The sequence below is a fragment of the Podarcis tiliguerta genome (assembly GCF_965153285.1).
Source record: "Podarcis tiliguerta genome assembly, chromosome: 5".
Lineage (NCBI taxonomy): Eukaryota > Metazoa > Chordata > Lepidosauria > Squamata > Lacertidae > Podarcis > Podarcis tiliguerta.
In genome coordinates this window covers 33,658,900-33,887,318 of record NC_139538.1, presented here as the reverse complement: position 1 = coordinate 33,887,318, position 228,419 = coordinate 33,658,900, and the positions used below count along the sequence as shown (strand labels likewise).

Below are 228,419 nucleotides of genomic sequence, written 5' to 3'. Positions count from 1 at the left end.
ACTCATTGTTTCCTTTGCATTGAAATGACTGGGGTGGAATGACGTAATGACTAGCTTACTTAAGTTATGTACGGTATCTAATTACATACGTTATGCAATATCAGCACAGCAGAAAGCAAGACGAATAACATAGCTTTTGGCAGAAGATGAACTGCGTTGGAATAGAAACAATGCAGCATGTGACACACAAGACAATGGAATGGGAAACAATTTCTTTTTGAATCTGTAGTCAACAACCGGTCCTCTGCCTCATGCAGCAAACTACTTTGTGCTGCTCCCAGTTGTTATTATAATGAAGGGGCGCCAGCTCCTGGGGGCTGAGCCCTTTTAGCCCCCCCACCATTTGGGGGAGATAGGGCTGAGCCCCGACAATGTCCTAAAAGCATGGAGGTGAAGCATGGAGCCAAGCATGGTGCGGTCTAGTGGCCAGCTCCTTCTCTTCTTCCTGCTACTGTGGAGGGGAAGGAGGGTTGAAGCAGCTTCCTGCCAGTGGCGGTGCCAGGAGAAGGAGAAGCCATCAGCCATTGAAGCTGTGCAGCTGCCACATTGGGCTCCACCCCAGCTCCTCCTGATTTCCGCCATTGCTCCGCACATGACGTTATGTGCACAACGTTCCGCCTCATCAGCCTTGCAAGCTGGCGCCTCTGTAACAACATTGTATGACAATGGCTCATGCTGTATTTTAGTCATTTCCTTGCTTACCACATCTCTCTTCTACCATATACTTAAAGACACAATCCTGTACACACGTACCTGGGAATAAATCCAATCGAATTCAGTGGAGTTTACTGCTGAGTAGGCATGTATAGGACTGCTATTCAAAGTATGTTATTTTATTGAGCTACGGGGTGTAAATTCATGCAGAGTTATTTCTTGCAAAGCTAAACTAGCCATCCTTGGCTCTTTGCCGCTGTGATTTTGCTTGTTTTCTCCTTGATGGAAAACACTTCTTTGCTTGGCAAAAAAATAATAATAAAAAAGAATTTGTCACAACAGGGGAGGGAAAGAGTGTATGGGTTTCAGGTCAAAGATTACATTCTACTCCCCATGAATATATTTTTATAGGCCGGTTGTCACCCATGTGATCAGCTGACCCAAGACTTGCCATGTGGCACGCAGCTCAAAGGGACTGAAAGAGAGAACCTTCTCCAAAACTCCAGGTGGTGGTGGGGAAATGAACAAAATTCCTTCGACTTTGTTTTTATTTTGTTGGCAAAAGAATATTTGAAAGATGTTGAAGGAGGGGCAGTCAAAGAGACCTGGAGCAAAGGTCTAAGACGGCAGCGGTGTGGTTTATTGTCCTTTCTTGCCCCTATGAAATTCCATTCTGTACTAGGATGTGTAAATAAACACAGAACGATTCAGAGGAGTTTGGAGGGGGGACTGTGAGATCATGCAGAGAAACAAGCGAGAAAGAGAGAGAGAGAAAGTTGGCAGGTGGAGAAGAACAGATAGGCAGTTTCAGGCACAAGAGACCACAATCCTGTAACCACACTGTTTTGGTGCAGGACTAGCAAATGCGTTGCCCTCCATATATTATTGGATTCCAATCCCATCATCCCTGACCATCATATATGCTTGCTGGCTTTGATAGGAGCTGGAGTGCAGCAACATTTGGAGGGAATCACATTGGCTAGCTCTGTTCTGGGGTCTATTTGTGCTCCTTCCTTGTCCCTGGATGAAATAAGGGCTAATCTCATTAGTGCCCCACATATAGACATATTCATTTTTTTATTAGCCCAGATTGCACTGATGGACAATGACCAGCTTTTCCAAGCTGGATATTCACAACCATAAATTGCCATTTTACGTGCCAAAGCTCAACCCACCTTGCAGATCTTTGAAACAGAAAGTAAAATAATGTTTATTGCACAGGACTGCTGGACTTTGGATTTAACTGATTAATTAATTAAAATAGTCCTGACTTAATCAATGTCTGCTGTCAGTAAGACCCAAGATAGAAACATGGAAGCAAAATAAAAATTAGGGAATGCACAGCAAGTGGGGAAAGCCATCTAGCTGTGAGTTCTGCAAGATCTGGGTTCATGCTTCTCTGTCTGGTTTATTTCAGTCTGGTCTGAGGGGATGGAGCCCTGCCTGGGAAGAACTGGTGGTGTAGGTTTTGGGATTATCTGATGAAAGGGAGAGGAGTCTAGTATGGAGGATGTCCTAGGCAGGGATGCCAACTTGAGGAAAAGTATTGGGTGGGGGCAGGTAAGCCCCACCCTGCATAATCACATGACACAGCACACACACACCATTTGAATGGCAATGCCCATCAACATTGGGGAGGCAGCTCCCACAAATATATTTTTTTTGGGGGGGGCTGATGGAACCTCGGCTTCTAGGAGTTGGCTCCTATGGTCCTAGGTGAGAGGCTGAGTGCTAGCAGGTAACGTGGTCCAGGTGAGAGATGAGCTGCTGAGCCTGTTCTGCAGTATCATATGAGCACTAATCCAGAGCATATTTTCTACAGTGTTTATATTTGCTTACATGTAAGATTGGCTTGGGGACGCAGGTGGTGCTGTGGGTTAAACCACAGAGCCTAGGACTTGCTGATCAGAAGGTTGGCGGTTCGAATCCCCATGATGGGGTGAGCTCCCATTGCTCGGTCCCTGATCCTGCCCACCTAGCAATTTGAAAGCACGTCAAAGTGCAAGTAGATAAATAGGTACTGCTCCGGCGAGAAGGTAAACGGCATTTCCGTGCGCTGCTCTGGTTCACCAGAAGCAGCTTAGTCATGCTGGCCACATGACCCGGATGCTGTACGCCGGCTTCCTCGGCCAATAAAGTGAGATGAGCGCCGCAACCCCAGAGTCGGCCACGACTGGACCTAATGGTCAGGGGACCCTTTACCTAAGATTGGCTTGTTAAGAAATTGAACTGCATCCTTCTCATATTAATTCTTACAAGCCTGGCTGATGAAGAATTGATCAAGATTGGCTGATAAAGCATTGAACGAAACAGAACTCTGTTCTGGTGATATTTGGTGACAGATTATGTATATATCAAACTTTTGAATTATTCTACCGCGACTGGTGAATAGGATTTAGAGACTTTGGTTGAAATTTCTGATCATTTGTATTAGTCTATAAATAGTGTTTAGTGCCATTGTTATTGGCCATTGTGTTGTGTTACATTGTTCAGCTTGGTACAAGGCAAAGCAGGGTTCAGACAGACTGGGGGCAAGGTGGAGCAGGGCTCAGGCTGGATGCAAGGCTCAGACTGTGCTCTAGGAACACAGAGCTTCTTGCTTTACAAGTCTTATGTAGTAGCAGCAGCTGATTCATCCTAATGGTTAGCCCTTGAAAGCTGGCAGGTACTTGTTTAATTAAAAGGGCCCAGCCCTCTCCAATATTCTTCTACTGCAACAAAATGTGGGAGCCTCAGATCTCATTGGGTCATCCTGCAGTGGAGTCCTCCAAGTCTGAGGATGGCCTAGCCATATCCTCAGGCTGAAGAGACAGTAGCCCCACAATCTCATCCACTAGCAGTATTTTCAGGGCTAGCCCTACATGACCTTCCTCTTCTGGTTTGGAGTCCCCAGCCCCATCACCTGAAAAAGAGGGAAATGACTCTTGGTCACTGGTACAGTCACAGTTTTTGAGTACTGGGCAACTTCTTTCTCATGGACCATGTATGTGTGTGTGTGTGTGTGTGTGTGTGTGTGTGTGTAGGTGACAGAAAAGCATATTTTCCTATGAACATGTTTTCTCCTGCTCTCATGTTGATTGAGATCCACATTTGTATGGTTTTATTGCCTCAGTGTAATGCTTTGCTACACGCTGAATGTCATTGGCTTAAATTGTCCCATTTCAATATGGACGTCTTTTCTGATACCGATTTCTTAGTGATTTGGATTAGATACTGACAAAGCGTGTTAGCTAAATAAGGATATTTTTTGATAAAATGTCCTTATTGTATGGAAAAATAAACTAACTGTAAAGTGCATGAGCTTACTAATGTGAAGTAATGTACATTAGCCATCAAAAGATAAATACTTCTCTTGTACTTATATATTGGAAATCTGCTAACTTTTCTTGTGAACTGATTTGAACATACAGTGGTACCTCGGGTTATAGACGCTTCAGGTTACAGACTCCTCTAACCCAAAAATAGTACCTCGGGTTAAGAACTTTACCTCAGGATGAGAACATAAATTGCGCCGTGGCGGCAACAGGAGGCCCCATTAGCTAAAGTGGTACCTCAGGTTAAGAATGGACCTTCAGAATGAATTAAGTTCTTAACCTGAGGTACCACTGTAAACTGGTATATTAAACCAGTTTGCTGAGGATGCCCCATTATTATTATTTTTTATTTGGCATTGTATCCATAGATATGCCAGCAGAGTTCCACTGGCCCAATGGAATTTCTCATTCCTCTCCTCTTGTGCCTCCCCCCAAAATCTGCTTGGGAGGCTCCCCCAACTCTCTGGAGCTCATTTTGAGGATGTGCTGGGAAGTGGGGTAAAGGGGACAGAACTGCATTGTGTGCACAGAAGCCTATTGCACCAGCATTGGATATAGCCCTTTACAGTGTACTTGATGAATGTGGGGAAAGTGAAAAGAACAAGCCACTTATATTTTGAAATAAGAGTCCTATTTTGCAAGACTCATTAGTCCCCGGTCAGACTGTAATTTCATGGCTAATAAGCTCAGATAGAAATGTAGGTATAGTTCTGTGTTATTTGGACCCTTTCTGCAAAAAAGATCTGAGCATTAAGATATTCTGAGTTAATGAGATTTGGGCTTTTTAAAAAACTGGTGTGCCTCAGTAAGTAGTATGCAAAATGGTTTAATCTGTGTGTAAGTACCATTCCGCATGCACTGGTGATACATTTGGATACACAAAATATTGCCTTGCACTATTAGGGAAAATCACTCAGATCTTCTTGTCCCTTTGTAGCTAAACCATTTCAACGATGCTTTTCAGCAACTCATTTATCTCTAGCTCAAACTAGTGCGGGAGCAAGCACAGTGTCTGAAGCAATAACTATTTGTTGTTGTTGGGTCTCTGCTTCACACTATTGCTGGCTTTTTCATTAGGAGAAAGCAACCTTATTGGTATTCCAAACCTGACCACCGTCAATTAGTGTCTTTTTAGAAAGGCGGTAAACCTTTTTCACTGCCTTGTCTTCTCACAGCTCATTTCTCCTCTAAATACCCACAACTTGCAACACGAAAGTTCCTTTAAATAAAGGCAGGAGTTTGGGCAAACAGAATAATGTTTATAAAACTTCCCTTGCTTTATTTTGCTCAGGGTTCTTCGTTTGCTTAGATTTTAGCGCTTAAATGGTTGGATTAATTTGGTTCCCTCTTCTGAGCGGTTGTGAGAGATTGCATCCTGAATACCCCTGCTGCCATATTAATTTTTGTGTGCATGCACTAAACATAGGCACAAAAGTATTAAATCTCTTTTAAAAAAAAAATTAAAGTAGTCCATTTTGAAGGGTGGTACTCCGCAAGCGACTCTTTCAGGATGAATAAATCTTTCCCTTCGCTCTACGGTACATTAAGCTGCCAGTGCAGCAGGTGGTAAACTGCCAGATTTTGGCTTTCATTTAACCGAGGACCAAAGCAGAAATATGGAGAAGGTGACGAGAAAATGTCACTGCGTGTAGCAGAAAGAGAGACCCATTTCAAGCCATTTGCCAGACCTCTTGGTTACCAGTGAAACTTCATTATAATAAGTTCAGACAGAAATGTAGGCTCTGTTATGTTTCATTTGAATCCTTGCAGTTTTCACTGTGGAGAACCAAGGTATTTGAGGTTGTTCTTTTGGCTATTGGGTTCTGAAGTCATTGTTGTATAACACTCCCTGCTCCAAATGCTCAAGCATTGCACTCAGGAAGGACATGTGATATACACCTCTTGGGTCACATTTTCTTGTTATGCTGAGGTGAATTGCCTTGGAGCGCTGCCTTCGTACTCCCTAGATTGCAAGCTATCCAGTGTGGGAATCTTCAAGTTGATTTAAGAGGCTATTATCCAAGCTCAGACCTGATTACCCGGCTAAACAGAATGCAGAGTTTCCTAGCTGAGATGGAGGACATGTCTGCCAGGAATAGGGACGCTGGAGAAGAGGGAACGGAAATTGCCAATGTTTGCTTATTTGTTCCATGTCCCAAATGGAAACCAATCCAGTGAGTATGATCAGTGTTCACTGTTGCTTTCAGTCCACAAACAACAAGTAATTGATTACATTTCCCCCCCATCCCATCTGCATTGAAATGAGTGGGGTGGAATAACGTAATGACAACAGAATTTACAGAATTTCTCCACAGTGGACAGCGAGATGCACAACATAGGTTTTGGCAAAAGATGAACTGCAGCAGAATGGTGCACTGCTGCATGCAATGAATACAGGTTGGAACAGGAAATGGCGCCTTCTTCTATCTCTAGTCAAGAAACCCGAAGCTTAAGAACGTAAGTAGAGTTGTGCTGGATCCAATTAAGCATTCATCTAGTCCAGACCTTGTTTCCAGTGCAGTCCACCTGGAGGCTTCTGGGAAATCTAGAAGCAGGGCATGCAGGTTCAGTTGGTCCCTCAGCAACAGGAATTCAGAGGTACAACACCTCTATACCTGGAAGTTTCTGATCATGACTAATATGAAATCCATGATTTTATGTAATCCAGCGATAGAGAACCTGTAGCCTTCAAGGTGTTTGAACTCCCAGCTTGCATCATCCTTGACCATTGGTAATGCTAGTTGGGTTTGGTGGAAGTTGGAGTCCAACAACACTTGGAGTGCCACAAATTTAAGATCCCCCATCTAATCCCCTTCTAAAGCCATCCAGTCCAGCAAATACCTCTATGTTTTGTGGCAGCAAATCCCATCAATTAATTGTTTGCTTGCTTCTTGCTTCTCTTGGTCAGCCCACAGAGGACTGTGCTTTTCCTTAGTTCAACAGTCTACAGTCTGCACATTTACTTGTATTTCCACATGCAAGCAATTTACCTTCAGTGCCCAATGCCCGCAGCACTGGTGCATCTAGGCATCCTACAAAGGGAGGACCATTAAGGACATCAGCAGTCATTGGGTAGAGATGGTAACAGAGCCAATGGACTGTTGCTGTCTCTTCTTTTTCTCCTTCTGTCTTCCTTCCTTTCCCCCCCCCCCCTTGAGCTGAGCTTAAATACATTTTTCTCTTTCATTATCTCTGCATTAGACCACCATACAATGTTTATAGTTGTGATGAGTTGAACTTCGTTTAGGAACAAGTTCTGTGGGTGGTGGCAAATCAATAATTGGAATCCTCCTCATTGTGGATGTGGATCTGTGCTTTTGTTCAACAATATTTTTTTCCATGTAGTTCTTTGGGACTCTCCAGGTATATGCAATTCAATCCCCTCACTCCAACTTTATCTGTTATGCCTTGGCTTTAAGGAATTTGAGACTGTAGCAATTTGGCTCAAAGCCCTCCAGGTTACAAAATGTGAAATGTGCAAACTTTGGCCCTGGATATAGTTCAATAACTTTTGAACTGGGAGCCATACAGAGTTTGATCAATTAGTTAAAGGCAGCTAGATTAATATAGTGGAGTGCTAAAACCCAGCCAATGGGCAATCCCTTGTGGGATTTGAGTGTAATCAACTATGCAAATACTGCTAAATTAAAAATAGTGGAATGTTCTGACTCGATGTGCAATATTTTTTGAATAACTAATTTCTTCAAGACACTGTGCAATCTATCACATCAGAGTGCTTGGTCTTTGACTTCAAGTACTATAAAATATATTTTGGGTATGAAATATCCCTGGAACTGAATGTAATTTATTGTGCTAATGCTGCTAAATTAATGTAGTTGAGTGTTGGGTGATATTTAATTTTAGAGGGAGAAACTCTTTAGAGACAAGATGTGATGTGTCCAATGCTTGGTTATATAGCTTGGCATCAGCTATGCTTATATATGAAAATTTTACAGATAATATTTTACAGATAAAGTGTTATTCTCTCAGCATTTGTATGTGTGCTTCCTTTGCATCTAACACACATCTCTCTTACAGAGGTATAGAACTGTGTCCCTCACCCAGGGGATCACAATAATGAGATGCTATTAATTGGTTTAATATTGTTGTTTTTAGGACTTTATGTTGTTTTACAAAACTAATTTTAAATGTTTATAAACCACACTAAGTGGTGCCTTTCCACCAGATGGGCAAGATAGAAAACTGTGAATGAAACAAAATAATAAATCAGATTACAAAAGAGGAAAATTGAGAGAAACACCAAAATTTGAAAATATGTTAAGAGGAAAGAATTAAGCAATTGCCTGATACAAACTTTGGCTGTACCATATATGATACATTAAGGGAACAGGAGTAAAAGAAGAAGAGTTTATTGAGGAGGATGCATATCTTGAAAAGAGAATTGACTACCAGCATACTTTTGAGAGACAAAACTGCTTGAAAGTTGGGCGAGACTGGGGGGGGGGGGTGTAGCAAAGGTCGGCTACAGATAGCACAATTGCACACCGGGAGCTATAATCTGGAACTAATAGCGCAACCATATGTTTACCTAGAAGCAAGTCACACCTGCCCCAGTTTGCAGCACTGTTAAAGGTAAAGACAAAGGTAAAGATAAAGGTAAAGGGACCCCTGACCATTAGGTCCAGTCGTGACCGACTCTGGGGTTGCGGTGCTCATCTCGTTTTATTGGCCAAGGGAGCCGGCGTACAGCTTCCAGGTCACGTGGCCAGAATGACTAAGCCACTTCTGGCGAACCAGAGCAGTGCACGGAAATATCTTTTACCTTCCTGCTGGAACGGTACCTATTTATCTACTTGCACTTTGACGTGCTTTTGAACTGCTAGGTTGGCAGGAAATTGGCACTGTTAATCTTCTGCAAAAATGAGCAGACTGACATTTTCGGATACTTTCAGGAAGTAGACATAAAGACTGGGGCTAGTATTCAACTACATTTTATTCAAAGTAGACCCACTGAAATTAATGGGTATGACTAAGTTAGTGCTATTAATTTCAATGGGTCTACTGTGAGTGAAACTTAGTTGACTACCCCCCTTGGCCTAGACAGGGCCTGTAATGCCAAATATGAGGCTCTGCTACCCTGCCATTGTGCGATACTCTGCCACTCAAGTAACACATGAAGAGGGCTATTGTCTTAGTTCTTTTGCAACCAGAAGTGTCTGTGTCTATTGCAATTACTTATAAGATCAATCTAGATAAGACTGAGTGGTTTGGTATTTACAGTGGGAAACTAATAGCTAAACTATGCAATATCTCAGAGGAGTCACTGAAATGTGCAAACCTTCTGTTTGGCTTATTCATTATCTAGACAAAATGGTAGAAATAAGAATTTTTTTTAAAAAAAGAAAATTAGCCAGTTGAAGCTAAGATCCTATAGATTCTTATCACACCACATATTATGCATTTGGTTCCACAGCTGGGATGTTCTTAAAAGTTCAACACTAGCTACTATGTTGGTTCATTTATTTCAATGTGACATTTATTTCAATATATACAAGCCAAAGTTATGGACTGAGCTTTCCCTGTATACATTGTACCATTATAATGAACACAGGTCAATTCGGGGGGGGGGGGGTGAGGGAAAAAATTGTTTTGCTGGGCAGGTTGGGTCCCCAAGTGTTTTTCTTTTTCCCTGCCAGCAAACCGTTAACGAATGGCAGACTCTGATTGGCTGGGGTTTCAGGAGAGGATTTGGAGAGACAGTTTTGTAGGTTGGGATAGAGGTTGGGAGATAGGGAGTAAGAGGAGAGAGAGTTGGTTCTGGGTAGAAACATCCACTCTGAGGAATATATCAAAAGCTAGAGAAAGAAGTCTCTGAGCTTAGTGTGAAGGACAGTGTGTGGTGTCTTGTAAGAGTAAGAGGTCAGGAATTAACTGGGAGGCTGAGGCTGAGCCAGGAGAAGTAGAAGCTGTAGGATACAGTCTACTTAGGTCTCATTCCAGTCAGGAGGGGAGAGATTCTTCTACAAAAAGAGAAGACTCCCAAGCCAGTTAAGAGGGGAGTGGTGATCCCTTGGGTCTGTTACTTGGAATACCTCAGGAGTAGGGTTGTCAAAGGGGTGTGTAACTGACAGGAACTACCACCTTGTTTAAGAACCAAAGTATTAAGCGGCAACAGCTGTGCAACAACTGAGAAAGAACTGAAGTGAAATAATCTGAAGTATCTTATGTTTTACCCACTTTGTGTCAGAAACTTCCTTTATTTAATAACATCATTCTTGTTTATTTGATCAAATCCTGCCTGAGACTCCAAATTATTAAGTTTTCCCTCATATAAGTCCCCCAACAAGATAATCTGGGATAGTTTGTAGGAATTCATGGAACTGGTGTTCTGTGAGGTGGCTACACTATATTTAAGTGAGGGCGGGCACAACCGCGCCAGGGGAAAAAGTGCTGTTGTGCTATCACAGGGGGTTTAAGGAGATACCAGGAATTTGAGAGGACAACGTAATGGTTCATTGGAAACTCCATCAATCAAAATCATTTCCAGCACAATCCTATACCCCCCCCCCTGAAAAAGAAATCTCTTTCTGGTGTACAGAGCTTGCCCAGTTGTGTGTGTGTACACAGGAGAGCAGCCTACACTTATCAGCTGGTCAAGGACAGAGAAAATGAGACGAGGGCTGCATCCACACCATACACTGAAAGGGCATGTGTCACAGTTCCGTGCTGAGCAACAGTGTGCAGAGCTCAGTGGAGTGGGAGACCAGAAGAATCTCTAAGGTACACTTGCCTGGAGGCAGAAGCAGTATCCAAAGTCAGGTCCAGTCCTAGGGTTGGGCAAACAGCAATCTACATGGTCCGATGGTCCAGGGGTCAGGGAATCTGATGATCATGGGGTCAAGGGTCAAGACAAACAGGAAGCAGCAAGGTAGGGCCAAGAACTACAGGCATTGTTAGCAGCACCTGACTGCTGCTGGAAGCTCTGCTTAAGAAGGCTGAAGCCAGCTGGTTCTCATCAGTGCCTTCTCCTCTGTGTCCTTGCAGGCTGATGAGCTGCAGGTGGAGTCACTCCGCCTTCTTCCCCTTCAGGCTGCTGTTCAGCAGGCAAAGCTGACTCCTGGCCCAAGACAACATGAATTCCCTCAAAGAATCCTGAGAACTGTAATTTTGTAAGGGTGCTGGGAGTTGTATCTGTGTAAGTGGTAAACTTGTGTTACCCTGGAATGAAAATGTGGCCATGTTAGAGATCCAACTAATTTTTGCCACTTGTATTGGGCTTACATATCAGCCCCTCCATGTGTCTCTATTTTCCAGGGATGTCCCTGATTTAGAGAAGCTGTCCTGGCTTCTGATTTGATCTCAGAATTTCCCGCTTTTTCTTTAGGATGTCCCTATTTTAATTGGAGAAATGTTGGAGGATATGCAGTTATCCAACCCCCAAGCCATCTGAAAGCAATCCTGTATAGGGAATTTTTTTAATGCTTTTTTATGTTTTTATATATGTTGGAAGCTGTCCAGAGTGCTGAGGCAACCCAATAAGATGTGAGGGGTATAAATAGTAAAATCATCATTATGGAATGGAACGTCCCTATTTTCATCAGGGAAATGTTGGAGGGTATGACATAGAAATGGTTGGTTTGCAATGTTAAGTATGCAGGCATTGTAGGCCAAAGCCAGGCTGTATGCATGCCACTGCATGCCTAGGCCTTAATGCCTCCTGGAGCTCTGGAGCTTCATCTTTATAACAAAAACAGAGAAGATTCCAAAAGCCCTCCAATGATATTTGCTGGTAGCTGGCAGGCAGCCAATCCCTGCTGTGATAGGGCCAGTGTTCTGATTCGCTAGTTGCAGAATAAGGCAACCTATCACAGGCAGAGGGGTGTTGCCTGGGCCAGCTTAAGGTATATATATATACTGGGCTGAGTGCCTTTGTTTTCCATTCTTGTTCTTATTGTTCCAGTAAATCCTTTTGAGCTGGATCTTAGTCTTGGGTCATGCCTAAACCCACCTACACTTCATTGTAAAATACATACAGAGCTTGCTGGTCTTCTATGGGTAGAGGGGCTCCCATCCAAAGCCCCCATCCCTTCTCTTCATTTGCACAAATAACTGCAACCACCCAATTGTTCAGCTCACAGTTGTTTATTAAGGACAAGTTGTTAAATCATACTCTCCTCCCCCCCCCCCGAATACAATCTAGCAGGTCCTTGTTGGGGCACTTTGTAGGTCTAGTCAGGGGCCTCATCCCTTATCCTGTGGATTGCGCCATCCCTGCATCTTCTCCCTGGGCCTCCCCTCTGCCCCATCCCTTCCTCATCTGTTCAAAGGTTCTCTGAAGCCTCACTGTCAATAGTAGTGTCCCTCCCCAGCTATTCCTTATCTCTTTGTGCAGGCCGTACTGTAGCTAGGAGAAATGGCATGTCCTGTCTGGTTGCAGTTGCCTCCCTGCTACTCTCCACCAGCAAGCCCTGATGACTGGGACCTGGATTCTGCATCCGCACAGACAGGAAACACAAGGGGCAGTGCTGTGGTGCTTCAAGGCCCACAAACGTTTTTTCTGGTTTTTGTGTGTCTGTTTGTATTGCATTATATACACTGGGCATCCCTACTTGCTTATAATGTGAAGCTGTTATTAAACACAGAGTATTGAGTACTGAAAATAAGGTTTTTTTAGATGTTATGAGAGGTTGGAAGGTGGAAAATTGGGTCATTTTTGCTCCACTTCTATTGCCCTCTATGCCTTCGCCTAGGAATGGTTCCAGCACAATACGCACAGCCTGCCTGCTCTTTGCTTTTGAATTAATTGAAGGACAAAGTTGTCAGGCCTCGCGTGAGGTTTTGCAAAGTGTTGACAAGGAATTGAGTGGGCTAAGTTTCCAGCCTATAATGCAGACCTGTTGTTGCCTGTCTCGCTGCAAGAGATAAAGTTAATTAGCTGCTGACAGCACAAGCAGGCCTTCGAGAGATTACATTCAATTCCGTTTATTTTAAAAATGTGGAACTCACAGTAGCATATTGAGAAAACTGCATGCAGTGAACAAAAGATACCGCAGTAGCAGATGCTGGTTCTTTTTTTCTAGTCGGATCTTATTGATTGCGCCCCTTCCTGATTTGAAGAACAAACACAAGTAAAGTAAAGAGCAGCATCTGCAATGTGGTTGGATGTTTCCCCCCCCCTCTGCCACCATTTTCCCCACTGGCACAGCAACTTAGCACTCTGTCTCACCTCCTTTCATCCTCTGTTTTTTTTCCATTCATCCCAATTGATGTCTGTTCTGATTTGGTGGTAAGCGGCAGGTTTTCCAGAGGAAAGCTGCAGAATGAAAGAAAAACCTCTTGGATCTGTGCCTAGAAATCACAGGAGAAACAGGAGTGTGGATGGGCCCTTAGACCATGCAAGGCTAAGTTCAGCCCAAGCTGGGGAGAGGGAAAAGAGCCTGCATTGGCATTGCCAACATTTCCATTTTCACTCCAAAGTGCCCAGTGTTATTATGCTGCATGTAGATGTCATGCATAGCTCTGACTATTGAGTCCTCAGAAAATGAACCAGAACCCTATAGGTTGGGGATCTTGGGGAGCAGGCAGAGCCCCCTGGGTTCAGTACTAGGGTTTTACTACTACTACTACTACTACTACAAATTTATTTATACCCCGCCCATCTGGCTGGGTTTCCCCAGCCACTCTGGGCAGCTTCCAACCGGATATTAAAAACACAATGCAGCATTCAACATTAAAAAAAAAAACTTCCCTAAACAGGGCTGCATTCAGATGTCTTTTAAAAGTAAGATAGCTGCTTATTGACATCTCTTGGGAGGGAGTTCCACAGGGCGGGCACCACTACTGAGAAGGCCCTCTGCCTGCTTTCCTATAACCTCACTTCTCACAGTGAGGGAACCACCAGAAGGCCCTTGGCACTGGATCTCAGTATCTGGGCTGAACGATGGGGGTGGAGATGCTCCTTCAGGTATACAGGACCAAAGTCGTTTAGTGCTTTAAAGGTCAGCACCAACAATTTGAATTGTGTTCGGAAACGTACTTGAGGGGTCCTCTGGGTTGATACCTGATGGACGGCCTGTGATGCTGTGAGAGGGTTGGGGTAAAGCTGCCACTGGTCCTCAGGATTGTCAGCATAGAAGCCTTGGGTCTAGGCCCAAAAAGAGATGACATGGTATGCATCTCTAAACCTGGAGTTATTGGTCTACTTGTGAGTGGGGAGGTTGCATGTGAGTTGGCAGTCCCTGGTGCTCCTTCACTGCCAGCCAGTGCCCTCCCAATGAGAATGTCAGACATTTTAAAAATATATCTCCTCTCCTCTCAGAGCCACACACCCTTTCCTATCCCCTCCCCCCTTTTATGCTTCTATGAATTTACAGAGGCTTGAGGAGGGATTTCTGACAAACTCTTGTTCTCTGGGCAGCCAGGTCTCTGCACCACTCAGTCAATCCTAATCTAAACTATAGCTAGGGCAAAGAAGTCCTTCCTATGTGTCTCTGGGCAGGAAAACAGCAACACGTGACTGACACGTTAATATTTATTATCCTGTTTTGTTCCTCTTCCATTTTGTGAGGTTGCACTGACCGATCCCAGAGCTTTCTGCTGCTGCTGTTGCCAGTCACTTGGCTTCAGTATCTAGGCTGTAGTGGTGATGTTCCTTTAAATGGTCCTCTGGCATTGTGTTCAATAGCACAGAGCTTTGGGATGGCAGGGTATACTTTATTAAAAGTGCCAACATTTCCAATAGAATGGAAATCTTCAGGAGCAGAGTGGCAACAAATAAACCTGTTAAGGGCAGTTTTGACATACGTTGGAAATCCTCTCTAACCTAGTAGAAAAACATTTGCTTTTTCAGTTCCCTAGGAGTCTTCATTGTGGGAGCTCTCATCTTCATTCAGTGAAAACCTGGAATTTCACTGCCCATGGCCAAAGGCTCAGTCTATGGGCCATTCATCATTTTCTAATAGCACTGTAAAAAAAAAAAATCAGTTAGGTTGTATCTAGTAGAACCAATCCTACCAGGGAATCAAAACTTGATCAGCTAAAAGTCGCATAGGGACATAACACACATAATCTCACTTGGGAGAATCTCATTTGGAATGAAGTTATCTGTCTTCTTGCAAGACAGCTAGCCATGGCCTTTCACCCCTGATAAACTGGGTGCTGGATAGATGCAGTACTCTGCCCCTGGTATATAATTCTGTGAATCTCTGAGATAGTGACGTATTGGGACATTTTGAAGAACAGGATTTCTCCATAACAGCCCCTTTAGCCACACTCCCAAAGAGTCCAAAAATGCAGGCAGCTGTTTTGATCCATTAATATAGGAGCGCCTATAGCTAAGGTGAGGAGCAACCCCCCCCCCCCCAGGTTCTGACTTTAGGGAGCCTCAAACAACATTTGTTTGGCTAATAACTGTAAACATGGCATACGGGATTTGCCTGATGAGATTTCTTAAAGTTTTCAAACCTATCTGGAACAACTGTTGACAAGACACGGCAAGTTAAAGTGTGGAAAAGTATAAGCTACAAACAGGCATGGGGCAACCCACAGAAGAATATCTCTAGCAAGGAAGACTCAGATACTTCGTAAGGCAATATAGGACTAGGACAACGTGGACCATCTCTGCTGGTTCCAGGTGCTATTATCCTCACCATCTGGATTTGGGCCTGATTCACCTGAAAGACCAGTGTGGGCCCAGAAGTTGTAAGCAAGCACAGTTTGTGACATTGCACAACATCCTGGTGCAACATGCTTTACATCTGGTAAAGCATTAGCCTAACCCTCACATTTTCCAGCTTTGTGGCATTTGATCCAACATGACCCTTAATTCTGAGCTTAAACTGGCAGGATTTTTTTTGCTCATTGAATGTATATGATGCAATAGTACATCTTAACACCAGTTTCATAGAGCAACTAACAATCATAGAATAATGAACTGGCAAAGGGTGGTGTGGTTAACGATTTTGGAATTTGGCTTGGATGATGAAGCATGCTTGTTCTTAATTGCTGTTGGAAGCACCCAACTGTTGGTGTCCATCTGATCTCCAGAAGGAAATCATTCCACAAGGTAGGCACCATCTCAAAGAAAGCCTTTGTCTGTACCACTGTGAGGTGGGTATCTGAAAGCTATGGTATAGTTACCAGGTCTCCTTTGTAGATGGTTATCACCTCATTCACTTGCCAGAGTGTAGAGAACCCATATACTCTCATGCTCTGGCATACTACATCAATTTTCCTTTCTCTGAAAACTGCTGCTGTGTGCCCTGCCCCCCACAAACTAAATCTGGCTCTACTACACCACTACTCAGAGCAAGTTATGACTGATGCACCAAATGAGAAGTGTGTATTCTTTGCAGAGGCATAGGTTGCCTCCAGACAGTCAACATTCAAGCACATATCAGAAAAGTTGGTATGAGTGCTTAAAGTAGATTGAAGTGCTCTGTCACCCGGGCACACAAAGTCCACTTTATTATTACAGTATTTTAATTTTTTTAAGTACCTTTTGCTCATAGGAAAATGTGAGATGATAAATATTCAGTGAAGTTTGGACATGGTGGAACCTCAACATAAGCTTTGTGCAAACAAACCAGGATGATTGTCCGATAAACAGATCGTATGGAGGAGCCTAAAGAAAACTATGGTAAAGCAGCATATCTTAGCATATATTAACTGGTTTTGAGTTCATTTGTCTTCTGCTTGTAAATCATGTTACTTCTAAGCTGTACAGCTAATGTAGATTTCAGTAAAGTTTTGGTGATGCGTATTAATAGAATTCCAATTCATGTAGCATTGCATTTGGCAAACTATGTTCTTATGGGAAAGAATGAATGTGTGCTGAATGTGTTGAAAAGTTTGGGAACTTCTGGTAATGGAAATGTTGATACCTCAAGTCAGCAGGCTACAGGGAAGAGTTTGCTGGAGAAGAAAATGAAATTAGAGACACCAGTATCCCAGTCCTAAATATATTTACTTAAAAGTCCCACTGCTTTAAGACAAAGTTTCTACAAGAGAAATATGCATAGGAATGTAGCATTAATTCAGTAACACTGAACTCACAGCATTGCATCCATTTGTGATTCACTACCCACAGAAATCTCTTTGGTCCAGCAGAGGCTCATAGGAATGGGAAAGAGTGGGAGGCATTTTTGCAATTTCCCCTTTCTGCTGAAGTCCCTGCTTCCCTTTGCTATTCCAAAGGGTCCTTCAACCCTTTGAAACAGACTGGTGGAAGGGCAGATGGAATAAGAAGTCAAGGAAAATCTCCCCCTTTCCATGAACAGAATTATCTCCTGGATCAAAGAGTTTTCCATGAGCAGAGGAGAACCGTTGGATACAACACAGTGGAATTAAATGAATGTGTTGTGGATTAGGTTATTGGTAACACTTTTTCTTAGATGCTGAAGGGAATAATTTAAAGGAATTTCTCTGTGTGAGGTAAAATATAATGATAGGTATTTCTGCGCTGGATTAATTGATAAATAACATTTCAAGGGGAAGGGAAAACCTCGCAAAGCTACTGTCCTATCAGCATACTACCACCAAAGGCAAACATGCATTTCTGTCTATTCTACCAATGCATAAAAGTTATTTTGCGGGCTGTATTCGCATTGTAATGGGATGCAGGGGGTGGGGTGGGGGAGTAGTCTGAAGGACATCTCAACCATGTGATTGTAAAAAGAAACAGGGTCAAACTGGCAGGACAAGCTTGGCACGTTCCCCTTTGCTGGGAAGATCATTGAAAGAACATGGATGCTGGGTACACATTGCACTTCTGGAGTGTTCACCACTGGGAGAACTGGTGAGATGGGGAAAGACAGAGGAGGGTAGATTAACTGGAGAAATGTCAAAATGGCTGCCATTATGTCTAGGTAGCCTGTTCCTGCCATCTGCTTCAGGGATCAGGAACATTTTTCAGCCCAAAGGCCACATTTCCATCTGGAAACCTTCCAGGGGCCACATGCCAGTAGTAGACAGGGCCAGTGACAAAAGTGGGTGGAACAATGAATGCAGATGTTAACTTTGTACATTTGGACACTTTATACATACATAAGCCTCTGTGTCCTTCATCCAGACAAACGAGGCATTAACAAAATTAGCCAGGTTTTAAAAAAACAAAAGAGTGGAGAAGGGCCAATGAGGGGTGTAGCCTGAGAGCAGAGGGCATGGCTTGGGAAGAATTCTGAGGCCAAGAGAGGGAGGGCTTGAGGGCTGCATTTGATCCTTAGGCCTGAGGTTCTCTACCCCTGATCAGCCAAAGCTGATAAAAATATACAAAAAAAGTAGACTCATTGTCTTCCGGATTTGTTCCCATAAGTGAAGTCTTGGTACATTTAATGTTGGAGCACCGCTGAGTAGAAAGGGTTTAAAACGAGAAGAGAATGTTAATGCTGGATGATCCCCACCCTTCCTTTCCTTACTGTATTGTCTCCTTGCTGACACACAGACATCAAGAAGAAATATTCAAGATGAGATCATGTCATAACAATCTCCATCTGACTGTTACCATATGGTATTGGCGGTTTCGTTGGCTCCCACACTAGAAGCAGATTGAATTTCCCAGAAGCTCAGTGGCTCAATTTAAGAATATGAAGCAAAACAAAAAAACATTCAAAGTTCAAAGCAGAGGACCTAATTAATTCATATTTTGACATCAGTATAACCAATGGAATGAAACATAAAAAAATGAAATTGTGTGTGTGTGTGTGTGTGTGTGTGTGTGACGGGGGAGAGGAGGTAACTATCCTTGTTCAGTATGAATACATACTCAGAGAAGAAGAACATTGACCTCTAAACCCCATACAATCTATCTAATGTTCCCCAACCTGGTGCCCTCAAACTGCTTTGGACTAAAACTCCCCATCTACCCAGTCATCATTCTGGCTTGGGCTCTTGAGAACTGTAGTCCAAAACAGCTGAGGAACCTTCTGTACTTGGGTATATTTAGGCCTGGGAATATTTAGGTAGTAGGCGAACCGAGCGAGGTAGGAATCCCATGATTCATAGGCTGGGGCAAATGGCAGCAGAGGCACGAGTAAAGCCATGGTTCCGATGCGATGGATGGAACACAGTGCTCTAGCCAGTATGGTCAGCTCTGAATTGGGTTCTGTTCAGTGATTTCGCTCAGTGTTTCAGCTCAGTGATTCCCCTCAGTGAGTGTTCGAATCTGGCTGTGCTCTGATGTCCATCCAATCCCACCGGATGCCGGAGGCCTGGGCCTTTCAAATATCATCCAGGTTCTAATTCTTTGGGGGGGCTGCTTGAATATAGCCTGTTCCCTGTTGCACAAGTGCAGCCCCAGTATGTGACAGACAAGATGCTAGAACAGCAACAAGATCTTGATGAAAGTATGAGGGTAAGAAGCTCCCCTCCCCCCTGTCTTTCCCTCATATGATGGTAGTCACGAGAAGGGGGGGGGGAGAGTTTCCATTTCTATAGGAACTGGAGCATGCTCTGATTGCACTAATTATTTACTTTGAAAAATGACTAGAATTCCTTACCCACTATAAGTTTATGCTCCCAACCCATATACCGATTTGTTGTTTGAGATGTGAAAGGAAGCAGTTGAACTGACAGTGAGGAAAACTCTATCAGTATTTTGTGGGAGGTATTCAGTTACATAGTGGAAATTTAGGTTTGTAGCATTAAAGTGGATTAAAGCACTCTGGAACAACAAATACACTTTAAAAACATGACTTCTTGGGTTAGGAAAGTGACAGAGAAATGGACTAAATATTTTTGGAATAAATTATTGATTAGTAGGATCACTGATTGAAACTGCTACCTCCCAATCTAGCCAAGAGCCCTGAATTAGGCCACATCTGCACTCATTATTATCCCACGTTAACAGTCACGGGCAGGTATTTAACTAAGCTTTCCTCAGAGCAGACCCACTGAAATTAATTAACATGACTAGGTTAGGTCCATGATTTCAATAAGCCTACTCTGAGAAAAACTTAGTTGAGTATCACCAGTGGCTTCTCCCAATGAATCCTGGGAACAGTTAAGGATGCTAAGGGGTGTTAGGAGACCCCTATTCTTTTCACAGAGCCACAGTTCCCAGAGTTTGAGAATTATAGCCCTGTGAAGGGAATAGGAGTCTCCTTACAACTCTCAGCACCCTTAATAAACAAAAGTCCCCAGGTTTCTCTGAGGGAAGCCGTGACTTAAAATGGTGTAAGAGTGCTTTAAATGCAACATGCAGATGTAGCATCAGTGTAACTCATATCTACTAAGTGTAAGCCCAAATCTTTGCTGTTCATTTCACTATCCTTTCCCTCGCTCCCTGAACTTGGGTGGCTGCACACCCTAGATCATCAGTATTTGTACTATTGCAGGGTTTTAAAAGCACACCATGGTTTATGTTATGTGTTGTCAAAGATATATTTGTCATTCATAAAACAAACACTTGTTTATAATGTTAACTCCTATCTAAATGAGATTGACAATGATTGAGGCATACATTAAATGTGTGCCAATTCCAGTTCTCAATTATTCAATGCACACATTAAATCTCCTTGCCGCTACGCTGCTGTGCCTAGCTTATTAAAAGTCTTCTGCTGATCCTTCTGTTACTATGTTATGTGAGTGGAGAAAGATCTTATACAGGATGACAAATAATAGCCTTCCACCTGCAAATTGGGAAACCGTGGATTTTATATTTCCTCTCTATGGTGTCCTGTGTCTCTATGAAAAAGGTAATGCCATATGCACCCTTGAGCCTGCAGCAGAGGAAATGCTTTTCTCTTCATTGGGATGGGGGGGGGGAGTATGTGTGTGCTTTTGATTTAGCTCCAGTGGTGGTAGAAGGGGGGAGGCTGTGCGTACTCATCAGGGGGCTTCTTCATATAGCTAAGAGCCACTGAAATCCAGTATTCTTTGGCCATAGAAATACAGAAACTCCAGGGTGTATTTTATTTGCTTTGGGCCTTGTATTTCTTTCTCCACTTCGCCAGTCTTGGATGCAAAGTGGTCCAGCCGAGAGTTTATATCCGCCCGAAATTATTCAGGCTTCTGTTCTCCCCTTTTTGAAGTGTTTGCGAAATGGAGAAGCAACATTCTTTCTGGTTAAATGTTCCCCAAATGCAGAAAACAAACAAAAGCAGAACAGCTTCGATGCTGAACATGGTGTTCAGTGAAAAGGAAGACTCTTGGCGAAGTGCATGAAAGACAAGTAGGAATTCATCCCTTAAAAAAGAAAGGCAAGGGGGTGTGGGAAGAATGCGAGAGCTCGCACTTTGACAGAAAGCTGGCTTCTTTGTAACTGTAAATTGGACAGCGACCTGCCAAAAACATTGGCACAGAGTCTCATTTACAATCTCCTGGCTTTATTGAGGCTTCTCTCCCCTCTGCCCACAATATCAAACTTCCTCATAACAAATTTTTTTTTGCATAACTACACCACAGAACAGTTCAGAGAAAGAGCCTGCATTTGCATCCGGAACCTGGATTCCAAGTAAGTTAGACTAAGGTTCTTCTTGCAATCCTATCATACAGACTGCAACAGACTTACTACATGTGCAAGAACAGAACTTGCGTACCATTTTCCAGCGTCACTATTCATCAGCTGCATTTAGACAATTGTCTCTGTTTAATAAGCAGAGATATCAACAAGGTTTTTGCCCATGCATGTAGGCCCTTCTCCCTTTGTGGCGTAAGCCATCAAACCCGTAAGCTTCTGAACATAGCTTCTCGTTTCATCTGAACCCAGAAACTATGGTTAATGGCTTTTGGAACAAGCCAGGATCTTAAACCAACTTCAAACTGTAGCTTAAGAATCTGGCTTGTTCCAAATCCACTAACCATAGTTTCTGGGTTCAGGTGAAAGGAGAAGCTATGGTTAATGAGAGACTTCAAAATGTCTTTCCAGCACACAGTGAAGTGAACACAGAAAGGGTTAATAAACTGTTCTCAACTCAGTTTATTCAGTCAAAGTATGATCATCCAAACTTAGCCATTGTGTTCTCTTCTCTATTCAAGAGAAGATGGCCAAAGGCACCTGGAAAAATGCAATTAAAACTGAATTACTTAGAGATTTCAAATGTTTGCATTTTAATCGTATGCTTGGGTGCAGTATTAATTAGGCAACAAACACCACCTTTATGCAGGCTTAGCTTTCCCCCCAAAATACAAAAAAAAGCAACATTATAAGCCCTAAGCATCCCTTGTAGGCAGGGAGCTAATGGAGGTTAACAAAGCTCTGCCAGATTTCCAGCAGGCCAGAAGAACAGAATAAATCAAGATGAAAGGCCTCCTAATCCTTCCACACATGTGACAGTAAATCAGGGACAATTCCATAAAAGTAAGATGAGGTTTTTCTCCCGTGATGTATGCTTCATCACCTGCTCTTTCAGGATAAGTATGTGAGACAACATCAGCACCATTAAGAAGACTCTCATCAGCTACTGCCTAGCAATTCATGTTTAAGTCTCATTTTCTGAAAAGCTTAACGCTATAGGGCATTAAGTTTAACCTCTCTGAGCACTAGAGAGAGAGAGAGAGATAGCAAACCTGAGGGTTGCCACCTGCTCTCCAATAGAACCTGCTCCCCAATAGATCCTACCAGTGCTTTCTTTCTGGGGGTACGCAAGGGTACGCATACCCCTATACATTTTGTGAATCTAACAGGAGAAGAAACTAACTAACTAACTAGCTAACTAACTAACTAACTAAATAAATAAATAAATAAAGTAGTTTCTTCTCTAGCACAGTGAATCGTCAGTTCCATTGCTACCTCCGATGGCGGCCTCATTTCCTGTCATGGTGTTTCCTAAGTCTCAGATGGAATGAGAGTACCCCTAAACATTTTTTTATTAGGAAAAAAGCACTAAGTCCTACCACTGTCATGACTCTCATGATGGGGGCTTTAGCTCTTTGTTTCCACTGTATTCAGCCCCAACCCAGACACTTAAGAAGACTTCTGGTTTCACATATACATTCAACATAAGAACATAAGAAGAGCCTGCTGGATCACGTAAATTGCACATTTAATCCAGCCTCCTGCCCTTACAGTGACCAATTGGGAGCCTGCAGGCTTCCAATTCTTCTCCTTCTTCTCCTTCTCCTTCTTCTTCTTCTTCTTCTTCTTCTTCTTCTTCTTCTTCTTCTTCTGTTGTTTATGCAGCTGCTGGAATTCCTTTGTTCTACTCAGTTATTGTCATAATGGAGCTTCTTGCGATTTTGCATTGGATAACGCCTTTTCCTTTCAGTCCCAGAATTCTCCTTTTTGCACATTTCAAAAACTAATCAAGCAAGATCCAAACGGTGGGAGTGTTAGTGGGACTGTCCACCATAGATCCTCTAGGTCCCTATCCATCAGCTGTTGACCAATCCTTGTTTTAACCAATTCTGTTGTGACTTTGCTGGGTTGAGTGGGAGAGGACCATCATCAGCCAGGAATCAGCAGCTTCAAATCAAAAAGTATCAATCTCATTTTCTGAAAACAGTGGAGTTAAAGAAAACTTGGAGGTTTTTCTGGAGCTATGGATACATAATTGTGGCAAAATGGTGAAGAGTGTCCAGGTCTCTGAACCAAGCATGTTGTAACTTAAGAAATGTAGCCATTGGAAAGAAAATATTTCAAGAGGAGTTTTCTATAAATGCCCTTTTACTGCAGCCCTCGACATCTCCCCCTCACTTCCTGCCCCAACCCAGCCCCATACATGCAGGGAAAAATTACTTATGCAATATAACTGTAGCTACAACAGCATTGAAATATGCCAGCATGTTATCCAAATTTATTCCATTCTCCCCTCCACCTTCATAGCTTGCATTTTTTGCTTCACAGATAATCCTGTTCACAGGATAACCCCCCTAGCATTGTCCCAGAAGTCTTTAACCAAATACAAACTGGGCCCCTTTTGGAGCATTCCACATGATCCATCAGCTAGAAACATGAGCACATACAATCCAATTTATTACTATTCAAGCATTGCGTCTTTGGACTCTGCATCAGAGCAGAGCAGCTGGGCAAACGAAAGGTCCAACGTTGCCCTTTTAACTTAAATCCCACTTGGTGTACTCCGTTATCACGAGGCTATTAGCATATTTAATAAAATAGTATATGCCATTAAAAATCTTGACATTTACCAGAACTATCCATTAAATTAATAGCACATTGCATCCCTTACATACTGCCAACCTGGCAAGAAAGATCAATAGAATGATTTAGGAAATGTCAACATTTGAATAGGGAATGGTTGCAGGCACCTTTTGATAATTTGTGGATGGGAAGCCATGAGAAAACCAGGCTAATTCATAGGGTGCTCAGCGGAAGAACAAACTTTGACTTTATTTACACATGATGATTTGGGATGTAATGGCCCATGTTTATGATACCACTTGAGATGACCACTGACATTTGAACACCAAGGAGTGGGGGAGCTATTAATTCCCAGTCCTGTCTGCAGAGCTTTTACTACCAACAATCTTGTTGTTCCAGTCTCAGGGACATCATAAGTGATAGAAATGAATAAGCCTCGTTGATGGATAACTTTCTGCGTGAAATGCAACATTTCTTTGCAAGAAGCCATTCCAGGCACCAGAACTTTCGTCTTGCTTCTTCTACTCAGCAGTGCTAAGAATCTTGCATCATTCAATGATGTGTTTGTGTTTTCCCCTTACATCATTTCCCTTCCAGCTGCCTGATTCAGGCTGCAGCCCTATATCTACCGTATTTTTCGCTCTATAAGATGCACCAGACCACAAGACGCACCTAGTTTTTGGAGGAGGAAAACAAGAGAAAAAAAAATTCTGAATCTCAGAAGCCAGAACAGCAAGAGGGATCGCTGTGCAGTGAAAGCAGCAATCCCTCTTGCTGTTCTGGCTTCTGGGATAGCTGCGCAGCCTGAATTCGCTCCATAAGATGCACACACATTTCCCCTTACTTTTTAGGAGGGGGAAAGTGAGTCTTATAGAGCAAAAAATACGGTACTTAGCTAGGAGTAAGTCCCATTGTGTCTGAATAGACCTGAATACATGAGTGGTATCCAATGCTGTCATTCCACTTGCACAACAGACTTCCACTTCCATAATGGACATATCCCCTGCAGAACCCTAAAATCAGCTTCAAAATGTTGAGGGATCCTCTAGAGAAGATTTTGGGGGGTGTCTGGGGACATTGGGACACTGTCTGTCATGAGTTAAAGTCATTGCACCATGCAGCTTTGGGTAGATCAAATGGTTTTGATTTTGTTTTGGAACTGTTTTGTTTGAAATTATTTAATTACATTGTTGTCACCCACCATGGGACCAAATGCTGAAGAGCAGGTAATAAATTCTCTAAATAAATAAATGTGGCTGATCTGTAATTATCCTACTTTAAATGTTCCTGGAGCTACAGCTTTAGCATGCTTGTCATTCAGACGCCGTCTATTTCCTCATCATGAGATTTTGCTGGTACAGCCTTTCACAAGCACGATGGGAATGGAGATGGACCCATTACTCTTAGGTTATGGAAGTACATAGGAAGTTGCCTTACACAGATTCAGACCATTGGTACAACTAGCTCGCTATTCTCTACACTGACTGGCCATGATTCTCCAAGATTTCAGACAGGACTCTTCCTACCCTGCCAGGAGATGCTGAGGATTCAACCTAGGACCTCTTGCATCCACTGAGCTGCCATTCCCGCACAAGGCAACTTCAGGAGAACTAGCTCACCCACAATTCTTTTGGTCCTGATAAAGCAATCCAGAATGGACAAGGTGCCCTAACCTAGTAATTCTAGTCGATTTGCACCTTATCTCATGTTCTTCATTGTAGAAGAAAGGCTTCTGCAGATGAATTGCAGATGTGAGCGACATCTTCCAAGTTGCTTTTGTTCCAGATACCATGAAATATACAGTGTTGCATAGACATGAGTTGGAATGCCGCATATTAATAACTAGCTATGCTTATGTACTTGTAGGAGGAGGGGAAATACTTTCTTTTCTTCCAAGATGCATACTTTTGACATCCACTATTTCAAAGCAATTGAAGAAGACAGTAGGGTTTTTCCAAACTCTTTTTAGCTTGTTCTGTTCAGTGGCAAATTGAGGCTCAAATCCAATTCACACATCCCTGGAAGCAAGCCTCATTGAACTTGATGAAACATGCTCAAGATTGTGCTAGGAATCAAAGCCATCAGTACATATACAGTAGCTATTGTTGCCTCTTCTTCATAATGGTGCACTTAGAAAGGGGTGTGTGGATCCCCAGTGCCTATACAGTGGTACCTCGGGTTACAGACGCTTCAGGTTACAGACACTTCAGGTTACAGACTCCGCTAACCCAGAAATAGTACCTTGGGTTAAGAACTTTGCTTCAGGATGAGAACAGAAATCATGCGGCGGTGGTGTGGCGGCAGCGGGAGGCCCCATTAGCTAAAGTGGTGCTTCCGGTTAAGAACAGTTTCAGGTTAAGAACGGACCTCCGGAACAAATTAAGTTCTTAACCTGAGGTACCACTGTATGGAGAAGTTCTTATAAAATAATTCTGTAACAAGTCTGAACTTCTGATACATCAGTCGAAAGTGTTCATAGAGAGATAGCAAGCAGTTTAATACAAACACTGTTTGATGGAGCAGCCCAACATACATTTGCAAGCATGGTAGACTTCAAAAGTCTCACACACTTTATGTGTCTAACCTGAAAATTTCTAGACTAAGTAAATAATCAACATCAATTTCCACATTTGACATGTCTGTGCTGATCTCTGTGACCTTAATGATGGAGCACCTTGCAATGTTGTTATTCCCTAAGGAACACTGGTGATATTTTTGTAGAAAAAACAATACTGGAAACCTCTTTATCTCTTGGCCATTGGAAGCTACTGTGGAACAATATATTTCTTTCCCATTATTTTAGAAGCATGGGACTGGATGCCAGCATTCATGTACCTTGAAATTGAGTGCCTGCAGAATATTTAACACAAAAAGCGGCAGATGCTGAATCCCCAATGCCAGATAGGGATAGTAAAGCCAGGTTATTTGCACACTTTCTTGGTCCCTGAAGCCCATTTCAGCTACCTATATTTCACAGGTAACCACCTGGAAGCACGGACCAAAGACAAACTTCAAAGAACTCTTTTGTGATAAAACAGCAAGAGTCATCTTAGCTCTCTCAGAGACCTTCAGCTGCCGAGGTTAAGCAGATACAGTTGCATTCAGATCTGAAGAATGGGAAGTTGAAACGTATGCAGAGTTTTGCCTCTTTCCCCCTCATCTTCAGATTGGGAATGGACGGCCTTTCTCCCAAGCCCCCTGCCCTGGTCATGCAAAGTTATGTACAAGTTACCCTGGCTAAAAGCCAACTTAAATATTTGGTGCCTAAGATTGCAAACCTGGCCCCAATTATTTGTAAGCACATTCCACTATCTGTAAGCATGACCCTTGAGATCATTACAGCTGGGCATAGTAGACTTTCATGGCGGCTGGCTCTTCAGCTCCTATGAATCATACACCCCAAAGGAATCTTTCAGAAACTTTAGCTCAACATCAAGAGGACCAGACTGGATGATTCTTCCACCCACAGCAGGCCTTTCATGTGGAGGAGAGCTCTCCCTATCTGCTGCATGCATAGGTTTTACCCCCTCTGGCCCCAATTGTCCCAAGCAGAAATGGCACATCCAAATGTTTATTATATATTTATTATTTACAAGAGTATTTATAAACCTCAAACTCATAAAAAAACAAGGTGTTGCGCAATAAAACTGTTAAAAAATCATGAAACCACAAAATCAAAAAATGTGGCACAAACATGACTTCCGTACATAAAATCCCAATCAAGTTGGGCAAAATTGTGTAACTGATCCCTTGAAAATAATATGCCAGGTATAAATGATCTTAAAGAAACCCTGTTAACTTTTTTAATCAGATAGACCATTGCTCAGTGAATGGGTGGATTATCAATTATCTGTTTAAAATTCTGCTGTTTGCCTAGAAACTAATAATAAGTGACTCTGTCCAATGTTTAAAAATTAAATCGAACTTTGCTAAACTGCAGGTTAATTGGATTGCAATGTAAACAGGAATATCAAAAATGGGATTCAAGCTCAACAGTGTAAAATGTGAGGTTAAGTAGATGAGGGTATTTAATATTTCACAAGTTCTCCTGAATGCAGCTGAAAGTGACTGATGTGGGAAGAGGCATGATGGTTTCAGTTGGCCATAATGACTAAAAACTACCCACAAAGCAACTCTTTGAAAGGGAAAAACAAAGTGCATAAGATGGAGTATTGGACCAGAAAAGTATTTTAAAATCATATAACTCCCGTATCCTCTAACCCAGAAAGCTATGCTTAGTTAGGTCCCCTGTGTGACTTCCACTTGGGGGGGGGGGTGGAAAGAGAACTAATCAAGGAAGGATGATTTCAAGAACAAACCATTTTTATGTAACTTGATGACCCTAGAAAGACCTGCAAAAATTAGGAGTGAGGTGACATATATAAATAGTGTATCAAGAGTGGATACAGGTGAGGAGGAAGAGACTAACAGAGCTGCCCAAACTATAGAAAGCCTGCATAATTTACTCTGGGGTAAATTATGCTGGTGTAACTTGCCCCACAATTCCACACTCCTGCCAGGAGTGGGGCTGCTATTGGCTGAGCCTGAGGAAAAATAAGCTTTTAAAATACAGCCTGACTCATGTCGCTCTTTCTGCCAGTATATCTTCTGTTGGGTTACTAGGTTGTGTGAGTTTGGAAAAGCCTAAGTCTCCTCTTGCCCTGTCCCTATCCCACTCCTACCCTCAGAATGCCTGGTATAGCCTCAGCTTGGTGCAGGCGCAGCCATCTCAGCTACACAGCAGCTTCTTCCAAACCCTGCTCATCCCTGCAGATCTTGGGTGTGGAATAATCTCTAACTAAAAGGGGGACGTGGGTGGCACTGTAGGTTAAACCACAGAGCCTAGGGCTTGCCAACCAGAAGGTCAGCGGTTTGAATCCCCATGACGGGGTGCGCTCCCATTGCTCGGTCCCAGCTCCTGCTAACCTAGCAGTTCGAAAGCACGTCAAAGTGCAAGTAGATAAATAGGTACTGCTCCGGTGGGAAGGTAAATGGTGTTTCTGTGTGCTGCTCTGGTTCACCAGAAGCGGCTTAGTCATGCTGGCCACATGACCTGGAAGCTGTACGCCGGCTACCTCGGCCAATAAAGCGAGATGAGCGCCGCAACCCCAGAGTCGTCCTAATGGTCAGGGGTCCCTTTACCTTTAAAAGAAAATATGGACACAGTAAAATGTCCTTCCATGTGAGAGACCGGACCAGATAAAACTCTTAAAAGAATCTCTCTGTTTTGTGGGAAGAATTCTTCCATTATCATGACATTCTTCCTGGCATCTCTCTCTCTCTCTCTCTCTCTCTCTCTCTGTGTGTGTGTGTCAGAGATGCACACATACACCTTCCAGTATGTTTTTAATGAAGAAAAGAGCTTAAGAGAACAGTGGGAAATGAAACTAGGGTATATGGCTGGTTGCCAAAATGTTAGATTTTGAGGCAAAAACTAAGATAATATAGCAACAGCCATATGATAACGAGCAATAGCAATTTCACATGTTCAAGATGTCTGCAATTATTATGCGAATAACTCAATGTATGATCTCACCCCTGAGTCAATTCCCAGGATTTGGCATAGCTTATAGATGTTTTTTTCTGCCTAGACATGAATCTCACATACCCTTTCATGATCTGTGCCTTAATGTTAACACTGTCATGTCCTCAGACTATAGACAGGATTTCAGTCAGGTATGAAGTTTAAACCAATTTTCCCTGGTAATAAAAGCCTGACAGAAATGGATTCCCTGGTAAATATTCATTATGCAGGAAAAAGAGAAGCCCGCATTTCCTAATGCACCTGGCTTTTACACGGCAGGTGGCCAGCTGCATCCCATTCTGCCAATTTCATCCTGGGGAGTAGTTTATCTCTGAAATCCTGTGTCTTATATCTTGGGGGAAAGCACAGCAAAGCTGCACAAAAAATGGGCTTTCTGGCTTTACATATAATTCCACCCAATGAAACCTTTGACCCTTAGCAAATGCATGCCCAAAATTGTATATTTCCAGTTCTAGTTGTTTTGCTACGCTTTAACAATTGCTCTCTTTGGTATTGTCAGGATGAATTAACTTCATTCTGTTCTCAGCTTTCCTTCTTGACAATGAACATTCCCTGGGTTGTATCTAAGTTAGGGTAGACCCACTGAAATTCAGAACCCACAAGTAGTCGTGTTCATTCATTCATTCAGTGGGTCTACTTCAACTATTCATTCATTCAGTGGGTCTACTTCAACTACTTCTTTCAGTGGGTCTACTTCAACTATGACCAGTGCTATTTTTCAAGAAAAAGAGATGCCGGAACTCACCACGAAGAGCTCCCTTGTTCTCTTAGAATGGCAATAGCGCCCACCTGAGAGGTGCCGGAACTGAGTTGGGGGGAAAACCTTGATTATGACTAATGTTGAATAAAACTTCAAGTCCCAGAAGTGGTTTTCATTGGCATTTGATGTTCAGGGGTCATAGGAACTACAGATAGAACCACTTAGGACCCTTGTCCTCGATTCCGTTCTGCTGCTCAAGTCCCTGCTGGCTTTCCAATGCTGGCTGCTGTTCCTCAATTCTCACCAAATTACAAGAGGCAAACATTTTTTTAAAAAAAGAGCTGCTATCATTTCCTGTCCGCTCTGCATTTAGCTTCATAAGATTATGCACATTTGTGGTGCAAATTCACCAGCTGAGCCAATCTGGGGTTCTCCTGCCAATGTATCTTATGATACGATACAATACGATGATACAATAATTTTTATTGTCATTGTCCCCTACAAAATTGAAAAAAATCTACACCAGACATTCAAAAACCAACAAGCCTGCTATCCCAACTATCCCAGTCCGGTTAGCCCCTAAAAACTCTGCTACCCCATAACTGAATACAATATACTCACATAGAAGCTACCTTACACGGTGTTTAAAACCAAAATTGCATTTGGATAGAAACTGTTTCTCAGGTGGCTAGTCCTAGTCTTTATAACCCTGTACCTTCTTCCAGAAGGCTGAAAGAGATCATTTCTGGGGTGCGCACTATCCTGCACTATCTCTGCAGCTTTGCACCACTGCTGCATCCCTATCCCTCTCAGGAAGCAGCAACACACCTGCTGAGAGGTCAGTTAAGTGCCTCCACTCCACAATGTCATCTGCTATGGAGGTGATGTTCATAATATTTCCCCAATATCTCGCCAAAAAGTTTAATAAAAGTAGTGTAAAGGGTGGCTTGCATGTACCCAGGCAGTAAATGACAGATATATAGAAAGACAGACTGAGAGAAAGATAGCTAGATAGAGATGAAGAGCAATGTTTAAACTTCATGGAAGCTGTTATGAAATAGGCTACAATCAATACCATACATTTAAAGCAGTCTTATATCACTTTAAGAATCATGGCTTCCTCCAAAGAATCCCGGGAAATGTAGGGTGCTGAGAATGATGAGGAGAGCTTCTCACGGAGCTACAATTCCCAGCGCCCTTCATTACCAACTGGGCGCTGAACTTCACAGCTGGAGCCCAAGTCCAAAGATACTTCCATTCACTTCCAGTAGGCAGCAATATGTGCATTGCAGAACAGGTGACTACTAAGTGGAATATCGCAGTATTAATCCGGCAGCTGCTTTTCGAAAATCCCTTGGCTGGTTTCAGAGCACTCTGGCAGCTCTGGAAGCTGGGGCATCTGAGCTTCTTTCAGAGCTTGCGGACCACCCAGCTCCCATTCTGAAAGTTAGCCCTTTTTAAGGCATCATTTCAAGCTCTTCCAAGTGCTCCAGTTCAAAACCATTCCGCAGGACCACTCAATCCTTTCTCAAAGGGCTCTAGAACCAGTTGTGGGTGGTTTTTAATTCTAAGCCTCTTCACTTGAAGAACTGCACATGGACAGTTGTTATTTTTTTAAAAAAAAAACCCACTCTGAAAAGGCAAAGAATAAATTTAGGGTGGACACTGCATGTCCAGCTCTTAATATATGAGCACATTCCAAGTTCAATATCAATATCCAAGTTCAATAGCTCAGTCGGTAGAGCATGAGACTCTTAAACTCAGCTTTGTGGGTTCAAGCCCCATGTTGAGCCAAAGATTCCTGCATTGCAGGAGGCTGGACTACATGATCCTTGTGGTCCCTTTCAATTCTATGATTCTGCTTCAAAGTGCTGCTCACACACATTTTATGTGTAGGGACCGTCTCTTTCCAGGCAAATTTGCCCATCAGTCAAGATCAAATGATGTAACCTTCAGGTGAATATGCCTTTATCTTCTCAGGTACCTTTGGTGGCAATGTGTGAGAGCATTTTCTCTGGTGACATCCTGTCTATGGAAGTCACTGCCCCCCAAGTTAACTACATGTTTATTCATATTCCACCTGCATTGAAGGCTTTTCTTTTTCATCTTTTGGTTCTGTTACTGTTTTATGATGTATTCTGTATCTCCGGGCTCTTTTCATCTCTTAAGTGGACATCTGTTTTCTTTTCCCTGAGTTTTAATTGTTTTCAATATTTTTATATTGGTCTGATGTATCCTGAGCTGCTTTGTGAAGGTCTTACCCTTGAGAAGTAGCATGGAAATATCTGTACAATAAAATAAAATGTCCCCTTTAAAATGCAGCCTAATTTTTAAAAATGCAGCCTAATCCAATGGTGACGGCAGAAACCAGCCATCATGGTTAGCAGCAACTGAGAGACTTATCCTCCACAAATCTGTCAAATCCTCTTTTCAAGGCACCCAGGTTGGTGGCCATGTTAATCGTTTCCAATCCCATAGTTTAACAATGTGCTGTGTGAATAAGTACCTTCTTTTGCCTCTCCCAAAACCTTACAGCATTTGGCTTCACCGAATGATCCCAAGTTCTAGTTTTATGACAGGGAGAAAAACCACTCCCTGCTTTGGAGACAGTCCCATGACCTCCTTTGAAGTGAAAACTTGCATAAGATTGGTCTGTACATCTGTTGTTGCAAGACTGGCTAAAACTCCAGTGAATTTAGCTGCGCATTTTTGCCTTGGTTTCATTTTAAACCCCTCCTTCTTGAACATGGGCAACCTAGAGCGGGCTAGAGCATTCCAGACAAAACCTCTTAAAATAATATTTGAACTTTTCTTATCTGTGCTAGAAATAAATGGCCCAATTCATCCAAGGGTTACATTGCAGTATAGCTGAATAAGTATTATTTTTGTAAAGGCAGTTCAAAGGTAGAAATGTATGTGTCAAAACTGCCGAAAGCAAGAACTCAACTTTCCTTGTAATGTTCATGTATGTTTGCCTTTTTCTCCCTAGTTATTAGATATGCCTGCTAGGAAAGAAAGAAAGAAAGAAAGAAAGAAAGAAAGAAAGAAAGAAAGAAAGAAAGAAAGAGTGCTTGTTTTCCAAAACCACCTTTCCTACGGACTGGAAAGCATAACCATTGTGTACAGCCCTGCTGTCTGTTGCCATGGAAGTGTGGTCAATGTCAGCCTTATGACTTCACTCTAGGATAGACAGCAGGATACAGGAAACAAGCCCCTAGTTTAAATAAATATGACTTGATTAATAATTAGGGAATATTAAGAAGGACTCGCTATGAGACAATCTGGCAATGGATTTGACATCTCCTAGGGTTCGTCGTTATCCCATGTAGCTTTGGTTCGTTGGGTAGATTTTTCTGAGGACTATATATTTGTTTAGTTTTCAGCTTTAGTCTTACTTTTCCAACAGCCTGAAAGCCCAGCTTGTTAGGATCAGAGACAGTATTTCATTGTGGATGGGAATGGCAAAGAGTCAGACCTACTGTACGCAATGCATCCTGCATGAACACTCCCTGCTTCTATTCTTATCGGTTTGCACTGGAAGAACTGTAGGTGTCATGCAAAGCACAGTAGGTTTCCCGTCACTAAAAGTAGTAACCAACATTTGAGCAAAGGTATTGGGTGTCAGTAATGATGATGAGAAAATTTGGCCGGGAAAGAGTCAGATATTGTTGGACACATGTTACCAGCAGTGCTAGTGTGGAAATGAAAGACCCAGACATATGCTTTCTAAAATTATCCGTGAAACTAAAACCAAGGGCAACATACTTAAAATATTATTAGAGCCTGCGGGCTGCCTGCAACAGGCCAGCAAAATGCTCTTCCACTGTATCACTGCCTGGAATCTGCCTTTGATATGAAGACTGTATAACTACTGGATTTTGACACCACCTTACCCTCTCTCCCTTTACCGTAATCACGCCTGCCTCCCCTGCATTTTTAACATTGTTGTTGCAATGCTGCTTGACGTGATTTTGGTGGATCGCTTTACAGAGAGAGCGAGAGAGAGTCTATCGTTTATTGGTAGGTGAGCAGGGGCGTCTTACCCATAGACGTTAGCGGTGCGGGGCACCAGGGCGCCAGATTTTGGAGGGCGCCACAGGCTGAGTATCCAGGAAGGAGAGTCAGGGCGTGCTCCCTTCCCCACTCTGGGGCAGCCCACTCCTCTCCTCTCAGCCGCCCATTGGAGTGCTCTGCGTCCAGCTCAGGGAAGCCCTTTTGCGTCCCCTCCTGCCAGGGCTGCCTGGGCGTCTGGCAGGTGTAACTGGGGCAGGCGTGGGACGGGGCAGGAGTGTTTCTTCCACCCCTCTCTGGCCGTGTCGCTACCTGTGCGCCTCGCTGTGGAGTCTGCGAGCGGAGTAGGGAAGTACCCTGTGCACAGGACTGCAACCCAAGGCCCTGAGACCTCTGGGTATAGGGCGGTATATAAATTCAATAAATAATAATAATAATAAAAAAATCCTGTACCTGGGAGTAAGTCCTGCCCAACACAAAGAAACTTGCTTCTGGAGAGGGATGTATAGGATTGGACTGTAATCCTGGCAGATCTGTTGGTTGCCCCAAACAATACACACAAGAAGAACCATGTGCAAAGCTGCAGGACGCATCTTGAATAACAAAATATCATTTAACCCTACCCCCAAGCAGCCTTTGTATATATTTTGCATAAAATTGTTTCAGTAAAGGTCTATAACATGGTTGCGCACTGCCCCAGTCTCTGAGCTGTTCGAGATTCCAGGGGTTCCAGGCACATACGCGTGGTTTGTGGTTCCTTTGGAATGAGGTACAAGGGAGATGGTGGTGTCTTTATGATATATGGTTTACTTGCACATATATACAACCTGAGCCTATGGTGGAGGGGTTCACAGCATTAACACCGCAAGAGGGCCTTGCTTTGCCCACAGCTGCAGCCTTGGATTCAAGCAAGAATCAAGCATTGTTCTGCCTCGCAGGCTTCAGCCTACAGCCTGAATGAAGCTCCTTCCCTCTCAACTCTGACTTTATTATTCTTATTTACTTACTTACTTACTTACTTATACCCCACCCATCTGGCTGGTTTCCCCAGCCACTCCAGACAGCTCCCAATAGAATATTAAAAACACGATAAAACATCAAACATCAAAAGCTTCCCTAAACAGGGCTGCCTTCAGACGTCTTCTAAAAGTCTGTTGTTTATTTCCTTGACATCTGGTGGGAGGGCGTTCCACAGGGTGGCCGCCACTACTGAGAAGGCCCTCTGCCTAGTTCCCTGTAACCTCACTTCTCACAGTGAGGGAACCCCCAGAAGGCTCTCGAAGCTGGACCTCAGTGTCCAGGCTGAACGATGGGGGTGGAGAAGCTCTTTCAGGTATACTGGGCCGAGGCCATTTAGGGCTTTAAAGGTCAGCACCAACACTTTGTATTGTGCTCGGAAACGTGCTCAGAAACTTTGTATTTCTAAGTACCCGCGAGTTGAGGGATGGAGCCCCCACCCATTTGCTGTCTCACACTGAGCTCCTTCCTTTGTTACTTTGATGGTCCATTACCTCACCAGGACGCTAGCCTGGCTATTCCGTGAATTTGAATCCTTGATTTTAACATCTGCTGGATCCACAGATTAGAAGGGTCTTAGCACACAGCCAACCCCTGCCCCAACTCAACTATATAGAGCAAGTATCCCCAACCTGGTGCCCTCAAGGCCTGCAACTCCCCTCATCCCTGAAAAGTGGCCAGGCTGGTTGGGACTGATGGGAGTTGTAGCTCAGAACATCTGGAAGGCACAAGGTTAGGAAAACCTGACATGGTGCAAAGGAGCTCTATGGACTCTAAGGAAAGAGTTAAGCCTGATATTGATAGGCTGCTGCATGGTAAATGTGGCCTGGGGAGTATGATGCTATGGCCTATGCTCCAGGCAGTAGTCACTGATCCAACCAGATGTGCAGGGAGAAGAATTGGAATTGAGGAGGTCTTGCGGTAATTGTTGCATTTGTGGCCATTATGACAAAGCTTGAGCTTCAAATTGTTAAATGCAAATATTTGCAGGCCTGCTTCCTGCTTTGGGAAGAAGAGACCTCAATGAGTTAGTGGGTTGTCTTTGGTGAACCTCACACAGCCTTAAAAATCACAATAAACCATATAAGAATTGAACAGTTAAATGCAAATATTTGCTAGGCTACATCCTGCTTTGGGAAGAGGAGAATTCAGCAAGTTAATGGTCTGGATTTGGTGAGTCTAACAGAGCTTTTAAAAGTCATAATAAGCCATTAAGTATCCGATGGGTGTGAGCTCCTCTGGGAAACCAGGAGCCAGGCTGTCTCTCTGAAAGCTGTTGGATAAGACTTGGGTAAAGAATTCAGGTCCAGAGGTAAAGTGGTCACTTCCCTTGTGGTTTTGTATGTATCAGCTCACCATAGTGTCATTGACGGAGGACACTGGAAGCCAGAGCCAAATCTGGACAAGAACTGCAGCAATTCTACAAGTTGTTTGAGCTGACTACAGCTCTCTTCTTATGTCAATCAAGTGGACTTGTAAAGACATGATGTCATATTTGGAGGAAAGGATTAAAGAGTGCGGGCTGCCTTCTCTTCGCGGCGTTGTCATGGTGCCCCTGCCGTGCCATTATGTCATGTGAAACTGAGATGTGGTTCTCTCTCTAGGCCAGGGGTGCACAACCTGTGGCCCAAGGTCTGTGTGTGGCCCTTGGCTTAATTTCATGCAGGTGGGGGAAGCCACGAGGGGTGGGGGAGAGAGGAGAGGGAGGTGGGGAACATTGGAGAGAATTCTGAAACAGATAGAGCAAAGGAGGGAAGTTGGGAAGCCCGCTGCAAGTGATCAGTTCCAACTTTTGGCAAGAGCTATGTATCTCTCCCTTGGCAATCTGCTGTGTAGAAAGGAAGGGAGAAGGAGAGAAAGGAACTGGCCCCATGCACTGTGGACTCTAGACTGCACCCACTGGATGGTATCTGATGAAACTGTTGCATTAGCACAGGGAGTTTTAGCTGCAAAATGGAACACCCTCTCCTCTCCCTTTGTGACCCCTAAATCTGTTCTGTGGGTGACCCCAATCCTCTGGAGCAGATTTGCAGGGCATGCAAGGGACGTGCAGGGAGAGGAGAGGGCGAGGAAGTTCCACTGCGCAGCTAAAACACCTAATGCTAGCAAAACCATTTCATTGGACAGTGCCCACTGCTGATGTGTGTCCCTCGACAAATCACCTTGAAGGCTTCAGGAAGAAAAATGGTTCTCCACTGTGCTTTAGGCTTTGGTATTGTCATTTCCTGCCCCCTTGCAATGCTCCCAGTTCTCCCCCTCCAGTTGTGTTGATACTGCTAGTTCTGATCCTGTATTCCAGGATTTCTCAGACTAGTTTCATGCCATTTTTTTTGAGTTATAGTTTCATGCCAACTTTTTTGAGTTATTGTGTTCTGCTATGACTGCTCATGGCACATATACCAGCAGCATGGTCTTATTTTGGTGGGAACAGTAAAAAAACATACCACTTTTTGCACTTGCCAGAGGCAGGCAGTATGGACTATAAACAAGGGACTTATTTGTGTGGTATTCTGTACAATATGCCCCATGGGCAGCAATTGCATTTGTGGCAAATTCCAGTAGAATGCTGCCTCGCAAAAACAAGGGGCTGCAATGTGGACCCAGCAGGGTCTGCTAGACAGCACAGAGAGTTGAAAATTAGTATCTGGAGTTTGTTGGACTAAGAGCTGGCTTGGATATTGGGTGCTGGTTCTGAACTAATATTGCTGTGGTAACTGAGAGAAGGTCCCCAGTGCTTTTGGACCTTTGTGACACCCGCTTCATCTATATACAGTGGTACCTCGGGTTACAGACTCTTCAGGTTACATACGCTTCAGGTTACAGACTTCGCTAACCCAGAAATATTACCTCGGGTTAAGAACTTTGCTTCAAGATGAGAACAGAAATTGTGCCCCGGTGGCACGGCGGCAGCAGCAGGAGGCCCCATTAGCTAAAGTGGTGCTTCAGGTTAAGTACAGTTTCAGGTTAAGAACGGACCTCTGGAACGAATTAAGTTCTTAACCTGAGGTACCACTGTATTTGAAAATCAGCAGATCAGTACAAAAGTCACCAAAGTCTCCAGTACTCTCCTCCAAAGGTAATCTTTCTTATTGAGACTTTCCTGGACATCTTGCTTCCTGACAAAGAGGTAGGATGAAATGTGAGTGGTTTCCTTGACAAGCCACTTAACCCGTCTGAACCCAAACTCAGATCTGATCTAATAAAACCCTGATTGAAAAATTGAGCCGAATGATATTTACTAGGCACTGATATTAGGCAGAACCTTTGCATTCAATGCTTTTTTTACTTACTTTAGTTTTTATTTATAGCATTTACAATTCCTCTCTTCCTGCTTAGCTGTATATTTTTAATTTATGGTTCCAGTTGCAAGATTCCTAAACAAACTGCACATCTTTGGCTTTCATCAGGTGCGCTGTGCAATGTTTCATACGACGTAAGAGCTAAGAATCCTTTATATTACTTACAGACTACAGAATCCATAGGTGATGCTTCCAGAGTTAGTTGGACATTTGCAGAGATTGCATCTCATCTAAAGTCACAGTAACACATGGGGCTGAAGAATTCAGTCTTCCAAAAGCTAACGTTTGTTCCCCTGCAAGTGTGGAGGGGAACTTGCCTTGTGACTAAGCACTGAAATATGTGGGAAGATAATGGACCCTCAAATTCTCTGTGATTGTAGTGATAGCATGAAATAATTGTATTATGGTATATTGTGAGTGAGCTCCTGCAAGGGTCCCAACCTAGAGTTGTAGCCATAGCTCTTCACAGAAAAGCAAAATATATATTTGAGTATGTAAAAGAAAGTTACAGGATATGGCATTACCAATGCATTTTTGAAATATCGAGAATTATTCAGGGGTAACAAAACCCGGTATAACTCAGTCTAAGAAAACTGGCCATTGATTCCTGTTCTGAATATTTAGGTTCTCTCACATGAATTCCCCCCCCCCCCCCCCCGGAATCTCCCATGTATGTAGGGATGGGTGAATTGGTCAGTTACAGTTTCTCTCAGTTTCTCATTTTTCCAGCCTTAAGTTCAGTCCTTCACATTTCCACATCAGTGTGAGAATTTTTCACTCGCAAAAATTCATCAACATTTTAATGCAAAATTCACCAGATATACACATTTGTAGGAAAATGGTTGCTTATATATATTGGCATGGAAAGAAGTTTCTTACTGGACAAAGCAAGATGCTGCTTGGGGCATGGACAACGCGTGAACAGTTCATGCCAATGTAGCGATTGGTCCATGTAACATGATCTGAGGGGGCGTGATGTACTGTACATTCTTTGTCTGCTAGCGGATACATTGTTGCAGGGGACTTTTTGCAGAGACTTCAATAAAGGCGGGCAGCAGCCTTGGAGGCTGTGTGAGAGAGCCCTTAAAAATCCAGCTTGGTGTGTGAGATTCTTTTCAAGCTAACTTGGTGAAAAACTGCCTCATCCCAAAAAAGACGAGCAGGCCTCGTCACACATTTTAGCATTTGATTTTGCCAAATATACACAACTTTGCAAAGCAAATTTTCCCCAACATAATGCATTATATATATATATATATATATGCAGGTTTTGGTGTCCTCGGGTGTCTTCCCGTGTAAAAGTTGGGGTGTCTAGGCGACGTTTCGACGAGGTCTCACTCGTCATCTTCATCTTTGAAGATGACGAGTGAGACCTCGTCGAAACGTCGCCTAGACACCCCAACTTTTACACGGGAAGACACCCGAGGACACCAAAACCTGCATTCCTGTACCCGTGAAAATCTACGAAAGCATATATATATATATATATATATATACACACACACACACACACACACACACAAATGTATGGATTGTTAGGCACACTTTCTCTTAGTGTACAGTATGCATTTTTCTCAATGTTACATGGCTGGAAAAGGTCACTGCAAAATTCAGGGAAGTGCGATTTTCAATAGCTGAGTTTTAGTTCCCATATAGTTTCTGAAAATGTGACCTAGACATGTTCATCAAGCCCCTGAATGGAACTAGACACTTATTGGGTAGGGTAGGAGGTGCTGTGCTGGGCTGTAGTTGGTGAGCGCTGTGCCACATGGATGAGGTAAAACTTTGCTTTTTCCATGATATTTGGGTAGATTAGCAGCTCAGGGACCACTGGTGTTCTACAGCCATATGCAGTAGTCCCTTCAAACATGTCTTCTCTTTCAGTTTCTAAGATATAGCTGGTTGAGACCACAACCCCCAATGAAATCTGAGGCAATCCTCTTCCCAACATGTGCCCCCTTTGGGTGGGGCAGGTGCAGACAGTTCTGCCTTCTTGAATTGTGATAAGAATTATCTGTTTCCTTAGATCATGGCATTTAGCTTATTCCTTGCTCACACATATGTGGTTCATTTTTTTGCCTATGGATATATACATTTTGTTTTCACCCAAGCGTGGTTGCTCAAGGCCATAGGATACTCTCAGAAAGCAAGACAAATGACACCATGTTTGTTCCTGACACTACTCTTTGGTGCCCTCTTCTGGAATGTTCCCTGCAGCACTATCTCAGAGTATGCATTTATGCTTCCACTTTCTAAGATCCAAATTATGGGTGATATTTAAGTTATTCTCAGAAAAAGACCCATTAAAATAATGGTTTGCACACACACACACACACACACACACACACACCTGGACTGCATGATACAAGGTAACAGGAACAGACTGAACTGAGCTGAAATAGTTGAATATCCTTTCGGGAGGTAGGTCAGTGGTGGACGATCACTTTACATAGAGAAGTCCCAGTTTCAATCCCTGGCAACTCCAGATAGGACTGAGAATGTCTGCCATCTGATGCCCCAGAGAACCACTAGCAATCATTGTAGATGATGGACTGACGGGGCTAGGTGGACCTGTGCTCTGACTCATCACAAAGTAGCTTCCTATGTTCCCCTGTAATATGATTATAAATTAAGTGAAGAAGAAACAAGTTTAGATACTCTGGGATTTGAGGATCCTAAACACACTTGCTAGCCTAGTTCAGTAGATTGAGGCTTGTCTCTATGTAAACCAATTTAGGAAAGTAAAACAAAAATAATTTTAGACATCCTAGGTCTCAACTGTGCGGCACCAGATAACCTGAAAAAGAAATCTCCTTAACTTTGGCCTGATTTGTTTTCATGATTAAGCTCATAATAAAGCCCTGTGTTGTTGAACAAACACATATATCTCGTCTTCCCTCCAAAGTGGTGTACATGGTTCTCGCCCTCCACTTTTTCTGTTCACAACAATCCTGTAAGGAAGGTTGGGCTGAGAGATTGTGACAGTGCCAAGGTCACCTTCATGGAGAAGTGAAGATTTGAACCCTGGTCTCCCAGGGCCTAGGACAACACTCTAACTAACCACTACACCATATCTTTGGAAACAAGCATTCTTAGACCTATTGTTAGAAACACCTTGGACCATTGTTGTTTGGTGGTCAGTATATTGGATTAGGAGCAAAAAGATCCTGTTCAAATCATTCATCTATGCCGCTCAACTATGTGACCTTGGGCCAATCACGGTCTCTCAGCCCAACCTACTCCACCGGGTAGTTGTGAGAATGACATTGTGTATAAGGATAACACAGGAGTTGGATAGAAATGTAGCTAATTGCATATTTGAATTTCAAGGTGGGGATCCTGAATTCATCTCTTAAGCCAGGGATATGGAATTGGTGGCCCTCCAGATGTTATTGGACTCCAACTCCCATCATCTCTAGCCAGCATGGCCAATAATTAGGGATGATGGGAACTGTGGTCTGGCAACATCTGGGCAGCCAAAGGCCCCACACTCCTGTTTAAAACTCATGAGGCAGCTTTGGGTAGAACATTGTCTTATTCCCCCCCTCCATAAGGTGGATCTCAGCTAGCAAGTCTGGCCAGCTACCACCAAATTAATTGCACATGTTCAAGGGTAAAGTTGAGGGTACCATGTACATTGACAACACATCTTTGTTCATATATTTCCCCAACAGACTTTGCTTCCTGTTATTATTAGACTATATGAGAAAAGCTGGCTTGAATGTTAGTGCTGTCATTCATGAGCTCCAGTGGGTAGCTGGCACTCTCTGCAAGTTCTGATTTTTGAAAAACCAGATTCTTTTCACACATGTAGTAGTTTTACTCATTGCTGATGTATTGGCGGTGCAATTGTTACTGTGCATTGTAATGACTGAAGCTGCCGTCCTTGAAATATTTGTTCTTGAGGCCGTATCGCTGAAGTAACAGGGGTGTTACAAGAATAAATAGTTTGAAAGTTTCCCACATATCGGGGCAGTATGTTGCAATTACCACTAGCGTGGAAAAGCACTAGTATGTTCTCACAGTAATTCAGCATTAAAATGCTTTTTTACTATTTAGAACACTGTCATCGACAACGAAATCATCTTAATGCTTTCTAAGTCGCTTATGCACAGTGTAATGGGATATTCAATGCAGCTGTGGAAAGAGGCAAAGTCAGCATCAATATGTGTGTGGAACATTAATAAGTGGATCTCTGTGGAGTTCTATGTGTGGAGTGCCGTTTATATGTTCCAACAAGAAAGTCCGTATTCTAGGCCAAGAACAGAGACATTCCACACTCAGAATATATTACTGAATTGGAAATTTGCTATTTCAGAATAACATGCTTTGTTTCCACAGATTTGGATGCTCATTTGTTTTCTTCGCCATGGAATGGTGTGGTAACGGAATTGATGTGGGGGGGAAAGGCTGTGCACACATTACAAGCTTAAAATATAGCAAGGTTGTTGTTTTTCTCTCAATTCAGATCAAAACTGGTTTGCTTGTAGAGATGGTGACTGAGATGACCAGTTAAGATAGGTAAAAAATCCCTCTACACCTTTCTTAGCACTTGGCTTTCATTCCAGGATCTAGACACATCAAAAAAGGTTGGCAAAAGACAGGACTCCACAGCGTCATCTGGTGTCACAGTGTTATAACACATATAAAACTTTTTTCTTTCTTTACTAATGTAGCTAAGTCCTAAGAGGTTGGAAGAAAAGTCTCCCTCAGTATCAATGTGTTGCATTTTTTTTAACCCTGATGGGAATGCCTCCTTTTCTAAATACAGTGGTACCTCTGGTAACATACTTAATTCATTCCAGAGGTACATTCTTAACCTAAAACTGATCTTAACCTGAAGCACCACTTTAGCTAATGGGGCCTCCTACTGCCGCCACTGTGCGATTTCTGTTCTCATCCTGAAGCAAAGTTCTTAACCCAAGGTAATATTTCTGGGTTAATGGAGTCTGTAACCTGAAGTGTATGTAACCCGAGGGACCACTGTAGGCCTGTTTGCTTTTGCCCCACCTTAATTCATGATTTGTTTTGTAAGTTTCTTCCATGTCCCACCCGCCTAATGTCCTTTTGTTAAGAATCCAACTATTTGCTGTTGTTGGTTCACTACTGGTTTCAGCAGTACTGGTTTCAGCATCATGTTCATTCCCTCTATGTCCAATGTTCAGAGTGTGAGTGACAATGCTTATACAGCGGTACCTTGGTTTAAGAACAGTTTAGTTCATGAACAACTTAGATTAAGAATGCTGCAAACCCGGAAGTAGGTATTTTGGTTTGTGAATTTGTCTTGGAATAAGATCAAGTTTCGCTTCCTGTTGAGTGTGTTCCATTTGTAAATCAAGTCCCCCGCTGCTATGGGAAAGGACGCCTTGGTTTAAGAACGCTTTGGTTTAAAAACGGACTTCCGGAACGGATTAAGTTCACAAATCAAGGTACCACTGTATAGCCAAAATGGCACCACAATGAGATGAAAGGAGCGGCAGACTTATAGGAATTTCCAAGGTTTGCTGAAGTACCAAAGGAGGCCTTGGAGGGCTTTGTGGGTTGAGGGGGAGGAAGGGCAGTGTATAAATAATAAAAATATTATTAAATTATTATTAAACAGAAAACAAGGGGAGGGCGAATGGAAGAGAGTAACTGGAATCCCGAACAGGAACATTCCACAGTAGAACCTTTTTCGTTGCAAATCCCACTTGTTACTGAAAGGACATTATTTTCCTTATGCGAAGATATCCTTGTTTCCATGCAAATAAACATGAAAGAAAGAAAAACAACGTCCAGCTCCTTAGAGCCCTTCACACTCAACATTCTTGCTTCATAAAGTCTTCCGTTCCTTTCAGAACAACAGTTGAGAGTCTTGGGAAGAAAACCTTATAAAAAGTAATCTGGCCCATTTGGTGCAAGCTGCTCACATTCTCTCCTCCTGCTGCTGCAGTAAACTTTCCTAGCTATGCAAGGAAGGCCCACAGAGACAGTTCAGCAGCTAAGGGTGTGTATTTCAGGCAGGGGTGAAATCAAAGCCCGTTACAGAAGTTCACGCGCACACAGTAAGCTGAGAGTGGATTGTTTTCCCCAAATGCCTATTTAATACATTAAAAAGAAAAGAGGCAGGGCTTGCATCTAGATAGCAGCAGGGTAAGGATGAGGAGTCAAGTTTTAGGAGTAGGAATGGGTCTAAGGTTTCAGACAAGGGAGGATAATAGTTGAACAGTCTACTGTTAATTTTAATCATCCTTTGAATTTTTTTTAAAATACCCTTTTTAATAGGCTTTTATGGAGAATTTTGATGTTTTGTTTTATTATTTTAAACCGAGGTTTAAAGCAGTATATCAATTTTGTTAAATTAATAAATACATAATTAAAAAACAAATTGAGGTTTTTTCTATCGCTATTATGAAGATATTATTTGGGGACTGAAATCTGGCACGATTAGTTTTATTTCAAAATGGATCAGCGTACACTTTTTAACTAAGAATTCTTCTGGGTAGTTAATCCACAGTAGTAGACAATTGAAAGGTTGGTGCCACACACAATAGCAACTTATTAGCAAGTATTGAAGTAATTTTATAATGAATGATTTTAGAGTGTTGTTTGTGTTGTACTTTTGTACTGTTTTATTGTTGTAGCCGCCCTGAGCCCGGCTTCAGCTGGGGAGGGCGGGATATAAATAAAATTTATTATTATTTATTATTATCAAGTGCCCATGTAGAAGTTGTCTCCCTCCAGATGTTGCTGAACTTCTTTGCTCCCACCATCCCTAATCATTGCCCATGTTTGCTGGGGCTGATGGGAGCTGGAATCCAACAATGGGTGGGTGGGTGGGTCACAGATTCTCTCATCTCTAGCATAGAGCACCTCATGTTGCAGAACCTTCTTTATTGCCAAATTCTGTCTTGTAAAATGGCTGGCATCCCAACTGTCATGCCCCTGAGATTTAAAATGCTTGCTCCTGCTTTCCTTTTTTATATCACAAACCGCTTTTGGAACTCCTCGCAGGTTCAAAAGTACAGCATTTTTCGCTCCTAAAAAGTAAGGTGAAATGTCTGTGCATCTTATAGAGCGAATGTGTGGTCGATCGCTGGCTCCCTTTCCGGCCCCACCCCCTTGCCCAGCTCTCCATTGTTGAATGTTCTGTAGATGGAGGCTGTTTGTTTCCCCAGTGACATGTGACTGGCTGATTAGATTATCTGTCTGGAAACTGTAGAAATGGCTCCCTTTCCTTTCCTAAAGAAATGGGGCTTTACCCCTTTGCAAAAGAAGCTGCACAACTGTGAACTGACCCCCCTCAAAATGGGGCTTTCCCCCTTTCCTCCTCTAAAAACTAGGTGCGTCTTATGGAGCAAAAAATATGGTAGTTTGCAATGCAGTGTAGGGATGCTATGTGGATAATGTCACTATATTAAATCACAAGATGGAGCCAGAAGTTTCCTGTTACTGTTCTGCTCTTGTCTGATAGTGAGCATCTTTGTGGCCAATGGCTTGTGGACCAGCACCAGTCCATTGACCACCACTTTGAGTAGCACTGCTCTAAAGCTTCCATGATAGACCTGCTATCCAAGAAACACAAGCCCATAGCCGCCTTAGATGTGTGGATCTAGTCATGCATTTATTTGGGCCCTTGCTAATATATTTATATATAGTATGAAACAGATGTGTTTAAATTACCAACATTTAAAGCCATCACATGCCAACCCTTCCCTTCCTGAATTCTGCAAGGATTTGGGCAGACCAGAGTTGAGCAGTAGTACTGAATTTGAACAGCCACATGCTTGCATGATTTTGAGCTTCAAAATGCTTATTCCACTATCAATCATAGGATTGAAGGCAGGTTCTAATATTAAAATAATTGAGATTTGATGCGCAGCACATCAAGCGAGGACTGCTAGTCAGAGTCATATTCAAATACAATCTGTAGTTGATTGAAACCAGCAGATGAGAAATCGTTAAGTTGCACAATACAGCATTCAGGACTGAAGCAGGGGAACCTGGAGTCAGTGGCAAGACAATCTGTTTTCTATTTTCTTAGATGCAAACCCACAGCACACACCTTGAAATTCTTTCAGATCCTATCAAGGCCACCCTTGTTGAGCGATGGAGAGGGGATTATGTGTTAAGAGTTTGCTAGGGGATATGGTGAGTGCACTGAAACTTTTGTTTTTATTTTTTGCACTGGGATCTGAGAAAAAAACGTAACGCCAGACCTCCCATGTTTAATGTAGGTCTTTACAATGCGAATTGCTCTCAGTCTCCAGTGAAAAATATTTGCCTGTATACTTTGTTCCTCACAGTTAAAATCACAGGGAGCTGACTCCCATACAACATCTCCAGGACATTTCAGTCACGTTGGAATTTGAGTGGGTGGTACAGGAGTTTTTTATTTAAACATTTTAATGTCCAAGCAAAAAGGCACCTAGGGCAGTGACAAATCATTTGAAATTATTTAATGACTAAAATATAATTGAAAACATTTTTCTTTATCATTTGAAAAATATTTCACAAGGCATTTGTTTATTTTTAAATGACTGCTTCCCAAGGCTAAAATATATATTAACTCCCTCCCCCAATCCTTTAACAATTAACTTCCACCAGTTATGTCCATTAAGTATTGTTGTTGTTTTAAAAAATGGTACTACGTAGTTACTTGTAGTCACTTTATTAAGCTTATTTTTTTCTTGCATTTATATCCCACCCATTTCTCCAAGGAGCACAAGGTGATGTGCATTTAATCCTCACAAGAACCCTGTGAGGTAGGTTAGGCTGTGAGGCAGTGACTGGCCCAAGGTCACCCAGTCAGCTTCAAGGATGGTTGGGGATTCAAACCCTGGTCTCCCAGGTTCTAGCCTTACACTGCAACCGTTTCACCAGACTACAGCCATCCACCAACACATATTCGTTTCCAAGCTGGCTTGAAAATACAATAAAATATTAAAATGCATTATGTTGGATTGTACTTAATGAAGTTGTCTTGTCTGCACAAAGACTTTTACATGCACAATGGAACTTCCCATGCCCTTATTTATTATTATTTTTCCTCTGTGCTCCCTGTAACCCCCCCCCCCCCAGGGCAAAGGCTGAAGCAAGAAAATGTTTGATATATAAAGTCAGAATCTGCTCTGGGGAGTTGGGGGGTGGGGGACTCAGAACAGAACTAAAGGGCATGCAGGCTGAGGAGAGAGGGGGGAGAATTTTTGTTGCACAAGCCAAAATCATTATGCAAATAGGTTGACTTTGCTGGGTATATAACCTGTAATATTTAAAATCAATATAACATTTATAATCAATCAACCGGCAATAAGTAATAATGTCTGTGTAGGCTTATCTAAACAGAACGTTTTGAGTTCGGAGAATAGATGCTGCCATGCTAAAAGATCGATTTTTCACAGTGGCAGGACAAATATTATGTGGCACTGGTAAAAGTGTTGGCTCCACAGATCAAAGCATTGGAGTGGGCATTTATGGGTTAAGGTGATACTGTTGAGATATAGATCTTGGGTTTGGGATTTGCCATGCATATGGCTTCTTCCTGACAACCTGTACAATGGGCTGGTGCACCCTTCAATTTTCATCATGCGTGAGGAGTATCTCAATCAAAGGGCATGGAAGCTTGGACACAGAAACCATACACTCGTTTTGCAGCACAACCCAAAAGCAGCTCAGATGGTGGGAACAATAAAAGTGTAGTAAGATGGAAAATATATGTAACAATATTACAGCAGAAGTGTTGTTTGGGCTTCAGAACTGGGTTTGGCAGAACCCTCCATAACAAATAAAACAACTAGGTGTCCCTTTTTTTGTTCAGGGACGTTCTCCTATAATACGAATCCTAAGACTGCCACGTTAAATTATCATGAACACAGTGAAAATCATTAGACAATTAAATTCTACTTCTACAGTGTTCAGTTGAGATAAATTAAAATTAAAGACTTAGGTCACCAGTGTTCAGAAATGTTCCCTATATGATGACTCCTTCGATTAGTGCATTGAAGTTTCATAAATATAATAGAAATCATTAGGCAATTAAATTCTGGTTCCATGGTGATTTTTTCCAGAGGTTATTGGCCACATAGCTCCTTTTACACCATTAAATGTAGATAGTCAATACTGTTAAGTGCACAGTCACTAGGTTTCAAGGGAATTGGTTTGATTTTGTAATCATACTAACAGCCACTTGAATCAATTTCTACTCTAGAGGACAATTATGCATAGAAAACAAAACATTTTATGTTGTGGCCTCATGGTGATGTTGTAGAGAATTATAAGCAGTAGGTGGAACTATCACATCGATTCTGGTGACCTTTTCAATAATTCAGATGGGCAGTATAATAATATAAGAGAGAAAATGTAGGCAAAATTCTGAGGAAGTTTACTCATCCTTTGTTGCTTCCAGAGAGCCACTGAGATACAATGGCCTGGTTTGCACATCACAGTAAGCTGTAGTCTGGTATAAACTGTAGTTTATTGACAATGTGCAGGGTGCTGGTAGATACCATTCAGTCATGCCTGTCTTGCTCCTCCATTTGCTTAGCCACAAAACAAACCATAGAGTGCCTGACTTAGCATTTTGTGTGAACCAGGGCTGGTGGTTTATCTCCCAAACAAACCACAATCAGAATCCAATGTTCTTGGCTAACTACTTGTGGTTTGGTTGAGGGAAGCAAACCATGACTGCTGGTTTATGCATAATCCTAAGCCAGCCTGGCAGCAGGTGCAATGGAACAGCACGCACCAGCTTGTTGTGGTAAACCATAATTTATAGAGAGTGACTATGGCTTGCCATAACATGCAAACAAGGCCATAAGATATGTAAAAGATAAAATGGCCACTCACCACTAGTTCAGATCCCACAAGTGTGTGAAATTAAGATTTATTTATTTTTGTACCAACTTGCATTTCTTTATACTGTGATTGTGTGGGGGCAGTTCTCCTCAGTTGCTCTCCTCCCAGAAACATCTTTCGTCCCTCAATAAAAACAGCAGCAGCAACAACAACAACAACAAGCCCACACCAATTAAAAACAGTTAGCCCCTAACCCAAAATTCTGTTCAGCTGCTTCAGCTTTTTGTACCTGGAGTCAGTCAGGGCCCTGTCCTCCCAGGCCAGATGGGAAAAGGCCAGCAAGGCTGGGAGCAGGTCTCCCAGGACTCTCTTTAAAGCACTCTTATACCACTTTAACGGTTGTGGGAAACCCTGAGAATTTTAGTGCATTAAGGATGCTAGGAAGTGTGGCTCTGTGAGGTCAGCACCCTTAAACTACAGTTCCCGTGATTCTTTTGGGAAAGGCATGACTGGTAAAGTAGTATAAGAGTGAAAATTTTGTGCAGATATGAGCTCAATTTTCTCTGTGCACTGATCATGTTCAGTCCTCACTGGGATGTTTTTGAGAACCTCTGCCCCTTTAGATTCCACCCCTTGAAGATGTCTCCCCATCCACTTCTGCAAACCTTGGCGCTCACATGAATATGCCATTGCTGTATCCCTTTCTTGTTTTTCAATAGTCCCATTTTGGTGAAATAGCCTTGAAAACTCAGCATTTATTTAGAAAATGGGGAGGGGGGTAACTTCAGCTGATCCATGCCCCTGAACTATGGGCTAGCCCCCCTCCCAGTTTATAGGATGGTTGTGAGGTTGGATAGTAATTCCATGGTCTGTTAGTTTCAGGAATGGAGATCCTTCCATCAGCATGACATTCATCACTGTGCTGTGTGGCTCTTTGCCTAGCCAGCTGAAATACTGGCTTTTCCTCAGAGTAAGTCAGGCAGCCTCAAGTGCTTTGTGAAACTAGTAAAATGCTATATTTGCTTCATTGGCATTCCATAACATTTTTGGTTCTTAAGAATTTTTCTTGTTATTGCGGTGGCAAATCCCATAGCCTGAAGATGGGGGTCCTATATATATACATGATAAAATGTCATCTCATAAGGTTTTTGATGGAAGCAGACAGAAGGTCATCGGAAGAGGATTGCTGATCCTTGCGTACAATTGGCTTCAAAATTGGTTCTTTTCCCTGGTTGATTTTTTTGGTGTTGTTTCAGTGGAACTATTCTCATGGCCAAGAATTCCTCTGCTCTAAAAGCACTCCTGTTTATATTTGTGTTTCCAACCTCAATCCTTCCAGTTCCCTGTGGCCTTTAGCATAAGCTACAATTATCTTTCCTCTAGTCAAACAATACAGCTTGTCTAAAGTTTGACTCAGATATCTCCATGTCAGCAGAAGAGAAAGTTGTTCCTATTTGTACATCAGTGCCGTCTCGTGGGATCTTCCCTGTCCCCTTGGGATGTGCCAGGGCTGGGCTGCTGGCACCAGTCTGCGGTGAGCCTGGAGCCATGAGGCAAGCCAGGACTGAAGAGCAAATCAGGACCAAAGGGCAAACCAGGAAGGAGGACCAGCCAAAAGTCAAGAGTGAAATATATATATATATATTAATACTTTGGCTTCTTTCACAAGGCAGTTTATTCTGTTTCCCTAACATTTCCCTGTTAATTTTCGCATTATATTTGAGCTTTCACACAACATAAAAGCCACTTCTGGGATTCTAGTGTAATCCAGTTGAAATTTAGCTCTCGTTTCAATGTGAATCGCATCCGGGGAGAGGGGATCAGCCTGCAACTCTATTAACCCAGAAAATTGTGGGAGTCAAGTGATGGTTCTTGGGCATGGTGATTGTATGTAAGGTACTAACTGCTGTACAGCACTTCCTGGAAATATTTAATTCCAACATTTTCGGGGCAAAGACTGAAGTGAGAAAATATTTGGTTCATAAAATCAGAATCACCTACTTCTCAGAAGAAACAGCTGTATGAATGTAAGAAGAGCCTGCTAGATCAGGACAAAAAACATGTAGCCCAACATCCTGCTGTTACCGTTGGCTAACCAGATGCCTATGGGAAGCCAGCAAGTGAGACGGGTGCAAAAGCAGTCTTTCTATCTGTGATTCCCAGCAACTGGAATTCAGAGGCTGACAGCCTCTGACAGCGGAGGTAGAACATCGCCATCATAGAATCATAAAATCATAGAATCACAGAATCATAGAGTTGGAAGAGACCACAAGGGCCATCGAGTCCAACCCCCTGCCAAGCAGGAAACACCATCAGAGCACTCCTGACATATGGTTGTCAAGCCTCTGCTTAAAGACCTCCAAAGAAGGAGACTCCACCACACTCCTTAGCAGCAAATTCCACTGTCGAACAGCTCTTACTGTCAGGAAGTTCTTCCTAATGTTTAGGTGGAATCTTCTTTCTTGTAGTTTGGATCCATTGCTCCGTGTCCACTTCTCTGGAGCAGCAGAAAACAACCTTTCTCCCTCCTCTATGTGACATCCTTTTATATATTTGAACATGGCTATCATATCACCCCTTAACCTCCTCTTCTCCAGGCTAAACATGCCCAGCTCCCTTAGCTGTTCCTCATAAGGCATCGTTTCCAGGCCTTTGGCCATTTTGGTTGCCCTCCTCTGGACACGTTCCAGTTTGTCAGTGTCCTTCTTGAACTGTGGTGCCCAGAACTGGACACAGTAGCCATTGATCAATGTACCCCTGTAGCTAGTAGCCATTGATCAATGTACCCCAGGCCTGAAATTTCATCCCAAATGGCAAGAAAGGGGTTGAGTCTGACTACCCTTTCTCCAAAAAGAGCTCATACCTAAATCAACGGAATTGCAATTGGACAAAACTGTCATGTGTGTCTGCACTGGAGGAATTGCCATGAGGCATGAGCCCCCATGTTTATATGTGCTACGTAGTGATGGACAAACTCACCTCATCTCAGTCAGGAATCAGCATGGTATATTATAAGCTTCCTTGGTGACCTTTCGGGAACAATTCATTTGCTTTGTGAGAATGTCTCCCGATTCATAATGATGGATCAGGTCTTTTAATTGGTCACCTTTTTTGGGCAATAAGCAACTCCATTTTCCAGTGAATTTTCAATTGCCTCTCAAAGTTCCATCCAGTTTTCACCTTTTACGAAAGTAATCATAGACCTGTCTGAGCTGTAATTTGTGTCCACGGCTTGGATAAAAATGAATGAAAGTCTGAGCTGTAGCTGACAACTCAGTGATTGTTCCTGTTCAGGATCTCATTTTACATAAGAATTTGCCTTAAACCAGGTCAAATCATTGGCCCATTGAGCTCCGTATTGTCTGCACCAGCCTTTCCCAACATGGTACCTTCCAGATGTTTTGGACTACTACAGCATGGCTAATTCTAAGAGATGATGGGAGTTGTAGTCTAAAACATCTGGAGAGCACCATGTTGGGGAAAGCTGAATTGCACTGTCAGTGTTCTTCAGAATTTCAGACACAGAGAGAGGTTTTTCTGAATACTAACTAGAGATGCCAAAACAAAATTAAAAAATTCCTTCCAGTAGCACCTTAGAGACCATCTAAGTTTGTTATTGGTATGAGCTTTCGTGTGCATGCACACTTCTTCAGATACACTGAAACAGAAGTCACCAGACCCTTCTATATAGTGAAAGGGTGGGGAGGGGTATTACTCAGAAGGGTCGTGGGAAAGGGTGATTGGCTGATAGGTGTGGTAAACCTGTTGACGACTGTTAACAACTGCAATTGGTCTTACAGGAAAAAGCAAGGGGTGAGATGGCTAAAGATGGCTATAGAGATGCTAGGGATTGAAGCAGATCTTCTGGGTCTTCTCCACACAAAGCATGTGCTCCACCATGAAGCTCCACCATGAAGCTATGATTCTGACTCCAAGCCAGAGAGTAACTTGTGTGGGAAATCTGCAATTCGCACTGCAGATGCACATTTCAAATTTGCATGTCGATCCAAGGTAATTATGAGCTTCAGTAACATCTCTAAGTTTTTAGCAACAAGAGAGTAGTGGGCAGAAAGACAATTTTTCAATTGTCCTTAACCAAAAATGGTTTTATGACTATCATAGAAAGGCTGAAAACAAACACTGATGTTACATGATATGGAATTCAACTTAGGTCATTGTTTTCCACTGAATACTCCTTTACCAAATGCAAAGAATCAGACAGTGACTTTTGTCATATGTGGTGGACTTGTGATACAGTAAAAACATTTTGGGAATTGATCTATAATGAACTAAAAAAGATTTTTAGATACACCTTCCCCAAAAAACCGGAAGCATTTTTGCTAGGTTTGATGGGTGAGGAAATTGCGAAGATAGACCAAAGACTATTTATGTATGCCACAGTGGCAGCAAGAACTTTATGGCCCCAAAAGTGGAAGTTACAGGAGGTACCTACCATTGCAGAGTGGCAGGCAAAGATGACGGACTTTGCAGAACTGGCCAGACTGACTTGCAGGATTCGAGACCAGGACGATCAGAAATTCCAAAGGGACTGTAGTAAATTTATTGTATATTTGAATAATAATTGCAAAAATTTGAAGACACTAGCAGGATTGAAATAATTCCTACAATGTGGACAATAGGTTGAAGATTTAAATTGCGTGATTGGATTTGAAATGGAAAACCGGCTGATGGGAAGGAGGGCAGTCGTACGCTCGACAGAGTTTTTGTGTTTGGTATTGTAATGCTGAAAATGTTGTTCAAGAAGGAAAATAATAAAAATATATTTAAATGAATACTCCTTTACCAAAAGTGAATACTTTCCTAAGTGATGGACTGCAACTGACCGTATTTTGAACATGGACAGTAATTATCAACTCCAAGCACAGCTGTTCAGCATTATGCTGCTACAGAATTTCTACTTTTCTCTCCATTGCATCCCATCTGAGTTCAATAAATGACAGATTTGGAGGCTAGAGAGCATCATACATATATATTAACATGCTATTGAGCTTCTTCAATGAATAGCATTTAACCATCTGGAAAACCCTTTAAATTACCGATCCATGACAAAAAACGGGCTGATCAAAAATGAAGAAAGGGAAGATTGAATACCTGCAGAGACAGGAAGACATCTTAGGAGGGGGGGAAACCAATTTGGTGAATGGGGAAACATATTCAGATCTCAGGGATGGGGTACAATAAACATTGCAAAGCCTGCCGAGCAAATTTTAGGTTTGAAACAAGAACAAATTTATTTAAGAAAATAAAAATAACGAGGAGCATCTCAGAAGATAAATTATACTGCCCTTGATGAAACCAGGGGTGGCCAGCTGGCTGTCCCTGAAGCAATTTTGTTCTGTATCTTGGCAATGCTTCCAAATTTTAATCACAGTGGTATAAAAAGTTTGATGGCACTTTCACTCATAAGGAAAATAAAGCTGTTTTCAACAATTATAAAAGATTTATCTACATGTGTGACTTGCAGCATATCGTTGCAGGGCACCCTAAACCCCTAATATAATTGATCCTTTTCATTGTGTGCAGGGCTTCTGCTGATGGGATTTGTTAGGCGAACCCTGCCCTTAATAGTTATGCAGGTGCCTAGAGAGGAGAAAGGCAACCACATCCTCTGTGCAAATAAGTGTGCAGGTGTGTACACATTTAAAAGCATAAGAGAGCCTGCTGGTTCAGACCCCTAATTGTGGTTTCCAGCAGCTGATATTCGGAAGCATTACTGCCTCTGACTATTTACATGGGTTAAAAAACCAACAATGTGTGACCTTTCAAACATCACCCATTCCCTATATAATTATAACTAATTGCAGCGAAGTGTTGCAGAGTTGCATGCTAAAGAAATACAGCGTGGCCTTTGAGCTACAGCAGCTGCATTTATGAAAAATACCAGTGCAGAGATGCCTCGCAGATGAAAGGGACTGCACCTCAAACACTTGTGTGCTTCTAACAGGCATCTATAGCCCAACTAGGGTTTTTAGGCACATGTATACAGCTTTTAAAAGGACGCAGGTGGCGCTGTGGTCTAAACCACAGAGCCTAGGGCTTGCCAATCAGAAGGTCGGCGGTTCGAATCCCTGTGACGGGGTGAGCTCCTGTTCTTCAGTCCCTGTTCCTGCCTACCTAGCAGTTCGAAAGCACGTCAAAGTGGCGGGAAGGTAAACGGCGTTTCCGTGCGCTGCTCTGGTTCGCCAGAAGTGGCTTAGTCATGCTGGCCACATGACCCGGAAGCTGTCTGAGGACAAACGCCAGCTCCCTCAGCCAGTAAAGCAAGATGAGCGCCGCAACCCCAGAGTCGTCCGCGACTAGACTTAATGGTCAGCGGTCCCTTTACCTTTTATATAGCTTTTAAGGGTGCTGTTTCTCACAATGATATAAAGACCATTTTGAATGATCATATCTTGGTTTAATAACCCAAGTTATAAACAAAGCTTTTGTCCGCATTCTATATGCAGCCGCTTCAATCCTCCCTTTACATGTTGTTGTTGTTGTTTAGTCATTTAGTCGTGTCCGACTCTTCGTGACCCCATGGACCAGCGCACACCAGGCACTCCTGTCTTCCACTGCCTCCCGCAGCTTGGTCAAACTCATGTTCGTAGCTTCAAGAACACTGTCGAACCATCTTGTCATCCCCTTCTCCTTGTGCCCTCAATCTTTCCCGGAGAGCTAAATAAGGAAGGCTTCCATTAATTATAGTTTCCCATTTCATCCGAACCAGGAAACTATGGTTAAAAGCTTTAGAGCAAGCCAGGTTATTAAACTTGTGGTCTGAAGTTGGTTTCATATGATCCTGACTTGTTCCAAAGCCATTAACTGTAGCTTCCCAGCTCAGACTATGTGGGAAACTATAATTAATGGAAGACTTCCTGGTTTGCTAGTTGAATAAGGCAAAGAGGGTTGTTGCATGCAGTCCAAAGGCTTGTTGATATTTATCCAAACCCTCCGAAAATGTTGCGTACACCATATATTTAAAGCACATACACACACAAGAATCCTGATACCCTTACCCGTCATTGAACTATTATTCCTAGAACACTTGACAAACTACAGTTCCTAGGATTCTATGTACTTTAAACATATGGTGTGTAGCAGTCAGATGAACAACAAGGAATAGGATGCGCAGGAACAATCAGGTCTGTGTCTGATGTTCCTTAAAATTTCTAAAGACTGTAGCCACATTCGTGCCAAGCATATAAAGCACTCTGAAACCACTTTCAGCAGCCATGGCTTCCCCCAAAGAATTCTGGGAGCTGTTGTTTGTTAAGTGTGCAGAGAGCTGTTAGAAGACCCCTATGTCCCTCACAGAGCTACAGTTCCCAGAGCGGTTCAATAATATGTGCAGTGTGCATGTAGCCTGTGTTACCGCCCAAGAACCACAGAGAAGAATCCTCATACTACTTACTTCTTTCTTTCAAACTGAAACCATTTCCCTCCCCCTGTTAAGATACTTTAGCCTCAGGGCCTGACCTTCGATAGTTGATCCCGTCTCTCATCTTTTTCTGGTTAACGGCGGTGGGAAGGGAAGAATGATGTGTTTTGTAGTGTGTGCTTTCAAGCCATGTGGTCACAGTTTCTCCTCTGTAGCCAGTCCTAGTCTGGGCCCAAGTCCTGGAAATCAGGGTCAGACCTTTGAAGGCTTTCCCACCCTCCATGTTTACACTGGTAAGCGTCTCCCAGCTCGGTATTCTGAGAGATACCCGGATTGTTTTCCCCATGTTTATTTATCTAAGCTGATTGACATGACACAGCATAAGAGTAAGTTATGGAATGGTTATGAGGCAATTGCAGGGCACCTCAGCGGGGATCTTGGCCTCATTAGGATTCCCATCCATGTTCCTGCACAGGGGGCAATTTGTCATTGCTGCAAGAAGTTATTGAACCTTTTTTTAACAAATGCAAGCTTTTCTCCTGAGCTAATTCGGGCAGCTAATTGACATTACCTGGGTAATGAGCTTAGGTAATTGTATATTAATCATTCATTATTATTGTTATGACTGTCAATTGATTCGATGTTCGGTATAACTTTTTGAGTTAAATAACTCTGATTTTAATTGTAATGTTTGATCAGCAAGTCACCAGCTATTCAACTAATAAATGCTTCTTGGCTGTTGCATAATGCCTGGTATCAATCAGGGCTATTTAGCTCTATTTTAATGCAAACAAATATGTTCATTAAATGAGAGCAAAATGAAAATCCTGGAAGATCTGGCTGTAAAAATGAGTTATTAGGTTGCACTCCATTTCCCCCCAGTCCAGGTGAACCAGGAAGTTTGCACACTGGGTAAGTCGTACTCAGAGTAGACTCATTAAAGTTAATGTGCATAAGTTCAAGGCCACTGGTTTCAATAGGTCTACTCTGATTTAAATGGATACAATCAAAACCAGCCTTAGGGTCAAACAATACATGATGGCAAATGTGTCGCTAGACACACACACACACCATGGCAACCACACATCTAGTTCCTCCGTTCCATTCCAGCATACACTGTTATTGTGATATCACAATGTCCTGCATCTCCCCATCTCCACTGATGCAGAGCAGGGGTAAATAAACACAGGGCATTGTGACGCCATAGCATCACACTGCAAGATCCCATGCTTTGCATGCAAAAGGTCCCAGGCTCAGTCCCTGGCCTGGAAGGTCATTTGCCTGGAAAGTTGCCACCTATCAATGCAGACAGTATTGAGCTGGATAGATCAATGGGCCAACAGTCTTAATTCAATATAAGCCAATTTCCTTTATGCTCCTCAATGTGATGGAAGTTATATATTTGCCCTTATGTCTAATTTAGCCATGATTGACTTATTGATCGTGATTCAGCTGGTTGTACCGAATGCGCTTTTGCTTTCCAGCTGTTCCCTGTCCCAAGACCAAGCTGCATATACCACATAAGTCCTGCGTGTGCTTTTAAAAGGCAGTTTGGCAGAAGTCAAGCATTCTATAGGACTATTGGTTAGGTTTAGGTTTATTAAATGTATGTATCACTTCTTACTAAGAAAGCAAATTACAATCCAATACTAATAATATCCACTGTTTTCTGGCAAAATAACTGGGAAAACAACCTCTGCCTGGCACTGAAACAATGACAAGGGCAGCACCAGGTGAACTTTCCTGGGAAGAACGTTCTGGAAACAGGGGGCTATTGAAGTCCATTTAGGGTTTCTCTTGATCATATCTCCTAAATGGAAGGAAGCTCTGTTGAAAGCACTTGGTTTTGTTTCCTTGTAGTGCAGTGAGGACAAGGGCATGGCATACTAAAACTACAGCCAGCGTGTTGTAGTGGTTAAGAGCGGTAGACTTGTAATCTGGGGAACCGGGTTCGCATCTCCACTCCTCCACATGCAGCTGCTGGGTGACCTTGGGCCAGTCACACTTCTCTGAAGTCTCTCAGCCCCACTCACCTCACAGAGTGTTTGTTGTGGGAGAGGAAGGGAAAGGCGAATGTGAGCCACTTTGAGACTCCTTCGGGTAGGGATAAAGCGGGATATCAAATCCAAACTCCTCCTCCTCTTCTTCTTCTTCTTCTTCTTCTTCTTCTTCTTCTACAGTACTATGACTTCAAATAAATTTCAGAGTGAGGATTTGTTCACCCCCACTACATGCCATTTCAAAATGGCTTTGAAATAACAAACAATGCTGAATTCCCCCCCCCCCAACAGACTTGAGCCTTCCTTTCTATACAGCTGCACAACCCTGCTCCATTTGGAGACGGGCATTGTATCCGGGTTGGCATTTCCCATTCCAAAGCAACTGAGAGTTGCATCAGCTGTGGTTAGCGAGATGGTCAATCTGCTCCTGAGACTAAACCAAGTAATGAAAAGCAGATAGTCTTCCCATTGTGAAGGTTTTTCATAAGTCTGCCTTTAAGTCACTTACGTCAGACTCAATAGACTGAGCCACACTTATATCTCATGGTTGGTAGGTTCACTCTCCTTGTATTTCCCCCTTAATTTCCCTACTTTTAGAGTCTTTCCCAGTAAATTCCTTGTTTGGTTTTTTATAGGTCTTTTGATCATATTTCTTAGAAGATAATTCTTCTGGGTTGTCATAAAGGCTGAGGAGAGTTATTATAGCTGACAAGATGTTCCGCTGGGGACAAATGTTCTTCATTAAGCTGAAGTTCAATTTTCTGCTTATAAACACAACCTTCCTGCAGACTGTGCTTACATGGAAACAACCTTATTTTCATATAGGGGTACCTTTACTTGAGAAGCCCACAGGGTGCTTGGGTGATTTGGCAGTTTTCTCATAAGTGTTTCATTTTTCATATCCTTTTATAATTTTAGAAATATCCCTTCTTCAAATGTTTTCTTTGTTCCTAGTCCTAAACTCTCACATTTCCTTCCATTGAAACCATCCCTGTGGAGGCATGACCAGGCATGAATAGCAGTACCGGACAAAAGAGGAAGAGGGAGTTGCAGAGATGAGTAATAGTGCAGATTTATACAAACAACATCCATAGGTATTTATTTCCTTATTCAGTAGCAAATGACAGGTTGGGGAGCTGGTGCTCACCTGACCTCAGGTTGCCTGCTCCTGCTGCATTCAAGGGAGGCACAAGGTGGTATTGAGGTTGGCATGGGGCAAACACACTGGTGGAAGCACCGGATCGGCTCCAGCAGATTGGATCAGCTAACATTTGGGAAGCACCACACAATGCGCTTTGCAAGACCTGTGCTTAGCACTTCCCTAGCACCAGGCATAGGGCTGGCAAAGCTGCTTTCTGCAAGGATCAGCTGTGCAAGCAAGTTCCACTGAGGGGCCTTGGTCATGCAACTAATCCAGCAGTCACCACTTATCAGCTGATGGGTGGTGCCATCAACCCTTCTTTCTGAAGGGAGTTGTGACGTTAACATATGAGAGTGCTGGAGGTGAAATAGTTAAACAGGTTACCCAATCAGAACCCAGGGGGTGGAGTCAGAGGGACTATAAAACCAGCTCTGGGAGGGACGAAGAGGAAGAGTTCATTGGGAAGTTGGTTGGAGTGGGAGTGAATTAGGACAGAGTCTGTGGGTAAGTTGAGTTAGTGTAGCGAAATAAGCTGAGTCAGGAACAGTTAGGAGCTAGGAAGACTAGTACCGTATTTTTTGCTCTATAAGACTCACTTTTTCCCTCCTAAAAAGTAAAGGGAAATGTGTGTGCATCTTATGGAGCGAATGCAGGCTGCGCAGCTATCCCAGAAGCCAGAACAGCAAGAGGGATTGCTGCTTTCACTGCCCAGCGATCCCTCTTGCTGTTCTGGCTTCTGAGATTCAGAGTATTATTTTTTCTTGTTTTCCTCCTCCAAAAACTAGGTGCGTCTTGTGGTCTGGTGCGTCTTATAGAGTGAAAAATACGGTAAATATCTGGGAGGTGGTTTAGTGAGTAAGAGCAGGTAGCAGAAGTTATAGGTCTGGATAGGCACTGCATGATTGTAATTGACTGAGACCGTTTATGAAACCACACACTTGTTAAACTGCAATAAATAAACAGAAATTTATGTTCCAATTTAACCCTGACTAGATTCAGTATTTTCCCAGGTAGGGCCTGGGTGGTGGCAGAGAGAAATAAAGTGGTGGCACAGGGATCAATAGATGGTGAAACGTCCGGGGACCCTGTGTGATCGCCACAGGAGTGGCTGTTCAGTTGAGCTCCCCACAGGGCATCTGGTGTGAGGTGGCTGTGGTTTGGGGGAAATAGCCTCACAGTCCTAACTGGAACCTGTGTTGTACCAAATTAGTCTGGAGGTTCCTTATTTGTTCATCTTTAAGATGCCACGAGACTCTTCAATGCTCTTGCATGGATTTGCAAATTTAATGTTACCATGCAAGGGTCTACAAAAGGGTCTGTGTTCTGTGGGTCATTTTATATTGACAGTTTCTCATATAGGGAATGCCAGACCTCCAGAAACAGTATCTATGCACAATTGACTTTGGAGTATCTTCCGGGGAATCACTGTTAGAAGCAAACCTTCCAAATATAGCTCTAAAAGACCGACCGGTTGACCGATGAAAGGTTCTTTGAGAGAACGTAATGCATTTCCTCATTCTTTCCATTCAAGGAGTAGCCTGTGGGGTCAAACAAGAGATGCTGCTGGGCCATCGCAGCAGGGTTGGAGGGCAAGGAAGAGGGAGGTGAGAGGGTGGCCCAAGCAGGCAGTTGGCACAAGTGGGCAGCATAGACATCCCAAGTGAGTGGCATGAGCAACCCAGGTAAGCGACACAGGTGGGTAACCCAGGTGAGCTGCGATGGAATGGTCATGACACACCAGGACAGCTTCTCAGCAACTATCTTGCTCTGCCGCCATCACTTTTCTCCTCCTTGCCCTCTGCTATTAAGGCAGAAGTGGCATCATCAGAGACAGGCAGGCCATATGAATAGGGATGGGAAGGAGGTCTAAGATGTGGGGCGGTTTGGGTGAGCTGTAAGAGGAGGGGATGACAAGGTCTTAAGGGGGTTAAGGGTGGCAAGTAGAGCCAGCAGGAGGGCAGTCGCTAGTTCTAAATATTCTGTGTTTTGGCAAACCTTGGTTTTCTCATAAGCTTGCTGATGCCTGCCTCTCTCTCTCTCTCTCTCTCTCTCTCTCTCTCTCTCTGTGTGTGTGTGTGTGTTACTATTTGACTACATGAGCAATGGCACTCAGAGCCTGGTCATCAGCAGCAGAGGAAATTATTATTTCTCCACAGGTTGGGAGGACTTGTCTGTTAATTCTTAATACAAATATACACCAGATGCTTAAGCACGGGATATAAATGCAGCAGCTGTGATCACTTGAGGCTTCAAGAAAGCAATTGAAGTATTTTCGAGAAGTATCCCTGTCTACCTTGGATAAATATTAGCAATTGCAGTCATCCATCTGATTTTCTCATGGTTGTAAAGATGACCATAAGTATGTGAACAATGAGTCAGGGGATGGAAAAGGAGGAAGTTCCTCCATTAGTAAAATAATAGATAAATTACAGGGACTGTCTGCAAAGAAATATTTCTGGTTATAATTGAGCAGTGGGAATGAATGGAATAGACTAACTTTCACCAACCTGGGGCTATCCAGATAATGAACTACAACTCCCATCATCCCTCACTATTGGCTGTGCTGGCTGGGGCTGATGGGAGTTGCAATCCTAAACATCTAAAGGGCACCAAGTTGGCAAAGGCTGGTTTAGACTGGTCTAACTTGATAAGAGTCAGTTTCCTGTGGCCATGAATAGGACAAAATTGTACCAGGAGCTACCTCCTAGAAAAAACCCACATAGCTGCAGCGGTAAAAGAGACCCCACACTTGCCAAACCATTCATTTTTAGTAGATACTTTGGTATGAAATGAAATTGCCAATTCCCATTGCCCAAATTACCCCCAATCTTCACATTAATGGGCCAAACACTTTTTCATCCAGGGCTTGAATGCCAGGCCCTACATGATTTGGATAAAGCTTTGCATAAAGGAATAGCTAATTAAAACAACCACCAAGGATAAACATGATGGAATAGGACTATCTTGGGTCATCATCTATTTAAGGCATGGTGCTATCAATATTGGGACACGGGTGGTGCTGTGGGTTAAACCACAGAGCCTAGGACTTGCCGATCAGAAGGTGGGCGGTTTGAATCCCCGCGATGGTCCCAGCTCCTGCCAACCTAGCAGTTTGAAAGCACGAAGTGCAAGTAGATAAATAGGTAGTGCTCTGGCGGGAAGGTAAACGGCGTTTCCGTGTGCTGCTCTGGTTCACCAGAAGTGGCTTAGTCTTGCTGGCCACATGACCGGGAAGCTGTACGCTGGCTCCCTCGGCCAATAAAGCGAGATGAGCGCCGCAACCCCAGAGTCGGTCACGACTGGACCTAATGGTCAGGGGTCCCTTTACCTTTACTTACTATCAATATTTACAAGTCTATCATTAAGATCAGTCCAATTCTTTCTAAAACAATTCTTAACAGACCACCAGCAGATATGACAGCTTGATAACAAGCAGGACAACAAGATGCAAATTAGTATTTAATGAGGGGAAGGGCTGCAGCTCATTTGTAGAGCACATGCTTTGGATGCAGAAGGTCCCAGGTTCAATCTCTGGTTAGGGCTGGAAATGTCTTCTGTCCAAAACCCTGGAGAGCCACTGCCTGTCTGTGTCGACAGTACTGGGCTAGATGGACCCAATGGTATAGCAGTATAAGCTTCAGCTGTTGGTGGTGTCAGAGCAGGCAAAGGGCTGGGTGCCTGATGGTCTCTAGGAGGACCTGGTCTGCTCTGCAGTCAGCTGGAAGCTCTAACCAGCTTCCTGTCTCAGAATTTTCTCACCCTGCAGGAAAGCTGTCACACCTTCAGCTGCAGTTTCCAGCCCAGCAACCCCGTGGCCTATTTATTTCAATGAGCTTGTTAACCAGAAAGCGATCTGAAGAACCATGGATATCTGGAAACGGTTAGGCTTTCAGATGACGCTGTTGGGAATTTAATATAGAAGGAGAGATGCTAGAAATAAAAGAACCTCAAAGCATAGCCAATTTCACTGTGTGAAGGCTAAAAGCAGATGAAAAAATTGCTGGCACAAAAAATATGGAATGATATCATGACAGATGAGGAACTGAGGTAACTGCCAGTGTGTTGCCATGGACTGGCTGGATACAGAGGGGTGTTGGGAGGTTCCAACCAAGGAACCCCCAAGAGAGGAAGACTTAGGGCCAGGGGATTGGTGGTGGGACAGTGAGGAGTGGCCGGAGCGGGAAAAGGGAGCAGAATAGGAGGAGGAGGTGTTGGAAGCTGAACGTAACAGGGTGTAGTGAGGCTATGCAGAGGGCTGTCCAGAATACAAGGCAGAACTGTAGGCTGGAGAGATGGGGGGCCAAGAGGCAGAGTGGAGGCAGGCTGTGGAAGAAGCCAGGGACTCTCCCCTTCCTGCTCCCCTCTCCAGAAGAGGAATGAAGAGGGGGGAGCAAAGACAGACAACATGGAGAAATCTCAGGTTGCTTGGGAAAGACCTGGGAGAGGAGAAGACTTAGGGAGCTTTGGGAAGGTGGTTATCTTCAGTCCTCACAACTGCCTCACTAGGCAAGACCTGCTGGGAAGAGTTTGTGGATAGAGCTGTTTTGCTTCTTGGAATAGAGAGTTAACTTCACTGACACTCTGTGAAGTATTGCTGACTTGCTCCCGACTCCCGCCTTGACATCTGTCTAGTGGCTATCCTCTTGGACATTTTGCCATGCTGTTCAGGGTAGAAGGAAAACACAAGCAGTTGCGAAAAACTCAGGGTACTGGTAGAAACTGATGGTTGCAAAACTTGTATAAGGACAAAAACATCCCATCTTCCTTTGCTGCTTATGACATATTTCTATGCTGAGGTGGTGAAATATACTCTGAGTCGACTGTGAATTTCATGCTGTTTATTCAGCTCATAGTAGCAATGAATGAAACTTTTTCCAAAACGTTTAGCTATATATACATTATTTACACAATGGGCCCCGCGTGATTGGCTAATTCCTGGCTGCTCCTATAGCCTAATCAGGTTGCAGATTCACTTCATCCAGGAGCCAGATTGGCTGCTCCTGCAAGCCAATCAGGTCACTGATTCACTTCCACCTGGAGGTGGATTGGGTGGCTCCTGCAGACCAATCAGACTCCTGCATTCTGGATCCTATTGTTCTAGGATTCAGCTCAGTACATAACAGGTGGACAAGCTTTTTTTCTGTTGGGGGCCACATACAGGCAGTAGATGGAATTCAGAACCAATGATAGGTGGGACATCTTTCTCCCTCTATCGCCTGATTTTTCTTTTCTTGCCACCTGCACAAAATTAGGCTGTGGGCTGCAAATTGCCCAACCCTGGTCTATTTTATATATATATATATTTCTATACTGCCCTATACCCGAAGGTCTCAGGGCGGTTCACATAATATATCAAGTACATAAAATCAAAACAAAAACAACCCAATAAAAAAGAGCCAGCATTTTAAAAAGGGTATAGGATCAAGTCAGGCAAAGGCCTGGTTAAAAAGGAACGTTTTTGTCTGGTGCCTAAAGGTGTATAGTGAAGGCGCCAGGCGAACTTCCCTGGCGAGAGCATTCCACAGATGGGGAGCCACGGCAGAGAAGGCCTGTTCTCATGTTGGTCTATGGGCTGGATCCAGAGTAAATGAGTTGAACTTAGTTCTCCTTGAATGTAATGGGATATAAGGTAAATCATCAAGAAGACTAACTTGTCACACTGATTTCAATAAAGTCTGTGTTAGACAGGACCCAACCCTATATATGTATTCCTACTCAGATGGACAACATGGAGAAGGGAAGAGGACCATACCCCCTGTCTCCATTCCTCACTACATGTTGATTGGGTCTCCCATCTCCCATCACAAGAATGGCATTGGACATGCTTCTGTGTGGCTGCATCCCATCCTTCTCTACTGATGGTGACTTCCAGATGGGAAGGAACCAGGTTATGTACTCACATCATGTCATTCTTTAGATGCTACAGTTGCAGGCTGGTGTCCATCTGCAATAGTGCTCTGGGAACTTAGCAGTGTGTTCTCAGTCCCTAATCGTAACATTTCTCATAAAAACTTGGTGTTAACCAGCTTTGTTTACTAGCAATGTCTGCTCAAGCTTACTGGAGGAAAATTCAACACTATCAAGCCTTTTCCACTTTCTGTTATGTACCAAGAACTCTAAGACTGGGAACCGTAGAGGGTATAATAATATGTTAATCAAAAACGGTATGCTATCTCTCTAAACCAAAGATGGATTTCTTTTGTCAAACATCCAGGTACTTTCCAGGGAGTTATTAGAGATATTTAAGCAGATTTGTTATGGTTTTAAGGTAAAGAGAATTGCTGCAATGAAACAGCAATTTGAAGCAAGGATTTACAAGCTGAAGTGAGTGCAGTCTTGATTTACAGGAAGGATGATCACAATCTGCTAGCGGTGCAGGCAAAATTTAAGACAAGAAACCTGCCATTGGTTTACTGAAGGCTACTTTTCCCAGAGCTAGAATACACTACTCACATTGTTTTAGCACTTTTTAATCCTCCTATTGTCCCCTGAATGCCAAAGAGTAACAGGCAAAATAGATCAGGCATCACAGATGCTTCAGGGCTCAACCAGGTAGGCTCTGTTGGGAGCTGACACTGACAAGTCTGCTAGGAGGTGGCAATAAGTAAAGGTAAAGGGACCCCTGACCATTAGGTCCAGTCATGACCAACTCTGGGGTTGAGGCGCTCATCTCGCTTTATTGGCTAAGGAAGCTGGCATACAGCTTCCGGGTCATGTGGCCAGCATGACTAAGCCACTTCTGGTGAATCAGAGCAGCACACGGAAACACCGTTTACCTTCCCACTGGAGTGGTACCTATTTATCTACTTGCACTTTGACCTGCTTTCGAACTGCTAGGTTGGCGGGAGCAGGGACCGAGCAACGGGAGCTCACCTCATCACGTGGATTTGAACCGCTGACCTTCTGATCGGCAAGTCCTAGGCTCTATGGTTTAACCCACAGCGCCACCCACGTCCCTTGGATGTGGCAATAGCATGTTCAAAACGGCTATTTATAGCCACCACCATCATGGTGGTTCAATTTGAAGATGAAGCAGAGTGAAAGTATGTAAAGAGTGGGGGGAGTATGGTGGCTGGGTGTACAATACGTCTTTGGAGATACAATAGGATGTTGGTCACACAGCACGAAACAGAACTTGAGCAAAAGTGCCATCAGGGTTACAGCAGCCTTCCGCCAAGTTCATAGCCATTCCTTTCACAAGTTATGCAGTAGGTGGCGCTTGCAGACAGCATAAAACATTTGTGGTCTATGACCATCTCTTGCCCTACAAAAGTGGTGATTTTTTAAAATAGGCATCAATCTGCTTCAGCCGTCATGATCATTCTGCAGGGAAAACACTGATGGGCAGGGGAAAGACATAAAACTCATGTGCTGAGACATTTCGAAACAAAATACGGCATGCCCCACCAAAGTACTTTCCGTGTAGGAAGAATCACAAACATCTAAAGCAGCAGCATTGGATTTTTCCGATGATGAGTTGCCTGGATTTATCATGAGGGCTGCAATTACACTTCTAGCTCCAGATCAGGTTGCCACATCAAAATAGTAACAATCAGCAATCAGCTGGGCTTGGCTCAGCTGCTGGATCCCAGTTGAGATGAGGAAGGAGAGATACACCAGTGTATCTCAGGCTGAACTGAACCTGGTGGATTTTAGGCTGATGAAAGCCCTGAAAAGGGGGCTTTCTGGGGGTGTGGCAGGACCAGAGAGTGGGGAACCCAGGCTGAATCCTTAGCCAGTTGAGTTTCGGTGTGTGATGCAGCAACCCAGCATAAATTAAGCTGGCAGAAAGGTTGGTGTAACAACTATTTAAAAAGCTTGTTTTCCCTCTGCCAGGCTTAGGGCCAGGCTAGCTCACACAGCAGTAGCTCCGCTTCTGAACAGAATCTGGTTCTGGTGTAACTTCACCTGGGATTAATTTACACTGTCCTGCTTTACACCAGCTGTTTGTATATAGAGTTACTCCCTGATTCTGGATGTGCATGATTATGTGGATATTTTAGCTTGTACAGATGATTAAGCAATGTGTGCCAACCCTATTTTCCCAACACATTTAAGAATATTTATTTAGTTACTTCCTTGCTGTTTTTTTTAAAAAGGGGGGTTATGGGCCCATACACTCATCAATAAATTCTAGGGCATGTCCCAGCTTCAGCCATATTGGAAAATTATCAATAGGATAATATAAAACGATTAAAAAAAATAAAAATCGAACAATTGTGCAATGAATTGAGCAATGAATTGCTCAGTTCTCAGGTGCCAAAATAACTCAGCTGTGGATGCTATATCCCTTGAGCGGTGTTGGTGAGGGACAGGGATGAATCCCTTGCTCCATCTTTGGCAGCAAAATGTGTTGGGCTGACCCTCTATCCTCCACTCTCTTCCCTTTCCCTATTCCAGCTGTCAACTCACAAATACTACCATCCTGACTATCATCCCAGACCCCCATCACCTACTCTCAACATTCTACATACCAATCCACCTTCTCCCTGCCCCAAAGCCCAGACCCAAACCCAAACATGGCTCATTACAAAAGAACTGATTTTTAGCAATTTTCAGATTATATTGATCATGTTGACGCATGTTGATCATGTTGTGTTGCAGTTATTTTATAAGTGGCTTGGAATTTTTCTCATTCTCTCTCTCTCTCTCAGACACACACACGAAGAAAAGATAAACTGCTGTCTTCTCTGAGCCATTTGAAAGGAAGGGCTCACAATCTAATCATCAGAATAAGACATCTCCCAAGGGCTTCATCGGTGAAAATATCGCTCCTGTTCTCCTGTGCGATTGCAATGTCTTCTCTGTTTTTTTACTCTGCTTTTACAAATTTGCAACTGCATAACTGAGACCAGTTCATTGCATCGTGCAGATTAATGTGCTTCTCAGCTAATGGAGCTGAAATATTTATAAGTAAACTTTTAAACAAAGAAACTGCTTTGTAGGTGATACCAGGAGGGGGAATACTAAGTTCTTTCAACGGATGCTGTGCTATTGAATGCTTCAGTGTCTGCATGAGACCATGATCGCTGCATTGCCTGGCTTGCGTTTCCCTGGAATTTCCTATCCTTACTGGGTCGTGGGACAATACACATTGTGATATAGGGACATTGTCCACTGTATGGATTGTGAGCAAGACACCTCACCACTGCTGCTTTCTCCAGATGATCCTTGGGAGACAAGCAAGCGTGTGTGTGCTTTCAGCATATTGAAAGTGCTAGAGGGTACAGGAAAGTACAGAAGGTACTGTCTGGACAGGCTCCAAGCAGTGTGGAATTTGATTTGGCATGCCTAGTGAGGAATTTACATATATCCTTGCCAAGCAAGCAAAAAGCCGAGTTGAGGCTTCTGCTCAAGAGGTTCAGAATGAAGGAGCAAAATAAAACTGACCAATTGTTCTATGTAAGAGCCATTTTTCACTCATCCCTTGTCTCCTGTTTTTGTTGTGGTTTGCGTTTACCTATACAACTTTATTTATAACTTCTCAGATTCTCTTTACCTAAAGCCTGTCAATCGTATGTTTTTCGAACTGGAACTGATGTGTGCTTTCATGAACACTATACATGATGAAGCTGAAATATAAAATCAAGACAATAGAAAAAGTATAATGAAAACAATTGTAAGTTTTTTATAGAAGACTTTATTGGATAAGACATGATGTTGTATAAATATTTGGCTTTCTTTTTCAATTGACATTTTCTTGCTACTGTTAAACTCTTTTTTGTCCTTCTTTTCTTTTTTCTTCTTTTTTCTTTTTTGTGCTTAACTCTGTTGTACTTACCTTTATTGTATGATTGTATTTTAAATGAATAAAGATGATAAAAAAGAAGAAGAAAGCTGAATCTTCCCTCTTTTATATTCAACTATACCACTTCATGGATGCACAGGCCCTGAAACAATTGTTCTACTACAAAAAGAAAAGGAAGGAAAACATTGCACCCAACAACTCCTTGGTTATATGGGAACCAACGTGGAGCCAGATGTTTTGGCAGATGGGGAGCAATCACCTAGCATCAGCCTCATGTCCCCTCCTTTCCCTTTCCCTGTCACATCTAGAGTTACTCAGCAGGTGATGTCATTGTGCTTTTCCACCCATGTTCCGGTTCCATTGGGACTGGAAAAACTCGGTCTGAAATTGAGTAACCCTCCTTGACAAAGAAAGGGCAAAGAATAAGTCAAGATCCTGTTGATTGTCACATCCCATTTAAAGTAAATTGTTTCTACCAAATAATCCTGGGAACTGTAGTTTGCTTCTCACAGAGTTAGAATTTCCAGCACCCATAACAAACTACCTTTCCCAGGATTGTGGAAGGCGTTTTGCGACAGTCCTGATGGCCAACAAACAAAGGCAGCAGAATCCACTGAAAACGGCCACGGTTGTAAACTGCCTTGAATCTGCTCGATGTGCAACCACAACACAGTGGATGTTTTCCTGGGTAGATAGTAACCATTCACCTGTTACTGTGGTACCTCGGGTTACATATGCTTCAGGTTACAGACTCTGCTAACCCAGAAATAGTACCTCGGGTTAAGAACTTTGCTTCAGGATGAGAACAGAAATCATGTTCTGGTGGCATGGCGGCAGCAGGAGGCCCCATTAGCTAAAGTGGTGCTTCAGGTTAAGAACAGTTTCAGGTTAAGAACAGACCTCCGGAATGAATTAAGTACTTAACCCGAGGTACCACTGTACATAGTTGGCTGTTGTAACAGACGTAACTCAACAGAGAGTTACAAAGGCAAGCAATGCCAAATAAGGTGAGATAAAACTTAAAGATCCAGACACTTTCCACATCACATTTTCTTGCCACCAGTGAATACTGATGTAAAATATACCTATCTGAAAAATAAATTATAGTGTGGATTACAGAACTATTTCATGCATCCAGAATCATTTATACACAATATTAAGTACTTCACTTTAGTTGTCACTAAAAAGTTAATTGTGGGGAGCATTACTAAATTGCATTTCTGTTATACTTTCAGTATGTTATGTTTGTGGGGAGCGGGGAGAACCTTTCTCTTAGATGGCAAATAGGTGGATATAAGATTAAGTGATACACCTTGGTGCTTGACTAGCTCCTGTGTCCTACACTGCTGGGAATTCATTCTGGGATATGCTGGTTAATGAGAACTACAGACTACAATGCTAATTCGGTCCCAGTGTTCCCTAGCAGGTGCCTCAGTTGCAGATGCTTTTTGTCAGGCTGCATGAATTGTTTGAGAAGTGAAGGGAAAATTACTTAGGGCTGCATGTTGTGTTGAAACTTGGTCAGCAATCATTGATACAGGGCTCAGAGGGAGGCATATTTTCTTTCAGCTTATGAAAAGGAACAACCATGGCTTGCTCTAATGCTTGGAACAAGAGTGGTGGCTACTATAAATCTTTCAGGATAATAGGATGCAGTTCTGATCAAACCCCTGGAGACAATTTTCTTCCTTAGTTAAGAAGTAGTGTAAGGAAGGTATGAAGAACTGTGAGGAACAATGCTGTTGTATATCTTGAGCTTTACATGACAGCTTCCATGGAATGGGCAGTACAGTGGTACCTCGGCTTACAGACATTTCCGGTTACAGACGCTTCAGGCTACAGACTCTGCTAACCCAGAAATAGTACCTCGGGTTAAGAACTTTGCTTCAGGATGAGAACAGAAATCGTGCGGCGGCAGCGGGAGGCCCCATTAGCTAAAGTGGTACCTCAGGTTAAGAACAGTTTCAGATTAAGAACGGACCTCCAGAACGAATTAAGTTCTTAACCTGAGGTACCACTGTACTGCTGGACAGAACTATTGGCTTTGAAGGTTCTTGGAAGGTTTAACAAACCATGGCAGATAATGGCCCACTGGTGTAATGGGCTCTTAGTAACCTGCATCTTTAAGACACAAACTGCCACCTAAATCAGGAGCAGAGAACCTTTTTCAGTCTGGGGGTTGGGTGGTGGGTAGAAGCTGTGGCAAAAGTAGGCAGGATCAGTAGTGGTTGGCTCCGCTGATGCGTTTGCACCATGCTGACTTTCGGCATCGTCCATCATCTTGATTTGCCATTCTTCTTTGGTCGGGGTTTCCTCTTCCTTCCGTCTCTGGGCTAGTAGCATCCGAGCGGCCATTGTAGCACATGTGACCAGTTTCCTCTGATCTTTGGGATCGCGGTACCTATAATTCCTAATAAAAAGCTTCTGGTTTTTTAGCAAAGGTTATTTTAAACATTTTTTTCATTTCATTATATATCATTTCCCAGAATTTTTTTGTTGCATTACAATTCCATTTACCTTCTTTTCCTTTACATTTCCAACATATATTGGTACTTGTTCTATACATTTTTGCTAATTTTACTGGGGTTAAGTAGGTCCTCTGCATCTTTCAATAGAATCGTTGTGAAGCGAACCAACAAATCTGCAGCACTTTCTAAGCTGTCTTTGTAGAAGCAGCAAAATGCCTCGGAATTCAATTTCCCTCTTAGCTTTTTTTGCTGTAGACTAAAATCCACGAGGCACCTTTAGCAGCTTAAACAGCACAGAACAGCATGTTCCAACTGTTCCCCCACTCCTGAAAAAATGAAAGTTATAATCACTTAACTCAAAAGCAATTCCTGCTGCCAGTATCATCATCATCATCATCATCATCATTAAAGCCTTCTGGCTGAAAAGATCTACTCTTACAGAGAATAAACTGGAATGTCAGGCAATCCAATCCAGAATACCATTAAATACTGCTAGGATTTAAGATGATTTATGACTTATCTCAGACAACCAAGGCAGACATGCTACCACAGGAGTTTAAGATTAGGGCATTAACCTTATGTGCTTCAGTAGGAACAAACTACTTTAAATTCAAGTACTATGACTGAAACTGAATTATCTGGCTGTCCTAAAAATTAACTCTGAGATTTTCTGTCCACTCAGCAGAGTCATACACACAGCACTTAACACCAGGTATGGTACACTAGATTACGCAACAATATATTAAAGATGACTGAAGTTGGATCCTGGATTCCATACAAGTGAAATGGCAAAAACTAAAAGAATTCCAAGATTTGCTGTTTTGCACCACTGATATTCTACCACCCTATTCATATTAGCAGCACACTGTAAACATCTCAAGATTAGGATGAAAGAGTCAGATTGGTGTGCTGTGTGAGTGACGTTCCTTCCCTTACAAACAGTCCTCCAGCCTCTTCAAAACAGTACTGCTATTTTGCAGCAATAGAAGCTCATTCAGGATTTTGCGGCTGACTCAAAGCTACAAACGTCCGCTGATTTAAAAGAAAGGGAAGGTAATTTCTGAAGTTAAAACCAACCCCAATAGTAAGTGCTTTCCAAGGTATCAAATTTCATGCAAAATGTAGATGTTTGCAGGGGGCTTAACAAAAGAGCAGCATTGTACTTTGTAAATAAAAAAGTTTTGCAATTAATAATGTAATGGGTTGTATTCTGTTCATAAGACAAAAAGGTGTATTTTATGCAGAAAGAAAATATGTAGGTTGAGCCTTTCTATATTTTGATTTTTTATTATTATTATTATTATTATTATTATTATTATTATTATTATTATTATTCATACAGGCTAAACTTCAGACACAAATATTCCTTGCAGGAAAGATGAAGTTAATCTTTGTGGTCATAGTTTGCTTCTGCATTTTGGTGAACACACAAACAGGTAACTTTATTGCAATAGATATATATTGTTTCAACCCCCCCCCCCCAATCAGTTACTTTCTTCATTGCAATATGCTTGGAATATGATACAGCATTCAAATATAATGAATGTTTAATTTCCCGATGTGTAGTGAGAGTTGAAACATACTATTCTTTTATTACAGTATTTTGAAAACTTAGCTGCTTATTAGTTTTGTGGTGACAGAGCAGCAGCTCTTTGTAAAACTGTGACTTTTCACCGAGTGGCTGATGATGAATTTCTTCCCTAATTACAGGTGCCAGACCGATCGAGGATGAAGAAGGTAAAGGGATTTTGTTTGTTTGTGGTTGTCTCGCTCAATCCCATCTCTAGTTTGTCTAAAAATGGGAATTCTTGCAAATGTGAAGTTTGATCAAATGTCAGAGGAGATTTGAAAGAAACTGAGCCGCATCAGACACCCCCAAGAAAACATCAATTCAACATTTAGTAGGAACAGGAACTAAAACCTGCAAATGCCAAAATTACAAACACACATAAAGGTTTTTCTTTTTAAGAAACTCTTCGCAAGGCAGAATGTAAATCACCATATGAAATAGCACAATCTGCAATGATACTGAATTAATAACATTTAGGATGGCTGCACCACTCCTGAATCCGGAGTTGCAGATGTGAAACAGTGCTGCCTCCATCTAGTTTCTGAAGCTAGAACTTTGCATCTCGGAATTGGGTCTCCATGGAACCAATTGCAGTCAGACAGATGGCCATTGATTCCCCTGGCCAGAGCACATTAATCAAATTGGCAGCACAGTGTTGATTAAAGCTAAATTATATGGCCGCATCCAGCTGAACTTGAAATTTAAGTATTATGTAGCACTATTCACTCTCCTAGGGTTATTTGGATTTATATACCATGCTTCAAAGGCCCACCATGGATTCTATGACTTCATATTTCAATGTTTCGGGGTCTGGTTGCTTTTTCTTTCAATCTCCCCAAACATTTGCTGCAATCAGGAGGAGGAGAAAAGCAGCATTCAACACAATGAGAAGCATATTCATGTAGCAGAAACACTCCCTCCACCCCAACCTGGTGTGTATAAAACTGGAGTGTGGCCTCTGGTAGCACTTTTATACATAAAGAAGCTGCGATTTAAGAGGAGACCTTGGAAACTGCATGGAATTTCCATTTACTTCATAGTTTTGGTAAAAGGATCACCCAGCCTTCTCAACAGGTGGTGCTAGTTGCCTGGTGAGAAAAAACACTAGAGGTTCCACGTTCTCTTTAAATTGTAAAAAGCACTGGATGGTGCCAGAGATTTAGGGCCTGTTTTTATTTCTTCTAAAGATATCTGTGGCCAATATTCAAAGGCAGCTAATCTTTGGACCAATATAGTAGTGGGCCCTGAAGACCTTCCTTCATCTCCATGGATACATTTAATGGATGCCACATATAGCTTGTGGTGTCAGGGCAACTTCTCATACTAACTAATCAGCACATCCGTTCTGCAGCGACTGTTTTCCTGTTGTACCTTCTCTCTCACTCTCTTCATGAGGGCGTAGCTCTAAACAGCAGCTTAAAATACTTTGAATAAATATGTTGGGAACAGATGCAAGAAGCATACTGTTTATTAAAGCAACTGTGCTAAAGGGTAGCACCAGCCCCATTCAGGGAATGCGACTAAAATGTATTTGTTTAGGTAGCATGAGTCTTCAATCCTAAATGTCTTGGTTATCAGGGGGAGGAAAGAACCTCATGCATATTTTGTTTTAGACCCCTACAGACAGCCTGCAAACATGCCCTATTGGCCTTTCACGGCCAACGATTTCTGGGCATATGTGGAATACTTCCGGATCTTAGGAGCATACCATAGAATCAATGAGATGGCCAGGACCTTCTTTGCTCATCAACCTCTTGGAAGTACTCTTGGATATCATGTCCCAGATCATGAGCACTAACTCACTTGGCGATTCCCAACAATTTCCAATACCAACGGATCACCAGAATTGCTTTTCTAACAACTGTGTTATTCCACTGCTTCTTTTATATCAAATACATAACTTCTGTTCCTGGTACTTCTAATGTTAATCTTAGTGTGGCCTCTTTTTTACTAGACTATATATACTTACTATTTACCTTTTTTGCAAGCAGAATAAAGAATTATTTGATTCTAATGCTGTTTTCTCTAGAGCCCCATGTATCCATAGTTCTATAAATCTGTGTGATGACATTGCATGCGTCTATGATTAGGAACACAGTATGGTTCTAAACCACTGAGCCTAGGGTTTGCCAATCAGAAGGTTGGTGAGCTCCTGTTGTTTGGTCCCAGCTCCTGCCCACCTAGCACTTCAAAAGCACACTATGTGCAGGCAGATAAATAGGTACCACTCTGGCAGGAAGGTAAATGGTATTTCTGTGCACTGCTCTGGTTTGCCAGAAGCCGCTTAGTCATGCTGGCCACATGACCCGGAAGCTGTCTGCGGACAAACACCGGCTCCCTCGGCCTATAGAGCGAGATGAGCACGCAACCTCAGAGTCGTCCGTGACTGGACCTAACAGTCAGGGGTACCTTTTTACCTATGGTTCGGGAAACAGCATCTCAAAAAGGATGTTGCAGAGTTTGAAAATAGCAACTAAGATTAGTGCTATGAGAAACTGAATCTGTAATGGTTCTAGGGGTTGCTCGTGCGTAAGTTGCCGCCACTCCTGGCTAGGTTACCTGGTTGAACCCTTTCTGTCTGGACAGCCTCAAGCTTCGTGGCTGCCTCAGTCGCTGGCAGAATCCGTCAGTGGGCGTTTCTTGAACCTTTTCCAGCATAAAAGCTGTTTGACGCCCAGTCTTCTCCTACTCTCCCTGCGTGGAAGTCTTCTGCGCAGGGAGGGTGTGGGCAGCGGAGTACCCATACTCTCTCCGCTGGTCTCCGGCGAGGAGTCCTGGAGCCACCTCTCCGATTCCCCCATCTGCCCCCCTTCTCCACTGGTGTTACGCTGATTTCATTCCCCAGCGGATGGGCTGCCTCTCTCCCTACTGGGACCCTCTCCGGCATCCCTCTGGAGCCTCCCCTCCGCCTCCAGCTCCGATGGCAGTTCCCTGACAGAATCCTTTTAGTTTAGAAAAAAAAGGTGAGGGTGGACATGACAGAAGAATATAAAATGATGCATATGTGGAGGAAGTTTTTCTCCTTTTCAAATAATGCTAGATCCAGGGGTCATCCAATAAAGTTGGAGATTTAGGACAGATAAAAAGAATTGGTTGTCACACAGTGCATGGTTAAAGTATAGAAGCTGCTATGACAATATATGACGGCTAAAACTGTTTTTAAAGGAGATTAGACTAATTTGTAGAAGATAAGTTTGTCCATGGCTACTAGTTTTGATGACTACATACTGCTTCCAGGATCAGAAAGACTTGGCTCAGTGGTGGAGCACGTTTTGCCTCCCACAACCTCCCATGACTTTGGTACGGCTGGGAAGGCCTCATTCTTAAAACCCTTGAGATCCACTGCCAGGCAGTGTGGACAGTACTGAGCTAGATGAACCAATGGTCTGATTTCATCATCATCATCATCATCATCATCATCATCATCATTTATTATTTGTACCCCGCCTATGTGGCTGGGTTTCCCCAGCCACTCTGGGTGGCTTCCACAGAGACCAAAAATACACTAAAATGTCACACATTAAAAACTTCCCTGAACAGGGCTGCCTTAAGATGTCTTCTGAATGTCAGGTAGTTGTTTATCGCTTTGACATCTGATGGGAGGGCATTCCACAGGGCGGGCGCCACTACCAAGAAGGCCCTCTGCCTGGTTCCCTGTAGCTTTGCTTCTCGCAATGAGGGAACCGCCAGAAGGCCCTCGGTGCTGGACCTCAGTGTCCGGGTAGAATGATGGGGGTGGAGATGCTCCTTCATGTATACTGGACCAAGGCCATTTAGGGCTTTAAAGGTCAACACCAACACTTTGAATTGTGCTCGGAAACGTATTGGGAGCCAATGTAGGTCTTTCAAGACCGGTGTTATGTGGTCTCGGCGGCCGCCCCCAGTCACCAGTCTAGCTGCCGCATTCTGGATTAGTTGTAGTTTCCGGGTATAAAGCAGCTTCTGAGGAACAGCAGTAGGCAGTGATGCTTCCAAGTCTGAGGTGCCCTGGACAAAGTGGCATCTGGGGACCCCATGCCATCCTGGTCAATCCCCCCAACTCCCTGCCACTCTGTTCCCCACATGGTGGGCTGAGTGATTTATTTTTATTTTTTAAAGCAAGCACACTGGCATTTTTTCACGCCTTTGTCTACCTCCTTTGAATCTTTTTAAAGCTTTTCAACAGTAAAATTCTAAAACCCTCTGGATAGCTCAGTTGGAGAATGGGCCTCTTATTAATCTCAAGGTCGTGAGTTCGAGCCCTGCTTTAGGGGTGGAGACAAAGAGTCCTGCATCGCACGGGCTCAGAATGGATGACCCTCGTGGTCCCTTCCAATTCTATGATTCTTTTTTATAATAATTTTTATTAGTTTTCAATTACATTCGAATAATAGCCTCATTATAACAATACCAATTCATAATACAATTACTGATATCAGTGCTTTTTATCTGGGGGTACGCATACCCCTAAACATTTTGTGAATCTAAGTTTGGCCTCATTGAGGGGCAGTATTTCAATATGAGTAGGAAAATGAAAGTACAGTGGGCGCTCGGGTTGCGAACGTGATCTGTGCGGGATGCACATTTGCAACCCGCAGCGCCGCATCTGTGCACACACGGATTGCGATCTAGCACTTTTGCGCATGCGCAAAGCGCGATTTAGCACTTCTGCACATGCACGACCGCCGAAACCCAGAAGTAACCGGTTCCGGTACTTCCGGTTTTGGCGCCTCCATAAGCTGAAAAAACACAACCTGCAGCGTCTGTAACCCGAGGTATGACTGTACTCCTAAACATTTTTTTAAGAAAAAAAGTACCAATACCAATAATTCAAATACCAAATGATATCATTTAGGTCCGTCCCTCCCCCCGCGCTCTAGAATTGATGGTTTGATGATTTTCTTTATTTCTGCGTTCCAAAATCTTATTAATTTCAATTCTGATTCAAGCCCCGCTGAGTCCAATGGACGTATTCCCAGGTAAGCTTTAACAACAGCCCAATTCGTAAAAGTTATCCCTCCGGATAAATTGAGAGCTGAGATGGGGAGAAGCGGCGTTGCTGTCGCTCCCCTTTCTTCCCAAGCGGCGCCTGGATCTCCTCCCGCCGCGCCGCGCCAAGGGAGAAAGAAGCGCCGCCGCCGCTGCCTGCGGAGAGGAGCGCCAGCCCACTTCCAAAGGATCCCGGCGCAGAACGCCATAGAGACGGCGCTCCCCCGCGCGCCTAGAGAGACCGGAAGCTGCCTCAAGCTCCGCCCGGATGTTGGAAGGTAGCCGGAAAGTTTTACAGAGGGTCGTAGACATGAAGCCTGCGGTGGACGAGATGTTCCCTGAGGGCGCGGGGCCTTACGTGGACCTCGACGAGGTGAGCGGTCGAGCCCCGAGGGCAAAAGGCGGGGGTCTCGCGCGGGGCTGTCGCTTGCTTAAAAACCCCGCGCGGCCTGGGCTCTTTCTCTGGTTCTTTCCCCTCCTCGGGTGTAAAGGGAGAGGTGCTATGGAGGGGGGCGCCTCTCAAGGGTCTTCTAGGTGGGCCTTTGGCCTGATCCAGCAAGGCACCTCTTACGTTTCTAAGGGTGGCTGGCTGTGTGTGTTTAATTTTTTGTGCCACGCCTCCCCCCCCCCCCCGACAGGGACTCGAGGCGGCTTACAAATCAAAAATATGAACAGAATAAAAGCGTGGGGGGGGGAACCCCACAATTAAACATCGATAGAATATAACATGCATAAAAATGCGCTGATAATATGTGTGAAGGTGAGTTAGGTTTATGTTTTTGTTTTTTTTTCCCAACCTTCAGCCCCCCCCCCGTGTTCTGCTCCCCACCTCCCATGCTTGCACTTTGGTTCAGCCTTTTGTTGCTAATCCCCCCCCCCCCCAGCAACTTGATCCAGTTGTCTTGAGAGTCGTATGAGGAGGAGAAAATGAAAGTATGGATGCATTGTCAAGTTTTCAGGATGCCTTATGGAAAAGTTACAAACTAAAAAGCCATGCAGTAAAACAGAATGGCAATTAAACATATAAAGGCAGTGTATGAACATCTGTCACCTGCATTGTTCTTCAGAAACAGTTGGAAGGCATTTTTTAGTTTGATGTTTAATCATCATCATCAGTGTTTGGATCAGAGTTTTAATAATGAGACTTCCTCGCATTATGCTTTTACTCTTTAAAAAACAAATAAGTTGTTATTAGTTTTCCAATATTATTCCAATAATAGCCCCATTATAACAATGCTTTTTTCTGCATTCCAAAATCTTATTAATTTCAGTTACAATCCAGTTAAATTTATAAGCTGCATTCTTGGTGATTTCTATTCGTGTTGTTACACTAAGTAATTAGTAAAACTTCAAGTGAGGAACTCTGTTATCATTATTCTTTCCTGGGTGTGACAATTATTTCTTCCATAATGTTTTTTTCCTGCCCTCCTTTCCTCTGATTGTTGCTGTTACCTATCATGACTTGGGTGTGTTGTACATAGCCCTGAGCTCCTTTTGAGGAAGGGTGATTTATAAATATTTAAAATACATAAACACATAGCAGAAACAAAAGAAATTACAGTTAAAAGATGGGTAAGATAAAAAAGATCTTTGCCTGGTACCAAAATGGCATCAGCCAGGCAAGTAGCTTTTCCCAGTCAGCTATTTATCGGGTCAACTTTGAAAATTTTGCATCTGGCATAATCCAAGGTCCATTTGGTATTTCTTCTATTCCATTGCTGGTCTGCAGATCTCCCCAGCAGGGCATCTCCTGGCGCACTGATGGATTTCTGCGCAATTCATTTTCCATTATTATTTCTGGGCAGGTGCTTTCCCATTATTGCTATTATTTACCCCGCACCTTTAGCCAAAGGAGCCATGGCCATGAAAAGATTATTTGCATCCTTTCACTTGAAAGGGACAAAATGAGGGTCAAGCCTGATTAAACTACTATACTGCAGCAAGGGCCGCAGGAGATGAAAGTGTATAGTGGCATAGGTAGAAAATCATAGGCAATCAGATTTGGAAGTTTGAGGTCCAAGATGAATGGTTATATGAAACAGTGCAATAATGATTCCCTGTATATTGCTTCTATAGTTGATTAAATATTATTCTTTCTCAGGCTGGTGGAAGTACAGGTTTGTTGATGGATTTAGCTGCCAATGAAAAGGCAGTACATGCAGACTTCTTTAATAGTAAGTATTAGTTACATTTTTAAATTATTAAACCCGTCATGCTTATATTAGCCACTGTCCATTAGATTGTAAATTGATTTTCTAACCAATACTTAGAAAAAAGCTTCCATTTAGAAATTAAAGTATGTATGGCCTGTGGCCCTCCAGAATTGTTAGACTCCTAACTCCCAACTCCCATCATCTCCAGCCAGCATGGCTAATGGCCAGGGATGGTAAAAGTGGGAGGTCAGCAGTATCTGGAGGATCATAGGGTCTTCTTCCCTTAATTAAAGCCAAAAACCTGTCTGAGGAACAAAGTTTCCATAGCAGGAGGGGAGGGTTAAGCCAAAGATGGAGACATTTAAAAAAATTATCTGTTAAACTCAAAACACACGTGCCAGGGCAATTGTGTGTCTTGAGGTTTTTTTGGGTGGGGGGGTTATTATTAAATGGGTTGCCAGCTAAATAGAAACTACTGGGAAATGCTTCTGCATGGTGATAGTAACATGTGGAGAATGTATGCTGATCCCTCAAATTGCATTTATTTATAGCTATTTATTCCAGAAATGCCCAGAGCTAGTGTGATGAGACTGTAATTTGTGGTCCATGTGGTGAATACCCACTCCATTGTATTCAATGTTGGTCATACTCAAGAGTAAACCTATTGAAATGAATGGGCATGATGAACTTAGGTCCATTCGTTTCAGTGGGCCAACTCAGAGTGTCAGACTAGGACCTGGGAGACCAGGCTTCAAATCCTCACTCGGCCATGAAGCTCACTGGGTGACTCTGGGCCAGTCACTGCTTCTCACCCTAAACTACCTCACAGAGTTATTTGGGGGGGTTAAATGAGTAGGGGTAGAACCATGAACGTCACCTCGAGCTCCTTGGAGAAAAAGGTGGGATATAAATAAATAACACTTAGTTGAATACAACCCATGGGTACTTAGTAAATGTGACTTGGTGGGTTCCATATGGTAACCATTTTAGTATATTGTTTTTGGTGACTTTCAGTAGCCCTTATAATGAACATGCGGGGCAAGCTTCCACAAATCCACTTTCTGGGGAAGTGCCCTTAAGTCTGCTGACAAGCAGCACAGAGTTTCCTTCCTTTGGCTTTCCATGATTGCAGGGGGCATAGGGGAGGTTTTCTGTAGTGTTGCACTGAGCTTTGGTGTTTCCTTTGCCTGCTTCAAAGTGCATCACCTGCAAAGGCAGTTAAGGAATGGAAGAGATATGTGTTTGCACAAATAATAGCTACAGAGAGGGCAAAATAAGTATGGTAAGGAAACCAGAAATGATTGTGGCTGAGAGAGTGGTATGAGTTCATACTTGTGGGAACCTGAATATCTAAAACAGGGTGGGATGGAGAAAGCCATTTTAAGAAACTGGCCATATATCAAGGCTTACAACATAACTCACTGGGTTGTATCCAGAGAATCACGCTCATGCAGGGAGACTTTCCCATAAATAATAACCTCCTTCCTGGTTTCAGTTGAATCTATTGTACAGTTTGATAATTGGATTCAGGTCTCTCACTTCACTGGGAAATTTGCATTGTTGCTTAGCTCTTCAGAATTGTTTTTAAAAATCAGAATAATTAATATGCATTATGTTAATTCACTGCCTTGTTTTTGTTAGATTTTGAAGATATGTTTGATGATGACGATATCCAGTGAAATTCAACTTCCTGCTGTGCTAAATACCTAAGTTTCTTGTAGAAGCAGACTATATTCCTAACAAAAGATAGGAAAATGAATATTGTCTCCAAGCCATGAAAGAGCACTTCGAAATGTCCAAAGGTGGTTGAAGAGAATTGTGGAGTTATTTTCCTCTTATAATGTTTAGATGTGCAGTTGTGCAGGCTTGCTTCAATAAAATCTGAACAAAACCTCTCATGTCTGATTATGCAGTTGACTACTGGTTGTTGCCCATGGAAATAGGGCTTTTTCTTGATGTTATTTGGAATGCTGTATGCATAGGATGTAGCATTTTTCGTAAAATCCACAACAATAAAATTAGAAGCAAGTGGGAGGTTTTAACACCTCGATCCTAAATCCATTTACTTGTGAGTGGCATGTTAAAAGATCATTGGGACTATACTTCCAAGTGTGTGCTTTCCTCACTCCCAGTTTAGCTAGGGAGCCCAGCATATTTGGCCAATGAAAATATTCCTGTAGAATATGAGTAAATCTTGTATTAGAGCTCATTTGGCTTCTTGCCATTGTATGGTTCTTTATTTTGTAACTTATTCTAACTACTGGTGGTTTGTGACAAGACTTTTCCATAAATACTGAAGAGTCTTTATGCTGCATTCAGAACATTTCTTCCAAAATAGAGCAGAATTTTTAGATGAATATCTCAATTGTGCTCGCGTTGCTTCCTCAGTCTGTGGGGAAGCTGGCTATTTTCTTTGACACATTCTAAAGCCACATGCAGCACATCAAAACACAAGCTCCAGTACAATGGTGCTTGGTTTTCTTTGTGTATATTAATCTGAGCTCTCAGCAAAGTGGAACGAAGTATTATTACCAAAATCAGAAAAGCAGTGGTGAATCTGAAAATGAGGTCTCCGGTGGAAGAATAAAAAAATGCTTTTACATTGAGTTATCTGCCCACTTTCATTATATGCATCTAATATCATAAACTTCACATAGTAGAATGAGAATGTTGCAAGAGCTTCATCTTTATATTTTAACAAAGTCTTTCTCCTCTCTGGTTTTTCACATTTACCCAGTGGGAAATGCTGTAACAAGCTTGAGAGCAGGGCTGCTACAAGGGTAGTATACTTAAACCTGACACACATACTCCAGATTAAGACCAAACCTGACATAAACCATTAAAAGTATTCTCACACTCCCCAAACTGAATAAAACAGATTGGAACCAATTTGCAATGTTGTGCATGCAGCAAAGACAGTGGCAATACAGCTAATGGCTGATACTCCTGTCCAAGTCTTTGTGCTGGCTTTGAGAAGATGTTGGACTGGGAGGAGGTGTCCCGCTGTTTCTTGTACCTACAGAGTAACATCAGCAGCACTCCCCTGGCACAGAGCTCTGCATGCTGAATATGAACAACACTCCACATCCCAGACCTCCGCATGTGAACAGCTGGGATAGTGAAAGCTGCAAGATAAAACTATGTAATAAAGGGCACATGAGGGGGGATGGGGTTGCACTGTGAGCGGATGGAATAAATTTGCCTCCACAGAATCACTGGGTAGTAATTCTGGACTCAAATAGTAGTTTAGTACTGGAAGCATACTACAGTGGTGCCTCGCAAGACGAAAAGAATCCGTTCTGCCAGTCTCTTCGTCTTGCGGTTTTTTTCGCCTTGCGAAGCAAGCCCATTAGCGGATTAGCGCTATTAGCGGTTTAGCAGCTATTAGCGGCTATTAAAGGCTTAAGGGATTAGCGGATTAGCTGCTAAAAGGCTATTAGCGGCTTAGATCAGCTGATAAGCGGCTTAGATCAGCTGTTAGGCGGCTTAGCCATCAGCTGTCAAGCGGCTTAGCTAACAGCTGTTAAGCGGCTTAGGGGCTTGGGAAAAAGGGGGAGGGAAAAAAAACCCCAGGAATCGCAAGACATTTTCGTCTTGCGAAGCAAGCCCATAGCTAATTCATTTTGCGAAGCACCTCCAAAACGGAAAACCTTTTCGTCTAGCGGGTTTTCCGTCTTGCGAGGCATTCGTCTTGCGGGGCACCACTGTATCTCATCTATGACCAAAATCCTGAAGGTGATCTTAAAAGGGAGAAGGACATTTGGAAGAAAAAGTGTAGCATGCAGTGACTTCAGTTACTCTCACTTAAGGTAAACACGTATTTACCTGATGGATGAAAGAAAGGAAGAAGATTCTCAAAAGATCTGCATTGGGACAGATTATTATTTTTTAACTTGTTCATTCATTATCTGGAAGTAGGGAGGGTTGAGCAGTGAGATGGCCCAGTTTGCTCATGACGACAAATTGTTCGGAGATGGAAACCAAAGCAGATATTGAAGAGCTCCCCAAAGTGATTGAAAGGGGCTGCAAAATGACACATGGGGTGCAAGGTATGTACCTGTAAATGATGCACAGAGAGCCAAAAATATTGCACTGAAGTATGACAGGGTTTTTAAAATAATAAAAATAACCAATACATACAGGGGCCTGAGGGAAGTCTATTCCTTCAGATAAGCCTTCCTCCTTAATGAGGCATTCACAGAAGTTAACTGTGAAGAGACATAAAACTGGAGGAACAAAAACTGTTCATAGAAAATCTCAGCAATAGTGGCCGCACTAGTGGCAAATATTGACCAATGGGAAACATCCCAGAAGGGTTTATTAGGATTCCAAAAATGCTTGGAAGTCTGTTTTGTTTTTAAAGACTCCTTCCATGCCACCCCTTGAAGACCAAAGAGCAATTTTCTTTCAGCAAGTATTGGGGATGCTCCTAGGAAGGGGGGAAAAACACACATTTAGCAGCCTATATAATTGAACAAGGACAATCGGGGCTCCTAATTGCTAGGAAGAGCTGCAGGTAAATATAGCTGCAGGTGTTTGGATCCCCTTTTCAGTGATGCTGAATGTGCGGTCAGCAGATAGTTCAGTCGGTAGAGTATGAGTCTCTTAATCTTAGGGTCATGGCTTTGAGCCCCACTTTGGGCAAAAGATTCCTACATGCATGGGGTTGGACTAAATGACACTCCTGCTCCCTTCCAACTCTACAATTCTAAGAAAAGATGTGATTCTGTTTCTTCTACCTGCATTCACTACATGGAGGTGGTGCAAATGAACGACTGTTAGACAGTAGCTGAAGAAACTGGCTTTTATCCTAATTTCAGCTTCATTGTGACCTGGGTATCTTTCAGCAATTTACATTTTGTCTGTGTCTATGTCTGAATGCGCTGCTTACTCACTGATTTAAGCAAATATATAATTCTCAAAATTTAGTGAGCTTGGGGCTTTCCCGTCAGGTAGGGAATCTCCCTATGTAACCCCCCCCCCCCAGTTCTGCTTTCATTAGCAGAAGCAAGTTAAGTCTGTGACTCTGCAAAAAATATATGCACATACTTAATTTTATGTCAAGAGAGAGCAATCAATAGGATTTGAGAGTTTGTGTAGACCTTTAAAGAAACAGGAACTTCCACAGCCTGTCATAACTTTTCCGCTTACTTAATGTGAATGGATGTAACAAAACAACTGCAGACAAATTGTTAAGTCCTCAGTGGCGGTTATGACAATGAATAGTACAAATGATCTGCCCTGGTTGTAATTTGTAATGAGATTGACTTATTTTAAAAAGAAGCGGGTTGGTATAAGAATCGAAACAACAAAATGAAACAAAAATAATAGTCTGGGCAATGAAAGAAGGCACCCATTGCCTTGGGCCCAATAACCTGTATTACGCCATCTGCTGGCTCTTTGTTTTATTTATTTAATTAAGACAATATTCTATATGCTGCTTGATTGTCATAGATAACGAATCGTAAGAGAGCCTGTAAACTGTTTGCAAGAGTATATATTAAAATGTTAAAATTCTTATTAAAAAAGCAGGTATTTAAAAACAAAAGACGATTAAAATCAGCAGTAGCTAAAAAGAGATAAAATGCATGTAACTTCTGCATGTCTGAATAGGCTTGCCTAAACAAGCCCCCTTTTTAAGCAGGCACTGAAAAGAGTACAGTGAAAGCGCCTGCCTGGTGTCAATAGGCTGGGAGTTGCACAGTGTAGATGTTGCCACACTACAAGATATATACAGGGCATAAGTTCACTTCTAGGAAGAAGAGAAGCAAAGGGACAGGTGTAACTGCAAAAGAAGTAATCTGAAGTGGTACTGTTTGTTGTACGTACTTCAATGTAACAACAGCAAAAAAACCAAAAACCCTTCATAAAGGTAGAAAATTCCACTAATCTTTTGCACCCAGCTGCCCTGCTCACCTGTCTTTTTATTGCCCTTAATTGTGTCCTTTTGCAGCACAGATAATATTTATGTCCCTTTGCTTTTTAACTTTGCTGTAGAAAAAAGGATCGCTGCTTTCTTGTCTTGATGGGAGACCAGAGGCCATCTTGGGAGTTTTAAAGAAATTCAGTGCAGGGAACAGGAGGGTCACACTTTCACAAGGGACAGTTCTAAATAGTTGGCTTGCAACATGTACTTAGAACTGGTTGAGTTCCTGTTCTACAGAGTTATTAGCATGACAGTTTAGCCTTGTCCAATAAAATTTGCATAAAAGAGGTTCAAACTCTTCAGGGACTTCTATATCTTTAAAGATACAGATATGAAAAACATCACCTGTTGTGTCTTTGCCCATCACAGTGCTCATAGCTGTCAACTTTTCCCTTTTTTTAAGGGAAATTCCCTTATTCCAAATAGGATTCCTCGCAAGAAAAGGGAAAAGTTGACAGCTATGACAGTGCTGTAATGGCTCCATCAGTGTTATCCTGAGTTACCTGCGGTTAGGGATGGAAATCTGCAAAACATTCTTTAAGATGCATTACATTAAGATACCACAAGAGTCTTTGTTGTGTTTATTGTGTGTGTTGTGTAAAAAGTAAAAGAAATGACCATTTTCCTCTCTGCTAGCCAGTTAAATCTTTCAGCTGAACTTTTAACATGGGCGAGGTGACAGGAAAAGGCACACAATTCAAAAAAGCACCAACTTTTCGTGACATAGGAAGAATTGGCAGTGTGCTCCCTATCCTTTTAGCCATTTCCGGCCCCTGACATCATACACATTAGACCTGGGAAAGGTGGGCGTTGCTGCCTTGAGATTCCTCGCCGCTCTTATAAGGCAACATGAATGTCTTTGGATTTGAATTGCAGGAAAAACAAGGATTCCCACCGTCAGACATGATACAGCTACGGCGGAAACTGCTAGAGAGGAACTCGCCCCAGGACACTTCCCTCTCTGTCAAAAGCACTGTGACAGACAAGTCTTTCCTCCTTGCTGTTAATATGATTGCGGGACCTTTTCGGCGCTTCTGTCAAGCTATTGATTGCAGTGTGCTGTGCAAGCTGCTCTGAAAGGGACGAGCCCAGCGGGTCACAGGAGCAGCTCTCTGAAGCAGAACTGCATCATGCAGTCATTAAGAGGGAGACCCCCCATTGCAGGGAGGAATTGGGGGCAGCAATTAGGACATTCTTTTCAGGGTCCCCGCAGAGAGATGATTAAAAGCGCTGCGGCTGGTATTGCTGAAAGACAGGTAGGTCACAGTTCAGGCCGCGCAGAGGAAGGCCCAAACACCACGGGTTTCCTTTTCATTTCGGTGGGGAAAGCACGAGAAAGAGGTCTTTCACCTCAGCCAGATGGATCTAATCTGCTTTTCATTGATCAGTGATCCAGGCACTGATAGTAATGGGGAATATTCCTCGAGACAAGAATGCCATGGGAGCGCACTGGAGGCTGAGTTCGCTATTAGTATTCCACATGATGTCAGCACTTAACTACAAGTGCGTGTGTGGTGCTGCCTTGTTTAATGGGTTCAGTACCAAGGATCAGGGAAATGTAAGAAAAACTCAGATTTTTGAAATCGCCAGTGCCTTGGGTTATTTTTGACCTCCGCCTGGCACTGAAGCATGGCCACAATATTGTAAACACCAGGAAGACTGAACTGCATGCATGTGATTTGGTAGAATAAAATCAATGTATTTTTTTATATAAAAAAAATAGCAATGTAATTGTCTGAAATTCTGGGGATTTTTAAATGGAATTTGCTGCCATTCTCTTGTGCTTTTAGCAGTATCCTTAGATGCATAAATTAAACAGCAAATGGTTTTATTGCCCTGCCAGGCAAAGCAGCAGCTCCTAATTTTTGTGTGCCTGGGCAGCTGTTAAAGGCTCAGAAGCGGGGCCAGCAAGAAAGATAGCAATCCGACCCTGGAATCTTTTGAATAAGGGATCTTGATATCCTTTTAGAAACAGCCACCACTCTGTTTGGGTCTCATTTGCTTGGGGCGTTAGCATGAGCATTTTTATTACTCCCACCATTTGCTGAAACTGATTGTTTAATTCACCCCCAGGTCTTCTGCAAAAGTAAGGGATCACTGAGCAGGAAAGAGAAATGTGGGGTGTTTTCTGGTGAAGCTGTGGGATGGGTTAGAGAAGGTGGATGAGCTAACTTTAAAGCTTCCTGGATAACAGAAGAAAGACTCAGGGTGCTTACAACCAGCGGCTTAACTTGCAAATGGATCATTGTGATCTCACAGCTTGGACATTGACAACAGGTTTTTTGATCTATGCAACGGGCAGTGGGATGAATAGGCTTTGGGAAGACTCTAGGTTTGCAGTGCAAAGAAAAATGGAGGGGGGAAACCCCTAAAGGTGGAGGGAACACCTAAAAAAACCAACTCAATGGGACTGAGCATGCTCAGCAGGCACAGAATGCTGACTGGCTGGTGCGGGGGAGGGGGATGGAAAACCCTGGGTGACAGGAAGTGGAATGGACTGTCTTGGAAGGAGGGCATGGCTGGAAGACTAAATAGCGGCAATTCACGGTGCAACATTTCGTTACAGATCCCACTTGCTTAGTCCTACTGCTACAACTTTCACTGCCATTGATCGTATTGTTACAGAACTGGGATAACAGAGTTTGGGGGTGCAAAGACTTAACCTCTGAAGTTAGTGAGTGTTAGAAATTAATAAATGGTAAAACTTGGATAATATTTGAAGTAGCGAAGGGAAGATGCCAGGCCAGGGCCTCAACTACGATGGAAGTCCTTAAGAATGGCAAAAGGTGCTGCAGGGCAAGAGATTCTCTGCTGGTAAACAGATGTACAGGTGTGTGTGTGTGTGTGTGTGTGTGTGTGTCATGGTTATTGTGGAAGGAGAAAGGTTTAGGATTTCAGCTTCCATGACGGAAGAAAACAGGGGAGGCGGCAGGCTGCAGAGGCGGATTTAGGGCAACATGACAGTTTCTGCCATACTGGGCGCCAAGCCGAGGGAGCACCACAGCTATGGTGCAGTGAATTGAGAAGAATGGAAGGTGAGAAGTGGGGGGCAGGGGGTGCCAAATTTTTGCCTTGTAGATGGCGCCACTGAAATTTGAATGACCAAAGTTCGCCCTTTCAGGCTGTGCCCACAGGGTGGAAAAGTGCTGTTTTTCATGAACCTTGGATTTTCTGGCACAGGTCTTTGGGAAGGAGAAGGGTGGAGTCAGCAGTCCAGGCAGAGGCCATGTGGGGCAGAACCATCTAGGCAGGTTGGGGCAGAGGCACGGAGACAGTGTGCTGGGTCCTTGGACTTCAATGCTGCACTGCTGTGGGGAGCAAGCCCCTCTTGAGATGTAAGGCTCTGAACTCTCTCCAAAGTGGACCCAGGTGTAAATATGTGTACCAGAAACCATATTTCTTCAAGACACTAGTCTCGGCTGCACTTTGATTTCCCAGTGGAAGTACAACTCTGGGTGAGCGTTTGAAACCCCTGGAATCTTGTCCAGCCATTCAGCAGAAATTGGGGTGGCATGTAACAGTATTTTAAAGCATTAACACTGTGCTAATCCCATCTGCCAACCTAGCAGTTCGAAAGCACGTCAAAGTGCAAGTAGATAAATAGGTACCGCTCCGGCGGGAAGGTAAACAGCGTATCCGTGCGCTGCTCTGGTTCACCAGAAGTGGCTTAGTCATGCTGGCCACATGACCCGGAAGCTCCCTCGGCCAATAAATGAGCGCCACAACCCCAGAGTCTTTCGCGACTGGACCTAATGGTCAGCCCCCCCCCCCTTACCTTTTCAATCCCATCTATATGTAAGAAGAGCCACAGGGTCATAAACAGAGAGCTCCTAATTTATAATTCCTTTGGGTGCCATAGAAGCTCCCAATGCCTCAGGGATACAGATGGTGTTTTTACAATGCACTAAAACGTCGCAAAGGAACACCTGAGCAATGTTTCTTAAGGCAATAACCTGGGATGCAATGGTTGGGCATATTTAATAGACATGTGGGAAACGTGGCAAATAGAGAGTCACCTAGGCTGAAATGGTAAAACCAGGATAAGCTAAATGGAATTTTGATTATTTTTTTGGGGGGGGGGGGAGATAAATTGAGTTTCAGCTACCTCCATGCATTACTAGTTGATTGTCTAGCAAACAAGCATTTGAGTTTTTGTACAAAGGGATGATATCTTTGCACCATCTTGTGGACTCTTGCAGTGACTGCATCATATCCCCATTTCTCTAAACTTTTGAGCAGTTTAAATCAACTAAAGCAAGGGATCCTTTAGATTTCAGTTGTTCGCTGGAAAATATTCAGCAAGATCTAAGGGATCGCTTGTGGGTACAGACTGGCTTAAACTGTGAAAAGGCAATGTAGTGAGAGTAATTTCTTATGGTTGTTTTAAACACTGTACAGTAATTCTACCTGTGCTCTTTAAAAAGGTCAATGGTCTTTTAACAATTTCAGAGGTTTCGATTTAAAAATTTACAGGCAATCCTAACTGTGCGGGGTGTGTGGAGCAGTCAGTTCTTCACTGCTGTCCACGGCGGAAGATATTTTTCTCCTATTTTGCTTCACCAACTCCAAGCGTGCAAACCTGAGACATGAATCAGATCCTGCTCCAGGAACTAAACTGACTTATGATTCTTTGAATCCATCACTAGCCCTGCTCCATCCTGCTCCGGAGTTGGTTTATTTAGGGGCCTTATACCCTTTCAGTGGGTGCAACTGGGGAGGGGCAGAGCCTGTGCAAGGAGAACCCCACCGACTAAACATTAGGAAGAATTTTCTGACAATAATTCCTGTTCAACAGTGGAATGGACTAAGTTGGAAGATGGTGGACTCTCTTTCATTGGAGGTTTTTAAATAGAGGTTGGATAGTCATCTGTCAAGGATTCCTTAGTAATAATAATAATAATAATAATAATAATAATAATAATAATAATAATTTATTTATACCCTGCCCATCTGGCTGGGCTCTCCCAGCCCCTCTGGGCGGCTTCAAAAAAATATTAAAATACATAGGGTTGGAATAGATGGCCTTTGGTGTCCCTTCCCACTCTACGATTCTATGGTATAAAAATTCTTGAACTAAATAAATAACAAATGTTTCAAAGTCATTATTCTAGCCCCTTTTTTATATTCTTAGTCCTCTTGTGTTTCATTGCGGTTGTTTCCTCCTGCTCTTTACATTAATATGCCCAGTGGGGCTTCCTGACTTCGGTATTATTAAAGGTAATGTTTAACATTGCTAAATTGGAAATTGACATTTTTCTCTTTAAATTTTGTGGCTGTTAAGTAACTCTCTCTCCCTGCAAGGGCATTTCTGATGGATTCAGATATGCGGTTAGCTTTGGGCAAACTGTGCTGCAAATGAAACTTTCCACAAGCTTTTCTTATTATCACAAAAGAAGACTGTCAGGCAAGTAGCTAACCAGAAGGCTCTGTGTGTGGCAGAGAGAGAGAAAAAAAAGGTATGTGAGTGTATCACAGAAAACTGAAAACACATGGGCATAGGTATTCTCTCAAAAGAAAATAGATTTTGTAATGGTTATGTCCATAAGGTGGGGAAAGACTGACAAAGAATGGTAAGGAAGCTGATGAACAAAAACCAACACAGATATTTTGAATCATTAACAACCAGGATAAATGTTCTTTAAAGGAATAATAGCAAGCATGTATCATTGGTTTCAATGGCCTCAGTCCAGTATACCTGAAGGAGCGTCTCCACCCTGATCATTCTGCCCGGACACTGAGGTCCAGTGTCGAGGGCCTTCTGGCAGTTCCCTCACTGTGAGAAGCCAAGTTACAGGGAACCAGGCAGAGGGCCTTCTCGGTAGTGGCACCCACCCTGTGGAATGCCCTCCCATCAGATGTCAAAAAGAAAAACAACTACCAGTACTAGACTTTTAGAAGACATCTGAAGGCAGCCTTGTTTAGGGAATCTTTTAATGTTTAATAGGTTATTGAATTTTAATATTCTGTTGGAAGCCACCCAGAGTGGCTGGGGAAACCCAGCCAGGTGGGTGGGGTATAAATAAATTGTTGTTGTTCTTGTTCTTGTTGTTGTTATTATTTTATTTTTATTTTTATTTTTATTTTTATTTTTATTTTTATTTTTATTTTTATTTTTATTTTTATTTTTATTTTTATTTCACTGTGAATATTGTATAGTTCATAGTACTTTAGATCATGGGTCAGCAAACTAAGGTCCGCGGGCCAAATCAGGCCCAATAGGGAATCAGGGAAGAGGGAAAAGGAGCCACAGTTCGGATTTCCACCATGGAGCTGCCGGCGAGTGACCTCAGGAAGGGCAGTTGTGGCAGCAGGGGCTCAGAGGCTCCTCGGGAGAGACGCCCGCCGGTGTCTGTGGCGGCGCTGCTCCCCGCCAAAGGAAGCGAGGAGCGCCTGGGCGGCTGCACTCGTAAACAGTTCTGAGTTCTGGTGTGGAGGCCACTTGTTAGCTACACAGTGAGAGCCATGGAAAGGCTGCCACCGCCTCATCTTACCTCATGCGGGAAAAAGAACATTTTTGCTTGAGCGGCGCCGGCCTAACTTAGCGTGGCCAATGGCTTTTCCCTTCACCCACATATGAGCACACGCTCTCCAGGACTGACAGGAATGGCGCACTTACCTCAGCCCCCCACCCCACCTTACAAGAGAAATAACAACTATCAATGCCTAAAACACAAAGGTGCATGGGTGTATGAGGAAACACCCCCCCCCCAAAAAAAAAATCACATTTGGGCAACGTTGGGGTTGGTCCCAATATGGTTTTTTGACAAAAATGTGGGTCATAATCATGGCAACATATAGTCCGGCCTCCCACAAGGTCTGAGGGACAGTGGACCGGCCCCCTGCTGAAAAAGTTTGCTGACCCCTGCTTTAGATTGTTTGATCAGAATATATATATGCCATCTAAATTCAGCACAAAAGAAATAAAAAAATAGAACTGTGGGTGAGCAGGATTTTTATTTGTAATTCAGTAACATTTTTGTTGCTCCAAATATTCTGTTGCAAACCTTCATTTTTATTTAAGTGCTAATGACATCCTGTGCATATGCTAAAGTGCAGAAGCCACACGTAACTCATTAAAGAAACAGGAATATGTATTAAAATATATCTGAGAAAGCAATGCAGATCTAATGAGAAATCACCCTGAAAGCCACATCATGATAATATTGTCAAGCATTAGTTGCTTCTATTTGTACAGAACAATGCTTATATGGCTGCCCCTCATTACTGAATTTCTATTGCTTTAGGCTCCTCTCTTTGAAGCTTATTGTTTGCTCTATTTGTCAGTATAAATGTAAGTAAATAACACCCATTTCTAAAGGAAGAGGTTTGGGCAAGTGTCTTTGATGAGTACAGGCAGATTCCGGAATCACACATGCATGTATATCACTTGCTTTCTCTAAATTTTATTAACATGCTCTTGATGTTGAACAGCTGAATGTGTGAACTGACTCTATTGAAACACACTGTGGTGAAGAAGGAATATCAGTGGGTTGTATCTGTGATGGCTCATTCATATAAAGTCACCACTGGATATTCAAGCAGTGGACATGCATGTGTGAACCACCCTTGAACCCTATCTAAATTCAGTTTGCTGTGTTTCCTTGCATTGACAAGTAGACTACAAGAAAAATCCAAAACAATTATTGGCTATTTCCCCCCTCTGATATTCTATTGTCCATTATCCAAGTTTGGGTAGAGCAAGAATCCCATGAAAGTAGAATCATTAACATTATCAGCATAGATACCATTGTCTGTTTCATCTCCATATACCTGGAGCCAGACTTCATCCCCATATTCCAGACGGAGCAAGACAGAACCAGATGCTTGGTCAACGTCGTCCTTCTGGTACTTGTCATAAGTGATGATGACTGCCGTGTCCTTCTTGAACAAGCTAACTTTTACATCTGCCACGTACACGGTGAGATGATATGCAAAATAGTAGACTCCGGGAAAGACGCACCGGAATTTCCCTGTCGTTATGTCATAGTGATTTTGCTCATTGTAGAATATCTTCGTAAACCTGATGGGAAGATTGGTATAAGGGACTCTGGCTGTTAGACCAACACTGAAGGCAGACTGATACCTGGAGGCAGTTTCACCCTTTTCCCCTTTCAGTCCTGGGCTTCCTGGTGCCCCTTGAGGGCCTGCAACACCAGCTGATCCTAAAATTCCACTGTCCCCTTTGAGGCCTGGTACACCTATCAAGGAAATGGATTTTTTATTAGAGTGGAGCATCCCCAGAAGTTTTTACCCAAACATCCTCAGCTGAAAAGATTATTTCAGCCTCACTTTCCTTCACAAGAACAAAATTCGGAGTCAACTTATTTGTGTAGGCAGCTCATGTCCACGAAAGTAATTCCCAGCTTTATTAGGTCTGCTTTCGTTCTAGTAAACTCCAGAGCTCCTCAGGAATCTGAAGACTGCAGTTTCAGTGTCCTAAGACTACTTTTGATTCTTTGGGAAATGCCCTGGAAACATGTGGAAAGACATTAGGGTATAAATATTGATGTAAGTAAACCCAGGGCTTTTTTCTGGCACCTCTCAGGTGGGTGGCTATTCTAAGAGAATGAGGGAGGCGCTCATGGTGAGTTCCAGCACCTTTTTCTAGAAAAATAGCACAGAGTAAAACTGTTCCTACCATTCTTCCTTATGCTGTGGCATAAGTACCATATTTTTCTGTGTATAACACGCCCTCGTGTATAAGACACCCCCTATTTTTGGGGACTCAAAATTAAGAAAATGGGGGGGGGGGATTGCTCAGAGTTGTTGAGATTTGGGGGGGTTAACAAAAATCACTCACACGCCTAACAATGCTGCCAATCTCACGCATTGCAGTAGCCAAAAATCTTCTGCTGGCTCACCGCCAGCAGCTTCCAATCGCCCGCCCAGTTGCCAATCGACAGCACAATCACCATTGACAATCAGCTGCTCGCAGCAGCAACCAATCCCCTCCCCCACTCTGCACAATCCATGTATAAGACGACCCCCACTTTGTGAGATTATTTTCTCAGAAACAAACCTCGTCTTATACACGGAAAAGTACGGTATTTAAATCCATTAAAAATCCAGGTGGCAACTGGGCAAAGTGTGGCCTCACAAGACCCTCAAACATCCCTTCAGTGTTCAAATGAATGGCCTAACCCTAATCATTATCAGCTAATAAATGTGGCCCATGGTCAAAGGTGAGATGGAGCCTCATGTACCCACTTCTGTCTGCAGATGAGATCCGTGTCTCAGCTAGTCATAAACAAGTATTTCATAAAATTTATATACACAATTTTTTAGAAAAACCCAACACCTCAAACCTTTTATTATCATTTACAGTAATGTTTATTATATATAATAATAATAATAAACAAAATTTTGCTCCTGCCTGCCCTTACTGGTGCTAACAGCAGCTGGGGTGGGTGGGTTTACAATGGAGGAAAAGATTTGGGAGGAAAGTGTAAGGACTCTTTCCCAGAGCACCATGTCCTTCATTTTCAAAGTGCCCCCCTTAGGCTAATTATCAGAAAAGGGGGGAGGGAGATTCTAACCACAGATCCCCTAATTCACTGCTACCTTGGTCCTGAATATGTCCCTGAGTGCTTATTGGTTACAGAATCTTCTGCTGTGCTCTTTTTATGCTTTGGTAGTGTTGCTTGTTATTCTGTTCAGTAGTTTTATCTACTGTTATCTACAGCATTTATTTTAAAAATGCACCTTTGGTTTCCTGAAGAGGATTGAAAGGCACGGCATCATGTTTAAAAATAAATGACGGAATAAATAAAGGGAAGGAAAAGCAATAGTCATATTATGTCTGCAGTGACATGTTTTTTCTTTCTTCCTCTTGTACTTTCATGTGTCATCTGGCCTGCTTGATGATGTGTGAACCTTTGATCTCAGTCCTGCCAATTGATTAGATTTAAACCCATTAAAGCTCGCGGGGCCCTTGTGGGAATTGATAGCTTGAATAGAACGGAGGGCTGAAAGCACTCACCTTGATCTCCTTTCTCTCCCTTTTCCCCGTCCTTTCCATCCCTTCCATCTCTCCCTGGAGTTCCATGGTGGCCTGGGTAGCCTGGTGCTCCTGACATCCAATTGGCACAGACTCCCCTGGGTGGTTGTTGGGGGTCTTCTTGAGCAACCACTTCAAGGTAACAGCAAAGTTTCAGCAGAAGCACCAGCGAGCAAAAGAGGAGGCTTGTTCCTCGCTTCATGTTGCACCTGGAAATAATGAGGAACTGCCTAAGGAACAGGAGTAGTGAAAAGGAACTGTAGGAAACTCACAACTAATGGGGATCACAATCCTAGGCACTCCAGTGGCTCCTCGACTTCAAAGGTTACCACTCCATCACTGGGTGTAAGGACCTGGGGTGGGGTGAGTTTACACTGGGGAAAAGCGGGGAAACTGCACATCTCTGAGGAAGAGGAAAATCTGGGACGAAAAGGCTTATGTGAGTAGCTGCCTGACCTTTCAATCCACAGGGAAAACACCGGAGTCAGGCAAGGGACAAACTAAAGACAAAACCAGCTTGGCTCACACAGGACAATCACAATGACTGAGTCTCAGAGATAGCATGAGATTTATGTGTGCACCCACCAAATGTAAGTTATATAATTTAGGGTACAATCCTGCACTTGGTCCAGTATATCTGAAGGAGCGTCTCCACCCCCATCGTTCTACCTGGACACTGAGGTCCAGCGCCGAGGACCTTCTGGCGGTTCCCTCACTGCGAGAAGCCAAGTTACAGGGAACCAGGCAGAGGGCCTTCTCGGTAGTGGTGCCCGCCCTGTGGAACACCCTCCCACTAGATGTCAAAGAGAACAACAACTACCAGACTTTTAGAAGACATCTGAAGGCAGCCCTGTTTAGGGAAGCTTTTAATGTTTGATGCATTACTGTATTTTAATATTTTGTTGGAAGCCGCCCAGAGTGGCTAGGCAAGCCCAGCCAGATGGGCATGGTATAAATAATAAATTTTATTATTATTATTATTGTTATTAGTATTATTTATTATCTGCCACCAGATTTGGCAGGAGTCCATATCAGCTGACAAAATGCCAGGTTCATCACCACTAAGACAGATATGCTGGTGGAATACTAAATATAAACTGGTGGAACATAACACTGGAGTGCCAGAGAGTACAAGATAAGTCAGATGGGGAGAATGAGGGGCATCTAGGCCTGCTGGACCTGGGATGCTACCAAGCAGAGCAGGGGTGGGAAATCTTTTTAATCTGGCAGACCTTTTTATTATCTCCCCCACACCCTTGAGCCAACTTTGACAGGTGAGTTGTCTCACTCAGCTGCTGAAGTTGGTCTGCAGGGGTGAGGAAAAGCAATGCTCAAGCCGACCTTGAAAACACACACATCCTGTCACATACTTCAACTGATGCATGGGGAGTTCAGTCCTGTGTTCTGCAGGGTTTTACAGCACTGGTAGGCCCAAACCAAGTAGGATTGAACTCCCTGCACATTAGCAGGAACCGGCGGGCATGGTTGAATGCATCAGTCAGGTGGGAAGGAGGTTGATCCTGCTTTTCACAGGGTGCAGGCGAACTAGCCAGTTTTCAGCATCTGAACCAAGGAGGGATGAACTCATGAGCTGCTGCATGTGTGTGTGTTTTCAATCCTGCTTTCTGCAGTTTTCAGGCTTGCTATCCAGTCCCTCTTGGGAACTTGCTGCCACGCTGGAACAAAGCAGAATTGGACCCCTTTGGCCTCAGCTAGACAGAAGTGGGTTATTCCCATCCAGTTCCTTCTCATATATACAGGCTCTCTTTTTGATCAGGGAGCTCCATCCTTGCGAGTCTCCTGCTTTTTGTGCCTGTCCTGCCTCCCATGCCTTTATTCCTGAGCCTCTTGTTCCCTGTGAGGAAGCCCCTCTCAACCACAATGGAGTAACCACTCTGGAGAAGCCAAACTCCCTGCTTCCTCTGCTGCAGAGTTGCTGCTTCTGCCTCTGCTGTCGCCATCTCTCTTCCTAATCCTCCCTTCTGTCAGGGACCCTGCTCCTGACTCAGAGAGCTTTGGCAGCGTTTGCCTTCTGCTCCTCCACAAAATGCAGAAGAAAGTCACATGAAATGAAGATCACCGAACCAGAAGATCAAGCACCAGTTCTGTAACTGCAATCGGCGGAAGACTCAAGGCACAGTTTGAAGCTGTAGCGTTAAGGGAGATCCTCCACAAACAGAAGCATCTCAGGCTAGGCAGAGTGAGGCAGCTGGTTTGGGGTATCATGAAAGGGCAGCAAGCTGTTAGTTGTTTTCCCATTTTTATTGGCAGGGTGGGGGAGAGGCGCTTGTTTTTTGCCAGTTCCAAAAAAACCCCTAACTGGTCACTTGCATATTATCTACCTTGACTTGGGGTGCAAGGTGTATTTGCTGTTCTGCCCTAGAGAGCAAAATGCCCTCAGGAAACCCCAGGAACTCTATTCTAACTCAATTCTGCCCCATGCATGTTTTCTCAGAAGTTCCACTTTGGTAAAGGGCACTTACTTCCAGGTAAGTGTGTACAGAGTTGCATCTTGACTGATATATGCTTCTGTACTGTTTTTGCAGATGGGGGCCAAAGTGACTAGACGATTGGATTTGAGGAACATATGTTTTATAACCTAAAGAGGCATTCTGTGAACCACACTATGACAAGCCAATAGTTCTGGACGAGGATGAAACAATGAAATGACCTCTAGATTCCAGAAACATTATCTTCAAAGTATGTGTGGCAGAGAAAACTTGGCAGATAGTGGGGTACATATCTGGGCATGTTGTGCTTGTACCACTTCAGTGTCCTTATCGCTACATAACTCAGGAAAAGACATTTAGGTTCCAGCACTCAGAACAGACATATCTTGTTTGTAGTTGCTATATTTTCTGACTACCGCCCTGTATGATTTTGACGCTGCTTTTAATGTACGCCTCTATTGCAAAATGCAATGCAATTCAAGAACATTTTGCATCTCAAACTGCTTGACATTTAGCTGAGCTGCTGTGGAGAAAGTTCTTGCACTCAGCCATGTGATCAACATGGAAGGACACTCCACCCACCATTCCAATACCTCTTTGTAAAAACAAACAAACAAACAAACAAACAAACAAACAATAAACACTACACCAAAATGGGATTTTGGTATCCATAAAATAAAATGCATTTGTAGAATGCTCCTGGTCATATACAGCAGTCCCAAAACCAGCTCCTATACAACTAAATAATTCTGATCAAGGAAACTTGTAAATGCCCACTTTTCCTGATAGGAAGGCAAAATGCAAAACAGTATCAAAATATTGGAGAGGAACTGAAGACCTACTTATGTGTAAAAATGCATAGGATTGGGTTGATGGCTGCATTTCTGTGCTCACTTACCTGAGAGTAAACTCAATGAATTATATTATTATCTAACTAAATATGCATAAGCTTGGGCTGTATAGACAATTTGCAGAGTGAGTGCAACATAACTGTGGGTTTGAAGTCTACTTTAAAGTACTACATTAGTTGCATTAGTGCTGCTGTATAATAGTGTGGATTATATACTGTAGTATTTATCTTGATCTTCCAGGACAAAAACAAGCCTGATCTTTGAAAATTAATATTCCTACATTTCTGGACTTTTGAATTATCATTGGCACTAGCCTAAGATAATGTATTCTGTTCCGAAACAATATTATGGAGCTGTGGAATGATGAGGCTGCAATCTTAAAGCCACTTAGTACTATATCTTTGTGCAAAAGAAAGCTCTATTATGTCTGAATATTCTTTTTAAAATTGCTATCTTCATTTATATTATTCAGTGTGACACAATCATTGTGCTGGACTGTCTGCAGAACTAGAATGTATTAGTATGGTGAAATCTAAAGTGCTCAGGTAGGTGATCTATGCATTGTACACTCCTTAGAATGGCTAAAAACTCTCATCAGGCATTCTCACCTGAGGCACTCCAAATTTGTTAATTAGTTAGCATAACATATGTCACCTGTTTGGCTCAATATTGTAGTCTAGCAAGAAAGGCAGGTAACTGTAATTAAGCATCGTGCTTATATAATGTACAGTATCTCTTTCTCCTTTTCCTTCTCTAGATAATACCCTTTAATGTAAGTCCCACTGAACTCAATCAGACTTCAATAAACTTGCATAGGGGTTGTACTGTTAACTACACTGGCAGACAATCGTGAAGAATCTAAGTTAGTAACCAGTAGAAGGCAGAAAGATTTCAAATTACTTGCTACAATAATTTTCTTATCAAGAGTTTTTCTCATTTCTGCACTAACTTTGAATCCATTCGTGACTGCTAATTCAAGCACTCAGGGGACATGGAACAATGCTGTTAACTGAGAGCAAGCAATTCTGTAGATAACTTTCCTAAATAACTGGTTCCCAAATAAAAATACAAGTGTGCAGTTTCTTTACAAAATAAATTATCTATTTGAATGGTGTAGTATAATTCTCTAACAAAAAATGGCTCTTACCAGTTGTTCTTTGTATGATGTCCTAAGTTGCTTGCAGTCACTTCAGAAATGCAGAGGAAAGAATGGCCGGGTCTCTCAATCACTTATCACAAAGAGACATGTGGAGCTGTCAGTTATGATGCTGTCCTTTCTATTTGCTACTGAGCATGCTAATTTAATTCTATGCACTTTCTATCATTTTCCTGTTTCATTTTTGATTTGGGATAATTTTAATTGTGTTCTATTTTTAGAGAGACATATTTTAAAAGGAACCAGATGGCTTGCTGGAGAATTGTCAAACCAATGATAATTAGATTTTGTGTTTCCAGAGGAATATACAGCGCGCGTGCACACACACACACACACACACAGAGCCTTCAAATTATAAACTGTAGTCTTTTACTCAATTTCCTTGGGGATAGTCCCATTGAATTGAAAGGCAGTTTCTTCTGACTCTGAGCAGTCATGTTTTGCTATTAAATAAGTGGTTTAACAGTGCAATCCTATATAAGTCTACTCAGAATTTGGTCCCACTGAGTTCAAAAGTGCTTACTTCCAGGGAAGTGGGTATAGGATTAAAAGAAGCAGTCTTTTAATTTTATATTTGGTTTTGACTCTTTGCTTCTTTGAGTATGGAACTAGTTATCTAGCTATTTATCTAAATAAATAAATACCTATTTAGGGGAAGGAAGACTTCTGTGCTTTGCTAGTTAGACCCTTTTTAAAAAGGAAATAAGTAACTTTATTAAGTACCTATGTAATTTACTATCATTTATTAGTGATATGAATCATTTGCTCTGCAGGCACTTTCTGTCTGCCTGAGCCATACAGCAGCCAGAAAGATTGCCAGATTGATTTGCATTGACAAGTGGACAGGTAGCCTTCTCTTGCAAGATTATAGACCCTTGCTAATGACATGAAATATAATGTCTCCCAACCCCTTATAACATTTCAGGTGCTCACCCCTTGGCTACTTGTCAAATCGCCAGATACACATTTGGTATTTCATGTTTGATAGCACTGCTGCTGTTGTAAGGTTTTTGTACTGTGTTCTTTCGCAGGGAATTTGTAACCATACAAACACCTCACTTTTTGACATTTGCATATTTTATATGTACCCGGCTTGCCCATTAGTACAGCCCCTGATGCAGCCAGTCCCCCCGAGTCCCAGGGACAAAGGGAAAATATGATGTGCATGGTAGAATGAGTTATATTTGGCTGCACGATATGAAAGCACTTCAAACTGCCTGCTGACAAGCAAGAAATCTCTCGGTCAAATTAGAACAGTGGTGTCAGGTGTTAAGATCCTATTGTCAGGCTCCTGCTCTTTCTGCAGCAAGAAGGTTTGACTCTGTTGCATTCTTTAAATGCGCTTTTTGTTCATATGGGTCTGAATTATTGGGAGAAAGTTGGGGAAGGGGCCTCATTTTAAAAACACAGGTGGCAGGCAGGCATCATCCACAAGAAATCTACAAGCCACACCAGCTGACACCAACCATTTTTTCCCAAAATTACACAGGTAACCAGGCAGACCTTGGTGCTGGAGGAGACTCTTGAGAATCCCATGGACTGCAAGAAGATCAAACGTATCCATTCTTAAGGAAATCAGCCCTGAGTGCTCACTGGAAGGACAGATCCGTAAGCTGAGGCTCCAATACTTTGGCCACCTCATGAGAAGAGAAGACTCCCTGGAAAAGACCCTGATATTGGGAAAGATGGAGGGCACAAGGAGAAGGGGACAACAGAGGACAAGATGGTTGGACAGTGTTCTCGAAGCTACAAACATGAGTCTGACCAAACTGCGGGAGGCAGTGGAAGACAGGAGTGCCCGGCGTGCTCTGGTCCATGGGGTCACGAAGTGTCAGACATGACTAAATGACTAAACAACAACATTTCCTTCTGCAGAGGAATATTTGGCATCATTAAGAGTCTCTAGATGGCTTCAGGATAGCTCTCTTGTACTATTCCACACATGGGGTTTATATACTGTACGTGTGTTTACCTTGTCTCCTTATGAACATTCATGTTACTTATGACACCTTAGAATTCTTATAACAATAAGTGTCCATTGATTAGCAAGTTGCAGGTATTTGCAGTTTGCCCTTCTACCAGGAAAAGTGGCCATTTACATGTTTTCTTGATCAGAATTATTTCATAGAATCGACCAGGAGAATTCTACAAATGCATTTAATTTTATGGGTACCAAAATCCCATTTCGGTGCAGGGTTGTTGTTGTTTTACAAAGAGGTATTAGAATAGTAGTCAAAGAAGGTGGGTTGACTACATGGCTGGGTGCAATAACTTTCTCCGCAGCAGCTCAGCAAAATGCCAAGCAGTTTGAGATGCAAAATGTTATTGCATTCAGATTTATTATTATTATTATTAAGACCTGCTTAGCTGTTGAAATCTTGGCTATTTCTGATTATAAATATTATGTAGTCAGTATTATGAGGATCAGTCACTTGTCAGTTCCCTTTTAATTCTTATTTTTTAAAAAGGATCTTTGTCCAGATTTTCACTTGGGGGATATGGCAACCCTATGTGAAAGAAACAGAGGGGAACTAGATTCTCTCCCGCGTTCCTGAACCTTTCAAGGTATACTTATTAGGGATACTTTGGATTCTAATCTGTTGTAGTGATTGTATGAACCAGCAGGTGGCAGTTAATGTACGCAAATGCAAGGGGGAATCTAGTCTATGTAATTTATAATGAAGTTTCCATCTCTCTCTCTCTCTCTCTCTCTCTCTCACACACACACACACACACACACACACACACACACACACACAACTCCCAAGTCTCTAACAGCTGTCTGTGCAGAGAAATGCAGTAGGCAATGCTTCTCTGGTACTGGAAATCCTTCACCTGTTACATTTCTGTGTGATCTGGTATAGGAGCAGCATCAGTAAAACAAACACACACACCAAGCCTAATTTATAAAACGTGTCATCTTATAATGGATAGCCATTTCAGAACATAAGAAGGGACGTGTTGGATCAGACCAAAGATCCAAACTAGCCCGTCTTATTTCCTGCATTGGCTAGCTGAGTCCTTCTGGGAAGCCCACCAGCAAGATAGGAAAGCAGGAGCTTTCATTGTTTGGTAGCAAGTATTCAGGGACAAAGCACCTCTGAACTTGAATGTCTTCAGTTCATTTGTCTAATTCCAAACTCCACAAGCATTTCTGGATGTTCAATGACAGTAGAAATAATTTCAAAATTATTGAAATGCTGAAAATATACTGGAAATGCTGAAAAAGCATTCTTCAGTGTTATTAAGTCCCAAGTGTTATTAAGGTCCAAGACTACAAAGAACTCATCTAAACCAGATTAATGGGCAACAAAATGACATATGAGGGTCAATGTGATTAATAGTGTAAAGGAATCAGGTGGCGCTGTAGGTTAAACCCACAGAGCCTAGGACCTGCCAATCAGAAGGTCAGCAGTTAGAATCTCCGCGACGGGGTGAGCTCCTGTTGCTCGGTCCCAGCTCCTGCCAACCTAGCAGTTCGAAAGCACGTCAAAGTGCAAGTAGATAAATAGGTACCGCTCCGGCAGGAAGGTAAACGGCGTTTCCGTGCGCTGCTCTGGTTCACTAGAAGTGGCTTAGTCATGCTGGCCTCATGACCCGGAAGCTGTACCTCCCTCGGCCAATAAAGCGAGATGAGCACCGCAACCCCAGAGTCGGCCATGACTGGACCTAATGGTCAGGGGTCCCCCCCCCCTTTACCTTTATTCAGGGACAAAGCACCTCTGAACCTGAATGTCTTCAGTTCATTTGTCTAATTCCAAACTCCACAAGCATTTCTGGATGTTCTGGGAAAATGACATCCAGAAATAATATCAAAATATACTGGAAATGCTGGAAAAGCATTATTCAGTGTTATTAAGTCCCAAGTGTTATTAAGGCCCAAGACTACAAAGAACTCATCCAACCAGATTAATGGGCAACAAAATGACAAATGAGGGTCAATGTGATTAATAGTGGAAAGGAATCAGTGCTGGTTCTGCATTCCATCATTTACACGAATCTACCCCTTGATTCTGCTACCTGTGTGGGTGTAACCAGAACAGAAGCAGCTCCTACTAATTTACTTGGCTCTTACCAGTGGGGACTATCATCTCTCCCCCCACCTCCCCAGGAATGCCCCTGGATATGACACTACACTATGATGAAGCATTATTCCCAGGGGGCATTATGTCCTAGGAATCTGGCCAGCAGACTGCTAAGAGCAGCCAAGTTGCTACTCGAAGTGGCAGCAGGACTTTTCCTTTTTGTGAGAGAAAGAAAAACCTCCAGCCATCTCTTGTTTGAAGGTAAGACACCTCCCCAGATATTACAATTTGCTCCCAACCAAAAGAGCTTTGCAAGCGGCAGTGGCCCTGCAAAAGTGGTGTGGAGTCAAGATATTTGGCTCAGCTTTAATTAATCCCCTGTATAATGGTGTACTTTTCATGTTTTGAATGTTTAGATTAAAAAAATAAAATAAAATAAAAGTACTGCAATTGTTTGTATTTCGGAGTCTAATGTCTTTGCAAGTACAGGATGCTTATAGTTCCACAACCAGTTCGTGTTATTTATCTTCCTAAGAGAAGGGAGACCACTCACTCACTCACTTGTGCTCATTCAGGTTGCCTTTGCATTGCTCAACCATAGGAACCAGTTCCAACCTGCATGGGCAAAAGCCAGATCTCTGCTTTTGCCCTTTTGTTTCTGCTGCACAGGCATAAATAGGATCCTTCATTGTTCTGCAGAAATACAGTAACTGTTTTGTGTGCTGCGCACAAGGTTTTTGCCACTTGCCCAAGACAGTTGCTGCGTCAAGGCAGCTACACTTTCCCTCAAGAAATTGCTGCTTTTCAGCCGGTCCCTAGGGACCAGGCTAGATATCCCCTCTATACATGGTTTTTGTTATGTAATTGGCTGGGCGGGGGGGGGGGGGGAGGGAGGGATGCCAAACAACCTCTGATGTCGACTGAGGTGGGTGGGGAGGGGAAGTTTAACATTTCCTCACCCTTTCACAGCCCCAACAAAAACCCACCCCTCTGAGATGCTATTTGCATTTCAGTGGAAACCTCCATGGATGGAATTTTGGGAAGACGCTGACATAAAAGCTCTATTTATGTGTTTGAAATCATGTTTGTGGGCGTGAAGTGTGTAGGGAGCGGGGTCGCCGCCCATCCTGTAAAAAACAGGATCACCCTGTTTTGGGACAAAAATGTCCCCCGTTCTGTTTGGACTTCAAACGGCAGACCTTTTCTTTTGTATTTGAGCTCGGCCAGCCCAAAATGGCGGTTGTGTCATTGTTGGTGCGGCTGATGAGGAGCTTGGCCCAGCATGAGTGACAATAGAGAGAAGAGAAAAGACCTCCTCTCCCTCCCTCATACCTCCTTCCTTCCTCCTCACTGGCGCTCCTCCTCAGCCACTACCCACCGGTCAAGAACGGTGCGGGTCTGCCGCCACTTAGCCGCCTCCACCACCCCAACCTGACCTCTCCACTTCCCTCCTCCTCCATGCTCAAGTCTTTTCCTATGCCTGCATGGGAGCTGGCCATCTGCCCCTGGCTCCTGACGTGAGTCAAGGGAAAGAGAGGGGCCAGGGTGGTGAGGGAGGCGGGAGGCTAAACACAGGGAACCCCCCTCCACAAAGGGGGGGAGAATTTGGTGTCATGAGAGAGTGTGTGCCCCCCAACCCTCACCCCCAACCTGCCCTGTGTTTTGCCTGACCAAAAGTGGCAACCCTAGATAGGGGGAGTGACTGCAGGCATGGTACCCCATCCATTCCTGTCCTTGCCTGCGTTCCCTGTGCACTTTATGCCCATATGCATTTTTCCTGAATGGATGAGAAGGCAGCAGATGCACAACAGGCACCAGCTTCAGTGATTTAAAGGGGAATTAGACAAACCTATGGAGGACAGATCTTTCAGTGGCTGCTAGCAGTGATGTTTAGGCCAGTTAAAGCAGTTGTTGGGAAGCAATGAGGGGAGAGGACTGGAGGCATCTGGTTGGCTAATGGAGGTAGTCAGATGCTAGAGGGACTGTCTGCAGAGTTCCTCTTATGTTCTTAAAATTGAATATTTGATGGCTACATCAGAGAGAGAGAGAGAGGAGGAATTAGAGAGTAAGAAATGAAAGCAACGGAGGCATTTTCTGCCTTGGAATCCTAGCCCAGAGCGGCTGGGGAAACCCAGTCAGATGGTGTTATGTACTAAGCTTGGATCCTAGAACAATAAGCAAGTAGGATCCTAGAATGCAACAACTGATTGGCTTGCAGGAAAAGACCAATCAGGTTCCAGGAGGGAAGCAGAATCAGCCAATCAGATGGGACTCATTGTGTAAATAATGTATATAAAAGCCTGAGGTTGGGGGGGGGGCAATTCAATCACTGTTTTACAAGCTGCAATAAAGAGCATGAAATCACTACAGGACTCCCGAGTATATTTCAGATGGGCAGGGTACAAATAATGGTTTATGGCAGGTATTATAGAAAAATAGATGCCCATTGCCTAGCATCCATTTAACATTTCCCCAAAAAGCTCAAAACAACTTTGCATTATCTTAGTAACCCTTACAACAGGCTGTAAGAAAGGCAAACATTGTCTCAACAATATAGAAGGAGTGCTGCTAATGCCATGAGATTGTGGTCTGAGGACTTCTCAGCACAGGCCCTAGCTATCTACTACTATACATCTGCTCTCCAAACAGTACATTATACATTTATAATATAATCAATGAAAGTTGCAGCTCCACTAAGTGCAACATGGAGGGATGGAGTGTTCTTGGATAGGAAAGCTTCTTTTATGCCACTTGGTAGGAAACAGAAGCCAGCCTGTGCTTGCTCGTATGTTGGAAAGGTGCCATATATCTCTGGATGGACTAAAAAAAGACTCGGCTGCTGAATTAATTTAGGTACATCAGCAGTCAGATCAGGTATCCTCAATATAAGTTTAGGGGGTAGTTGGGAAATTTGGAAGGGTTTGGGTAGCTGGGAAATAAAATATGAAAGCAAGTAGGTCATTTTTCTGTGTGCAAACACCAGCGATCTGTACTTGCGTGAATGGGATGAAGGAATTACCCCCAGACACACCAGACACAATTCAAGCTGGCTAGTGATTGTTAGCATTCAAACACTGGCAGAAGCTGGACTGCAACAGAATTCCTGTTGGAGGAGTACACTTTTTGTGGATGCAATCACACTGGGTTTAAGAAAACAAGAAAGTGAACGTTTATTAATAATGGAGAGTGCCTAGTGCTGCCTGATAATTTTTAGAAACAAACAAACAAACAAACAAACATGCTTCTTAAAAGGATAGTGTAAGTTGTGTGTTTGATCATGTCATGACAATAATTTTGCTTGGACTAGTTGTGAATTCATACTGGGTTGCCATCTTGATTCTAAATGGCGCCTGACGATATATCGAGAAGTGGCTGAGCGTGTGCCAAAATAAAATGAGTGGTGCCATGTTCCAGTCTACCATCTTGAATCATGATGGCACCCGGCATCCAAACATTGATGAAGGCCATTGCCCCCCTACCTAGGAACCCTCATGCCCAATCTGGGGTCACTATCTTGAGAGGCAGCCAAACATATGCCCCCAAATGGGTAACGTTCTTCCAAATTCATGTTTCAGTCCCCCATCTTAAATCAAAATGGCTCCTGGTATCCAAACATTGACAAAGGTCACTTCAGGATCCCTCATGCCAAATTTGATGACATTACATCAAAGGTCGAAGTAGACCCCCACACGTTAGGAACTTGCGTTAGGAGGAAGGTGACATGTTGTTTGGACCAAGAACCATAGTCTAACAAACTGGCCCGTTTAAGAAGCCAGCTTCATAATCCATGGATTGTAGTTGTCCTGCTTTGAAACTGAGCAGAATTTGTTATAAACCACAATACCTTGTCTGGGTGATACAACAGACTTGGAAGAATTGCAGGGCAGACACTGAGTAGGGAAACACAGAAAAGCAAAATCTATCTTGAAACTAAAACTTATTAGCTTCCGTTGATCATATCACCTTCTGCTCTGTTAAACACCATTGCCTACAGGTGTCCAGATTTGACAGGATGAATTTCCATTTATTTTATCTCTGCCCACCCTAAGCAGCACTAAAAGAGAGGACTTCAGGTTCTTGATACAGAGTTTGGTTTGTTGCTACAGAAATTTCCCCTAGTTAATACGTGCTTTCCCACAGCACCTTGCTGCTTGCCAAAATGGTAGGTGGATAAATGCAAGTTTGAGTGATTATAAGCTTGCATTAGATTTGTATGGGTGTGCCATTAACTACATTTGGGAGGTCTGAATAAATTTATTGATATAACTTGGCTCAGTATTGCAATAAAAACACGTCTTCTTCTTATGTAAAACATTGTTGCAGCGGCACAGTGTGATAGGAATTTTGAGGTCTTAGATATATGTTAAATGTTCATAAGTGTACCAACCAAGCACGTACATAGATCAGCACAGGAAGACTGACCTGGAACCATTTTGATTCCCAAACTGTCCCAAACTGACCAAATGTTTTCCCTGCAAGGTCAAAGGAAAATGGAAAAGCCTCCCCATTGTCTTTTCTTTCACAAATCCTGTCTTAAGGGTATGTCTGTGTTTGAATAGGGTGTGAGCCTGTGACTTGGCCCAGGAACTAGGTATTTATCATTACAAAAGACTGCCGAGGCTCCCCAGGCAATCCAATCAAGTGTCCTGCCAGACAGGAGATAAACGACAGGAGAAAAACAACATTCAAATTTCTGTTTTAGACCGCCTTTTCTGTGATGTAGGTATGATGTATCTGGGGGGTGGTCTTAGGTTACACCCCTTCTGTGATGTATGTATGATGTTTCTGGGTGTGGTCTTGATCTACAGGGTGGCAATTTCAAAAGTCCATATAAGGCCTTGCACGCCATTGTTCTGGGTTCTTCTTCCTTTCCTGCGGGTAAGAGGAGCACCCTGTTGCAACAGATCAATAAAGATCTAGCTTACTAGCTGCTTTGCTTCTCAATATTCTCTGGTTGGCCTCTGTTATTTTCTCCTACCAATAGGGAACCTATGTAAGGACTCTGTATGGGCTCTTGGATACCCCATAAGGCAAAGCGGCAATTTTTGTTTACAACAACAGTTAATGGCTGAAGAAGATATTCTGAGATGGATCCATGACCAGTTAATGGTAGGGTGGGGGGGAGGGATGATGTGCAAAATAAAAGGCACAATTTTGAGCTCAAAATAATATGTTATAGACTGCCACTTGCTCAATATTTTCATTATTGGGTTTAGGAAAGGATGCAGGAGTGTGATAGTGAAATCTGCTGATGAGACAATGTTAGGAGGCATTTTCAATAAAGGTAAGGACTGGAAAATTATGCAGGATAGATAGCCTTGTCTTAAGGACTGATATAACAATAATTAACTGGATGGAATTCAGGAGGACAATGAGAGATGACATTTATTGACCTGTGGCTGATTAATAAGTTATTTTTGTATTTGCCAAATACATGCTAGGAAATAAACGAATGATAAACTTATGAACCAGCACCGTGGGAGGCAACTGATAAGAAGGTGGATGTGAGGAAGGAATTTTCAAAACAGCTTGACATATCTAATAAATATAGGTTGAAATTAATATTACTATACAATAAATTAGAATGGCCTCCCCTACACTATTGTTTATTAGGAATGAGAAGGGTGAATCCTTCTGAGCTTAGCTGAAAGTCAAGCATAAGAAGAAAAGGGGGGAAACACAAATCTACATTATGATAGGACATTATTATTATTAATTATTATTATTATTATTATTATTATTATTATTATTATTATTATTATTTTATTATTATTATTTTATTATTAGAATTTATAAACTGCCCTATACGCAGAGGTCTCAGAGCAATTCACAGAAAATATACATAATCAGAATAAAAACAACAACCCAATAACAAACAGACCCCAATAAAAGAGCCGCATATTAAAAGGTTATAGGATGTCAAACAGATCAACCAAAGGCCTGGTTAAAAAGGAGCATTTTTGCCTGTTACCTAAAGGTGTGTAATGAAGGCACCAGGTGAACTTCCGTGGGGAGAGCGTTCCAGAGATGGTGAGCCACTGCAGAGAAGACCCGTTCTCATATTGCCATCCTCTGGACCTCTCAAGGAGGAGACACATGGAGAAGAGCCTCAGAAGATGATCTCAGGGTCCTGGTAGGTTCATATGGGAAGAGGCAGTCCTTCTGGTATTGCAGTCCTGAGCCGTTTAAGGCTTTGTAGGTCAAAACCAGCACTTTGAATTGGGCCTGGAAACTAATTGGTAGCCAGTTCCTTTTCAAAACTCCATGTCACACAACATTGGCAGCAGGACAGCAGCACACCCTCTCCCCTTCTTCAACATGTGAGCGCTCCACATGCAAGTAACATGTGAACAGAGCTGAAATAAGTAGTTAAATATGAGAGGAGGGAAGTAGAAATATAAGGGAGGGAGGAACATGTGAGCACAGGTCTCATTTCTGTAGGTCCAAACCATGTTGCATGGGATCTCCAAACCAGCTCTGTGTTAGAAGAGATCCTGAAATTTAACCTTCAGTATAAGTAGAACCCCATACAATTTCAAACAAAGCATCCCCATTGTTTCCTATATACAACAGACAAGGCAAAGCAAGTTTCCCCCCCTTGATGGCTTACCAACAATCCTCCAGGGCAGGTCTTCTTGTAGCATAATTGGACTGCAATCTGTAGCCTCTTACCTGAGAGTTAGCCCCACTAAACTTAACGGGAGTTCCTTTTGAGAAGACTTGTAGAGGATTGCACTGTCCTCACAAGCCCAGATGTAGTGATATCCATCTTCATATGCGAAAAACTGGGTTTCTGCCTTAAGAAACTGTGTCTTTATGGCTTTCAAACTTGAACTATAGTTTATACATCCCATGGGTTAATGTATCGTTAAAACTTGGTTCTTCATTAGACTTTGAAATGTAAATAATTGTGTAAAGATTTGCCATATCTGCTTGCTGAGTATCTTCAAATAGATACATGTTTCCAGAGATAATGGATAATGGATATTAGGTGTACTTGGAATTGTAAAAGAGGTCACACTGTTTCTTTTTCTTCAAGACCTGTAGGCATGTAAATCTCAAAACAAAAACTGAGAAACCATTCATCCACTTGATTAATAATAACTGAAACAAACAAAAATGATTGATTCATTATCTAGGCTGTAACAAAGCAAACTTTAACAATTCCTTGAGTCTGAATATTTGTTTTCAGGATGACCAGTTTGTTTATCTACAAAGGGGAAATTTACAAAGAATATGACTCATCCAACTCCTTTAAGTCAGAAGAGCAGCTTTTATACTATTTTGATACATGTTAACATCTACTTAATCAGAAGTTGTTGTTTTTTTCAAATTGGGGGTTCATCTGGACATCCAGGAACTTTAAGATAAGAGTGATGAATGGATGGCATAAGATGGATAGAAATAGGTCAGAAAGGATCTGCACCATAACTCCCACTTTCCTTTGGCTTGTAACACCACAGAACACACCAAGGCCACTTACTTGATAAATAAGATTGGTAAATTTCCTCCTCCTCCTCCTCCTCCTCCTCCTGGAAAACAAAAATAAACTGTTTCTTGCTTCTATACTGCAACTCTCTTCCAGTTAATTTTGCATTAATGTTCCACATAATGACTGAACACAGGATACATGGCTTCAAGATAGCTCTCATATTGTACTCTTGCATGCCACCCCAATCATTGAGCAGTGCGAGATTTCAGGGGGTTCAGGTGCTTATCAAGGGTTCGTGTTTCTTTTTGGGAATGACACGTAGCAGAGAGTGTGGCGTCTTTATGATATGTGGTTTATTTACACATACAGTATGTACAACTTGATCCTATGGTGGAGGAAGAGTTCACAGCATTAACAGCCAGAAAGGATCTTGTTTTTCTCCTAGCGAGAGCATTCAGAAATCAAACATCATGCTCTCCTTCTCTGACTTCTACGTGGCATTACAGCCAACTCCCAATTCTCAACTCTGCCTTTTGTCCTTCTCACTGTTGAAGAGTTGGAGGAGGGACCCTTTCCTTTGTTCTCTTAATGGCCCATTACCTTTCCCTTGTTCTCTCTTAATGGCCGATCACTTTTCATTTGTTTTCTTAATGGCCCATCACCCAGGTGATTACACGAACACAGGAAGCTTCCTGTCTTATATTTTAGCACTTTTTAGAATGTGTCTGGTAACCACAAACTCATAACAGTACTAATGCCCCATCAGTTATTTAATTTGCTAGTTGCTAGAGAGTGCTCAGCTTATTCAGAAAAGTTTTTAGCAGCTTCTTCCTCTAGTTTTCATTCTATCTCTTTAAGGAACTATGCTTAGAGCAGAGCTACAAAGAAGATAGCTTCTTTTACTGGAAAGTAATGGCTTATGGCCACAAATCCCCTTTTGGCTGAGCAGGGAGAACTGCTTATGGTAATTTCATCACTAAGTACATCACTTTTGTAGCATCTGCATGCAGAGGTTCACTGAGGTTCAGCTATCTTACTTTGCTCCCCGTTGCCTAGTTCACGCTGAACAAAATGCTGTACCTATTTCTGGCAACGAACAAAGGAATCTAAAGGGTACCACATTTGAAAATAAGAATGTGTTATCCTAATATCCTCTCTTGGAAGGAGAGTCACGGAAAGTTTTACAACATCCTAGAGTTGTCTTCAGCATTCTGCTAACCAATCCAGGGCCATGGAGTGGAACAGTCACTCAAGGCAACAGATTCCAAAGATGGCACCATTTTCCTACCACGTCTTCATCTGCATTTGGCATTTAAAAAATGAATGAGCTCCAGTTTCAGGAATAGACATTCAAGGTTCTATTTAAATAAACCATGGAGGAAATGTCCCTCCTCTGCCCCTGGAGATCAAACATTTTATAAGTGGCACCAATGGTCATATAGTGTACTGTTTTTATGGGCTTACAGGGACCGGCATGTCATTACAGGTACTGGGATCCTGGAGGAGCTATCTGTACATCGGCTGGGAAATCATCTAAAATATCCACCTAAATGATCTTGGATGTCCTTTTATGCTGCTTAATTGTCCAGCCACTGCAGTTTGCTCAGCTCTCAGATTAAGAGCCAGGAAAGAGATTAAACTGTTTATAGCCTGGTGACCAGTTGGGCTACTTTTAGATAACCTTTGGATGTTCTTATTGGCAAGTGAACCCACAGTTTTCTGGGTGTTTGTTCTGATTAAGATACATACGTGACATAAACAGCTGGCTCCTGGAGGGCTGACACAGAGGCGTGGCCTGGTTGAAGAGGTTGGTTGCTATTCTACACAGGCTCTTTGGTCTCCTCAGAAATAAAGTTCATTTAACCACTAACTCGGCTCATAGTGAGTTTCTATGTGACCAGCTGAAGACAAAAGAACCACATACAATGCACTGAAGCAACCTTGTCTGAAAATTAGCAGAGCATGGACTACAATGAGTAAATCATCTCTGTTCAAAAGCTGCCAAAGAAGGTAGGAAAGCACTCCTGGCCACTGAGGCCTCCTGAGTCTCTAGTGACAGTGCTGCTGGGTGATCCCCAGGCTAAGACCTGCTCCTTCCAAGAAAGTACAGTGCTACCTCTGGTTAAGAACTTAATTCGTTCCGGAGGTCCGTTCTGAACCTGAAACTGTTCTTAACCTGAAGCACCACTTTAGCTAATGGGGCCTCCTGCTGCTGCCGCGCCGCCGGAACACGATTTCTGTTCTCATCCTGAAGCAAAGTTCTTAACCCGAGGTAATATTTCTGGGTTAGCAGAGTTTGTAACCTGAAGCGTCTGTAACCCGAGGTACTAATGTACAACCCTGTCCAGCACAGGCTGTTTCCCAATGTCTCAGAATCGAGAACCTAGAACACATGCCACTTCTGTCTTACTGTTTGACCACATCCACATTTGAGTATCTTTTTAATTTATTTTAAGTATTTTTTTCTGTGAAATGTGGGGAAGCTTCTGACATTTACAAAATAAAGAAAACACCCTACATTTCATCCTTAAAGATAAAACCAAATCATAACTGGAAAATCATCAGAGAAGTCTAGTCCTTTGGGAGACCCAAAACCTGGTGTCTAAACATTTGTTTTGATCTGCTCCCTGAAAGTTAGGAGGGCATGGGGGGTGGGTTGGCCACTCGAAAATAAAAGGATTTTGGGGGCAGGGTAGGCCCATGGCACAAATTTGCATAAGAGCTCCATATGCTGATTTATAGGTGTATGAAATTAAGATGGCATGTGGCTGAGATTTTGCCAATGCTGTGCTTTGCAGTGTCCAGCTGCCCTTTCAGCAAAGTAACAATTCTTCTTTATAGTATTATACTAAGGAGCAGGAAGTCTGGGATCTGCCACAAAAGACCTGGGGCTCAGGCCTGCCAGACCACCATTTAACAATGCTCCTGTGACAAGCTTCTTTGAACAGGGACTTGGAGGACAGAGGAACCACTTCTGTAAAAGCAGAATGAATGGGAAGACTCATGGTTTAGGCACTCTAAATTAGGAATGCATACTCTTCCCAAGTGTTTCGATTTAACTGGGACATCCCAGATTGACAGAAGCCACCCCAGCTTTTGATCCCAATCCCAGGTGTCCAATTTTGGGGCTCGTTGTTTGGTTCCATGCTGTGGTGCAAGCAGAGCCTTGCAAAGCCAGGCAGAGGCCCGGGCCAGGTAGATAATGTGCCCCCCCTTTTTTTACCTGGGGATAACTGAAGTCTTATAAATAAGTAAGTATATACGGTAAATAATTTTCACAAAAGTTATGCTGACAAATAATTTTATTTTAAGGCTTGAACCATATCTGCAAATAAAGACAAAATGGGAAATATAGATATACATTAGTGCTTTTTAAAAATACATAGGGGAAAGGATTATTTTATGTATTTACATTTAAAATTGCTTTCCTACCTTTCTTTTCTGCAAATTCTTGAATTACGCAGGAAAAATCAAACAATTTCGCCTTATCATGGTTTATGTTTATCATTGCTAAACCGTTTAGGCGTTCTTGAGCCATTGTTGACCGAAAGAAAGACTTCATTCGTTTTAATATATTGAAACTTCTCTCATTGGAGGTCGCTGTAGCTGGTAATGATGAGAAAATGCATAATACAATTAGAAGATTTGGAAAAACATTTTCCAACTTCATGGCCCCAGGGAATCCGGCCGCCGCAGCAGCCTTTGCGCCTCCGCATTCGCCCCAGTGCATCCCCTGCGATTGTGAATGTGCTGACTGAGGCCCCCTTTGGAATCGAAGGCCTGGGCCAAGTGGCCCATATGGCCCCCCCTCTGTCTGGGCCTGGGTGCAAGTCAGGTGGCTCACATCAGAGTGTGGGACCCAAAAACAGTCAAGGGGGGAAATTACCTTGATGCCACATATCATCGCTCCCCTTCCTCCATCCACTGTGGCACTTCTGGAAGCTGCCTTTTGGAAGTATGTCTGTAGCATCGGAGGAGGAGGCAGAGGCTGGTCTGGTCCATGTAGCATCTCCTGACACTGGGCAGGGCAGGGTGACCTTCCTCAGGCTGCTCTGGTCTGTGTGGTGTCTCCTGAAGCTGCAAAGCAGGAGCCTGAAGACACCAGACAAAGGTAGGAGTGGGGAGGGATGGGGCAGGCGGGTGAGGAAGGGGGCAGAAGCAGGGAGAGGGTGTATGAATGAGTGACAGAATTGGCTGGATTATGGGATTGGGAGTGTGCCCAAATTTTCCTCTCAAAATGTTAGGGGGTATGGGAAAATTCTGGGCTTATAATAATAATGATCATCTAAGATTTATAAAACAGCTAGATATGTCTGCTCAGAAGTAAGCCTTATTGAGTTCAATAGAACTTATTCCTGTGTAGATTACAGCTGCATTTATTTATTTTTAATTTTGAGGCACAGAAGCGTGTTTTCAATATTTGTTTGTTTGTTTGTTTGTTTCCTTCTCTTCCTCAAGTAGCCCAGGGCAGATAACGAGTTTTATAAAGCAAATATATCAACATCACTACTGTTTTGAACTGTTCTTAATATTTTGTGTTTTTAGAGTTGCAACACACCCTGGGGCGAAGGGCAAAGGGCAGGTAATACATAATCATAATAAAAATAAAATATGAATATATTAAAATGATAACACTAAAATCACCAACACACAATAAAATGGTATCTGAGTTTAAATACTTTGTTAGAGGACCACATTTCCATGTCATGAGATGTTTTTTGCAGTTAGAAGCTCAGATCTAATTTCCAAGATGCATCAACAATTTCGTGTCAAGAGACACATAAAAGCTTTCTTTTTTTGAAAACATTTAATTAAAATGTGTAAAAACATTTTAAATAAGCAAAATAGCTTATGAAAACGGAAGCTCTTCCGAGACGCATTGTTTTCAGGAAATAGTGACTTGTTATTATTTATAGCTCCAGACGTGGTATACCAAGACGTGATTCCCACTTCTCACTGCCAGCAGTGATTTTGGGCTTCTTCCAACTTCCTCCTTGAAACAGAAATATGCTTCTTTTGGTGATCTCATTTGTTTTGTATTCTCATATTTTTTCCTGCCCCTACAACTCTCCTTCCTTTGGCTAGGCAGCCTTTTAGAAGTGCCATCCAATGTGGAAGTCTTTGTTTTCCCCTAGAAGAGCGATACTTCACTGTTGGCTAAATCAAGAGTTTTACAAATCTAAAAGCAATGTCTTGGACGTGGAATATTATTAATACAGTATAATGAGTGGGAGGGAGTGTTATTGATACTGGGAGGATGGATGAGCGTGAATTCAGCAGGGAGGCAGAAAAGGTTTGGAGCAGGAGGAATTAATTGAGACAGCTTAGACACCTAAGCAGGCCACACTTGAAGGCCCACAGATTCTCCACATCAGTGTTAGAAACTCAGATATATAAGCTAACCACGAAATGGCACCTTAAACCTAGGTTACAGTTGCCACAATGGAATGTCTAGATACCAATGGAATTTATCGTCATCGTCGTCGTCACCATCATTAATTTCATTTCTATACCACATATATATATATATATATATATATATATATATATATATATATTAAATTTTTATTAAGGGTTTTCTTGTTTTACAGAAGTAAGTGTAATGCCTCGTTGTTGTTTTTCCATGTAACATTTTTACAAATCCATTTCATTTGTTGAGGCATTAGGGGGAGAAGAAAAGAAAAAAGAAAAGGGGGGGGGTGGAGAGAGGGAAAATGGAAGGGGGTGGGGTCGGGTGGCGATGTTTCTATTATGTTTAATGTATGTAGAGTTTGGGGTCAGCGTTGTTTGTGTTGTTTGTGTTGTTCACTTGGTGGTGAGAGAGGTTGGGGTTGGCCTAGGGTGTGATTGTTTGCTTGTGATTGGCTGTGGTGATCTTTGTTTTCGTGTGTGAGTGAGGTGGGTGGGTGGGTGTTTTGGATCAGGTTAGCCATATTGATTTGTATGTTGTTGGTGGATTATTGTCATTGTCCTGTTGGGCTGTGTATGTGATAAAGGGGAGCCATACCGGGGTGAAGGCGTCTTCTTCTGTTTGTCCCACTTTATATTTTAAATGAAAAAATCTCAAAGCACTTTACAGAACATGAAAACTGAAAACATCCCCCCCCCCCAAAAAAAATCCACGTAGCCCCTTCTAACTCTATAGTTCTATGATTCTTTGAATCCAGAATAAAACAAATTCAAGCTTTGAGAAAATATTTTGGATCCTTCTCTAAGTGACCTTTTGCTTTCCCCATATTTATTTACCTATTTGATTTATATAGCTGCCCCATAGCAGAAGTCCTGGAGGAAGCCAGTGTGGTGTAGTGGTTAGAGTGTTGGACTAGGACCTGGGAGATCAGGGTTCAAATCCCACTCAGCCATGAAGCTCACTGGGTGACCTTGCACCAGTCAGAGCCTCTTAACCTACCTCACAGGGTTGTACGAATTAACTGAGGAGGGAGGTGAACCATGTACTCCTTGGAGAAAAAGGTGGGATATAAATTCAGTAAATAAACTCTTCTGCTTACCTGCCCAAGAAAGCTGGAGGGGCCAGCCAGATGCAGATGTTGCCAACCTGGCATCCAGAGATCTCCACATGGTCACAACTGGACCTGCACCAGTTGCAAAATTCCTGGGGAATTTTGAACACTGCTTCACGTGTGTCACCATCATGCAAGGTTCTGTATGGAATGACAGTCGGAAAAATTGGTCCCTCCCATGAGAATCTTACAATCTATAATTCAACAGGGAGACAAGTAGGTGGAAGAAAGAGGTGATGCTAAATAGGGAGATAAAATGTTTTCGGCTTGATTTTAAGTAAAGCAGAGGTTGTTACTCTTACTGGATTTCTCAGCAGCTTTTGTTACTATTGACCATGGTATATTCTTGATGCTGAAATCAGTAGGAGGACCTGCTACCTTTACTCTTAGTTGCAGTAATAATCTCATGCCCCATCATACCATTTGGGGTAACTGAAGAGCTCGCTGGGGTAATAGGATTACGCTGAATGCAGAGTGGAGAGCAGTGACACTTAATGTGGCAATTAATTGTATCTGGTGGCATTTGTCTGCACAAGCAGAGCTCCAACTTTGCTAGGCTCTTTATGCTTTTGGAAAATGGCAATGAATGCAGTGGCAAAAACTGGCTAGCTTTGAAAAGGAAAAGTTTGAGAAGCTGCCTATTTCATTGTAAATTGTTGATGAGCTTCCTCAGTAGACCCGTATTTCACTTGTGTGTGTTCTGAGAGTCGCTTGGCATCTTTGAACTGTGCAAATAGCATGTCCTGGCAGATTTACCCAGTAACTCCCACAGGTCTTTAGCAAGACAGAGATTATGTTTGTCGACCACACAGAATCCAAGGATGCACATTCGTTGCTGCAATGGAAAATGTTAGGATAATTAGCCCGGTGCTGCCAGTAAATCTTCCCTGATTGATTTACTGGCCCCTCAGTCCAGCACGCTTCCGTTGCGTGAACTCTGCTTCACTCCTACAGCAGTAAAACACCTTAGCAGAATAAGCGCAGCATACGTGTGATAAAGGCTTAAATTAACGAAGGCAGATTCTTTCCTTAAAGTCTTTTATTGCTCCGATAACATTGGCAAAAATCCATCAGAGCTCAGCTGCATCTTTCCAGCTCCTCTCACCGAGCGAGCTGCTGACACACTGACACTTTCGCTTTCACAGCACACAAAGAACATTCCAGTCTGCTCACGTCATTTCCTGGCAGACGTCCCAGGAAATCCCTCCCCTTTAGAGCCGAGGCACAGCAGTCTAACTCACTACTGCTCCCAACACCCCCTCTTGCCTCGGATCGGAGGGTAGAATCGACCCTTGGTCGTTCCAAACCTAAACCTACGCAAAACTCTCCATGTCTCTGGAAGGAGAGTGGCTTCGTTAAGCCATCAGCTAGGTTCTTCGCAGAGGGACAATACTTCAGTGCTACTAATCCCTCTTGAACGCTTTGACACACATTCCGAACTCTCAGTGCTTCACAAGCTACAAGCGTTCTCAGAGTCTCTGCTCTACACTGTGGTTGCCCAGTCTCTGTGGGTTTCAAACGCTGCACCCACTTGCAACCTACTGCCTGTTTGCCTGGTGGCAATTCAGTGAGAGAAAACACACCTAGATCCTTCATGGACTTCAACTCTTTGTCCATTGCCTTGTGCCACTCAGCTGCTTCTTCCTCAGGTAAACTCTGAATGTCCTCAAAGGACTCAGGTTCACATCTAGCTGAACCTACCCAGACACCTGAAGCCTCATACCGATCAGGAGGTCTCCTTGTCCTCGCTGATCTCCTCAGTGTGACTCTTGGTGACACTGCTTCTTCTTCCTCAACCTCAGCATCTTCCCCCTCTGACCTGCTGCGCCTCTTGGGCTTCACAGCTGGCTCAACGGGTGAAGAAGGCTCACTCTTTGGTTCAAGCTTGACTCTTGTCAGAGGAGGTGTTCTAGGTTCCCCTCTCTGAGGGAGTCTAAGTTGTCCCTGTCTTGGACTTTGTTGCTCTGGACCTTGGTCCCTTGCAACCACTTCATCATCCTCCTCTTCAGCGTCTGAGTCATAGGACTGTTGTATAACCACCTCTGGGTTTGCGTGCAGACGCTCCCAGCCTGCTTGCTCACAAAACTCTGCACTATTACTCACAACCAGTCTTGACTGATCACCACTGGGGTACGCAAACCTCCAGGCCTTTGAGCCAGGTTCATACCCTACAAAGATCATTTTCTTTGCTCTTGGCTCGCCTTTTCTGCGTAGAGCCTTTGGAACAAGCACCCAGGCTTCACAACCATTGTGGGGCGCTACATTCACACATTGCCCTTTGGCGTCTTCTGCGTCTTCTTCTCCTGTGGACAAAGACAGGTTAACAGTAAACAAATTGTCTTTGGCATGCACTGTATAGACATGGTTTCCATCCTTGTAGAATTCGCACTTGTCACCTGCAAAAGAAACTTGAAAGCCCTCTGTTAGCAAATCATGTACACTTAACAGACAATTGGTCAAACCAGGCACTGCAAAAGCCTTAACTTCATGCTTAAGAAAAGGACAGTAAAACAATCCAGTCGCAGTCAGTCTCTTTCGGCTTCCATCCGCAAACGTCACATATTTTTCAGTTTCTACTCTCCTGCAATCTCTCAGCAGACCAGGAGAGGGCACTAAAGTGCTTGAAGCTCCACTGTCAATCACAACAGTCAGTGAGTTGTGTTGTTGACATTCCTGGGTCGCCATAGCAACAACCCCCCTCTCACTGCCCCCTTGGCTGGGGCCTGTTTTGGCTTTCTTCACTGCAGCCATTGTTGCAACTCTCTCAGTTGCCATGGAGACTGGACTTCTCTCACGCAAGTCCAGGGCTGTTATCTCTCCTTTCGCCAGATGGTTGACCTTGAAGGCTTCCACTGTAGCCGGCTTCCCACGGGAAGGCTCCTCAGCTTCTTGGAGTAAACAGCTTTTGGTAGTAGCCTTTGGAGAAAGAGGCTTCTCTGCGCTGTTGCTTTCCTCTGCCCCCCCACTCTCAGCACCGGGGCTCCCAGGTCGATAACCTGCACCCCCTCTGGTGGGTCTGGGGTTCCAGCTTGGGCTTGGCCCCTCTCCAGGCTTCTCAAACAGACACTTCTCAGCATCAAAGCAGCTCTCTGCAGCAGCCACAGCAGCTCTACTGCCCCCCTCTCTTGGGAGCTTCTCCCAGCTGCTCTCAGCTGGGCTCTCAGCGCCATCTTGGCTCTCTGCCCCTTCTGGCGTCGCAGCGGCCACATCTTGGCTCACTCCTGCTTCACAAGCTTCTTGGAGTGCTCGCCACGCTGCACTAGGCCTTCTAGCCTCTCGTACCAGGGGTAACAGGTGTACGTCCACGTTTTCTGCTAGAAACGCTAGCACACGCTGCTCTGCTTCTTTCTGCACCTCTGTGCTCTCTGCTGCCTTCTGGGGTTTCTGCACAGCACCCCACAAACCTGCCCCCACTAGGGAAAGCTCCACATGAAAGCTCCACGCCAGCCACGTGCTGGGGGTAAGCTTCTGACATGCTAAAGGCTCACAGCCAAAACTGTGCTTCAGAGCCATCTTCTGCCCTTCTCAGCCCCTTTCTACTCACTCAGTCTCTCAAAGGGGATATTAAAGTTTTCTGAAGCTGCCTGAGCCATGGCCCTTCCCTTCTGTAGGCTTATACTCACTCAGCCAAACCGGGAGTCTGTGGGGCTGTTGGCTCCTTGCGTCTGAGTCTCTCCGCAGTGCCTTTGAAGATCTGACACGCGATCTCAGCCCTCCGCAGCTTCAAAGCCTTTCTCCACACGTGCTGAAGTCCATAACCTTGTTAGGATAATTAGCCCGGTGCTGCCAGTAAATCTTCCCTGATTGATTTACTGGCCCCTCAGTCCAGCACGCTTCCGTTGCGTGAACTCTGCTTCACTCCTACAGCAGTAAAACACCTTAGCAGAATAAGCGCAGCATACGTGTGATAAAGGCTTAAATTAACGAAGGCAGATTCTTTCCTTAAAGTCTTTTATTGCTCCGATAACATTGGCAAAAATCCATCAGAGCTCAGCTGCATCTTTCCAGCTCCTCTCACCGAGCGAGCTGCTGACACACTGACACTTTCGCTTTCACAGCACACAAAGAACATTCCAGTCTGCTCACGTCATTTCCTGGCAGACGTCCCAGGAAATCCCTCCCCTTTAGAGCCGAGGCACAGCAGTCTAACTCACTACTGCTCCCAACAGAAAATAACTGCAAATTACCGTATTTTTTGCTCTACAAGACTCACTTTTTCCCTCCTAAAAAGCAAGGGGAAATGTGTGTGCGTCTTATGGAGCGAATGCAGGCTGTGCAGCTATCCCAGAAGCCAGAACAGCAAGAGGGATTGCTGCTTTCACTGCGCAGCTATTCCTCTTGCTGTTCTGGCTTCTGAGATTCAGGATATTTTTTTTCTTGTTTTCCTCCTCCAAAAACTAGGTGTGTCTTGTGGACTGGTGCGTCTTATAGAGCGAAAAATACGGTATATGGATTGGGGAGGGGGAATTAACTCTGTGAAAGTATCAGCAGGGACTACTTTGATCAGGAAAAATCTAGCAACAACTCAATCAGCACAGGAATAACAACCTCCTGAATCTTGGTTCTTCCAGCTGTAGTTCATACAGAACACGAAAGCCTCCAATATAAAGGCTACAATTATTGTCACCACCACCATGGTCACAATATAGAAAAACATGAAATAGAGGCGGCTCCAGTGCGAAGTCTCTGATGTCACCCCTTCCATGATGATGTACCAGTCGTTGACAACTGTCAACTCAAACAGGGTAACAAAACTGTTCAAAACAGGAATGACATGCATGCAAGAGGAGGTGGGAGTCCATAAACTGTGAGATTGAAGGAATAATAAACTAGAGGTCCAAGCAACCAAAATAAAACACACATAAATATGAGAAGATAAGATAAATGATTGAGCAGGTGGTTGAGGGACAACTCCAAGCACATCTGGAGGATGTGGACCATTTGAATCCCTTCCAACTGGGATTCAGACCCCATTATGGGACTGAAACTGCCTTGGTCTTGCTGGTTGATGATCTCCCCCAGGCTAGGGATAGAGGTGAAAGCTGTTTCCTGGTTCTGCTGGATCTCTCAATGGTTTATGATACCATAGATCATGGTATCCTTCTGGACCATCTAGGGGGGTTGGGAGTTGGGGCACTGTTATACAATGGTTCCGCTCCTTCCTCCTGGGACATGTCCAGAAAGTAGTGATGGAGGGGGTGAGTGTTTGGACTGCTAGGTGCTCACCAGTCGAGTACCTCAGGGCTCCATTCTCTTCCCCATGCTTGTCAACATCTATCTGAAGCTGCTGGGAGATATCATCAGGGGGTTTGGGCTGGGTTTTCAGTAGTATGCAGATGATACCCAGCACTACCTCTTGTTTAAATCGGAACCAGTGAGGGCAGTGAACATCCTGTGTGAGTGTCTGGAGGTGGTTGGAGGATGGTTGGCACCTAACGGATTATGGTTGAATCCTGACAAGACAGAAGTACTGTTTCTGGGGGACAGGGGATGGGCAGGTTTGGGGGACTCCCTGATTCTGAATGGGATAATTGTGGTCCTGAAGGACCAGGTATGCAGCCTTGGGCTCCTTTTGGACTCACAGCTGTCCGTGGAGATGCAGATTAATTCTGCGTCCATAAACTAAAGCTAAAATAACAGAGTTTATGAATACATTTATTTTAAAAATAATATGGTCCAGGGCATTAGTAATACTGCAAACACAGAATCCCATTTTATGTGCACTTGCTTTGATGGGGACATGAAATTGTGAGTGACGTGATATTTTGTAAGCAATTTCAAAAAAATGCAAACTTGGTACACATCCCTGCTTATGAGAAGGTGGAGCAAAAAACTCTGCTTCGGCAAGCAGGGGGTCCACAGAGGAAGGAGCTGGGGGCAAGAAAGGGGAAGTAGGAGAATAATGAAGTCAGAACACAGGTACTGTGGTGGAACTAAATATTCAAGTCAAGTGATTATCAGCTAAAATTGATTCAGCTAGGTACAGCGGATCATCAGAATCTGCAGATTTTGCAGAATCTTTCTGCAAGAAACAGTGAGCAGCTTATGACAAATAGCAGCAATTAAACTCAACAATTGCAAGGCCAATTTCTTAAGAACAGGAATAACAGCAACATGATAGCAAATACAACACTATATAAAAACACTTCAATACTATAAATGGAACAACATTATATTGGCATTACACGTTCTAGCAATTACAAAAATAACAAGGGAGCTCGGCAGTTTTATCTTGGTTCTAAATACCTCCGTCCCATGATAAATAAATGTTGCTCACCGTTCTTCTCCGGCAGTAACTGAATGGCAAAGAACAGGATTGCGGACAGGTTGGAACTAAAGCAACGGAACAATGTGCTCCTTGAAGCCCAAGGTTTTTATTCATTTTAAAACAAAGGTTTGAAAGAGTATTCCAGTACTCAAAAAATATAGGAATGCTTCCTCTATGTGTAGTAGTTTTGCAATTCCTATAAAATGACCAGGGCAATAATGAGAACACTTTACATTTTTTGGGTGGAGACTTGTTGCATCTACACCTCTTTGACCAGTGTAGCTAAATGGGCCCATCCCCTGGAGGGACCCCTATTGCCATGCTGCTTGATGAAAGCATATTCCTTAAGCTATGTCCTGTACGCATGGCAATCTTATTCTTCTCTGGAGATCACTCGTAGCCAAGTAAGGTTGTCTTCCATGAACAGAGTCTTAACAGTGAGTCCATAAGTGACTGTGGAGGCCAATTCTGGATCCACATGTCCTTCCACAGTGGTTTCCAGGTGGAAGTTGATCATGGTGAGGGTTTGCCAAGCGTGCCTTCCTTTTAGCACATTTCTCCCTTGCGTTCTGAGTTCGAGCATCTTCAAAGTCCATGACACCTTTGGTAAAGGCTGTTCTCCAACTGGAGCACTCACAGGAAAGTGTTTTCCATTTGTCAGTGTTTATAATACATTTTTTTTAAGATTTGCCTTGAGAGAGTCTTCAAACCTTTTTTGTTGACTACCGGCATTACACTTTCCATTTCTAAGTTCGGAATAGAGTACAGTAGTTGCTTTGGAAGACGATCATCAGGCATCCACACATGACCAGTCCAACGAAGTTGATGGTGAAGAATCATTGCTTCAACACTGGTGATCTTTGCTTCTTCCAGTACACTGACATTAGTTTGCATGTCTTCCCAAGTGTAAAACTTTTCAGAGATACCGTTGATGGAATCTTTCGAGGAGTTGGAGATGGCGTTTATAAGGGGTCCATGTTTCACAGGCATACAGTAAGGTTGGTAGTACAATAGCTTTGTTAACAATACCTGCCCTGAGGCACTAGCTTTCTTTCTTCTCCTGCAAAGGAAACCAAACTGATGGCATATTAATATATAAGCAATCCCTACATGGAGCATCCTTAAGGCTCTTTATTTGCCTGCCAATAAAATAGCCTGGCTGATTGTGAATATGCAATTTCAGAGTGGCTAGATCCCTCCAAACCCTCCACCCCACCCCATTATAGCAAAGTAGTGCTAATTCTGTACTTGAGAGGCACTTCCGTGTTCTTGCCAGACCAGGTCTGAAGTACGGTATTCATAATTGCTCAAAATTTAAAGGCTGCTCCGTTTCCTGAAAAACAGTGTTTTCAATGAAATATGCTCCGTTGGGCCAAGCCACAATAGATTTACTCATCTGTCTATTAAAGGTGGAGCTGGGAGTCAATCTATAGGGAGTCAATCAGTGCAATCCTACCCATGTCAACTCAGAAATATGTCCCATTGTTTCCAGTGGGGCTTCTACTGCGTTCAGCATTGGAAGCTAAATTGTTTGTTTAGGGATGTGGCTCCTTCCTAAGTACTCGCTGGTTATCAGAGCAGTACAAATTGTGTAATAATCATATTCTTGGGGTGTGTGTGGGGGGGTGTCTGCAATTACGGGGAGGGGCAGCCAGAAAGCTCCATTGTGCAAGTTGAGTTCTGCAAGCTTTTTTCTAGACGCCTGATTTCAAAGTATTTAAGACATTGTATGTATGATTCACCTCCTCTTCTTCCTTGTCAGAGTGCTTGATACGCATTTGGGGATGCAAAGCAGTGAGTAGCTCTGAACTTCACAGTGCTTTGGATTCTAGCCACAGACTGTTAAAGACCAGTGAGTATACAGGGGCTGCATCCTTCAAAACATCACTTTTTTATAATAATAAAAAAGCATAATGGATATAAAACAGTATTTTACCAGGAGGTATTTTCTGATGGTTTTAGCAGCAAATACTCCCTGTTTACTCAGAGAAGATCTCCCAGAACACCTATTTAATGTCTTTCTGGATTATTGACTTTGTCAGAAATCTACTGCCAAGTTCAGTTTTAGATTCCACCCCCCTCCCCGTCTCAGGCTGGGAGATTTTTTTCCAATGCTCTGTGTTTCAAAAGCTATTACAGTACCTTTAGTGATGCAGTATTTTCCAGTAAATGTACCTGGACTGTTGAGCTTACTTCACCCCACAGAGGATAGTTCTGTTCCAAATGTAGGTCATTAGTACTCAGCAATTTGTTCCATTACAGCTAATTGCCAAGGTAGAAGTATTATGCTATCCCTTACATTACACACCTTTTAAAAGAAGCTCTGTAAAATAATAGATGTTCCACAATTCTATCAGTGTTGTCTATTGGGGGTGGGGGGCAGGGGGAGTTCCGAATAAAGATTGCTTAAAATTTTCATTTTAAAACTGAATGTAAATAATTAACCCATTATCTCACCTCCCCGCCCCCTTATATTAATGTGTGTCTCTGTGTGGGTATTTATTAACCTCCTAACTGGCTCTACTAAGGGCTAACAGACAACCCATGATCTATCAACTAGTCTGTGTGGGGCTGAGATTTGGGAAATCCCAGCTTTGTTCTCATTGTGCAAATTATTATTTTTTGGTCTAGCCTACCATTGTCACATTGATGTAAGGCTAATGCACTGGTCTGAGCTCCTTAATTGAAAGGCAGAACATGGATTAAATGAGACACTCACAGAACCGCCAAGCTCCTAATGGCTACTTTCCCTGCCTTCAGCTACCGGCAAGCAGATTGTCTGATTCATCCCCTAGTAACAGATGCAGCCAGTTTTATGTGCCTCTATAAACCAGCTTGGTGTGACCTAAAAGGCCAAGGGAACGTGTGGGTACATTGGAAGCTAAGTTTTAAATGAATGTTGTAGGACTTTTTACATGGCACAAGGTGCTAAAACTTGCAATATGCAAGTTTTCTAGTGCATGCCTCAAATTTGCAAGTGGCTTAAATCTTCTGTTGACTCCAGTCAAAGGCTACTATGGGGTGTGGCGCTCATCTCGCTTCAGGCCAAGGGAGCTGGCATTTGTCCACAGTTTTTCGGGTCATGTGGCCAGCATGACTAAACAGCTTCTGGCATGACGGCACACCATGACGAGTGCCAGAACAGACGGAAACACCGTTTATCTTCCCACCACAGCGGTACCTATTTATCTACTTGCACTGGTGTGCTTTCAAACTGCTAGGCTGGCAGGAGCTGGGACCGAGCAAGGGAGCTCATCCCATTGCATGGATTCAAACCGTCAACCTTCCGATTGGCAAGCCCAAGAGGCTCAGTGGTTTAGACCACAATATGTACGTTAACTAGTTCATTCACATGATCAGGCAGAAGGGGTCTTCTTTCAGAATATAGAGCTCTATGTGATTATGGGGGGGGGGGGGAAGAATCCTGAATAGCAGTTGTGCTTGGAAGTAGCCAGAAATTAAATTACTTTAAGTCTGTGTAAGATATTTAAAGCACCAACTTGGGTGGAAAATGCAAAGCTTTCTTTTCAACTAGAAAACTGCATCTGTGTGCCTGACAAGTTCTGGGATACATTCTGTAGAATTGTGTGTGCGCGCATCTGCAGAGCAGTTTTCCTTAACCTGGTATCCATTGAGTGTTTGAACAGTAACTCTTCTCATTCCTGACATTGGCCATGATGTCTGGGAGCTGGACAATAATTACATCTGGAGGGTCCCAGTTTCCCCCAATGCTAGTGTGGGAAACTCCTTGCACCCTGCTGCCCTGAATTGGAGCTCATTTTGAATAGATGAGAAGAAGGCAGAAAAGGGAACTTCCCCTGGAATCTGCTGTCTCAGGCAGGCTGCTTTAAATTGCTATGTGTTTCTGTAACTTGAGGGAAGGAAGAGCAGTGTTATCAGACAAAGTCTATTTTCACTGGTTCCCAAAGCCAATAAGGACCCACGATGGATGGAAAGGTTCAAGCCTTTATTGCTATAGTAATAGAGGCTTATGGGACGCGGGTGGCGCTGTGGGTTAAAGCCTCAGTGCCTAGGGCTTGCCAATCAAAAGGTCGGCAGTTCGAATCCCCGCGGCGGGGTGCGCTCCCGTTGTTCGGTCCCAGCGCCTGCCAACCCAGCAGTTCGAAAGCACCCCTGGGTGCAAGTAGATAAATAGGGACCGCTTACTAGCGGGAAGGTCCCGTGTGCGGCTCTGGCTCGCCAGAGCAGCGATGTCACGCTGGCCACGTGACCCGGAAGTGTCTTCGGACAGCGCTGTCCCTTGGCCTCTTTGAGTGAGATGGGCGCACAACCCTAGAGTCTGTCAAGACTGGCCCGTACGGGCAGGGGTACCTTTACCTTTTTAATAGAGGCTTACTTTGGATTTCTTTCCAGAAAGGCTGAGCAAAATGCATGACCACCCATACCTGATTCCTCCCACCCCTCCCAAGTTTGCTCTTGACACACAAACACTAGCTGCTAATTGCTGATAAGATAAATACTTGCTTGAAGCCCTATTTTATTTGGTTGCTGTTCTCTACTTGCAAAGCAGCTGCATTTAATATGAACTTTTAGCTTGCTGGTGGGCTGAACTGGTGATGTTTGGGCTGGAACCTGAGAACACAGGAAGTTAGTCCACTGCACAGTCAGACCACTGAGTTCATCCAACTTAGTGGTGGCCACACTGACTGGCAGCAGCTCTCCAGGCTTCAGAGTTAAGATATTAAAACAGGAGCTTCTTTGAGGCTATTTTGGGGGCCAGCTTGGGGGCTGTTCGGCTATCTTAAAACATGCTATTCCTGCGTAAGGAAGATGAGATCCCTGCATTGCAGGGGGTTGGACTAGATTACTGTTGGGGTGGGTCCCATCCAGTTCTACTATGCTTCTATGCTGCTGTTGCTTGCTGTCTCGCCCTAGGGTGTTTCACTCTTTGACACCGATGAGGGGGACTTTTGGCCACAAGTTCCTACAGAGCTTACAGGAAGAGAAGGCTGTCTCCTTATCTGAGAGCCAACAACTGCTAGCTTCTCATGGTGTTAGCAAGCCAGCCAAAGAGCTCAAGGGGGGCATTTCAACTTTGCCTGCTGTCAGCCAAGCTCAGGATGCCAGGGACTTGTGGCTGTCCTGTGCAGTATCAGTAGAATCCCTTCCAATACATTGTGAATCTGCTTCCCCCTAGAAAAGTAACACGTGAGGATAAGTACAGCCACAGAGTGCCATGGGGTTGCAAAACAAGCTCATTTCCCATTGCCTTTCTTTGCACCCTTCATAAATTCCCATCCTCTTTCCCACCTGCTCAGCTCTAATTTCACCTTCTACCATGCAAATACGACTTTGAGCATCAAAGGCTTCAGTCTTCTCTAAAAACTATATTCTTGAGAAGTTGATGCTGTACAAATTAATAAGGCATATTTTGGAAAGACACCTTGTTAAAAAAAGAAAAGCTATTTCTTCTGAAATAGTTGGACTAAGTACAGTATTGTTGATGGAAACTGTGCTTAAGCAGCAAAGGCCATTATATGCAACACTGTGAGAGGGACTGCCATTATTTGCAACACTGTGAGAATGTAAATGACCATGGCATTCCACTTTGTTTCAGTTGCCTTTGTAAAGCCAGTGAAGTTGTTAGCTCTTTCGTGCCTTGCATTTTAATGCAAAGTATCAATTTTGTTTGGCTACAGTTTATCTGTATTTCACACTACTTCCATCTCTCCCGGGATCCTCCAATGTTTTCCACTACCTGTCACACCTGATTTTCATAACTACATATTTTCATTTCTAAACATTTACTGCCCTAGTTGGCTAATCAGGGATGAATGAGCAAAAAAAGAGCGAGCTTCTGAGTAAGCAGAAATGAATCTCAATGTCTGATCAGACCCATTGCACACATTCACTATCAGTTACTACAAGTACATACTTCACAATAAACATCAAGAGAAACTGGAGTAAAGCAAGCTGGTTAAGTCAGAGTAAAGCAATACCAGATCTAAACTTTGTTCAGCAGTGGAGCTGCTGCCATTGCTCTGCCTAAGCCTGGCAGAGACAAGAAAGAGGTTGTCCCTGCAGACCACAGTGATCTACTGGGTGTATAAAGGATTATTGCTTCCAAGCAATTTGTAATTGCTCCGGAGAAAAGCAATTGTGTTAAGTCAGCCACTGAGCAAGTATTGTTAATAGTTTAGCAGCAGGTGAACACTGAAAACTGGACAATTGTTAAAGCTTCTGCCATAGGTGCCTGAACTGTATCACCACATGTCTCTGAACACAAGAGGAGTCCTGCTGGATGAGACCAGTGCTAGCACAGCATTATGCTCTCCAAATAGCCAACCAGATGCCTATGGGAAGCCCATAAGAAGGCTATGGATGCTGTCACATTTCCTTCTTGTCACCCCCAGCAGCTGGTTTTCTGATACTGGAGTTAATAGCCCTCATGACTGCCAGCCTCCTTTAATTTCTCTGGTGCATTTTGAGTATGACCCTCGGAGTCCCTTCCAATTCTATGATTATATGAGTACTGCATTCATCTTATGTTTATTATAGATTATAAAGCATGAGCATGGAATGAAACTAAAAGCACCATAAATCATAAATGGTCAGCCATCATTAAGGCTGCTGCAACTGAAGGCCTATACTCACAACCCACTGGCACAAACAGAAAGTTGTTTGCGCTCCCATTTCCAGTGCTGCTCTCTTCTATCTCCCCATACTGTTGAGTGCAAAAGTGTTAAGCATGAGTGGTTCATAGGTTACCATGTGCATTTATGAAGTTCTCCACCGCAGCAAGACTTTATATAGCTCTGAGTGGAGAAAGAACATGGCAATACTAGTAGTTTACCAGATAGATAATGCGGGTGGCGCTGTGGTTAAACCACTGAGCCTAGGGCTTGCTGATCAGAAGGCTTGAATCCCCACGACGGGGTGAGCTCCCATTGCTCGGTCCCTGCTCCTGCCTACCTAGTAGTTCAAAAGCACGTCAAAGTGCAAGTAGATAAATAGGTACCGCTCCAGCGGGAAGGTAAACGGCATTTCCGTGCACTGCTCTAAGAAGTGGCTTAGTCATGCTGGCCACATGACCTGGAAGCTGTACGCTGCCTCCCTCGGCCAGTAAAGCGAGATGAGCGCCACAACCCCAGAGTCGGTCACGACTGGACCTTACGGTCAGGGGTCCCTTTACCTTTACTTACCAGATATCTACTTCCCTTTGAGCTAATTTGTAAAGCTCAGTAATGTGGATAGATTCAGTATTGGTGAATCATATGTTGAAGCTCGCAGTAGGCTATCTAGTATAGTCATACCTTGGGTTGAAGTAGCTTCAGGTTGAGTGTTTTCGGGTTGTACTCTGCGGCGACCCAGAAGTAACGGAACGCATTAGTTTCGCCGCTCGTGCATGTGCACACGCTCAAAATGACGTCATGCGCATGTGTGGAAGCGGCGAATCACGACCCACGCAGATGCGGGTTGCTTCAGGATGTGAACAGGGCTCCAGAACGGATCCCGTTCGCATCCAGAGGTACCACTGTAATCCAAAACTCTCCTTGATGCAGAGTGAGGGTGTCTTCAACAGATGACTTCCCAGCCCTTGTTGCAGACTCCGTGATGGACAGTCTTCCACTCTCCTTAAGTAATTGCCTCGGTTGTTACCTCTGAAACATTTCTCTTTATGTTAGACTACAATCTACCCTCCTGTAAATTATGGCTAAATGTACCCACATCTTCCAACCTTACCTCATAGAATGTCTTTTCCTCATCTCTTGCAGATTATGTTTCTCAGGTGCTTTGAATGTAAAGGGTCAATAAAAGCTTTCTGGGAAATGATATATAATTAATGGGAAAAAATTGTTTAAAATAACTTTTGTAAAGAAACCAGAAGCCTTTTTTATTAGGAATTATAGGTACCGATATGCCAAAGGAGCAGAAAAGACTTTTTATGTATGCGACAACAGCTGCACGGATGCTACTAGCCCAGAGATGGAAAGAAGAAAGAGTCCCTACCAGAGAGGAATGGCAAACCAAGCTGTTGGACTGTGCTAAAATGGCAAAACTGACCGGAAAGCTCAGAAACAAATAAGAGGAAAGAATGGGAATAAATTATAATTTATTTAGGAGACCCTATAAGCAGAAGAAAACATTAACAGGATTTTAATATCACTTGCAATGTAACAAACACTTTGGACAATATGGACAGATGCAAAATATAGATTATTAAATAATATGCAGTTGAAAATGTTAACAATAAGACCCATGGTGAGAAGTTTCAAGTTTCAGAGAAATCTCTATATACGGCTGTGCATTTGGTATTGTTATAAATTTACATTTGTAAAACTAAACGAAAACAATTTTTTTAAAAAAGAATGTAAAAGATTAAAGGCTAATTTCTGGGCACTTCCAGGCAGAGAAAAGACTCCTGCCCGAAGGCCTGGTGTGCTGGTCCTGAGGGTTAACCGTGCGGTGAGGTCCAAGTCCAGTCCGAGGTCGAGAGTGTGGTATGGAGGCTGTCCATCAAAGCTGAAGCAGAGTCCAAGGCAGGGAGTCAGGTGAGGTCAGGAACTCTGGCGGAAGAGCAGGACAGGATGCAGGCAGGAACAGGCTACCAACAATGTTGCTCTCGCAACCTGGGACTGGGGCTGGCTGGCTTTTATCTGCCCTGAGGCATAGGGTGGCCCCGGTCCACAGGTGACTCGCCTCTCCTGGCCTGGAGGCGAGCACTCTTCCTGCAAGAACTTAGTTCCCTCCACCTTTCTGCCCTGAGCCTCTGCAGCTCAGGAGAGGCTGGAGGGTTACCAGACCCAGAGGCAACCTCAGCGTCCCCTGATGGGTCTGAGAGTGGAGCACCTGCAGGTAATGGGTCCTCCATCACCTCAGGAGCCAGAGCAGACTCAGCTGGTGCCTGCACCTGAGGATCCAGCACAGGTGAGGACCCTTCAGGCTCAAGCCCCAGCCCCGGCTCAGCTGGTTCTGGAGGCGGGGACTCCTGTGCAGGCTGGGCTTCCTCAGGTTCAGCCTCCGAGTCTGAATCCCAGGCCATCACACCTGGAGAGCCATTGCCAGTCAATGTAGACAGGGGTGAACAGAATGTAGATCAGGATCACTTTTAGATCTCTGGGTGAATTGCAATCAACCGGCAAGGGCTCTCAATGTTTTTAACAATACCCACAGCAAAATGACCTGTTCCACCTAGATGAGGCTACTGAAATGAAGTAAACTATTCCGAAGTTGAATTTTTGTGCAAAAGGCTTGAAAGCTCAATTCAGTTCTGGTACTGGAAATAAATTACTAGACTCAAAATATGTTCAGAGGAGCCCTGTTTTTTCGTTCTTAAAAAATGGCTTTTGCTCCTGACTCGGATCAGTAGATCTAGTGAAAAACAAGGTAGTTTCAGCAAGCCTGAAGTTTGCCAACCCCAGCGCATTATGTTGAGCTGGATGGAGAAATTGTCTGAATCAGCATAAGAGAATTTCCCATGCTGACTCGTAGGCTAGAAATAATCACTGCAAACTCACCACAGATAACATATGTTTGTGTCTGGGTCTAAAAACTTGCCCGAATATCCTGTAAGGACAATATGACTGCTTTGTTTGGCTGACTTGAGAGTTTTTTTTAATGAGAGGGTGGGTTTCCTTTTAGTTCAGCTACCTGTGAACTTTGCTTCCATCCCCTTTGTTCGGATACATACTTTGCTCAGCAACAGGAAAAGTCAAGAGAAAACAGAATGCAGCAGCTGAGAACCTGAGCTGGACAGTAATGAAAATGTGTGTATTTGAAATTCATATTCCAAGTACGATTTAAATTGTACTATGAATCTGAAATAAAGCTAAAAATGTTCCTAGTAGAGTTTTTTGTTCCCTTTTGCTCACTGAATGTTTGATGAGCAAACTCATTCTTGCAAACTACAGTCTTGAGAAAAAAGTTGAATAGAGCACACTGATGAATAAATTAACTCTTGAGCACAGCATCTCTAAATTGCCTTAGATAACAGGAAGGCAACTACAGTACATGATAGGACTATAGTTCCCATTATTATTCGGATCAACTGAATGCAAAGTAGGCATCACAAATCAACTGAAGCAGTATATTCATAAGGTGCAGAGAAAACCCATGCGCTATAACCATTTTCTAAACTAGTTATTTTAATAAGTTTTGATGAGATCTTCAGTTTGGGGAATTGACTGTACAAAGTTCTTCAGTATACTGTGTCCCTAAACTCCAAATGACTACATGAAAAGCTAAAGTGTGTTTATTTTCTATATGAAATTTAGTTCAAGCAGGTATTTTGTATAACGTGATTAAACTTATATATGTATTTTAATTACTCAAATTACTTTCTCATGCTTTTATATACCCTATAGTCATATCATGTAGTGTAGTTGCCTTTCTGTTATTTAAGGCAACCTTGAGCACATGGCAGTCCATTAGGATACTTTCAGTTAGGATACCTTCTTACTTTCCCCCTAAAGTAATGTAACTGGACAGCTAGCTTTTTATGCTGGGAAACAACTTTTACTTGGCAGAAGTTTACATTTGCCTAGGATGTTCTCTTTTCATCAGTACAGGCCTTCTTTTAAGAACCAATCTTTTCTTTCAGAGAGGATGGCCTCTTTGAGAACCATGGACAAACCTCTCCTATTTCATAATACTGAACACCAGCTCTATAGTTTTATGTGGTCAAACATCTCCAGCTGGGCAGAGCAATCTTATATTCCAATACACCATGGAATGAGTGTATATTCTATAGCTGCTTAGGTGATGTTATCCCATTAAAATAATTTTGCACTCTAAAATTATTTTAATTAGTTTCTTCCTTGTATTATGTGTTTATTTATTGTTGTCAAAAGAAAACTCTTAAATGACCAACAGCGTGGGCAGTTAAGACACAGCTTGAAGAAATCTCTCTTTTTTCCCAAACAACAACAACAACCCTGCTTTGGGGTATAGAACAGCACACAAAAACCAAAACTCAGGGCACGCAAGCCAATGCAACTTTTCTGAGAGACTGGGCCTTGCACAATGTGTTGTTTTGTTCCCCTGCTGGTGTTTGCAAGCAAGCAGTGCCCCCTTCTCCTCCTGACTTTCCCTGGAGTATTGTGCACGAGTCACAACATTGGCCTCTTCTGGGGAATACTAGGTTAGATGGGGAAAGAAAGAAGCAAGCAGAGGAGGTGGGGAGGAGCAAAGGGCCTGGTGGGGGGAAAAGGATACAGCTACATGTTCTAACACTCTGTGCCCTAACTGGTAATGAATATGCCTGAGGCAAACTTCCAACTCTTTGTTTCCTCCTCAGGGCACCATAATAATTCAAAATGACCAACCTACCTTTTTGGAAACATGTGTCTATATCAATAAACTTTTTTCTTTTTTCTTAAAGACAGAACAGAATTAGCCCTGGGTTGACCAGAGGAGAACAATTGTTAGAATCTGGAAAAAAATGTCAAGCAAGCTTTATGTTACGTACTTTTAAGAGTCCCTTTGTAGCTTTCCTATTCAAATAGTGCTCCTGCCCTTCTTGAGTCAAGCTCAGAAGCTGCACAGTAACCCCTCCTCCCCCAAACCTTCTGCAGGGTACAGAGAGAAATAACCTCTGATTTTCTCTACCTCCATCAGTCACATTCTGGTTATTCTTTCTTGTGTTGGGCTACAGGCAGAAAGCCAGCAAAGGGTCTGCTTTCAGTCTGGTCTGCTGCCCTCTTTAAGCCTCCCAGCAGCACCAGATTTAGGGTGGTGTGGGCAGGTGCTTGAGTTGCTGCAACTATGACATAGCACACTTGAGAGCATGTGCAGAATGGAAAGGAGGGAGAGGATGCCAAATAAATATTTCAGGCGCCAAATTTTGTCCTTACTCAGGGCACCATAATACCAAAGTCTGCCCCTGCTCCCAGCAAGCACATACAGTGGTACCTCGGGTTACAGACACTTCAGGTTACAGACTCCGCTAACCCAGAAATAGTACCTCGGGTTAAGAACTTTGCTTCAGGATGAGAACAGAAATCGTGCTCTGGCGGCGCAGTGGCAGTGGGAGGCCCCATTAGCTAAAGTAGTACCTCACGTTAAGAACAGTTTCAGGTTAAGAACGGACCTCCAGAACGAATTAAGTTCTTAACCAGAGGTATCACTGTATTACTTGGCTTTTTATCTATCCATTTTCATCTACCCTATTTTGCAGCCCTGTCCGACTGCCCCAGGGCAAGTGACCCTGTCCTAGTTGCACTAGTATGGACTATGAGAATGCTTGTGTGGTATTGCAGCAAATTGTGGATTTATGTATGCTCCTGAGTCCTGGCTTGTATGTGTAGTAGAGGATGGGTAGTCTGTGGGAAACACCTGCATTAGGTTTGCTTCGAACTTCAACCTTCAGAGCAGACATTCCCACCCCCCTTTCTCCCTTCCCATCAGTGTTTCTATTCGCAAATGACAGGTCCTGGGGCCTAAGCTTGCCTGAAAAGCCTCGGACTTGAAAGCCCCATTCTAAACAAGTGCGTGCGTGTAGCTATGCCACGAGGGGAGTGCACTTTGTATGTGCTCAAAGGTGCTCTCTTTCCCCCCTTTGGGTAAACTGGCGCTGCAACTAAACCTTTGTTTTCTATGATCCTATGCGCCTCTCCGCCCACCCAGCTTCCTTTGGGGGGTCGCCGCATCTTACAGACCATCTTACGGCCTCTCCTGACGGGAAATTTCAGACAAAGGCTGGGCTGCTGCCACAGTAGCCGCTTCCGCCAACAGCCTCGGCGGCGTGTGCGTGCGCCACGGTTTGGCGCGGCCAGAAGAGACAAGAGCTGCTTCTGCTGGATCCAGTCCGCGCTCCGATGCGCCAAAGGAGCCGGGTGGCCAATGCTCCCTCGCCTTCTCTCCAAGTCCTTCCCACGAGCCGGCCACCCATCCCCAGCAAGCGGCCACCCGCAACAGGGGCGCGCTTCTTCAGCCTCAGCCTCTCCGCTGCAGCCTTTGCGCCCCCTTCGGTAGGACGAGCCAGCGACTCCATCCATCCCCACGTGGGAACGGGCTCCGGAGGCTAGCGGGGTGAAAGCTTTGGGCAGGGAGGGCGTGGGAACCAAGGGCGGGAGGATGTGAGGCTGGGCGGCAGGGGCGAGGGGGTCGTGGTCCCCACGCCCTCTCCTCCCAGGGGGCGCCGAGACGCGGCACAAAGCCTGCGCGCAACTGGGGCGCGGAGGGAGCTGCCGCGCAACGAGGCGCGTCGCGGATCCCGGTTTGTTCTCTCTCTTTTTTCTTCCCATTCATCCCCTCCCGTCTGCCTCGGACGAGGCTGTGCCCTCGGGGCTCTCTTGTTTTTGCATAATCCTGCCTCCCTCCCTCCCTCCCTCTCTCCCCCTCGCTGGGCTCGCGTTTGATTGATGCGATGGGGGTCACGCTTTCGTTCCCGCGGGCAGCAGCTCGTCGCTGGCGAGGCCAAGCCTTTGTGCAGAAGTGCGCGGCGGCCCAGCGTCCACGGCTGGGCGGGAGGCATTTAAATGCCGCGATTTCGGGGCGGTAACAAAGGCGGCAGCGGGAGGGAGAGAGACAGAGTGAGAGGCGCGCGTACGGCTGCTTTGGGCCGCGGCCAGCAGTAGCGGCGGTGGCGTCGGACGCGGCGCCAGGAGCGCTCCCAAGTGAGTAAAGGCAGCGACTCCGGTGGATTCGTCCTTGCACGCGCGCACTGCCCGGTTACCCATCTGATTGGCACTTGGGGGGAGCGGGCAGGGCGGAGGGCGCTCTCTCCGCGCGCAGCTTCGTAGGCGCGCACGGAGCCTGCCCTTCCCATCGCTCCTGCAGCGCCACTTCCATTTGCGAGACGGATTCGAATTCGTCTCCGAAGCTTTGACGCGCCCTCTCCCATCTCCACGCGGCTCCCATACTTTTGCACTGGGAAATCGCCAAGGTCCTGCCGTTTTCAGGATCCTGGCATTTCCCTTGAGCGACAGAGAAACCCTGCATGCATAACGTGTGGTAATGTTTTGTAATGTTTACTGCAAATAATAGATGGAGGATTTCCTTGGAGCGTTCTATCAACGCAAAACGATCAAGCAACTGGTGCCTCGGAATTGAATTTCCCCCCGTTTTTGATTAGGTTAGTTTCTCCCAATTGCCTCTAGCTTATTAAGATTTTGTTCTTGGGATGGGGAAACGGTAACGGTAACACGGTCGTGTTTTTGTTTCTGAAATGGTAATTAACTGGAGGGCTCAGTTTCCAAACGTGGGCAATATAAATCTTGGATAGAAAACTTTGCAGAGGCAAACTTGAAAAGTTTTCGCGGTTTGCCTGTAGGTTGGGGTCTTGAGGTTGTTGCTGAAGGAGATTCAAGCAGGAGCAAGACTGAATGAACTTGGATCTCAGCGGTATCATGTAGAGATGACTTGGAGATGGAACAACTTCCAGTGCATCAGGTTTGGCCCCTCAGTCACTCCTCCTGCTTTTCATTTGCAGAATGCTGTTTTCATTTGTTCATCAGTTCTCTGTAGAAAAGAGCAGCCTGCTGAGATAATAATGTTAGCAATCAATACTGCTGGTTTTTTCCCTTGAAGATCCTTATATTCTCTCCATCTGTTGTGACATCTTGTGCTCCTCTTGAGTTTGCGTTTTGTCTGGAAATGCAATTAATGGTTTCTTTATTTTCTTATTAGCAGTGGGCACAATCCACTGAGAAGCGGGAACAGTTGCGCATCTCACAATCCATTTGAGTAGGGCTTGCACAGGAGAGCTGCCGGTTTGATTGCACCTTAAATATTTCATCAAGTATCTGTATATGTTTTCTCTGTAGCATTCGTTCCAGAATAGATAAAAGTTATATAATGGAGAGTGTGTTCATTTAACTTGCAGATTCCATGATAAAAGAACAACGTGAGCAGATATTTTTCTGCCATGGGTTCTGCTCCAGATATTTTGTTTTCAAGTAGAAGCATTTGGCATCTCCTGTTGCTAGGCAGGGAAAAGTGTGAATTATAAAAATATGCTGAAACTTGAGGGAGACACATTTGGATTTTAATATGTTGCTGATATTATTTTTCAGTATGTTTAAGGCTGCCGTTCTGGACATAGTTTGGAGCAGATAATTTTACTTGACTTTAATAGGACTTGTATATGTGAAATTGTGCCTGGGATTTCTGCTTGAATTCAAAAGAAAGGCACTGTCATCTGTTCTTGAGTAAAACTTCAAAAGGCAAGGATTTTGCCCAGTATAAATCATGTAATTCCCCCCAAAGTTGATCCTTCAATATTAATACAGAGGGCAGCAAGAGCAATAGAATAAGAGCAGTGAGAGCAATAGCCAGGGCGTTTTTTTCTAGGAAAAAAAGGTGCTGGAAATTCTTTTTAAGGACCTTTCTTTAGGGGAGCACCCAGCCAAAGTTTTTGAGTTTTTTTAGAGGGGAGCACAGTGCTCCCCCCCTAAAAAATGTTTAGAGGTATTGTCATTTTGTAGTTCAAATCAGGAAAAATTAATAAATACAGTAAAAGGACAAAAGTACAAAGATTCACAAAATGTTTAGGGGTGCTTCTATTCTTATGGCCACAGCTTCTGAAATGCTGTGCCATAATGCTAGGGGGACGCATAATGCTTTAGGGGCCGTGGGTGGCGCTGTGGGTAAAACCTCAGTGCCTAGGACTTGCCGATCGTATGGTCAGCGGTTCAAATCCCCGTGGCGGGGTGAGCTCCCGTCGTTCGGTCCCAGCTCCTGCCCACCTAGCAGTTCGAAAGCACCCCTAAGTGCAAGCAGATAAATAGGTACCGCTTTATAGCGGGAAGGTAAATGGCGTCCCATGCGCTGCGCTGGTGCTGGCTCACCAGAGCAGCTTCGTCACGCTGGCCACGTGACCTGGAAGTGTCTGCGGACAGCGCTGGCTCCCGGCCTCTTAAGCAAGATGAGCATGCAACCCCAAAGTCGGTCACGACTGGCCCGTATGTGCAGGGGTACCTTTACCTTTACCTTTAATGCTAAAAAGGTGCTGGAACTCAGTTCCTGTAAGTTCCGGCTGAAATTAAGCCCTGGCAATCTGAAATAGAGGGCAGTGAAAACCTCTTCCCATAAACCTCTAGAGAAGTGATGGGGGCGCAGTAGCTGTCCATGTGTCTATCAGATCCACATTTTGAGCACATATACCTGTGTAACGTCCCACTTGTCTTTGGATACACAGTTGAGCTCCATGCTGGGCCCTGTATACTAGTCAACCCAGCAAACAACTATTGACCAGCTGCAAACACCCCCTTTGGGGGAAGATGGTGGAAAGGGTCATGGTGGGACTGCTAAAAGCATTCTTGGAGGACACTGATTATTTAGATCATTCTTTTTTGCAAGGGGATAAAGGAATAGAGATTGGGTTGTGCATCTCCTGATTCCCTCTTCCAAATTCCTACCTCCTTTGGGCAGAGCTTCCTTTCTGCTTCTCCTGGCTGAGTCTCACAGGTCTTCTGGTTGTGGTCTGCTGCTGGTCTTCTTCACAATTCACTCAGGAAGGATTCCTCCCCAAGGCCTGTTCTCACACCACTCCCCTATAGCATTTGCCACAGAAAATTATTATCCGGTGCCACCTTGCTTGGAAATGTTACGTGAGGTTCACGCACCCAGTAGTTGGAACTGTCAAGGACAGGCCACCTGCTCTGCCACAGAATTCACCCTTGTAGCTTTCCCTCTTCCTTCTCTTCTTACAAACTACAGTCGTACCTCAGTTCCCGAACGCCTTGGGAGTCAAAACATTCCAGCTCCCAAACGATTGAAAACCGGAAGTGAGTGTTCTGGTTTTTCAAATGTTCTTTTGGAAGCCAAATGTCTGACGGGGGCTTCCGATAGGCTCCAGGAGCTTCCTGCAGCCAATCAGAAGCCACGCTTTGGTTTCCAAACGTTTCAGAAGTCAAACAGACTTCCAGAACGGATTCCATTTGACTTCTGAGGTACAACTGTATGTAACTGGGACTGTTTGGTCTGGGCTAGTCATAATTTTATCTTAATGTGATCAGTAGAGCATGGATTCGAGCCCTACGTTGGGCAAAAGATTCCTGCATTGCAGGGGGTTGGACAAGGTGATCCTCATGATCGCTTCACACCCTAAATTTCTCTTTCTTTCTTTCTTTCTTTCTTTCTTTCTTTCTTTCTTTCTTACAAAAGTGTGTGCAATGTCTCTCTCTCGTATTCCCCCCCCCCATGTAACATTTTTACAAATCAGTTTCATTTGTTGAGACATTAGGAAGAAAAGGGGGAAAGATGGGTGGGGGTGGGGTTGGGTGGCGATGTTTCTGTTTTACTTACTATATGTAGGGTTTGGTGTCAGCGTTGCTTGTGCAGGTTCTTTGCTGTTCACTTGTGTTCCTTTGGTGGCGAGAGAGGTTGGGGTTGGCCTGTTGTTGTTGTTGTTGTTGTTTAGTCGTTTAGTCGTGTCTGACTCTTTGTGACTCCATGGACCAGAGCATGCCAGGCACTCCTTTCTTCCACTGTCTCCTGTAGTTTGGTCAGACTCATGTTTGTGGATTTGAGAACACTGTCCAACCATCTCGTCCTCTGTCGTCCCCTTCTCCTTGTGCCCTCCATGGGGTTGGCCTAGGGTGTGGTTATTCATTTGTGGTTGGCTGTGGTGGCCTTTGTTTTCATGTGTGAGTGGGGTGCGTGGCACACCCTAAATTTCTGTGATTGCTTTAGACTTCTTTACACCTGGGCAACAGGCATGAAAAAATAGCCAGATCCCCTCCCTTCTAGCCTCCCAAGGATACAATTTACAGCCAGCTTAAGTTAGGCCAAAGGATAAAAAATAATTCATATTTCCTGTTCTTAAATGCACACCATTCCTTTGAGCAGCCACAAAAACCTCAAGCTATCACATATCCTGTTTAACACACAACTGTGTAAAATATTTACTTCATTGCTGTCAGGAAAAGCTCCCAATATGTCACAATTATATGTTGAGCTTCCATGTCATCTTACACTGTAAAATACCGTTTTTTTTTCCTTTTATGAAAATGTTATGCAAAACTGCCCCAGTTGCTCCCCTGCCAGGTAGTCCTGCATTTTTGCATTGTTACCAAGGTGTACGGTGCTTTCATCTAGTGCAAATGACATTGAAGTTGAAAAAGAAAAATACTTTAAAGCTCATTTTGTAAGTATCCCAACAACATGTCAAACCTTGAAAATGAGGCTACTTGCTTTTGGGCACCTTAGCTCACTGCACATAGTACATTAAAAAAAAAAGTAGTGGCTAAGCTCAGCATTACACTCTCTTCAGCTCAGCTTGACAACTGCCCCTCTCTCTCTGCCTTGGGACCGATTACCAGGAATCACAGAGTCATTTCCTATGAGATAACTTTGTGCTTGAGTTCAGAATGCACAAGTATAGTATTGGTTTATTTAGAAAGGGTGCTATGGGCAGGTATCTTGTACATGGGAATTGGAACCAAAGTAAAAAATGCCACATATATAGTTAACACACTTTTGACCGTCTTTCACAATAAGAGTGGAGATTTTTTGCACCTCTAAGTTTGCACTTTTTGGTGGAGTGTGGTCCTAAATTGCACCAGCAGCTATGAGTACAGAATCTTAGGTATTCGGTTTTCCAGATTGATTAATCCATAGTAAACCAAAGTGAAACTTCTGTGTGTTGACACAATGGCTTTACACAGTGCTATTTTTCTAGAGAAAGTGGTGCTGGAACTCACCACAAATGCCTCCCTCGTTCTCTTAGAATGGCAATGGTGGTCACCTGAGAGATGCCAAAACTGAGTTCGAGTGAGTTCCGGCTGGAAAAAAAGCCCTAACTTTACACTTTAAATGTATGGTGCGTAGCTTCTTTTATTGCACCAAACTCCAGCCCTAGTTCATAGATCTAAGACATGAACTCCGAATAGTAGTCTGAATAGAAAGTTATATTTGGTGGAAGCCGTTGTTGGCTTCATCCTGAAAATTCTTCTACTTAATTTTAAGAAAACAGCATTGTCAAGGCTTGATTGCACGTCGTGATGTCTTCATTTTATATTTGCAGAAGTATAAAAAAAGTGGAAAAGTGAAATCTTTAGCAGTAATTGTCTCCCCGCAACCCCTATCAAATCCCCCGGGTTAGAAATCCTGCTTTTCATTTCTGCTGGGCTATCACATTTTCACTCCTGTCTGTTAATTCACGTGGCACTTCTTTGCTGCTGCTGCTGCTGCTGCTATTATCTGATTCTAAATACTAATACCAACAGAAAATGGATCCACTATCAATATTGGCTCTATTTTACATTCCTTTCAGAGAAGCTAGAATGAAGGTGATTGCTTCTATCACCGTTTTATTTTCCTATAGCATCCTTAATCACTAGTAATGTCCTATAATGCCAACAGAGTTCTGACAGTAGGACTTCAGTGCATTGAAGATTCCCACTTTTCAGGACTAGAAGACTCGTGGTCCTGTCCAATTCTAGAATTTTATGCAAACTGTAAAGGAAGAACTATGCCATACTGTACAGACTGAAACATCAGTAAAATGACCAACCCCAGCACTGTATAAAATAGATTGTGTTGTTATATAGTTCCTTCTTAATGCCTTATTCAGCTGCAGCTGGGACCTGGCGCAGGCAGGCCAGGATCAAAAAGGCAATAGATGGGGTCAGAAATGGGCTGCAGGTAGAGTGGCCAGATGTAAAAGAGGGCTTGGCTCCAGCAGCTTTAACACCTGTGCTGAAGAGGGAATTTCAGCAGATGCAGCTTGTCTGAGCTCCCCCTCCCCACACCCCCTTGCATTGCATTGTTTTGTGGTGTTCTTCCAAAATATGGGAGGAGCTTCCACAAGTTCCCTGTTGCAGAAGTTTATGGTTGCATGTGGATGGCTGCGGGACTGGCAGCATGATAGCAGGGTCACTCCTGCCCTCATGCAGTGTGGATTGCATGAAGAGGAGTAGAATGGCTTTGTCTGTGGTAAACACAAGGCATAGCATGTCTAGAGTTTGGTGTTTGGCTCCTTCCTATGGTAAAAATTTGGGCTTCTGTGCTCCTATCCAACCTGTTTACCTCATTTTCATTAGTGAAGAAACCCAAATGAGGAAGTTTCCTTGCACGCTGCGGAAACTGGTGGTCTGCGAGCTAATTTGGTTTCTGTGTCTGCAGAGGCACCTTCTGATGAGCTTAATTCTGTATTTTCCCCCTGCCCTGCACCTGACTAGCGCATACAGAAAAGCTGATACAGCTCTTGCTCTCTCCTTCATCCTGACATAGGTTTGTAACATAAACTATTGTACAGTCCTAGGTCAGAGCTATCAGTTTTCAAATCACCCGCTCCTTAGTCATCACGATTATGAAGGCAGATTTCGTGTTGATGTTGGTCTAAGCAGTTCTCTTGCAGATTAATTCTAAGCAACTTCTGTGGGCTGAAGTCCTTCAAGAATAATTAACCAAAAGGACATTACGAATCATTATGTTTTATATCTTTTTCATTACAGGTTTTCTTGGGATACTATTGTCACTAAATGGTGGTTCGTTGCAAATGGATCTGATTTCTGCTGACTTCGCAACCTATTATCTAGTGACAGGTGTGCTACCTAAATCGCTGAATAGATCACTTTGGAATTTGTTCTTTGTATAGTATTTCAGCCAAACCTGCACGCAGGCTTCGTTCTTCACCACTGTCATCAACCCCAGCAGTACTCTTTTTTTTAAAGTGTGTCTTTCCGACACTGCAGTATTTATTACTAAATGCCAAAATGATCCATTCAGCAGTTATGCCCCCCCCCACTGTATTAATATAATTAATGTCTAGATTAGAAATTTGTAAATGTATTTTAATGCATGAAAGCATTCTTATGATATTCTAAGCTTTTGTACCAACATATCTCTGCCAAAGAAAGCATAGGCATCCGTGTTGGTCCATAGTGGTGTGTTGGGGGGAAATCCACTGTAAAGCAGTTCCTTTATCACAACCAACCCAGAATGTGACAAAATTTTGAGAAAGCTGGAGAACCTGGAAATTTCCTTGCTACTTTGTGGCATTTCAGTTGCCTGTGGGGTTGGGATATTACTTTTTAAGGAATGTTGCCAAATTTACCTTAGCAATGTGTGATGGGACCATTTGAGCAAATATATGCATCTGGATTTAAATCTCAGCTGAGTTCCCATTAGTCGGAACAGAGCATCAAACTGCATGCTGTGCTCCCACTGTTAGTACAAGGGAACACCTTGTTTCCTTGCTCTGGGCTAGCACCACCCCCTGCTATTCCTTTCAGGTCCTGTCCCCCCCCCCCCATACATGTTTGCTAACAGAGGTGGCCCAAGACATTTTGGCATGTTTAGCAGAACATCCCCCGTGATCGTAAAAATAGAATTTGCTTTCCTTCGGTAGTAGCTCTGAACCTGCCACCTGAACTGAGCCTCTTGTTTGCATTGCCCAATGGCAGGGCCGGTCCTGATTAGAAGCAAAAACCATTCATCGAAACTGATCTGCACTAGATAGATTCAGAGCCAACCAAAATATTTATTGTCTTCGCTTACTATTATTGCTACCAGAATGGATGTCTCTCTGACAGATGGCTGTGTAGGGGAAGGATTCTGTAGAAGCCAATGGAGGCCATTTCATAGCAGAAAGGTCTTGTCAGTAAAAACAACAACCCACCAAAGAGTTGTGTGGCACGTTATCAACTAATAGATTTATTGTGGCATGAACTTTTGTGGGTGCGTCCGTGTCATCAGCTACAGGATTGGACAAAAGGAACTCTGTTCTGCAAAAGCTTGTTCCACAATAAAACCTCTTATTTTTAGTCTTTAAGGTGCCACAAGGCTCTTTGTAGGTCATGGGACAACAGACTGTATTCCCACAGCCATTGCTAGTCCCTATATCTTGCTTTTATTGATTTATTTTCACACATTTAGCCTGCCTTTCAGTCCCTTAAGAGCTGCCATAATGCCTAATGAATTACGCTACCATAAAGGCACTCCCAAAAAGAAAATGCCAAAAATCGACAGATTTACACTGCAAACTTAAATCAGCTGCTATTTTAACTGCTTTGGCTTATCTCAGCGAATCCTGGAAATCATAATCCCATGAGTATACAGATAATTTCCTGTTAAGAGATCTGCTGCCACCACCATCTGCTGCCACCAATAAATATATAATATTCTCTATTTCAGAAGTTAAGGCTTTGAGTGCTGTTGCAGGCATGGAAGATTCCCAAGGTTTGAAGAAATACAAAAAAGGACAAAAAGTATTAGGGGGGGGAATCCTCAGGAGGGACCCACCCCCCCACAGTCCACTGAGCATGCTCTATGACTGTGGAATGCTGACTGACTGTTGGAAGGGACTTCGAAATGGAGTTGCTGAAATCCTGAACAGCAGCACTTGCTTGAACACCTGAAGCTAAATTCGTGGACTGGAGGATGGGATGAAGGCAGGAATGTGCCTGTAAGCCCCACTACCACACTCTGTGCTTGTGGGTCCTCCTGCTCATTATTTGACCTTCCCTATGTTGTAGTGGTCCCATCACCTCCTGGCAAATAGAAGGGGAAGAAATGGAGGTAGTGAGAGATTTTACTTTCTTGGGCTCCATGATCACTGCAGATGGTGACAGCAGCCACGAAATTAAAAGACGCCTGCTTCTTGGGAGAAAAGCAATGACAAACCTAGACAGCATCTTAAAAAGTAGAGACATCACCTTGCTAACAAAGGTCTGTATAGTTAAAGCCATGGTGAGAGCTGGACCATAAAGAAGGCTGATCGTCAAAGAATTGATGCTTTTGAATTATGGTCTGGAGGAGACTCTTGAGAGTCCCATGGACTGCAAGAAGACCAAACCTATCCATTCTGAAGGAAATGAGCCCTGACTGCTCACTGGAAGGACAGATCCTGAAGCTGAGGCTCCAATACTTTGGCCACCTCATGAGAAGAGAAGACTCCCTGGAAAAGACCCTGATGTTGGGAAAGATGGAGGGCACAAGGAGAAGGGGACGGCAGAGGATGAGATGGTTGGATAGTGTTCTCGAAGCTACTAACATAAGTTTGACCAAACTGCGGGAGGCAGTGGAAGACAGGTGTGCCTGGTGTGCTCTGGTCCATGGGGTCACGAAGAGTCAGACACGACTAAACAACAACAACAATGTTGTAGTGGGCTTGTACGAACCCTCCATGCAAATGGGGATCCTGCTTTTTCAGGGTTGCCTGTGTGCAGGGTCCAAGCCTCCTGTAGTCTTTCCCCACTCAACATGGGGGAAAGGTTGGCAAGCAGGCAGCAGAGTGCAAACTGGGATGTTTACGTCAGGGCTTGCACTGCCTTGCTCTCTATCTATGAATTTGGCATTTTCGTGTTCAGGCAAATGGAGTGAACACAGCTTTTTGTTGTAGCCTCTGCTTGTAAGCCAGTTAATCAATGATTAAAATCTCTCCATTTTGTGTGGCGGCTCAAGCCTACCTGGTGCACCAGTTTCAGAAAAGTAAGTATGTTTACACGGAAGCAGTTCCAGGGTTGTTTTGACTATACATGATCTTGTCTTTACATGCAATCCCTGAAGTGTACCCCATACACAAGTTGTGAGTTACCTGTTATGTGTATTCCCACAATGCTCTGATCTCACAATAAGGAAGGCTCAGAGGGATGGTGCCTGGTGTCTAAGTCCTCTAACTCGTTGGTGCTTGAACTTTCTTTAATGAAGTTGTTCATCTTAGGCTGTGGAGTCGCTGCAGGTGACACCCAAGGAAGTGGAAGATCAGTCAAGTTGCAGGGAACCGGGAGGATGTGCAGGATTAGTGCTTCTAGTGGTTGTCCTGCTGCTCTCAGAAAAACCCTTTTGTGGCCTGGATTATACGTTATGCCTGGGACAAAGTGTGCAGTCCTTTTAAATTATGACAATAAATCCTGAAATTGGTTGCCATAAATGAGTAAAAGGAGAGTACAGTAAAGTTGATGCTACAGCTTTATTTATGGTCGCGTTATTAATTACCATTTCCTCACTCTCATAAAGAACGGGTTTTTATGTACTGTATGCTGTTACTTGGCTACCTAGGTTTGCTTTCTTACCTTTCTACATTTTTTGGGTTAGCGAAGAAGCCTCTTGAAATGAGCATTGGAATGTATAATGAAAAGAGGAACCGGAAAAGTGCAGAATTTGAAAAGCCTAGCATTTGTTTGCTTAAATGAAGATCCATGTTCGCTTTGCCTACTTGATTAACTGCGGTACTAATTACAACATTGTAATGGGATGTTACATTAGGAGCTTGCAAATTGATTCAGTTGAATTGTTAGTATTTAGGTTTCTATTTTGCCTTCTCCCTATGAGCAAAAGGAATCACACAGAACACACAATTAAACCTTTAAACATGTGTTCATAAACCCTACATCAATTTTTCTTCACTTCTTAAATTCAGTAATTGACTTTTCAGTGGACTGTTTTTAAAATTTGAAGTTTGCTTCTCCCTTCCTCTCTCAGTTTGGCATGCCTTTTTCCACAATTCCCTTTCTTTCCTCAGGTGAGGAAAGTCTCAAACTTAATCCGTTCCGGAAATCTGTTCCAAAATCAAAGTGTTCCAAAACCAAGGCACACTTTCCCATAGAAAGTAATGCAAAACAGATTAATCCGTTCCAGACTTTTAAAAACAACCCCTAAAACAGCAATTTAACATGAATTTTACTATTTTATGAGACCATTGATCCATAAAATAAAAGCAATAAACAGTACTATAAAATAAATAAAACAGTATTTTAGATGATAAAAATTAAAATTAATTTTTTTTCTTACTGATGATAGTCATTGTTTGGATGGGGGGCTTTTATCCATTTCCGTGGTCACACAATCAATCAATCAGTAGCTGAACTGGGATCCACAAAGTCACAAAAACAAATTAACTGAAAAAGCATCAAAACAAAAAACGCAAAATAAATAGCAAAAACAAAAGCACCAAATATAAGCTCCAAATATCACCTCAGAACACTGCAATCGGAAATGGATGGCTTGAATTACAGTGGGGGGGGATGCAAATTAGCAGAGCAACAGGAAACACTGGGACTCAAAACGGAGCACGTTCGGCTTCTGAAAAAAGGTTCGAAAACCGGAACACCTGGTTTAGCAGTGTTCTAATTCCAAGTTGTTCGTGAACTAAGCTCTTCGAAAACCAAGATACCACTGTAGTTCATTTCAGGTCTGGCGTCTGTCACCTGATACATGACAGGACATCCACCATACAGTACTGTGTATTCTTGCAGTTGCTGAGTCCTGTTTGAAAGCTGCAGGTATGCTGATCACCTGTTCAACCAGGAGTGGGGTTGGGATGTTCTTGCCACCCCTTCTGAACAGCTAGGTGATACTGCCTGTATTCTAGCAGAGCTTTGCATGTAGGGCTTTGCATGTAGGAGACAATGTCACCACCATTCTTTGCGTGGCTGGTTCTCCATAAACAGAGTGTGTGAGAGCTCTCTTCTGTACACAAATATGCTGTTGGACTCCCCTCAGCCCCAGCTAGCATGGCCCGGTGATTAGGATTGATGGGACTTGTAGTCCTAACCCAAATGGACCATCACAGGTTCCCCAACCTTGCATTAAATTCTCCTATCTGCTTCTGTAATTCTTTCCCATGGATACAGTGCAATAGGCAACAAGTATCCCTATGTATCAAGCACATCAGCAAAAAGATCCACAAATACGAAAATATACACCAAACAATGCATAAAAAGAGATAATGAACACAATATAAATAGGACAATAATACTACAAACCAACATGTTATAGATCCATTTCAACCATTAAGCTTTTTCCCAAAGATATTCTGATTAGTTCTGATTCCTTGGGAAAGGTTTTCTAAATAATCTTATTTGGGAAATGTGCCCAATTGATTCTTGTTGTGCTTGGGCGGCTGATGATTTTTTACCTGAGCAGTTTTATTTTTTCTGAGAGGCTGTTTTTCAAGATGCAGGTTGGATTATTATTATTATTATTATTATTATTATTTTACAAACATTGGTCATTTGCCCTTTTGTCTGGCTTTGCCTTGTTTCGGGAAGAGAAATTATTGGGATACATTCCCCAAATATGATGGGGAAAGGTTTTCTAAAAAAAAAAAAAAAAAGGACTGTTACATGCTTAGACACACAAAATAAATAGTGGGCATGATCACATACCTGCCAAAGTTAAGCATTTTTCAGTCCAAGCAATTTCAGAGAGAAGGAAACAGTGTTTAATTCTGTTTGCTTAATTTTGGCTGGGTTTTACCCAAGATTTTTTTTAATTTATTTTTTAGGAAAGGTCTGTACCAATGGTAGGAACCAAATTATTTCCTTGAAGGATTTAAACAACATTCAAGACATGGGGCAGAAGACATCTTTAAGTACAACTAAATGAAGAAAACCTTTGATTACTTTTGGAGTGTTTGATCTTATAATCCGTACAAGTAAATGAAAAAGACAGAGTTTCAGTAATGACAGGGTTTTCAGCCTAATGTTACATGTGTGATCTTCATGATAGCCCCTCTCACAACTCACAACTAGTTTCAGTTCTAAGAGCCAAAAAAAATTTAAATAGCAAAGGAATTTGTAAAACTACTGTGTGGGATACACCGGAATCTCTTGTTGCAGGAAAACCCCTTAAGTATGTGCAAATGAATTTCTGCACATTCATTTCCTTGTCACCATTGTTTCCTTTTAATCTGTGCTGTTGTTAAATGTCAAACTTTACGTTGGCATGCTCTTTGGGGCAGAGAAATATTATTTAAAGCGCTGATGGAGAATATACCTCAATTAAGTAACAGTAGTAGTACTGGTGATGACGTCAGTACTGCTTAAGAGCTGCCTTCAAGGTTTTTTTTTACCTTGTAGACTCCTGGTCTTGTTAGGAATATGCTGTGCCAAGTATTATTAAGTTGTTTCAGGCTCCTCTATCTATCTCTATCATCTGTCTCTCTTTAAGCCTATGGAATCTAATAAAGAACTTTGTGATTATGGAATCAATGTTGTTAGGGACAAAAAACCCCAGGCATTGAGAGTCTTCTCAATGACTGAACCAGAGTTTGTTGGTTGGTTGGTTGGTTGGTTGGTTGGTTTAATTATTTGTTTTATTAAGTTTATATACTTCCCTTCATCTGAGGAACACAGAAAGGTTTGTGAAACACCTTGCTCTGTGAGATCCATTTAGCCCCTTCTCTTCCTATTTTTAAAAGATGTTTGAACTTTCCTGTTCTAGCAAGCATTTCTTTTGTCAGGTGGATAGATTTTATATGGCAGATCCTCCTTTTAGGATATTTAAATCTGCCCAACCTTTCCCTGTTTTTATGCTGCTTTATTGATTTTATAGGATTGTTTAGTTTTGAATTAACATCAGCCGCTGCAAGTGATGCAAATGCAATGGGCAGGGCAGATGTTTTCTACATAAATTACCCCTCCGAGAAAACTGGATACTTTTTTCAAAAATATATATTTTTAAACAACTTTTAAGTGTTAGTTAATGGAGCGAGATCTTCAGCTTTAGTTCATTTTAAATAGGGAATCTTTTAAAAATATGGTTCTTGTAGAGATGCTATATCTGTTTCTTATTATTCATAAGGTTTATACACTGCCTTTCCTCTTAATGTGCTTGAATCATTGTGTGTGTTCTCTATTTTATTCTCAGCAGCCCCAAAAGGTATGTGATCCAATGGCCCAAAGTCATCCTGTGAGGCTTGCAGCTGAATAGGGATTTGAACTTGGTGCTCCCAATCTTAGGCAAGCACAATAAATTCTACACCACTTCTGCTGATTTCCCCCCACCCTACCACACCAAATTTTGAGGTGTGCATAGGGTCACATTGTTTAGGAATATAATAAGCTACCTTATACAGCAGGGGTGGGCAAGGTTTACCAGCCATGGGCCTGATGACTCCCATGGAGATCGTCCGTGGGCCGGACTGGCACACGGACTTCTGCGCATGCCCAGATGCTGAAAATCACATCTGCGCAGAAGCAATTTTCGGCATCTGGACATGCACAGATGCGATTTTCAGTATCTGCGCATGCGCACATGCACTTTCTGGTGCCGCTCGGCAAGTCCCTGCACCGTGCTGTGCCGGTTTAGCGCAGCGCATGGGGGACTTGCCGAGCAGGCAGCTTGGTTTGGGGGCGGCTTGTAGGCCAGTAAAATGGTCTTCGTGGGACGCATCTGGTCCATGGGCTGCACATTGCCGACCCCTGTTATACAGAGTCAGACCCATTGGTTGATCTAGTCCAGGCATCCCCAACTTGCGGCCCTCCAGATGTTTTGGCCTACAACTCCCATGATCCCTAGCTAACAGGGCCAGTGGTCAGGGATGGTGGGAATTGTAGTCCAAAACATCTGGAGGGCCAAAGGGTGGGGATGTCTGAGCTAGTCTGATATTGTCTAAACTGACTGGCAGCTCTTCTCCAGGGCTTCAGATGGGACAATCCAAGTTCGACCTGGAGATGGGTAGTTCTAGAAGGCACAATTTAAGGAGGATGTTGACAAGCTGGAAGTGTGCAGAGGAGGGAAGCCAAGATAATCAAGGGTCTGTAAGCCAAGCCTTATGAGGAACAGTTGAAGGAGCTGGGTAGGTTTAGCCTGGAAAGGAGGAGACTTCAAATATCTAAATGGCTGCCTCATGGAAGATGGAGCAAACATGTTTTCTCCTTCTCTGGAACATAGGACTCAAACCAATGGCTTCAAGTTACAAGAAAGGTGATTTCAACCAAACATCAGGAAGAACTTTCTTGACAGTAAGAGCAGTTTGGCAGTGGAACAAACTCTCTTGGGAGGTTGTGGGCTCTCCTTCATTGGGGGTTTTTAAGCAGGGTTTGGATGGCCGTCTGTCATGGATGCTTTAGCTGAGATTTCTGCATTGCAGGGGTGACCCTTGAACTCTACAGTTCTAAGATGACCCTTGAACTCTACAGTTCTATGATGCCATGCCAGAGAATGAACCTGAGGCCTTCCACATGCAGAGATGCTCTACCACTGAGCTGTACATTCAACAGTATACATTTTTACAATCAATGTTAAAAATGTGGTTCATTCTCTGACTACCATTCTACTTCAAGTGTCCAGACTCAGCTGTTTATGTAGTTAAAACAACGCCACTGTAATTTGTAGTGGAAAGTGCCACTTACATTTTATGCCCACCTTCAGTAACTTCTTGGAGGGGGGGAATACTCACAGCACCGCTTAATGAATATTCCTCACAAACACAAATGTTTTGCCCATCCTATATCAATTTAGCCTTGTTTATTTCAGTCCCAGATCTCCTGGAAGTTTTCTCTTTTTCTTGAGGTAGTGATCTTTGTCGTCTAGGTTCTTTGTTCTTGTTTGATTTTTTTCCAAGAAAATATGAGTTGTTGTTGTTGCTGTTGGGTTGCCTCAGCCACTCTTGGTGGCTTCCAACATAGATATTAAAGGTGAAGGGACCCCTGACCATTAGTTCCAGTCGTGACCGACTCTGGGGTTGCAGCGCTCATCTCGCTTTATTGGCCGAGGGAGCCGGCATACAGCTTCCAGGTCATGTGGCCAGCATGACTAAGCCGCTTTTGGCGAACCGGAGCAGCACATGGAAACACCGTTTACCTTCCCGCTGGAGCGGTATCTATTTATCTACTTGCACTTTGACATGCTTTCGAACTGCTAGGTTGGCAGGAGCAGGGACTGAGCAACGGGAGCTCACCCCGTCGCAAGGATTCGAACCGCCAACCTTCTGATCGGCAAGTCCTAGGCTCTGTGCTTTAACCCACAGCACCACCCATGTCCCCCCAACATATATTAAAACATAATAAAACATCAAACGTTAAAAACTTCCTGTTACAAGGCTGCCTGCAGATGTTTTCTGAATGTTGTATAGTTGTTTATCTCCTTGACATCTGATGAGAGGGTTTTCCACAGGGAGGGCTCCACTTACGAGCTATAATTCAAATAATTATAGCTGTATTTTAAAACAAAATACAGGGTTTTTTATGAGCAAAAGCTTAATATGTGGCTTGGTAATAGAAACATTGCCACAGACATCAATAACCAGATTGTAATTATTTACAGAGAAACAGAACTTCTTCAAATAGAGTAGGTCAATAAGAAATTTCCATCATTTTGTGTTCTTCAGAAGTGCCTTTATTTAAAACAAAGTTATCAGAGACTATGTTGTCTGATAACAACCTCTTACCTCACTTCATTTCTCTGGAAATTGGGCAAGAGATCGTGGTGCTTGCTTTATATTTACACAATACTAGGAATCAGTCTGAGATGGTTGAAAGCAAAAAAGAACACATAATTAGTGGGTCTTGTTTCAGTTATTTCTTCTTGGGATAAGGAAATGCAAACAATGGAAAGCTTTGGTGGTTTGTAAAGTTGCCACTGGCGTGACTACCCGGGGCAAGTAAGAACGATCTATGTTAGATTTCTCTCTCTCTATAAATTCATAAAAATCTGCCACAAATGATTAACACAGGTTTTCTTAGGCAGGTGTGTGCAGCAGAAATGTGTTCTCATATGTGGGTTTGTTTGTGAGGCTGTTATATTTTTACAGCAAGCCCATAGTGATCTCAGGTGGGGTTCTCAGAGGACACCTGGGTTGGTCTTTGTTTTCTTCTTCTTCCAAGGCCCTCTCTTGGCTTCCAGAATTTCAAGAGTGACACTTGGGAATTTTGTTCTAGTGTGACAACTGGCAGTTGGTAACTGGACATTTATTGTTGGATCAGTTGCAAATCCATAAAAGGGCATCCTCTTTTGTATCACGACAGAACTTCTTATTTTTTTTCCCCTTCCCCCTCTTTCGCTTCTGAATCTTCGACTAAACGGCCTTGTCAAAGGGCTTAATTGAAAAGTCCAAGCACACAGTATCAACCCTGATCTCCCTTATGCAAGATAAACAGGAGAATAGCCTCATTCCTGGTTCCAGTGTAAGTGGAAAAGGAGCTTAAATTAGATTTAAAATGAACTATGTACTGAATACAAGTTTTCAATCTGCTGTGGCAAGCAACTATAAATTACTCACCAATAAGTCCAATGATGGAGCTTTTCAGCCCTCTCCTGCCCCCCCCTCCACTCTGCGCAAATAGACCTATTTCTGAACAGCAAGGAATTGTCTGGAGCCAGAGACGTTGGGTCTCTTACGATCGAAACCAACCTATAAGATTTGGGCTTGTTTCTCTTCCATTTGTAAAAGCAGGATAATTCGTTAACAAGAACAAAATGAAAGCCTGATGAAACATGACACAAATGCTTCTTTTCACTGAAGTGTAAAAGGAAAGTGAGAAGAAATTAAGTACTGAAATAGTAAGTTCCCTTGACAGACAGAGCAGCTTTAAACTGCTTGTCTGGTCACACCCTTTCGCAGATCATAGCATGGAACCAACATGAGTATGATTACTGGGACTGGAAGCCTGACATTCTCTAAATAGGTGGCATTACATTTTGCCTTCAAATCAATAGCAACAACAACAAAAGTGATGGTAGCAACAATACAATTTTACTGGAGCCAGAGTTCCAGGAAGCCATGATAAAATTTCACATTTTATTATACTGCATTATCTGGGTCCTTTCCAAGCTACTGTTAAAAGCAATCAACAATCAGTTCTTCATTCCTCTGAGACAGACACTTGATAAAAGGGAAATTTCAACACATATCCTTTCATGAACTTCCTTGTAGTGGGATTTGAGGCAGGCCTACAATCCACAAACTGTTGCCTCTTTCATGTAATATGGACCAGATGTACGATATTGTTGAATCCATTGTGTATCCAAAATATGACTAACTTCATTTAGTTTTGTAGAAATTTGATCTGACTTTCGTAAACCCATTCACTTGAAAGATGGTACTTGTTTGTATTCTCATTTGTGTATCTTTTGTACATCACAGCTAATGCTGCTGAAATGAGTGGTTGCAATCCAGCGCCACAGAATCGTGGCTCAAGGCTGCGGTTGTCATATGCAAGTTGTTTTAGAGAGTGTTAGATCAACTAAGCTCTTTTTATACAAATTGGGTTGTAGAAGATGATACGGCTGCATTAGGTATAGCTGTGGTGAGGATTGTCTGTCTGTATCCAGTTGTACCCTTGGCATATGCCCTTGCTCATTCTGTCTGGTGACTCAGCTGGTGAGAGGCACTTGTTGTGCTTCCCAGCATGCTAGAAATTTTCATCTGAAAATAAGACATCACACGGCACAGAGTCAAATGTGCATGGTTCATGTGATGAAAATTCAGCCAGCCCTATCATCTATCATGGGTTATAACCAACCAAACTAGATTAAGGCTAGACCCATTGAAATTAATGTACCAAACTAGTTGTGCCCATTATTTTCAATAGGTTTACTCTGAGTAGAACTAACACTGGACACCAGTTGACTTTAGTGGTTTTGGATTGTACCCAGAGTCCAAAAGTGTCTCTCAATTATAAATGGCAACATCAGAATTAAGAAAAAAAGCTTTTAAAAACCAAGAATGCAGTGCTCAAATGATTTTATAAGTAAATGAGACAGAACATGCTGCTGGTACTTCTTGTCACATCACCTGAAGTGCTACTTCACACTCACAGATTCATGATCTGCCATGATCATGTAAACTGTGCAAGTAGCATGCAAGTTATAACAGACTGAGCAATTGGGTGTCTTTTTCATTCATGAGACATTTTCAAGGCTCTTGCTTATTCTGAAGATGTTGTTGAAATGTTGATTCTTGCTCAGTAGAATCACAGAGCTAGCGGGTGTCCTGGCAACCTCTGGGATCAACTCTGTCTCCTCAGGCACCAGTATTTTATGCCTAAACCATGCCAGTGGGTGCCTGTTGATTCTTGTCTTGGAAGCCTCCATGGAAAGGGAATCCATAACCTAAGGAGCTTGTTTCATTCCTTAGGTGTTCTCCATTTCCAGCACTGGCTGCAAGCCAGATGGCCCTGGTAGCTTCATAAGCAGGGCCCGATGGAAACACCCAGCCCCAGTTATTTGTTCTGAGCATCTGATAATCAGAGCAGAATTGTCTCCGAGCACAAAAGCTTCATTTTCAGTTGTTTTGGCTAAGAACCCTTAACCGACGTGACTTCCATGAGCATGTCTAGTCATCTAAAAGCCGGCTAAGCCAAGGGACATCAGTCTATCTTGTAGTAATGAATCCCTTTAATTACTTGTGTGTTTTGTAAATAATACTGCTCATCAGATTTGCTGGATGATCCCAAGCTCAGGTCATGGCATCTATAGGCAGGACTGCAAGAAGAGTCCATCTGAAACCCTAGAGAGCCTCTGCAAGTCAGTGTAGACAACACTAAACTAGATGGACCAATGGTTTGACTCTGTGTAAGGCAGCTTCTTACCTAACCTCTTAAGATTTGCTTTATAGCAGGGGTCAGCAAACTTTTTCCGCAGGGGGCTGGTCCACTGTCCCTCAGACCTTGTGGGGGGCCGAACTATATTTTTTTTGGTGTGTGTGTGGGGGGGAGAAAATTATTATGCCCCACAAATAACCCAGAGACGCATTTTAAATAAAATGACACATTCTACTCATGTAAAAACACGCTGATTCCTGAACTGTCCGTGGGCCGGATTTAGAAGGCGATTGGGCTGAATCTGGCCCCCGGGCCTTAGTTTGCCTAACCATACTTTATAGGGAAACTTCCCCAAACCCATTGGTCTTCGTTATCCTGTACCTTTTCTAGTTCCACAATATCCTTTTTTGAGTCCGGGTGACCAACCACATCCAAAGTAAATGGACTCTAAGCCTTAGCTCAACTTTTCCCAACCTGCTGCTTTTCATGTACTTTCATGTACTACAAGTCCCATCATCCTCAACCATTGACCATGCTGACTGGGACTGGTGAGAGTCATCATTCAAAACTTCTGGAGGGTAACAAGTAGGTGAAGTCTCCATTAGTGCACCATAGATTTACGAAGGAACATTCAGATATGAAATGGTGGTAGCTAATGTACAGTGTGATGAAAAGCAATAAAATAATCTCTGGATCTTTCTATTTAAAAGTTGGTGACCAGAGATGAAAGGCCTGCAATAGAGAAACCAATAATTTCTAAAGAGAGAGTGAGATCGTTTATCTAGTGAACAAGTTGTTCCCGTTAAATCTTTCTATGTTATAATTGCATCAGTTTGTAAACAATGATAAAAGGACTGCACCAAGTCAGTAAATGATGCTTCTTTTCTTAGTAGAACTTTTCATTTTGCCTCCACTTTAGACCATGGGTCATAAAGACGTATGCCTCTTAGACTATTCTCATTAAGAGTTAATTTCGCACTCTTAGGTAGGAATCCTGGGAACTGGTATTGATTACTGAGAGTTCTTTGTTGCGATTTCCTGGTTTCAGCTAACATAGATGCTACTATACACAACTATTTTAATCACAGTTCTCTTTTGGGAGAGGTCTGGTGTCTTAATTCTCAGCATATTGCTTCTAGTATGCTTTTGTCAATACAACTAATTTTCAAATGTGGATTTTATTGCATGGTATGCTAGTATGCCCTGTTGTTTTGTCTGTTTCTTTACTGCTTGGGGACATGTTTCTTGCTATATGTTTTCCTTTTGAAAATATCATTGATGTCTGATTTGTATTGTGCAATCTGTCATTGTTGGTTTGTTTGATTGTATTATAAAATCTCAATAAAGCAGCAAGGGACATTAACCCCCCCCCTCCAAAATCACGATAGTTAATTTGGTAAGGTTCTTGGGCCCAGGATACCATAAGGATCTCCTAAATAACTTTTAAATTTCTTTTATGAAGTTTTTGCCCTCTTGGTTTCTGAGTTTTCCAGTAAGTTTTGCCATCTCGGCATAGCTCATCAGCTTGGTTTGCCATTTCTCTCTGGTAGGGACTTTGTCTTCTTTCCAACTTTGGGCTAGTAACATCCGGGTGGCTGTTGTTCCATACATGAAAAGTCTTTTCTGCTCCTTTGGAATATTGGTACCTGTAATTCCTAATAAAAATGCTTCTGGTTTCTTAACAAAGGTTATTTTAAACACCCCCCCCCCATTTCATTATATATAAACTCCCAGAAAGCTTTTATTACCTTACAAGTCCACCACATATGATAAAAGGTACCTTCTTTTTCTTTACTTTTCCAGCAGATATTTGTACTTTTCCTTTACATTTTTGTCAACTTAGTAGGAGTCAAATACCACCAGTACATCATTTTCATATAGTTTTCTTTCAGTGTATAACATCCTGTAAATTGCACGTCTGTTTTCCATAACCTTTCACAATCTGCCATCTGGATATTATGTCCCAAATATTTTGCCCAGTATATCATTACCAACTTGACCTGTTCATCTTTTGTGTGCCATTCTAAGAGCAAACTGTACATTTTCAAAAATAATTTAGCATTATTTTCTAACAAATCTTTTTGAAATCTTGATATCTCACGACTAAAACCTTTCTTCTTATCTGTCTTAGAAATAACATTTAGTTGGTGAAACTGTAACCTATTAGTCGTCCCCTGTGTTAAAGAGGCCCACGGACCTCAACTAAAAGTCATGCATTTAGTATAGCCTGCCCTATGCTGTGGAACAGTACTCCACAAGAGATTTGGCAGGCATTCTCGCTTTTGACTTTCAGCCATCTCTTGAAGACCTTTTTATGCTGACAGACCTTTTAAATTTGCAAACCTTTTAAATTTTTATTTCTGATTAGCCAGTTACTTGTATTTTTATTTTTTAAATTGGTGTTTTATGTCTTAACATTGTACATGATGATGTCATAATATGATGTCATAATATGACATGATATGGCGGTATAGATTGATTGATTGATTGATTGATTGATTGGGTGGGTGGGTATGCAGTGTCTATCACTGGTCTTCAACTGGTGGGATGGGACCCACTAGTGGTAGGGAACCACTAGTGGATCACAGCCTGATCTAAGGTGGATCTCAGTGTATACTACATGGCTTGTTGAACATGGACCACTTATAAACGCCATCTCCAGCTCCTCAAAAGATTCCATCAACGGTGTCTCCGAAAAATGTTACACATCACTTGGGAAGACAGGCGAACTAATACCAGTGTACTGGAAGGAGCAAAGATCACCAGTGTTGAAGCAATGATTCTTCAACATCAGCTTCATTGGACTGGTCATGTTGTACGGATGCCTGATGATTGTCTTCCAAAGCAACTACTGTATTCCAAACTTAAAAGTGGAAAGTGTAATGCTGGTGGTCAACAAAAGAGGTTTAAAGACTGTCTCAAGACAAATCTAAAAAAAATGTAGTACAAACATCAACAATTGGGAAACACTTGCCTGCGAGTGCTCCAATCGGAGAACAGCCTTTACCAAAGGTGTCATGGACTTTGAAGACACTCGAACTCAGGACGCAAGGGAGAAATGTGCTAAGAGGAAGGCACGCTTGGCAAATCCACACCGTGATCAACTCCTGCCCAAAAATCAATGTCCCCACTGTGGAAGGACATGTGGATCCAGAATTGGCCTCCACAGTAACTTACGGACTCACTGTTAAAACTGTGTTATGGAAGGCAATCTTACTCGGCTATGAGTGATCGCCAAAGAAGAAGAAGAAGAAGAAGAAGAAGAAGAAGAAGAAGAAGAAGAAGATATGGCAAGATATTGAGACATGGGTCCCCAAATGCATGTCTGGGTTAAAAGTGGGTCTTTGGGTTGGAAAAGGCTGAAGATACCTGGTCTACATTACTTTAAGCATGGGACAGATTCCATGTCTAGTGGTATTAACAGAAAGATCTTGTCTGTACAGTGGTGCCCCGCAAGACGAATGCCTCGCAAGACGAAAAACTCGCTAGACGAAAGGGTTTTTCATTTTTTGAGTTGCTTCACAAGACGAATTTCCCTATGGGCTTGCTTTGCAAGACGAAAACATCTTGCGCCTTTTTTTTTTTTAAACCGCCAATGCATTCCTATGGGAAACCGTCAATACACATTGGTGCTTCGCAAGACGAAAAAACTCACAGAACGAATTAATTTTGTCTTGCGGGGCACCACTGTATTTGGAGTTCAGGCCCAGTGGGCAGTGCAAATTTCCACAGTTCTAAGAAGGAAAACCACAAAGGTCCCCTGCTGAGGCTTCAATAGTTTTTGGTTGTGATTTGAGGGTGGTGTTGCAATGAGCACCACTTATCTCAAGTGCATGGAAGAAAAAAGAACAAGGAAGCAAATTTTAAGTTACGGTAGTTTCTGCCAGTTCATTCTGCGGGCTTCCTAGCAGGGTTCAAGATGCTCAGTTTCAAATTCCTTTTGTTTTGATGTTAACAGATCCTTAGGTAATGCCCAGGCATAGCAGGCCATGAACAAAAGAAAAGGGGTGGGGGGCATGTTTGAAATTCCCATTGTTCTAGGTGTGTTTTGTGACAGGGACTTTCATTAGCGCAAGCGGTTTCTGAGCTCTGGGCGCAGTACTGCGCCTAAGATTTCAGATTAAAACTGCAGAGTGGAAGGAAAGGAAGACCTTTTTCTGCCTCCCCTCTTCCAACTACTCTCTGAAGACTGAAGAAGAGACCCTCTTAGGAATATTAGGGGGGTGGGCAGGGGAAGGACCAGACCATGTGAAAAATGAACATAATATGTTAGCTGCAGTTCATTCATTTTCAGCTTTGTACTCTTGTCTAGTGCACCTAGACATTCTGTTGTTGCGCCCATAACCTAGGTTTAAGGTCCATTTAGCTCCTAGCTTAAATATCTCAGTTTCTAACACTGGGGATGGGGGTGGGGAGCTGCCAGAAAGAAACTACAGCTGCTTTTGGCTTACGGCTCTTTTGGATTGGATGTGGCTGCACTAGTAATAGCTTAATGGTTTTCTGTTTAACTATAATTAACCTGACAGCAGGGTTTGAATATTGCATTCAGGAGAATTGTGCTGGCTTGGCGTTTATAGTACGGGAACAAACAATTAGTTCCCCATAAGTAAAATGTTAAGTCAAAATGTTTATTTATAAAGGTAAATAGGGTGGGCTGCTCTGTCTCCCTAAAAAGAGGGTGGGAGTGGAGAAAAAAAAAGAGAATAGAAAACTCCACACATGTCACCATTTAAGAGTGTCCACAATGTAGGTTAAAGTAGTATTTACTCACCACGTCCTAGATTGTTCTTTGAAACTATCTGTTTTCATGTAGGAAGCACGGCAATGTATGTGCAATTCCATGCCTCTCTGATCTTAAGAGAAGTCTTCAGCCAGATTCTGACTTCCCTCACCCCACCCGAATCATTTTGGCAAAACAAAATCCTTTGCAGGCAGGATTGAAGCCACACCTACAGAAGAAGATCCTTTTTCACTGCTGGCTGTGATTCAGGCTGGTGATGTGAAGGGATATTTGCAGGGAAGCCCCACTTACAGCTGTGTTAGGAAATGCCCAGTGGGAAATTCTGTAGCACAGCTGATGGCTGTAGGCTTCTTGTTGCTGCTGATTCGTGCTGACAGAATCACCAGGAGCACTCTGAGTGGGTTTCCACTGGCCCCGTTTGGCACCAGGTGTGGGCAGGTGGGTATGATTTGGGGAAATTAAGCCGGCAGACTGAACGTTCCCCACCCCTTCCAGAAGTTTTCGACCAGGAGGGTTGGGAGTGCACAGTGCAGCTCCTTGCTTCAGTGTGTATGAGGGCAACAAAGTCCTGAGGTGCTCCACTCATCGGTCCTGGATCTTCCAGTGTGATTGACGTGTCCAAGCAAGGACACAGACTGGAGTGGCTAAGTAAGGTGAGTATCAGAAGGAACCCTGAGGACATTTCAAGAAGTACCAGTGTTGATGAATACTAGAGAAAAAGCAACTTGGTAGCAATCTAATGGCTGTTTCAGCAACATCACTAGGAAAAGCATACAGTGGTACCTCTGTTTTCGAGCCTCGCTGTTGATGAACATTTCAGTTTACGAATGCTATAAAACCGGAAGTAAATGCTTTGGTTTTCGAACACTCCTCAGAAGTCGAACATGCCATGTGGCTTCCACTGAGTGCAAGATCCTGAGACTTAGCTGTCGGCTGTTGAGTTTTCGGTTTCCGGACGTTTCAGAACTGGGTCTTCCGGAACGGATTACGCTCAAAAACCGAGTTAACACTGTATATGGAAATGCTTGCTTGAATACTTTTATTTACCTTTTGGAAGTTATAAAAGAGAGTGTTGGGTTGGCTAGATTTCTTCTGTTAGAGTCTTAAAAACCCTTACTCCTGGCCCACTATTGTGGTGGATTAATTTCTCTCCAAACCAAGCTGCAAAGGTGTCTGTCTCTTCTTGATCCTTCTATATCACAAATGTCTTTTCATTTGAGGACTTTGGGGTGGGGTGGGGGGTTGAGTTAGAGAGCTCCATGCAGGAGATCCCCTTCATGTGATACTAATCCTTTTCTGTCTGGATTTCCCAGTCCGGCATGTGTTGTGCCTCTACCCCCTTCATCACCAGGGAGTTAACAGCTTTAGGGCTCAAGCACTATAGCAACATTCCAGTCAGTGAGCCGTCTGCCTGAATGACCTCAGCATGTGGAAGAATGGTTGTATTCTCAGTTATTAGGTTGGGACTGCTTTGGAGGGATGTGTAGTGAGGAAGAGGGAATGGAGAAGAAGCTAGAAATAGATGCCCAGTGCCAGAATCCTCTCTCAAGTATAAACAGCTACCCTGTTTTTACAGCCGCTTCGTAAGACACACACTCCAGCAAGGCTTGCCCTTTGGACTTGAGCGACTATGACTTAAGATTTAGGTGCTGTTCTTTTAGAAAGGCTTTAGTTTAGTATCTCAAGCTTTTCTAGATGATTGCTTTATTGTGTGCTGTTGGTTCAGTCTGGTTCAGCAGACTGAAATTTCTTGCCCACCCCCCAGGCCAAGCAAGTCTGTTGTGGGAAAATTAGATCTCGGTGACACTGGAAGATGCAGTATTATTATTTTTAATCAGTGGAAATGTATTATTTCCCTCTTGCCCACTTCTAGTACTGTTTGGAGTGCTGCGCAGGATGTGGCATTGCAAATATTATGGGCATCTGTTGGTTCGTGTCAGTGACATCTCTGGCGATCTGTGACACACTGGGCATTTATCACACCATTGAGAGAAAATGGAAAATGGAAAAGGCCAATTGCACAGGCTCTGGAGAATCAGTGACTCACAAAAGCATAAAAATATCATTCTGGCGAAGTCTAGGCAGTTGCGTTCTCAACTTAGCATGGGAATCTAATCTGTACCAAAAATACTTTGCAGTGCAAGATGTATTATTACTGCACACCGATTGGTATTTCCTTCTGGCCTCCACCCTCGTTTCTTACAGAAATCCTATGTTGTATACCCAGTCTTTATCAAATATTATGCATCAAGCTTCTTGTTCATTAAATGAACGCGGTCAAAGAAGGCATCCATCTAAATTCTCCTTGAGAGGCTTAGAGTTACGCATGTAGTTTTTTGGCATTTGGAAATTCCTGTACTTTTTCAAGCTACTGCCATGGAAGTGAGGCATAGTGGAGTCAATCTGTTCTGCTCATGTCAATCCAGCCTTCTCTGAGCTAGGGAGTGTGGGCAGGAGAAAGAGGAGCCTTCTCCTTCTGTATCCTATTCTGGTTTACTCCATATCTGAGGTGTGTGGGAAGACGCACTGAATGAAATATACCATCATGATACTGGGTTAGGAAACATAACAGATTGATTGGGTGGTGGGTGGGCGAGCTATGGGATCCTGAGGTTTAAATGCGTTCCAAGAGAGAAAGAAAGTCACAAAAAAGTATTGCTAAATAGATGCATTATGTTCCTGTTTTCTACTAAACAACAGATGAGCAAACTCATTTGAGGGTAGGAAGGACAGCTCCAAACACTATGCACTGTGAATAATAATATGAGAAACCCAAGTGCCATTATGCTTCATTACTTTTTATATAAAAAAAGAAGGAAGTAATTATATAAGTAGACTATAAGTATACCTATATAATGAGATAATTTATCAGTTCCGCACAACTTAAGATAGTCTGTCTGGAACAGTGACTTAACTAGACCAAGGTGGAGAGTGCTGTTTTGACTTCTCACAACCAGTGCAAATAAGATTGTAGTGAAAACTCTGTGAGCACCTTTTTGTTTCCTCGAGTTTGCTAATATCAGAACTTGAAACATCCCTGATGTTCAGTCCTTGGTTCCCCACTGTCTTCTGTTTTATTAGGTCTGGTGGATGTTGTCTCTGTCTCCTTGCCCTTGCTCCACAGAGTGGTGTACACCAGCTTTCTGCAAACTGGTGTCTTCCATAAGCCTCATTGACCAGGGCTGTTAATGTTTAGGAATGATAGAAGTTGCAGTCTGGAGAACACTGGGTTGGAGAAATTCATACTATGAAGGCCTATCTAAACAGTACAGTTTTCAGAAGACAGAAGGCAGAGATGGTTCCTGTCAAACCTCAACTGGTAAGGAGTTCTACAAGGCAGGGCCTACCACACTAAAGACTCAGTTTCTAGTGAAAGCCAAGCAAACCTCAAGGGCACGAGGAACCGCCAAAAGTGACCCATCAGGTTCTCAGTGATTTAGGTGGAGTATAAGGGATCAGATGGTCCTTAAGGGACTTTGGGCCCATGTTGTTTAGGGCTTTGTGAATTAACACTAGAACTTTGAACTTGGTCTGGCAGCAAATTGGCAACCAGTGCATGACAGGAACACCTGAAGCACCACAAGTCCCCCAAATCTGCTGTAGAGGGAATACAACTTTCCCCCCAGAATACGACTTGCCCACAGCACATCCTTCTTAAATTGATTGCCCTTCAGTTGATTGGCCAAGATCCTGTCCATTACTGATCTCAGGCACCCGTTCAGCACTTTTACTGCGTCACCCGAATCTCATGAAAAGGAGAAACAGAGCTAGGTGTTGATGATAACATACAAAAGTCACCTCACCTGACTCAAACCCTCTGGATGACATGACTCAGCAGCTTAATGTCGATGATAAACAGCACTGGAGTCAGAAGGAAAATATGAGGGGACGCTGTACCATAGATGTCTTGATGTTGTGCTGTAATCTCCCTGCACCATATTTTGAAAGTTTTTTTTCCAGGTAGGCACCCTCAGTCCTGCAACTCATTCTCTCCAGAAAAAGACTATGGAGGGCAGGACTCAAACCAATAGCTCTTCAAATTACAAGAAAGGAGACTAAACAGCAGGAAGAACTTTCTGACAGTAAGAGCTGTTTAACAATTGAATGGTCTCCCTCTGGAGGCTGGGTGGCCATCTGTCATGGATGCTTCAGCTGAGATTCCTGTCTTGCAGAGGGTTGGACTAGATGAGCCTGGGGTCCCTTTCCAACTCTACAATTCTATGATTCTTTGTGAGTGCGTGTAGAAACTAGTCTATTGTACAAAGGTAAAATGTACGCTTGTTGCTTAGCCCATTTTTGCCTCTGGTCCTGCCTACCACTGGGATGTAGACCCTTGGAAGATTACTGAGGTGGAAATGTGACCCTCAGTCTGAAAAACCCTGCTCTAGGCCTATCTAGGTGTTATTTAAATGGGTACCTCATCACACCTGGGTTGGGTGAGAGTGCTAGCCCCATCCTCCCTTCTGTTGCCTTCCATGAGTCTACAGGTCCATATCGGATCCCCATATATTTTGGAAGTTTTTAATGTCTGGTGTTTTATCGCCTTTTTATTTATTTATTTTCAAAGCAAAATTACAACAAAAATTAACAAAGATTGAATCCAAAATAAAACAGTACAAACAAGAAAAAAACAAAACACAAGAGAAAAAAAGAACACAAAAAACAAAACAAAAACATGCATCTACAAATAAAACGATATCATCATTCTAATCTAGTCATTACATACATACATTGACTTCCTTCCTTTGTTCTAAGACCTCGAAATTTTTACTCTTTCTAAGTTGTTGTGTCCGATATAGATTACCTCTATCTTTAGACTTTTTACACCATTTTCCTCTTTCTTTAACCCTGCAAATCATCATTCATTACATACTGATATGCTTTTATCACTTTTTTATCATTCATTCTGTTGGGAGCCGCCCAGAGTGGCTGGGGAAACCCAGCCAGATGGGTGGGGTATAAATAATAAATTATTATTATTATTATTATTATTACTACTACTACTAACTCTAAAGCAAAAACAGGTACCAAGAAGGCAGCAGATTTAACCCACTTGTCCCTGCAAGAGCAGCCCTGCAATCTTCTAACACTGTACAACTTCAGTTTTCATCGAGATCAGGTAACCAATCTATCATCAGATTAGCAAATGAAATTTAGAGGTGCTGAGGTTGAAATAAGATTTCATTGGCTGGATTGAACAGATTGTCCCTGATAATCACACTTTCAGAACGGTTGGTGTTCCTGCATTGCTAGGGGCTTGGACTAGATGCGCCTTGGCATCCCAACTCTATGATTCTGTGGTGGTAGCAAAAGCCACAGAGAACTCCAGGAGAATAAGCAGAGTTGCTTATCCCTTGTCCCTTTTCTCAGCATTGTTCATTGGGCTCATCTAAATAGCTTCTGTACCAAAACCAGGCCTGAAACCAGATTGAGATAGGTCTGGTGTGCTCATTCTAGTCCTAAAAAAAGAAATATGCAAAATGAGAGGTGACATATAAAGTTGAAAAAAAATTCAAGGTCCATCTGCTCTTATTCTTTCCCCTTTCATACGGCAGTGTCATCTTCACTCAGCTACACATTTACACCTGCCAGTATGTCAGCCCACAGAATATCACAGTAACTAACACTGTTACTGTTGTGGAAGTTATATTTTTGCTGTAGTGGAGGAAGTATGAGGAGACAGCTCAGAGAACAAAGAAGGCTTAGATATAGTCCTCCTGAAACACTGGAGGTAATATTTTGCTTTCATTCTGCTATTGGTTGATGTGGGTAGTGGATATAAAGTTTCCATCTGAGTCAGCTTTTCTTGAAATTGTTGATGCTGCAGATGGTGATCTCTGTATCAGCATCCCTCAGTAACTGTCACTTGGGTTTGTAAGGTGTCTTTCACCGCAAGGAGCATTGAACCGGAGAAAAATAAAACTTGTTCCTCTTTTCGCATTTCTCAAAATGAACCACAAGAACTTCAGCTCACTTACAATAAATAAACAAGACCGAGACCTTGGGAAACGTCTTTTGTAGGTAAATTGGAAGATCACACAAAAAGCAGCGCAGGACTTCTCTGCTGAAGCAGAGATGTGTTGGGAATGGTGTGCGAGTCAGTGAGAGATTCCCAGCCGAATTGAAAGAACTAAATATTTATTATTCCTGGAGCAAAGAAAAGATCTGCATCCTGTCACAGTGCTCAACTTTTTGATGACCACTCAATATGCAGCAAGGGAGGGGGGGGAGTTGTTTCCCTAACTCAGTTGAAATTTAAAGTGCCAGTAGCTTGAAAACAGAACCCTCATCGCTGGGAGAGAGGTTTATCTTAAATTCCTCACTCTCATCCTGCATTTGTGTATATAAGAGTATGCCTGTTCAAGTTCAAGAAAATGCAGGTAGTAAAAAGAGTGCAGCTCCAGCATTTGGTTGAGCACAAGTGCTCAGATTCCTTACTTGTGCCATTCCTTTCCAGGCATGGCAAACTTGGCCCTCCAGCTGTCTTGGGACTACATTTCCCTAATCTCTGACCACTGGTCTGTTAGCTTGGGATGATGGGAGTTTTGTAGTCCCAAAACTGCTGGAGGGCCAAGTTTGGCCATGCCTGCTTTAAACCAAGTTGCAATGCAAGCTGTCGAAGCATTTCTGTGGCTAATAAGGAAGGAGCAAAAATAGGCAGTTTCACTGCCTCTCTGTCACCCTAAAAATGGGTACAGGATGTCCGAAGGAAAAGGAAGCAGCAAAGGCTTGATAAAATGCTACATTTTTAAAGGAACCCATGGAAGCAAAAAGCCCACCATGTCAGCCCGTCGTTTTGTCACTCTATACAACGTCAAGTGGATAGTTCCAAAATGGAATTGCCACCTCTTGGACCAATCGGGAAATATTCAGAATCTAAGGTATGAAAAGTGGGGGAAATAGAAATTCTTATTTCAGAGATGTTTATGCACTTCATTGAAGTTCTGCTTTTAAAGACAGGACAAGAAAAGAAAGACTTCTTCTAAGAAATGTACAAAGAAGACTACTGTTAGCTTTCAATTTCATGTCAGTGTTTTTTCTGTGGATTGCAAAGCTGACTGCTAATTGTGCTGTTACCTTGCCATTGGAGAGTCTTATTCACTTCAGTGAATCTGTTCAGTTCCGTGAAGGAAGGCCAGACACGAAGAACATTCAGCACTTCTACTGACCAGCATAACTGATTTTTGTTTCACTGCTATCTGATCATGCAGGTGGTAATGGAACACAGTTTAAAAGGTCTGTCAGATTCTCTAAAAGAGCCAAGGGCAACAAAACAAATCTAGTTTCCTGCATGGAAAAAATACAAGAGTGTTTTTTCTGACTTTACTTTGCTTCACAGTGAAAGTCAGCATTATGAAATCATGGGTGAAAGCCAACAAACATTAGTCATCCTCTGAGTGGACCCACTGAAATAAACAAAAACTATTGGGTCTGCTCTGAATATGACTTAGTTGGATACCTTTCACAGCCGGAAAAAACAGAGCAACAGAAGAGCCTTGCTGGATCCGACCAAAGTTTTTATCTAGTCCAACATACATTTCCCACAGGGGCCAAGTAGAAGCCTACAGGATGTCTACAAGCAGAACAAGAGCTCTCTCCTGCTGTTGTTTCCCAGGAAATGATATTCGTAGAGACAGCATATACACATCAGGACAAGTAACTGTTAATATTTGTCTAATCCCCTTTTAAAGCTGTTGTGAGTTGGTGCCATCACCACATCTTGTGGGATCAAGTTCCACTGTTTAGCTGGGTGCCATGTGAAGAAGAACTTCCTTTCGTCTGTCATGTTTTAAAGTGTTTTCACAGTGAAAACAACCATTTGGTATTTTTGGACCACCAGAATTCTTGCTTGATGGCAGTCGGCTTCAACATTTCTCATTTGGCCTGAGTTTTTGTATTTTTTAAAGTGAAATGCTGAAAAAAAAGAAAGAATTGTTACGGAAACTCCAGAATGTTATATATACATCTGTAGACATTACATTCCCATCCCCTAGGCTGTGTTGCAAAAAAACATTGATTTGGGAAGGGAATTTTTCACATGTCAGAATGCAAACATATATAGGTATTGGTTCTGTATGTTAAACATGCTTACTCGGGGAAGGAAATTCTAGTTCCAGTAATAGCTTTTTAAAGTGAGGCAGAACCACATGAGCATGGAAAAACTCCAGAAAATGCCACATGACTGATAAGCAAAGTATACTGAATTCAAGCAGAGCACGTACTTGGGAGCCATAAGTGTGTGTGCTTGTTGCTGTTGGCTTGACCTTTTTCTAAGCTCTGTTGGTCATGCCTCCTGTTTTATTGTCAAAGGATCTTGTGTTACCTAGGAAATGGCCACTCCTGTGTGCAGCAGCATACTCTCCAATACAATTGCCCACATATCTCTTACTTCTCAGAACAGTAAAAATTGATGGCTGTTGAGACCTTTACAATGTTATTGTACCTTGTTTCCACAGCATTTCTTGCGAGGAGCAGTATTTTATGTTAATTAATAATTTTAAGAGGGCCAAAGGCATTGTAGTGCACATAGTAATTTATTGATTGATCTCAGTGCTGTCTCTGGTTTAAAAGTTTTTGTTCAACACACACACACGCCGCATCACCACATTCCACAAAACCTATCAACAGTGAAAATAATGAAATAACTGAATGAAGCTCTGTTCTGTACCTTCTGTTTTGAGAAAACAAACTACAGTGGTACCTCAGGTTACATACGCTTCAGGTTACAGACTCCGCTAACCCAGAAATAGTACCTCGGGTTAAGAAATTTGCTTCAGGATGAGAACAGAAATCGTGTGACAGTGGTGCAGCGGCAGTAGGAGGCCCCATTAGCTAAAGTGGTGCTTCAGGTTAAGAACAGTTTCAGGTTGAGAACGGACCTCCGGGACGAATTAAGTATGTAACCAGAGGTACCACTGTATTATCTGTAATGATAGAGAGCTAATGGTTTGGGCCTGATGCAATTGTGACAAAAGTATTCAGTTCTACTAAGTCCTGACATTTAGGGATGCAGGTGGTCTAAACCACAGAGCCTAGGGCTTGCCGATCAGAAGGTTGGCGGTTTGAATCCCCGCAACAGGGTGAGCTCCTGTTGTTCGGTCCCAGCTCCTGCCAACCTAGCAGTTTGAAAGCACGCCAAAAGTGCAAGTAGATAAATAGGCACCACTCCAGTGGGAAGATAAACGGCATTTCCATGCACTGCTCTGGTTTCACCAGAAGCGGCTTAGTCATGCTGGCCACATGACCTGGACGCTGTCTGCGGACAAACACTGGCTCCCTCTGCCTATAGAGCGAGATGAGCGCACAACCCTAGAGTCGTCCCTGACTGGACCTAATGGTCAAGGGTACTTTTACCTTTAAGTCCTGGCAGTGAAGTTGAGTGGAAAGAAGAAATGTCTGTTGAGCTTTCCCAGTAGTGAGAAATTTCAGGGATGCAGCGCTTACCCAGATTTAGTTTATTTTAGAAGGAGAGGAGGTCACTGGAGCTTTGGTGTTTTGTAATATTTGCACTTGTTTACAGATATACTTGTTAAACATAGGCAGAGGTGCACAAAAATCCCCCCTACCCCCCACCACAACTCCACAACCAACAGCCTGAAGTGCTGCTAGCTTCCAAACCCCAAACTAGCTCTCAGTAACTCTGCTTCCTTTAGTCACACTCAGACTTCAGCCTGTCCCCTTCTTTTCTCCACAGATACCTAGATTACATCATCCTTAGCTTGGCAGGGAGTAGGGTGTTCGTGTGTTTGTTTGTTTGTTTGTGCTCCAGTCAAAAGACCAAAGGAAGATGCCAGACAATTAGTTTCGATGCTCATCAGCTTTAATTCCCTGAACAAAAGGCAACTTTGTTATGGGATTATCAAGGAACTTTTGAGGGCATTCTGGCCTCATTAATGCTTTTCCACCCCAAACCATCACTCTTACACCCCCCCCCCCGTTTTTTCAAGCAGGTGAGAAAGGAATGCTTATATGTCACATGTGATCCAGAAATCTCCCCTTGAAAAAAACTAACACCGTACTACTGCTTTTCATTTGCATACCATTTTGACTCAAACCCTAGAACAGCGCATCTAGGTGCTTCCCCGACCCCTTCAGTACATACTTACCCATTCATTTCTAAAGCAGGAGTGGGCTTTACTTTCTATGTCAAAGAAACTCCACAGCAGAGGAGAGCCAAACCTGCGCCCTCCCCTCCATGCTTCTGTTTGGGGGTAGGTCTTAGCTGCTCTGCATGCAAACCGAACAATAGGTTGTTGCTGGGGAAATCCCATTCATCCCCCAGCTAATACAGTCATTGCAAGTTGGAGCGCTGTGTTAAAACCTGGATGCATAAGTGCTGGGAAAATACTCAAAGGTACCGGCCTGTGAACTTTCTGTCACAGTTTCTCGTTTTCTTTGTGTGTGGGATCCACTCGTGGGGGTGGGGATAGGGGGGATAAACATCACTTTCCCCTTTCCCAAGGGCACCATTACAGCTTCACTGTGTGGAGTGCTCTGATGAGTGTTTGGACCATTGTTCCTGCAGTGAGTCTTAGATCCTTCCTCTACGCATTGGGCTGTAGAGCTTGCTGGCTGTTCAGTGGAATGGCATGGCAGCCCTTCCTGAGTCCAAGGTCCCCAACATAGCACCTGCGGGCTCCCTGGCTGCCCACAAAGACTTTCACTGGTGCCCCAGGGCAGGTGCCCCAGAGTCAAAAGTCTCTAGCCCTTCTAGAAGAACATAATGGGGCAAAATATGTAGATAGTACCTTACTGATTTTTGTAGAATGAAAGTGTGTTGTGCTGTGACCAACTTTTCCTGGTATTGAGGAATGCTCCCTGCTGCTGTTAAACACAAACAGCATGTGTGTGTGTGTTTGTGTGTAAAAAATCATTATTGTCCTCCACAATCAGGACTAGCAGGACACAGCTGACTTCTCTTAGGCTTTTCCCTGGAGGCTGTCTCTCTAATTTTGGTTTACACCATGCCCCATGCCCCCCCCCCCAGCAGCTATTTTGTGACTGGCAGCACCCTCTCAACATTCAACATGTGCCTACTGGTCCAAAAAGGTTAGTGCCCCCCTGCCCAAAGTGCTTGGTTGATCGTTGTTTGCAAATGCCTTGAGATATCTGTCCTGACATTTATGGCTAGTTGATTCCCACAGCTACATGGTGGTCTGCACTGGCAAAGCAATGTGGTCTCTTCTGGCTGCCCATTTCTGCATTGTGCATGTAAGGGGCATATATACTGGGTACACTAGCATCAGTGTGACATTAATACTGTTGCCACACATTGGCTGATGAGGTCCATGCATGGCTGATGTGTATTACCATTAGTTAGCAACCTCAGGATTTCTGGGTGGTGGCAAAGTTTGCAGGGATGCTGTGGGCATTTCAGTTAGTGCAGCAATTGTGCTTTTTGCTCCTGGCGAGCCTAACTATGTTATGGTAACCTTGGCGGAACCGTAGGGTTGACCTGCTAGTTTTTGTACAACAAAAAGAAAAAAGACATTTGTGATTTGATTTATTCTTCTTCTAGGCCTCCTTCCATTCAGATGAACCCCAAAAGGGCATACAAACAATGGCACAACAGTATACAGTGGTACCTCGGCTTAAGAACAGTCCGGTTTAAGAACGATTTGGTTTACAAACTTCCCAAAACTGGAAATAGTGTCCAGGTTTGAGAACTTTACCTCAGTCTAAGAACAGAATCTGAATGGTGGAAGGGCACCAGCGGCGGGAGGCCTCATTAGGGAAAGCGTGCCTCGGTTGAAGAACAGTTTTGGTTTAAGAACGGACTTCTGGAACGGATTAAGTTCGTAAACCAAGGTACCACTGTATTTATATGTTTGTCTACATTAGCCCTGCCAAGCATACCTATCAGTGGTAGTTAAGCTTTGGTTGTTAAGCTTTGGTCATTGTAGCATTCTAGACAATACTCCTTTTTTATTGTTTGTTTATGCACTTTCAAGTTACAATTGGTTAAATTTGTTCCAGTTACATACACCATCTCCTATCCCATCTCGCCTAGACTTCCCAACCTATCTTTCCTTGACATCCTAGCCCAATCCCTTTGGTTTGCTGCAACTCCTAAAGTACTCCACTCTTTCCCATCTCTATCTTTCGCTCTTTGTTTTGTTTGCTGGTGTTCATGTCTTTAACCCTACTTGTAGGGTAGGGTTATACTACTACTCCTTAGATACTCTTCTAGTTGTTCCCCCTTGCTTAAGACTGTATTTCTCTTTGTATTTCTTATTTTGGCTGTCATAGTGGCCCAATTCTACATATTCTGTTACTTTAAGCAACCACTGTTTTTTTGTCAGGATTTCCCTCTCCTTCCACATTTTAGCATTTTGCTGCTGTTGCATAAAGGAAAAGGTTTTTTTTTTTTTTACTTTATCTGGAATTTCCTGTCTTATTACAGCTAACAGGAATGCTTCTGGCTTCTTGGGAAAGGAATATTGAAGCATCTTCTTTAGTTCTTCATAAATCATTCCCCAGAATTGTTTTTTTGGGGAGCAAGTTCGCATTGCCACTACATATGGATTAACGAACCCTCCTTATCTAAACATTTCCAACATATTGGATCCTTCTAGACCAGGGGTCGGCAACCTTTAAGACAAAAAGAGCCACTTGGACCCGTTTCCGAAGGGAAAAAAAACTGGGAGCCGCAAAACCATTACGACATTTAAAACAAATATATCTCCGGAGCCGCGATCTGACAGCGGGCGGGAAGGTGACATCGGGACGGTGCGTGACTAACGCACGCACCGCCCCCATGCGACGTCACAGGCAGTACAGCGCCTGTCACAGTTGGGAGTGTCAGGGTGCACAATGCGCCTCCTCCCCTCGCTAGTATCCGCCCCGGAGCCGCGGCAAAGGTGTAAAAGAGCCACATGTGGCTCCGGAGCCGCGGGTTGCTGACCCCTGCTCTAGACAGTACTTCTGTAGCTGTAAGTCCTGACATTCTCCTTGGCTATTAAACTGGAATATCACTGCAAACTGCTGCGTTATCCATGGGAAGAAACCTCTTGAAATTTTAGAGAAGCTGTGGAGGGTAGCTACTGATGGGGGCAGCTGTGTAGTACTAGCATCTAAAATAAACAGCAATGCAGCCTCTGCAACCGCTGCAGAGCTCACGGTCCTTGTACCTATTCAATGGATGGAAGGATAATCTGTAGGTGAGGTGCTAAATTTCCCAAATGCTGAAGCCATTGCGGGAATGAGGATAGAACCGTAATTTTGGGGAGAAGCCAAAATATTTGCAATCATAACTTTCTCATCAAATCTAAACTTTATGCTTTAACAACATAAAATGTGCCATAACTTAGCACAACTTGTGCTAATGCGATGTTTATACATAGCACTCATATGCATGTAAGGCCAACTGTTTCGTGGTGCTTCCCCGCCCCACCCCCAGCTAAGTGTGCATAGGATTGCTGCCTGAAAAACTATAAATGCCTCCGTACAATCTTATACATTGCAAGCCCAGCTGAGTTCAGTGGAAATGGCTTTCAGATAAGTATGAATAGTATGCGCAAGGAAACCAGGCATAGGACATTTGCTTCTAGTATCTCCATACTAGATCAGAATTCACCAGAAAAATATATGGAACTATTCACAGGAAAAAGGACTCTGTGCACTCCTCTCATGCAAATGGCAGCAACTTCTAGTTGCAGAAATGCATTTTGCATTTGAATGATGAACATGTCTACAATATACACAGGAACTGTCCTTTTCTAATGTGGCAGAAGGGGACCCAGGTGGCATTGTGGGTTAAACCACAGAGCCTAGGACTTGCCGATCAGAAAGTCGGCAGTTTGAATCCCCGCGATGGGGTGAGCTCCCATTGTTCTGTCCCAGCTCCTGCCAACCTAGCAGTTTGAAAGCACGTCAAAGTGCAAGTAGAAAAATAGGTACTGCTCTGGCGGGAAGGTAAGCGACATTTCCATGCGCTGCTCTGGTTCGCCAGAAGCGGCTTAGTCATGCTGGCCACATGACCCGGAAGCTGTACGCCGGCTCCCTTGGCCAATAAAGCGAGATGAGCGCCGCAACCCCAGAGTCGGCCACTACTGGACCTAATGGTCAGGGGTCCCTTTACCTTTTGATGTGGTAGAACTCAGGGGGAGCTAATGTGATGCAGAGCTATCTGGATGGGCCATTAGCAGGGGACAAAGGCCAGTGATGGGCTGATCCTGCATTGCAGGGGGTTGGACTAGATGTCCCTCTAGTCCCTTCCAACTCTACAATTCTATTCTAAGACTGCCAGGCAAAGGGAAGTGGGGCCCCTTCTTTGCTGGGTGCTAGTGGGTGGAGGCAGAGGCAAGGTTTAGGGTCTCAACTTTGAATGACGTAGGTGGCGGAGAGGTCCTTGGAGTGGGTTATCAGCAAGAAGGAAGGGCAGAACTGCATGTGAGCTGGGAATGACAGCCCAAAAGCCATGTTGCAAAAAAAATATGGTGGGCCACCCTAGCAAGTGAATATGAACTTGTGAGTCCCCATATCAAAACAAAACCTGGGAACTGCCACTGTAGACCATACTGATCTAGATGGCTCAGTGGTCTACCTCAGTTTAAGGCAGCTTCCTGCAGAGTTGGATTGCAGACATTTGAAAACAGCGAGATTGATGATGCTGATTCTACAGGGCCCATGCGGTTTTTCTTATCATTTGCTTAGGCTGGTTGCCGCTTCTTTGCTTTTCACTTGAGAGGTTTCTTGTTGCTTCTGTTCTGCTGAGCAGCTGCCTTTCAGCTGTGACATTTTGTCACCTCTCGGATGGCACCTGTTCTATCCCCACCCATCCCTTTTCTGAGTTTTATGCAAAGCTCATGGAGCGTTTTCTCCTCCTAAGAGTAAAATAGATAAACCACCACCATCAGCCAGATGAATCACAGAACAAGCCTGCAATTTAAATTTAGAGACACAAACTAAGAAACCCAACTTTTTTCCTCTTCTCGGTTCACATTTAGTTATATATAGTTAGTAAAGGTAAAGGTATTAGAAACACTTAAATTGAGCTGCTCTGCAGCTGTTTGTTTCCATGCAAGTTGAATTCAGAAAAAGCCCACCAAGCAACTATTCCTTTAGCCTCAGTTCCCCAGTTGTAAAATGGCAGAAAGGTAGTTGATTGTTATTGAGCTGATGTTACCTAGTGAGAGCTGGGACTAAAAAAAGAGGAAGATGAAAAATATAAATTTAGAATAGGGCTAGAAGTTTTTGCAGTCTGTAATTTTGGAAACACAGGGCTGCATCTGCTCTCTGCACTGTATATATCATACCCCTTTAAACAGTCTTAGGTAAAGGGACCCCTGACCATTAGGTCCAGTAGTGGCCGACTCTGGGGTTGCGGCGCTCATCTCGCTTTATTGGCCAAGGGAGCCGGCGTACAGCTTCCGGGTCATGTGGCCAGCATGACTAAGCCGCTTCTGGCGAACCAGAGCAGCGCATGGAAACGTCGCTTACCTTCCCGCCAGAGCGGTACCTATTTATCTACTTGCACTTTGACGTGCTTTTAAACTGCTAGGTTGGCAGGAGCTGGGACAGAACAACGGGAGCTCACCCCGTCACGGGGATTCGAACTGCCGACCTTCTGATCGGCAAGCCCTAGGCTCAGTGGTTTAGACCACAGTGCCACCTGCGTCCCTTTAAACAGTCTTGGCTTCCCTCAAATAATCTTGGGAACTGTAAAGGGTGCTGAGAGTAAGGAGGAACCGCCCCCTCCCATTCACCTCACACAGCTATCATTACAGAGTTCCCCAGGAAGAAGGATTGCCTGTTAAACCACTTTGGGAATTGTAGCTCTGCGATGGGGCCTTCATTACTTGTACCAGTGTGATTTATTTCTGAGGTATATATACAAAGTAAGATTCATGACAATAGCCCAGTTACTTTTGGGGTCCAGGATAATAGAATGTAATTCTTCAAGATGTGGCAGTGAGCAATAATATCAGCAATAGAAGTTTGGCAGTAGTTTTAGGTAAAACGAATAGAACTGCTGGAGCAGGCCAGTTGCTTTTTTAGTGATGCCTTCTGTGAGACCTGAGGATAAAGGAAAACAAGTCCAAAAAATGATTTTGACTGTGTGGCAGATTCCCAATTTCCAGTAGCAAGCCTGTTCTGACACTGCAATGCCAGTTTGACTTGGTGGGTAGTATGCTGCACTCTTCCTGTATTTCTGTTGAATTTTATGTCTTAATGTATTATATATTCAGATGTTAGCCGTCCTGAGACTGGTTCTGGCCGAGGAGGGGCAGGATATAAATAACATTATTTATTATTATTATTATTATTATTATTATTAATTATTCTATTCCTGCAAAGATCTGAATATACCTTCCGAGTAGCATAGGAAGCTTCCTTAAGCTGATTTAGACCATTGGTCCATATATGCCAATACTGTTGACACGGACTGGCAGCAGCTCTCTAAAGTTTCAGGCAGGAGTTTCTTCCAGTCTAGTACGTTACACATGTATTGCTATTTTTTCCTCCACTTCCTGAAGATTATAATCCCAAAGATGCTTATGAAATCTAAATTATTTAACCACATTATTAAGTATCATTCCATATCTATGAATCACAGCCTTTTCAGCACTTTGCAGTGAAGTCAGATAACATCAGACCCATAGGCATAGCTTTCAACCTTCCCTTTTTTTGCGGGAAATTCCTTTATTCCAGTGCCATTTCCCGCTGCTATCCCGGATTGTTAGATATCCCGTAGAATGTCCCCAGGACAGGTGAGGCTGCTGATCCCTTATTTTTGAATCTGAAAGTTGACAGCTATGCCCAGAGGTACAGAACATGCTGCCAAGGGCTATCCCTTGCATATGTTGGCCAAGAAGGGATTGTTAGTGACCTTGTGGTATTTTCCATATACCTATGGGTCAAGGGAAGTCTTCTTCAGGAGAGATTGCCCCAAAATATTGTGTGGTTACATAATATTTCTCTTCCTACATTCCTACAGAGCTTTCTGTCTCAGGATCGCAACCTTGTCCTATAAGAAATATATATATATATATATGTATGTGTGTATATATATATATATATATATATATATATATATATATATGGAGACCTAGGAGGAAGGGCTAATAGAACTTAAAAGGAAGATCTGCTTAAATAATTTCATTCCTGTAACAATAAGTTCTGTAACTATTATCTTTCAGGTTTGTAAGGGAAACTCTTTCTCCTTACAATCTACCTTTCTTTCTTCAAGTAAAAAGGGTGGGGATTATACATGAAGATCTTAAATGAAATCCATGACTTGGAGCGACTGTTCAATTATTATTTTTAATTGCATCCCCTGCCAGAAGTGAGTAAGATTATCTTGGAGCACTGATGAGATCTGTAAAGGTTATTTTAATTGCAGAGAATCTGCATCGGAGACACTTGAGCATTCCAAAATGTTACACTTAGAAGCAAATTACGAACCTACTATTAATTACAGCCCAGTGCAAAATGACAGCGGAATAGGAATTAAAGGAAGACGATTGGTGAGCTTGAGCAGGTTTGGGGAAACATCTGTGGAAATAGTGGACTGATGGGAAGAATGCTGTTTCCTAGACTGGAATGTCAGTTACATTAAGGTTACTGCCCCTCAAAGAAGGATACTGTTGAGCTGAAAAAGCAGTAGAAAGGGGGCAACCAACGGGCCAAAGAGCTGGAGAAACTCTCTTGCAATGAAAGATCACAATGTTTGTGGCTTTATAGTTTAGGAAATATTTAGAATGGGAAATATTCTTCATTAAGAATATGCTCATTGTGCTTTGCAGGTAAAATCTAGGCATATTTACTCAGAAATAAGCATCATGGAAGGGACGCGGATGGCGCTGTGGTCTAAACCACTGAGCCCTAGGGCTTGCCAATCAGAAGATCAGCGGTTTGAATCCCCGCGATGGGTGAGCTCCTGTTGCCAGGTCCCAGCTCCTGCTAACCTAGCAATTCGAAAGCACGTAAATAGGTGCCGCTCCAGTGGGAAGGTAAATGGCGCTTCCGTGCGCTGCTCTGGTTTCGCCAGAAGCAGCTTAGTCATTCTGACCACATGACCCAGAAAAACGTGTCTGCGGAAAAACGTTGGCTCCCTCAGCCAGTAAAGCAAGATGAGCGCCACAACCCCAGAGTCGTTCGCGACTGGGCTTAACTGTCAGGGGTCCTTTACCTTTACCTTTTAAGCATCATGGAGCTCAATGGCACTTACTTCCAGGTAAATATGCACATGATTATAGTCTTATGCAGTGGAGGGTTATTTGTGTAAAATATAAGGTAAAAGCTCCAAGTGCCAATACAAAACGGCAGCAAAAGAAAAGATGTGGTCGTACTCTGTGCTGGTGAGTACCATTGTTTCAAGTGTTGTTAATGATCACTAAGGATCAGGCAGGAGTAGTATAAAACAAAGACATTATTTAAACCTACTTTCTTTAATTCCTAACTCTCTCTGGCACGTGCTCTCTCTCTCCCTCTCCTTTCTGTGCTGAATCACTTCCTGGTAGCTGTCCCTTAACTTGTGCCTCCCTCAGCATTTCAAATTCCTTTCCCTAACTGCTATCCAAGCCTCTTACAATGGTACCTCTGGTTGCAAACGGGATCCGTTCCAGAGCCCCGTTCGCAGCCTGAGCAGAACGCAACCCACGTCTGCGCGTGCGCGGGTCGCGGTTCGCCGCTTCTGTGCATTCGTGTGATGTCATTTTGAGTGTCTGCACAAGCGGTGAAACCTGGACGTAACCCTTTCCAGTACTTCACCGCGGGATGCAACCTGAAAAGATTTAACCCAAAGCGTCTTTAACCCGAGGCATGACTGTACTTAGTTCAGCATGCATTGATACAGCCACGACACATGCAAAAAGCACTGGCCTTAGAAGAATGTGTGGAAGAATCAAGTTTTGTAGTAAGGAAGCATCAGACATTGGGGGCAAATGACCATTGAGACTCGCTCCTCACGAGCCATGCTTCAGACCCTTCTTGAGTGTGTTTTCCTTTTCCTGGCTAGAAACTTAGAGGGGGATATATAAGTAGGAGCTGTTAACCGTGGAACGGTCTCCCTCGGGAGGTTGTGAAGGTTTTTAAGCAGAGGTTGGGTGGCCATTTGTCATGGATGCTTCAGCTGAGATTCCTGCCTTGCAGGGCATTGGACTAGATGACCCTGGGGTCCCTTTCCAACATAATTCTATGATTCTTTGTGAGTGCGTGTAGAAAATAGTCTATTGTACAAAGGTAAAATGTACACTTGCTGCTTTGCACACTTTTGCTTCTGGTCCTGCCTACCAGTGGTGAGAGCCAGTGCGGTGTAGTGGTTAAGAGCGGTGGACTCGTAATCTGGGGAACCGGGTTCGCTTCCCAGCTCCTCCACATGCAGCTGCTGGGTGACCTTGGGCTAGTCACACTTCTCTGAAGTCTCTCAGCCCCACTCACCTCACAGAGTGTTTGTTGTGGGGGAGGAAGGGAAAGGAGAATGTTAGCCGCTTTGAGACTCCTTTGGGTAGTGATAAAGCGGGATATCAAATCCAAACTCCTCTTCTTCTTCTTCTACCACTGGGATGTAGACCCTTGGAAGATCACCCAGGTGGAAATGTGACCCTCAGCCTGAAAAACCCTGCTCTAGGCCCATTCAGGTGTTATTTAAATAGGTACCTCATCACACCTGGGTTGGGTGAGAGTGCTAGCCCCATTCTTCCTTCTGTTGCCTTCCAAGAGTTTACAGGTCCATATCGGATCCCCATATATTTTGGAACACTAAAGCAAAAATGGACACCAAGGAGGCAGCAGAGTTAACTCACTTGTCCCTGCAAGAGCATCCCCAAATGTGATATTTTCCCCATTTAATGAATGCCCAGATACGGTGCCCCTCAAACCACCTTCACCTGCCAATCCATCCATTCATTATTACACACTGTTTGATTGTATAAAAAACCCAAATGTAGTTTATAGAAGATCAAATAGTAAAATCAAGAAAAATGTACAGCCCTATTTCAAACACCCAAAGTTAAAATTACCACAACTCACTAAGCACCTGGGTAGGCTTGTCTAAACAGGAATGTTTTTAGCGGGCGCCAAAAAGGGTATAGTGAGCAGATGCCTGCTTGATCTCAATAGGCAGGGAATTCCAAAGTGCACTAATCAACCAAGTTCTTACAAATCAAGGGAAGTAATAGTGCCACTGCTCTGGCACTATTCTGCCCTGGTCAGACCTCACCTGGAGTACTGTGTCCAGTTCTGGGCACCACAGCTCAAGAAGGACACTGACAAACTGGAACGTGTCCAGAGGAGGGCAACCAAAATGGTCAAAGGCCTGGAAACGATGCCTTATGAGGAACGGCTAAGGGAGCTGGGCATGTTTAGCCTGGAGAAGAGGAGGTTAAGGGGTGATATGATAGCCATGTTCAAATATATAAAAGGATGTCACATAGAGGAGGGAGAAAGGTTGTTTTCTGCCGCTCCAGAGAAGCGGACACGGAGCAATGGATCCAAACTACAAGAAAGAAGATTCCACCTAAACATTAGGAAGAACTTCCTGACAGTAAGAGCTGTTCGACAGTGGAATTTGCTGCCAAGGAGTGTGGTGGAGTCTCCTTCTTTGGAGGTCTTTAAGCAGAGGCTTGACAACCATATGTCAGGAGTGCTCTGATGGTGGTTCCTGCTTGGCAGGGGGTTGGACTCGATGGCCCTTGTGGTCTCTTCCAACTCTATGATTCTATGATTCTATGAAATATGAAATGGGCATTATGTGGCACCCAGCGTAGTGCCAGTTCTGCCGATCAAAGCAGTTGAATGAGCATGTGTAGGATAAGGTGATTTTGTGGGGATACTGTTCCCCAGTGGTTAAGGGCTAAAGATATCAATAAAAAGTATATCTTACTCCCCCCAGCTTTGCTGCCATTGAGGAAATGTAGTTCCTTCCGTCTTATGACTTCACACTGTCAAGTTCTGGTGTTCCGATTCCCCTCAGCTGTGTCTCAACAACCTCAAAAGTGGCTCCAGATGCCAGATTAGGCTTGTTCTTCTTTTCTGAGTTGTCTCAATTCCAAAAAGCAGTACATCAAAATAGAATATAGGTTGGGCGTGGGCTCTTTATACCTGCAGGAGATGAGCAGCGGGAGGTTTCTGGTTTCGTTGAGAAGTTGGAAGACAAAACGACAGATGAGGCTCCACACAGTTTCTCCACATGAGAAGTAGTCTAATGTTCTTGGAAGGGCATTTGAATGTATTGTTGGAAGGGAGCTTTTAGTGATTTGGTTTGAATGAAATTGGATCCATTGATTTGTTTCAGGATAAGCTACTTTACGTAGCAGCGACCGGCAGTTGTTTGCATTTGTTTCTTTCAGGCCTCTCGGAAGGCTGCTAGCATGCTTTCCTTCATGCTTAAAAGGCTTGGCTCAGGCATCAGAAGTCTGTGTCTTTCACTTTCATCTCTGTATATTAAAAGCATGACGACTCCTGTGCTGTTAGTATTCTTTCTCTAATAAACTGTTTTTCATTTCACAGGTGGCCTTCAGCCTTCGTTAGAGATCTCACTGCTTTGAGTGGCCGGGTTTCTAAACAGCAAGAGCATTATGAGCAGCCCTGAAATCTTCTAACACCCTGCCGTGTCTGTTGCAACTTCAGTTTTCATCGACATCAGGTAACCAATCTGTCATCAGATTAGCAAATGAAATTTAGGGACGCAGTAGCTGAAATAAGATTTCATTGGCTTGATTAGACGGATTGTCCCTAGTAATCACGCTTTCACAACTGTAAGGCAGTAGGATAGAGTGTTAAATCCTGAACCCATTTGTTTTATTGAATGCGGGGTGCTAGGCTCATGCTATTAGCAGGCTGCTTTTGAGCATCTTTCTTGTTCGTCTCTGTGTTGGTGGTTTTTCACCAACATCAGTAATTTGTTCATAGCTGTAGTCCAAATGTCTTTTTATTCTGGGGGTTTATATCATGGTGGTTTGGTATACAATCAAAGGGATGAGAATGTATGCAAAAAAGAGAGAGAGAATGGATATAGAAGCATTGCCAATTTTTAGAAGAACCCTAAAAGCAGTGCTGTTTCAGTGGGCGTAGCCAAAATGCTTTTACCTCATGCCTGCTTTTATTACTGCTTTAAGCCATCATTTCTGGTGGTTTGCTGTTTCTTTTAATGTTTAAGCAAAACTTATAAGGTGCTTTGACTACATATTAATGTAGAAAAGCAGAGAACAAATTCTGTGCATACAGAAATATTATTGTTCAGAAGTACCTCACACCTGTGCTTGACATTGAAGCAAAATGTTTAGTTTGGAAGGTGTCACCCCCCCAGTTTTGTTTAGTTTCACTCATTCTGGCATCTGCTTTGCATACAGGATCCTTACATTGTTGCAAACATTACATTTTTGCAAACATTATAAACAGTTTTTAAATGGTGTCTGGTTAGTTTGCTTTTTGTTTCTTCAGGAAAGCAAACTCTATTTTGCATGTACAGTGGTACTTCGAGTTAAGTACTTAATTCGTTCCGGAGGTCCGTTCTTAACCTGAAACTGTTCTTAACCTGAAGCACCACTTTAGCTAATGGGGCCTGCTGCTGCTGCCGCGCCGCCGGAGCCCAATTTCTGTTCTTATCCTGAAGCAAAGTTCTTAACCTGAAGCACTGTTTCTGGGTTAGCGGAGTCTGTAACCTGAAGCGTATGTAACCTGAAGTGTATGTAACCTGAAGCGTATGTAACCCGAGGTACCACTGTATCAGTTTTGTCAGGAAGTTCTCTCCCAGTACATTTTGTATAATAAGAATTTGTGTGGCTTCTGAGCAGGAAGGAGACGGGTGACCAGTCTTGTATGTGACCATGTTGGCTAGCCTAGAGACTGACTTGCAAATTTTCATCTTGCAAATTATTTCTGTTAATGATTAGCATGCTTATATCACACAGACAAAATGTAGAATGCCCTAGATAGGGGTGGGGAACTTGTGGCTTTTCAAATGCTGGAGAGGCACAAATATTCCCATCCCTGCTGTCATATTTTAAAAAAGCAAGTTAATAGAATGTTAGCCTGGAATCCTATACCCACTTATAGGGCAGTAAATTCCATTAAAGTCAGTGGGAATTACTTCTGAGCACACATGTATGGAATTGCACTGTCCTTACCAGAGTTACACTGTCAAAGGACTGCCTGAAACAGGAGGACTTAATCTGGTTATCTAGGACTTTTGGTTGATCAAGTATTCTATTTTAAATGTTTTGTAGCTGAAATGCACAAATAATCTGGACTGTCGTGTTTCAGATCTTATTTTCTCCCACAGCTCCATGATTATGATAATAACTTTAAATGTGCTGTCATATGCTTAGTGGAAAACAGAGAAGAAATAGCATTAAAGTTACAGGTCAGACATCTGCTGATGCCAGTCATGGAGAGAAACTGCAACGTTAAATTATGAGATGACTCGCTTGGATTTTAGCCAATTTTACATTGAATAAAGTCTTCTGCATTTGAGGGCAAAAGAACTGTTCGCACCATGTTCTATTACATTCCTTATGAAGTTTCCCCTCTACATAAAGTGCAGATACAACATTGAAAATTAACTATTCCAATGCTTTTTTTAATGTCTCATACCTTCATAGCTCTTTTTCTGTAAGCTTGCATAGCCTTTCACTAGTCTTTGACTAGGAAATATAAGGATCTTTATGGCGGCTCATCCAGATAGACAGATGCACTGCAGTTTTGAGCTAAACAATGATCGCAAAAAAAATAAAAAAATGGTTTTGTGCCATATGGAATTGAAGGCCTGACTGGTTTATTTTTTATTTTTATTTTTATTAAAGATTTCTTAGTTTACAAGAATGCGTGCGTTGTCTTTTTTTCAAGTTGTGTTTTCTACGAATCAGTTTCATTTGTTGTGAGGCAACAGTGTTGCTTACAATATTAGGTTGAGAAGAAAATAGGGGGAGGGTAGTAATGCTTCTATTCTTTTACTTAGTATATGTGTGTGTTTTTGTGTCAGCATCACTTGTATGGGTTCTCTTACTATTTGCTTGTTGTATTTCCTTGGTGGCGAGAGAGGTTGGGGTAGCCTAGGGTGTGGTTGGTATTATTATTATTATTATTATTATTATTTATTTATTTATTTATTTATCTGGCTGGGTTTCCCCAGCCACTCTGGGCAGCTTCCAGCAAAACATTAAAATACAATAATTCATCAAATATTAAAAGCTTCCCTAAACAGGGCTGCCTTCAAATGTCTTCTAAAAGCCAGATAGTTGCTTATTTCCTTGACATCTGGTGGGAGAGCGTTCCACAGGGCAGGCATCACTACTGAGAAGGCCCTCTGCCTGGTTCCCTGTAACCTCACTTCTCGCAATGAGGGAACCGCCCAAAGGCCCTCGGCACTGGACCTCAGTGCCTGGGCAGAACGATGGGGGTGGAGACGCTCCTTCAGGTATACTGGGCCGAGGCCATTTAGGGCTTTAAAGGTCAGCACCAACACTTTGAATTGTACTCAGAAACAAACGGGGAGCCAATGCAGGACCTGTGTTACAGTATATGGTCCCGGCGGCCGCTCCTAGTTACTAGTCTGGCTGCTGCATTCTGGATTAATTGCAGTTTCCAAGTCACCTTCAAACATAGCCCCATGTAGGGCGCATTTCAGTAGTCCAAGCGGGAGATAACCAGAGCGTGCACCACTCTGGCGAGACAGTCCACGGGCAGGTAGGGTCTCAGCCTGCGTACCAGATGGAGCTGGTAAACAGCTGCCCTGGACACAGAATTGATCTGAGCCTCCATGAACAGCTGTGAGTCCAAAATGACTCCCAGACTGTGCACCTGGTCCTTCAGGGGCACTATTACCCCATTCAGGACCAGGGAGTCCCCCTAACCAGCCCACCCCCTGTCTTTGGTTGGCTGTAGTGAGATTGGTTTATGTGTGTGAAGGGGTGGATTTTTGGAACAAGTTAGCTAGATTGATTCATATCCTGTTGGTGGATTCTGTTGTCTTGTTGGGCTATGTATGTGTTAAAGGGAATCCATACTGGAGTGGAGGTGTCTTCTTCTATTTGTCCCCGACTGGTTTCTAAGAATTTCCAGTTGTTACTTTAAGAGCTAGATAGTCGTAAGTTGATGGCTCATGATGGGCCTTCATCAATACACAGACACTGTATGCCTGCTTACTCCTTTTGGTAATGAACGTTTTAAGTACATTTCCGTGCAACGAGTGGGATGACAGCATATTTGCATTCAGAGCAAAAATGCAGCAAAAACTGCCACACCAGCAAAGCTCTTGTCCATGTAATACTAATTTATGGGACTCTTTTTGGTTAAATGATGTGCCTTTTCATGTCAGATGAGCCGGTGGAGTTGATGTATGTGCAGTTCCCAGGGGAGTTGTCTTCTCCTCTTTTTTGTTTCTGCATGCATGTGATGTTTTCAGTTCTAATGTTTTCTTCTGATGTATCCAAAAAGTTTAAGAACTACCCTTGAAGGAGAATTTCTGTGTACTGCCAGCTTTTTTTAATGAAGAGGGTGTAAGCACTGTCTGTCCCTGTTGTAGATTTCCTATGATCTCACTGAGGTTCCCATAACCTTGCCTTCAGGCTTTCTTGGTGGTTTATGAAATCACCTTTTCCACAGCTTCTTATAAACAGTTGTAATTTTAAAAATGGCTGTCATCATCCTGGAAAAGCATAGGAAGTGACTCAAACAGTGAATACAGTCATACCTTGGTTCTCAAATGGCTTAGTTGTCAAACAAATCAGCCCTCGAACGCCAAAAACCCGGAAGTAAGTGTTCTGGTGTTCAAACGTTTTTCGGAAGCCGAACACTTCTGCTTGAGTGCAGGAAGCTTCTGCAGCCAATCGGAAGCCTCACCTTGGTTTTTGAACGGTTTCGGGAGTCGAACAGAATTCTGGAATGGATTAAGTTCCAGAACCAAGGTATGACTGTATCTGTTTTGGTTACTGATGTTATCTGCCTCAAATGATCTCATATTTGATACCTTGATATCTGAGATCCTCTGATGAGGTGGGATTCAGCTGCATTTACGAGGGGCTGACCCTTTAATGTATCAGTCCCTGTCCTATGGAACTCGCTGTTTGTGGAGGTTCTGCAGCAACCAACCCTGCCTTTTTTCAGACATCTTCTGAAAACTGTTTAGACAGGCCTTCACAATATGATTTTTGCTTTCTTGCAACCAACCAGTGTCTAATGATGTTTAAAATTATGTTTCCTAGATATTTACAGACTGGTTTTATTGAATTTTATATGCTGTACACTGCCTTGATATATTTGATGTAAATACAAATTCTAAATTTTCAAATCTGGCAAGCAAGAATACTAACATTTGAAAAAGCAGTTCAGAGCAAGGAGATCTCTATGTTATACAATCTCACCAAAAGGATATGATAATTCATGAGACAGGAAAGGGAAAAATGGTTGTGCTATTCATCTATTAATAGGCTTGTGGTTGTGGGTAACTCCACACCAGACGAGGAACTGCCCACAGATAAGGTGCATGCGCATTAATGCCAATGTCTCTTACGCAACCAGCATCCCATTTGAAGTAGAGGCTTGCATGCATCTCCACAGCAAGAGCTGGAGGATGTTGGTATACTGCTAGAAGCTGCCTCTTGGTGATGCCTTAAATCATATTGGCTTTGCCAACCCAGCTGCCAGAGGAAAGCAGCAGTCTGGAACTCAGGGTTTCTACTTCCAGCTTTTGCCTATTTGTCCTTGGTCTGCACACACAAACCACTTTGCCACAATGGAGATTGCAGACTTCGCTCTTGGGATGAATGACTGGATAGCCAAGGCTGGAGATGGGGCTCTTGGCAGCCACAGGCAAAGTTAGAGCAAAGTAGGCAGCAGTGATTTGTGCAGGCTCCTCCAGGTGACCCCTTTCTTGAGCACGCAAGAGTAGTTTTCCGATTGTGGATATTTGTACGATTGCCACATGCGTCTCTCCTCATACTTTGGTTAGCCCTATCAAATAGACTCATTTTTATTGGCTGATGCAGCCTTTTGGCAGGAAAGTTATCCGGGGTTTCTGTCACAGTAGGTGAGGGAGCCCACACAGGTCTGAAGGAGCCTGCTTTGTTATAACCCTAGTAGGAATGTCCTCCATCCCTGTTTGGCAAAAATGGGATTTTCTGCTTCCTGTGAGTTTCTATTTTACTATAGGGATGAAGGGCACCTCTCCCACTTCTGCTTCACTGTCTATTTTCCACCTGGAGTGCGATTGGTGGCTTAGGGTTTCTGCTGGTGACCTACATGTCCCAGACTATTTGCCCTGTTTGTCGTCTTCATTTTCTTGGCTTTTTCATTATTGGTTCCTTGTTTGGAGTTGCCATTCCCAGTTGTCAAATTTGGGGTTTGAGGAGTTGTCTTCACTCTGCCAGTCTGGAAGGTGGAATGATTCCTCCCCCTGGAGAGCTTCTGAAGGACTTGCTTGCCATAGCCAGCAAGAGGAGTCATTGCTGCCAGGAACATCCCATCACCAAGCAGACATTCACTATAGCTACACATTTCCACTCCCTCCCTCTGTGCAGCTGCAGCCCAAGCCCATGCAAGTTTCTTGGGACGTGAATTGCACTGCAGCAGGTTGATTGACAGTGCTGTGTGAAGTCACTGTGAATGACAGGTTGTAGAGTGTTGAGAGTGGCAGTTGAAGGAGTTGGAGGTGTTGAGACGGAGTGAGAAGGAAGGCAATTTTATGTGTATGTTTTGGATACTTCTATCCTGCTTTATAACCCCGAGTGCCCTTTGAAAGAAACTTACAAAAGATTTTCACAATAAAAAACCATGTCTAAGCCTGGTATCGGGAACAAAGATGAGGGTGGGGAAAAACCATGAGCACCTAGGGGTAACAGTTTGGGTAGCAATCAAAGAGGAGAGTTGCGTACGCCAGACTGGGGTAATAAAACTACTTATTGTTCTTTAGTTCTTTTTTAAAAAATAAATAAGTAAATAATGTTTAATATTCATCAGTTAATGAAGCTGTTTTGCTCTGTGTGGATTCTAGGAACAGCCTACTGGGCTGCACGTGCACTGTATTGATATACACAACCGCATAGATAGCATGCCTCACCCCACGTGCCTTTTATTGATATACACAGTTAAACATAGAGAGGGAGAGGCCCACTGCTATCTATCTGTCATTAAGGGAAATCTGGATCTATGGGACCAACTGAGTTACTGGTCCGGTGACTTGTGTAGGACAAAGCCTCACAAGAGACCCCCCTGGAGCATCACAGACTGATTTTTGTGCAGTGTGCAGAGTACCGCGGGGTTTCCTGTTTTCTCTTGCTTCTGTGCCCTGTTCTTCCTTACTTGGTTTTGTGTTTCATTGTCCACTCACGCTCCTCGTTTCCCCTTAATTTTAGTTCTGATGTTAGCCACCTTAAGCATAGTAAGGCAGCTTATAAATGAAAGGGGCACAATTGTGTATTTCTCTTTCCCTTCCATGCACTCCTCCTTGGATGTCAGTCTCAGGTTCATGCTTCTTGTGTTGTCTCACAATCTCTCCCCCCAGAGATTGTGGCTGGAGAAGGAAGGCATAATTTTATTTATTTTATTTATTAATTTCTATACAGCTCTATATTTTTAAGAAAAATCTCAAAGCGGTTTACTCCATATTAAATCAATAAAACATAAATAAAACATTCTGAAGAAAGTCAAATACAGTGGTACCTCGGGTTAAGTACTTAATTCGTTCCGGAGGTCCGTTTTTAACCTGAAACTGTTCTTAACCTGAAGCACCACTTTAGCTAATGGGGCCTCCTGCTGCCGCGCCGCCGGAGCACAATTTCTGTTCTCATCCTGAATCAAAGTTCTTAACCCAAGGTACTCTTTCTGGGTTAGCGGAGTCTGTAACCTGAAGCGTATGTAACCTGAAGTGTATGTAACCCGAGGTACCACTGTATAGAGTATACCGTCAAAGCAACATAACATAGAACTAAAATATTATATTAAATATTTCAAAATAAAACATTACAAATGAGGTCAACTACAGAATACATATTTAATATGTATAATGTTCCCTTCCAAGCATGCTGTGGTCTTGATGACATTCACCACCACCCTGACACAGGGATTTTATTTTATTTTTTGGTCTTTTAAAGACCGACAATGAAGTTGCCAATCACAGTGCTAACATCACTTGTAGTTTGGTCCTTAGATATAAAAAGTATTGCTTGAAACTGTATTGAAACAAGGACCCCTTCTAAGAGATTGCTGGTGCTGTTGCAGAACGTCCCTGCATTGAGTGCCAGAATGTTAAAATAGTGCAGGCTTCCTCAACCTCGGCCCTCCAGATGTTTTGATTCCCACCATCCCTGTCCACTGTTCCTGCTAGCTAGGGATCATGGGAGTTGTAGGCCAAAAACATCTGGAGGGCTGAGGTTGAGGAAGCCTGAAATAGTGCATAGCAGACATGGTGGCTACAGCGAGGACAGGAGTGTCAGCTTGGCCCCACGACCGTGGCTGCCGTGCAGCATGCATGCCCCTGGCACTGAAATTTGTGGGTGCCCTGTCCCTTCATGAGGAATTTTGTGGGTGCTCAGACACCCAGGGCCCCAGAGAGTTGGCACCTACGAGCAAGGAGAAATTATCACACCATTTCCAGCAATAGCACCTGCTGTAGCTCTTAAGATGTACAAGTTCCAGATGAATACAGGGTGCAGAAATCTCACATTGGGGGGAGATGCATTGGAGGGGGCCAGAGCAATCCAAACTATAGGAAGACAGCGTAATTTATGCCAGGGTTAATTAGGCTGGTGTAATTTCACCTACTCCTTTCAGGAGAAGGTTACTGCTAGCCGAGCTGGCTGAAGCCTGGCAGAGGGAAATCAAGCCCTTAAAATAGAATTGGACTTACAAACCTTCCTTTTTGTCGGTGTAACTTCTACTGGGTTGCTAGGTCATGTGACTGAGTTAAAAGGAGTTTCAAACAAGGGTAGGTTTTCCCCTACCCCACCCTTTTGGGGGGACTTACTCTGGCCTCAGCCAAACCAGTATGAAGGAACTTAACACTGAGATGGGGGACTTCAGCCACCTGAGCTTAGCTGATCCCAGGCCCAGCTACAGATCTGACTGTTCCCAATTCCCCTCATCTTGATGGGTCTTAGGTTTGGCTAAGGTTCTGCTTAGTGTCTCAGGTGTGCTGGAGGATGCTCTGCTTCCTGTGTATGAAGAGCAAGAAAGTGTAGCTCCATTAAGAGCTGTGCTAATAGTGTCACTTAAAGGTAGCAATGTCCATATGGGAACCACTTTTGGAAAAGCATCTTTCTCTTAGCTGAGGTTGTGTTGCAAGCAAAGGTTCTCAGTCTGGTCTGTGGGTCACTGGTGATCTGCCAGCTTCATTCATGCGGTGTGCAGAAAAGTTGCAGAACAGTTGAGAATATAACTGCTTGACCTTGCACATTATTTTTCTTTTCTTTTCTGGTGACTGCAATTGAGGCCATTTTGACCAAGTGCTGAATCAATAGATCAGGCTAAAAAGGCCCTGACCCACGGCCCATGGCCATCATAATACAGCACTGGTTTTGATTATTATGTCAGCGCAGAAGGAAAAAGGGTATTGAAAGGTGAGTTACACATGTGCTTTGATTTGTATAACAAGAAAACTTTTATTAAGTGGTTGTTCAAGACTTGTAGCAATTTTCAAGTTTTGAGGGAGGAAGGTTGAGTTGTTGTCATCTTTGTTGTTGTTAATTAAATTTATATGCCACCGTTCATCCGAAGATCACAGGGCAGTTTACAATATAAAAGCACAAAAATACACACCATAATAACAAACAAAAATATACTCCCCACAGTTTAAAAGGCCAAAGATGGTTTAAATATTAGCCAAAGACGTGGAACAAGAGGGACATTGTGTAACGGGCTGTTTATTTTGGTGATTTCAAATTATTACACACCTTGAATTCTTTCCTCTCCCCATCCTGATTTTAAAAATGCATTTTTAATGCTTTTTTTTTTTAGGTACAACTTCCAACCTGAAGTTGATCTTCCTAACCTGATGCATCGTACATTATGGTTCATGTCAACTTTGTTAGAAAATGGATATACGTCCTCCTGGCATTTATTTTGGTTCTGACCATTTGTTTGTGGAAGGAATCGCGGAGAGGATTTTATGTTTCGTTTAAAACAGAAGACCAAGCCAATCATGGACCGTTGAGGCTGTGGAGGTGGAATAGCCTAAGACAAGAAACTGTCCAGGATGAAGCCGTCAATGGCACAGGCAAGCTCCATTTGCCCACCAACACATCTCAAGTTCATGTTGCCGTCACTGCAGTGCCAGCAAGAAGTAAGTTAGTCATAAAACCTGTGAAATTGCCAAGTCCCATCAAAGTGTGGAACAAGGACAGTTTGTCCGGAAACCTCAACGCTAGACTGCAAAAGGTGAGGAAGAATTATTTGCATATGAACAAATACCGTGTGAAGTACAGTGGGCCAAAGTATGCTGCTAAATCCAGCCCCCAAAAAGTGTTGTGCCAGCTACGGAAGCAACTGAATTTTGGGATGATCACCACATCAGATGGGCCCTTCAATACATCAGAATGGGAGACCTACCTGCCAAGGAAGAACATCAGCATGGAAGTGGGGCAGATGGGCCGGTGTGCAGTTGTGTCCTCTGCAGGATCCATGAAGTCATCTCATTTGGGGGAAGAAATAGGTTTGCATTATTCCTCTGCCATTTATTAAGCAACAAAATACAGTTTGAAATCTTTGACTTGGGGGCGGGGGGAGTTCAGTGTTATGGGGCTGGAAAAACATTTAATTTTGAATATAATCTGAAGAAGTATGCATGCACACAAAAGCATATACCCAGAACCAGCTTAGTTGGTCTCTAAGGTGCTACTGGACAATTTTTTACTTCATTTATTTATTTAATTTTGAATTTATTGAATTTGCCGGTAGGACTTTTCTCTTCTCTCTTCCTGCCTTTCATTGCTCAGTGACCACAGATGTCTCGTAGGAAGTGAGCATGGGATCCTGGAACATTAAAACTGGGTATTGGGTATTATATTTGAAATTAGGGCAAGGCATTGCTAGAATTGGCATAGTAACATGTTAAAAGTACTTGTGTGTTAAAACCTTGGGCTAGCTCAGGTCTAGCTCTAGAGCAGGTGTAATATTGCAGGCCAAAGTCTAAACCAGGCATCCCCAAACTTCGGCCCTCCAGGTGTTTTGGACTATAATTCCCATCATCCCTGACCACAGGTCCTGTTAGCTAGGGATCATGGGAGTTGTAGGCCAAAACATCTGGAGGGCCGCAGGTTGGGGACGCCTGGTCTAAACCTTGCATTGTAATCTCACTTCAGCCATGAAGTCACAAGGAGGGCTTAGAACAAGGGTAGCTAACATGACGCTCTCCATATGTTATCCCTGACCATTGGCCCTACCAGCTGGGCTGATTGGAGGCATCTGCAAAGGATTATGTTTGTTACCCCTGCCTTACAGTATTTCAGCTTCTGCGGACATCCCCATCTGTAATTTGGAGATGGTAATACTGATCTATCCTACAGGGTTGTTGTAAGGATGATTGAGATAATGTACATGCAACATTCTGAACTCAGCTTGAATGATTTTAAATACAATTATTCACCTGTCCAACAGGGATCCCCAGTGGTGATAGACAGTGTAAAAGAAAATCAATACAATATGACAGCCTTATAAAAATCCATAAAATATAAACTAAGCTTGTCCAAAACAGACTCAGTACCTGCCCCCGCTTTTTCAGTACCCACAACCAATATTACCTCTGTCTGTGTTAAGCCTCAGTGTCTCATCCACTCCCAAACTCTTAAGCCGCTTCCACTCCAAAATGGCTGCCAGACATCAGCTTGAGAGCTCTCTCCTTCCTTTGGAAATGGAAGTGAAACAGCTGGTGCCCCCTTTCACAGCTTTCACATGTCCGCCTTTGCTGAAATTTTGAGTTCACAGCTCTCTGTTAACAGTGGATTTCTTTCAAATGGCATAAGAATTTCAGGAGCTAATTGGGATGTGGCAGGGCTGATGGAAAGTTTCCACATTCACAGTGGAGAGTTTGATTGTAGTAAGGCTAACGCTCCTCACTGTCTTCTTCCGAAGCAGTGGCACAGTTGGGTTCCGGAGCTCGAAACAGAAACTTTTGAGACTTCGGGGCTTTTGCTCGAGCAGGTGCCTTTCAATTTATATTTCCTCCTCGCTGCTTTCAGATCACCACGATGCAGTGCTGCGGTTTAATGGAGCCCCTACCAGAGGGTACCAGGCTGATGTAGGGCAGAAAACCACAATACGCCTTGTTAATTCCCAGGTAAGTTTGCATGGTATGCGCTGTGCTAAGGGAGCAACAGAAAGGAGTGTGTATTGAGGGCTTTAATGAGAGCTCCTTCAGCTCATTTTTTGTTGTTCTGCCTGAAAAGATTTGCAAGTAAGAATAGCAGCAAAAAGTAGAAGAATCACTTATGTCAGCTCTTTATGTTGCCATTGCTCAAGAACACAGCCGATGAACATAAAAGGCCTGCCTCTAATCTGAAAAGTGTCTTTTCATTGTGGAAAGGACAGCAGATTTTTAAAAAAGCACCACCTGGCAGTGTGTGGGGAGGAGGGTGAGAGGGAGAGAGAGAGAGAATAATAATTTTGTGCCCATGTTCTACAGAACATTTATTTCCTCTACAGAACATTTATCTATTGAAACTTGAAAAACAAAGGGAAAAAATGATACATAAACGTTAACATCAAATGCCAAGCATCTTTTTAAACAACATGTATTACTATTAAAACAAAATAGTGGACATGCTTTTTAATGATGCTGTTTGCATCACAGCTAGTTTGATCTTAAGTGACTCTATATATTTCCCTCCCCATCGCTGCAGCTTCACCACCATTGTGGCCTTCAGACTATTAAGATTTTACACTTGTGCACAGATTCTTCTTCTTTTTTAAGTTTTAAGGTATCTTTTTATGTTCCCTTTTGCAAAAGGGGAAAAATTCAATGTAGTGATGCCTTTTTGGTGACACAAAGGTGTTAAAAGGCCCAGGCCACATCACAGGATTCCCTGCTGTGGCTTCTCCTCATACCAGCAATCCTTTGTTGGAGCATTGCTCTCCTTCACTGTGCTAGACTTCCTATATTCCCCATGCGCTGCATGAAAAATTTGTGATGCAGTGGCTCACACATTGCAAAAGCAAGAAGGACCTTCAGAGTAGGCCACAGGGAATTGAGCAGGGCAGCACAATCCCTTTCCGTGTTTATTTAAAAGCAAACACCCTGTGTTCAATAGGATTTACTCTAAGGAAAGGGCTCACTCATTCAAGAATGACTAGAATTGGAACTGGATGCTTTTAGGTTTTCTGAATGGGATTTCTGAATTCTCTGCCCGACAAAGAATAAGACCAAAGGAGTTTAATAGGACTGAAATATTAAGAGAGATCACAGATTTTCCAGGTCCTTGTACAACCCTTAAGGGCACAATCGGAAGAAAAGCAGTAATTTATTGGTAAATAAATACCATTGCTCTTTTGTGATGATTTTAAACGGTGTCCCTGGCCAGTGATAAAAGGCAAGGAGACAGAATGCAGACACACACTCTCGTCATTCATAGCACAGCATGGATTTTGCTTCACTTGCCCATGTAAAATACCTTTATCTTGGAAAGCTCAGTGGTAAAGCATCTGTTCTGAATGCAGAATGTCCCAGGTTCAGTCCCATGCATCTCCAGATAGGGCTCGTTATGTCCCCTTGTCTGAAACCCTAGACAGCCACTGCCAGTCAGTTTAAACAATGCTGGGTTAGATGGACCAGTGGTTTGACCAAGTATGAAATAGCATATTGTATTCCTATGCACCTATCACCATTTGAAAGTGTTATAAGAAAAACGGTTCCCTTTCCCTTATGGCAGGCATGTCCAAAGTCTGTTTTGAGCCTGTCGGTCAATTTAATCTGGCTCCCATGGCAGTATATGTCCTGGGGCAAAATCCTCTTTGAAAAAAGTTTGGGCACCCCGTCTTACGGGGTATTCCGGAGCACATATAGAGTCCTTAATTGGGTTCCCTATTGGTAGGAGAAAACAGAGGCCAACCAGGTTATATTGAGCAGCAAAGCGGCTAGTAAGCCTGATGTTTATTAAAGGAGCTGTTGCAACAGGGTCCCCACATGCAGGAGGGAGGAAAACCCTGAACAATGGTGCGCAAGCCCTTACATAGACATTTGAAATTGCCCACCCTGTAACCCAAGACCACCCAACCCCCCAAAAAGATCATGCATACATCACAGAAGGAGGCAGTCTACAGCAGAAATCCTGGCTGCCAGGATCATGGTCACTGATTGCATTACTTGGGCAGTCTGGCTATTCTTTTGTAATGGTTAATGCTTTAGTTCCTGAGTCCAGGTCACAGGCTCACCCTATTCATACACAAATACGCCCTTAAGACATGATCTGCAAGCAAAAAGACAATGGGAAGGCTTTCCCCATTTCCTCCCTTACTGCAGAGGAATATTTGAGGCCATTGGGAGAGTCAAAATGGCTTCAGGATTCATCTTCCATACTATTTCAGACACATGGTTCATATATTTAGATATGTGTGCATTGATGAATATTTATTCTATATTTGAGACCTTAAAATTCTTCTAACAAAAGTGATCTCACTCTGGGGCACCATTCCATTTCAAAGTCTAAATCTGATGCAAGGAGGAGTCCATGTTCTCCAAACCATGTCTGCAATTGTGAATGACCTCTTCACTGCAACATTTCAACCCTCTATGCCCGCAGTCCAGTTTGGATATGTGGTGTCGCCAAAGGGATGCCATGATCCCTGCAGCTGGCCCCGTCAGACAACTTGATTGATTAGAGCAGCAGGAAGAGGCAGAGGCCTTTTCCTAAAACTATGAAGGATGGTGGGAATGGAGCAGCTGAAAACTAATCCCTAGGCACTTCATGTTCTCTGCCATAAAAGCCTCCATGTGGGAAGTGTCGCTTCCAGTATAGCCCCGTAGTCTGATGGGGGGACAACATGTGGTGGGAGAGAGTAAATCACACCTGTTGTCAGAAATACAAGAAAGCTAAACTGAAAATTAGCATTTACACAGAAGCCGGTTATATATTATATTATATTATATTATATTATATTATATTATATTATATTATATTATATTATATTATATATATATAATAATCCATTCATCCGTGTAATAGCTAACGCAGAATGAATTATAGAGGCAAGTAAGTCCAGAGTTAGCAAGGCAGTCTAAAGCCCAAACAGTTAAGTAATGCAGTAGTTCATTAGGAGTCGTACAGGGGAACACAAGTAAATCTGGTAGCAATTTAGCCACAAGCTGATGAAGGGCAGAAAGGCACTGCAAGCGGGATTGTGAAGCTGCGGCAGTACTGGTGTGGACGCACTGTGCTAAAAATAGCCAGAAGTATCTGGTGGCAGGATACTAATGAGGCAGCGGAATTAATGGAGAAACACTTTTGCAGGTTCGTGCAGAAGTGCCCCTGAACCTCAGTGTACAGAAGCAGTGGAAAGTGAAGATGATGATGATGATGATGATGATAATTTATTATTTATACCCCGCCCATCTGGCTGAGTTTCCGCAGCCACCCTGGGTGGCTCCCAATTGAGTGTTAAAAACAATACAGCATTAAATCTTTAAAACTTCCCTAAACAGGGCTGCCTTCAGATGTTTCTTTGCCTTTTTGCTCGCCTGATCAGAGAAAGGGGTGTGACTGGCATGTGCACAGAAACCTCTGGCTTGGTTGTGTGACTTGAATGCAGCCTTCTGCCACACCTGTGCCCCACCCACTTTTGCTTCCGGCCCTACCCATCTCTGGCTTGTGCTCCCGGAAGGTTGTCTGTAGGGCAAGTGGCCTTTGGGTACAAGTTTCCCCATGCCTTGCCTTAGTACTGTAACTAAGCCAAGATAGGGTGACTGGGACAGACACACATTTCCTCTCTTACTCATACATGTCTCCATATTTCATTCCTTGCTCTTTTCTCCCCTGTGTTGACTTTTAGACTCCATGCTCCAGATGCTCCCCCCCCCCTTTTTCTAGCATCTTTAGATTTAGAGAGGTTTGTCTGTGGGAAACGTTTCAGTCGGAGCAGTTGTAACCATCAGAATAAAAATGTTTGGAAGCTGGTCAGTCTAGCTTATGGGTCGTGATTGCTGATTCGTGCTTTCTGAATTATGTTTTTCTTTCGACGCAGAGGGCATGGCATTCAGAGTGCTATCATTCAAGTAACATGTATTGGACACACCCGTGAAGTTCTGTTTAATGCAAATAAAGTCTTATCACTTATTTTGCTTTTAAAGATAGCCGTAAAGGTAACAGTGGCTTTTAAAAAAAATATGAAATGTGCCATTTGCACATTGCAAGCTTGCCGTTCTCACACACAACCTGGACATATTTCGGTATCATTTGACTTTGAGAGCTGAGCCCACACCAGAATTTGACCCAATAACCATTAACACAGACAACAGAGATAAAAGTAAATTGACTGCATCAAGGTGGGGAATTGGCTTATTTACTGTAAATCAATAAACAGAATAAATAACCCTAGTAATAGGCTAAGTTTGAGAGTTTAAGACCAACACAAGAGTTATTTATATTGATTATCGTTAAAGCATTCCTGGGAACGTATAGAAACTCTAGGATGCATTGACATGGGCCAGGGAGATCAGACTGACTTGCTTTAGGAAGAGAAAGGGAGGTTGTCAGAGGAGGAAGGGGGCAGTAATTTTATGGGGTGTTGGGAAAGGTTTTAGGGAAGGATCAGAAGAAAGCAATTGGATGAGTTTGGGACATGACAAGCAGAATAAAGGGAGTGGGTCTCAAATTGGCTCAAAATTAAAACAGAAGCAAAGACAACTCTTGTCTTCTTGGCCATGAAAGAGTGGTAAAGGGTTTAAAGTGGTGCCAGCCAGGAAAAGTCTAAAGGCTTTAGAAATTGCTTCTAAAAAAACGGCATTCTGTTTCCAGGTGAGTAGGGGATTAATGTAATCTTTGGGGCTCTACTGGAAGGAGCGTCAGGCCATTGACACTACTTGAGTAATAATTGTGGGAAGGAGTGAATAGGAAGGAGTGCCCTGTGCAGGTGATAATATCTTGCCTTAACACTTCCAGATTGAGTCAGATGCTGTTCTGTTTGTTTTAAACCCACAAGTGATAAGGGGAGATAGCAGAGATTTACAGTAAAGGAAACAATAGGTTTACCAGACAGTGTTGCAACTCAGTTTACATCAACACGCATGATGAACTTCCTGCAATGGGGTCTGTTGACCAAAATCCCCTTCTCAGGCACAGACTACCATAGAATAAGCAGAGGAGTGGGGTAGGCTTGCTTTGTAACAAGCTCATTTCCCAGTAAGGATGATCCAGAATATAGGCCCTAGTAGAAAAATCAAAATCTAATCCAATTGTTTAATAACCCTAGATTGCTGATTGGTAGTTTACACAAGCATTCCCCTGTGTTTTAACGGGGCGGTTCCATTGCACATTTTAATAATGGTCATTTGTATTTTAATGTTTTAATGGGACTGTTTTATTGTGCACTTTAATTATGGTGTGTTTCTGATTACACTGTATCTTAACAAAGATGTTGAATTGGGTTTTTTTATGCTTTGTAAACCATTTAGAGGCCATGTGGGGAATAAGGAGTATATAAATTATTAAAATAAGAACAGTATTTCCGTTCTCCTGTTGTAAACAAAAATCTGCTCTTTTTCCCTTATGGGTTATCCAAGGTTCCCTATTGGTTCCCTATTGGTAGGAGAAAATAACAGAGGCCAACCAGAGAATATTGAGAAGCAAAGCAGCTAGTAAGCTTGATCTTTATTGATCTGTTGCAACAGGGTGCTCCTCTTACCCGCAGGAAAGGAGGAAGAACCCAGAACAATGGCGTGCAAGGCCTTATATGGACTTTTGAAATTGCCACCCTGTAGATCAAGACCACCCCCAGAAACATCATACATACATCACAGAAGGGGTGTAACCTAAGACCACCCCCCAGATACATCATACCTACATCACAGAAAAGGCGGTCTAAAACAGAAATTTGAATGTGGTTTTTCTCCTGTCCTTGTTTATCTCCTGTCTGGCAGGTTACTTGATTGGATTGCCTGAGGAGCCTGGGTAGTCTTTTGTAATGTTAAATATTTAGTTCCTGGGCCATGTCACAGGCTCACACCCTATTCAAACACAGACATACCCTTAAGACAGGATTTGTGAAGGAAAAGACAATGGGGAGGCTTTTCCATTTTCCTTTGACCTTGCAGAGAAAACATTTGGTCAGTTTGGGAATCAAAATGGTTCTAGGTCAGTCTTCCTGTGCTGATCTATGTAAGTGGTTGGTTGGTACACTTATGAACATTTAACATATATCTAAGACCTCAAAATTCCTATCACACTTACATGGATTTTGAGCTTGACGGTGAAAAGAACTTGCAGGTGCCTTTTGCAAGGCTTTGTGAGTTGGCTACCTGTGTATAACCCACCTTAATGGTCATGAAAAAGTTGGGAGATGGTGGGAGGCTGTGCCATCAAGAGCATATGATGTGGAGGACAGACTGGTCTTGTTCGCATGTCACGGTAAACCATGTTTTATGGATTACTGTGAAAGAGATTGTTCCCACTTTGCTTTTCCTATCAGGTGAGCTGAAGCAACAAACCATGAGGTTTGTGAATCCCGGATTGTCACTAGTTTCTCCTGAAGCAAAACAAACCTTAGCTTCAGATCATGGTTTGTTTCCCATGATCATGCATTTGCATGTTACAACAGGCCAAGCTTTGGCGTGTCACTGCTGCTTGCGCTAGTAGATGATCCATGGGCTCCCAATTCTATGATATGAAAGCCATTGACCATTGTGTGCAAAGAAGGCCACTGTCTGGAGAATATAGGTGCCTGGTGCCTGCTGCAATCAAAGATGTGCAGAGGATATTTTCTGTACAGAAGGCGTTTTTGAATTCATTTTTTCATTGTAGATGTTTTGGATAACAGGAAATGCAGCTCAAATAAACTTGAGCATCAGGCTTTTAAAGTGTAGAAAATTAACAAATTATGAAATCCATGATATATGAAATCCATGATAATCTTGTTTGGATCAGTAGTGAGGATGATATCTAGGAAAGGGATGTGTGAATTTTTGATGCTGCTATTGCACTGCATTTCATAGTTGGGTGAACAGACCTGACCTTGTTTTTAAATTGCTCCAAGCATTCTTTGCCATTGGGCCAGAAGAGATATGTGCACTACCTCATGGTCTTTAGCCTGATTTGAGAATAATTCAAGAGAATGTGTGGCTAGGTCATTTAACCCTACTGCATGACTAGATCTGTCTAGATTTGGAGCCACTGTTTTCACTGATCCTGCCCTGGTTATCAAGATCATTGCCCTTGGTTTCAAAAGGAACTGCAGCTTAAAAGTTGCAGTTCTCATGGAACAGGGTCCTGCAACAGTCAGTGACATTTGCCACCAGTAAAGCCTTGCAGTCTGACCCCCCTGTGCTTTTCAGAGTGGCAACATGTATTAATCACCACCTCTTTTGTCATTCCCAGCTTATTACTGTAGAAGAACAGAAGTTTGTTACAGATCCGCAGTATAATTCTGGAATCTTAATTGTGTGGGATCCAGCACCATATCACTCAGGTATCCACGAGGTACGTTTGAGCTATGTGCATATTAAAATAATTGCCTGGAATTGCAGTGGATTCTGGGAGAAGGTTGTGGTCATCCTGGAAATGCATGGTTCTGTGGTTGTAAAGACTAGTACAAGGGAAGACAACCTAAGGCCCGTGGGCCGGATGTGGCCCAATCACCTTCTCAATCCGGCCCACGGACAGTCTGGGAATCAGCGTGTTTTTACACGAGTAGAATGTGTGCTTTTATTTAAAATGCATCTCTGTGTTATTTGTGGGGCATAGGAATCAGTTCATTTCCCCCCCAAAAAAATATAGTCCGGCCCACCACATGGTCTGAGGGCCCACGGCTGAAAAACGTTGCTGACTCCTTCTCTAGTATCTTCTCACACCTGACACCAGAAGCACCAGGTACCTGAAATCGGCCTAATCCTCAAATCAAAACACTTTGATGCTCCATGTACAGTTCCACCAAGGCTTAGGGCAGCTATTGAATTATTGCCTACAAAGAAAACCAAAGGATAAAAGCACATCCCTTTAATTATTTCCACAACCCCCCAAAAAATCAATTTAAAAACAAACAACCCCTGGATCTATTTCTCTGCAGTTCAGCAAGCTTCTTGTCTAGCAGCATCTCTCTCATGTCTACAATTTTCAAGCCAATTGCCCGCAAAACACTTGAGATTTAAGTGATGCACCTCAGAGCTGCAAAGGCAGCCCTCACGGAACCACTGCAGCTGTTCTTCTGAAATTCAGCACGGTTCTTCTGCTTGGTGTGGGGACATGAATTTTTTTTGAGAGCATCTCTGAATCAGGCTTCTCTGTTTGGAGACAGTTTTGCTCGTATTCATAGAAGAGCCACAATTCTTTTTTGCTTTTGGTTTCAGTGGTACCAAAAACCGGACTACAGTTTCTTTAAAAGCTACAAGAACTATCGGAAAAGGCACCCCGAACAACCTTTTTATATCCTGAATCCCCACATGCAGTGGCAGCTCTGGGATATCCTTCAAGAAAACTCACCAGAGGATATTCAGCCAAATCCTCCATCTTCAGGGATGCTTGGTACGTTGTTCGCAGGGCAAGTCCTGGGTTTCTTCTCTGGACTGTGAGTGGGTGTTACCTATCTTTTCATATAACAGTGAACTTGGCCTGTTGAGTGCCTATCAATAAGAGAAGGGTTTCTACATACTTGGGGAGCTCAGTTTGCAGAAGTATATAGATTTGTAAATTCAAGGAAAAGCAGCCAAAACATCCAGGTGAGAACCTCTGAGCTAACAAAACGTTGTTGGCAGTTGAGCCGAGGGAGTAAAAAAGGGATCCACAAATTCAGTAGAATCAAGTCTCTGGCTGAGAGCAGCCGAGACATGGAAGAGAAAATAGAGGTCAATCCATTGCCCTCATTTATCCCTTTCCTCATGAAATAGATGGCTAGATTTGTTAACAAATGCTCATTCTACAACTTCAGTCTATCCCTGGCCTCTGTTATAAGGTGCTGCCACCCCTCTTGCCTCCCTCAAAACACACTTGTTTAGTGAAGCCTTTGACATCACCCTTTAGCATACTGCTGGGATAGTCATCCTGGTGCCCCCAGATGTTGTTGGCTCCCGATTCTCATCAGACCCAACCAGTCTGGCCACCAACATCTGGATGACACTATATTGAGCAAACATGCTGTTCTCCTGTTGGCACTTGTCTCCATCTTTTGACTGCAAACCAAGGATGGGTGATATCTGTTCCTCCAGATGTTGTTTGATTCCAATTCCTACCAAGCCCTGCCAGCATGCCCAGTGGTTAGGGAGGACAGGAGATGTGCTGTGTCATCTGGAGGGCCACAGGTTCTCCTTCCTTAGTGTAAACACTATTGGGTCAAGGATCTGCCTCTTGTACTTGCACCATGCACACAGAGGGAATTATTATTATTATTATTATTATTATTACCATCATCTTCTTCTTCTTCTTCTTTAGCTAACAGTTAGTGTTTGGCACACAGCTTGAGCTGCTTCCACCACAGGAAAGAGACTGGTTTTGTGTGGATGAAGCATTTCTTTTCTTTTCTTTTTACACAGGTACACACACACACACACACACACACACACACACACGCAAACACACATACACCCCTTACTTGCAGCTAAATAACTATAACAAAATGATAATTCAATTACCACCCCATGCCATATCGTACCCCCCACACTCCTAAGTATTACTGTGTTTCCTCAAATCTAATGTGCAATTTTGGTGCCAAATTACGTTGCAAAAATTAAGGTGCGTGTTAGATTCGATGGCGCATTAGACTCGAGTAAATACGGTAGTCGGTGTGTTTTTTTAACTCTCGCCACAAGATGGCACTGTTGCATAGTAAGATTCTGACACAAAAGAGGACATGTTTCCAGCTGAATTCTGTTGCTGTGCTTGAATTGATAAGGCGCAAATATTGCCTTGTCTTGCTGCGCATTGAGATCCTGTGACTGGCAAAAACAGTGGGGCTCTTCAGGGAAGCCCTACTTGACTCAAACATATTCCGTGCTAGTGCAGAAAAGGCGAGGGTTGCCTCTGAGGACGTCCACAAAGCATGACTGGATGCTGCCCTCATTAGCAGAGCAAATTCGGAAAAGTTGTTAGTGAACATTCCCCTACAGCATGTTCCACACATGACAGCTTTGTGAAGCTTCTCTTCTGCCTCGGGATAAAAATAATCTTGTTTTTTCACTGTTAATCATCAGAACGGCACCTTTTCCAGTAATGCGTTATGAATATAAATCACAAATGGCTTTGAGGAATTGTGGAAAATAAATCTGCCAGGAACTGCTATTCACGGAAGCCCATGGTACAGATTGTATCATCATCATTATATAGTGCTAACAGTATGCGTGGCAATTTGCAAATGACAAGAGGAGAGGATCCCACCCAAATGGAACTTTGCAATCAGGAATTTGACACAAGGAAAACAGAGAAAGGCAAAGAGGCACGTGTGTGTGTTGTGTGTAAACAGTGAAAGAACATGCAGTTGCATGTCCTTGGGCTTAGTTAGAGGCTCACTCCAATTATTATTATTAAAAGTAATTTATTAATTGTCTTCTAAGCCACTGTCTCAAGCTGATTTACACATAAAATAATTAAAAAACTGTTAAAAACACAACACAACAAATATGTTTAAAGCAAGACTAAAAACCCTCACAAATGGACACTTGTGATATAGTCCCGTTGATCCAATTGGGAAAACTTGCCAGAACAAAAATATCCTCAACTATTTCCACAACCTCCCCCCAAAAAGTGTAAATAGTCAAGTCATATCTTGATAGGAATGCTGTTTCCCAGGACAGGGGCAGCCACACTAAAAACCCTGCTCCGAGCTCTTGCAGAGTGAGCGTCTTATATTTTTGAAACTTGTGGGAGATCTCTCCTGCAAACCACAGTAATCTACTGAGTATGTAACAGATAGGGTGGTCTCTCAAGTAACCTGGTCCCAAACTAGCCTGGTAGCAAATTGGTTGCCAGTATAAATCCCCAAAGAAAGCTGGCCGCCGTCTTCTGCACTAGCTGCCCCCTCCAGATCAACTCCAAGGGGAGCCCCACACACAGCATGTTGCAGTAATCCAACTGTGAGGTTAGCAGCGCATGGAGAACTGTGGTCCAGCTGTCCCAACCCAGGAATGGCCGTAGCTGTCTTATCAACCGATGTTGATCTCAGGTGCAGGAAATGTGGGTGTAGTCACCCAAAATGGCCACTCGCTGGGCCTGGTAGGTTGAAGGTTCCCCACCACTGTTTGAGGAAAGGAACTTTCCTCCTCTGGCCATTAGTCGACCTCAATGGAAGTGCTTTAGCTAGGCAGATGAAAAGCAGTGCCAATGGTTGTGTTTGATTTACCAATGTTGTGATAAGTCATGAGTATGCAGCTGACATTTCCATCTCCAAAGAGCCTCCTCCCCCTGCCCTGAGCATCTTGGGGCTACTGCAAAGTCTTGTGATGTGGAGGGAGGGAGGAATAGAGGAGGGAGATAGGGCAGAGGCAGATTGTATGAATGGCGCGCCCCCCTCCACTCAGACAAGCAGCCTCCTCCTGATTTCCGCCTCACACTCAAACAACCTGCTCACATCACATAATTTTTACGAGGGTCAAAGGACAACAGCTGTCTGAGGAGAGGAGCGGGGAGGGAATCCCCCCTGCACAAGTTCAGCACGTGATACAACCAGCTTCATTCATATTGTGGTGTATTGTTTTTATGTACAGGCCTCTGAGTGAGAAAACCTGGTGATTGTGGCTCATTAAGAGAATGTCTATCATTACACGTACCTGGGGGGAGTTTTGTACATCTAAGGGGAAAGGCCACTAGATGGCAGCACAGCTCCAGCTTGGGAATAAAAATGGTACAAGCAATTCCACTTATACTTTATTTGCTCTCATACAGTTTCCGACATACAGCGGAGAAATGACTTCTATCCATATACCGGTGCAATCTTAGCAGTAATTGAACAGTGTTCAATTGCAACAATCAGGGGTGGAGAAGACGCCATATCTATCAGGCCAGGGGGATCTGTAGCCTTCTGGGTTCCCAGATCCCATTATTCCTCACCATTGGCCATGCTACTTGGGCAGGATGGTGGTTGGAATCTAACAACATCTGGATTGCCACAGCTCCCCCATCGCTGCTGTAGAGCCTTTAACTCCTTTCGTGTAGGTTTCTAGTCAAAAGAAAACATCAGGAAGACCTCCTTTCTTCCCTCTGTGTTGCTGAGGATTTCTCTCTCTCTCTCTCTCTCTCTCTCACACACACACACACACAAACACCCCTCATGATTTTTAAACCCTGAATCATAGAATCATAGAGTTGGAAGAGACCAGTGTGGTGTAGTGGTTAAGAGCGGTAGACTCGTAATCTGGGGAACCGGGTTCGCGTCTCCGCTCCTCCACATGCAGCTGCTGGGTGACCTTGGGCCAGTCACACTTCTTTGAGGTCTCTCAGCCCCACTCACCTCACAGGGTGTTTGTTGTGGGGGAGGAAGGGAAAGGAGAATGTTAGCCGCTTTGAGACTCCTTAAAGGGAGTGAAAGGCGGGATATCAAATCCAAACTCTTCTTCTTCTACCACAAGGGCCATCGAGTCCAATCCCCTGCCAAGCAGGAAACACCATCAGAGCACTCCTGGCATATGGTTGTCAAGCCTCTGCTTAAAGACCTCCATAGATTCATAGAATCATAGGTCACCTATTCTGCTGTGTCTTTTAATGGATCCTATGTCTCTCTCCCCTCCCTTTCTAGGCATTGCTCTCATGATGAACTTCTGCGATGAAGTGGATGTTTACGAGTTTCTCCCTTCCAAAAGGCAGACAGACGTTTGTCATTATTACCAGAAGTTCTTTGACCAAGCCTGCACTATGGGTGCCTACCACCCGCTGCTCTTTGAGAAAAATATGGTGAAGCACCTTAATCGAGGCACAGATGAAGACATTTACACTCACGGGAAAGTCACTCTAACTGGCTTGAGGAATGTGCAGTGTTAGACCTGTGAATCCCCTTCTCTTCTGGGCTTGGAAAAACCCTTCTTGAATCACAAGGCACTTTTTAATTTTTAATTTTTTAAAAAAGAAATTCTAAAGTTGGGCAAGCTGTTCACAATTAACAATTCTTCCGTTCAGTACGCCTTAATTTGTGACTACAGGGCGGGTTGTTTCTACTAAAAAGCAGGCAGAAGAAAGCTCTAGCTGAGGCCTCCAGTGTTTAGGAATGTTTCATTGCTCTGTCTCAGAACACTCCAGTCCTTAACTCAGGAACACATAAAATCAGGGCTGTGAATTAAAGTTAGTTTTGGGCTGAGAATTCTGCATTTCTGATAATCTGTTTCTCTTGCCGCCGCCACCCCCACCCCCATTTGATGAGTTTCTATCTCTCACGGTGGGAGGATAGATTGTGTGCACACAATCGATGCAAAATGAATATGGAATATGTCCAGTGATTAGGAGTCAGGGCATCTGTGATTATCAAGCTCTTAACAGTATCTGCTCTTGGTTGTTGGATGCCAAGGCAAAACCTCAATGAAGCTTGCTCCCAGGTAAGTTGGCATAAGATTGCTGCCATAGTTCTCTCCCCCCCCAAAAAAAAAACACACCTCTCAATACATTATCTGATGTAGCATTTCAAAATGTTCCAGAGAAGTCTTTGGGGAAGGGCAAGGCACCAGAAGTCAACTGCTGAACCGTCACAGTGACAGAAGGTTCAGACTAATGAGCGAGTTTTGAGGCCAAGGCTTTATAGGCCTGGGTGAGGCCTGTGAGGCCAGTATTGCAGCCTAGGTGCAAAGCTTAGCCAGGTTTTCGGCAGTGAACAGCACAGGACACCAGGTCTTGACCCTTGGGTCCCTCTGACACCTCACCTCTGTCATAGCTAAGAGCCCTTCGTAAGACACACAGAAGTAGAGAAAGTGTGAAAGAAGCAAATGCACAAATTGGTTACATTTGCTTCATTTACCTTGGTTGCAGAATTCTACTTTTCTGGGCGTGAAAATTTGAAGTTGCTTTTCCAGCGTAGAGTCTGTTCTGAGCCTGCATGTAGCTAAGTAGACCTGAGGATTCCTCTTTCTTAACTATCCCATGCCTGGACTAAAAACCACACATTCTACAAATCCGTGTCAAAACATGTAAAGGTTGTGTGGTTAGGAATACATTTGAGCTACTTTTAGTGGGTTGTGTATTTTATTCCCTCTGCAAATTTTGGAGTGTTGTGGTTACAGAAGGGATATTCTGGGTATCCAAGACATCCCTGCCCATGGAAATTGAGAGTATCTCTGTTGTACTGTGAACGGACACCTGCAAGATACTGAACAGTCATGTTGGCTGGATGCTGGAGATGCTATAAAGTGCCAAACTCTGTTGAGTGCTTATGATATGATATATTAATAGCATTTCATATGTTGGTCAGATGAACTCAGTGTGGTACGCAGGGGAAAGAATTGTGACCAGGGTTTAAACACACTGCTCCTAAGTGTATCTATCCACTCCTGATGTCCCTGAAGACAGAGCCAAGAAAAAGTTACCAAGGGAATTGTTTTCCTATGTCTTTCCACAGCAAAGATGCTCTTGAAATAATCTACTAGTTTAATTTTTAAAATATTATTTAATATAATTTCTCCCCAGGCTTGTCTTTCCGCAGCAAAAGAGTATCCAAAATTTACAGCTACCTATTTCAGAAAACCTGGCAATTGCAATGACAGAGTTATAGCCATGCCAGAGGACTAAGGACTAGCTAAGTTGCTGTTTGGAAGTGTGCCATTCCAGCTCTAGTTGCTTTTGGGTGGCATAATACCCCGTGCCTGTGACTGGAAATTAAACCTTGACAGATATGCCGCCATGTGCGTTGGGGAGGTAAGATCTTAAAAGCCATGGCAGCCTTGTTATTTTATGCAAATATGTGAATCCACATGAAGATGCCATTTAATCTTGAGCCTGCAGTACACTGCAAGTGTAACAGCCAGGATGCTGTTGGATTCAGATGTGATTGATAAAAGATAATACCTCCTGCCGCCACCTCTAATACAGCAAAAAGTCATGTCATTTAAAACCAACTGGGTAAAACCAGCCTTTGATTAGAGCTGTTTCTATTTTCTTTAATCAGGTTACATTTTACATTTGGCCATTGCATTATTCAAGATACAATCAGTTTCATCATCAAGGGTCTGTTGCTTAGATAACTTTACTTCATTGCCTCTTCTCCCATCTTTTACGACGTTCCATACTATTCTTCCTCCTGACTTCCTGTTTCTTTCAGTGCTCTTCATCTCTTCCAGTCCCTGGAGAGTTCTCAGTAGGGTTGGACCTTTGTCTCTGACTTTTCTCATTCCACTGTCACTTTCTGGCTACTCTCATTCAGTCAAAAGTCTTTGGCTGCCTCCATTGTGCTGATAACTCCCCAATCTGCTTTTCTGATCTGATCTCCCCCTCCAAACCTCATCTAACCTGTAGATGTCTGGGCACAAAGGTGACAAGCCTTGTTCCAGTATCTCCACTGGAATTCTGCCTCACATCTCCCAAGACCAGTGAATGGTGACCTTGGTGTTTACTTTTTCAATACAATCCTCTTTGCTCTAGGATTTGACATGAATGGGAACTTTGTTCCTAAGCCTAATTGCCACCTAAGGGGGGGGCAGTTTGTGGGGGCAGGTGGGAGGGTTTAGGGGAAAAAATGGGTCCCATTTGCACTTGAACAACAGTTCACAGGACTGGAGAAAGAGAAAGAGAAGGGGAAGGATGATAACTTGAGAAGGGAAAAAACGGTGCAAGAGAGCAGGGAAGGTTTCAGAGGCTGTGTGAAAGGGAGGGCAGGTGTGGATATGAGAGAACAGTGTGTGTATATTTGTGTGAGTGGGGTATATATTTGGTATTGGCCCCCTCCACCTCTGGCATGCGCCCCCCAGAAGTTTCTCTGTGAGGAAATGTGGCCCTCAGACTAAAAATATTTCACCACTACTTGTTCCTTCTCAGCATCAGCATGCCCCCCCCTTTTTTGCACCCACTACTAGACCTCTTTTCCATATCTAGTAGTAACCTTGTAATTGCTGTGAAAATGAACCTTTTTTAAGGGGTGGGTCCTCATTTTCAATGCCTCTCTTAAAACCGCCATGATTCCTTATAGCCAGTGCTATTTTTCTAGAAAAAGAGGTGCTGGAACTCACCATGAATGCCTCCCTTGTTCTCTTAGAATAGCAATGGCGCCCACCTGAGAAGTGCCAGAACTGAGTTCCGGTGAGTTCCAGCTGAAAAAAGCCCTGCTTTTTGCTATGATCAAATTCTCCTCAGCCTCTGTATTGGCTCCGTCTGAAGGCCCTGGTACTTATTTGAAAGCTATTTGCTGCTTCTCAAAGCATATATCATGCATAAGAATGTACACCAAGTGAATTCATGATATATGGTATCTGAATATCAGAGAGGAACAGTTGAGGTTTGGTTCAATGCATGTACACACACATTACTGCTTCAGCTTTCTGAACAATGCCTGGCAGACCAAGGATAGTCACAATTTAGTAGCAACAACAGTAGAAGACTCTCTACCTGGACAGAGATATTGAGTGGCTTTCCATTAATCTCAGATGATTCAGCAGCAGGATAGAAGCCACCTTATTAGAAGCACTGTTTAGAGAAGCCAGTTTTGAATATCTGCATAATGTGACTCTCCCTTATTTTGCTGACCATGTGAAGGAAATAATGTGACTTGATCATAACACTGTAAATTTGACTAACCCCCCTCAAGTCAATTTCTGAATCCCATGCTCCAAATTCAGGCTTGTACTGAAAATAACATTCTCTATTTAATTGTGGCTCCACACACACACAAAAAGGCATTTGGAATAACTACTTTACTCCCAGGGTTGTGTTTGCCAGTTTTATATACATGTATAGACTACTTTTCTCAAGAAATGTTTGCTTTTTTTCCAATGTGAAATGAAAACACAGAACCTCGTCTATGTGATTTGTCAACAATGATCTTTGAAATTGATTGAAATAATTCTGAAGGACCCAAAGATGTAAAATTTGTAATAAAGATTTTGTAAAGTGATTGTTTCTGTACTTCATGCCAACTCATTTAATCATTCAGTATTCATTGTTGTTGTTTTTCTCTTTTCCAATTCCATCAATCTGATTGTTTTAGTCACACAGATGGCAATAGACCAGGAATGGGGAACTGAGGCCCAAATGCGGCCCACCAAGCCTCTCTTCCTGCCACACCCCCTCCTCACCCACCCCATTACTTGACCTCCTTTGCACCCTTCTTGAGAGCTTTTGCCTGGCTGGAACGCCTCTTTCTTCCCTGTATGAAGAACAGAGGGGAATATAAGTATGTGCAGAAACTAGCCTAATATACAAGGGTAAAAATGAGTTACTCCACCCACTTTTGCCTCTGGCCCTGACCACAACTGGCATGTGGCACCTAAAAGTTTGCCAAGAAAGCAATGTGACCCTCAGGCTGGAAGAAACCCCCCACCCCTGCAGCAGATGCTTAGGACCCCGATCTTGATCCATTTTTTGCATTCAGCCAGTTCCCTGAATAAATTCTTTCCAAAGCAGATCAGTTTGAACCCTTTAAACACATCCTATAGCGCTTACATTAGTTGCGGAGATTTTCAGTATTGGTGCTGAAGTTACTTGAGAGCCACGTTTGGATGGATCTAACCAACAAGCATGCCGTACTCTTATTTTAAATCACCTTTGTCCTTTGATGTCCTGTGACTCATTTCATACCTCTGTCAGGAGTTCAGCCTACACTCGAGTAGGACCCTGGTAGAGACACATGTCCGACTGGCATGTTCTCTCCCTCCTGGTCGATCATTCGGGAGCTTCAAAAGCTTTCTTCTGCCCAAACATCACAGCGACCGATGCCAACTGACACCGGCACACTTAGGGATCCGCAGAGTTTGCACAGCTGCATAACAGACCTCAGCAACTCAGCATTTTGGCTAATCTACTTTATTTACATATAAACACACACGGTGCACTGCACCATGCTCCCTCTCTCTCTAGCATCAGACAGCAAAGAGAGAAAGACAAAGGACAATAGTCCCGCTTCTCGGAACACAGTAACATAAACATCCTGTCTCCATCACATCCCAATCTGTGGAGTCAAAACATATACCGTCATGTGATAGGCATGACTGCAATCATGGAGCAGGAATTCTAACATCTTCCTGTAAATATGCATGCACTTCTGCAATCGTAGAGGAGCACCTAAAACACTCACAAAATTTTAATATACTTGTCAGAAAGGAAGGAAGCCTTGAGGTAGGCTTGAAGTACTAGCCCCTGGGTTGTGAAAGAGGTTGGCTTAAACTTCTGCTACAAACAGATGAGTAGCTAAAACTGCAAGGCGCCTTCATAGAATCATACATCTAATTTGTAGGGTTGTTCATGCTTCATTCTCTATTAATAAAAGTGGTAATCCCCAAACAGAAACCAGGAAATCCTGGAATAAATGGGTGGTAGTCAACTATGTTTTCCTCAGAATGGACCTAACTTACTCATGTTAATTAATTTCAGTGGGTGTACTCAAACCTAATTGATTACAACCCCCGGCACTGCCAGCCAGTGAGCCAGGACCCTGCCTTGGGAAACGTAAAGGAAACTCAGTCCAGATTTGCCTCCTCTATAATCCTGGTCTGCATATTCCTCTGTAGCTGGGCCTAAGGCTAGTGGTGCAGATTGGGCTCCAGTCAGGTGGTCAGAAGGGGTCTGATTTGGGAGGCAAAGACCACCAGGGGCCCAGGACTTTTAGCTTTGTTTTTGTTTTTTTAAAGAAAGTTTATGGATGCTCTGGTTCAAGAGAGAAATGTCAAAAGGTAAGGTCCCTCCAAGCTGTAATTTCTGTTTTCAGAGCTAGACTGGCTGGTAGTCCCATCCTTACCTCATAGGGTTTTAACCAGTGAGTGAAGATAGAGCTGTGATTGGCAAATGACCTTTTAGGATTTTACACAACAGCTGTGAATTCCTAGAGCTTTCTCTTTCTACCTCTATCTTCTGCCCTCTAATTTAAATGAAGCTTATTATCAAACCTGGGAGTGTTTATCACATATTCTGCTTTTTCCAGCTGGCTTAAATAACAGCAAACTCCCTCCTACAATTATGTAAAGACCGTGGCAATCCCTTTCAAATTAGAAAATACTGGGCTGCTCAGGAGCATAAAAACCTATTATTCTACAAGTATGGACTACACCATTGTTTAAATGGCACAAAAACTACCATGTATTTGCGAAATTACATCTCTCTACAGCTCTACAAAAGTTTGTCCTCTTCCATTTGTGCTGGTCAAATACTGTAATTGTCTGAAAAACTGCGTTCTGATGTATTTCAAGAACCTCTTTATCTTTTGATAATGTGATCTTTTCAAGCTATGACTATTCATGGCTTTCAGTAAAATAGAACATAAATAATGTTCTGTCTAGCAATTCCACTTGTGAAGTGGAAATTCAATAGACCAGTTATGAGACAGGAATTGGAAACAAATCTTAGGTTTCATCAATATTTAGGTTTGTTATTGTGTTCTCCAAGGGCAGATAAAAAATGCCATCATTCAGCCATGCATGCAAGAGGAGAAAGGCAGGTATTCTGAATTTCTACTAGGCTCTTGTAGACTGCTGCAGAGTATGTTTAAACATAACAGTCTCAGACTAATAAACCCATGTTTTTTATGGTAAAGGAGCCCTGTTCCTGTTTGTTTCCCCACATTCACTCCATCCCCCACTCAGCTCCAATGCTAAGATCACGCTGCACCACAGTTCCCTATTACTTTTGAAGTAGGAAACTATGGTTCAATCCAACCTACTAACAAGGACACAAAAAAGGAAGTAGGAAATCCCACAAGAGCTCCTCTTCCCTGGCAGTAAGGATGCAGTAATCAATTAAATAGCTAACAATTTGCTACCTTTTCATAACATAAAAAACCTGCCTGAGGTAGCTGTATCACTCTACCTAATGGCAGGCTGGCAAGTAGGCAGAGATTAAACCATAGTTTCCCAGTTCAAATATCTGTGATCTCGGTGCCAAAGTCAGGGGAAAGGGTGCATGGTCCATTGCTGGGTCTATAAACCACATCTTATCAGCCCATTACTTTGATGTATGAATCAGACCTATGTGTGTACAAATTTGTGAAATTTATGAAAGCTGCAGCATTACAAAGGAAGGAACATTCATTCTTTGGCAACTGGGGGATGAACTATGAAAGAAAATGTGATTTTAGAGTAAGTTTCTTACTAGCCAGCTTCCATTACCTATCATTTATCTACTGAAAAGCAGCATTTGGAGAGGGTGATCTGCAGGGGAGAAGTGACAGATAGAAGATATGTTTAATTCCGCTTAAGTTGAGCAACTCCCCATTCTGCCATTCCCCACCCCCACCTGAAGTTCTAGACTTGTGTTTCCATCGCACATCACAAATGTGTGTTCTGCCAGTGGTGGTTCTTCAGTAACATTCAAAACTACTCTCAATATGGAAAATTCCTTTGAATGTCATTGGAGAACTTCAATTGGCCCCAGCCATCATGGCCAATGGCCAGGGATGGTGAGAGTTGATGTCCCACAATGTACTATAATTACTGATTCCTGCATTTGGAGAAATTTCTTGCCACATAGCTTTGAGCCACACAAACTTGGAAATAACTGGATGCATCTCTAGGGCTTACATCCAAGCAACATTAGGCCTGTTCCAGGTAAAAATAAATGCAGTTCACTAAATTCCATTTCATGTTCAATAATGCATCATATCTCTTTTGGTTTAGTGGAACTCTTAGTTGTGTGGGTTTCATCAAATGTCTCAATTAAGCAAGGCTACTTGAAAGTTTTTTCAGCCAAATCCATTAAAGCCAAAGTAAGAAATCTGAAAGCTGTATTGGACAGCTCAGTTTGGTCTCCAGCCAGCTCTGTTTTTTATTATCATAACTGGCCTCGTGGTCACTGCCTTCTTAGCGGTCGGACGAGGAGGCAAGATGATTCCGCCGGTGGATGTTTCCCCTCTGAACAAGTTCGGCAGGCATTCAGTGCTCATGGGGATAGTCCATGGAAAGAGAAGATATGACCATTCAAAGCCTATTGCTGAGGAGGAAAGGAGAATAGCAGCAGAGGAGAAAAAGAAGTGTGAGGAAATGGAAGGAATTGCAAGAGCACTGGCAGAAGCTAAGCAAGATTTGATGCTGAAATAAACCTGCTTGATCGTTTTTACCTTTTAATAGCCAATGTATGAAATTTTGAAGTAGTGTCAAGGTGCTACACTCCCAACTTTTTCCTGACCATGAAGGTGGGTTATACACAGGTAGCCAACTCACAAAGCCTTGCAAAAGGCACCTGAAAGTTCCTTTCACCGTTAAGCTCAAAATCCATGTAAGTAGGGAGTGTGATAGGAATTTTGAGATCTTAGATATAGTGGTACCTCAGGTTAAGTACTTAATTCATTCCGGAGGTCCGTACTTAACCTGAAACTGTTCTTAACCTGAAGCACCACTTTAGCTAATGGGGCCCCCTGCTGCTGCCGCGCTGCCGGAGCACAATTGCTGTTCTCATCCTGAAGCAAAGTTCTTAACCCGAGGTACTATTTCTGGGTTAGCGGAGGCTGTAACCTGAAGCGTATGTAACCTGAAGCGTATGTAACCTGAAGCGTATGTAACCCGAGGTACCACTGTAGTGTTATTGTGACCCTTCTTATGGGCTTCCCTCAGGCAACTGGTTGGCCACTGTGAGCATAGGATGCTGGAATAGATGAGCCATTGGGCTGATGTGCCAGTGCTCTTCTCATGTTCTTAAAAGGTAAAGGACCCCTGACATCTAAGTCCAGTCGCGAACGACTCTGGCCGAGGGAGCCGACATTTGTGCGCAGACAGTTTTTCCGGATCATGTGGCCAGCATGACTACGCCACTTCTGGCAAAACCAGAGCAGTGCACAGAAAAGCCGTTTACCCTCTTATGTTCTCATGTTTTCTAATTAGACACCAATGGAGAGGCACCTAGACTGCTCACATGACTCTGTGATTCTAACAGAAATGTGCTAATTATGTAAACTAGGTCAGTTTCAATCAGAGACTCATGGTTGCTGTGTTTCCCACACTTGATTTGGAGCCCTCAGAACAGGACCAGCTGACTCAATCAATTTTTTCCTTCTCCCAAAACCATTTACAATCAAATGTTTCACAAGTACTCACATTTCTACCTAGGGAGAGTTACAGATTTCTGCCATAGTTTTCTGGGTCATGGTGGCTCATTTTAATGGCCCGTTGGGTTTTATTATAAGAACATGCGGAACAAATATGCAAAGCCATCATATATGTGTATCAATACTGTTTTATTTTCATATTGCAAATTAATTCTAAAGTTGTGATGAAACCACATGCCAGGATACAAAACTCAGCGTTTTTTGATATGTGATCCTTGGTGACATTAGTATATGTAAGCAAATGCCCTTTCCAACTTCCCACATGTTCTTGGCTTTGATAATTTTGTATAATTGTATCAGAATTAAGATCTAATTAGGAAACCCAGCTGGCCACCAAGGACTGTCACAAAGATTGATAATAAACCCACTGAGAGATTATTGTAATTAAGCAGCATATAAATGGTCAAAGCAGATAAAAATATGATATATATGTAAAAACAGGTCACTTAACTTTGAACTTTATTCTGAGTCTTCTGTTTTCAGTTGCAAGATTTCAGGCTCACATTCACATGTTATGCCTACAAAGGGTTTGCTACTGAGTGTAAACCCAACTTGAAGCAGCAGCCAATCACAATTCACCAGCAAAATTCACACATTTGCAAACCCACCTTAAATTTTTAGGTGTACAATGAAAAGTTCTGAGGTACAGTGGTACCTCGGGTTAAGTACTTAATTCGTTCCGGAGGTCCGTTCTTAACCTGAAGCACCACTTTAGCTAATGGGGCCTCCTGCTGCCGCTGCGCCGCTGCTGCACGATTTCTGTTCTCATCCTGAAGAAAATTTCTTAACCTGAAGCACTATTTCTGGGTTAGCGGAGACTGTAACGTGAAGCGTATGTAACCAGAAGCGTATGTAACTTGAGGTGCCACTGTATACACAAAAAAGGCAGGGTAACATATGAAATAACCACTAGCTTATGTTAGCATTTAAACAGAATAAAAACAGAGTAGCATCCAGTGGTGTCAGTCCTCTTGTGGAATGGACTTCCATTTGTGTGATGAGACTTCCCCTTCCTCTCATCTCACCTGCAGCCTTCTGTGTGTCCCCAAAATCTTCTCTGGAGGGTTGGGGGGCTCATCTAGAGCAGCATTGGTGGAACACAGGGAGCGGAGACCAGAAAGTCTTCAAGGGGGGGTGGGACTCCATTTTTCAAGAGGGGGGTAACATAAGAACATAAGGGCCTGGTGAATCAGGCCAATGGCCCACTTAGCTGAGCCTCATGTTCTCAACTTGCCCCTGTTGTTGTTGTTGTCAATAACTGGTATTCAAGTGTGGAGGCAGATCTGAGCCATCATGGCTAGGAGCCCTCAATAGCCCCCTCCTACACTGCTGCCTTTTCACACAACCTGCCTTTGGATATACAGTGGTACCTTGGGTTAAGAACTTCATTCATTCTGGAGGTCCGTTCTTAACCTGAAACTGTTCTTAACCTGAGGTACCACTTTAGCTAATGGGGCCTCCCATTGCCGCTGCGCTGCCACCGCATGATTTCTGTTCTCATCCTGAAACAAAGTTCTTAACCCGAGGTACTATTTCTGGGTTAGTGGAGTCTGTAACCTGAAGCGTCTGTAACCTGAAGCACCTGTAACTTGAGGTACCACTGTATTATTGTTTTTGCTAGTCTGCTCCAGTGAGGTTGAAATGATGCTTCCTTGAACATACTGTACACGTCAGTGCTTAGTGAAATCAATGTTTACGCACGACCCAGTCCCTGAACAATTATTTTCCTCAGCTGTCATTTTGTCACTTGAATGGCAATGCCAACAGACAGCCTGCAGCCCCAAAAGAGTGTGTGTGTGTGATCACCAAGCAAAACACCTGGGACTCTGGCATCTGAACTTGCCTACTCCATTGCCAATTTCCATGGCATGGCAGATATTTCAGACCTTCTTGTGTTTCCCATACCTGCGATGACATTATGCTGCGTCATGATGTGTTGATGCAGACATCAGTTTTTCTATCTTCCTGGACTACTGCAGACACCACTTTCATGTACCCCTAGGAGAATGGAATGTTTCTTTGTTGAGAGAGAGAGAAAGAGAACTAAGAAGCCGGTGGTAGACTCATACCCATCCCTAAAAGACAACACACATGATGCATGTAACTTGTGAATTTTAGCTCCCTTCTGCTTGTTCTGGAATCATGTGCAACGAACTCCCAGTGTACCTCTTGCTCTAGTACAAATGGGACTGAGTGGTGACATTGGCAAGGGCAGGTGTGTTCACCTCTGGTGAGAGAAGAAGCTGCTGCTGCTGCCACACATACATCCAGCCCCATCATAGCTGGCAGTCACAGCACCAAGTCTGTGTTTTTTGTTTTGAAGACAGACATGCTTTGCTATTCGAAGAGAACAGCTGCTCCCAAAGCTAAAATGCTTCTTTCTTGGCTGGATGGAAAAGAAAGGGGGGCGGGTTGTAAATGTGTGCATAAACTACTCTACTGTACAAAGGTAAAATGTATATATTCTGTGAACTGCCCTGAGATCTTGTGACGAAGGGCGATATATACATTTAATAAATAAATAAAAATAACACAAATATGCATGATGCTCTGCCCCCTTTTGCTTCTGGTGCTGTCTACCAGTGGGTTCTGGCCCCCAGAAGGGGGACTAGAAGGGAATGTGGCCCTCAGATGAGGAAAAGGTTTCCTATCCCAAAGGGAGGAAAAGAGTTTGTGAACCCCGATTTTTATATATCTATAAAAAAAACCAGCAGTTAGGGATGTGCTAGCAGGTAAGAAGCTTTGCAAATAATCCGATCTTCTTATCTTTTCAAAAAGCCAAATAAAGAATTAGAAGCGATGGGTTAAAAGAAAATGACAAACGAAGGAGCTGCATAAGGAAATGTCATATGTTGGAAAATTAGGGGGAAAGAGAAAGGTGGAGTGGTTTCACACGTATTTTTGAACAGATTTCTCTTTTTATTTGATGAAAAGTTCTCTTTGAGCCACAGGAGCTGTATGAGGAATCTGAAGAAAAACTCAATGAACTGGGCAAGATCCCCAAGCGAAAGGTGTCATAGGTATGCCTTTCTCATCTCTGCACAGAAGACAAAGTCTGAAGAAAATGAAGGAATGAGGTACTTTAATGTTATTTTGCACTTCTTTCTGTAGTGCTTGGTTTTCTTCAAGGCTTCTCTTTAAGTTTCGCTGTTGAAAATGGATCCACAAAAGTCTGCCTCAGTATTAAAACAGCTTCCTGCATTACCATGTTGCATCTGCTCATGTAGAGTCCATGCAGATATTTAACTGAATGTATATGGACCTGACACCATTATCCTGTCTCGCCTCTCAACTTCCTCCATCACAGTACATACAAGTGTTTGTGTCTGAACAAGCTTCTTATGTATATTAGGCCCTGAAATCTCAGGTGTTCCAGGTCCTACTATGAAGCAGAAAGGGCTGTCATGCTCAATATTTTGCCTAAGACATCAAAATGCTTAAAACCAGTGCCAAGCTGTCAGCAACTAACAGTTTTCTCCAATGCATTAGTTTGATGGATGAAGGCCACAGATCACTGACTACTGCGTGCTCATCCAGTTTCAGCACCCAAAGGATAAATATTTGGCCTACTCATAAGCTTCTTCTAAAAAGCCAGTAAGAGAGCTGTTCCTATTAGACTGGATCAGGAAGTATGTGAAAGATGAAGCTGAGCAGAAACACACACAAAACAAACAGCTGGACCCTATATAGCAGAAAAGCTGTTTCAGACACATTTTGAGTTGATTGCTATGTTTGCAATGCAAGGTAAGTACATTTTTGCATGACCAGATCTGGAAGCTAATGTAAGAAAATGACCAGATCAGGTAATTAGTACATCTGCTGTCAGATGTTTACCACTGGAATGGGCTCTGCTGAGCAAATGTATGTTAACCATAAAGTCCTAACTCATCATATTATGAGATATGTAAGGGGCCAGTGAATGCAAACAGTTCTCCATGGTGATTTAACCTCAAACCGAATGCTGAGCTGTTGAGGGAGCAGAACTTATTTAGCCAGAATATTGAGATCTTTCTTTAAGCTAAATTTATGCCAATTAATATTTTTTAAAATCTCTTGGGGATACTTCCCAGCCTTGATTGTAGTAAAAATAAATTCATTTTGCTATGTTTTCATTTTCATACGGTTTCCTTCTACCGGGTGTTTGGCTGTACTCAACCACAGTTAACTAGGAGGGATGAGAGGAGGTCATAATGTTGATGCCGTCATAGTTTCTGACCAATTTTAGATGATTTATACTTCTAAAATATGCCTGTAGTATAAATGTGGCTGTCAGTGCTTTGGGAAAAGTTTATTTGCCTGATGGAAACATCTTAGTGACAAAGAGGAACCCCTTTCTTTATGTATTGTTTATGTATGTCATGAATTTAGGCCTTTATTGTTATAGTAAACCAATGGCACATGTTACAATCATGCTCTCAATGCATTCCCCCATTTATCTTGCATAGTTTTTCACTCCTCAGACTGTTCCAACTTTGTCAGATAACTTGAAACTATTTGAAACGGGACCTGTAGCATTCCTCTATTCCCTCTTCACACTTCTATGGAGACTATATATTTACCCTTTAGCATCAATTGTAAATGTTGCAAGAACTTTGCATGCTGACATTTGCATTTCAGCATTTCACACATCAGTTAGAAAATATGACAAGTGAAGACTTCTTGATCTGCACAGCCTTTTGTTCAGTTTTTGTTATAAAGCAGGGCCCTGGGCATTTCATACTCTGCTTGAGAGCCTCTTTTCTGAAGACTTTATTGCTAGCAACCAGTTAACTTGGGTTGATCTTCTCCCTCACCCCCACCCACATCCCTGGCTGCTGTGAGAATGTGAGGAAAGCCTGGCAGCTATTTGTCTGAGAGTTTTGGAGGGGTTTTGTTTCTTTTTCATCAGCTTCAAATGGGTGGTGTCAAATGTCTTTTCCTTATGACCCATCACAGCACATTGTTTTGCTGGTTTAGAATTTGCTTTTGTGTTTAGTTCCTAATTATTGCTGTAAGCTTAAGGTCACAGAGAAGAACACTGTCTGGGCCAAGCTTTCTTTTATACAGAGTGGTGAGGAAATTCTCTGTGGCAGCTTTACCAGGAATGAAACTTTTCAGCATTAGTGAAAATGCTAAGACAGCGCAGCTGAGGGAGCCCCTGGGATGGAAACTTTCTTCTCACACCTAAAGTGCAAAGAGAGTTACTTTAGGACGAGAGGAAACAATTCTGCAGGGCGAGTATTTTGTACAACAAACTGAGTGCTTGAAAAATTGACAAGCAACTTTTTATGCACCTTCTGTGAGACGGCCTAAACCTTGTACACACCAGCAGAGAAAGCTTTTTGTGGCAAGGACATCTTTCTAAACTTAAGAATATGCTGCAATCAATATCAGCAGTAGCTGGCAGGGGTGCTTACCTGACCAGCCACCAATGTTATTGGGAGGGTGAGGTGGTGGCAGGTTCGTGCCGTGAAAATGCACTGGCAGAGCCAACATGGCACATCTGCTGGTGCATCTCCAGTCACCCACTGCTGCCTCACACATCCTCCTCTTCCTCCCAGTAAGCCACAGTAATGCTGGTAATGGAAGGTCAGATAAGCGCCACCACCCTGGTCAGCATTACTCAGCTCAGGAACCAGTCTGTGGTGTCATAAAACATCAGAATAGTACTGGTGGATTGGGCCAAAGGCCCATCTAGTCCAGCATCCTGTTGCGTGTTTAGACCTTTAAACCTCCCCCTTAAATAAATTCAGACAAGACTCAAATTTTGGTTTGGTTTTTGGCAGAATTTAGACCACAACTTTATTGATTACAGCAAGTGACTGGTTGCATCGGCTCTGGTTCGACTAGCTCCCTGCCATGCAGGAAGCACTGGCCTAGGGTTCCAGCATAGGTCAGCCTAGGGTGAACACCTGGATAAACAGAAAACTGAGAACAAGCTATCTCTGCCACCCAAATGCTCCCCTGGACTCAGGCATGGGCACAACCCCCTCACAGGGGTTGATCAAACCATCGAGTACCTGAATTCCTTTAACAGAATACCCTTCACATAGGGATGATGAGAGCGTTCTCCCATCCCTATCACCTGAACCAGACCCTATCCACAACCTTGCAAGTTGTGACGATTTGCTACGTGGCAGGTGAAACCCAAATGGCAACAGCCAATCAGCCAAGTGGGGGAATTCCTGCTGTGCCCCTAACCCAATGACAGATGACACACGACGGCATAGCAAGGTCAAGCGTGCAAGCCCTAAATATAGGGAGAGGTGGGCGGGCGTTCCAATGCACGCACCGAAAGAGGAAGCTCTGGTTCACATGCATAGGTATATGATCCGTTTAGCCTGTGTCCCATTGGCCTGATTGAACCCAGCATCAAGGCAGAGGATCACCACTGTGCCCGGTAGCAGTCGTTGATAACCTTCTCCCCCATGAATTTGTCCAATTCTCCTTTAAAGCCATTCAAGCTGGCGGCCATCACTGCCTCCTGGAGAAAGCTCCATAGTTTTACCATGTACTGCATGAAGATTCTTCCAACACTTAGCTTCATTGGCCCTGGAAGGCCTTAATAAAGCCGTCAAGCATACTGCCCTTCGTGTTCCTGCAGTCTGTCAGTCAGCTTAACCCAGGCTTGTCAGAAGGGTTTCTCCCAAGAAGACTCTTTCTTCCCCCTGGTCAATAGGTACAGCGGTGGAGCTTGGTGTCTCAAATTTCAGCGGCGCACTGTGGAACGCCAAAATTTGCCCCCCTCACCTCTCATGCTCCATTCTAAATCATAGTTGTGGTGTCCCCTGTTCTATCCCCAAGGCTCTGCACACAGCACTCCCCTAAATCTGCCTCTGATGAGGAAAATGTGTTTGATTTGAACACCTGATAATTTCTACCTGCAGCTTTTTCAGATGGTTCCAGTAAGTGACGAAAAGAAGAAATGAACACTGCCTTCTTCCCAAGACATTGTTGAGTGCCATGCTTTACCTGCAGAGCTGTCGTGCTGAATCATTGTCATCGCTGTTATTCCCATGGTAACTGACACTCATGTCCCACCTCAGGAAGGTGGCCTTTCATGTCTGTTCAGGAACTGGCAAGAGCCGAAGCAGAACACAAAGGAGGACAGTTTACCTCAGACGTCATTGTACACATTGGGCTTCTTTCTAGGCGCTCCTGTTGGAGCTGTTTCTGTACCTTTGCAGGCTGGAGATGGATGGAGAGTTGCCTGTTCATTTTTATCCCAGAGAAAGCCAGTAACAACAGCACTAGTTTTCCCCCTTTCTTTGCCAGCAGCATTCAAGCCAAGCCAAACATGACGTTAACAAAGCACTATTGTATTTAAGATGCATAATTATGTTTTAAAATGCAAAAAAAGACCACTTCATTTGAAGCTGCTATTTGCATTGGGAGAAGATTCCCATTGGTGCCTGCTGAGATAATTACCAGCCCTTCGCCCTCAACATCTGCTTTCTGCATTTTTTAAAAAATACAAAAATAAGTTTCACAACTCTTCTGAGGCAGAATTTCTGTTGGGACAGCACACCCTTAATCAAAAATGCCACAAACACCACTGGGGGTGGAAAGCAATGGAAATAAACTTGCCTACTCCCAAGGAGTCTTATGCTGCAATCCTATCTCAATTTACCATTGAGCAAGCCCCATGGAACTTAATGGGTCTTACTCCTGGGCAAACATGTAGACTATTATTATTTTCCACAACTGAGCTCTGCTTTAAGCTTGAATAAGTGTGAGCTAAGGGATTGGCTTTTCTGGATCGAATCCAAGATGGACTTGCAACTAATTAGAAACACCAATTTCCCCCCTTGGTATGCACTGTTGAGAGCAGAGCATTTTGGAGCTACTTATCTGTCCAAACTCTCACCAGCTTTCTTAAGAAATGCCTCTATTGAGCTGTGTTTCCATGGGATGCCCACTGCAGTCTTGGACAGCCACTTCAACAGGGTCCAGAATGCAGGTTGTAGTCAACCTCAAGTGGAAGAAATCAATCATTATCTGTTAGCTTGCCCCATATAGAGACCCGAGAGGTCACTTTCTGAAACCTTTGTTCACAAATGCAAGTAGGTTCAGCCCGACAGAAACAGTCCAGTTTCTTTTGAGTGACAATAATAGCTTCATAACACAGAGAGTGGTGCTCTGTGCACTGGCTGCAAAAACAAAACAAAAACCAGGAGAAAGGATAAAATCACTATAAATTGTTGTGGTGATTCAGAGGTTTAATTTGAAATCAAGCTGGGTTTGAGTTTGTTGGTATCTCTGGTATCTCTCTTACATCAGGGATGTTGGCTCATGTTATGGATGTGTGATCTGTATTGCTTTATTGGTACTCTTGCTGCATGGCTAGAACAAGAATCTTATATTGTATTGATTACATGGCAAAAAAATTTCAGATTGTCTCAGTTTAAGACCCAAACAGTTAAGGACTGCATGTGTTGCTGTACACACCTTTCTTATATTTTATGGATTGGCAGCATATACCGTAAATGCTTTTAAAAAGAAAGAAAGAAAATCTATCCATCTGGCTGTCTCTCTGCATGCCATTACTACTAACATCTTCTTCCACTTTGAATAGATCCATGCAGAGACATGTACTGTTTGGCAGGCAGGCACATTGCTGGGTGCGGTGACCTTTTCAGATTGCTACTGCTGGTCCAGTTCTCAGGTAAGAACAAGGGACATTGAACACCAAAGAAATGGATTTTATGCTTTCATACTCAGCAACTTCTTTCTGCACCAGCTAGACATAGTTAGTGGGGAGATGACATTTTGACTTGGTTTCAGGTCTATGATTCTGTGAGTCCACATAGATGGAGCATCATGTTGTATCTACGCCAAAGGATGAAAATGGAAAATATATGTTTTATGAACACCAGGTAAAATTCAGGGTAGGTGACTGATTCCTAAGACCCACTATAATCAGTGAGACTTAGTCATACAATACTTCCATTGGCTAGGCTTGCCAACCTTTCTCAGTTTCAAATGTCTGGGCTGGAATCATATGAACGGGCATGCAGTCAGGAGAAAGACCTTTTGGATTACTTATGAAAACCCTTGCTGGATCAAGCCAAGACCCCATCTAATCCTTCACAGTGGCCAATCAGATGCCCATGGGAAGCAGATCCCGAGTCCAACTGTATTGCTGTTTGTGCCACTGGTGAAGAATCAAGCTGATATTCTGGTTTTAAAAGTATCTTGTGGGAACTGCTGCAACAAAGTAGGAAGTGGAAGCATCAGCTAGGCATGTGGTTACAAGGACACGGTGTGCGCAGTGTGTATTGTGAAAGGTGATTGATCAAAAGGATGGATGGCTCATTCTATTCACTACATCATCTGGAGCTGTGATTGGGACCAGAATTTATGGAGAATTTTTATCTCTGAAGGGGCTGGGCCCCTGCTCTGCAGTCAGCACTCTCTCCGTATCAGTTTAACAACACTTCTGCTAAAGCTGGACCCAAGTCTATAGTTAGGTTAACATACTACTACTACTACTAATAATAATAATAATAATAATAATGGTTTCTTCCATCTATCTGTCTGGTCATTTTAACTGTATCTCATTTTGAAATTGTTTTGTGGGTCTTTGGACCACAATAAAGTATTGAATTGAAAAATTGAATTGAATAATAATAATAGTAACAACACTGAGAAGAAAATAATTTATTCATTATATCAACATGACAGTAATTCAGTCACTGACCAGTTATGAGAGAACCTTGAAACAACGAACCATTTGAAACACTTCAAAGTACCTAATCCCAAAAGAAGGAATGAAAATGTCAGCTGGGATTTTCACAGCTTGGGTGCCCAGAGTTTGACATTAAAGGCAAAAATGGCACTTAGATATCTAGCAATCATTGATTTTCAGCTGAATGGATATGTTTTTGTTAGGGATGGATAACCCTGTCAATTTTTGCTTCTCTCAGTTTCTCATATGTTCAATCTTAAATTCAGTTGGCCACATTTCTCTCATCAGTTTGCAAATTATTTTTAACAGCCCTCAT

At 43.2% G+C, this 228,419-nt stretch overlaps 4 protein-coding genes and 1 long non-coding RNA gene across 23 annotated transcripts; 3 read left to right on the top strand and 2 right to left on the bottom strand.

Annotated features, from left to right (window-relative positions):
• Positions 1-53,247: 53,247 nt before the first annotated feature.
• OTOS (otospiralin) lies at positions 53,248-75,743 on the top strand. Of its 6 annotated transcripts, none has more exons than XM_083439513.1 (4): positions 53,248-53,320; positions 73,390-73,483; positions 73,758-73,784; positions 75,231-75,743. In XM_083439513.1, exons 2-4 carry the CDS (start codon positions 73,426-73,428, stop codon positions 75,413-75,415), a joined length of 270 nt encoding a protein of 89 aa, XP_083295639.1. In that variant the 5' UTR covers positions 53,248-53,320; positions 73,390-73,425; the 3' UTR covers positions 75,416-75,743. The 6 variants fall into 6 exon arrangements, with proteins under 6 accessions (XP_083295639.1, XP_083295641.1, XP_083295637.1 ...); XM_083439515.1 differs by lacking the exon at positions 53,248-53,320 and adding an exon at positions 58,891-59,784 and having other exon boundaries at positions 73,421-73,483; XM_083439511.1 differs by lacking the exon at positions 53,248-53,320 and adding an exon at positions 69,212-69,233.
• Positions 75,744-78,804: 3,061 nt separating this feature from the next.
• On the top strand, positions 78,805-82,629 carry COPS9 (COP9 signalosome subunit 9). Its single transcript, XM_083441146.1, has 3 exons — positions 78,805-78,958; positions 80,687-80,759; positions 82,380-82,629. The coding sequence occupies exons 1-3, from the start codon at positions 78,854-78,856 to the stop codon at positions 82,415-82,417; spliced, it is 216 nt and encodes a 71-aa protein (XP_083297272.1). The 5' UTR covers positions 78,805-78,853; the 3' UTR covers positions 82,418-82,629.
• A 10,970-nt stretch (positions 82,630-93,599) lies between these two features.
• On the bottom strand, positions 93,600-102,001 carry ADIPOQ (adiponectin, C1Q and collagen domain containing). 2 transcript variants are annotated; one of them, XM_083443031.1, is made up of 3 exons: positions 101,110-102,001; positions 96,644-96,870; positions 93,600-94,862 (listed from the first exon to the last, which is right to left on the bottom strand). In XM_083443031.1, exons 2-3 carry the CDS (start codon positions 96,861-96,863, stop codon positions 94,333-94,335), a joined length of 750 nt encoding a protein of 249 aa, XP_083299157.1. In that variant the 5' UTR covers positions 96,864-96,870; positions 101,110-102,001; the 3' UTR covers positions 93,600-94,332. The 2 variants fall into 2 exon arrangements, with proteins under 2 accessions (XP_083299157.1, XP_083299158.1); XM_083443032.1 differs by having other exon boundaries at positions 96,644-96,891; positions 101,110-101,380.
• A 3,319-nt stretch (positions 102,002-105,320) lies between these two features.
• ST6GAL1 (ST6 beta-galactoside alpha-2,6-sialyltransferase 1) lies at positions 105,321-213,303 on the top strand. Of its 13 annotated transcripts, none has more exons than XR_014511873.1 (8): positions 138,155-138,941; positions 184,675-184,810; positions 194,116-194,809; positions 196,335-196,432; positions 203,676-203,777; positions 204,644-204,818; positions 209,017-212,219; positions 212,689-213,303. XR_014511873.1 is itself a non-coding variant. In XM_083442876.1 (7 exons), the coding sequence occupies exons 3-7, from the start codon at positions 194,167-194,169 to the stop codon at positions 209,256-209,258; spliced, it is 1,260 nt and encodes a 419-aa protein (XP_083299002.1). In that variant the 5' UTR covers positions 105,321-105,404; positions 184,675-184,810; positions 194,116-194,166; the 3' UTR covers positions 209,259-213,303. The 13 variants fall into 13 exon arrangements, 10 of the variants coding, with proteins under 10 accessions (XP_083299002.1, XP_083299001.1, XP_083298995.1 ...); XR_014511874.1 differs by lacking the exon at positions 138,155-138,941 and adding an exon at positions 139,044-139,278; XM_083442876.1 differs by lacking the exon at positions 138,155-138,941 and adding an exon at positions 105,321-105,404 and having other exon boundaries at positions 209,017-213,303.
• Positions 143,638-150,244, bottom strand: LOC310678738. Its single transcript, XR_014511917.1, has 2 exons — positions 148,808-150,244; positions 143,638-147,761 (listed from the first exon to the last, which is right to left on the bottom strand). It is a non-coding gene; the product is annotated as an uncharacterized lncRNA (long non-coding RNA).
• Positions 213,304-228,419: the final 15,116 nt, after the last annotated feature.

Coding starts and splice junctions, on each gene's coding strand:
- OTOS (XM_083439513.1), top strand. CDS start 73,426: ATGAAGTTAATCTTTGTGGTCATAGTTTGCTTCTGCATTTTGGTGAAC. Junction 73,484..73,757: donor TTTGGTGAACACACAAACAG/GTAACTTTATTG, acceptor CCCTAATTACAG/GTGCCAGACCGATCGAGGAT. Junction 73,785..75,230: donor ACCGATCGAGGATGAAGAAG/GTAAAGGGATTT, acceptor ATTTTGTTTTAG/ACCCCTACAGACAGCCTGCA.
- COPS9 (XM_083441146.1), top strand. CDS start 78,854: ATGTTGGAAGGTAGCCGGAAAGTTTTACAGAGGGTCGTAGACATGAAG. Junction 78,959..80,686: donor CTTACGTGGACCTCGACGAG/GTGAGCGGTCGA, acceptor ATTCTTTCTCAG/GCTGGTGGAAGTACAGGTTT. Junction 80,760..82,379: donor ACATGCAGACTTCTTTAATA/GTAAGTATTAGT, acceptor TGTTTTTGTTAG/ATTTTGAAGATATGTTTGAT.
- ADIPOQ (XM_083443031.1), bottom strand. CDS start 96,863: ATGAAGCGAGGAACAAGCCTCCTCTTTTGCTCGCTGGTGCTTCTGCTG. Junction 94,863..96,643: donor GGGAGAGAAAGGAGATCAAG/GTGAGTGCTTTC, acceptor TTTCCTTGATAG/GTGTACCAGGCCTCAAAGGG.
- ST6GAL1 (XM_083442876.1), top strand. CDS start 194,167: ATGGTTCATGTCAACTTTGTTAGAAAATGGATATACGTCCTCCTGGCA. Junction 196,433..203,675: donor TACGCCTTGTTAATTCCCAG/GTAAGTTTGCAT, acceptor TGTCATTCCCAG/CTTATTACTGTAGAAGAACA. Junction 204,819..209,016: donor TCCATCTTCAGGGATGCTTG/GTACGTTGTTCG, acceptor CTCCCTTTCTAG/GCATTGCTCTCATGATGAAC.